At 43.4% G+C, this 240,953-nt stretch overlaps 7 protein-coding genes, 1 long non-coding RNA gene, 6 other non-coding genes and 2 pseudogenes across 23 annotated transcripts; 6 read left to right on the top strand and 10 right to left on the bottom strand.

The window, feature by feature from the left end:
• Positions 1-747: 747 nt before the first annotated feature.
• On the bottom strand, positions 748-29,228 carry OPRD1 (opioid receptor delta 1). The gene is made up of 3 exons (XM_063105467.1): positions 29,002-29,228; positions 3,693-4,042; positions 748-1,289 (listed from the first exon to the last, which is right to left on the bottom strand). Exons 1-3 carry the CDS (start codon positions 29,226-29,228, stop codon positions 748-750), a joined length of 1,119 nt encoding a protein of 372 aa, XP_062961537.1.
• Positions 29,229-48,705: 19,477 nt separating this feature from the next.
• On the bottom strand, positions 48,706-49,210 carry LOC134385264 (mitochondrial import inner membrane translocase subunit Tim17-B-like; annotated as a pseudogene).
• Positions 49,211-65,122: 15,912 nt separating this feature from the next.
• On the bottom strand, positions 65,123-92,745 carry YTHDF2 (YTH N6-methyladenosine RNA binding protein F2). 2 transcript variants are annotated; one of them, XM_063106045.1, is made up of 5 exons: positions 92,420-92,745; positions 91,892-91,916; positions 91,259-91,329; positions 86,200-87,783; positions 65,123-65,968 (listed from the first exon to the last, which is right to left on the bottom strand). In XM_063106045.1, the coding sequence occupies exons 1-5, from the start codon at positions 92,444-92,446 to the stop codon at positions 65,945-65,947; spliced, it is 1,731 nt and encodes a 576-aa protein (XP_062962115.1). In that variant the 5' UTR covers positions 92,447-92,745; the 3' UTR covers positions 65,123-65,944. The 2 variants fall into 2 exon arrangements, with proteins under 2 accessions (XP_062962115.1, XP_062962113.1); XM_063106043.1 differs by having other exon boundaries at positions 91,250-91,329; positions 92,420-92,744.
• A 12,818-nt stretch (positions 92,746-105,563) lies between these two features.
• GMEB1 (glucocorticoid modulatory element binding protein 1) lies at positions 105,564-134,887 on the bottom strand. 5 transcript variants are annotated; one of them, XM_063105165.1, is made up of 10 exons: positions 134,851-134,887; positions 128,061-128,218; positions 122,058-122,170; positions 121,220-121,344; positions 119,895-119,998; positions 117,428-117,585; positions 115,215-115,346; positions 114,052-114,189; positions 109,649-109,771; positions 105,564-107,626 (listed from the first exon to the last, which is right to left on the bottom strand). In XM_063105165.1, exons 2-10 carry the CDS (start codon positions 128,186-128,188, stop codon positions 106,926-106,928), a joined length of 1,722 nt encoding a protein of 573 aa, XP_062961235.1. In that variant the 5' UTR covers positions 128,189-128,218; positions 134,851-134,887; the 3' UTR covers positions 105,564-106,925. The 5 variants fall into 5 exon arrangements, with proteins under 5 accessions (XP_062961235.1, XP_062961239.1, XP_062961236.1 ...); XM_063105169.1 differs by having other exon boundaries at positions 122,058-122,140; XM_063105166.1 differs by having other exon boundaries at positions 128,061-128,215.
• A 2,399-nt stretch (positions 134,888-137,286) lies between these two features.
• Positions 137,287-137,572, bottom strand: LOC134384979 (large ribosomal subunit protein eL37-like; annotated as a pseudogene).
• A 7,868-nt stretch (positions 137,573-145,440) lies between these two features.
• On the bottom strand, positions 145,441-145,574 carry LOC134385398 (U11 spliceosomal RNA). Its single transcript, XR_010024373.1, has one exon. It is a non-coding gene; the product is annotated as a U11 spliceosomal RNA (small nuclear RNA).
• A 4,003-nt stretch (positions 145,575-149,577) lies between these two features.
• On the top strand, positions 149,578-174,544 carry TAF12 (TATA-box binding protein associated factor 12). Of its 2 annotated transcripts, XM_063106384.1 has the most exons (7): positions 149,578-149,676; positions 162,080-162,164; positions 162,895-163,146; positions 164,935-165,012; positions 167,507-167,621; positions 172,479-172,567; positions 174,305-174,544. In XM_063106384.1, exons 2-7 carry the CDS (start codon positions 162,093-162,095, stop codon positions 174,338-174,340), a joined length of 642 nt encoding a protein of 213 aa, XP_062962454.1. In that variant the 5' UTR covers positions 149,578-149,676; positions 162,080-162,092; the 3' UTR covers positions 174,341-174,544. The 2 variants fall into 2 exon arrangements, with proteins under 2 accessions (XP_062962454.1, XP_062962455.1); XM_063106385.1 differs by lacking the exon at positions 162,080-162,164.
• An 8,995-nt stretch (positions 174,545-183,539) lies between these two features.
• RAB42 (RAB42, member RAS oncogene family) lies at positions 183,540-184,847 on the bottom strand. The gene is made up of 2 exons (XM_063103808.1): positions 184,624-184,847; positions 183,540-183,963 (listed from the first exon to the last, which is right to left on the bottom strand). Exons 1-2 carry the CDS (start codon positions 184,845-184,847, stop codon positions 183,540-183,542), a joined length of 648 nt encoding a protein of 215 aa, XP_062959878.1.
• A 6,468-nt stretch (positions 184,848-191,315) lies between these two features.
• Positions 191,316-194,281, top strand: LOC134384912 (uncharacterized). Its single transcript, XR_010024268.1, has 5 exons — positions 191,316-191,586; positions 192,744-192,824; positions 193,099-193,182; positions 193,532-193,577; positions 194,128-194,281. It is a non-coding gene; the product is annotated as an uncharacterized LOC134384912 (long non-coding RNA).
• LOC134385368 (small nucleolar RNA SNORA16B/SNORA16A family) lies at positions 192,271-192,405 on the top strand. Its single transcript, XR_010024348.1, has one exon. It is a non-coding gene; the product is annotated as a small nucleolar RNA SNORA16B/SNORA16A family (small nucleolar RNA).
• On the top strand, positions 192,874-193,003 carry LOC134385388 (small nucleolar RNA SNORA44). Its single transcript, XR_010024366.1, has one exon. It is a non-coding gene; the product is annotated as a small nucleolar RNA SNORA44 (small nucleolar RNA).
• On the top strand, positions 193,209-193,341 carry LOC134385393 (small nucleolar RNA SNORA61). Its single transcript, XR_010024369.1, has one exon. It is a non-coding gene; the product is annotated as a small nucleolar RNA SNORA61 (small nucleolar RNA).
• LOC134385413 (small nucleolar RNA SNORD99) lies at positions 193,987-194,060 on the top strand. Its single transcript, XR_010024385.1, has one exon. It is a non-coding gene; the product is annotated as a small nucleolar RNA SNORD99 (small nucleolar RNA).
• Positions 194,282-195,137: 856 nt separating the features above from the next.
• Positions 195,138-215,700, bottom strand: TRNAU1AP (tRNA selenocysteine 1 associated protein 1). The gene is made up of 9 exons (XM_063106293.1): positions 215,591-215,700; positions 215,000-215,097; positions 210,200-210,299; positions 209,541-209,593; positions 207,671-207,802; positions 206,308-206,427; positions 202,314-202,476; positions 202,080-202,113; positions 195,138-195,642 (listed from the first exon to the last, which is right to left on the bottom strand). The coding sequence occupies exons 1-9, from the start codon at positions 215,615-215,617 to the stop codon at positions 195,506-195,508; spliced, it is 864 nt and encodes a 287-aa protein (XP_062962363.1). The 5' UTR covers positions 215,618-215,700; the 3' UTR covers positions 195,138-195,505.
• On the bottom strand, positions 205,478-205,619 carry LOC134385428 (small nucleolar RNA ACA64). The gene has a single exon (XR_010024395.1). It is a non-coding gene; the product is annotated as a small nucleolar RNA ACA64 (small nucleolar RNA).
• Positions 215,701-219,221: 3,521 nt separating the features above from the next.
• On the bottom strand, positions 219,222-235,406 carry RCC1 (regulator of chromosome condensation 1). 4 transcript variants are annotated; one of them, XM_063104555.1, is made up of 11 exons: positions 235,337-235,406; positions 226,121-226,202; positions 225,497-225,547; positions 224,427-224,614; positions 224,079-224,258; positions 223,008-223,104; positions 222,776-222,898; positions 222,154-222,309; positions 221,800-221,919; positions 221,282-221,434; positions 219,222-220,383 (listed from the first exon to the last, which is right to left on the bottom strand). In XM_063104555.1, the coding sequence occupies exons 2-11, from the start codon at positions 226,191-226,193 to the stop codon at positions 220,208-220,210; spliced, it is 1,317 nt and encodes a 438-aa protein (XP_062960625.1). In that variant the 5' UTR covers positions 226,194-226,202; positions 235,337-235,406; the 3' UTR covers positions 219,222-220,207. The 4 variants fall into 4 exon arrangements, with proteins under 4 accessions (XP_062960625.1, XP_062960624.1, XP_062960626.1 ...); XM_063104554.1 differs by lacking the exon at positions 235,337-235,406 and adding an exon at positions 234,408-235,028; XM_063104556.1 differs by lacking the exons at positions 225,497-225,547; positions 235,337-235,406 and adding an exon at positions 234,408-235,028.
• Positions 235,407-240,953: the final 5,547 nt, after the last annotated feature.

The following is a 240,953-nucleotide window of genomic DNA, read 5'->3' as shown; positions in this document are numbered from 1 at the left end:
TCTCTCTCTTCCTGTCTCTTTTATATTCTCTTTATTTATAAAGATGTCAAGTTGGACCTGGACCTAGACCTCTGCCACTTGCTAGAACTTGGGGCTGGGACTCTACCCCTAAGTTGAGCCCCCCATCCCCTGCACACAGGCCCACCTCACAACCAAATCTGGAGCTGTAGCCACGCCTGACTGTCCTGTCCCTCCCTCTCACCCCCAGAAGAGGCTCCTCCTCACTTCACAGAGGCCCAATCTTGCAGCTCAATTCTCAAGCCACCGTCCCCACCACTGTCCCTCCTGGGTCCTGGGCCCGGGATCCTCAGGTCTCAGGCCAGATTCTGACTCCCTATAGCCCGGCTCCTGGCTAGGACTCGAGGAGGTCCCAAGGTTGAAGCCCTGCTCCACGGTAGAGGCCCTACTTAGAGGCCCCGTTCTAGAGCCACAGGTCCCACTGCCCTTGAGTCGCTAGCTCCCCACACCCACCCCAGAGCCATCGACCATGCACCCAGCCCAGGGGCCTCGCCCCACAGACCTGCTCTCCGCCTCGCCAGAAGCCAGAGGCCCACCCCCCACTGCACGAGCCCCAGGCCGCTGCCTGGTCTGAGGCCCAGTCCCCTTCTCCAAAGCAAAGGCCCCATGTGGAGTCCCCAAGCCTCCCGACCGTCTACTCTCCCCTTCCGGATCGTGGCCCCCGCCTCCCATGAGGACCGGGTGCGGCCGCCTGGGCAGGTCGTCGGGGCGCACGGGGTGGGAGGGGGGTCACGCGGCGGCGCCACCGCCGGGGCCGTCGGACGGGGTGCAGGCGGTGATGCGCTCGCGCGCGGTGGCCTCGCGGGCGCGGCTGGAGCCGCCGGGTCCCGGGCGGCCGCAGGGGCCGCGGCAGAGCTGGCGGAAGCAGCGCTTGAAGTTCTCGTCCAGGAAGGCGTAGAGCAGGGGGTTGAGGCTGCTGTTGGCGTAGCCGAGCGCGATGCACAGGTGCAGCGCGGCCACCACGAGCGGATCGCGCCGGTCGATGTCCACCAGCGTCCAGACGATGACGAAGATGTGGATGGGCGCCCAGCACACCACGAAGGCGCCCACCACCACCAGCACCATGCGCGTGATGCGCCGCAGGCTGCGGTCCTTCTCGCGCGAGCCCGACAGCAGGCGCACGCTGCGCAGGCGCAGCAGCATGAGGCCGTAGCACGCGCTGATGATGAGGATGGGCACGACGAAGGCGAAGAGGAACACGCAGATCTTGGTCACGGTGTCCCAGTACCAGCTGGGGCTGGGGAACTGGAGCATGCACACCACCGCCCCATCTGGGCCGGGGAAACAAGGAAAGATAGATCGGGGGTGAGGGGCCTGTGTGCCTAAAGGCCCCTGCCTGCTCGCCCACCCTTCTCGGCTTGGGCAAGGCCCACCGCCTCCTTCCGGCCTTTGCTGAAGGTGATTCTTCTGCATGGAATATCTTCCTTTGCTTCTGCACTTGGTTAACTCCTACTCTGCTTAAAGACTCAGCAGGATTGGTACTCATCTGCGAGGCCTCCCGCCTACCATTCTCTCCCAGCCCTCTAGAAGCCTGTGTCCACGGGCCATAGTAATGACATAATTTAGCCCAGCCCACTAAATGCCAGTCATCGTGATAACTCAAAACACTCCCACCCATTCCCGAACTAGCACCAGTGGGGAGAGTACTACTAAGACTGAGTTAGAGAACATGAGTTAAGAGCAAGACTCAGGCCCTACTAACTGTGTGGCATGACCTTGGGCAAATTACACAACCTCTCTAAGTACCCACATTTCATAGGACGGTTGTGAGGTTTAAATGGGCTAATGCATGTAAAGCATTTAGCACAGGGGGTTCAAGCTCTAGGTGCACTCACAGGGAAGAGGGGCAGATACATATGAAAGATCAGAGGTCAGGATTAGGGCTAGCCTCCCAGGAGGGAAGCAGGTCTTGGCTTAATTTCAAGAAGAACTTTCTGATAGTCACATTTGCCCAGAGCTAGGAAGGGAGTGTGGGCTTGGGCTGGAGGAGCACCTTAGGGAATGTTGTGGGATTCCAATACAAGCCTGAGGCCAGCCCAGGGGACTCCCAAGATCTCTTAGAATGCTGGGATTTGAGGTGCCACACTAGGAGCCTGAGAATTATGAGAAGAGGGCTGGGGATCCACAGACAAAGTGGGTCCACAGGACATCAGGCTGGCAGGACCCCCAGAGTTGACTGGGTGCAAGACCTTCATTGTACAGATGACAGAACCAGGCTCAGATGGGAACAGCACTTGTTTAAGGTCACACAGCAAGCAGCATACAGAACCAAAGACTACTGATGGCACACACCGGAGGAGGGAGGGAGAGAGAGAGAGAGAGAGAGAGAGAGAGAGAGAGAGAGAGAGAGAGAGAGAGAGAGAGAGAGAGAGAGTGTGTGTGTGTGTGTGTGTGTGTGTGTGTTAATGGCCCATAAACTGAAGGCTTACAGTGAAGAATGGGCCCCTGCTGCTGCGTCAAGACCAATTGCTCAGAGTCTGTATAAGGGCACCAGGGTGAAGGTCAAGGGTGACCAAGAAGTCTCCCATCAAGCCTGTTCCCCTGTCCAACCCATAACACCAACCCTCTGCAAACCTCCACCCAAGGGTCTGAAAGGAGCAGCATCTGGGGGCGAGAACCTTGGGTTGAAGGCCAAGTTCCACCAAATGCCTGGCTGTGTGACCCCAAGTAAACCAACTGATCTCTCTGATACTCAGTTTTTTCACAGTAAAATGGAGGTAGGAGTCTCTGCCTTGTCTCACAGGCTTAATCATTTAATAACTGCTATTTATAGGGCCTTGGCAATGAGCCCAGGCCTTGTCCTAAGTGTTTTGTACATATTTTCTAATTTAACCTTCTCACCACCCCCATGATATAGTGTGGTTCAGAGAGGTTAATTAGTTACTAGTGTCGTTGGCATCCTTCTAGACTGTATTTCCCACTTCTTTACATCAAGGTGGGGCCATGTAACCAGCTATCACTGGGAAGGGATGAGCCATAATATTTAAAAGTGGTTGTGCTTTCTCCCCACTCCCTCTCCATGTTCATCTACCAGCCAGAGGCCAGCAGTGGAAGATTCAGAAACCATCAGTAGGAGCCTGGGTCGCTAAATGACTGTACTTCTGTTACTCACATTGGATTGTGTGGTGAATGAGAAATAAACTTCTACTGTCTTAAGTCCCTGGGCTTAAGTAACTAATACAGGTAGTTACTATAATAATTACCATTTTACTCTGAGAAAATGCACATGACATTCTCTACAGGCCATTCTCTAGGCCTTGCTTTGGTCATCTGGGCCAATGGCTTTCAAGTTGGGGTGAAAGGGAGTCTGGGATGAGACTGTAGATCTTGTGGCCTCCACTGCTCATTGGTCAGTGACACTCTCACCCCACTGGCCATCTATCCATCTCTCTATAGGTCAATCATTTACACAATCCTGGCCAGCTATCTACATCCCATATGACCACTCACCAGTCACCCTTCCACATTCCCCAGTGGCCAAGCATTCACGTTCCTGTTGGTTGACCTTCCACACTCCCACTGGCCAGCCATCACACTTTCATTGATCAGAAATCCACACCTCCACTGGTGAGCCACCCACACTTACCCTGATAAGTGCCCTGCAGACCCAAAGAGTCCCATGTGTTTGCCTCCTTTGGTCAGTGGCCTATGCCATAGCTCCCTCACTCACTCACCCCGGGGACGGGTCACAGCCATGACCATGATGGGCACACCAACACCTGAGGACAGGACCCAGATACAGATGTTGATCAGCTTGGCCTTGGCAGGCGTGCGGAAGTCCAAGGCCTTGACAGGGTGGCAGACGGCAATGTAGCGGTCGACGCTCATCATGGTGAGTGTGAAGATACTGGTGAACATATTGTAGTAGTCAATGGAGAGCACCACCTTGCAGAGCAGTTCCCCGAATGGCCACGTCTCCATCAGATACTTGGCGCTCTGGAAGGGCAGCGTGCTGGTGGCCAGTGCATCAGCCAAGGCCAGGTTGAAGATGTAGATGTTGGTGGCTGTCTTCATCTTAGTGTACCTTAAAAGGAAGTGTATGTATATTTGGTCCCATTTCACAGATTTCACTTTCACATGCAACTCAGGGAGGTGAACTGATTTGCCCAAGGTCACACAAAAGGTCAGGGGCAGGGGGGAACAAGAACCGTGAACTATCTGACTCAGCATCACTTCTTTCTACTACAACAGATGCAAAAGGATTTCTCTAGCTGTGGGTGACTTTGGCAGAAGGTATTTTAGGAAAAATCCTTATCTTCTGAGAGGCACTAAGTGATATGATTAAAGATAAAACTGTGCTCCAGAGGAAAACAAGTCTAGGTTCTAATCCTACCTCGGGTATTTATTAGCTGAGTGACTCAAGGCTAGTAACTTGAACTCTCTAAGCCTCAGCATCCATAATTGTAGAAAGATGGGTGATATTTGTACCAACTTCTCAGCATAATCCTGAAAATTTAGTGTGATGTTATACCACTCAGCCCTGAGCTCGGTGCACAGTAGCACTCAGGACATGGCAGCTATTACTATTCTTCATATTTGAAGAATGGAGCTGGGGGCTAGACCAGAGTGACCTGACTCTCTAGCTTCTGATACTGACACCGCCTTTTGGAAATATGATTGGCCAACTCTGGGGAAGGGACGCTGCCTGAGACTGACTGGGGCCTTAGACCCCTTGAGGTGTCCTCTGGTAGAGCAGGGTTCCCGATCCTTCCTGTGGACCCATCTATGCCTTCTTATCTCCATGCAACTGGACTCACCCCTCTGTAGAAGCCATGGTGCATCCCCCTTCCTTATGCACAGTGGTTTGGGGAAGGGAGCGATACAGTGTCACACATCCAACCCAGGGCATGAGCTCAGGTGTCCAGGCCAGAGGTCTGCACCTAACACTCCCTACACCCCTCCATGCTCTATGCTGCTGCACAGTTGCCTACACAACAGCTGACGCCTTGTTTGGCCAATGTTTACAGTCACAGCCCCTACTGAGCTGGGCTCTGGGTAGCCTGGGGGACACTGTCCTAGTGCAGTGTACTCATCACCAACACACAGGTACACTGAGGCAGAGGTAAGGACTACTTTCGTGCCACTGGGATTATCTGAGAAATCCAGAAAAGTGTTACATGAGCAAGTCCTCAAATTTCAGAGCAGGAAGAACCCTGAGAGATTGAGGGGAAGTGATTTTATTGAAGTGTGGTCCAAGGACTCCCTTCAGAATTACCAGAAGAACCTACGAGAAATGCAGTTTCCTGGACCCCACCTCAGATCTGCTAAACCTTAATCACTGAAGCCAGGGCCTGGGAATCTTCATTTTTAACAAGCACACCCCTCCCCCCTCGGTGATTCTTATGAACTGTAAAGTTTGAAAATCACTACATAGCCTAAAGCCCATACTGAGGAGGGACAGGGAGACTGAAGCCCAGAGAGGTACATGACTCATTCAAGGTCACACAGCGACAGAGCCAGACCCCAGGTGAGAACTTAGACCTAACGCTCCATGCTCTGTTTACTCTACCCCAAGGGTGGCACCACACTGTGTGCCTCCACTCCTCTAGAATCCTCTGATGCCATGCCTAGCCCTGGTAGTGACCTAGGGCCCAGCACTAAGATAAAGGCATGCATATTTCTGTTTGTTTTTTGGTGGCTGGCCAGTAAGGGGATCCAAACCACTGACCTTGGTGTTATCAGCACCATGCCCTAACCAAGTGCGCTAACTGGCCAGCCTTCACTCACGTTTTTGAATTGACTGAACACACTCACAAATACTTAATTCACTGAAAAAACAGCTGAGGCTGTTCCTTCATGAAGTGACTGATTTTTTTTTTTTTTTTTTTGGTTTAAGAAAAAAATTGACTCACTCATTGTCCTCCAGGGCAAGCATCTGTCCCACTCCCTCCCAAAATAGCTTGTCATTGGCTCTGGGGCTGGAGAAGCAAAAAGTTTTGCTCAGAGACAGCAGAATTGCAAGTCTCGGGAAGTTTGCCTTCAGTGGGGTGCAGGATCACAGCTGTGTGGGAGGCGGTCTCAACCCCACAGCTGACTTGTCTAATTTCTCTGCTCTTACGCAGAACAATTAGAGGCTGTTCTTTGCCTGCTATTTTGATTTGTGAAGGATCCTTCCATTCCCAGAGGGGGCTGGGCTGCCAGGAAGTGGGTGCTGAATCTAGTAGCTGGGCCAGGTGGGGCTGAGCAGCCCAGCACTGTCTGCCAGGCAGAGCCCCCCAGGTCTCCCTCTCTCTCACCCCCCACAGTCAAGCCCTGTCCTTATGGCCTCCTTAGAATCCCTTCTCCAGCCCCAAGACAAATCATGCTGCTCTCTTGCTATAAACCCCAAACAATCCCCATGATGTCCTATGTTCTACAAGCTGACCCTGACCACCTCTAGGACCTCAGCTCCCAGAACCCTCCCCTTGACTGATGTGTTCCCACAACACACTCGCTTCTTTGCTGTTCCCTGGACACATCAAGCCCACTCCCGCCTCAGGGCCTCTTGACTTGCTCTTCTCTCCACCTGGGACTCTCTCATGCCCCGAATTTTGCATGGCTTGCTCCTTAATTTAGGACTCTGTTCAAATGTCACCTCTGACCGCCCTCTCCCCACCATCGCCCTGTATTTCCTTCAGCTGCTTCCTTTTTCTTTCTAGCACCAACTACTGCCTGACCTCTATCTTCTCTGTCCCCTCGACTCTTAGGCCCTCATCTTGGTGGGGCACCTCCTCTAGTCACTTCCTGAGAAAGGACACATAGGAGGTAAGATTTCATCCTCACTTTTGATTTCTTTGACTGTATTTGGAATGCTAAATTGGAAATAATATTCCATCAGAATTTTGAAGGCACAGCTCCCTCATCTTCTAGCTTCCAGTATTGCTACTAAAGTATCTGAAATCATTCTGGCTCCCGATGATTTGTAAGTGATCTGCGCCACCCCCCCTCTCAAAACTTTTAGGATTTTCTCTTTATCCCTGGTGGTCTGACATTTTGTGATGATGTGCCTTAGGATGGCTTTTTCATTTGTATTGGGTCCTTTCAACCTGAAGATTCACATTCTTCAGGATGAAGTGTTCTCACATCATTTCTTTAGTAATTTCCTCCCTTCTGCTTTCTCTGGGATCCCTGGAAAATTCATTAGTCATATATTGCGCCTCCTGGATTGATCCTCTAATGTTCTTGTATTGTCTTTCTGTTATACCTTCTGGGAATTTTTTTTTTTTTAAATCATTATGTCTCAACCCTCTATTGACCTTTTTTTAACTTTCATGTTTTATTTTCCCAGTGCCCTTTCTTATTATTCCTTTTTTATATAGCATGTATAGCATCTTATTTCACAGACACAATATCTTAACTCTCTAAGGATACTAGTAATTTTTGTTTTGTATTTTCCTCTGCTCCCTGCATTGTCTACTTGCTATGTTTTTACTTAATTACCTGCTTTAGCCTCCCTCTTTTATCCTGGACACATCCTTCAAATATCAGGTGATATGTGACTAAAGGTTGATCTTTGAATGAAGCACTAAATAACTAATTGGCACCTTTGTGTGTGGGGGGGGGGGTCCTGCTAACTGGCAGACTTCACTGTAGGGGAACTGAGTGGTGATCTGGCTTTTACGCTGGGGGACACGTAAATATCAGTTTCTGTAGGTCTCTTCTCCGGGGCCATCAGAAAAGAAGCCTCCCATCTCCCGCCTGGGTCTCACACTTCTAGCTGTCAGGATTCTGTTGACAGACCTGGAAAAAGGACCTGAGAGTCCCCCCATTTTCCATTTGACATCTTGCTCTGACCTTTTCTGTGTTGTCTGGGCCTGAGTCCAGGGTTAATTTCTCTAGGTTAACTTCTCTAGGTTAACTTCCCTAGGGGAGAAACCTTGCTGACTTGCAGAGAGGAGGGATAGCCATCTGGTTGTGCAGGGTACAAGGTGGTGGGGGGCCTCAGGGTCTCATTGCTCTCTCTATAGACAATCAATCTCCTGTCCCTGTTTTCAGTCCCACACCTCACCCCTGCTCTGCTGGTTATTCCTCTTCCAATTCCTTCTCATTGTCCAAATACGCATTGACATCTCTTAGAGAAGACAAACTGAGACACAAGAGGTGAAGTGACTCACCCAAGGTCCTGTGACTAGTAAGTGGCAGAGCTGGTATTCAACTCGGGCAGCCTGGTGCCAACACCTGGTACTACCTTGCTCTACTGCCCTTCAGTACTTGTTACCTTCCCTCCCCCCACCACCTCTCACAGTTAGTGAAAAGAGTCATGGAATGTGAACTGACAAAGTTCTGTTTGGTCTGTGCCAGGCATTGAGTAGGGGATACAGGAGCAATGATGACAGCTGGCCTGTTGAAATTTATGGCCTTAGGGAGGGGCAGACACTGAGTAAACTGCTGCACTAATTAATGAGCCACCTGCCGTGGAGAATAGGAATAGGGTATACTGATGGGTACTATCTAATGGGAGTGAGGGGGCTTTGTGAAGGACCCTGGCTTAGACTGGGAGGTCAACGATGGCTTCCTCGACGAGGTGTGCTACAGACTGAACTGTGCCCCCCGAATTCATATGTTGAAGCCCTAACCCCCAAGGGCTTCCCTTGCTGCCAGTTTTTGTTTGTTTGTTTTTTAATAACTCTTTTTTGCTTCATTCTGTAGTTTATATGTGACAGTCCCAAACCCAACACTTAGTTTTCCTCTTCTGACTTTGTTATTCTTTTAATATCTATGTCAACAGAGACTGTTTCTTCCAATAACATATGCAGTTTGATCCTCACCCTCAGAGATCCCAGCTCTTTAGCACTTATACCTGGGCTGCCCCTTTTGACTGCACCCATGTCTTTTTGCTGAGGATCTGCCCCGGTCCCATCAACCCTGAGGTGTCATTAGGGCAGGAATGACAAACAGATTCCATGTGATATGCCAACTCTGAATAAATATGATGGGGCCTTTGAGAAATAAGTAGGTTTAGATGAGTTCGTGAGGGTAGGGCCCTCGTGATGGGATTAGTGCCCTTATAAAAGAGGCCCCAGAAAGCTTGCTCTCTCTCTCTCCCCACAATGTGAGGACATAGTGAGAAGGCAGCCGTTTACATGCCAGGAAGAGACCACTCACCAGAACCTGACAATGATGGCACCTTGATCTTGGGCTTTTAGCCTCCTGTACAGTGAGAAAATAAATATCTGTTGTTTAAACCACTCAGTCGATGGTATTTTGTTATGGCAACTTGATCTGACGAAGGCAAGATGACACTTCTGCCAGGTTGGGAAGAATGACAAGGAGTCAGCCATGTGAAGAGCAGGGGAAGGTTGTTCCAGGCAGAAGGAACAGAGGGTACAAAGGCCCTGTGGCAGGAAAGAGCTTGATGAGCTACAGGAATGGTCAGAAATCAAGTGTGACTGAAGTGCAGTGAGCCAGAGAGGAAGCAACAGGAGAAGCAGCAGCAGAAGTCAGCAGGAATCAAATCGTGCAGGGCTTCTGGGCCCTGGCAAGAAGTTTGGATTTGACACCGAGTGTAATGGGAAGCCATTGGAGGTTTCAGCCAGGGGAATGATGTGCTTTGATTTATGTGTGTTTCCTGAAAGATCAATCTGACTACTGTGTGGAAGCTAGATGGAGGGCAGAGCAATAGAAAGATAAGTCATTTATTGATCCACTTCCCAAAACCCACCTGTTGTTCTATTTTTTTTCCTATAACAAAAAGTTGTGGATATGAAGTTGGACCCTTACCTTACACCACAGACAAAAATTAATTCAAAGTGAATCAAAAACCTAAACATAAGAGCTAAAATTATAAAACTCTTAGAAGAAAAGATAGGGAAAAAGCTTCATGGTATTGGATCTGGCAATGATTTCTTGGATATGACACCAAAATCACAGGCAATGAAAGAAAAATGGATAAATTGGACTACATCAAAATTTAGAACTTTTAGACCTGGACGGTTGGTTCAGTTGGTTAGAGTGTGGTGTTATAACATCAAGGTCAAGGGGTCAGATCCCTGCACCAGTCAGTCTCCAAAATAAAATAAAACAAAACTTTTGTGCAATAAATGACACTATCAACATAGTAAGAAGGCCATCTATGGAATGGGAGAAAATATTAGCAAATCACATATCTGATAAGGAGTTAATATCCAGAATATATAAGGAACTCCAACTAAACAATAAAAAAAACTTGATTAAAAAAATGGAATAGACATTTCTTTAACAAAAATATACAAATGGCCAACAAGCACATGAAATATGCTCGACATCGCTAATCATTAGGGAAATGCAAATCGAAACCACAATGAAATACTACTTCACACCTATTAGAATGGTTACAATCAAGCAAACAGAAAATAAGTGTTGGCAAAGATGTGGAGAAATTGAAACCCTGTGTACTGCTGGTGGGAATATGAAATGGTACAGCCACTATGAAAAACAGTTTGGGGATTCCTCAAAACTTTGAAAATGGAATTGCCTACATGATCCAGCAATTCCTCTTCTGGGCAGATACCCAAAATAATTGAAAGCAGGATCTTGAAGAAATATTTGCACATCTGTGTTCACAGCAGCATTATTCACAATAGCCAAAAGGTGGAAGCAACCCAAGTGTTCGTCGACTGATTATTGGTTGAACAAAATGTGGTATATACATACGATGGAATATTACTCAGCCTTTAAAAAGAAGGAAATTCTGAGATATACTACAAAATGGATGAACCGTGAGGACAGTATGTTAAGTAAAATAAGTCAGTCACAAAAAGATGAATACTGTATGATTCTACTCATATGAGGTACCTAGAGCAGTCAGATTCATACAGACAGAAAGAATGCCCAGGGCCCCACCAGGGTCCTGAGGCATGGAGCCAGGGGAAACCAAACCCAGCCACAACCAGGTAAAGAGCACACGAAAAACACCATTTCCACGTGGGTAGCCCACCATAGCTACTGCAGTTGCCACGGCTGCCACAAACGTGGCTAGTCTCTATAGCAGCAGTCACAGCCACAGTGCAGATGGCACACCAGACTCTCAACTGCATTGACACAAGGAGGGGCACCAGTGGAGACCAAACAAGAAAAGAAAAAAGAAGAGGTCCTCTCTCTCCACAAAGCACACTCCAGAGTAACAGAAGCAGCATCTGATTTATGATAACAGGGGAGGACTTGATCACACCTGTCTTAGTACTGGACAGATCATCTAGGCAACAAACCAACAGAGGATCAGTTAATCTATCAGATGGAGAGAACAAATCTATGGTTATTAGAGGGGGGAGGGGAGGGAGGAAGGGGGAAGAGGAGAGATTGGATAAAAGGCATAAAGAATAAGTATGATTTTTAACGATGAATATGCTAATAATAAATAAATAAATAAGAAAGAATGGGGGGTACCAGGGGCTGCGGGAAGGGGAGTAAGGGGACTTATTGTTTAGTGGGTATAGAGTTTCCGTTTGGGAAGATGAAAAAAGTTCTGGAGACGGATGGTAGTGATGGATGCACAATAATGTGAATGTATTTAATGTCACTGAACTGCACAGTTAAAAATGGTTAAAATGGTATTCTTGATGTGTATCTATTTTACCACAATAAAAAAAGAAGTTGTGGGTAATCAAGAGCTGTCATCACTGTGTCTAGTTTCTAAGCCTGAGAGTGGGGTGAGGGGATTCTTTAGAGCCATTCAGATCTCGGCTCCTCAACATTCACAGTTGAGTGATTTTGAAGCAATCACTTCACCTTTCTGAACCTGTTTCCTCAATGGTAATTTCAGTGTAATGATGCTTTTTAAGAGCCAACACATGTGAAAGCATCTAGCTTACAGGCCAGCATGTAGATGAGAACTGGCAGCCCTTTTGTTTTTTCCCCCCTGATATTTTTCTGCTTTTTTTCTCTTAGGGTTTAATCATCATCCATTGGATCCAACCCAAGGGGTGAGGACAGCAAAGCTCTGGCTGAACCTCTATTGACTCTGAGATGCCTTTGGGAAACCCTTTGCTTTTTTTCTAAGTCTAAATCCCCATTAGATCATCTTGAATTAATGCAGCTGCTGGGGAACTTGCTCCCTACCGTCTTTCTCAGTCCTCAGTGAGGCTTCCTTTAAACAAAGCACCAAGTGGCTGAGCACGCTTCAGAGCACTAAACCCATTCCATCTTCTGTCAAATGAGCCCCGTTGCAGGAAGATCATCACTACCTCCATTAATTTTCTTTCAACTTGATGGAGATTGTGTGTGCTCTGTGTTTGAAGTGCCTTCTCCCACTCAGCCTGCACAGCCAGTGCCACATTAAATTCATGCACGTTCCTGGGCCTCCAGAGAACTGGGCTTCTCAGCTGAATACCCTGACACCTAATCTCCTAGTAAGAATTTTCTCACCAGGCAAACTCAGAACAGCTGGTCAGAGAGGCTGACGTCTTAATCCTTGTGCCCAGAAAAAGGTCAATACCTTCCCTCATTTGTATAAGGAATCATGGGACTGTTCTGGCAGGTTGTTTGTTTTCTTTAAGCAATATTCTCTGACTTTCTTCTTTCATGTGCCAGACACTATGCCAAAAGCAATGAATGCATGATTCCATTTCATCCTCACTGCAAACTTGGGTGTTAACACCATCCTCATTCTAGAGATGAGCTAAGTTAGATGGCTCACTCAAAGACACCCAGCTAAGAAGTAACAGTGACAGTAACAGTGATTCAAACTTAGATCTAGCTGGTTTCCAGAGCTCAAGCTCAAACCACTTGGGTCTGTGCTTTGATATTCACTTTCCCCAGCCTCTCTGCCACCTGCCCCAGCTTATCAAATACTGGCCACGATGAGCCTCCCAGTCTGGAGGCCAGGACCAAGTGCTATGAACTGCTCCAGCGGTGGGCCTGCTCCATCACACTGGTCTCTTTTTCATGTGTTCCTTGACCCTGCCATAGTCCAGGGATCTGGAGACAATCTGCTCAGAGCCCAGGTGGGGACGGGGAGAACCAGACTTATAAACATCAGAACAATGTCACAGGCATAATCATGGGGTCCAGGAGGCTAAGGAGGAGAGGTCAATTCAGAACAAAACATGCACCTCTGATCACAACGGGTTGGCAACCAGTATTTATGGACAATAACTGTATGCCAGGTCTTTCTTAGGAATGACTTACATACTCTTCACACCTATATATTTTTTTAATAGATAAAGAACATTTGTTGGACACTTACTATGTGCCAGGCACTGGGATAAGCATTTTACATCATTTAATCCTCACAGCACCCCAAAGGAGTACATAATATTTATTATCCCCAATTTATAGAGAGCACTAAAGGAACTTGCCCAAGGTTGCAGAGTAAGGAAGACTCGACATTCAAACCCAGTGCTCTTCCCCCAAATCCCAGTGCCTTCCTCTTGACTTCAGTCTTAGTGTCTTTCCTCTGGACCCAGAGTACTCTGTGTGCCCCTCACATACTCTGACAATTAAAATGTAAGCTGCCCGAAGGCAGGGACCGCATTTGTCTTGGTCATCACTACAAGCCTAGAACCTACAGCAGTGCCTAGCACAAAGCAGGTGCTCAAAACACATTTGTGGAATGAATAAATGTTAATGTATCTGTCTTCCACACTACACTGGGACATCCTTCAGGCAGAAACTGTGTCTCGCTCACACTGTACTCCAGCACTCAACACAAGGCCAGGGACAGAGGAGACATAGCATTCACTGGAGGATCCTTGTGTGAAGATGTCAAGGTGCCCTGATCCTCGCAGATAACGAACCACAGACCAAAGAGCTCAACTGGGGCATCTCTTCCTTTCTCCCTCCCTCCTTTCTCCCATCTTCAACCTGGACTAACCCAGGTCCCCTGAAGGACACCTGAGCCTGTTCCTGTTTGCCCTGAGTTTGAAGTGACTCAGCTCTGCCAGTGGTGAGTGGAAATGCTCACTCAGATCATTTATCCAAGGTAGCTAAATAAATAAATAAAATTTAAAAAACCAAACAAGGTAGCTAATTTGTTTTTAACTAAACGGAGGGTGTTTTGTTTTTTTCTTCCCCCACTTATGTTCAACAGCCCATGGGGTTCAAATAGGGGCAAGAGACCTCAGATTAAAAACAGTAACAGCAGCAGCAACAAGGTAAGAACATCAACACTTAGTCAGGTAGACCTTGTGGCACCTCAGGAACCAAACTGAACAAAATGGCTTTAGCCTAGAGCAAAACTCATATGGTTCCAAACCAAATGCAGTGTGGATTGCTGGAGTACTTAGAATTAAATTTTAATTTCAAATGCTTCTTGAATGCTCAAAAATAACAGCTGTTCCCTATAAAATGCTCAAACAACACAGAAGCATTTGCACACATAATTAAGTTAAGGAGTTCAAGATGAGCTCATCCCGGATTATCTGGATGGGCCCTGATTCCAATGATAAGTGTCCTTGTAAGAGACACACAGAGAGAAGAGGAGGCCATGTGAAGCTGGAGCACAGATCAGAGTGATGCGGCCACAGGTGAGGAATGCCTGGAGCCACCAGAAACCGGAAGAGGCAAGGAAAGATTCTCCCCAGGACACTTCAGACACCTTGATTTTAGACTTCTGGCCTCCAGAACTGTGAGAGAATAAATTTCTGTTTTAAGCCATCAAGTTTGCAGTAATTTGTTTCGGCAGCCCTAGGGACTGCCAAACCTCCACTCCCACTTTACAGATGGGAAAACAGAGGGCTGGAGAGGGGAAGACAGTTGTACAAGTCACACAGAGAATTGGCTCCTGACTTCTGGGAGACCAAGTTCTTTTGACTTCTCCAAACTGCCTTCCCAGGAGCTCAGTCTCAGGTGAGGGTTCAAGATGGCTGAGGCCAAAGGGAAAGAGGGGTCCTGCCCAAGACTTCAGAATTCCTGATGAGGCCCCGGGCTCTTAGTAGACATCTATGTTCCAGGTTCCTGTGTTCGGTGGTTGACCAATGTAGGGTAGTTGTACAGATGGAACGGTCTCCATCACTATAATCATCTTCACCAGCACTTCCATCTCAGCAGTGACACTGATGCAGTGCTTACCCATGCCCAACACATTCTGCTGAATTCTACCATGACATTACATAGATCATCTCACTTAATCACTCCAACAACCCTATGAAATAGCTGCTATTATTATCCTCACTTTACAGAGGAGGAAAGTGAGCCTTGGAGGGCGTACTGGATTGAACAGTGTGCCCCCAAAAAGCGCATCTCCACCTGGGACCTCAGAATGTGAACTTACTTGGAAATAGGATCTTTGCAGATGTAATTAGTTAAGATGAGGTCATACTAGATTAGGGAGAGCCCTAAACCCAGTATGACTGATGTCCTTATAAGAAGAGGAAAGGGCGTGGACAGAGACACATGGATAGAGACACAAAGGGAACATGGTCATGTGAAAACAGAGGAAAAACTTGGAGTGACGTAGCTGCAAGCCAAGGATGTCCAGGATTGCCAGCAACCACCAGAGGTTAGGCAAGGACTGATTCTTCCTCAGAGCCTTCAGAAGGAGCGTGGCCCTACCAACACCTTGATTTCAGACTTCCAGCCTCCTGAACTGTGAGAAAATACATTTATATTGTTTTCAGTCACCCAGTTTATGGTAATTTGTTATGGCAGCCTAAGGGAACTAATACAACGGGGTTAACCATCTTGCCAGCCGTGACCTAAAACACAGAAGCAATATCTGTTAAAATTGTTCTCAGTTCTCTCAACAGTGGCCTTTTTTCATCAGGAATATAGATCATTAGCACTAAAAGGAAAGGTGGCTGGTGAGAGTATTTATGGGTACCTACTATGTGCCGGTTTCCCTGCTATGTGGCATGCATGTGTTCATTATCCCACCGAATCTGCACAACCACCACAGGAAGTGAGCACTATTATCCCCATTTTACAGGTGAGGAATGTTGAGGCTCAGAGAGGTGAAGTAACTTACCAAAAGGCCCACAGCTAGGAATAGCAGGGCCTTAGTTGGTCCTCACGGCCCTCAGACTCCAGAACCCACTATCTTCTCCCTGCATGTCAAGTTCAATCTCTTTGTTTTACAAATGAGGAAACTGAGGCACAGCTACACCAGTGATCACCAAGGCCCTGCACACTACAGAGGAGCAAACAGCTTAATTCAAGTAACTGCCAGCCAGCTGGGGTCCAGCTGGGGCTCCCTCTATTTGCAGACACAGGGTGGCTCCTCTCCTCACTGGTAAAACAAGCCCGGCTGGGCGGCAAGGGCTGCAAGCTGTGTCCCTGCCCACAATTTAACGGGAATGGCAAGTGGCCAGAAATTAATTAGCTGTCTCAGTTTTGGCAAGGCCTGTGGAAGGAAAGTGGTTAATTATAACAAAACCCAGTGAGTATGTCATAGGAGAAGATTAAGGTCTGGAACACGGAAATAAAAGGCCCCAGAGTTGAACATGAGTGGGAAGGCCAGCCAGGTCACACTCAACAATAAACAGGATAGATGCCTTGTTCAGTTCAGTGCAAGAACCACAACACACTCGTGGAGGCCAGGGAAGGGAAGCTCTGCTCCTTCACCCTGGCCCTGCTTCTGGCTTGAGGATGGTTGGGCCAGCAGATGGGACAGCCAGACACAATTGAGTCCCCAAGAAAGCAGAGTCCCTCAAGTGTGGCACGTCAGCCCATGGGTTTCTGGAAATAGGACACAGCCCTCCTACAAACACCTACTGACATGCTGCCTGAGTGTCGGGCCCTCAGCTAGGGCTCCAGCTCTGAACAAAGGATACGTCCCTCACCCCACTCATCAGTGGGGAGACAGAGAGAGATGAGCAACCAGGTATTTAAAATAGTGCATGGTCCCTGCTCTGATGAGGGACCCACAGGACACTGCAGAAACACAAAGAAGGGTTATCTGTTGGCCTGGGGCATCAGAGAAGGCTTCCTGGAGGAAAGATTTACTAAGCTAAAGAGTAAGGGGTTACTCTGGAGGGGATGGCGTCCTCAGGTTCCTGCACATCTTATTTCCCTCTTGGCTTAAAATTGAGGGATTTTTATTACATATCCCAACAACTCCACAGAAGGAATCTCATTAATAAACTGCCAACTAGATATTTAAGAAATACTTAGTGATGCCTTCTTAGGGTCAGGGACTGAACTAGGAAACAGGATAGAAGATGAATGGAACACAGTTCCTCCCCTCCAGGAGCAACCAGGAGAAGAGAAGGCAAACACATAAACAAGCAAATGCACTACGATTATAAAACACTGTCATGACCATCTATTTTTGCATGTCTCCCCTCTTTCTATGTGACAGGCATTGGACAAAGTCACTGGATTTACATCACTGCATTTAATCCTGACAACAACTGACTGTGGTAAGTACTACCACAACATTTGGCAAACAAGGGGACTCAGGCTCAGAGAGGTGGAGAAACTTGCCCAAGGTCATACAGCCCATGCGATGTAGTACCAGGACTCAAGCCTAGGTCTGTCTGTCCCTGTGATGGTTAGTTTTATATGTCACTTTGGCTAGACTATAGTGCCCAGTTATTTAATCAAAGACTAATTTAGGTGTTGCTGTGAAGGTATTTTGTAGATGTGGTTAACATCTACAGTCAGTCAATTTTATAGATTATCCTTGATAATCTGGGTTGGACTGATCTAATCAGTTCAAAGGCCTTAAGAACAAAACTGAGGTTTTCCAGAGGAAGAAGAGGCTCCACAAGTGGACCGTATTACTTTCTTGCCTGAGAATTCCCAGCCTGCCACATGTCCTGCAAATTTCAGGCTTGCCTAGCCAGACCCCACAAAGCCAAATCCTCGAAACAAATCCTAGTTGTTCTTTTTCTCCGATAGGACCATGACTGATAGAGACCCAAAGCCCATGCTCTAGACTAAAGCTGGTGCCACATAGTCCCCTCACCCAGAAAAGGGCGATGACAACAATCACCCAAGTTGGGTTATTGGAGATCAAATGTGATGAGAGGCACCGTGATAAAATGAAGAGAGGGCAGGCTCTGCAGTCAGACACTTACTAACCAGGTGTCCCTTGGACAAAAATCTTTCATCTCTGTGCCTCAGCTTCTTCACCTGTAAAATGGGCACATCTGTTCCTACCTCACAGAAGTGTTGCAAAGATTAAATGCAAGTGTGCATGTAAAGTCTCCTGTGCAGAGCCTTCCAACTCATCAAACACGTGCCCATTTTTGCCACAGTTGCAATTTCTAGGTTCCTAAGGATTTTAAGTCCTTACCATCTGCCAAGTTAATGTTTCAATCCCACAATTCCATGTAAAACTAATGCCTACAAGGTTATCATTCTTAGGGGCTGGCCAGTTAGCTCAGTTGGCCAGAGCATGGTGCTGATAACTCCAAGGTCCAGGGTTCCATCCCTGTACCGGCCAGCTGCCAAAAAAAAAAAAAAGGTTATCATTCTTAGTGACCACTGTGTACAAGTTACACAGTTTGCCTAACATGTTCCTTCCCCCCAAGGGACTCTCATTGAGGACAACAGGCCAGTGAGTCCCTGTGCAGAGCACTTCACACACATTCTCTCATTTGAATCTCTCCCACCCTGGGAAGTTGGTCTCGGCATACTCACATTTAGTTCACAGAAGGAAACTGTGGACCAAAGAGGAAAGGTGCTTGTCCAGGAATGGACAGTGGACAGAACCAAGATCTAAAGTCAGGTGTTCTGAAAAGTCCAAGTTTCTACCTCCAGGTCTTTGGCCATGCTGTGTGTTACTTCTCATGACATCTCCCTCTGCCTGGCACACAACAGTTTCACTTTCATTTTATTGATTAAGAATTTATTATTTTAATAACTTTACAAGTAAGTCTACTCTGCTCCATTGCCCCTCCCAACCCCTGGCTGCATGAAAAAGAGGTTTTCCCACAGGATATCTCGGGTTTGACGTTCTTCACAGACATTGCTTCACAGACACTTTGCACACCTGGGATCTGGGAGTCAAGGGGACCTCGGTTGAAAGGCCAAAGCCACCACTTCCCAACTATGGCCCTGGGCAAGTGAACTATCATCTCTGAGCCTCAGTTTCCTCATCTGTTAAATGGAGAGAAACACAGTACCAACCTCCTAGAGTTGGGAGAATTAAGTGAGATAATATACAAGAGGCGCTTGGCACGGAGATGGCCACCTTGTCAGCAGTCAGAAAGGTCAACAGTTCTACTTTTGGAGTTAACTCCCGCCAAATCAATATGCTGAGCTTTGCTGTTGAGCCCTCTCTTATCTGGGATGTCAAGGCCTGGGCAGGGAGGGAATGTCTTGTGGCTACCTGCCCCTCCTGTCAGGACAGCTCCACTCCATCTCACCAGTGAGGAATGGAAAATCACTAGATGTGGGGCATTTCCTAGCACTCTGGAAGGATGAGTTTTTGTAACCAAGGGAAACAGATTACCTCCATCTGTCCTGCAGGGGCATCTGGCCGGGCCATGAGAAGCAGCTTCTCTTCCTTGGCTTAATCCCCGCCCCTGTTTCCCAAGTGCTGGACAACAGAGCCAAAAGGCATCATTATCACCAACAGCTTCCTGCTGTGCTAAAGCCAGATCTACATCATCTCTTTTAACTTTTGCCCTCTGCCTAAAACATTCCCTCCTAACAGGTCTCTGCTCATTTTTCCCTTCCTCCCCAACCTCCCCATATACAACTGCAGCCCTGCACTCTCTCTCACCCAGGCGTGTTTTAGTTCACTTATTTGCCTGGCCTTATATCTATTTGTTTACTGTCTATCTTTTCCCCAGTAGAACAGCAGCTCCATGAGGGCAGGGACTGTCTTCATCATGGTTGCAGTCCCAGCATCTAGAACTGTGCCTGGAACTTAGCAGGGGCTGCTGAATGTATTTTTGCCCCAACCCTGTGATGGGGGGTTTTCCTCTCCTCCTCATTTCACAGATGAGAAGATAGGCTCAACTCACTGAGCCCAAGGGTGGACGGCCAGCAAGAAGCAAACCTGGATTTGAACCCCAGTCTGTCTGCCTCTGAAGGATAGGACTGCCTCTCCAGCTGCTGGCCCTGCTCCAGGAAACTTGGGGTTCTTTGGGCCTGTGAGATGTTGTCAGTGTCCCCCAGGCCAGGCTGCCCTGTGCAAGAACCTATTTGTCATGCTCCTAAGTATTACTCTCTCCAGCCATCCTTTGGCTCTCCCGTAACTCAGATAATTCTAAGTGTGCAAAGAGATCCAAGGGGAGGGGGCAAAGGGTAGGAAAGATGAGCTCCAGTACTGTCTTGGCCACCAGCTCAACAGACACAGAACCTCTCCAGGCCTCAGTTTCCTCATCTGTAAATGAGGGCTGAACTGACATACAGGGTGGCAGAGGACAGGGCAATGGGTAAAGTATGGGGCTGGGCTCAGAATGATACTCTTCTAATTTCAGTCTGACCCACTTAGGCACATTGTGTCATTTCTTTGAGCCTCGAGTTTCCTCATCTATAAATAAGAGCAACAACACTCACCTCAGCATGGGTTCTGTGAGAATTAAACAGGATAATACACATACGTCTGTCTCTAAACAGACTGTCTGTCACAAAATAGGTGTTCAATAAGGAGAATTATCACCCATGATTAAAAGTTCTAAGCCTTGGTGACAAGGTTATTTCTGCAGGGCAGGAGACTTCTGCCTCTCCCAGTGTGGTGTTCTTTGAATGGGGCTTTTCTGACATCACAAGACTTTGAAGTTTGAGTTCTTTCCACTTATAAAAGACTAGGAAGCTTATAGAAGACAAAATTCTTTCTATATACACCCTTCCTGGCCAAAGACAAAGCTGCTGATTTCTGCAGCTGCACTGGGAGCTATAAATCAATAGAACACAGCCCAGACACCCCACCCCACCTCACACCCCCCTGCTGGTAATGGGGCTGCTACAGCCTGCATGATTGTCAACTGCTAATTTAAACCAGGCTCTCTGTTCAACCCCAAGATTATCCTTCTTCTTGTGCATGTTATGATGTTCTGGGCAGCCAATTTGATTTTGAGGTCCCAGGACTCTAAGGTTAATGAAATCATGCCTTGCCCTTGCATGGCCCCCTGCCTTTCAAAGTCCAGACATCTGCCAGGGATGGGGGGAGGTGAATCTGAGATCACAGCATTGAGATTCACTCTTTGAATCTCAGCGGCGGGGTTATGCTTGTCTTATCTTTCCTCCATCTAAATCTCCAATGCCAAACCTCCACCCTGTGGTTTTTCCAGTGTCTGCTTATATACCTTCAACGACAGGAAGTTCCCTACATTACACAGCAGCCTGTACCTTCTTGAAGAGCTTTGACTGTGGGAAAATTCCTTATAGAAATAATACCAGATGTGCATAAACAGATGCGTTCAAGAATGTTCACAGCAGCATTATTTAGATTGGCATAACAGTGGAAATTATATATGTCCCCCCAAATAGAACACATTTGATAAAAAAAAAATGTTTGATAGTGTGAGAACATAGTCACGATATAATGATATAATGTGAAGTGAAAAGGCATCTTGCAAAATATTATATATAATGTGGTCATGATTTCAATATGTGATCCCGATTTCATTAAAATAAATAAATACACACACACACACACACACAGTGAGAGGGGAAGGAAATACGTCATAATGACAAAGCTTTTCTCTTTGTGGTAGGATTATGGGTAATGCCTGTCTCTGCTTAAACTTCTTCATATTTTCTTAAATAACTACTGTGTTACCTTTATTGTAAAAGAAAATTTCTAATATTGAACTGATAAAGTTTCCCTATATAGCATCCACCCAATAATTCTAGTTCCTCCGGGGCTTGATAAATGTCGACCAAATGAATGAGAAGCAAATCTTGCTCCTCTTCTAAAAAGTCATGATTACGGAAAACATTTATTGAATACTTACCAAATGCCTGGTTCTGTGCTGCAGTCCCTCACATCATACCTCCTGAAAACCTCATAACCACCCTGCTGTGGATTGATGTCCCCCCAAAACTTAGTCCCACTGGGACAGCGTAAAGAGGGTGGGAAATCCTATTATGGTAATCGAAATGTGGGGCCTTGAAGAGGTGATTAGATTGTAGGACCATGCCATAGTGAATGCATTAATAATGGTGGTCAGGGGCGTAGTTCTGAGGGCTTTAAAAGGAGAGCACGTGAGAGTCTCTCTCTACTCTGCCATCTTCTGCCATGTGAGACCCCTGCATTGCTGTAAAGCCACCACCAAAGAATCACTTCACCACATGTTCCCTGGACTGTGGATTTCCCAGCCTCCAAAACCATAAGCAATAACTTTTGTTTTATTACATATCAACAGGTATTTTGATATAAGCAATAGAAACAGACTAACATACACCCTATGAAGTTCTATCACTACTCCCATATCAGAGATGAGAAAACTGAGGCTCGGAGACATTGTGTATGTCTTGCTCATGCTCACTCTCTTAGTAAGTGGCACAGCTGGGATGTGATTCCTGGTCATTCTGGCTCTGATGTTCAGGCTCTCAACTGCTGTTACCCCACATTGGAGCCTTAGAGATTTGCAGAAAGCAATCTGTCCTGTTTCTTGCCTCTCCATCTAGACATCCCCAGCTCTCGCTCCCATTCTTCATGTGTCTAATGGACAGCAGTGATACAAAATCATGGAGTGATTTTGGAGTCAGAAAGACCTGGGTTGACGTCTTGACTCCACCCCCTCTTGCTGTGAGAGGCACTGGCTCCCCTGGAGTCTTTGCATCCCCACCTATAAATGAGAACATAAAACCTCCATTGTAAGGTTGTGCTGCAGCTTGGAGGAGCCTCTGACACGTGACAGAGGATCAGGAAAAGGCTCTTTGGTGTCTTCGGTGACTTCAGGACTGATCCCCATGTGTCTGTGAGTCACATACACTCTCCAGGGAACAAACCCAAGATCTAGGAAGTGGCAGGCTCTGGGGCAAGGCCAGGAGGTTTAGCAGGAGCAGTGCCCAGGGCTGCTGCTTGTTCTCCTTACTGAGCCTCACCAGAAGGCACCCAGCCCAGCCTCCCGCCTTCTTGGTAGGTCATGTTAACTCCATTTCAGAAAGGGGACAACTGAGGCCAGGGTTTCGAAGACCTGTCCAAAGTCACATGGCCCCCTTTCCATTGCCTTGAGCCTGTCTCTCTGGTTTCCCCACACTGAGCCACTCCCCATCCACTCCACCCACCCACACCCACACAAAATTCGTACTCTTGAACACCATTATACACAGATTGCTCCAAAATCCTCTTCTCCATGGCCTGTGACCCAAAGCTCCCTCATTCCCCAGCACGGCTGGCCTTACCATAGGACCTGAGGACCTGCCCAGCTTCAGCTCCCACGTCCAGACTCACAGCTCGAGCCTCAGCCGTTTCTGGCCTTAACACAGCCACGCCGGGCCTGTCTCTGGGCTTCTCCTAAGTCCTCCCTTTTCCCCTTGCCACCAGAATGACTACCTCCAATTACCTGGGGCTGGTCCATGGAGTCCCTCTAACATTTGCACCTCATCAGGGATTTTGGAAGGCAGGGACTAAGTCAGCAGATTCATCACCGGCTCCCAGGTCCGGCCAATGCTCAGCACACAGCAGGTGCTTTTGATAACCATGGTGAGGCAGACAACTGCTTGCAAGGCCTTCCCTGCTTTTCTCCTTGCAGCCTCTTCATTCTCACAGCCACCCCGGGCTCTGGTACTCTCAGCTCAGCTGTGGTGAACCTCCCTGCCCTCTGCAGCTCTGATCATCCTCTGAACCTGTCATTGCTCCTGCTGCTCCTTCTGCCTGGAATGCTCTGTCCCCACCTCTCCATGTAGCCAACTGCTGCTCCCCTCACAACTCAGCACTGGCATCACCTCCTCTAGCTGGGTCAGGCGCCTCCCCTGGACTCCCACAGCTCCAGGAGGCTGCGCTTGTCCCTGGAGTTATAACTAACCAGGGGGTCCCACGGGGCATGGCTGTGTTAGAGCCAGAGGCCATAATGAGATTTAAGCTGGGCAGTGGGAGCTGAGGCTGGACAGGCCTGGCAAAGGTCAGCATCAGCAAATGCTTGTTGGATGAGGAAATGGGAAGCCAATATAGGACACAGGAAAGGACCCAAAGTGGAAAACATAGAAAATGAGAAGCAGGCCTCAACAGCCATCCACTCTGTCCACCTGCAGCAGCTGCAGGAGGGCTGGTTAATCACAGCATATGGCATGCCAGGTGCTGCACTAGGCCCTTACATGCATGACCTCATTGAATTCTGTAAAAACCTATCATGATCTCTCCAATATTTCAAATGAGGAAATGAGGCTCAGGGAAGGTAAGCTATTTGCCCAAAGCCACACTCCTGAGATGTGATCAAGCTAGGATTCAGAGTGAACACTGCCTGACCCCTAGTTGTGACCTTTACCACCGCACTGTGTCATCTCACTAAAATCTTTCCTGGCCTGGGGGCCCTAGGTCTGGACCCCGACCTAGGCAAGAGAGGGGAGGAAGACAGGAAGGCAAGCTGGGCCTCCGAAAACAAGTCAGGAACTCGGTGCCCCAATTCTGCCAAGTTGACACTTGGGCATCTTTTTCAGCAGTCCTTGGCACCTCAGCAGTAGACAGAGGGGACAACCAGAGCCCCTCACTCACCTGTTGTGACGCTGCCCCTGCTCATGCTGCCTGGCTCAACCTTTCCTCCCCGCTGTGTGCTCAGTCACCTCAGATGGAGGGAAAACACCATGCTTTACCAACATCATCTTATCCAGCCTTGAGCACAAGGGCACCTGCGAGGTACGTACTATTAGCCATACTTCACAGGTGAAGACACTCAGGTGCAGAGAGGCAATCCAACTTGCTAAAAATCTTAGTAGGTGGCAGCCAGCATTTGACACAAGGAGAAGAGTCAGAAGAGACATACGCTGAGGAGAGATCAAGGGGCAGAGAAGCACATGGCCTGAGACAGTCACCTGGAGGCAGGGTGGGAGGTTAAGAGGGGTGGAGACACATGCCGGGTGCAAACCAGCTGAAACCAGGACCAGAGAGAGGAGACAGGGAGACAGAGAGGGCTGCGGAACAGACAAGAGGCCAGGTAGAAAAGTACTGACTCCATTCTCCTACCCAGATTCTGGGGTGGGCAAATCTGGGAGTTCTAGGCCATGTAGAGGGAGGGAAGAGGTCACCTGCCAGCGATGAGGGGTCTGCTAATCCCTTCACACTCCACCCTACCTAGTGGGCTGCCAGTGGAATTCTCTGAGATGCCAGCCTCGCTGAGGGCACCAACTCTGTCATATGTCTGCTCTGAGGACCTGGGACATCCCACGGCCGACAGCAAGTCACCCTCCTCACTGAACTCACACTGCAGGAGCAGAAAAGGATGCCCTACCTTGGGGACCAGATGTCCTGAGAAACCCTGCTCACACTTCACAGAAGCCTTGTTCCCTGTTCCCAGGATCCACAGGCTGTTTGCTCAGAGCAGTTCCTGGAGGCCCCTCTCGTGCATCCAGAAGGACAAGTGGGCTTTGTCAAGTGGCTCCACGGAGCAGGGAGAAGACCAGAGTGAGACAAAGGCTTTGTGGCCTAGAATTCTGAAATTCCTGGTTCTTTTTTCAGGCCCTTGTCTTTGTCATACTTCCCTGTCACAGCTCTTCCCTTGGCTTTTTCCTTATTGCCCCTCGTCACCCTTTAGCTCCTCAGAGGCCTTCTTTGATCTCTCTGGCCAGGTGAGACCTTCCCCGCCCCCATTACAGGCTCCCAAAGCCCCCACGTACTCTTTCATATATAGCCCTTAGCACAGCTACAAATGTCAGTTTTTGAATGACTAGCTGATGAGTGTGTGTTTCTCCCGCCAGACCCTAAGCTCCACGAGGGTGGGATGGTTTATTTTTTTCCTCAGCATTGTATCCCAGCATCTAGTACAGTGTGTCCATAGAATGTTCTTGAATGAGTTAATTCCTTTCATGCCTTCACAGCGAGCCCCTTCCTCTTCTCAGAAGGCTTAGGGTCTAAAAGGCTCTGTTATCACATGTTATCTCTAATCTCACCCCAACCTGGATGCGTTGTTGTTATTCCCACTTTAAAGATGAGGAAATGAGCTTCAGAGAGTCGCTAGCCCAAGTACACAGCAAGCAAGTGGCTTTGAACTCAGATATGTCTGGTTCCAGAGTCCAGCTCTACCCACTACATCACCCTACTTTCCTGCCCCAAGGATCCTCTGGATCTTCCCTGGCAAACCTTCCCCTGTCCCCCAAACTGCCTAAACTCAGGATTGATAGACAGAATTCATTCATTCAATCCATCACTCATCATTCAACCAATCAACCGACTCATTTCTTAGTGTACCAGGCCCTGCATGGGGTGCCAGGGAACCACAGACAGCCCAGAGCTCAAGGAGCTCTTAAAGAGTCTCCACCCTCGGCTGCCCTCTCCCTGGCTGTGTCATACCAGGCCAGCGGTATCACATATGCTCTTTCACTGACACCTGCTCTTGGGACTTTTTCAGCAGAAGCCGAGCCCCAGGCAGCTGCCCTGTCCTCAGGCTCCCTCTCGATGGGGAAGGACTAAGTGCCAGTCCCCATCTCTTCTCCTCCCCGAAGGACAGCAGCCTAAGACACATGGGCTGAATGATGTGTAGGACCACAGACCTTCGGTCTCCACCATTCTCTGCAGAAGAGGAACAGGATTTTGCCACCTCCACCCATGCAAAGCTTTGACTATCCCTACTCCAGGCAACTCTGGGAAAAGTTCTGGACTTGGAGTCATAAGACTGGGATTCTAGCTCTGGGTCTAGTGCTAGCTGCTGGACCTTAGGAGAACAAGCACCCTGCCCCTCTCTGAGCCGCAGCTTCCTCATTTTCTTTGTGAAACATGAGTGAAGCTGATGCTTCCCATGCCTAGCCCACAAGGTTGTAGGTGAGGATTAAAATCACAGCCAGAGATTCAGTTAGCACATAGACGGTAACTAAGTGCTAAGACCGCAGGGAAACGTCTTAGTAACACAGGGACCTGGAGTGTTTGCATACATCTGACAAAGCGATTGCGGGAAGGCTGGTTGGGAAAACACCTGGCAGGCTGAGCCCAGAGCCTCCCAGCGTGGACCCTCAGAGGTGGGAGGCCCTTCTCTTGCTTAATGGTGGCGGGGAAGCTGTGCTCATCAGCCCACCTGCCAGAAGGCCCTAGGGAAAAGGCTAGAAATGGGACCAAACACATGATGCTCAGCTTTTCCCAGATTTGAGCACCTGGAGACAGTATGTGCCAGGAACCTGGAACTTTCAGAATCGGAGCTATTCTCAGGCCCACCTCGAGACAAGCACCTCCCTCATGCTCCCTTCGTCAGTTGGCACTGGATTCTGCAGGATCTGGAAATTTTCTCCTCCTCATACAGACAGCTTTCATTTATTGGATCCAGGCACCAGGCCAGCTGCATTAGATATGCTCTTTCTCTGACACCTCACAGCAACACCGTTGAAGAGGGTTTCTAATATTACCCCATTCTATAGATGAAGAAACTGAGGCTCAAAGAAGCTAAGTGATTCACCCAAGTCACAGCCAGTTCGTGGCAGAGTGGGGATTAATATATAGGTTGGGCTGACTCTAAGCCTGCAATGTGGGGAGAATCACTAAACACAAAGCAAAGACAATCCTGCCTGTGCTTAGGGGAATTTTCCCACTATAGCTGGTGATGAGTCATTGAAAAGGCAGGAAATTCTCGCACTTTCCACTCTTTCTGGGGGAGCAAAGGATCCCCCAGAGATCACCAATGCCAAAGCCCCTGGACACGTACACACCCCATCTAATGGTCCAACATACCACATTCTGCCCTGCAGAGACCCCATACTGTGGAATTCATACTTTCCAATCGAGGAGAGCAGGTCTCTATTCTTCAGACAAGGAAACTAAGGCAGACAAAGGTGGGGCAGGGGGAACGGTGCCTGGGCATCAGTGACTGGGCTGAGACCCCAGTTCACATCTCCAGCCTCTGAGTCCATGATCTGCCCTCTGCCCTGCCTGCTGGCACCATGGCCCAGAGAGGTTTAGGGTTGTGTCTTCAGTCAAGCAACATGAAGGACCCATTTCCAACTAGCAGCAAATATCAGGGCATCTTTGTTGTTTTAAGGATGGGAGTTTCCTCTTAACCCTTTTAGCTCATGTCTGAGCTGGTGGGGCTGTGTCTGTGGGGCTACTTCTGGGGCAAGCTGATTATGTTTTAGACTCTCTGAGAAGGTCCCAACACTATCCATAGATACCAGGAAGAGAACCTCACTTCCGGGGTGAAAGCACAAACTCCATTCCAGCCCAAACGACCACTGCTGCTTTTGGCAGGAAAAGACTGTTAAAGGAAGGAAGGAAATGGGAGAGGGCATTCGTGAGGTGGATGAGGCCTCTCTGGATTATATCCAGAGTTCCTGACCAGATGGCCACTGGGGGAGGGAGCAGAGAACCGGTGGGCTGGCCCACAGTCGTCACCCACTGTATCCAGGAACCATGGGCTCTCCATTGGCAAAGGCACCCACAGCTGCACACACATAAGTGCCCAAAGCCACTCTGGGTGCTCCCCTTCCCCTAGGGTTTCAGGGGTTTGACAAGAAACAACAGTCACATTGTCACATTCTCATACAGAGAGAATCACAAATTGACAGTCTGAGACAAACACACACCAACACAGGGAACCCAATAGACGATCACCAAATGTGACCTGGTGAGTGCCCCCACAGCACGGTGCAGACACAACAACACTCTTCTGTCCCCAACCCAGTACCTAGTGCCCACACACAGCTGTCTCCCCCAAAACCAGTGGCACTGTAGAGCATCTCTGCCCACCTCTAGGAGGTTTCAGGGGTCCAAACATACACTTGTACTGTCACAAGCAAGCACACACTCACAAACTGTGACAGGCACATAAATTGTCGCCAAACTATCCCACAACCCCGATGCAGAAGCAAGAGAATGCCAACAGATGATCAAATATTATTTAGATAAGCAAGCAAGCAAGCGCGCACACGCACGCACACACACACACACAACGGAGATACACATTCCCGCGTCCATCTCTCAATGGAAGTGGCCTCCCCGCTGGGCACCAGGCGTCCCCTGGGGGAACTACGGAGGCCTCGGGAGTCTGGGGTCCTGTGTTAGGGTCCCAAGACTCACGCCGGGTGGTCCCCACCCTCACCCCGGGGACTCACCGGACGATGCCGAACATGACAAGCACGTTGCCTAGCAGCCCCACGGCGCACACGGCTGAGTAGAGCGCAGTGATGGCGATAGCCAGGGCGAGGGACGAGGCGCTCTGTGCGCCCGGCTGCCCCGACGCATTGGCGCCCGCGCTGGGGGAGGCGCTGGGGTAGGCGTCCGAGGCGTTGGCGAGGAGCGGGGGCTGCAGCTCGGCGCCGGCGGAGGGGGCTGGCTCCATCTCCATGGCTGCCGCGCGGCGGGTGCCGCGTCCCTCTCCACAGTGCGCCCTGGGCGCAGGGATCTGGCGCGAGGGGCGCGCGAAAGCAGGAGGCCGCGGCCGCCGCCGCCGCCTGGATTTCTCCGAGTCTCCACCGCCTTCCTCTCCGCCGGCACTGGCCCTGCCCCCGGCGCCCGCCCGCTCCCCTCGCCCCGTGCGCTGTGAGCCAGGAGCCGCTGCGGGATCCTCGGAGCCGCTGCGGGATCCTCGGACTCGCCCGCCGCGCGCACCACGTGGCCCGGAGGCGGCCGCCAGCGTGAGCCCTCGACGGGGGGCGGGCGCTGCACCGCTGGCTTGGAGCCGGACCCGGAGGACTCTCGCACCTTTTCGGGGGATGCTTCATTGGCTCGAGTGCGCCCCCGCTCCAGTCCGGACTCACCTCCCCACCCCCGTGCCCCTTCGGAGTCAGAGGGACGTGGATGTGCATCCCGTCTCCAGCCCTGCACTGAGCAGAGTGACCTTGGGCAAGTCACTTAACCGCTCTCAACTTCATTCTTCATGTCTGTAAGATGAGGAAAATCGCATCACCTCTCTCAGAGAGTTGTTGGGGGAATTAAATAAGCTGATGCAAGTAAAGAATGTAGCTCAGTGCCAGGCACACAGTAACTCTGTAAATAACCATTGTTATCCATGCCTTTCTTGCACCCTATTCATTCGTTCAACAAATGTTTTGGGGGCGCCTAATATAAGAGCCTGGTACTTACTGGGCATCTGCTGATGCACAAAACCAGATGCAGTAGCTGCTTCCTGGGGTTTTACAGTCCAGTGGGGAGAGAGACAACAATCCTAAGATCAAACTAATGAAGGTACAGTTACAAATGAGGAAAGTGAAAGCAAGGAAGGCATTCCTGTGGCAGGGTCAGGACAGCTTCCCTGAGGAAATGACACTTAAGGTGAGGTGTGAAGTTTGGGGAGGAACTAACTCAGGGAAGGAACAAGGAAAGAGCCTTCCAGGCACAGGAACTACATGTGCAAAGGCCCTGTGGTCGGAGGGACTGAAAGGAGGCCAGGGAGAGGAGAAGACCAGGAGGAGGGGGTAGGGAACAGGATGAGGTGGTGGGCAGGACCTCCAGGAAACCCAAGTATCACTCTGGCTGCTGTAGGAGCAGACAGAGGAGGGTCACTTGGCTAATTCCTCCTTCCCACACCCCCTCCCTGAACTGACCAACCCAGACACACAGTCATCCTCCTCTTTGGAGCGCCCATCGTTCCCAGAACATTCCCTCTACCAAGCATTACTCTGCTCCAGGCATTATAATAAGCACTTTTCCATGCATCAACACTTTGGTTTTTTTGTTTGTTCGTTTGTTTTTAATTTTTATTGAATCATAATTAATTATACATATTTTGGGGATTCAACGTTGACATATGTTGATCAAATCAATATTACTAGCATATATATTATAACAAATAGTACTTATTTTTTATGTCCCTTGTCCAATCTCTCCCCATCCCCCTCTCTCTCCCCCTCCCCCCTCTAGTTACCCTAGATTTCTTCTCTCCTTCTGAAAGAATAGTGGTTACTCTGTTGATTTGTTGCCTAGATCATCTGTCCAATGCTGAGAGGTGTGATCAGGTCCCCCAATATTATCATACAGCAGATGCTTCTTCTGTCACTCTGGAATGGGCTTTGTGGAGAGAGACATCCTCTTCTTTTCTTTGGTCTCTGCTGGTGACTCTCCTTGTGTCAATGCACTGCAGTGGCTGGCGGACCATCTGTGTGGTTGTTGTGGCATCTAGTCACTTTTGTGGCAGCCATGGTTATTGTGGTGGCTGTGGTGGGCCACCCACATGGAGGTGATGTTTTGGGCATGCTCCTTGGCACTGGCAGTGTGCCTGGTTGTGGGAGGAGGGTCAGGTCCTCAGCTCCATACCTTGGGTCCCTGGGTGGGCCCCAAGGCGCTGGCGGTGTGCCTTGTTGTGGGAGGGGTGTCCAGTCCCTGGCTCCATACCCCGGGTCCCCAATACATCAACACTTTGAAGTAGATTATATTATTACTGTCTCCATTTTACAGATGAGAAGACTGAAGCTAGGCACTAAATTATTCTATATAGTAATTATTTCTATCCAAGCTTGTCTCCTCCTTGGAGGGACCAGGTCTGATTGATCCCTGCACCCAGGAGAGGGCTGGGGTCACAGTGTGTGCTCAGGAAGAGCTGGTTGGATGTTAAAGGTCCCAAGGTGGAGTGGAGTGGCACAGCATTGGGGTTCCTGAGCTTTAGGCTCTGGGGTTCTGTGAGTGGCTGGGTAAGGACCCCTCACCCATATCACCCTTTGGCTTGAGTCATCCATCTGTGTACAAGGCACTCATCCTTTCTCAAAAAGAATAAAGCCAGAATTCCCAAGCTCACCTTCTTCTCCATTCTCTCTGCCCCACCCAGCTGCGGTCCAAGTGCGTCCACCAGCTCTGGCAAACCCCCTACCCCAAGGCTTTTCCACGTACCATATAAAGACTCATCAGACAGATTTTTGCTGTGGTCACTTGTGCTGCCAAAACTTTCTCCCCTATTTTGCTCCCCTAAATTGGCATGATACTCAGAGACTTTTCTGGTCTCTGGGCCAGGGGAGAGAAATTGGGACAGGAAGAAGGAGTTTTTTCCTTTCTCAGGATATTTGCATCTTTTATTCCTTCCATTTGGAAGGCTCAGCCACTTCCCCAGGCTAAATGTTCTTCATCCTTTAAGTTTCAGTTTAATATCACTTCCTTCATTTACCTCCATGCCCACTTCCAGCTAGAATGGGTCCCTGTTATCTGTTCTAACAGCATTATGTACCTCTTCTTTACAAAAATTCCCACGTATTTATTTGTGTAATCATTGGATTTTTGTACATCACCGTCACAATAGGGAAGCTCAATTCCAACTTTGGTGAGCTCTCATTCTGATGAGGGAGACAGGGCAGATACAGCCCAAATACAGACCTGAGAATTCTTTTAAGCAGCTAAAATCTTTTGTATAATAAACTTTGTAATCTCATCTTATTTCAAACTGAAATGCTAATTCCCAGCTTCACTGCCCCCCACTGCCAGATTTTGGCTACCGCTAAGCAAGTCAACTATCTCTCCTTGGCATGTCATTCGGGGCCCTCCTGAGTCTAGTCCCAACCTACCATCCAGAGTTTACTGCTGCCTTCTTCTGCCTCCATCCCCTAATCTCACCCCAATCCATGCTCCAGCCACACTGAGCTAAAGGGAGTTTTTAAAAATTGCATTCCACAATGATCTTTTGAGTCTCTTCTCAGTAGAGATGCTATGGTAGAAAGCCATAGTTATGGTGGACAAATGACAAAAAAAGTTCTCTTAACCTCTCTGAGCTTTAGTCTTTTTTTTTAACTTTTTAAATTTTTTTTAAAATTTTTGTTGAATCAAAATTGATTATACATATTATTGGGGTTCAACATGGAGATATGTTGATCAAATCAATATTACTAGCATATATATTGTTACAAATTATAATTATTCTTTATGCCCCTTGTCCAGTCTCTCCCTATCCCCCTTTTCTCCCCCTCCCCCCTCTAATCACCCTAGATTTCTTCTCTCCTTCTGAAAGAATAATGGTTACTCTGTTGATTTGCTGCCCAAATGATCTGTCCAATTCTGAGAGGCGTGATCAGGTCCCCCAATACTATCATAAAGTAGATGTCTCTTCCGTCACTATGAAATGGGCTCTGTGGAGACAGACATCCTCCTCCTTTCTTTATCTCTGCTGGTGACTCTTCTTGTGTCAATGCACTCCTCCAGTGGCTGGTGGACCATCTGCGTGGTGGTTGTTGCGTCCAGCCACCTTCATGGCAGCCATGGTTATCGTGATGGCTGTGTTGGGCCACCCACATGGAGGAGATGTTTTAGGCCTGCTCCGCTATGCTGGCAGTGTGCCTGGTTGTGAAGAGTGTCCGATCCCCAGTTCCATGCCCCAGGTCCCTGAGTGGGTCCTGAGGTGCTGGCACAGTGTGCCTGGTTGTGGGAAGGGGATCCAGTCCCCGGATCCTTACGCTGGGTCCCTAGGCATTCCCCGAGCTGCTGGCACAGTGTGCCTGGTTGTGGGAGGGAGTTTCAGTCCCCTTCTCCATGCCTTGGGTCCACGGCAGGCCCCAAGGCACTGGTGCTGTGTGCCTGGTGGTAGCAGGGGAATCCAGTCCCCTTCTCCATGCCCCAGGTCCCAGGGCAGGCCCCGAGGTGCTGGCACAGTGTGCCTGGTTGTGGGAGAGGGGTCCGGTCCCTGGCTCCATACCCTGGGTCCCCAGATAGGCCCCAGGGCACTGGCATTGGGTGCCTGGTTGTGGGAGGGGGCTCCGGTCCCCTCCTCCATTCCCCAAATCCCTGGGCAGGACCTGAGGCACTGGCAAGGTGTGCCTGGTTGTGGGAAGGGAGTCTGGTCCCCTTCTACATTGCCTGGGTCCCTGGTTGGGACCCGAAGTGCTGGTGAGTTGTGCCTGGTTGTGGGAGGGAGGTTTGGTCCCCTTCTCCATGTCTTGGGCCCCTGGGCAGGCCCTGATGTGCTGTCCCGCTATGCCTCGTGGGAGGGTGGGTACAGTCCCAACTCCTTATCCTGGGTCCCTGGGCAGGCCCCGAGGTGCTGGTGTGGTGAGCCTGGTTGTGGGAGGGGGGTCCAGTCCCCTTCTCCATGCCTCGGGTCCCTGGGTGAGCCCCGAGGTACTGACACTGTTTGCCTGGCTGTGGGAGGGTGGGTCCAGTCCCAACTCCTTATCCTGGGTCCCTGGGATACACCCCATGTAATTCTGTATTCCCGACCAGTCTCCTCTGAGCGGTCCTGTGCTGATTGGGGGACAGATCAGCTGTCCTTGCTGTGTCCCAGTGTTCCCCTGGTGGGCCCGTCTCCCCCATCACCCGTGCTACAAACACTTCCCATGGGACGGGGCCATGCGCCATTCCCTTGCATTGACTCACCAGCCTCTGAGTGGCTCCCCCTTTTTCAGCTGTTCTGGCTCCTCGCCCCTGCTTGGGTCCAACCCTATTAGTGGTCTTGCTGTCCTGGGGGCCACCAAAGTCCTCTTCGCCCCTTCTGCCTCCAAGTAACTCCATCTGAAGGGCACAGCTGCGGCCTCTGCTGGCTCCTGCTCCATACGCTCCAGCATTAAAGCGGCCACGGCCCAAAACGCTGAGAGCAGTTTTCTTTCTCTCATCGTGGTTTCTCCTGCCTTCATGCACTCCATAGGTCTCTCCTCCTCTTCCCCTGAGCTCCAGCGGCCCCAGCTTGGCTGATGTTACGTTTTTATAGTCATAAATTCATTGATTTGTGGGAGAGAGTGATGTTGGGGACTGTCTATTCCGCCATCTTGACCCGTCTCTGAGCTTTAGTCTTTTCATCTATAAAGCAGAGCAGTGCAGGACTGAGGTAAGGATCTGGTGAGACAATAGATGCTCCACCAGCTGAGAAAGGCTGGACGGGCATGAGTTTTACATCACGAGAATGAGTAAGAACGTTGCTCTCTTCAAGGCGCTCACAACCAAGGAGGTGTGAACGACATGTAAATGACCAAGTACATCAGTGAAATAATTGCTAAGAAAACATATATGCCAAGTGCATATGAATTGCCCTCATTTTGGACATTAGAAGAACACATGGAAACTCCAAAGGCCTTTAAAGGGATTTCCACAATGTCTTTCCAAAGTGAGTACTTTGAAGTGATCAACTCTTACATGGATGTGAGCATTCTAGTCTATTTACTTTTTTTTTTTTTTTTTAAAGATGACTGGTAAGGGGATCTTAACCCTTGACTTGGTGTTGTCAGCACCACACTCTCCCAAGTGAGCCAACCGGCCATCCCTATATAGGGATCCGAACCTGTGGCCTTAGTGTTATCAACACCACACTCTCCCGAGTGAGCCATGGGCTGGCCCCTTAGTCTATTTACTTTTAAAAGTCAGTCTCATTTCTTTTATTTATTTATTAATATTATTTTTTTACATTCTAAGATGTTGTTGTGGAGCAGTTGGGGGGAAGGGATGGAAAAGAAGGGGGAAGGAAATAGGGTGAGAGGAATAGGAAGGAGTGGGGCTTGTTCAAGTCCCATGACTCCCCCCTCATTCCAGTTGGGGAGACCAGGGGGGTTCTGGCAGTGGCTCGGTGGTCATCGCTGGGCTGGTTGTGGATGTTGGGGGGGCGTGGCTGAGGCCCTCAGCCCCCCACTGCCCCAGCTTGGCTCGGGAGACCAGGGTGCTTCCAAAAGGCAGTCTCATTTCTGTGGTCATAAACTCATACATAATCCTGTTGGCTACCATTTATGGGGAGCTTGCTACATGCCAGGTATTTGGCCAAGTGCTTTGTGGATTGTCTCATTTAATCCTCAAGCAGCCCTATAGTCATGAGGTACTACTATTATTATTCCATTTCGCAGAGGTTAGATTACCTATCCAAGCCAGAGCTGAGATGCCAAGCCAGTAAACTATGCTATTTCCCAGAACAAAAACTAGAAAATCAGCCCAAAACACGTTCTGTCTGTCTCTGCACAACAGAGTTTTCTTCACCGTGGAGGGCAATGAGTCACTTGGAGCTCAGGAGATTCTTCAGTCTGTCCCCATGCCTGGTAGAGCACAGAGTGGACACAGCCCTCCACACCTGGGTTACTGCAGAGTTTGGGCTCTTCAAGCCCCATCCCTGACTTCAGGGAAAAAAACAAAAACAATAATGGATGTGAAATCCTGGGCCAACCCAGGGCATCAGAAGGCGTCAGATATAGAGAAACAGAAATCACTGAAGGAGTCAGAGCATAAAGGAACTCCCTGGGGAAGCTATTAACAATTTAGTACGTGGGAATGTGGCTCCCACCTGCCAAAGAGACAAATCTGCCTGATGGAAAATACACTGGCTGCTCCCCTGGGTTGCCTTTCAGTCTGGCTCCATCTGCAAGTCCCAGGAAGGGGAAGGACTGTAAAAATAACCGTAAAATAATAACCACTTGCATTTGCAAAGTACTTTTGACTTTCCAAGGTGCTTCCAGATTGATGACTTCATTTTATCTTGACACCATCTGGATACACGGGGAGGTCAGGTTGCATTATCTTCATTCTTTAGCTAGGAAGACAGACATTGGTGAAAGAAATAGGATTGGTACCATCCATCTAGTTGCTCAGGTCAGAAACCTGAGAATCATTCTTGACTCCTCTCTCCCTCTCTCCCTCTTCCCCACCTCTAAGCAATCGCCACGTTCTGTCCATTCTTCCTTTGTAACCCATGAATCCTGCCATTGTTCTTTATTCATCTCCCTAGTCTGATGCACAATCATTTCTCATTGAAACTACTGAAATAGCCTCTGAAATGACCTCCCCGCATCCAGGCTTGCCACCTTCAAGCAGGAACTTGGCTACAGGGTGCTCCACACTTTCCCCTCTTTTGCCCTCACTGGCCTCTTGTACCACCTTTCTTATGTTACAGCCAAAATAAATTCCTAGTGGATCTTCAAATAACTGGCTTCTCTCACCTTCGGGTCTATCTGAATGGTTAAGAGGAGAGCTTTGGCGTCAGACTGGTTGGAGTTGGAGTCCCAACTCAGCCACTTACTGGTGAGCGACTTAACTTCTGCTCTAAGTTTCATAAAATGGGGACAAGAAAAGTATCTACTTTGCACCTAACATCCAGGCAGTGCTCAGAATGTGTCACCGATTGCTGTGATGATGGGTCCTCTACTTGGAACACTCTACTGCACCCTCCCTGGCCCCTTCCTCTTCTAACCTGCTCTGACATCTCCATCACATCTCAGCTGAGATGCCACCTCTTTCCCTGCTCCCCAAGATTAGTGTAGGTCACACATTGTCTGTTCCCTTGCGGCACGTGTCTTTCCTGGAAGCACCAAAAAGTCCTGGGTTCCTAGAAGTCATCCCACCGAGGCGTTCCTGGGGAGGCCTGGATCTGTCAGGAGGAGGAGGAGGGAATGGAGGTCAAGAGGGAGGGTGGCCTAAGGCAGGACAGAGAATTGGAGTCCCTGACAAAAAGAGGACAGAGGAGGTGGTGGATTCCTTGAGTGAAGACTTTGATGGGTGCTAAGAGTCTGGGAAAGTTCTGCAACAAGTTCAGGGACAAGGGAGCAGGGACAGTCTCCCGCTTTTGAATGGACCCTGGGGTGTGGACCAAAGTACCTCAGAGATGATTTTGATGGACCAAAGGCCAAAGGTCTTTGCCCCATGTTTCCTGGATCATGTAAACCTCAAGGGAGCAGAAGGGTGGACACCCCCCCCGCCCCACTCTCCAATGACAGACTGGGTTTTCCCACAGCCCTGGTGGATGGGGCAGAGGCAGAGTTCATTTGATTTTTTTAAACTTTATTTTTGCATCAGAGTGAGGAGGAAATGCATATACCTGTTAGAGGAACCATCATGAAGCCTGGAATAGGCAGCAACACAAGACAGATGAAAATCATCCTTTTCAGAGGAAGGATGGTGACTTGGAGAAATTGAAGCTGCAAAATCTCTCTTCACCTCCTTGTGCCTGGGGTTGGCTCCCTGTCTAGACACGTTCAGCTGTCTTCCCAACTGCAGTGTCCCCCTTATTCCCTACAACTGTCTCCCCTGATCAGGTGATGGGATAGGGATGTTCCCTTGATGTGGGAGAAGGGAGCCCTCTTCCTGCCTCAGGGAATAAACTGGTCTAAGTAAATCATGGCAATCTGTGGTAGATGACAAAATAGTCACAGTCCTTCATTCTTGTCTGTATCTACGTGCTTTGCCATGTGACTCTGCAGCCCCTCCCGTCAAGTGGTGGAGTCTATTTCCCCAACCTACTGTACGGGGGCCAGACTGTGACTTGCTGTGTCCAAAAGAATGGGATGGAAATGACAGTGTGCCAGGTCAGAGCCCAGGCCCCAGAGGCCTGGTATTCTTCCACACAATCTCTTGGAATCCTACTGCTGCCATGGGAAAAAGCCTGGGCTGGCCTGCTGGACAAGAGACCCAGTCACCCCAACACCAGACATGTGAGTAAATAAGGCCATTCTAGACCAGCCAACCCCCAGCTGACCCCACAGCTGAGCACAGGTACATGAGTACATCCAGCCGAGTTGCCCAGCAACTTACTGCTAGAATAATGCAGCCAGGCCTAGCTTAGATCAGCAGAGCTACCCAGCCACTCACAGACTCCAAGCAACAAGAAATGGTGGTCGTTCCAAGCCACTAGGTTTGTGGTGATTTATGAAGCAGGAGCCATCATAATACGTACTTTCTACAGCAGTGATTAGTCTAGGAGTAGATATGTGACCAATGAGGTATAAAGAGAAATCTGTTGATGAGCTTTTTTTTTTTCAGGATAAAAATCAAAGCCCCATCAGGAGAAAACCATTTGCCTCTGCCCCTTGGGATGCTGGTATGATGCCTGGAGCTGTAGCAGCCATCCTGCAATCATGAAGCAGTAAGCATGAGAATAAAAGAGCCAATAAGTGAGTTGTGAGAGTGGAAAGACAGAACAAGCCTGGGTCTTTGGTGATGTTGTTGAACTCTAGGTACACCACCTTGAGTGTGGACTGCCTGCTTCAAGACCTCTTGTATAAGCCACTCCTAGTCATGTTTTTTATTACTTGCAGCTAAAAGCATTCCTAAAGGACACACTGGTATGTGGGTAACATCCCAAGAATGACAAAGGAATAACTGGACATGGTTTATTGGCATGAATTCATCTTTGTTTTGAGACTGGGAGGTGGAACTCTGTGATTAAGAGTATGAACTCTGGGTATGAACTCTGGGTTGGCCACATGCAAGTAATATGACTTTGGATAAGTATCTCAACTTTTCCAAGCCTCAGTTTCCTCATCTGTTAAGAGGTCATGATAATAATACTTATTGTATAGGATTATGAATGAGACAATGAGGTAATGCAAATACAGAGCTTGTTGTGGTGCCTGGCACGTAGGAAACATTTGATAGGCTCTTGCCTTAGCTAGTACTATTATTAACAATAACCATGTCTAACATAATAATAGTAACCACGTGTATAACAATCCTCCTTTCTTGATCTTATGGGGCAAAATGATCTCAGTTTATCCATTCCTGGGATTTGGCCAGTGTTGAGTATATGTGCCACATGGTGTGCTGGGTCCTGCCTGGGGTTAATTCACATGTGTCAAATTGCAAGATTTGGTTGTTTGTTTGGGGTGGAGGGTGATGAGGGGAGAAATTAGAAGAGACTTGAAGGATGAGGGAGCAGTGTTAGGGAAGGGAAAGTGGCTGGGAGGAGAGTAAGGGACAGGCTCAGAGTTCCCCAGCCCAGTGGCACCCAGAGCTCAATGAATAGAGGCCTAGGTGTTAGACACAGAACACATGGAGCCTCTGAAGCGTTGGGACCCAGCAGCCCAGGCCATCAAGTGTGACCAAGCAGGAAGAAGGGCTTTTCCAGACTTCTCATCTGAGAACAGTGCGCAGAGCCTCCCCTGCCTGCCTCCCTGGGGCCAGAGTGCAAACAACATGATGGGGGAAATAAACGCGCTTTGCAAAACTGGGTCAGCTCCTGTTTTTTCTATCAAGCTGTCATTTTCCTTAGGCAAAAATCAGTTCTTCCCTTCCCTTTCTCTGCTTTTTCTTCTCTGCTTATCCCCTTCAGCTTTCTGACACACCCTAACCCTTCCCCCCAGTTTGCTAAGCACCCTGGGCCTCAGTTTCCTCATCTGTGAAATGGAGGTACTGGACTCCATGATCCTAAGACACCCCCGAAAGGCACTGAAAGTAATTTCAAGAAGAGGTTGGCCATTTGCTAGTTGCCCGTATCAGTGGGAGAATTTTTCTGTTTTCCCCCATTTGCTTCAAAACAGCTCGCCCCGAGGTTTATACTGAGAAGAGCCCGGGATGGTGCCATGGCAACAGCAGCAGCTCCAGGAAGCCAAATTTGCCTGACTTGGCCAGACAAGCACACTGAGTGACCTCAGGCCTGCCCTCTCTGGGGCGGTCAGGACAGAGCCAAGGGCCAACCCAGAGGACCTGAATCAGACCACAGGTGACCTGGGGGAGGAGTTGAGCAGCCTGCACTCTGCCCCTGCGATCCCTCCAGGGCAGAGAACACGGGTTTGCAGCCTGAAAATAAGTCTCTGTATTCAGCTCTGTGACATATAAAGTTGGGGATCTCAGGCAAATCATTTACTCTCTCTAAGCCTCAAGGGTTTTTTTCCCCCTCACCTAGTACATAAAATATGCACAAAATAAATAGGAGCTGTTATTATTATTAATATCCCAAATCTAAAAAGTTGGGTGCCATGCAGCTGGCCATGTGGCCTAATGGATAAGGCGTCCGATTCCAGACCAGAAGATTGAAGGTTCGAGTCCCTTCGTGGTCGTCATTTGGGCCAGCCCGTGGCTCACTCGGGAGAGTGCGGTGCTGATAACACTAAGGCCATGGGTTCAGATCCTATATAGGGATGGCCAGTTCGCTCACTGGCTGAGCGTGGTGCTGACAACACCAAGCCAAGAGTTAAGATCCCCTTACCGGTCGTCTTTAAAAAAAAAAAAAAATTTGGATGCCCATCAGATAATGAACTTGAAATGCTTTGTATGCTGTAGCACCACACAAGTGTAAGAGATTATTATTACCCAATAAGAATATTCACACTACCCTGGGTGTGTGGAGCCCCTTACATGCATATAATAATTGAACTGAGCACTTTCTACACAAAGGACACGTTAGACACTATGTCTGGGGAGAAGTACAAACATGAATCATACATGAATCCTTACAGTCCAGAAGGTGACATATATAAAAGAGGAGGCAGTAAGTATTTTGAGAGCTGTTAAAGTTTTGGGGAGTTGAGAGACAGAGACCACAGATTTAGTCAAATGGTTGGGGAAGGTTCTGGGGATGTAGCCAAGTGAGCAGGCCACTTTCTCCCTGTACCATTGCTGTACCCCAGATTGCAGACACCTCTGTGAAGGCACACACTTCCTGGGTTACGGTTATTTATGGACTTTGTCTCCGTCAGGACTCTGTGGTTGTAAGTAACAGAAACCCACTGCAGCTAATTTAAGCAGACAAAGGCAATTTGTTGTAAGGGAACAGGGATGTCTGAGAATTTGTGGTCAGGGATGTAGACTGGCTCTTGGAAGGATCTGAGACCAGGAATAGAATCTGGGGGTCTCTGCTTCTCATCTCTTCTCCACTCTTCTTTCTCTGCAGACAAGCCCCCTGGGCTGCTACAGCCACAGTGATAGGTCTGACCACCCCACAGCTCTTAAGTTCTCAGGTTTCACAGTCAGTCAGCCTGGCACACGGTAGAAGGGTGACCAACCATCCAGGTTTGCCTGGGACTCTCCTAGTTTTACCACACCTTTCAGTCCCTGGAAAACCAGGACGGTTGGCCACCCTAACAGTAGGTGTTTAAGCCATGTGTACCAAATGAATAAATGTTCTGGTGCCAGCCACAAGCAGGGGTAGTATTTGAACCCCCATTCAGCAGTCCTGAGCTTCAATCTAAATTACATTCTTCCCCCACCTTAGCACTGTCTTTCACATCAACCTGTTTGTAACCTGTCATTACTTCCTAGTTTTCTTCCCAGTGCTGATCAACACTTGAAATTATCTTTTTCATTTATTGGCTCAAGTTTTGGCTGTTTTCCCAGTACTAGAATGGGAGCTCCAAAGGGCAGGGACCTTATGTCTCTCAGTCATCATTATGTCCCCAGTACAAAGAGAGTACCTGCACATACAAGTGGGCTTCTTGTAGATGCTTAAGAAATGAATGAATAAACAGATGAAATAAATGTAGAAGAGGAAGAGGTGCATTTCAGGTATGGGAACAGCACCAGGTGAAACATCGAGGAGGGAATTAATTGCAGGGTCTACACTGGGAACAGGAAGTAGCTTAGTTTGGTTGGAGGATAGAAAGCAACGGTTTGATGAGGGCGTCAGTGGGTTAAAGCCAGATCTCTGCACCAGAGCCACAGCCTTGCTCCTAGCTTCATCACACCTGCAGGAGAAGGTTTTAGGGGAGGCTCTCCTTTTTGTAAAAGATTAAGTCCTCACTTGCTTGAGATCACACAGGTAGTGAACATTTCTTTCAAAAGACCTACTTTGTGGGCCGGCCCGTGGCTCACTTGGGAGAGCGTGGTGCTGACAACAGCAAGTCAAGGCTTAAGATCCCCTTACCAGTCATCTTTAAAAAAAAAAGACCTACGTTGTAATAATGCCAGACATGAGAATTTCACAATGATGCCAGGTGTGACCATAGACCCTTGTGGAATGGAAAGTGCTTGTAGGAGAATGTCTTCCATGCTCTGACAACAGCCCTGGGAATCACACAGAGCTGGCTGAGAAGCCTGTGGTGGGGTGGAAAAGACAGCTGCCTGCATTGAATTTGGAAGGCCTGGGGTTTCTTTTTGTCAGCCATAAGACCCAGGCAAGACTCTTATCCTCATGTTCATTCATTTATTCATTCACTCAGCCACTCATTCCACAAATATTTATCATGTGTCTACGTGATGGTTAATTTTATATGTCACATTGGCTGGGCCACAGTTTCCAGATATTTAGTCAAGCATTATTCTGGGTGTTTCTGTAAAGCTGTTTTTGGATGAGATTTTTTAAATCAGTGGGCTTTGAGTAAAGCAGATGACCCTCCATAACATGGGTGGGGCTCATCCAATCAGCTGAAGGCCTGAATAGAGCAAAAGACTGACTCCCCATGAGCAAGAAGGAATTCAGCCAGCAGACAGCCTTCGAACTTGAACTGCCTCATCGGTCCTTCTCTAGGTCTCCAGTCTGCCAGCCCACCCTCCAGATTTTGAACTTGCCAGTCTCTGTAATCACGTGAGCAAATTTTTTAAAAATAAATCTTTATAAGGGCCGGCCCATGGCTCACTTGGGAGAGTGTGGTGCTGAGAACACCAAGGCTAAGGGTTCGGATCTAGGGATGGCTGGTTGGCTCAATTGTTACAGCGTGGTGCTGACAACACCAAGTCAAGGGTTAAGATCCCCTTACCAGTCATCTTTATCAAAATAAATAAATAAATAAAATCTTTATATATATACATATCCTATTGGTTATGTTTCTCCGGAAAACCCTAACTAATAAGGCCTACTATGTGCTTAACTCTGAAGACACATCAATGAGCACAAAATACACGGTCGGTGGCCTCACTGAGTTCACATTCTAGCGGTGGGAGAAAATAATAAATAAATACAACATTAAACACACTAATCAGAGATATTTGCAGCTGTGCTGAAGGGCACAGCTCCGACTGACCTAAAGGCTGAGCCAGGTAAAGAGCCGGGCAGAGCAGCCTTTAGGTAAGGGCCAAGATTTTTGGTTCCGTTTCTCTATTGTAAAACATAGAAATGAATATCAGTTCTGTTGTCATAGAGAATGTGTAGAGTGAGCCCATTTTTCTTTAAAAAAAAAAAAAAAGATGGATAAGATGTGTGTATCTAGCAGGATGGAAAGAATTGTTGTTTTAACAGATGGCAGCAGATTCCCCAGTGAGGGAATTGTCTCTCTTTAAGATAACATTTTGATAAACCACTTAAGGCAGAAAATGCATTAGCTATCACAGTACAAGCCAATAAGAGAGATCACATTAGAAACAACATGAACTGGGGTGGGGGCCACAAGCAAGGGAAGAAAGGGAGGGTGGGAAAGAGCACTGGACAGAGAGCCCATGCACTTTCCTGAACAGCGATGTCAATGTTCAATGTTAAATCATCAGTATTTCTGTGACGTAGCCTACCCTTCATCCCTCCATAACTCAGCAATGTTTGTAATACACGTATCGCTTCTTGTGAATGCAGATTTTTCTGGAAATGAGGAAAAGAAGCTAAATTTCAAGTCTTGGTTAACACTGGGCTGTGTTGCCCCAGGAATTACACACCACCGCAGTCCAAATGATGCAGAGCAGAGACTACGAATTCAGTGAGGTTAGGAAGTAAGAGCCAGAGGTTAACTATGCCTACTTAAGCCGGTGCAAATATAAGTATGTGTTGGGGAGGTGATATGGACAGTGTCCCCAAGTTTTCCATATGAGTAACTTGATCCCCACTGTGACTGTTAAGAGGGTGGGAAATCCTATTATGATAACTGAAAGGGGGGGCCTTGAAGAAGTGATTAGGTTTTGAGGACCATGCCTAGAGAATGGATTAAAAATGGTGGTCATGGGTTTGGTTCTGAGGGCTTTGAAAGGAGAGGAGTGAGACTCTCTCTCTCTGCTCCACCATTTCCTGTGACATGAGAACCCTGGGTCACTGTTGCCACCCCCAAGATCCTCACCAGATGTGTTCCCTGGACTTTCAACTTCCCAGCCTCTGAAGCTGAAAGCAATAAATTTCATTTTCTTTATAAATCATCCAGTTTCAATATTGTTATAAGCAACAGACACATATTAAGACAGAAGGGAACTGGTATTTCCATTAGGCACAAAATGAAGGGTTCAAGCCCATCTTATCTCAGTCTTTTTTTTTTAAAGATGACCAGTAAGGGGATCTTAACCCTTGACTTGGTGTTGTCAGCACCACGCTCTCCCACGTGAGCCACGGGCTGGCCCTTATCTCAGCCTTAAGACCCTATCTGGGGCCGAGCCCGTGGCGCACTCGGGAGAGTGCGGCGCTAGGAGCGCAGTGACGCCCCCCCCCCCCCCCCCCCCCCCCCCCGCGGGTTCGGATCCTATATAGGAATGGCCAGTGCACTCACTGGCTGAGTGCCGGTCACGAAAAAGACAAAAAAAAAAAAAAAAAAAAAAGACCCTATCTGACTACTTCGTGACCTGGGTATGAATGCATAAGTGTGGAAAGCTTGACACCGAAATGCTAACAGATTTTGTTTACTTTTTAAAATATCTTTGTCCAGGGCCGGGCCCTTGGCTCACTTGGGAGAGTGTGGTGCTGATAACACCAAGGCTGCGGGTTTGGATCCTCATGTAGGGATGGCCAGTTGGCTCACTTGAGAGAATGTGGTGCTGACAACACCAAGTCAAGGGTAGAGATCCCCTCACCAGTCATGTCATCTTTATAAAAAAAAAAAATAGGTCTGGCCCCCTGGCTCACTCGGAAGAGTGCAGCGCTGGTAGCACCGAGGCCACAGGTTCAGATCCAGTGCACTCACTGGCTGGGAGTGGTGCAGATGACACCAAGCCAAGGGTTGCAATCCCCTTACCGGTCAAATAAATAAATAAAATAAAATAAAATATCTTTGTCCAGCTGTCTCAATCTTTTACAATAAACAGAAAAAAAATCCAACAAAGCTATTTTTATTTAAGAAATAGATAAACCTCAGTTAGCTCAGTTCGTTAGAGCAGAGCTTTATAATATCAGGGTCATGGGTTCAGATCCCCATACTGGCCAGCTGCCAATAAATAAATAAATCTCCTGCTATCAATTCTGCAGAAGAAGCTGAGATGGCAGGTCCTTGCTAAGAGGGGATGTGGAAAGGGGCTGAGAAGGAGAGAGGCTGGGCCGTCTTCCTCCACTGCATTTGGAAACATGACTCAACTCACTCTTCAAGCCTCTATGAAAATGAAAAGAGAGCTCCCAAGGAGGCTAGTAAATTGCCCATCTCTCCCTTTTCTCTTTCCACAGAGAGTGAGAGGAACCCAAATTGTCCTGCCCCTCCCTCCAGAGAACTAACTGCTGGCCATGTGCCTGCAGACCCAGAGCTGCCTCCCGCTTGCCCTCAAGGCCAGAAAAGTTCACAAGGCAGCATCCGATTCCATTTTTCCATCCCAGCTCCACACCCAGGACTGGGTTCTAGAGAAGGCTTCCTCCCTCTGCAGCCTCCAGCGCCCTCCTGTAACCCCTCAGCCTTTGCTGCCCAAGGGCTAGAAGCCTCAGGAGCAAGGTGGGCCTCCCACCCGCCTCCCTCCTGGAGACCCCACCCTGACCCTTGCTTCGGCTCCTCCCACAGCTCAGCAGCTTTCATGAGGCTCCTCCTCACCTACTTCCACAAGACCAATCTCCTCCTCAAATTATGGTCCAGATAAAATCTGGTTACAAAGGGCATTTCAGGAGGATTTGAAAGAGAAATGAAGGTTAGACGAACCTAAAGAGTTAAATGCAAGTGTACCTTTAATAAACAGTTTAAGTAAATAAATAGAATGATTTAAGCGAGAGAAATTATTATCAAGATGATGATGATTATAACCTGAGGGCGACCTGTCTTCTACTCTTCCTGGCTTCCCCTTTCCTTTAATATCTGAACCAAGGAGTTCAATCTCCCTTTCTGCTTAACTGCAAGGGGGAGTCCAGTCTTCTTGCCAATTGTTTTGACACTTCTTGAATAAGGAGATACTTAATAATAACAACAATAATAGTGTCCTGTATTTATTGGATCCCTACTAGGTTAAATCATGTGAATTTGCCTCTCTTCAACCATTTTGACCCACAAAACATCAATTTCATATGAGCGAACTGATTTCTATGTGACATGCACTATACGAAGTGATACACATACAATATCTCACTTAATCCCCAGGAGGTCGAAACTATTATGCTCATTTAACAGAAAGTAAAATTGAGGCTCAGGGAAGTTAGTTAATGTGCCCAAAATCACACAGGAATTAAAACAAGAATATCTGACTCTAAAACTCACAGCTTAGCCACTAAAACGTAGTCATATGTCTTGTCTCCACGTTACCTGAACAGCTGCTCTGGTTTCTTCCTAATCATTTCTGGCTGGCTATCTTGTAATCATGTTTTTAGGCTGCTGCGAGGCTCCCAGTCACCTTCACTCAGAGACAGTCTCTCTTCTTTCTTACATTCCTCAAGGCAGCACTAGCCACAGGCTGATTCCAGGTGTGCCAGCCAACAAGCCCTGCTGAGAGCTTGGGTAAGTCATGAGGAAATTGCAATTCAGTAAACAAAAACTTAAGATTGATGTCCTACAGGAAAACTCAAATGTGGACATCCTAAGGCTCCTCAGCCACGCCCTTGCTGGCCCCTCGGCCTCCTACTGCTACCGGTCAGTGGGGCCTTCCCTGCTCAGATCAAGCTCTCTGACCCTGCCCTTTCTTCATGGTGTCCAAACTGTGACCCACACCCATTTCCTGGGTCTTCCAGAGAAAGAAAACAAGAACTACGTCTATAACCAAACAAAAACAAACAAATCCCAATAACCTAACAACCGCTCTTCCCAGAAAGACACTCTTTACCTCATTGTGCAAAGTAGTCTAGCTCTTTTGTCTCAATTTCTCCCACCACATTCGTTCTGGGACTTGCTTTGCATAACCAGAAGGTCAGGTAGGTATGCTATCCCCCAAAAGGCAGTCTTCTACCAAGATGAAATCTGATTTAGTATAGAAAATGCTGCCAGGCAGTTTTGGGGGTTTTTTTTGTTTGTTTTTTTTTTAGTTAAATATACATACCATAAAATTTATCATTTCAGACAGCTTTTTAAAATAGCATTTTCTCCATCCCTGCTACATTATGAATAAAAAGAGGAAATGAAGTCTGAAGAGGATGGTAGGGGGTGGTGGTGGGAGATCATTTTGCCAGGCAGGTGGTTCTAAGTACCCAGGAGGTGGCATGTACTTCTCCCTTATACTCCCTGAGTCACTGCTTCTGCCTGCCTGGTGATTGCCCTGCTGGGAGTGACTAATGATGAGACTGCAAAGTTAGGTTGGGGTCCTATGATAGAAGCCTGAAATGCTGCTTAATTAACTATGTGCTACATTTCTAATCTGTGGGGAGCCACTGAAAGTTATTGAGCATGATCAGAGCCACACTTTACTAAGATTCATCTGGTGTGAGGGTGAAGAACAGCAGGGGAAGATTTCCAGGGTGGGAGATGCATTAGGAGATGGCCAAGAGGTAGCCAGCGTCCAGGTCCTAGCCATACAGGGTAAGAAGATAGAACTGAAACCCTCACATAAATACTACACCCTCAGCAAAGGAAGAGATGAGGAAAAATCTCTCCTTTGGCACAGGGAAACAAAGGAAACTTGTATGTTACAGCCTGAGTTGGAGTGGGGGTGGGTTTTTCCCTGGGAATTTATAATCCAAGCTGACGTTTGGAGTTTGACTTTAGACTATTCACAAGATCTTGGAATCAGAAGCTGATGAATTAACATAAAACTCGTCTGGACCCCTAAACCTGCTCTGGAGAAACACACCTTCACGTCAGGCCTGTGTAGCCTGGAGGCAGTGCTGGAATACTCCAGAGGTGCTGGGATCTCAAGATGGACTTGCAAAGAGCAAAAAGCTGGCTCAGAGCCTTTTGTCTCTCGGTCTTCCTTTTTTTTTTTTTTTCACCTTAAAACTGGCTTTAAATATTCATCAGGGTGCCATGATAAGGAGCTGGGGTGAGAAATTGTTACATGTGAGTGTGGGGCTGGGGTGCCCTGAGGAAAAGGGGACCCATCTATCAGGGTAGCTGGGGTGCCCCACCCCCACCCTGGGACAAGAAGTGATGTAGAGACCCCCTCTAGAGGGTCCCAGGGCTAACTGGGAGCCAGACCTCCCTTTGAGGTAGATCATTGGGGAGGGAACCGACGAGCAGCTCCCGCCGCAGCTGTGTTAGGCGGTCACTTCCTCAGTGGCATTGCTGATAGCTGGGATGGCCTGGGGCCGGGTACCCTCCTTAGGGGGAAGCTGGCTGGGGTCCTCCAGGAACGGAGACACATTGCGGAACTGCTGGGCAATGTAGCAAGTGAGGAGGATGCCAACACCCTCCGTGAGGGTTAACAGGATGCACCCCATCATCGCCGAGCCCACCATGGCCAACGGGCCACTGCGGCCCCGGTCAGTGCTCCACTGGTGATGGAGTTCCAGGGATCTTCCCTGCCCCGCAGCCGCAGCAGGCTGCAGTTGATGGTGAAGAACAGGTGCCCCCACCCTGTGAAGCTACCTCCAATCTGGGGGACTTGGATCCTCACAGCCTGGACACTATCTCTCAACTGGTGCCAAATTCCAACAGGGGCATTGTGGAAGCCCTTGATGGCCTGGAAGAGTCTGCCACCGATGACACCTGTAGTGAAGGCTCCACTGCCATCATCCACCATTCGCCACGGGCAAGGCTCCTGAGCATACTCCTCCATGATACCAGCATTTGGCCAGTCTTCCAAGTTTTAATGGTCTCGTGCTGGGCAGGGCCTTTGAGGATCAGACCAAGAGTCACAGGGTCTGTGCTCAGCACCATCCTCAGGTTGAGAGGCAGAGCCAAGACGACAGCCCTGGGTTCCTCACCTGCATAGTGCAGCCTCAACCGCAAGGCCCAGGAGCTCCTCATGTTCAGCCCTGAACGAGCTTCTACAGGAGATGCAAGGAGGAGCCTGTAGGCCTCTGAGGGTCTCACCGGAAGAAAACAAATGAGGAATTTAAAGCCCTCATTGAATATGCAATACAAATTGAATGCATGCACACCACAAGGCTGTAAAATAAACCAGCGAAGGGGCTCAGTCACACACGGCTTCACAGAAGAGATGTGTCTATACCAGGGTTAAAGAGAAGAGCCCAGATAAGGCAGAGGAGATGGAGCTTCACTATTGACACTGTCTCCTGGCTGTGTGTCCTTGGCAAGTCCTTTCCCTTCCCCAAGCCTCCACTTTCCCATCTAAGGTCTCTTCAGATGCTAAAATTCTGTGTCAGGCTAGGGGGACAAGCTGTAAAAGAGGGTTCCAGAGGGAGAGCTCAGCTCTGAGGCAGGGGTTGGCTATGACATGGAGTGGGGAGCCCAGAAGAGGCTAAAGGCAGTGACAGGCTGGGGCAGATGGCAGAGAGCTTGCACTTGACAACTTTGCTCTCATCTGCCTGAAACCCCACTTCCTCATCACCCACTCAGCCCCTAACACTTTGCAAATTGGCCTTGGCCCCAGCATACTTCTGAAATGGCTTCCTCTGAGTCTATCAATGACCCAAGCACAAAAGCCCTTTCTTGGTCTTCATTCCCCTCTTTCTCTCAAGAGCAGCTGACGCTATTGCTCACTATCTCAGCTGGCCTAGGTCCAGGCTCTTCCTGCTTCACACAAACCTCTTGGGAGTACCAGGTTATTTTTCCTAAAGCACAAATAGAAAATCTCATTCTCTTGCTCAAATACCTCCAATGGGTCCTTACTGCCCACAGGTTTAAGTACAAACCCATCACTGAGGCATGCAAAGCTCTGCACAATATAGCGTCAACCTACAGTCCCAGCTGTATCTGTTACTCCTCCCTTCTGCAAACTGTGTACCCCAACTTCCCCCTCACCGTTCTTTCCTATCTCTTGCCTCTGCTCATGCAGCCATTTCCTCCTGAAATCTCCTTTCTCTGCTAGTCAACTTATTTTTCATCATCCTGGTCCATGCTACCTCTTCCTTAAAAATCTGTCTTGATCAAACTGTAAAACAGTTAAGCTGCAAAACAAAGACATCCTAAAATACACAGGTTTAAATAAGCCTTCCGTGATTCCTGCCTGTTTTCTCACCCAGTTTTCCTTTTGATTCTGTGAGCTATTTGGTAACCTTCCAATATATTCCTTCTCTGCTTAAGCTACCCAGAACTGATTTCTGTTGCTTACAATCAATAACTGTGATTGATACCCTTGCCTCCCTCCTGGATTGCTATCGAGTGAGATGCTGTGTTCACAGGTGCTTTGTGAACAGTAAAGCCCAGCAGAAATGTGATTTATCATTTCACTCTGTATTCCCCCATCCATTGCCTCCCATCATCCAGTCACCTCCAACAAAAGAGAATCAGCAAAACAACTCACAATGAATTAGCCGAAGGGAATGAAGGGCCAGAAGAGCTGCATTGAGGCCCCAAAATAGAACACTCATGTTACACTTGTTAATTACCTCCCTGACTATGACTTTTGCAATTATATAAGCCCAAACTTTTTTGCTTTTTTTTTTTTTTTGCATTGTAAACAAAGAGCAAATAATCTCCAAAACCACTTACTGATGATTCCTGACTCCATTAAGAGAAGTTTAAGTGCTTTGTTTAGATCCTCTGTTACTGAGCCACCAAGGGAGAGAAAGTGGCCATTTCAGCCTGCCCTTCTGTTTAGCTGGAAGAAATCACTCCCTTCTCTAAACACCCGGACATATTTTCCCAACACAATTTACAAAAAGTACAGAAATCTTAAGTGTACAGTGAATGAATTTATATATATTTTGCATACAACCAGGCGTCCACTACTCAAATCAAGACGGAAAACATTTCCAACACCCCGAAAAGTTCCCTCGTGCCTCCTCCCAGTCAATACCCCGGCAGAACCACTCTTCTGACCTCTATCACCATAGATCATTATGCCAGTTCTAGAACTTCATAAAAATGAAATCATGTAGTATGTATTCTTTGCTTCTAGCTTCTTTGATCCAGCAAGTTTCTGAGTTCCCTGACTTTTTTTGTTTGTTTGTTTTTAGAAAATCTTCCTTAGGCCCTTTATCACTTTGCATGCAAAATCTTCCTTACTTATGTGCATATCTTCTCTACTGGACTTGGGAGCCAGACCCACGTCAGATGGCAGCCCTGACAGAACCCTCCACAAATTAGATGCTCGATGAATAGTTCTCAAATGAATTCAGCAGTAAGGATCAGAACTGCTGATCCAATTTCTCTATCCACCTTACTGTCGCTGTCATGATCACATCTATTGAATGCTTACTATGTACCAGGCTCTGGGATGAGCCCTTTACATACGTTAGCTTCACAATGTTCATGACAGCCTTATGCTGCAGGTATGACTTTGTTCCCATTTCCCCATTTTTCATGTGAGGAAGCTGAGACTTGGGGATGTTACATTACTTCCCCACAAGTCAGCTTACTAAAAAGTGACAGACTCAGACCCTGGTCTGTCTGACCCAGGACCCAGACTGCTAACCATTAATCCGCACTGCTTCGTGATTAGGAAAGAAACTAATATTAATGGCCTGAGTGTCCTTTGCAATAGCTCATCAAGTCCTCCCAAGGGCCCAGCAGTGCACATATTATTATGCCCAACCTCATAAGTAGGAAGGCTGAAAGTCATAAACATTGAATGACCTGTGCACACAACTAGCAAGTGGAAGACCAAAAAATAGAATCCCTCTCAACTTAAAGCCTGTGTTCTTTGTGTGACACCCATGGGCCACCTTTCTGTAGGACGAGTTGACTGCATGGAAGGGCTTTAGCAGCAGATTCTGTGCAGGCTGGGTGTTTACCTTCCCCGATCAGGGAGAAGTCAGGGATCAATGGTTTCCTTTAAAGCACAGCACTGGAGTATGGTAGACTTGACTGTGCAAGGCTTTGACTAGAGTGGCCGTATCTGTGGCGGCATTTAAGATGTCATCCTCAAATGTTCTGAAAAAGCAGACACAAATGAAAAGGACATATCCTGTCATCCAACCAATATGTATCAAGTTCATAATATGAATGAGGCATAGTGGCATCACTGGTGAACATGGAAGACCTGGTTTCTAGTCTCGTGGAGCCTCTGGTCCAGCAGGGGAATCACACATGAGTAATGAAGGGCAAATTCGGGACCATGAGAGCACATACCAGGGGTTCCTAACTGAGACTGAGAGGCCCAGGGGGACATTTCAGAGAGGAAATGACATTTAATTTTGACCTGAGCAATGACCAGGAGTTAGTAGTTGAGAGGAGTAGATGTATATGTTGGAGGCGAGGGTTCGGTTAGAGGGAACAGCATGTGAGGAGGCCCTGAAACAGGAAGAGAAAACACTAGAGGCTTCCAGACGACAGAGACATTTGTCTTCTTCACACCCAAACACCTCATGCCACATCGGGCACAAATGAGCACTCAGTAAATACGTGGATTTCTAAATAAATAAATGATTAATGAAATTCAAACTAGCTGAAGCAGGGTGGAGAAAATAACAGTATGAAGTGGAACCTGAGAGGGGGCAACAGCCAGATCATGCAGAGTCTTGAAGGTCATGGTGGAAGGGCTTGGACTTTATAAGAGAAATGGGAGGGTATTTGAAGAATTTTGAGACATGATCCTATGTGCATTTTTAAAGAGTCACTCTGTTTTTGTTTTAAAAGATGACCGGTAAGGGGATCTTAACCCTTGACTTGATGTCAGCACCATGCTCTCCCAAGTGAGCCAACCGGCTGATGGAGTTTGGATGTGTTGTCCCCTCCAAAACTCATGTGGAAATTTGATCTCCAATGTGGCAGTGTTGGAAACTGATTGAGTCATGGGGGCGGATCCCTCATGAATGGATTAATGCTCTCCCTGGGGGAGGGGGGATTAATGAGTGAGTTCTCACTCGATTAGTTCCCGCGAGAGCTTGTTGCTTAAAAAGTCCCCAGCACCTCTCTCTCTCTCTTGCTTCCTCTCTCGCCATGTGATCTGCTTGTACCCGCCGGCTGCTGCCACTTTTCCACCATAAGTAGAAGCAGCCTGAGGCCCGTGCCAGATGCAGCTGTCCCAAAATCATAAGCCAAATAAACCTCTGTTCTTTATAAATTACCCAGTCTCAGGTATTTCTGTTATAGCAACACAAAACGGACTACAACACCGACCATCCCTATATAGGGATCCAAACCGTGGCCTTGGTGTTATCAGCACCACACTCTCCCAAGTGAGCCACGGGCCGGCCCTAAAGAGTCACTTTGGCTACTAAGGTGAGAATGGCCTGCAGAGGAGGCAGCTGGAGATGATGGAAGTGGTGGGGATCAAGAGTAGTAGTGAGGTTCAAGAGATACTGAGGAGGTAGAATGATCCTGCCAAGAGTCAAGGATGACTCATAGGCTTCTGGCTTAAGCAAAGGGCTGGATGATGCAGCCATTCACCAGGATAGGAAGCCTGGAGGGGGAACAGGTTCTGTAGGGAAGATAGGGAGTTTTTTGCATATGTTTAGACTAAAATGCCTTAAGATTGTTGTAGACAGCCTCTGCGAAAAGAAGGAAAAAAGCCTTAAGAAACATCCAAGTGAAAGAGTCAAGTAGGCTGTTGGCCGTGTGGGCTGGAGCTCAGAGAGAGGGCCATGGAGAGAGCCGTGAGGACTGTTGCCATCTAGATGGAGATTGAAACCAAGTGGAAGAACAAGCTCATGCAGGGAGAGAGGACAGCGTGAGAAGAGGCCAGGGCCTCAAACTCAACCTTTGATGGCTACAGCAAGTAGGAAGAGAAGCTGGCAAATGAAACCAAGAAGAGAAGCAAACGGCAAACTGGAGAGTACAGGGTCACACAAGTAGAAAGGAGAATATTTTAAAATAGAAGCTGCTGTCTGGATTAAGTAAAAATGAGGTTTAAAAATGTTTCCAGTGGATTTGTCAACATGGAAGTGATGGATGACATCAATTGCTATAAAAATATAAGCGATGATTGTTATTGTCTCACCCCTGGGAAAGAAGACTGTGTTCTAGGGACAGAACTTGGGAATCCTCTAATAAGGCACTGGATGCCAGGGACCTCACAGGTCCTTTGGGGTCAGGATTTCTCGTCTTTGGGGAAAAGAAGAGCTGTCTGTGAAGAACTTTCTACACAAGGGGAAGGAATCCTGGAAAACACACTAAAGTATCAGCAAGGACATATGATTTAGCAAAGAAATCACCCAGAGTTTCATGATTCATTCATTCAACAAGTTTATTGAGCCTCTACTAGCTGCCTGACACATAAATCTCAATCCATTAACAATTTCTTGAGCCCCTTCTGTATGCACATTAATTTCATAGAACTTTTGTCCTTTCATCAAAAATGTAAATTCTTAGGGAGCAGAACATTTTCTTTACTCTTTTATCTCCCACCAAACTCAGGATAACCCAGCCATCCTTGGCAATTCATCATTCCTCCAATTTCCCATAAGTCTGTTCCCTCTACCTAGAATGTCCTCCAATTAGATAAATCCTCCTAATTTTATTTTATTTTATTTTAATTTTTTTAAAAGATGACCGGTAAGGGGATCTTAACCCTTGACTTGGTGTTGTCAGCACCGTGCTCAGCCAGTGAGCAAACCGGCCATCCCTATGTAGGGTCCAAACCCGCGGCCTTGGTGTTATCAGTACCGCACTCTCCCGAGTGAGCCACGGGCCAGCCCTAAATCCTCCTAATTTTAAAGGCCCAGTTTAAATGTCATCTCTTGTGTGAACTTTTCCCAAATGCTTCAAGCAAACTTAATCCTCCTTTCTCAGAGCTCCTAAGGGCCAGAATAGCACTTGTCTTCCTATGAAGTGTTGGTTTCTGTGTGTGGACGCAGTCTTGCTGGCCCAGCGGTGTGCCTCCTTACAATCCTTTAATACATTTGTCAAAAATCGTTTAAACTCCACCTCCTTCCCTAGTCAAAATAGGGCTCTGCGCCCCAGGCTGCAAGGCTCAGGGCTGAGCCGCCATCTCAGAACATGCTCTTCTAGTGCCACCTCCTGGCTATACCGTGCATGACAGCTCCTGATGCTGGCCTTTCTCTGTTTGGAGTCCTCTCAACTTCTTGTACTCATTCATGCATTGTTTTGATCATTCTGTGCCAGGCTGGGAGTATACTGGTGATCAAGACATACCCAGTTTCTGAGCTCAGGGAGTTTAGAATCTAGTGCAGGAGACAGTATTGGAACTGGAGTGTTATAGGAGCTATGACCCTGAATGTTTTGAAGCCACAGGATAGGGGGCTGCTTTGCTTGTCTCCAGAGCTGCCATCCCCAGAGGCCACAACTGGGACATGGTCTGAGCAGGACATTGCCCTCTTTTGGTTCTGTAGGCTCTCACTTGAGAATCATAACTGTGGCCACGCCTATCCTCCATATCCACCCTCTACACACTCCCCTGTCACTGTAGTTTTTGTTTTTTTAAGCTTAATGATAACGAAAACAGTACACCACACTACGAAACAATTCAGTGTCTCTCAGTTCCTCTGAATGGCTGGGTCCTGGTTTCTTATATTCCAGAAGCCCTAAGATTAGGACCACAATGTTAGAGCTGAAAGAGACCTTCATTCATTCGGTAAAGACCGCACTTATTAGGTGCCAGGCATTGTGTCAAATGCTGAGGACATAACAGTGAACAAGAAAGGACATGGCATATGCTCTCATAAAGTTTATGTTTTCTTTAGGGAGATAGGAAACAAAGCAAATACACAACTTTTAAATATTTATTTATTTTTAATAGGTGATACATTATATGATTCAAAATGCAAAAGGGTGTACAATAAAAAGCCCCCCACTCCTGCCCCTAGCCACCTAGTTTCCCCAGTAGAGGCAAACAATGTTATCTGTTTCCTCTGCACCCATTCAAAAGTAACATATGCATAAACAAGCAAATATATTCTCCCCACCTTTATTATACAAATGGTCGTATTCTATACACTCTGTACTGTATCTTGGGGTTTTTTCCACTTAACAATATATCTTAGAAATCGTTCTATAGCAATACATAAATTCCTATCTTTATAGTTATATAGTATCCCACTGTAGGAGTACTGCATAATTTAAAATAATGTTACATTGTGATAAATGTTATGATGCAAAGAGAAAATAAGCAGGGAGCCAAATTTTAAACTAACAGAGGAGATCTGGCTTTAGATAAGGTGGTCAGGAAAGGAAGCTCACAATCAGGAAACAACACTGAAGCTGAGTCCTAAAAAAGAGGAAATCCACAAGGGGAAACGAGGAGAAAGAACAACCAAGCAGAACAAGGTATGCCAAGGTAGAAATGAGTTTGGCATCCTGGAGGGGCTGGACACCGCTGTGGCTGGAGCTGGGGTATACTGAGGATGCACAGAGCCAGGTGGTGAGGGCACCGTAGGCCAGGCTAAGGAGCACAGGTATGATTCTAAGTGCAACAGGGAACTCTTGGAGGGTTCAAGAGGGAGAGGGACATGCTCTGATTAATATTTGTAAAAAAATTCACTTAGGCAGCTACATGGAAGGTGGATGAAAGGACAAGATTGAAAGGAGGGAGATCAGTAAGAAGGCTAATGCAGTAGCCCAGGCAAGAGGTAACAACAGCATAGATAGGGTGGTAGGTAGCACACAGGTGGTAGCAGACAGGGATAGAGAAACATGACATTGGGATTTATTTTGTAAGTAGAGCTGACAGGACATGCTGATGAACTGAAGATAGGTTAATCTCATAGATCATATAGCCCAGGTCCCTCACTTCCCAAGCAGATCAAACCTAATGACTTGCTTGCCATAGGTCACAGAGCTCCACAGTTGTCTAGAATCCAAGGTTTCTGACTCCCACATCATTGTTCTTTCACTCTTGTAAAGCAGAATGACTTAGGATTTGAGGCCTGAAACTGTATTTCTGAAATCCTGTTGATGAGTAATTCCTGACTATATTCAATTTAAAAATTCTTTTGGACAACTTTTTGTTAGCTTTCTTGACTCCTCACCTCAGAGTAGAAATAGACAGATCTGGGGTGGGTAGAAGCTCAGGTTCACCACTACCTACCATCAGCAAGGGGGACAGGGAGTATGAGAGATGGGGATGGTTGAGTGTGGATAGGAGGGTCAGGGAAGACCTTGCTGACAAGATAACCTCTGCTGAAAAACCTGGAGGTGAAGGAGTGAATGGGCCTGGCAGATGTATGAGAGAAGACTATTTCCAGGGGGAAGATGCAGCTGGGGAGATCCTCTAGCAGGAGCCTGACATGTTTGAAAAGTAGCAGGGAGGCCAAGGTGAGTGGAGCAGATGAGAATAGTGGGAAGTGAGATGAGAGTGAGAATGAGGGTTGAGATGGCTCATGGCTTTGAGGGCCACTGAAGGGTTTAGCGTTTACTCTGAGTGAGATGGGAGCCATGAAAGGATATTAGCTGAGAAGTGACATGATCTAATGTACATTTCCACAGGATCCCTCTGCTGCAGTGTGATGAGAGGACAGACTGTAGGGGCAAAGGTGAAAGTAGACATTAGCTAAGAGACCACTGCAATCATCTAAGTGAGAGAGGGTGGTGATTTGGCCCAGGGAGGATATGGAAAGACATGGTCAACCAATAAGATATGCTATCTAATATGGTGTAGGATGTAAGAGAGGGAGCCAAATATTACTCCCAGGATTTGGTCTGAGAAACTGTTAGGATGATTTGTTATTAATGAGACAGAGCAGATGAGAAAGGAAGGGGTTTGGGATTGGACGCATTGGGTTTGAGATATTGGCAAGACACCCAGTGGAGAGGATGAGCTGGCAGTTAAATATACCGGAGTTCAGGAAACAGTTCTGGACTATCTGTATTTGGGAATTGTTGGCACATGGATGGTGTTTAAAGTCACATGACTGGGATGAAATCTAATGAGTGTAGATAGAGGGTCAAGGACTGAGCCCACGCAAACTCTGACATCAAGAAGACAAAGAGCAGAGGAAAAACCAGCCATGGAGACTAAATAGGAACAACTAGTAAAATAGGAGGAATATCAAGAGGTGTGCTGTGCTAGATAGAATCCAGGTGAAGAAAGTGTATCTAGGAGAGAAGCATCAACAATGTCACACGCTGACTATAGGTCAAATAAGATGAGGACTGAGAATTAGTGACCTTGACAAGACCAGTCCTGCTGGAATGAAGTGGATGAAAGCCTGATTGGAGTGGGTTAGAGAAAATGGAAGGAGAGAAATGGAGCCAGTGAGTAACAGCTTCCTCTTTGGGGTTTTGCTGCAGAGGAATAGAGAAATAGGCAGGTGACTGGTATAAGAAATGGGAGAAACAGCATAGGTAAAATTGTAATGTGGGTGAAGGGAGATCTGATGGAGCCATGTTCTTGAGTTGGTGAGAGACTGAGATCTGGTGCATAAGTGGAGGGATTTGTTCTGGACAGAAACATGCATAGAGGACACTGGTTCTAGAACTCTAGGGAGAACTTTTTAAAGCACGAATTGCTGGGCCCCACCCCCAGAATGTCTGATTCAGTAGGTCTGGGAGAGAGCCCAATAACTTGCATTTCTGACAAGTTCCCTAGTGGTGCTGAAGCTGCCGGCCAGGAGATAAGCCTTAGAGAAATACTGATCTATAACAGGTGGAAGGCAGCATATGAGGTGAGTAGATGCAGTGGAGGGAGTCTGTGATGTTTTGCTGTGATTGCTCCAATTTTCCCGTCAAGTAGGAAGTCATAAACTAAAAGAGATGGGAGAGAAGGTGTTGGAGGTTTGAGGAAAGGGAGAAGGTATAAAATGGTTGTCTTGAGAGTAGGAGAATGAATAGATGGCGGAAAAGTTGATTTTCCTTCTGAGGTTGATGATTATGAATTTAAAGTGAGACAGTGGTTGAATAGTTTTCCCCACCTACCCTAAACTGCACAGAGAGAGGTGGGTGGAGAGTTGGATGGAACTGGGATTGTGGTTTGTCAATTAAATTGATGAAGCAAGAGAAAGAGTCCAGGGAGTGGATGGTGAATACAAAGTGGGAAGGGGAATAAAGATGGACCATGGAATTGAAACTACATGAGAGACATGAGGCATGGTGAGGAAAAATGAAATATACTTTTCTCAAAAGTAGGTGCTTTCTTCTCAAAGTCTTACCCAACTTCATCTCTCACCTCTCTGGGCTTCTGTTAGCATGGCTCTCTTTCACTCTTACCATTATCTTGTGTTACTTTTCTCTATAGCACTCACCACATGACAAGTGTTTGCCTCTCCACTGAACTAAAGTCCCATTGAAGGACTTCCATATCCCCATTGGCTAGAACTGTGCCTGACATGTAGCAGCTCTCCTGCATACTATCCTCCCTATCAAATCCTGGTCACCTTACTTTTCAACCACATGCCAGGATGCTTCTGCATCAAGATGTCTTGATTTGCAGTAACATTCACCTAAAAACTGAGTACCTAATTCCAAACTGAGAGGTTTTGGGAAGAAGAAATCTGGAAAAGTTTGGGTTCCAATATTTAAGAGCAAGATTAGAAGGACGAGCTGCCAAGCTGCTCTGGATGACTGAGACCCAGGCCCTTAGGGTGTCACTCACCTCAGAATCCCAGAAGGGCATCCATATTAGGTTGTCATGGAAGCTTTGGGTCCCTCTTTAGTGGACCAGAATACTAAACTCATGGAATCACGACTAAGGTGGGTGGGTGTGGGGGAACCTTGCAAATGTATTATTCCATTTATTGAAATAAAATTGTATCTGTACATATTTAGGAACACACACATGCTACATATACTGATTTTATATGTCATAAATCAAAAACTTTTCTTAAAAAAAGTTCAGAAGGATAGACAGCAAACTGTTATACCAAGGTATACGTAGACACTTTTTTACTCTATATAGGTAAGTGTCTGAACTTTTTGTTTAATGAGAAAAGCATTACTACTTAATTTGTTTATTTTGGTGGCTGGCCGATACAGGGATGGAACCCTGGTCTTTGGTTCAGCACCATGCTCTAACCAACTGAGCTAACCGGCCAGCCTAAAATGAACTTAAATCCCTGTAAAAAAATCATATAACCAGATGGCTTCGGAGGTCATTTCCTTTTTCCGAGGAGGAAACGTGCACAGAGCAATTCCCTGGCTCGCCCGACCTCACCAAGCTCCTTAAGGAGGGAACAGCGCCCCTACATGCAGGAGCCGAAGCTGTATCTGAAGGGGGGAAAAGAGACAAGGGGCCCGTGCAGTTTCCACTGACAGAGAAGAGCTACGCAGAAAAAATACAGAAAGGGCAATTTTCTGAGTAGATGCCCCTCTTCTAGTCTTATAGCCCTCTGTGCCTATCTCCCACAACTCCAAACTATTAGTGTATTCCTTAAACTGAGTTCTAAGAAGACAGGATTTCTCTTTCCCCCAGTGCCCAACAATAGTGCCCAATCGAGCTCACAAAATACAGGTTGAATGACTAAACAGATGGGAAAAGACAGATGAGTACATTCACACGCAAAACCAGACAGGGCAGCAACACTGGTAGTTTCCTCGGGGGCTGCCCGGTACAGGGCAACTCAACTGTTTTTAGTACAAGAACAGCTTCTGTGGCCAGCAGGTGGGGCTAAGAGCTTTCCAACCGTTGGCCAGCCCCACGTTTCAGCATCACTGAAAAGGCTGAAGAAAGCAATAAGCCATGCATGACACGGACCACATCTCTCCGCCGCTGCCAGGATGGTGCGAAATCCCAATTCCCTCTCAGACGACCCAGCTCACCTGGGAAGCTGAGCGGCGTGGCTCGCGGAGAGGCGTTTGCGCAGACGCAGAAACAATGGCGGACACCATCTTGAGCACACGGGTCCTCGGGTAAAACAGCAGCTCAGTCACAGGGAAAGCGTGCAAAATGAGGCTGTGGCGAGCCGGCGGAGCTTGCAGAAAACCAGCGGGGAGCAGGACAGACCTGCCCTCCTCCGGCTGCCGACACCGCGCGCACGCCGTCCAGCCGCCAAGCCCGGCCGCGGGGCGGAGCGAGGCGGTTCGTGAGGGTCCCGCCCCGCAGGCCGAGCTCCGGGGCCGGGCGGGAACCTGGAACTAAGGGCCCTGAAGGCTGTGGGACCTTCTCCAATTCACTCAACCTCGCTGGGGATGTTGGTTTATCCCACAGCCCTGTCAGCTTTCCATGTGCAACCCCAGCAGATGTAATTAAATATTACAGTTCCAAATAAGTCTTCTCGGGTAGAGTTTCACCAGCTACCATAAGAAAGTGGCATTGTTTCCCAAAGCAGAAAAAATTGACTGTAAATGGACTTAACAGATACGAATCCTAAGGACACTTTTACTTCCACTCCCATTTTCACATAACACACAGACCACAGATAAATTATTTTCAAATAAAAATCAAAGTAAGTGGTAATATTCAAGTGCTATATTAGCTCTATAATGAAAAATGGAAAACCTTATAGTATGTAACCATTTATTTTCTCACAGGTAGAATAAGTTCTGAAACACTAAAACAGTGGGAAGTAAGGGAACCAAGACTTTCAACGCTTGGGATCTTTTTTACAGGACTATAGGTAGAAATTATGTAAAGATGCAAACCAACCCCCACTGAGCAGCACTCTATGTGATGTACTATGCCAAGTGAAAGCCCTCTCCATAACTTCAGAAGATTCATTCATATATATACAGCCTCATGAATGGGGAGTAAGAAATGAAGTGATGAAGTGTTCTGATTAGGCTAAATAACTCTCAACTTACACCAGTTTAAAAAAAAAAAAAGTTTAAGGGCCAGCCCGTGGCTCACTTGGGAGAGTGCGGTGCTGATAACACCAAGGCCACGGATTCGGATCCCCATATAGGGATGGCCGGTTAGCTCACTTGGGAGAGCGTGGTGCTGACAACACCAAGTCAAGGGTTAAAATCCCCTTACCGGTCATCTTTTAAAAAAAATTTTTTAAGTAATCCATTGCAATTTCAATAATTCTTTTTTTATAAAACGATGGTCTCTAAATATTCTCCAATAAAAGGAACCAGAATTCCTTGGAAAAATGGGGTTAGGGTAGGGAAAATATATAAGACTAGCTTGGAACATCTTGTGATACCAGAAAGAAAGGGTGGGCTCCAAAAATATTGGGGGCATGTCAAAAAGATACAGGAGCCAATTTCGAGGTGCTCCTCCAATGGCCAAAACTGGGACAATCTGAGCAACAAAATAAATGATAGCATTGACTTGGAATAAAATATGAGTCCATACTGACGTAATTGAATAAATGGAGAAAAGGGACACTCCTTACAGATTTCTATAAATATAGAAGGAATAGAAATAATGAACTAACAATTGACAAACACCACAGTAATACTTGTTAACAGGCAATAACAATCCACAGATGCCAAAATTAGTGAGTCAAAGAATGACAGTTTCGAGGTATATCCTCCCCTCCCAAGTTACTACAAAGGGAAAATAACGTCACAGTGGAGAAATGTGGCAGACATCACTTTAAGTGATCAAGGTTATCACCAGTAATAAATCTTATCAACATCATGTATCCTGATACAATGGAATGAAAGGGCATAGTACTTTCATGGCATTCTTGCCAAAGAAAAACCTCAATCAACTAGTGAGAAATTATCAGATAAATTCAATTCAAAGGGCATTCTATAAAATAACAGACCAGTACTCTCCACAATGTCAAGTGTCAAGTCAGTGTCAAATGAAGACTGAAGAAATGTCACAGGCTAGAGAAGACTAAGTCAACTAAATGCAATGTAAGATCCTGGACTGGATGCAGAACCAGAAAAAAAAAAAAGACATTAGTGTGACAATTGGCATAAGTAAAATAAGGCCTGTATATTAGTTAATTGTATTTTATCAGGGGCTGGCTGGTTAGCTCAGTTGGTTACAGTGTGGTTGTTACAACACCAAAGTCAAGGGTTGGGATCCCCTTACCAGCCAGCCACGAAAAATACAAACACCACAAAGTCCATTATCAATATTTACTGGTTTTGATAATTTTACTATGGTTATGCAAGATGTTAACATCTGGGGGAAGCTGAGTGAAGGGCATATGAGAACTCCCTATACTATTTTTGCAAAAGTCTAAAATTATTTCAAAATGTTTTTAAAAATGGTACATGTTGGGGAAAGACAGCCCATCAAATACAGCTAAAATTAAATTGAGTGAATGAGTTTACACACTGTTCATTTTAAAGGTTTAAAATTCTTTGAATTGTAAGACTGATGGATGTAGCGATATTGTTCAATTTCCCCTCATCTTCAACAAAGGAAAAAAATAAACATGGCTATTCAGTTCTTACATTCACAAATGACAGAACAGAACAAAGCCTTGAAAACAGTCAAAAGTTAACAATTCCCACTGGCAAAGTTGTCTTTAGCAAAACTTACTTCAGCTGCATTTTGGGGTCTTCACTAAACCAACTTTTGGACCAAACTCTCAAAATAAACATAATCTAATTTTTAAACTACAGAAAAGCCAATGCAGTTGGAAAAAAATACACAAACCCAATATCCTGAAACCCTCAATACTCAAGAGGGGCTAGGTGAACAACCTTGTTAGAGGTTCCAAATTCCTTTCAGTCTACTCCCAAAGCTGCAATAGTACTTACTGTATTTGATATGAAAAGAAAAATTGGGAAACATTGGTTTAATCTGCTAAGGTGCTAACATTTCAAATTGCAAAAAATCACATTGAAAAATCTTATATCCAACTTGACTACAATATAGGAAAACCCAGGTAAAATTGCTTTTAAATTTGCTTTTGTCTGTATATTTTCCCTTTTGAAGGTGAAATACTAAACAATGAAGCCTATGGGAGTCCTCTAGAAGTCACAGTTTACATTTCTTACTGGGAGATCCAGCATCTTCAAACTGAAGATACAAAGAACTCCCCAGTTTGGAGGAAATGTATTTTTTAAAAAGCTTGGCAGATAGGAATGTCTAGGAATTTTGTACTGTGCCTCTGGTAGGCAAAGAAAAGTTCTTGATTGGAACTGTCAACTACAATCCTAATCAGAAATCAGCATTTATTCATTTTATTGGCACCCGACTTAGTAGCCCGGGCTTGTGTAGAACAGAATGAGTAAGTCATCTGAGGGCAAAACTGTCCAACAGTATTAAAATCCTTTTTCAGAAACCTTTCTTAGTATACATGTTTTCACACATTTATACTAAGATGTCTCCAAAATTGCAACATCTTAAGAGCTATAAATCTTTAAAGTAGAGAAGCCTCCAAACCTTATGGAATAAACAAGAATGAATCAAAGGCCATTACGGTTATAAAGTTCACACACACCCAAGCCTATTAGAATTTCAACTTTTGGGACCTGCATCCATGTGGAATACTGTCTAAATAAACCATAGTTCAGATTAAACACTTATATCCTTGATACTGGGCTCTACCTTCTCTGCATCTAAAACAGCTGGTCAGATTTCTATGGTGTTAGCATAGTGCCTGGCACCTAGAGTTCACAGTCAAATATTTGTTGAATAAATGATTTTGAAGTGGCTCTGCCTTCTCTGGAATGTATCCAGAAATAAAGTATTATGAGTATCAGCCCAGACTGATTCACAGAGGTCATGGTTATCCAGCCTTGGAGACAAAGCAAGCCTAAATTATTTCTTGTCAGCACAAGTTTTCTAAAATTAATTGCTGTCTCACCTCTTAGAACTCCTTACCCTCCAAATCTTTCATAAAATATAGCAGACTCAAATAACACTAAATGGTACTAGAAGTGATGCTCAACAGGATCTCACGTTTATTGAGAAGTGATTAATGGTAAAAAGAAAGGCAATGCCCTTTCCTCATTGGCTGAACAAGAAACTGAAGAAACATTCACTACACATTTTACAATATTTTTCTCTTCCAAATGCATTTCTGTAAACGAGTTTTTACCACTGTTCTTAGCTTTGAAATCAAATTAATCCTGACTTAATCAGTATAATGTACAAGAACAGAACATTTCTTAGGACTCCTAGTACTTTACTTTGAGTAACAAAGGGTCATAGAAAATGAACCACCCTTAAAGACACAACCCTGCGTAACACTGTTAAATTCTCCTAGACAAAAATTCTTCATAAAAACGTTCTTCCAGTTCGGAAGAGAAAAAAATCGAATTCCCACTTTCTGGGGTGGATGCCCAAAACCTTTGCAACTCAAGTGTTCTCCAAATGCAAATGTCAAAATGGGAGGAGGAAAGGGTTTAAAAATTAGAGAAAACTGTATGCACTTACGGACTTAAAAATCCGAAAAACATAGTAAAAAGACAAAAAAACAAAGCATTATGCTCTGAAATCACAACCAAAGCCAAAATAAAAGGGACATTTTTCACCTAAACTACCTAGAGGGATTTTTTTGTTTCCTTTTTCCTTTTCTTTTTTTTTTTTTCCATTTTCCAGTTAAGTCCTATGTCTTTTGTGAAATTCCAATACTTAAACTGCAAGTCTGCAATTGTCTCTGAAGTCAATGAAATTAAGAAAAAAGTCCTAATTTTCTTGAAGGTCATTTTTTCCTCTTAGCAGATGCAACCGTTGCTGCAGTCTGTGCAGAACTGCCTTTTATTTCCCACGACCTTGACGTTCCTACAGAATTAAGAAAAAAGTTGAGATAGTTAGTTAAAACTTATCTGAACATGCTTGCTTAAAAATTAAAATCGCACAGAATAACTCAGAAATTTAATTATTTGTGCTAGATACAATATTCCCCACAATAAAAACTAGCTTTTATTTTATATTATATATATATGTGTGTGTGTGTGTGTGTGTGTGTGTGTATATATATATATATATTTTTTTTTTTTTTTTAAGAGACAGGGTCTCGCTATGTTGCCCACACTGGAAAGCAGTAGCTAATTCACAGGTTTGATTCCACTAATTAGCATGGGAGTTTTGACCTGCTCCATTTCCAACTTGGGCCAGATCATTCCTCCTTAATCAACATGGTGGTCCCCCACTCCTGGGAGGTCTCCACATCAATGCCAAACTTAGTGCCAGCACCCAAGTGGCATAGCGCACTAGAGCCCCAAACTCCCGAGCTCAAGCAATCCTCCTGGCCTGCCTCAGCCTCCCGAGTAGCTGGGACTACAGCCAGCGTACCTGGCTACTTCTTATATTTTAAACCAAAGTAGTACACTCAAGCATCCCAATTAATGCAAAATTGTTTTTCTCTGATGTTAAAATTCACTATACTTGGTTTAAGCTAATATTTGTCAGTCACCAAAAATATGGGCCTAAAGAAAGTAACTCAAACATGTATCAACGGCCTGAAGGGCAGCAGCATACATAGCATTCTGTAAGTTAGACTGACCTAAATTCAAATCCCACACTAGTCCCAACGCCTTGGACATATCCATAGGCTTCAATTTCCTTTTCTGTAAAGTGAGGATCAGTATCTCACAAGACTGTGGAAAATTAAGGAGCTGACATACGGAAAGCTCCTAGTCAATACTGGGCAAGAACACTGCCCTTTTCCCCTATGGAAACTTTAAATTCTACTTAGAAATGGATTTTGAAAACTGACCGTAATACTTAAGTTTCCCCTAAAATAAACCCAAATGCTCATTGTCTTAGTAAGAATCATTCTTTATGGGTCTTTCATAATTTATCCTTAACGTCTTCCGTTTCACCCATTACTTCATGTATAGGATTTTTTTAAAAACATGGCTCAATACACATGACTTTTAAAAGCAAAAGCAGTAGGTGATCAGGAGCACACAGCCTGAACTTATATATTTGCTCCCATTTACCCTATGGTAACTAACTACGGTTCTGATATCAGTATGATTCCTACGAAAAAGAATAGCAACTACAAGTCATGAGCTTCCATGTTCCAGGCACTGTACATTATAATGATCTTCATAACCACTCTGCAAGGACTGTTGTTATTCCTGTTTTAGAGATAAGAAAACTAAAGCTCAAAGAAGTTACTTGTCCAAGGTTATTACCTAGCTAAGACAAAAAAGAACCAAGATTCAAACCTAGGACTATGTGGCTACCACATCTGTGCTCTTTTTACACTGTGTCTATACAAATACTTGTTATTACTACATGGATATAAAAACAGTAAACTACTTATTCAGAAAAAGCAATTGTATTTTTGTGATGTCCCACGTCACATATCTGGATTTCAGAGAAACCCACCAATACAATATCTGGGATATTATTTTTAAAAGAAATCGTTTTGAAATTTCAAGTTAAACCAAACAACTCACCCATATACTCCAATTTCTGGAAATCAAATTCAATTTAAGAATAAGAAAATGAAATTCAGTCCCACAAAAAAGAGACTTCAAAGTTTTTCCTGGGCAGCAGTACTGACTTTCCCTCCTCTTTCTACACACTCCCCCAAAGTTTCAATAATGTATATATTGTTTATAAAAGAAAATCGAAGTTAAAAAAAAAAACTCTGGAATTGGCCAAAGTCAAACTTTCAACAGCACCTTATTTCTCATATCAATTTTAAACTCATCTACCTGGTTTATCTTACAAAACCTAGATAGATACCATTTATCTATCCTCCCTTCTATTACTGATCAACATATACCATTGGCTTCAGGAAATCAGGAGTCAGGTGCGTTTCTTGATTAATTCTCCTTCTTATTGCTTTTATTATTAAGCTAAGAATGCCTGGCTGTTCCCCTTCTGTCCTTCGAGGTACAGTTCAAAACCCCTTCCTTTCTTTGAGACTTCTTTGCACTGCAGCTTTTCAATGTCCTTCTCCTAAATTTGCATTCACAACTGGAAACTAAACTGCATTCTGTCTTGTTTCATGTACAAGCAATTTCCAACTAGATTAAAAGCCCCTAGAAAACAAAGAACAGGCCCTTCCATTAAACGCACTCACAAACTACTTATGAGTTTAACAGTGGTTATAACTGGCTAAGACTGACTTTTAAATAAAATTCCACCTATTATCTCTTATTTTAATTAACCACAGAAATACAGATAAAACATTTGCCCCCAAATTGTTAACATTAAATTAGAATAGCAAACTCTATACTACTGCTCTGCCAAATCTGCTTTTCTCTAAGAAAAACATTTTATATTGAAGTCCATCAGCACGCTTAATAACATCATTTAAGATATTTAGTCAGGAAAAGGCTGGCTAGTTAGCTCAGTTGGTTAGAGCGTGGTGCTGACAACACCAACGTCCATGGTTCAATCCCTGTACCAAAAAAAAATTTAGTCAAAAAATATTCAAAATAGCACCATGTAATTGTACTATTGCATTGTTTTATTTTCTTAAACACACGTTTGTTCCTCTTTATAATGTGCAAGGAAGGGATGGCCCATGGCTCACTCGGGAGAGTGTGGTGCTGAGTGCGCCAAGGCCACGGGTTCGGATCATATATGGGAATGGCCGGTTGGCTCACTGGGTGAGCGTGGTGCTGACAACACCAAGCCAAGGGTTAAGATCCCCTTACCGGTCATCTTTAAAAAAAATAAAATTATAAAAAAATAACGTGCAATGAAAGGCCCACTAATACCTGTATTCAATTTTGCTTCCAAGTCAAACTATTCCTGAATCTTAACTACACAATACTACTGAGAAGGCAAGTACAAGCTGTGTCCTAAGTTAAACCTATATACCCAAAGGCTTACTTTAAATTATGCAAATTACTACAAACAAATGACATTAACTGCCTTAATCCCCTGATCAACATCAAAAAGCACCACATCGATACAATTCAGCAAGCCAACTAAAATTATTCTTCTATTTCCAAATGCAGTTTCAATGCGTACACAAAAAATAAGATTATATATCTAGAATTAATCAAGATAACATCCATCTCCTTGGAGATTATAAAGATACTTAAGCATTCACAAACCACCTTGAAAAGTAAATGAATTTGGAACCAGTAAAATAAATGATTTGCAAGACTTTAAACACTAGATGAGATTTTTGAAAACACTTTCATTAAAAAAAAAAAATACAGATTGAAACAAAGTGAGGGGCCAGCCTGTGGCTCACTCGGGAGAGCGTGGTGCTGATAACAAGGCCATGGGTTCGGATCCCATATAGGGATGGCCAGTTAACTCAATGGGTGAGTGTGGTGCTGACAACACCAAGTCAAGGGTTAAGATCCCCTTACCGGTCATCATTTAAAAAGAAAAAAGAAAAAGAAAACAGAGTAAGAATCAGTAAGATCATGCTTGAAAGGCCTCCCACTGGCCAAATTTGCGACTTGAGCATTACATAACAATGATAAGTAAACAACTGTCATAGTAATAATATCTAAATCAGGAAAGAATTATCAACAAATGCTAAACTAAAGTTTGGTGAGGAACAAGGTATTTATATAGTATCAAACTATTTTCCCACATATTAAAAAGAAAAATATAGGGTTGACTGGTTTGCTCACTTGAGAGAACATGGTGCTGATAACACCAAGGTCAAGGGTTCAGATCCCAGTACCAGCCAAATGCCAAAAAAAAAAAAAAAAAAAAAGTAACTTTACAATGGAGAACCTGGACAATACTTTACATAAGTGATCAGAGTCAACATTATCAATTACAACATAAACAGATATCTTGTACCTCCTAATGTGATGCACTGAGAAGGACACAATGTCACTAGGAACCAGTGAAGATTAAGATTTAAGAGACATGAAATGATCCTGGACTAGAACCTGGACCACAAAAAAACTGCTATCAAAGACATTAATACAACTGGTATAATCTGAATAAGATCTGTGGATTAAATAACAGTCAAACTTGCGGATTTTGATAACTGCACTGTGGTTATAAGTGCATGTCTTTGTTCTTGAATATTTAGCAAAATGGACATGCTATGTAGACCTTAACTCTCAAATAGTTCAGAAAAAAAAATTACACACACATTCCCAAAAAGAAAGATAAAGTGAATATGGCAAAATGTTACACTGGTAAATCTGTGTGAAGAGTATGAGTCTTCGTACTGTTCTTGATGTTTCTCTAAGTTTAAAAGTATTTCACAACTGGCTGGTTAGCTCAATTGATTAGAGAACGGTGTTGGTGACACCGAGGTCAAGGGTTCAGGTCCCCATACTGACCGGCTGCCAAAAAAAAAAAAAGTATTTCAAAATAAAAACAGAATGCTGGCGGAAGGAAGAAATGAGTTTTCATTTAATTTTTCTGCAAAAAAAACTAGATGCACTAAAACTTAAGTTTAACAATCAATAAAACTTTGAAATGTGTTTGTTTCCTCACACCTACACTAAGTCAAACACAAGAGTATTTTGCAAAAACAACAAAAAAAAAGTCTACTCAGCAGCTTTTACAAGTCTTTTGGAATGAAAAAGGATGACACAGAGAAGGTTCTAACACAAGGCCCATTATTTTTAACCACTTTGACATTAAAACCTTTCAGGTTTCTATGAAAGACTTCTCTAACAGAAGGTTTTCTTTCCGGGAACAATTCCACTAAGTGATTTGACAATTTACAGTCAAAGGGTTTCACTTGTAGGTCAACTGTACTTATTGATATATCTAGTCAGACAATCCTACCCTGGTAATACAGAAAAAAAAATAAAGGGAGGTAAGGGGAGACAGGAAAAAGACAATGGGTACACAATAAAAGGAGAAGGAAGAGCACATAAAAGCAAACGTAGCCCTCCAATGGGTCCAAATCCCAGCCAGGATTGCCCAAAAGGCACAACATACAATTGTGTCTTGTTGGACATACCACCTTTTATATATAAAGATACTACTGACTCATAGTTGCAGTGGAAGTGGTGTGACAAGTTGATTTTCCTTATGGTGATATCATGTTGAGCCCACCTGCCACCTAGTGCTAAGAGTCATGTGCAAGGCAGCTGACAGTTTGTAGTCTTGAGAATGTCACAGTGAGATCTGTGGTAGAAGCAGGCTAAAGTGGCTAGTCCAGATTAAGCTCAGGCCATGGGCTGGCTGTCCACAGGTGCAAAGAAGTAAACACAGATCCTCAAGCAGGAAAAAAAAAAAAAAATCAAGTACAAACACAAAATTAATTACAATGTCTCAGTTAACCAAAATCAGCCCAAATGCTAAAACTATGGGAAAATACATTCCTAGATCTTGAATATATTGATGGTAATAAGCAAAGAACAGAGGAAAAAAGCAGAGCAAGATTCTACCATCACAAAATTCCCACTAGGACATTCATCCCTAATCTTTAAATAAAGATAAATACATATAGTAAATCTGCCTATTTGCTTTTCCTCTATTTAGCAAACTTTTTCATTTCTCCTACCATCTCTCCTCTCCCTCTACTTCTAAGTGGGCCATAAAACATAACTGAGGCATATTTATTTGTTGGATTTAATTTTTTGGGGGGGTGGGGGTGGCTGATCAGTATGGGGATCCGAACCTTTGACCCTGGTGTTACCAACACCACACTCTAACAAAGTGATCTAAATGACCAGCCCCAGATATAATTTTGTTAATTTTAAAATCTGATATATTTACCCCCCCCAAATTAAATCGGTACAGCCCTCAGCTAATTTTTTCTTTGCCCCGTGGGCCTTAATAGAAAAGACCACGAAGTTCAGCACTCCTGGATGAAAATACAGAATCCCTAGACAGGCTAATATGGAAAAATGCAGTATGATTATATTAAAATCACTTTCACTTATATATGACTCTGATGCTGTGGATGAGTACACATATATATGGCACACAAACATATATATATGTATATATGACTAATGCTGTGCACAGACTCTTATCCACAGCAAACGAACAAATTATTTTTCATCAGTTCAATTTAAAGCAGGGTTGTAATATTTTATTAAAAATATCTACCTTCTCCCTTCTCATCCTGAGTTTTTCAAGGTGCAGAATGGACATACATTCGGACTGAATTTCTGGGAACTGAACAAATGCATTAATTAAAAACCTTTCCTACTACCTAATTATTTTCCAAGGCTGTTTTAATTAGTAGTTTAACTCCTATACACATTTCATGGAAACCTTTTCAGAAGTAAAAAGCCCGAAAATATTCAGTCCCTGAATAATAAACATAAATAGTAATTTTTAAAGTGAGAACAAAGGGCAAGATAAATAGGTAAATTAAGATTTCAGTATAACTAAAATTCCAAAACACTATTTCCAAACCAAATGAAAGGTTTGCCAGGCTTGACTACTCTCAGAAGCATTCCTTGGCTCTCCACTAAGAACTACATTTGAACTAAAACTAATTTCACAACAAAACCAATTTCTCAAAACACTTTGGAAATATGGATTTTATTGGTATTATAATTTATACTAAAATATAATTAGACAAACCCAGTAGCACTATTAAATACAATGCGAAAACTTACTGAAGAACTTGATGATCAATCCAAACAAAGGAGTATAGGGGTGTGTGCTTGAGATCATGAATCACAAAAATCATGCATAAAAGACCTGTGTGCATATACATTTAATCCTTTTTTAACCACCCAATGAGGTATTTTTCCTAATTTTTAAAGATATTTAGGCTCAGAGAAGTTTACTTGCTCAACATAAATGACAGTGGCAGATATGAAACCAGGTCTCCTCCAGAGCCCCCTTGACTTTCCACTACTATACATATATGTTAACAACACCACAAAATCTACGACCCATTTTGTATCAATATCATCCTAAAATACACCCCTAAATCTTAAAAAAGAAAAAGGAGGGGCATCATATGTAATATGGAGGTACTTCCAAAAGTTAATGGAAGAATAGAATTAAAAGATAATACAAGCTGGCAGGTTAATTCAGTTGGTTAGAGCTTGTATTACCTTTGTAACACCAAGGTCAAAGACTCCATTACACATACTGGCCAGCCACCAAAAAAAGAAAGAAAAAATAATACAGATCTTTCCATGAATTTTTTGAAGTAGCCTCTTATATTTAATAGAAACCCTTCCCACACCCAAAAAACTGATCACGTTTAAAAATCAGTTGTTTTTTTTTTTTTTTTTAAAGATGACCAGTAAGGGGATCTTAACCCTTGACTTGGTGTTGTCAGCACCACGCTCACCCAGTGAGCTAACCGGCCATCCCTATATGGGATCCGAACCCATGGCCTTGGTGTTACCAGCACTGCACTCTTCCGAGTGAGTCGCGGGCCAGCCCTAAAAACCAGCTTTTAACATCAGTTTGGACAACTTCAGGATGGCTAGTGGCCACTAAATCTTCTAGCTTAAAATTATCTAACATCTCTCAAACACTAATGTACTCACTAGAAGATAAAATAAAAAGAACACTAAATAATGTAAAACTCAAAACATTAAAGCCTCTTAGACTTAGCTGAGTATTTCTAAAGAGCAGATTATAACAAGTTACAAGTGTAGGATATTAAGCCAAAGACACTGCCACATTTTGGGCCGGCCCGTGGCTCACTCGGTAGAGTGCGGTGCTGATAGCGCCAAGGCCCCAGGTTCGGATCCCATATACGGATGGCCGGTTCGCTCACTGGCTGAGCGTGGTGCTGACAACACCAAGTCAAGGGTTAAGATCCCCTTACCGGTCATCTTTTAAAAAAAAAAAAAAAAGACACTGCCACATTTTAACAGACAAAAAATATAATCAATTCACTAGAGGGTCATAACATATCTGACAAAAAAGTGAAACTACTCCAAAAGGCCTTTCAGCCTTAAGGTAGTCCATAGTATTGAAAGGTACAGCTAGGCTTATCAGACATGTGAATTCTAACATTGTTTCTAGTGATGAAGACCTGATGGATCGCCATACCAGCCAGCCTCCAAAAAACAAAAAACAAACAACAATCTTGATAATGATGGAGACTTGCGACTAGTAGTTAACAGCGACTATGGCTATACTTTCTATGGGGAGTGGGAGGGGAAAGACACCACAGTGCAATGAAAACTTTAGAAACCAACCCTGCAGGACAAATAAGCATGAAGTCTTTGAAGTGGGAAAATTGGGGGTGTGGAGGTAGAACCACAAGACCCTGACTAATAACATATACTATCCAGGAGTTCTCAAATTTTAAAATACAAGAGAATCATCTGTAGAGCTGATAAAATGCAGGTTCAAGGCCTCATACCCAAAGATGCTCATCCATAGGCGAAGGAGGACAAGAATCTCAATGTAAGAATGCCCAGATGATAATTTGTACAAACTGAGAAACTTCTCTTCAATCATTTCTAATCCTTTAAGAAATACCTACGGAGCTTACTAAATAAAATTTCTAATTTAGTAAGTCCATAGGCAGAGAGCCTACACATGAGGATACTTCAAAAAGTTTGTGGAAAAATAGAATTATAAGATAATGCAAATCTTTCCACGAACTTTTTGAAGTACTGTAGTATCAATACATTTTTTTAAACTTTCAGATAAAGTTGTCTTACAATCTATCATTTTTTGGAATTTATACTCTTAAGCTCTTACTTCCTTACCCCTTTCCAGGCCCACTGGCTCCAAATAAAGTAACTTTTGCCATAAACAACTGAATTACCCAAGAACTTGTCTGGGCTCTAATTCTAGCTCTACCACTAAAGTGAGGTAAGCTTGCAGTCTGTGTGTAAAATGAGTGGGGTATACTAAAACCTTTCACCACTTCATTTTATACCCTTTCAGTATACATTATCCAGAACCACTTGCACTCTTCCTTATTCTTTCTATCTGTACTGAGCAGCAAATTTTTACAACTTTCAGCAAATGGTCATAGAGGTTACACAGAATAGATCCAATCTACTCCACTGTGATACTTGTGATGGGAAGATTAAGGCTGAGTGCTTAAATAAAGGTTTAAGTTTCAATTAACTATGTTCTCCTCTGCATGCCCACAATGAGGTGACTGGCTACAGCCATCAGCAGATAAAAGAACACTGTTAGCAATTTTTTTTTTTTTTTTTTTTTTTAAAGATGACCGGTAAGGGGTTCTTAACCCTTGACTTGGTGTTGTCAGCACCATGCTCTCCCACGTGAGCTAACCAGACATCCCTATATAGGGATCCGAACCTAAGGCCTTGGTGTTATCAGCACCACACTCTCCCAAGTGAGCCATGGGCCAGCCCCGTTAGCTATTTTAAGTGAAATGTAAAGATGGCATAAAAACAAAAAGAGCTTTGGGGGAAAGCAAATTCAGTTCTACTTCCTAACTAGTGATCCTTTTTGAATCTCAGTTCCCTAACTGCAAAATGAAGATAATCTTAACTATTTTACAGGATTATTGCACGAGATTGGAGATATATGAAAAGTACCTATATTACGTATACAGATGTCCAGCAAATGTCTAAATATGGGAAAATACCTCAAGTGTTGAGGGAGAAAAAGCAGGATAAAATAAATACTATATATAATATTTTATTTTTTGGCAGCTAGCCAGTACAGGCATCTGAACCCTTGATCTTAGTGTTACAACATCATGCTCTAACCAACTGAGCTAGGCAACCAGCCAATACCATATACAATAAGATTATAACTGTATGAACTTTGTAGGCAAAGATAAGAAGGAAAAATACCAAAATAAATGGTTTTGTCATAGTAGAGGGATTATGAGTGACTTTTCTTTCATTTTCTACACCTTTTTATAATTTGGTCATATTTTACAATAAAAAAATGCAAAATTGTAAACATAAAGTTTGCATACTTCAAGTGTACTTGTAAACAGCTGAAAAGTTCTTTGACATATGCAACAAGATACTGAACATCTCCTAAGAACTTGAAGAAATTACAACAGCAAATGCAAATGAGCTGAAAAGAACAACTGTCTGCAGCTCAAACTTGTAAGTTAGCTGCCTTTTTATTTATTTTTTTGGTAGCTGGCCAGTACAGGGATTCGAATCCTTGACCTTAGTGTTACAATACTACCCTCTAACCAACTGAGCTAACTGGCCAGTCTGGGTTAGCCATTTTCTTCCTTCACCTTTCCACTATCTTTTCCTATCTATCCTTCTAGACTCAATTCAAATTAAGTCTTCCATAAAAATTTCCTAATGATCCTACCCATAACTGGTCTTGACATTCTCTTCTTCTGCACTTGATGTCATACTGTAAAATTAGCATTTTAATATTCATTTATATCTTCTCCCTATAGTTAAACAGAGTTAAATCAGTTCATCTAAGGATTACTTGTTTATTCAGCAAGGAACAAAAGGGATCAGGGAACTATTTATTGTGCTAGTTCTTGAAACTAGAATTTGGTCCAGGAGGTGGCAGCAGCATGCAAATTTAAACTGTTACCTGCTTATGTGGAGGAGAAAGACAGAAAGGACAATCTAAGCTACCACACTCACAGCCTTTCTACTTGCTTATTTGCAGACTTATAGGATTCAATGGTGAGCGTAGAAAAGCAAGAAGAGATCGTTGTTTGCTCTAATTTAAGGAAAAGAGCTTTTTGTCCTCCTCTACATAAAACTCAAGAACTACAGGAATCAGTTCTTTATCGTACTGTCCCCTAAACAAGAGCAGTCAAAGCCAATGCTGTAGTTTTCCTCATCTCCCTCCTGGGAAGTTATGTCTTCCTTACCCCTCCAGACCCATCCTCCTAAATAACCCAACACACTTAGAAGATATATGGAACCTGCAGAATCTGCATGCTTTTCCTATTTCAAAACAGATCCCCCTACCTCAACTTCCATGCACTATTCCATTTAAAAAAATTTATGTCATCTGTGGGTTTCAAATTATGCTTCATAGGGGAGATACCTCAAGGATCTCCCAGGGGGGTAAGGAAGCGGAGCATGTAAAATTAGTCATTCATGGGGTTCTCAGTAAGGTTTTGTTTGGGGGGGAAAAAATTCCACTACTAAAAAATTTTAAAACTGTTATGGGAGTAATCTTTACTTCTGGCAGGTAAGCAGAATGGCTCATACCTGGCTGGTTATGGTTTAAACTACTGTGCGTCCCTGGTGGTCTAGTGGCTAGGATTCGGCGCTTTCAGATAAACTACTCAGAGTAGACACTAACTGGTTCTAGCATTGCCAACTAGACCTTGTCCCACAAATGTGTAAGTATGGAAAAACAGCAGTCCTCTCTGGACTGGTCTTTAGCCATATCAAATATGGAATGCTGCCAGTTTTCATACTCAGTTGTATCTCAGACATTTTTACATAGTCTAATTTACCTAAACAACCCATACTAGGGAAACAAAACATAGTACTGCTTCACTATCTCTTTAAGGCTTGAAACAGGTTGAAGATACTGAGACTTTGAAGGTGGACAGGGGTTGGAAAAATTCTATAGAAACAACAAATGCAGAGTCTTCTGAATGAAGTGTGGAAATCAAAACCTTTGAATCCCTAACAGCAACGCTATCTTTGGAAAATTCAACGAGTAACATTGGCATTTGCAGTCATCTGTTACCTCTCTGAATACAGTGACTATACCCTATTGCTTAAAGTTCTATTCAAGTTCTTGAATAGAACTATTCCCTCTCAATCTATCTCTCACATGCTCCCTCTTTAACCCATCCTTTAAATTTTGTTATTTCTGGGGATTCTTTCTTTTGTCTTCTTCTCTCCATGCTGGCTCTGGAACCACACACCACAAAACACAAGCTCTGCTTTCTTGATTTGTGTGACTTTGCCAAGTTATTTATTCTTTTCTGTGCTTAGTGTCTTCATTGGTAAAACTGAGAAAGTTGCACTGGCCTCACAAGGATATGAGAATTAAATGAAAACTTACAATTCAACGCAGTATCTCAACAAATATGTGCAATCGATTATGTTTCAATAAAAAAAAAAACACAAAGTATGTAAAGTATTTAAGACAGCTGTATGCTAGACACTATACAGAGCATTCAATAACTTTTAGCCATTTTTATCACCAATATTCTTAAATAATCATGGAATAAACTCTTCCATGCCTTTACCTATACTGAAGGCTGAAAGCTCCCAAGTTCTATCAGCAGTCAGATCTCTCCTCTCAGCTCCAAATCCCCATTCTTAACTGCCTACTATCACCTTACTGTCCCACAGGCACACCAAACACTATTTCCAAAAGTCATCTCCCATCCTAACATCTAATACATCTCCAAATCATAACCCTAAACTGCTGATCCTCCCATCTTCTTAACTTTTAAGAAACTAGTCATCAAATACGTCTAACGATTTGTTCCCATTCTCACTGCCTTGGTTCAGGCCTCATCTTTTTCTTCCAGACTATTATAAAAGCCTCTCACACATACTCTGAGCCACCTACACTCCTCTCTTCACTTAACAGATGTTTCAGTAAGTGATTAACCTAAGTTTTCATTTCCCTATCTAAAAATGTGGGAAACTGCCTCCCAGCGTTGGTGTAAGGATTAGTTAGACTACTAAGAAAGTGCCTAGCACAGTGCCTAACAAAGTCAACGCTCAATAAGGGTTTTATCCTTCCCATTTCTCCAAATGGTGACTCCCTAATTAACTACCCTTCCTTACAACCCATCTAAAACAAACGTATAGAATAAAATTCTAAAACCCTCCATGTACTGGGCCCAACCAACCTCTCCAGCTTTATCACTTACAATTCTATGCCACATTAAATTTATCATTCTGAAAACATACCATAAGTATTCACAAGACCATAGTTTTGAACACACTGTCTCCGCTTCCCAGAATGCCCTTCCTCCCCCACTTTTGTATCTGGCAAACTCCATATATCACACAGTGGTCCATGGGCTTTGAGGTTAGAAAGATTCATTGGCTCTCCAGGTATAGTTCCAACATATTTCCACTTATTTATTTATTAAGACAAAAGTGAAACAACAAAGACATATCAAAACTTCAGTGGTTCATCAATGTTTTGAGCAATCTTTTTGCTAAACTGGATAATGATTTTTCAAATACTGGAAGAGAATTTTCTCAAAGTTTTGTGTTATTCAAAAAAATGTAAGCACTACAGACATAAAACAATTAAATCTAACCTGCATTAATATCTTCCTCATCACTTTAAGTCTCAACAATCAACAACAATTAAGCCCTGATTTGTATATAGCGTTTGCCAGTTTCCATGGCGTAAATAATATGGCTGATTTCAAACTACCAATGTGATATCACTGAATATGAGGTTGAGAAGAGATGTCTGGTAGCACAATATTATAATATCGATACAAGAGATGAGTAGTGAATTTGAATATTGACCTTTTAGTACAATGATTTTTAATTCTATGTAATTTAACTGTAACTTGTAACGTTACAAACTACTTTATAATGTAATTTAATGTACACAGAAAGGTATCTAAAAAACCTTTTAGTACAATGTATTGAACTCTAAGCTTATTTAATTTGTTTAATAATGACTGTATTTAACCACCAACTTGCTAAAATTCTTGAAAGCTAAACAGTTGTCTTGCAACTAGCCAGCTCCAACACATCAATGGAGGAAATTATGTTGAAATACCAATTCCACCACTTACTAGCTATGAGACCTTGGATAACCTCTTTGAGCCTCCTTCTTCATCTGAAATATGAGAATGATAATATCAGATGAGACAGCTAAACTTTTGTGTGCACTATGTGTCAAGCATTGTGCTATCATTTGGGTGATTACTCTATGACTACTTATTCTATTTGACATGACTCAAATGTTATCTCCTCCATGAAGCTTTCTTTAATTTCCCCAAATTTATCACTCTTCTCCAGAAAGCCAGAAATTTATCCATTCCTCTATAACAGCTCTTATCCCATATTTTATCCATTTTGTTGTCCTCTTAACAGTCTTCTACTAAGGCAAAGATGGTGCCTTGCTTATCTGTTCCATTCCAGCAATTAACACAAACATTTGTTGAAAGAGGGATACAAAAGGAATGGTTCAAAGAGATCCAAATTCAATATCATCTAGTCCTCTTTTAAAGAGGCTACAGAAAGAGGCATTTTATCTGTTCACAAAACAAGGAAGGTAATGAGTAATACAAAGAGAACTTCCTCAACCCTTCTGGCAGAAAGACAAGTAAATTTATCTGCAAGACAGAAGGAGACATAGACATGGCAAAAAAGGTTCAGGTTTGCCATCCTGATTTAAAACAGGATGTCCACTCACTAGTTCTGAAAAGACAACTTAAAACAATGGTAGCGTGGGGAAATTCTAAATGAGAACCAACAATACCCCATGGTTATTTACTTCCTAAAGATTTAATAATAATAAAACAATATATTTGACTATAGTGACTTTTCTTCCTCTGACTTTTGTATCACAAAAAGCTGCATTTTTAAAAGTTGAAAATGGAGCCAAAGTGATTACTTCAAGTATTTCTCAAAATGTTACTAAATGCAAAAAAAAAAAAAAAAAAAGTTACTAAATGCCCAAATTAAAGGGTTAGGAGGAGAAAGATGACTGTAAGGGGGAGGAGCCTTCCTTTAAAAAGAAACTTTACTTGTGCTAACACTACAGGAAAACTTGGATTTAAAGAAAAAAAAAAAAAAAAAAAAAGAGGTCTGCTTGTTTATGTCACTTGGGATAGCATAGGTACTGGTAACACCAAAGTCACAGGTTTGGATCCCTGTACCGGCCAGCCACCAAAACAAACAAAAAAAAAAGAAAATATTTCCCCTAAATAATTACTCGTAAATTCCTTTAATAAGTAAGTCTTTAGTACATTTTAGGTAACTTTTTTTTTAATTAATACTTAACAGTAAATGTATTAAAAAATACTATCTACATACCTAAGCTGTACCAAGATTCACTGAGAATACACCAATATTTTTTGTCATCCCTGTCTTTATGACCTCAAGTTCTTTCTTATTACATGTAATAAATATTTAGATCAGAAATTTAATAAAAATAATGTTCCTAAAAAGACTTTAATAGCATCAATTCCTCTTCATGATCCTCAGATGTTATCCAGAGCCAGCTAACCCTCTCTTATCCTTGGTTTCTCTGGTCTGGACTATTTCATGTATCAATCCCCTCTACAACATACCTAATAAAAGCACTTTTGGTCTCTACTTGAAATCTTGTGCCTAAGAACTTCATTTTTAGCCATCTTTACAAAAATCTTTCTCCCTATATCCTCTATCCACTGGTTCTAGTGCTGTCTTTTGGTATGAAAAATAAATCTAGAGTCTTAAAAGCATTATGAAAACAGCTATCATATTCCCCTTCTAAGTCATCTCTTCTAAGCTTAACATCGTGCCCTTCACTAAAGCATATTATGATGAAAAATAAGATAAGATCCATGAAATACACTGTGGGAAGAGGTAAGCTATGTGCACTCAGTAAAGCGATCTATTACCATATACTGGTTCATCTCTACTTCTACAAGCTTCCCCCTCCCTTCCACATAAAAGTTCATCAAGGAGCTCCTCCATTTTGACTCAAATAACACCTTACTCCTTTTCTCCTTTTAACTCTAGAGTTTTGTTTTTTAAACCAATTTTGTACCTGTCTCAGTAGATTCCTTCTGTATTAAACTAATTGTCCAAACATTTCATTCAACTCCTCCTTTTTCTAATCCAAACTTCCCTTTTGGATAACTCTTTCCACAAACACAATTACACTTGTTCTTGAACTGTACAGATTTCTTGTTCCACATTTATCACCTATAGGTGTTACAGATTTGGGCTATGCTGCACCCATGTTCACTCTTCCCAAAACACCTCTGGCTATCTTCTATCAAGATTTCAATCAGAGCTTTCTTCTTCCAGGATTCTTCCATGACCAATCCACCTACACCCCAGGACGGGTTAGGCAACCTCTTTCAAGCTTCCAAACTGGTACCTTGTGCATGCCTTGAGAATACACTTTCTATTTTGTACTGTTATCTGTCACAATGTAAAGTTCCTGACAACATACTCCTGGTTTCTCTAGAGTGTCTAAACATAGTAAAGATATTCACAGGGAAGATAAATAACTTCATCTTAATACTTAAACAACTTAATAAAATTTAGGTATATCCAAAGACACTCCTAAGTCACCATTTTTAGGTCTTCTGCTTGAGAACAGAAATAATTCTACAGGTATTTAAGAAATCCTGTTACTCCCACTTAATGGCAATGTCATTTTTTTTTTTTCTTGTCTTTTTCGTGACCGGCACTCAGCCAGTGAGCGCACCAGCCATTCCTATATAGGATCCGAACCTGCGGCGGGAGGGTCGCCGTGCTCCCAGCGCCGCACTCTCCCGAGTGCGCCACGGGCTCGGCCTGGCAATGTCATTTTTAAAACTGTAAACCTCAAGCTGTTGCCACCATAACATTTTCTCTCTCTCCCCACTCTCCATTTGCTTTCCAGTTATTCAGAAAAATCATTTATCCAAATGCCCAATTGAATCTAATACTATGCCAGGAGGCTTTAAGAGAATTATGTCTTTAGTCTCCTCTACTAGATAGACTACTTCCCTTGTTTTTACCTGTAGTTAAATGGCTAGAAATATAAGACAAAAGTTAAACCAACTATTTTATGAGGTTTCTAGAAAAACAACACTAATGCAGAATAACTCACCTTCCTGCCAGGCTATTTCAAAGTTGAGTCAAAAGAAAAAGGTTCTTAACTCACAGTTGCTTTTTTTCTGGACAACAGCTACATAGTAATTCCCTCAAAAAATTTTTCAGGAAAAATGAGGAAGGCCCATATGGCAATATACAAGGGTATATCAAAAAGTTCATGAGGAAATACAACTAAAAAATAATACAAATCTTTCCACAATCTTTTTGAAGGACCTTGAATATAACACAGCCAAAACCTTAAAAATCATATACCCTTGACCCAGCTGAACACTAAAAGACAAATGCGAATCGATATTTATATAAAAAGATGTTCAGTGTAGTGTTATTTTAATTGGAAAAAGTTATTTAAAAATTATAAAAATACAAACTGTTGACATAATTTACCAATCCCTAATTGTTAAATAAGTTTATGACAGAATATTAAGAAGCCATCAAAAGTGATGACATGGAGGAATATCTTACAATTGGGAAAAGGTTCTAAATAAATGCAGAAAGCAGAAAACAAAACAGTATCTGCATTATACAACAAAGTAAACAACACTATCAAAAATGTCACTAAAATTTGCAGTTTTTTTTTTTTTTTTTTTTTTTTTTTTTTAAAGATGACCGGTAAGGGGATCTTAACCCTTGACTTGGTGTGGTCAGCACCACGCTCACCCAGTGAGCCAACCGGCCATCCGTATATATAGGATCCGAACCCGGGGCCTTGGTGTTATTAGCACCGCACTCTCCCGAGTGAGCCACGGGCCGGCCCTGCTGAAAGTTTCAAGAGAGATCCAGTGCTTGAAAGTTCTATGCTACTCAATTAGATCATGTGATAGAATAAGTCAGTAATAATAATAGGCAAAAATGACTGGGGCTCTGCTTCAGTGAGTTCTGCCAAGATACATGCCCAATCATGGAGCTTTAGAACAGCTGTGACATCATCTTCAGGATGAAGTTTAAGTATTTCCCGACTTATTTGAGTTACCATCCCTATTTGGCATGAAGATTTTTTGCAATCTTGTAAATAATACAAAGGCACACACAAAAACACCTTACCTAAGGGAGTCTAATGCCTCAATGAGCTGAGTCCTATTTTCACCAAACATGCTTGTTCTTGGAAGTGTAATAAAGACTGTAGAACAGTTTCAGGCAGTTATGTAAGGGTGTTAAGGATAACAGTAACCAACAGAGGAGTAAGGCAATACTGACTGAAATGGTAACTAGGCTTAGAAGCAATTGCAGGGACCTTTCTGAAACTCCAGCAGCTCTTCTTACAGAAAATAAACTAAAAAGTAACCTGACACAATTATAATCGAAGCTTTTATTTTTTATTTTCATTTGGTGGTTTGATCCCCAGCCTGAGAACAGTAGGATATTCATTCATCAAGTGTCTTTATGGACTGGTTTTTAAAAAGAACCGTTAACTTAACAAAGACCCTAAAGTTTGATTATTATTATGCTCATTCTATGAAAACATTAAAAGCTGATCAATTCCAATATATGAATCTTACACCTACTTATAAAGTTCAATTACCATCCACTGAACCATTCTCGTGAATTTAATCCAAATACATACTTGTTTAAAAGTTAACATTAACAGTACCCAAATTTGCTACTTCATTTCTTTTTTTCTTTTGGTAGCTTGCCAGTATGGGGATCCGAACCATTGACCTTGGTGTTACAAGGCTGCACTTTAACCAACTAACTTGCCAGCCCTGCTACTTCATTTTTAAAACCACTTTTCCCCACTGGTCCTAACAAGTTTATCTTAACATCTACGCTTTTAATCAGAAAATGTAGGACAGAATTTTACAAGATAAAGGAAAGCAGATTCATAATGAGATAGACAGTACACATTTCAAGTGGTTAAATCAAGCACCTACATGTGCCTCCAACATGTTCATAAATCTGCTGTGCCATTACATGATGCCTAAAAGGTCATGTCCTCCTTACTTGTTCCTCTACAAACAGGAGCCTAAGACATCTTTAGAACCCTTCTGATGTCTAGCGAAAAGCACCAGTAAACTATCTTTTTCTACAGATTATGGTAGATTTTAAATTAAACTGTTAAACTTTGAGAGACAGGGCAGTCTTTAAAAGACTATCAAAAAGGAGAAAGCTCTCCCTGCCAGCCAGCTCTTCAACACTCTCTCTATTCTCAATATTTTTTTAGTGACGCTGACAAGTGTACCACCATTTTTTATTCGTCTGTACATGCTAGAAGGTAAGATGGCAACTATCCCCACTTTAGTTGAACAACTATGCACCTCCAAGTGGAATATAACAAAGAGCCTTCCTCCCACTGCTTGAAGGAGTAAGTTGTCATCCTAGACCATATAAAAGATCTCTATGAACTCATGGCAAATTTAAAGAAAATATAAGTACATAAGCTTGCTAGGTTTTGTTTATTTTACATTTGAAGCAAACCAGCTCAGAATTCTCTCAATCATTAATATACAGATCTTCAAAGAAAAATGTTCTCCTTGTCCATAATCTTTTCACCTACTTCCTACATTTCAGAATGCCTAAGTCCTACATGATATATGATCTGTACGACTTGTAGTGGTGAATCAAAAAAAAAAAAGGCCAGCCCGTGGCTCACTTGGGAGAGTATGGTGCTGATAACACAAAGGCCATGGGTTTGGATCCCTATATGGGGGGTGGGGGGGGAGATGTATGATCTGCCCCAACCAGATTTTTTTTTTTTTTTTAATCATCCTCTTATGGTCCTCAAGTTTACATTCACTCAATACCCAAAGAGCAAGCACTACCAACTCTTTTAAATAAATTTAACTTGTTAGTTTGGATACATTCTCCATCACTCTGCCCAAGACTCCCACTTGTTACAAAGCAATAAGAAAATGACTCTTCAGGAATACAACAAAATGTTAAGAGACCAGCTTTCTCTGATTATCTGTTTTCCAAGTTTTATATAATAACCATTAACTCTTCTAATTAGAAAATGGTTTTGAAAAACGTGATTAAGCTAAACACCACAAAGAACAAAGCAAGGAATAAAGTTCTGAAAAACACACTCAACACTTCCAATTGTCAAGAGGGCAGAAAAGTGATTACAGAGGCTGGTGACACACCAACTCTTTAAAATAACCACAAACCCCAGCTAGGCCAAAAGTTAATTCCAACACAAAATTTTTATATTTTTCCTCTGCCATATTATTGCCTCAATCTTTTCCTACTTTAATTTCCATGTTTCTAACACTTCAATTATTCCCTTTGTATTTCTTTCAGACTCATTCTTCACTTCTTTCTGCATCACCTAACTTCAATTTCTCTGTATTGTTTCTGCTTTCCTTTAAGCTCCTATTTTTCTGTCCTCCACTAATGTTCTCACATTCCTTCACAGTAGGGTTCAAATATTAAGACCAATTATACTTCCATAAAGCCTTGAACTGTTAAGTGATACTGTGTTATTTACAAAGCTTTTATACCTTTCCTGTTCTCTCCAGTTCCTCCTCCTTCCCTAAAACCTTAAGAATGTAAGCTGGTTACCTTTTTAACACTTTCTTCTTCCTCTTGGCGTTTCTCATAATGTGAGAAGTCATCAAAAATGGAAGTGGTGTGCTTGTAGCTGGCTATGATTTTCAACACCTGCTTAGCCTTTTCCAGAGGCACTTCCTGAGTGTCCCTAGAGTTGGTCACTGGTTTATTCTCGTTGTTCTCTAGGCGAATGTGTCGCAGTTGGCTATTGGGAACGTCCTTCACGAAAATCCACCTGACATCAAAGCGACCCTTCCATTTGTCCTGGGACCACACACCTGCACATGTGTTGTAGTCCACAGCAGATTTCATTTCTGCAACGCCACAGAAGTGTCCACTGCCGTTGACACTGAAAAGTAAGTAAACGGGGCCTTTCCCGTTCATGGATCGATAAGCAGCATCCAGTCTCTTGTTGCCATGCTCTGTGCTGCACCAGATATTATACTTAATGGAACGGTGGATATCGTCCTCAGAGTAGCTCTTAATGATGAAAACACGACCATGTTTCAGATTCCAGTCAAAATCCTTGGGATTGTAGTTATTAATGGACCGCAGCTTCTCCAACACTGGGTGGGGTTCTGAAGGAGTAGATCCAGAACCAGTCTGAGACTGTCCTACTCCATTACCATCCACCCCATTATGACCAAACCCACTGCCACGGTTCCGAGGTGCTACCCAGCGGGTTGGCTGAGCTGCCTGTTGCTGAACTGAGAGCTGGGCAGGCTGTGGTGGAGGTGGAGGCAACGGCTGTGTCTGTTGCCCTACTGATGCCTGAGCCACTGGTGGGCTGTTGTTAGTCTGCTGACCTACAGGCTGGGGAGGCCCCTGGGTTGGCTGACCTATATTCTGAACCAAAACCTGTGAGGGCGCTTTCGCCACAGGACCCTTGTTGTCCCAAGTTCCAATATCCATATTATGCTTTATTGGGGGTGGTGGAAGACTTGACCCTGCAATGCCATTCTTGGTCTTCAGCTTAGGTTGCTGTTTTGCAGGCTTGCTAGCAATATCTGCCCAAGATGCTGGTTTTGGAGGAGCAATGGTAGCTGGAGGCAAACTATTGGAAGCCACGATGTTACTAGTAATGGACCCACTACCAACAGCAGAGCCTACAACTTTTGGAACATTGCTTGCAATTTCTGTGCTACCCAACTTCAGTGCTGCCATCCCTTGGTCTATAGTATTCATTCCAGGAGCCTTATTGAGGGTCTCATTGGCAAAAGCTGACTGTCCATCAATCATGGCTCCACCTAAGGAGCTAGGTGCATAAGCATAATTGCTACTATATCCAGAGCTCTGAGTAGACTGTCCCTGAGAACTGTTATTTCCCCACGCTGAGAAGTCAATCCCACTGGGAAAGAAATTAAAACCATGCTGACCAAGAAATGGAGTGCTACCTAAGGCTCCTGGTTGCCCAAACATTGCATCTGGTAGGAAGTGGGGCTCTCCGTTGCTCAGCTGTCCATAAGAAGTTAGGTAGGGCATGGCTGTGTCACCCCCAGTAGACCAAGCAGCTTCACCCAAAGAATAAGAGAAGCCAATGGAGGGACTGTAGTAACTGGGTAAGTAGGAGTCTGACATGGCAGTATATGCATTATTCTGTGGAAAAAAAAAAAAAAGGCAAATAAACCAAAACACAAAAATAAACAACATCAGAACATTTCCTACCTCACTTAGTCACACAATTTAAATTATTTCAGCTATTGCTAGAAAAAAGGAGAGTAATACATTCATATGATCTCATCACATAAACTCACTGGTATTTTTTTTATTAAGAGAAACTTTGGGGGCCAAGCCCGTGGCGCACTTGGTAGAGTGCTGCGCTGGGAGTGCAGCAACACTCCCGCCGCGGGTTCGGATCCCATATAGGAATGGCCAGTGCACTCACTGGCTGAGTGCTGGTCACGAAAAAGACAAAAAAAAAAAAAAAAAAGAGAGAAACTTTGGTATAATAACTGAAATGATTAAACATTTAAAGTTAAGCTGATATATACAGTGAACATTGACCTTAACTTTAGCACTACAATTCAGAAAAGGGAAAACTCAGCATCTCACCAAGAGTGCAAGTCTTGCTCTATAGAAGCATTAAGATGATGATTCTATTAAAACCAATTATCTTTGGATTTAGGGAGTGGGAATTTTGGCAGAACCAAAGAGGGTTCAAAAGAGTTCCCTACCAAAACCAGGCAGTAACAGACCAAACAAGAACAAAACAAAAAGAACCGGAAATTTCAAGTTCTAGCCCAAATGTCTGTGCAGCCATACCAGAATCATAAACCAAAAAAAAAAGAAAACAAGGTTCACTACATACAATTTACAGTATTAGCCTCTTGGCAAACCATCTGGGAATATCAACATTTACCACTATTTAATTATAACCTGGAAAGGAAATGCACAATGGCTTCCAGAAGATTTAAAGTGAGAAAAAGGTATTGCTAATCTGTTTTGCTTCACCTATAAAATTAATGCAAGCTAAAACACACACCTAACTTTTCCAATAGAAATAGGAAAGTATAATTCTAAACACACTGTACAGTCTAGACCCTTAAAAAAATCATCCTTAAAAAAAGAAATATGAATTTATATGCAACTGGTCTTCACATTAGGATAAAGAATACACTGTAAATAACTCAATCTCTATTTTACTTTAGTTTCTGATGAACAGGATTTTTTTATATATCCTATCATAGAATAATCCCTTATGTGATAAGCCAAAGATATACAAAAGTAGTCTCTAGGGGGTATAGCTCAGTGGTAGAGCATTTGACTGCAAAAGTAGTCTCTACAAATATACAGCTCAACTCAAGATAGAGAGTAAAATTTAGAGTTATCCTAAATCCAAAATAGTTCTGGGTGGGGCTGGCCAGTGAGCTCAGTTGGTTAGAGCACAGTATTGATAACACCAAGATCAAGGGTTTTGATCCCCATACTGGCCTACCACCAAAAAATAAATAAAAATAAAAACAGAAAATAGTTCTAGTAATATAAGGATCCATGAACTAATCAAGAGGCAGCTATGTCCTTAAAAAAACTTGGATGATCAGGGCCGAGCCCGTGGTGCACTTGGTAGAGTGCTGCGCTGGCAGCGCGGCGACGCTCCCACCGCGGGTTCGGATCCTATATAGGACTGACCGGTGCGCTCACTGGCTGAGTGCCGGTCACGAAAAAACGACAAAAAAAAAAAAAGAAGTGAAAAAAAAACTTGGATGATCATAACTTAGACCCCAAGGCTTGTATTACCAATGCCACTCCTTAGCTAATAAAACATCTCTTCTATATTAAATTTTTCAACTAAAGTAGTTTGATAAAATGGTGCTTTTCTATGCCAATTTAAATTCTTTCCTAAAAACAAAAAATGTCTTTCCACACATACGCTGTTCAAGTTTAAAAAGTTCTCGATGGTAGTGTTAAAATGTTAACACAGATGCAAACCCATTATGTATAACAAATGCAGTCTATAATCAATGGATTAAGCTTGAAGTATTATTCCAACATAGGGTGATGAAAAATTGATTAAAAAGAAGATGAATTACTCTTGACAATAAACTACAAAGTACAAAGGTTACCCTCTTAATCTACTCACTCAAGATTTGTATCTTCCCTCCAAATTGTTTGTTGTTGTTTTTTTTTTCCCAGATGGCCAATACAGGGATCAAACCCTAGACCTTGGTGTTAGGAGCACCATGCTCGGAAGAAACTGCGCTAACCAACTGAACAAACCAGCCAGCCTCTCCGCACCCATTTTTTTAAAGAAAGCTTTGGCTTACTTGAGAAAGAAATCCAAATGCACTTAGTATCACAGGTAATGCTGAATGCCTTCACCTAAACTGGCAGGTTCCCACACGCCCCTGAGCTCAAAAATCTTAAACAACGTTATACAAGAACTACGTAAAATTATGTTTCTAAATGCTCCCACTCTCCCTGTTATAATTAATTATGTAAGCAAACTACTTCAATAGCAGGAACCCGCTAACAGTCCATTTCTCTACTTCCTTCCCTACTTTTCCTGATTGGTGTCTTCTGTGAAAATTTTTTTCCAATCACTTACTTAAGTGGTTTCTATACTTTCAATGCAGAAAATTTTACATAGGGGATCTAAAAGTTTTATGTAAGAATCAGGTCCAAATATGGACGTGTACTAATATGTCAAGTTATTCAACACTACCTACTATATTTCATACAACTTATGGTCAGAATTTACATAATTGTTCCATGAACTTCTTGATCTTTTATGGTATTTTGGAAGAGATATTTAGATGTCAATATTCCTTTCGGTCTATTAATCTGGGTAGTTATATTACCTACAACTTTGTGACTACATTTTTGGGACCTGAGATAATACAAAAGAACTGCTGAATCAAGTTTCTACAGGAACAGATCATATTAATATGTGAACCTACATTCAACTAATCTTCACATTAGAAGACATTACATTGCAAAACCTCAATCATTCCTGATCTTTAGTTTGTGCTAAACAGTATTTTAATCTTCTTTAACTCTATTTTGTTAATCCTATACCTCCCTTCAGTGAGAAGCCGGTGTACATAAAGTTGGTCTCTAAAGATTTAGGTATAGCTCAACTCAAAATAACAAGTACCTAACTACGAAACAGTTCTGATAATCTAAGAAACCATTAGTGACAAAAGGAAAGGAAAAGCCAGTTCTGCGGCACTGAATGAAGTCCAAGTGATTTTATATTAGAATCTTCCCCATTACATATCCAATTTCTCTTAAAGAAAAAGTTTTATACAGTGAAAATTCAGAATATTTAACACTGGTAAGTACTCCTAAGTTTTGCACTGCTATATTCTTGGTAAGGGTGTGACAATTACTCAAACAGGTGTTACTGTTAGTAAATGTAAAATGTTATCAGCACTACAGTCTCAGAATACAATGTGTTTGCCCACAGAGACAGGAATCTTAACAGCCTATAATATTTGTAATAACTGTTTCAAAACACATTAACAGGTATTAAGAAAGTGACCCCCCCCCCAAAATGATATTTTTTGATAGTGCATAGAAATAATGGTGTTTCAACCATATTTCTAAATGGGTAACTACTCACGGGCCTTGCCTGTGGACTCAAGTAAGGTTCAAAGTCGTCATCATTTAATCCATCCTTTTGATGTACAGATCCATTTTGTACTAAAGAAAAAATTTCAAATTAGGACTGTCCCAATCCCACAAACTCCCTCCCAGATTAATCAAATATATCTTAATCATAGAAAAAACTTACTAGTTAAGAGAGTATGTAAATCTGAACTTCAAAGACAGTGAATGCTGAAGCAATATTCCTCAGTGAAAATGTCTCCCTTCACCCAGAGCAAGTTAATCTAAAAAGGTCATTTTATTGGCTCCTCTAGATTTCAATTCCCTCCCGCTCCCCCTCCCCCTCTCATGTGAGTACTTCCAGAGAGTGATCCACGAGGATGAAAAACAAAGGCCTTCTAAGACCTACAGGAAACTAAGGACCTGGGGCATTTCAAAACCGAATCCACCCCCACCCTTAATGAATTACTCCTTGTTAGCTGAAAAGCTGTTCGCCAGCTGCAGGAACACACCGAAAGGGTCAAATACTTAAGTGTGAGGCACCTGCGAACTACGCGGCTTCCGAAAGGTCCTCTCCCCGGGGCGCTTCCCGGAGACCCCGCCCCCACCATTCAGCGTTCCCCTCCCGACCCCGGGCCACCGGCAGAGCCGGGCTTACCTTTGTTTCCTTGACCTTTTGGTCTCTGCGGGCGAAGGAAACGTCGCCGAACAGCAAGTTGTCCAAGGAAGAAACGGAAAAGGAGAAACAAATTAAAGCAGGGCCCGAGAAGGAAATAAAGACGCAGGCCTGAGGGGAGGCGTCAGGAATGGTGGTGAGGGGGAGGTTGAAAATGGGAGGCGGGGAAAAGCGCTAGGCCGGCGGGCCACCGGGTAAAAAAAAGCGGGGGACGCGCCAGGAACAAGGCGACGGAACCCGGGCTTCAAGGAAGAGGAAGGAAATAAGGAAGGAAAACGCGGCCCGCTGAGGGGAGGGAACGCGGCGCGGCCGGCGGGCTGCGAGGCCCGGGGAGGAGCGGGAAGAGCTGGCTGAGGGCGAGGCGCAGGGTGCGGCCGGCCTGAGAGGCCCGAAACCCGGCCCGCGAGAGGCGCCGCCTCGGCTCTGCCCGACCGGGGGCGGCGGGCCCGGGCCTAGTCAGGCTCCCTCTCGCCTCACACAATGGCCGAGGCATGCGGGTCGGGCCTGTACCTGCTCCAAGAGGCTGCTGGCCGACATGGCTTTCGGATCCTGACGGGTGGCGGCGGCAGCGGACTCTCCTCAGGGCGGCGGCGGCGGATGAGCCCCGGCGGCGGGAGCAGGCGGCGCGGCGGCAGCTTTTGTCCCTGACACTCAGGAGCCTCGGCAGACGCAGCGGAGACACAGCGCGCGGCTCGGACTCTAGCTCCGACTCGGCGACGCTCTAGCCCGAGAGCTCAACGCCCGTCTCTATGCTTTGACGCGCGCACCCGCCCCTCACAGCCAAAATAAGAGCGCCGAGCGGCGGAGGCGGACGGCGCGCGCGGCGCGAGCGCTGACTCTCACAGTCACTCACCCACGCGGAAGGCGCTCGGCGCGAAGCACTCCGGGATCGAAGAGGCAGGGCCGCGGCGCCCTCTGGTGGACTGGAGGAGCGGAAGCGGTACGCGCGGCCTCCCCGCCCCCACCGCCTCGGGCTTGAGACCCTGGAGGGTGGGGATGACCAGGGTCGCACCACGAGGTTTTCACTAACACCTGGAAAGAATAGTTTTAGCTTGAGAAAATCCTCAAAAGCCGGTTTCTCAGTGAGGGAGCGGCCTCCGGAGCCCATGAGACCTTAAAATGAACCTGCTTCCGAGCTGCAAATGACACCCTACCCCTATCTGTGAGGGAACCCAAAGAAGGTCAGCGAGACCCCGGGGAAACTTCATGGGGGGTTCTGCCCCCGGAGAGACCCTCACCCCACCCCCCGAGGGGTCTGGTCATCCTCCTCTGTTAACAGACTTCAAAAAGAGTGCCCAGAGAGCGAAACATCCACACACAAAAACCCGGTCCTCCGCGGAAGAGATTCACCCCTTAGTATTGCAGGGCGAAGAATCTACAAATTTTTTTCAGGGAAGTGGCTAGCCCCCGAGGTAATCTGTTAAATTGTGTACTTTATGTCCAAGAAAAATACATCTCACACATCTGCACAGAATTTTACATGTACTTTCGAGAAGTCCAAAGAACCTATAAATGAAGGACTTCAAGAAGGAATGTCCTTGATTTGGGGAAGCAAGAGAATTAACACTATTCGAATACCTGCTGAGGGCCAGGCTTTCGTGGTAGGCGCTTTCAAACACATTAAAGGCTTTCGACAACTTCAAAATAGCCATCAGTCTCCGTTTTACCACTGGCGAAACAGAGAGGTTAAGTAATGGGCCCAAGTTTACAAAGCTATTTAATAGCCAGGTGTATCTGAAAGTAAAAGGAACAAAATGGTGTCCTTCCACCCCCACCAGAGAAATCCTATATTCGGGAACCAGAATCCAGAGGAGATCCACAAGGTGGACAAAAGCACTTCCTTTTTTTTTTTTTAAAGGATGACCGGTAAGGTGATCTTAACCCTTGACTTAGTGTTGTCAGCACCGCGCTCTCCCAAGTGACCTAACCGGCCATCTCCCCATAGGGATCCGTACCCGTGGCCTTGGTGTTATCAGCACCACACTCTCCCAAGTGAAATACGGGCCAGCCCATGAGCAAAAGCATCTTTAATCAGAGGCAAACCCAACTCATGCGGGGATATTTGATACTAGGAAAACCCTTCTAATAGCTTTTGTTACTGTAAATAATAGTAAACATAAATAATGCACTATTAATCAATAACCTAATACCGTCCACTCGCTGGATACAGGAGGCTTTCATGGACTCAGTAAAATAAGTGATACCACGGCCTCTTGGATTTTACATCACAATTTTGCTCAAAGTGCTCATTTTTTTCTGCCCGTGATCACATTTATGGTTGGAATGAATAAGGTCAAGCACCAAACGTGATGAACTTTTAGTGGAGACAGTAAAATGCCAAGTCTCAGAGTGTAGATCCCACCCAGGGAATAAAAGAAACCTAATATATATTTTTTTTAATCAGTTAACCCCATGGCCCAAATTTATGCATAAACTATGTAAGCAGTTTCTGACACTTACCCTTGGAGGCAGCATGGTACTGTTAACAGAGGATTAGACCAGGAGTCATATCCTGGAAGAGGGAAGGTCTAAATAGTGGCTTCCCCATTAGATGTGCAATATTAGGTAAATTACTAAACCTTTCTTAGGTTCCCTTATTTGATAAAGGAGATAATGATACCTACCTAACAGGTTTGTTTCAAAGATAAATTTTTTTAAAAAGATAGCCATTAAAACAGGTCTACCATATTGTAGGTTCCTTTCCTATAATCCCATTAAGGGATGTAAGTAAAAATTCTTTCCTTCCAATAATATCTTCATGGTGCCTGTAATTTTGACTAGTTCCTTTGGGATTACCTTCTATTCTCCAGGAATTCCAAGTTAAAATGTTAAAATGCAAATATCCTTAGTGGAAGGATAATCTCTAAACCTGCATTACTTTACCAGGTTGCCTTTAACAAGCCCCTGAAGAAATAGAACACACAAGATTGATGTACGAAGGAATTAAGAAGGTTCATGTTGGTTAGAGCACAGCCTACAGCCTTATAACACCAAGGTCTCTAGTTTAAATCCCCATACCAGTGAGCCACCCAAAAAAAAAAAAGTTCTTGGAAAAAATAGAATTAAAAGATAATATGAATCTTTCCATGAAATTTCGAAGTACCCTCGTATTCGGACTGGGAAATGGAAGGGGAAGTTGGGATGGGTGGTATCATTTTATGGTTTGGAGAAAAGAATACTGTACCAGAAATGGGTTAGGTTCTAGTTTCAGCTCTGCCCTGGGTGGATGAAGCATTCAATCCCTCTTTCAACAGCTGTTTACTGAGAGCCAGGCAATGTGCTGGGGAGAAAGTTCACTTCTTCCTGAAGCTTATAGACTAGTCGGGGAAACTGAGACTAAATAAATAGTTATCCAAATAATTATTCAATTACAGTTGTGCCAAGTGCAATGAGGAAGTACAGACAGATAGAGCCTTCTCAGAGAAGCCAGGGAAGTTTTCCCTGGGGAAATAAGCCCCAGCTGAAACCTGAAGGATGACTAGAAATTGGCCAAGCAAGGAAGGGAAGGAAGAGAACAATATGTGCAAAGACCCTAAGCAAGGAAAGAGCTTGGCATTGGTGAGGAACTGAAAGAAGGCCAGCGTGACTGGTGCATAATGAGAGAGAATGACATCAGATGAGACTAGAGAATTGGGCAGAAAGAAGAAAAGTAAGGTCTTTCATTACAAACAATGATCACCCAATAAAGAGTTAATAGGAGCATAGCAGGCCCCGGTTTATGTTTTAAGAAGTTCACTCTGGTTGCAGTGTAGGAAATAGAATTAGGGAAAAAAGAATAGATTGGGAGTTGTACAAGTATTGCAGTAAACACAGGCAAAAAAATAATGGTGGCAAGGCTTAATACAGTGACAGTGAAGAGTGTGAGAAATGAACAAAATGAAGTTTTAGAAGGTAAAACGAGATCTTAGTGGTTGATTGGACTGGGGGTTGGACACTAAAGGAGAAGGAGGTGTCAAGGGTGATACCCGGTTTGATTTGAGCAACTGGGCAGAGAAGGTGCCATTTTCTGGTGTGAGGAATACTGGAGATATGTGGGGTGTGGGGAAAAGTCATAAATTTATCTTTGGACATGCTAGGTTTCAGGAGAACATCAAATGACAATGTTCTATAGACAGTTAAAGGGTTTAGAGCTCAGAGAGAAAAACAGGGCTGGGAATACAAGTCTTGGTGTCTTTAATATATAGATGCTAGTTAAAGCCAAAGGAGTCTGTGAAATTTCCTCAGAAAAGAGGGAGGAAAGCAAAATGCCCAGCACCAAACCAGAGAGACAGAAGGAAAACGAGGAGAGTAAATCATGTCCTCACTGAGAGTCTATTTCCAAAACAGTAATGTAAGGAAGATGGACCAAAATAACCTCTGAGATCCCTTCCAGTTCCCCCATTTTAGACCTCTGGTGAAAACCAAAAAGATCCTTCTGGAAATATGAGGAAGTAGAGGCTTAAGAGAGAGAAAAGAAATAGGAAGGGGGAAGGGCAGATTTTACATATGCTTCAGAATTTTGCCATGAGCTGGACTAGGTCCTAGACTCCTGGTTCTCAAACTTTCCAGCCTTCCAAGGCCTTCATTAGGAACAGCAGACTTCATTGCCCAAATAAATGGTGACTATAGAAGAGAACTCCCATGAGAAATGTTTATATATCTCATACAATGACAGTGGACAAACCTATTTTCAAAAATTTCTGCTGGTTCTTTGTGGTCTACACAGTGTACAAAGCTGGCCACTTTCTAGCCAGGCATATTTCTCAAACCTCCACTGCCATGTCTCCCATACACTTCATGCTCCAGTCACACTAAACTTTTTCCACAAATACACATTTTTTTTCCCAGAGCCCATGATTTTGCACGTGCAGTTCTTTCTGCCTGAAATGCCTTACCATCTTCGCTACCCAATTGCTTTCTGTTCTTCAAGATTCTGATCAATGAAGGCTTATTTCTTCCCCCAAGCAGAAAGAAGTTGTTCCATTCTTTGTTCACCCATAATATAGTCATATTTTCTTACGGTAACTTATTTTAGTGTATTAAAACTATTGTTTACATCAGGGGGCTGGCTGGTTAGCTCAGTTGGTTAGAGCACAGGCTTATAACACCAACGTGGTGGGTTTAGATTCCCTTTCTGGGCCAGCTGCTCAAAAAAAAAAAAAAAAAACACCACTATTGTTTACGTCAATATTTCTTTTTCTTTTGGAAGTCTTGGACTCAGTTGAGAATCTAATGAAAGAAATGAATCTTCCCTCCAGAAAAATACACATACACATCAACACCCAAATTTTGCCTAAGATCTCATTGACCACCCCCTCCCCCAAGCCTATTCATCCCCAGATGAAGAGAGCCCCTAGTTTATATATTGCCTCTCCAATAAATCTACAGCTGTTTATAGAACAAAGAACTTTTTTTATTATTAATCTTTATAATCCAATGCTAAGTAAATGTTTGAATTAATCGGTTATCTCAATCATTTTTAAAATTCTCCCTATTAATGTTAATCCCCATTTTGTAGATGAAACCCTGGTAGGTCCAACATTTGTATTAAGAAGTTACATGTGCAGTCTTAACTAGTTTAGTTGAATGTTAAAGGAAAAGCATCATGGAAATGAAAAACACAAGGTAAATTGATGACTGGCTTTCTTTCTCTTTTTTTGGCGGCTGGCCCATATGGGGAACTGAACCCTGGTGTTACAAGGCTGTGCTGTAAGCAACTGAGCTAACCGGCCAACCTGATGATTGGCTTTTTAACGTGCAAATGTGTTTTATGAATCTGTGAATGGAGGTATGAAAAGAGCAATGTGAGAACCAGACTAAAGGACTTACAGTTGGGCCCAGTGGACTTAGGACAGTAGGAATTTACAGCTGTGCATATCCAAGAAATGCTATTAAGAGATATCAAGGGCAGAAAAGAACAAGAACCAAGAAAGAGCTAGCACTAAAGGAGCCTTGAAGATTCAACTTGCAGTACAGAGGTGAGAGCAGAAATTTTCACTAGTCCTCCAGGAAGTGAGAAAAGTAATGACAATGTAATGAGTTTTTCATAAAGCTAAGTGTATTCAATGTAGTGAACTTTTCATTATTCTGAGATTATTTCTCTCCTATTTTTTTGATGTAAAAATGTCCTTTGTTTTCAAATGATGGCAACAGGAGTTGGCAATTTTTAAAAATCCTTATTCAGCAAAATATAATGTTGGGACCCCATGTTGGTCCCCAAGACCTTTTTTTTTTTTTTTTTTTGGCAGCTAGCTGGTACTGTGAACTGAACCCTTGACCTTGGCGTACAAGGCCCCACTCTAACCAACTGAGCTAACCTGCCTGCCAGCCTTTGTCTGTTTTATTGATACATGAGATCTTTAGGTCCAAGTAGTACTGTGCTAGGGAACAGCTTACTATCTCAATCTAAGACAACAGGCTGGAGAAAAAAGTGGAGCACAAACAGGATTTCTGGGAGAGAGTGCCAAGAGGAAATGAAGCCAGGGAGCCCCTGGAAGGACTGGTTCAGGTTTAAATCTGTGCCAAGAAACAAATAGTTAAACCAACAAATGTGTGTCTAAACTATAAATAAATCCTTGTTTTGATCGTTGGATGATAGCTATGAAGAACTTAAACTCGAACAAAGCAAAATTAGAGAGGCTGTGTCCAATTTGTCAGAAGGGCTAACCAGAATGTGTCAGTCTATGGAAGTGTTAACTTAGTATTTCTGAGATGCAGTAGTTCCATTTTTGTTCCTGGAGCAAAGAAATATTTTCTTTTTGCTCAATTGGCAAAGTCTTTATATAGTAATCAATATTCTATGCAGTAGATTCCCTGTGTAACAACTGTCACAGGGGGTTGGACTCTGTGCATGGTAGGAAGTTGGCAAGCAAATGAAGGAGTTCTAACCAGGGACCCTGGCATCAGTATCATCTCAAACAAGGTCATTAACAAAGTGATAAATCAGCACTTCCAAAGTGAAAGATAAATATTCTGGGTTCTAAAATCCTTCTTCAGGCATGTGGACTTTCCCTCCCTCCAATATTTGCTTTTGATTACTCTTAAAAATGGTGAATGGGACTTGCTGCTCATCACAGATAGCAAAATCTGATTAGCTACCACTCCCCTAGATCTCTGAAATCCCACCTAAATTGCATCCTAATCTAGGTCTGGCCCCACAATGGAAAATTATGACCATACAGGTAGGCTCTACCTTAGTATACAGAAACCTAATATACAGGGCTGGCCAGTTAGCTCAGTTGGTTAAAGCACGGTGCTATAAAACCAAGGTCAAGAGTCCAGATGCCCATACCGACCAGCCACACAAAGAAAAAAAGAAAGAAAAAGAAACCTAATATTCAGAAAGTTGAGTGTAAATAAAACAACTTAAGGAGCAACAAAATATGTCTTCAAATAAAATACCATCATTACAAAATGATTCATTGAAGGATTCCTTTTAGGTATTAAGTACGTGTAAAGGCTCTGATCGGTATACAATGCTTCCAATGTATCCATAGTTTACAGTAGAATATATTAGTTTCCTCATTGTAAAATAGGGTAAATAATGCTATCTACCACACAGGACTGTTGTGAAGATTAAATGGATTAACATATGTAAAGTGGTGAGAACAATGCTTGATACATAGTTATCCTTCAATACTGGGTATTATTTTTATTTTTTTTCAAAAGATGACCGGTAAGGGGATCTTTTTTTTTTTTTTTTTTTTTTTTTTTTTAAAAAGATGACCGGTAAGGGGATCTTAACCCTTGACTTGGTGTGGTCAGCACCACGCTCACCCAGTGAGCGAACCAGCCATCCGTATATGGGATCCGAACCCGGGGCCTTGGTGTTATCAGCACCACACTCTCCCGAGTGAGCCACGGGCCGGCCCGGGTAAGGGGATCTTAACCCTTGACTTGGTATTGTCAGCACCACACTCTTCCAAGTGAGCGAACCGGCCATCCCTATATAGGGATCCGAACCCGTGGCCTTGGTGTTATCAGCACCACACACTCCCAAGTGAGCCACGGGCTGGCCCTTGGGTATTATTATTATTATTAATTATTAATGCATCAAATATCCATCAAGCTTCTACTATATGCCAGGCACTGTTTCCAGGATCATGGAAACCACAGTGGTTAAGAGAGAGAAGAAAGGTCCCTGATCTCATGGAGCTTCCATTCTAGCTGGAGGGAGAAAATAAATGTATGTCAGAGAATAATAAAGCAGGATAAAGAAAATAAGAAGCATAGTACAGGGGGAAGTTGCCATTTTTATAGGATGACTGTTAGGAAAGTCTTCTCTGATAAGGTAACATATGAACACAGACCTGAAGAAAGTGAAGAAATAAGCTTTGCAGTTATCTGGGGGAAGAGTGTCCTAACATTATCGAGTCAAAAAACCACAAAAAACAAAAAGCCTACCAAAAGGCCTAGGTATGTAATAAGGAGTGGCAGGGTCTGTGGAAAAGCCATGGCCCATCTAAGACATACTTCAGTTCCAGTCAAGTACTATGATGAAATGCAGACCCACTGTTTTCACACCTTCTGGTGGTGGTGGTTTTTTAAGAAAAACAATATCTTGAGTTTCTCATGTGAAATGTCCTAATGTTTGAAACTTACAGGGCATAAATGCATATATACTCATATGTTCACCAAAAGACATGTACAAGAATGTTCACAAGAATGTTTCCTATAATATAATGTTGCATATAATATAATGTTGCATTATTACAACAGCTCCAAGCTGGAAACTATCCAAGTGTCCATAATTAGTAGAATGAATAAGTTGTGGCATAGTCACAGCTTCTATACATCAATGAGAAGGAACCAACAACTTCATACAACATTATGGATGAACCTCACAAACATAATGTTGAGTGAAGAAATTCAAAAAGAGTCAAATTAAGCTATGATTTTAAAGAGATAGTAGTTACCCTTTCAAGATGAGGTGCTGGTGATTTTTTTTTCCCCTTGATCTGGAAGCTGGTTTTATGGGTATCTTCGGTTTCTTAAATTTATCAAGTTGTACAATTATGATTTGTGCACGTCCCTGTATGTTTGTTCAATAAAAATAAAAACAAAATAAAACAAAACATGTGGGCCAAAAAAGTAAGTCTTCAATCTAAACCAGGGCTGTGGGATTCCAGTTTGCTCTATAATGTATAGACTTCTTCGGAGAAAACAGCAGAGACAAAAAAGCAAAAACCTTACTCTTTGAAATGCAGGTAAAGTCCCTGTGTGTGTGTGCTTTCCTTAGAGCAACTTCTACAGAGTCCAGTGAAGAACTTGTCTTACCCAGCCTCATATTTACCCTTATATGTGATCCAAACATATTATTCATTCTTGTTCTCAAACTAGAAAAATAAATCCGTACTAGAAAAATAAAAATATACCATATTCCAAGCCATGGCTATCAGTAGTGATGCAGAATCAAAAACCATAGATAAACCCCACCGGGGTCCTGAGGCATGGAACCAGGGGAAGCCAAACCCAGCTGCAACCAGGTAAAGAGCACACCAAAAACACCATTTCCACATGGGTAGCCCACCATAGCCACTGCAATTGCCATGGCTGCCACAAAAGCAGCTAGTCTCTATAGTAGCAGTCACAGCCACAGTGCAGATGGCACACCAGACTCTCAACTGCATTGACACAAGGAGGGGCACCAGTGGAGACCAAACAAGAAAAGAAAAAAGAAGAGGTCCTCTCTCTCCACAAAGCACACTCCAGAGTAACAGAAGCAGCATGTGATTTATGATAATGGGGGAGGACTTGATCACACCTGTCTCAGTACTGGACAGATCATCTAGGCAACAAACCAACAGAGGATCAGTTAATCTATCAGATGGAAAGAACAAATCTATGGTTATTAGAGGGGGGAGGGGAGGGAGGAAGGGGGAAGGGGAGAGATTGGATAAAAGGCATAAAGAATAAGTATGATTTTTTTTTTTTTTTTTTTTTGTCTTTTTCGTGACCGGCACTCAGCCAGTGAGTGCATCGGCCATTCCTATATAGGATCCGAACCCGCGGCGGGAGCGTCGCCGCGCTGCTAGCGCAGCACGCTACCGAGTGCGCCACGGGCTCGGCCCATAAGTATGATTTGTAACAATGAGTATGCTAATAAAAAATATTGTTTTGAGGGCCGGCCCCGTGGCTCACTTGGGAGAGTGTGGTGCTGATAACACCAAGGCCATGGGTTCAGATCCCTATATAGGGATGGCCGGTTAGCTCACGTGGTGCTGACAACAGCAAGTCAAGGGTTAAGATCCCCTTACCAGTCATCTTTAAAAAAAAAGAAAAAGAAAAAAAGAAAAAAAAAATATATATATATATATATTGTTTGGGCTATTCAGGGTCCCTTAGGAGTTCACATGAATTTTAGGATGGATTTTTCTATTACTCTCAAAACAATGCTGCTGGTATTTTGATAGGGATTGTGTTGAATCTGCAGATCATTCTGGGCAATATTAACACAATTACAATTAAATCTTCAAATTAAAAAAAAAAAAAAATCAGGATGCATGAGAACCCAGAGGCAATTTCACAACATATGCCGTGGTCTACATCAGGTTGAGAGGCTCATAAGACATAACAGAAATTTTAGGTAATTGTGAATAGGACGCAAACTGGGCTGAAATAATTTACCTGGGAAACAAGATATGCCTTAACCTGGGCCATGGACCATGGGTAGGGAATTAATCAGGAGTAAAAGATAGGTTTTTAGAGTCTATGTGTTCTGGGGAATTTACCTATAGTGACTATAAGCATTGTAAAGGTGCTTCAATTCAGGTGATTGATGGTGTCAGAAAGGCTGTTTTAGCTAGTGAAGACAGCAGTCTAGAATGTATGCTCAGGTTTGGGTCTCTGACATGGCAGAAAGGCAGTTTCTAACACGGCAGAATTTGGAAACCAAACCATGGTTCCCAAAAGCAAGAGCTAGAGAGGAAGAATGAAGTAGGAGTGTGAATAGGGGAGTTTGAGGAAAGTAGAACCTTCTAGAGGAAGACAAATTGCATAACTTAAGGCTAAGAAAGGTGTTCCAGGATTGGAAAGGAAAATTGAAAAGGACTCAAATAGGGCTGCCTAAGAACAAAAATTCTAGAGGCAGAGTGTCCAAATCTATCAGAACTGATCTCTTGGGGTCCCTGGCAACCTTGGTTGTTATGGCAGCACTTGACTACACAAGAATTTCCCAGGAAGGAATTATCCTAGGTGTAAGGGATCTGCCTCACCCTCAGGAACATGATCAATTGTACCAGGATAGTTGTCTGAAAATTCAGGAGCTAGGCTAGTGTTTGATTTTTTTGTCTCAAAAAGGACTGTTTCCTCAGATTATTGCCCAGGGTAAATCACAATCTCACACCTATTTTCAGAATTCAACCTTTTCTTCGTCCTTTCCACCTCCTTGATAGTACTAAAACCTGGATCAGTTATAATTCAATGAACCAGTAATTCCATATTTCATGTTTGATTTTTACTGTCTTTATAATTAATACTTCTCACCATATGGACTTACCTTTAGTGCTTTTCATGAAATGGGATAAAATCCTACCACTAACGGGTACCAGAACCACCTGACCTGAATATTAATTTTCAGGCTATTCGGATTAACATTTGTCCTCCTTCCCTAATGTGCACAGATGTGCAAAAGAACCTCCATGTGAAGTGGCTTTGATTCTTAAGTATTCATGCCTATTGTCCGTTTTACTGCAGAATGACTGGGTTTTTTCTTTTTTCTGTTTTGGGGCAGGGGTGTGGGGTGGGGTGTAGCCTGGAAATTGAGAAGAACAAGGCAGGGACCAAACAGGGACATGGCCAAGACAAAACAGTTGTACAGTTGTGGAAACATGGTACGTGGCAGGAAGGTTTGAAGTGTTTATCCATTCCCTGATAGACTCCTGTCCTGCACTAGATCAGCACTGGGTCCCATATGATCGATACTTGGAGAAACCCATGCATGACTCAGCTTTCTCCAGTGGGGCACTCTCAGGAGAGACTGCCTGTGCTGACTGCCCGGCTCTGCAGGCAAAGCAGGAAGAGACCAAAGATTTTTTTCTCCTGCATAAATAAGCCCAATTACTTGAAAATGGAGTACAATAAAACTAGCCAAAAATGGTCTCTCCAAAGTCAGCTTAGATATACACCTTCTCCAGGAAGTACTCCCATATTTGCTGATTCCACTCCCATCCCAAAAGCTGGGTTAGGTGCTTGGTCCTTTGTTCTCTGGGCTCCCAGCCAATAGCCCTATCACTGCACTTACCCCAATATGATGACCTGTTTCAGTATTTTGCTAGAGAGCTTTTTAACCCTTTTGTGCCTTTTGTCAATCTGCTGAAACCTATGGACCAATTCTCAGAATAATGTTTTTCAATGCATAAAATAAAATACATAAGATTACAAAGGAAACCAATTATATTGAAATACAGTTTTTTATCTCCAATGTCTGTAGTATGAATTCCTTGAGTGCAGGAACCGTGTCTTCATCTCTGTACTGCCAGTGCCTAGCGCAAAGCCTGGCACATAGATGGTTCTTGTAAATGTTTATTTAATAAATCAATAGTAAGATAAATGACTAATGCTAAGTTGGCCTGAGGAGTGATTCACTGCAACTGCTTATGCACATACCAATGGCGTGCATGTGTCTCACCCCATCTGAGATCTAGACCAGGGGCTGTGAGGGAACCTATATTCAACAACCATGCCATAGTATCTAGTAATAATGACAGGCTATTCAAAGACCAGGAAAACTACAAGGCTCATGTATTTCACCAGCCAGACTATTCATATAGTGAAAGTAAATGGGCTCTATCTTGGGGAGGAGGAGATCTCTTGATTTAGGAAGCATGATGCTCACACTACCTTAAAACACTACCAACATCTCTGATAGAGGAAAGAAAAGAACATGAGCTAGCATATCGGTATTATCTAGGGCTCCTCTCCTGTCCTGTATTGGTCCTCTCATCTTTGGGAAAGAGGAAAGTGTCCCTAAAAATCACAGTAGGGATGTGTCTTTCTAGGTTCAGGTAGTGGTTTCAGTCTTAGACAGAAGTTTTGTTTTTGTTTATGTACCAACAGAAAATCTAAAGAAGCAGGAAATAAAAGCCACTTCCCTCACTGAAGATATATAAAGAGCCAGTTTGTTCTAAATTGATTGCTATGTGTATTAAATATTCTGAAAATTTTTTTAAAATCCCAAACAATTTTAAAGCTGAAACCCAAAACTGTATGGGATTCACTCTTAAGGCTTTTAAGAGTGACCCTGCCAAGTTAGAGGGCTTCTCTGGCTACCTCCAGCCATCTGAGGGATGGCGAAATGCAATTTTTATTTGTGTGATACGGTTTCCAACATCTGTTGGAAGAAACATAGCTCCAAGTGGGTACCTTCTTTGAAAAAAAAAGGAAACTACAGGTCAAAGTTTTGCTTTTAATAAAAAAAAAAAAAATCCTCCCAGTCCTAAGGTATGTGCTTTCTTTTTTGACCTATTTTTCCTTTAAATTGTCTGTAGTTTCCCTATATTGTTCCTAGTGCAGTAAACAATGCAATCAAAGAAATAAAAACTAGGGTCCACTCTTGCCCCAAACAATGAAGAGGGTCAAAGGAATCACAGCATGGAAAACAGCCCAGCTCTAAACATACAAACAACATTAAAAAAAAAAAAAAAAAAAGGAAAAAATACCCCCCCCCCACCCAAGACATTATTATTGACATTCCTGGTACATTTCCTATAATATAATGTTGCAGACAATGCTTCTTTCCCAGGGAGTCCAGCTCACTCAGGAGGAGACATTTAGTCGGTGCCTCAGGAAAGGCTGGGGGTGTTGAGTCTTCCCTGCCAAGCCTAAGGCTTTTTTATGAGCTCAATATCTCACAGAAACATCTGTGGTATACATGGTATAAATGAATCTAAAAGGGGATGAGGCAGGCAGGTACCTGTCCCTGTTGTCCAAATCAGCCAAAAAGTTGAAGAGCATGGGCTCCAGGAGACAGATGCCATTAAGAGTTGAGGGATGGAGCACAGAACAAGAGGAAGCACCAAATGAGTGGCTGCCTTTGGTTCCAAAGCCAAAAAATGGCCCCACCAAAAACTGCAGCTGGTCTGGACAAAGAACTCCCCTGCTCCTAGAGTAATGCAATAAAAATAATGGCCTTGGAGCCCCACCCCCTTGCCAGCCACAGTCTAAGAACCAGAACAGTTTATACCACATCACACAGTTTGTAAATAAACGGACTGATCCTAGTTTATAAGGATAAATGCTTTGACAAAGCGGGAGGCAAGGTGATCTGTCACCTTGAACCCCAAAGCATAACTGCGGCATCCCTAGATTTCTATTTCCGTGAAGCCACAGGCTACTGTTGCCACTTGTTCTGTGGAGATGTACCCTTCTGCTTATCACTGGCCTCTCCTCAAAATGGCCACCTGGTAATAACCCTTAGAGATCTCAAGAGGCATCAGTTGCAGCTCTGGAAGTAAGCTCATTTCTTTGCCCCATCCTCGCCAAAGCACTTCCCTTTTTAAGCTAGTGCTGGCATGCAACCTTCCCCTCCAAGCAGAGTTCAACTTGCTTTTGTTTCAGAGTTTTGCACTGGCCTCTGAGGGCCCTTCCCAGGTTACAAAATAAAGTAAATAGCCTTCCGCATCCTCATGCAAATGGGGTGTCTTCCAGTGTCAGATCTGTGTTCCAGAGTTTGTTCAATGCATCTTTACAAGAATAAAACCACATGCATACACAGACAGACTAGCCAGGAAATGGCTTTCTGGACAGGATTTCTGGTTATCTTGATGCCTCCCCTAAAAGAAACAACTTTCTTGGTGTAAGATGATTAGGATACTGAGTGACCTACTCTCAATTTCCAGAAGGGCAGCTTGTTTTGTCCATTTTTCAATGAGGGGGTGGGAGGAACCCAACATTTTCAGTTACAACAACAAGATTTTGTTTTAAAAAGAAAAAAAGAAAAAAAAAAAAAGGATCCTATGTGGAAATGAGTGGGACAATGATAAAAATAAACAAATAAAATTCCAAACCAAAACATAACTCCTGGCCCCGAGATCCCCAGTTAATCCTCTAAGACCACAATCTCCACATTGTGGACTTGATGCTGGTGTTCTTCCATCTCAGCCACAACTTTCTCCTCAGTCCTTAGCTCTGTCTCCAAGATGACTGCTTTGCCCTCAGTATCTTCAGCCTCTGGGTCTGGGGCTGGGTCAATCTCAATGATGGTCTGCCCATCCTCTGAGGTGCTTTCAACAGCCTGGATTGCAGAGGTCAGGCTGGACTCCATGGCCACCAACTCCACAGGGCTCACCATGGTAGTCATGTTGCCCAGGGTACTCCCATCCTGCATGGCAGTGGAGCTTAGCAGTGCCAAGCTAGATGATGGGTGGATGGTCACTGTGTCTGGTGAGCTGCTCTTGGCAGAGGAGACCACTGTGGCATAGCGGAAGAGCTGAGGGCCAGAAGGCAGTGTGTGGACAGTCACAGGACTAGAGCCCTGGCTGAGGGTGGCCACTGGAATATTGCCCATGGAAAATGACTGACCCACTGGGGTGATGGTGATGGGTGAGATGACTGTGAACTGAGGCTGCTGGATAGGAGGAGAAGGGCTCAGGACGGTGGTGGAGGCTGGCCGCTGGAGCCGGGGCCTTTTTGGAGGCTTAGGAGTGCTCACAGGCATCAGTACCACATTTTGAACTGTCTGGGATTTCAGCCGGTGATCCTGAGCTTGCTTCTTCTGCTCTTCCAATTGGCGTTCCAAGTCTATGATTAAAGAAAAAAAAGAAAAAGACTTGTGCGGAGGGAAGTGAAATCTTGAGAACATTAAACTGGGAGTCAGGACACCTGAGGTGTTGCCCTGGTTTGGTCACTATGTAGCCTCTAGCAAGTCACTTCATTGTTTTCAAAATGAAAAAACTAGATTGGATGATTTTAAAAATCCCTTCAGTAATTACATTTCATTGTGTAATTATAGGCAGGACAAGAATTCAGCATCTTTTTCAAACTATAATCCTACCACAACTCAACCCTAAAAGATCCTTTGGCATTTTGTTACCTGTCACCAAAATGCAAACGAAAGAAGCCTTCAGTTGGTCTTTGCTATGGTTTGAATGTTTGTCTCCTCCGAAACTCATGTTGAAACTTAATCACCAGTGTGGCAGTATTGAAAGGCAGGCCCTTTAAGAGGTGTTGTGTCATGAGGGCTCCTGGATTGTTGAACACCTGGAGGCTCTTTGAAGATGGTGTGCCCAGAGAGAGCATGGAAGCTCAGCACGCCTTCCCACATACCTTGCCCTATGTATCTCTTCCATCTGGCTATTCATCTGTATTCTTTGTAATAACCTTTATAATAAACCCAGTAAATGTGTTTTTCTGAGTTCTGTAAGCATTCTTAGCAAATTAATCAAACCAGGAAGGGGGTAGTGAGAACTTCTGATTTATAGCCAATCGGTCAGAAGCACAGGTCACAACCTGGGGCTTGCGATTGGCATCTGAAGTGGGTGGTAGTCCTCTGGGACTGAGCCTTAATCTGTGGGATCTGATGCTATCTCAAGGTAGATAGTATCAGAATTGAATAGAATTATAGGACACCCACTGGATGTTTGCTGATTAACTGGTTGCTTGGTGTATGGGGAAAAATCCCTATACATCTAGTTACAGAAGTATTCTGTGCTATATTGAGTGAGTGTGAGAGTAGAATAAACACTTTAGTTTTTCCTGTCTCTAATACTATGGAACACCAAGAGCAAGTCAATTCCTTGCTTGGAATGAAAGGAATAGGTAGGGATCAGAAACTTCTTCAAAATTTATAAAATACTGCCTTTTAAGGTTACAAAACACGGCATTTTTCAGTCTTCAATAGTAATCAAATAAATGTGCACCTTTTTTTAAACAAGGTACCAATTAAATCTATACACATATATAGATTTTTTTTTGGCTGCTGGCCTATATGGGGATCTGAACCCTTGACTTTGGTGTTATAACACCACACTCTAATCAAGTAAGCTAAGTGGCCAGCCCCTTCGATATTATATTTCTAAAACCCAGTTTGGAGATTAGCACTAAGTATTTGATAAAAAGAGTTAAATTAACGATGTGCTCATAATTTCTGATTACCACAAATAATGGAGAAGGTACTAGATTTATGTCTACCAAAAGAAGCAGTATCATTTTTTTTTTTTTTTTTTTTTTTTTTTTTTTGTCGTTTTTTCGTGACCGGCACTCAGCCAGTGAGTGCACCGGTCAGTCCTATATAGGATCCGAACCCGCGGCGGGAGCGTCGCCGCGCTGCCAGCGCAGCACTCTACCAAGTGCGCCACGGGCTCGGCCCAGAAGCAGTATCATTAATGTAAAAAAGACAAAGACCAATTTGTGTCTTCTGTCATCAACACTACTAGATTAATGAAGCAATCTAGTAGACATCTTAATCCTCCAAAAGGTACAGAAATAGGACCATGATATTGGCTTCTTTCTTTTTTCCTTCGTGCTTCCTTTGTTTACCAACACTCCACCTCACTGGGGCTGTTTAAAAAGCCAACCCCAATAGAAGTCAACAAGGAAATGGCAAGACTCAAGGACACTAGCATAATATCACTTAAGAAGAGAGATAAGGGGCCGAGCCTGTGGCGCACTCGGGAGGGTGCAGCACTGGGAGCGCGGCGACGCTCTCAGAGGCCGCGGGTTCGGATCCTATATAGGAATGGCCGGTGCACTCACTGGCTGAGTGCCGGTCACGAAAAAGAAAAAAAAAAAAAAAAAAAAAAAAAGAAGAGAGATAAGTAATACCTGTCAGAGTATAGAGAAACTGCTCTTCTCCCTGCTCTACTTGGTTCCTTCTGTTGTCTAAAACCTTCTTGACAGTGTCCATCAGGCCAAATGTATGCGCTACATTGTTGAGAACAGCGGCATCTATTTAAAACAAAAGACATGCCTGTTAAGTTAAAATAGAAATGTTCCACAAACTCTGTTGTTTTACAAATATGAATTAACCTGGAAATGATGAGACTCTCCTTAATGCATTTTAATAAATTTTTAACAGAAATTTATCACATGTACAACTAATTTTTATATGTTATATTGTCTTTCCATTTAAGAAAATACAAAAATCAGGAAAAAAAAATCTTACTTTTCTTTTTTTTTTTTGGTGGCTGACTGGTATGGGTAACTGAACTCTTCATCTTGTTATTTATTGCAAGGCTGCACTCTAACCAACTGTGTTAACCAGCCAGCCCAGAGTTTTTTTTTGTTTTTTTTTTTAAAGATGACAGTAAGGGGATCTTAACCATTGGCTTGGTGTTGTCAGCACCACACTCACCCAGTGGGCTAACCAGCCATCCCTATATAGGATCCGAACCCGTGGCCTTGGTATTATCAGCACCGCACTCTCCTGAGTGAGTCACGGGCTGACCCTCCAGAACTAAATTTTAATCTCAGTTTTGCTACTTCCTATTTTGTGGCCTCGGGTAAGTCATCTCACTCCTTAGTTTTCTCATCTGAAATAAATGGGATTAATCATATTCTGAAAAATAGATATGAAGATTAGAAATGTCATATCTTGGGCCGGCCCGTGGCTCACTCGGGAGAGTATGGTGCTGAGAACACCAAGGCCCCGGGTTCGGATCCCATATATGGATGGCCGGTTCGCTCACTGGCTGAGCGTGGTGCTCACAACACCAAGTCAAGGGTTAAGATCCCCTTACCGGTCATCTTTTTAAAAAAAAAAAAAAAAAGAAATGTCATATCTTAAGTGCCAAACATGGGGACTAGCATGCAATATTATTATTAATAATGGTATCTCTATTCCCCTCTATACAAAAGTTCTTCTTTCTTTTTTTTTTTTTTTTTTTTCCATGACCGGCGCTCAGCCAGGGAGTGCACCGGTCATTCTTATATAGGATCCGAACCCGCGGCGGGAGCGTCGCCGCGCTGCTAGCGCAGCACGCTACCGAGTGCGCCACGGGCTCAGCCCTATACAAAAGTTCTTGAAAGAGTTGTCACTTTTTGTGGTCATTACTTCCTTAACTCAGAGCACTTTACCTACACTCCCTTCCCTGGTTATCTCACCCAGTTCTATGGTTTTAAATGACATGTACATGGGCTGGCCTGTGGCTCACTCGGGAGAGTGCGGTTCTGTAAATGACATGTACATGCTAAGAACTCCTAAGTGTAGATCTCCAGCCCCGACCTCTTTCCTGAGTTCCACATTCATACTTCTATCTGTGTAACATCGCCACTTGAAGGGCTCATGGTCATCTCAATTTAACAGGTCAAAAACTAATTTTGATTTCCTCTATAAACCTATTCGTCCCCAGTGGTCTTCATCTCAGTAAATGGCATTCCCAGCTCAGGCCGAAAATTTATGAGTCATCCAGGATGTGTTTTTTTCTCTTGGACCCTCCATCCAATCCATCAGCAAGCCTTGTCAGTTCCACATTCAAATACATCCCCAACTGGATCACTTCTTCTCAGGTCTACTACTACCCACTCTAATGCATGCCACATCATCTCTCAAATGGACTAATTCCTTCAAGAGTCTCCCAGCTGGTCTTGTTTCCATTCTTGTTCTTATATAATCTATTCTCCACATGGCAACCAGACCAGAGTGATCTTTTTTTTTTTTTTCTTTTTTTTTTGCAGCTGGCCGGTATAGGAATCAAATCCTGGACCTTGGTCTTATCAGTACCATACACACACCATCAGAGCTAACCAGCTAGCCATAGAGTAAATCTTTTAAATATTTAATTCTGGTCACTTCACTCCCCTGCTCAGAATCACTATGATGGTTTACTATCACCTTAGAATAAAACCCAAAGTTCTGACCAAAGCTTACCTAAACTGTCCCTTCTGCGCCCCTCCAACCTCATCGCCTATCACTGTTCCCATACTTTAACTCCACTGCAGCTGCACTGATGTTCCTATAATTCTTTGAACCCACCAGGTTCATTGGCACTTTAAGATCTTTGTTCTCTCTGCCTGGAATGTTCTTTCTCCCAGCTCATCACATGGCTAGCTCCTTTAGTTCAGGTCTCTGCTCAGATGTTACCTCCTTAGAGAGACTTTCCTTGACCACCACTAAAATAATCACTCCTGGGGCTTGCCAGTTAGCTGGGTTGGTTAGAGTGTGGTGCTGAATCCCAAGGTCCAGGAGTTCAACCTCTGTACCAGCCAGCCACCAAAAAAACCAAAAAAAAACCCCTCACCCCTGCTTTCTATATTATTTGCTTTTTTTTTTTTTCCTTACTCCAAGTGTGTGCTATTATTTGGAGTTTTTTTGGCTGCTATTATGGTAAATTTTATTCTTTTATTTTATTTATTTATTTATTTAAAAAGATGACCGGTAAGGGGATCTCAACCCTTGGCTTGGTGTTGTCAGCACCATGCTCAGCCAGTGAGCCAACCAGCCATCCCTATATAGGATCTGAACCCATAACCCATGGCCTTGGTATTATCAGCACCACAATCTCCTGAGTGAGCCATGGGCCAGCACTTATTTATTTATTTTTCTTTTCTTATGGTAAATTTTAAAAGAGATTTTGCTGTAAAGTTTACGTGTATGATATATAATATATGGGTTATAAAGAGGTAACAAGAAACACCTAACAAATCTAAGTAAGAACGTACTGAACATACAAGCTTACAAGGTCTCATAACCCCATTTGAATCAGATAATTAGAATATCCTTTTACATTCTGCACGAAGCAATTACCCTGCGAGTATTCAGAAATAGCTATAAGTGAACATAATAGTTCAGGAAGCCTTAAATAATAGAATATGAGAACAGTCTAAAGCCAGGTGGATTTCTCCCATTTTCTATATACACACACACACATATATCTTGAGAGAAAGAGAGATAGAAATTGCTTTCTTGCACTATTAAGGCAAAAATAACCTGTGGAAAAAGCATGGCCAGACCTGAGTACAAAACACAGTTATGAAGCTTGTACAAGTGACAACTTTTGTGAGCCTTACTTTCCTTATCTGTAAAATAGAGATAATAATACTTACTCATATACCTCAGGTTGTCATACCTCAGGACCTGTCTACAGTTGTGAGTATTCAATAAATGACTGCTACTATTATTATTTGAAAATTTTTATAACGTTCTATTTTATTATTAGTTTTGTTGTTAATCTCTAACTGTCCCTAACTTATAAATTAAAGTTTATCATAGGTATGCATGTAAAGGAAAAAACGTGGTAGATAGCAGGTTCAATAGTATCTGCAGTTTCAGGCATTCACTGGGGTTCTTGAAATGTATCCTCCATGAATAATGCTTTACTTCACTGGATCCTTACATAAATTTTAAAGTAGGCATTTTTATGGTTTTAATTATTTATTTATTTTTATCCTATTTATTTATTTATTTTTGGCAGCTGGCCAGTTACAAGGATCTAAACCCTTGACCTTGGTGTTATAACACCACACTCCAGCCAACTGAGCTAACTGGTCAGCCCAAGTAGGCATTTTTAGAAATCCCCCCCCCCCAAAAAATAAATAAATAAAAATAATATAAAATAAATTTAAAAAAATTTTTAAAAAAAGAAATTTCTTCCCCAAGGGCCGGCCGTGGCTCACTTGGGAGAGTGTGGTGCTGATAACACGAAGGCCAAGGGCTTGGATCCCTATGTAGGGATGGCTGGCCCGTGGCTCACTTGGGAGAGCGTGGTACTGACAATGCCAAGTCAAGGGTTAAGATCCCCTTACCGGTCATCTTTTAAAAAAAAAAGAAAGAAAGAAATTTCTTCCCCATTTTATAAATGAGAAAAATGAGACACCCAGGGTAAGGGTTCAGGTCCTCATACAGGCCAGCTGCCCAGGAAAAAATATATATCCTAAAAATATAAATGAGAAAAAAGAAACTTAAAGAGATTTAAGAAATATACCAAAAATCACCCAGTTGTTAAATGGCACACCTTGGATTTGAACCCATTCTTCAGAGTTCCAGCACATGGCCTTAGCCACTTCATTCTGGTGCTTTTGTTCGTACTCACACATTGCCACGAATGTAATCGCTGGAATATGGGTCATGGTCTATGTGGAAGACCCTGACTTTCCAGTCATTTGCTTAAACACACACATATATACACTAATATCACCATGAAGACTGTGTACAGTTGTGCACGTATGTTCTGGAAAAAACCAGGACATGAAGACACACATCCAGGTATTATTAGGATTAGTGCACTTACCTGTGACCTGGAAGGGAGCCTGGATGAGCCGCTGCTGAACTCCCCTCAGTAGCTCCTCTATTTCTTTCTGTATATTGCAGACAACCTCTTCCATTAGCCCTACATCAGCTATTCCTTTCCAGAACATCAAAGTGTCCTCTGGCACAAGAAGGATATGACAGAGCGTAAACAAGTGATGCTATATAGATACTCAGGCACATCTCTATCTACAATGTTACATTCAAAATTATTTCAATTCACAAGAATTTCTTTTTGGGCCATTTTTAGGAAAAAGGAAGGAGCTTTTGGAACACTAGCCGCCTCCCTGAGTTGATACCTAATTACTTGGCCCCTCAGCAGCATAGGTGCTTGGGGTAATTGCCTCAATTTGTCATGCCTTCGAATTGTTTTGGCTCTAGCTACAAGGAACAGGCATCTTCCTCCAATAAAGATAATAAATCAAATATCAAATAAACATTAAATATTAATATTAAATAGTATTTATTAAAAATTAGATATTTAATATTATAAAAGTTAAATAATAAAAATCTTTAATATTAATTAAAAGATATACTCCCCCAGTCCTATACTTAAGAAAACAAAACAAAAAAGTTGGGTAAGTGGTGTAATAAGCTCCCTGAGGGTAGTGGCTATGTCTTTTCATGTACAAGTATGTACCTAGCATTTAGCAACAGTGCCAACTAAAAATTGGCAATAATAAATATATGTTAAATGAATTAATAAATAGAGGATGATGTTAAGCCTCTCCTGATCTCTTCTCACTGAATCATTAATCACATATCCTCTATACCACCTGCTACCTAATTTTTCCTTCTACCATCTCAAAGCTTGGTTTATCTAAAAAATGTGCCAAAATTGGAGGTAGTTTGATGGGATGAAAAGCATGGACTATAGAGTCAAACGGCTGAATTCAGCTCTGACACTTGTTGGTTGTATGACTGGTCTTAAGCAAGTTGTAAATCTTTCTGAACCCTGATTTCTTCGTATATAAAATGTGACTTTGTAGGGCTGTTGAATGCATTAAAATGTTTGTAGCTATAGATAGTATTCATATGCATAACAAAAACCAGTGAAAATAATTAAGAGGTCTTCTGTGTCCATAATCACAACAGTAATAAGTGTCACAAAACCCTGCAAGATATCTGAACCCCTAGGAAAAATACCTGAAATTTCCTCCGAGTCTTTCTTCACACCTTCCTCTGTGGCCATGGTGACAGCAGCAGTGAGAGCCGAGTTCCATTCCAACCCTGCCTCTTCCATACTCTCTTCTGAGATGGCAATCTGTGTGATGCTACCTAAAAGCAGTCCATTAGAAGGTGAGGCCAGTGAATTTTATGAAAAAATCATAGCTATTCTCTATCTCATATTCACAGCCACAGAGACCCTATTATTTTACAAATCTGGCCTCTTGCCTGTAGGTCCCTATTTTAACAATTAGATTCTTAGGTAAGCCAGGATGAATACTGGATTTTCTGAAGAAAATCTGCCTTGCAAAAGAAAATGTTTTCTGGGCCGAGCCCGTGGCGCACTTGGTAGAGTGCTGCGCTGGGAGCGCGGCAACGCTCCCGCTGCGGGTTCGGATCCTATATAGGACTGACCAGTGCACTCACTGGCTGAGTGCCGGTCACGAAAAAACGACAAAAAAAAAAAAAAAAAAAAAAAAAAAAGAAAATGTTTTCTTCTTACTCTGACTAGAAAGTAAAAGATAGCTTACAAAAAATCACAAAAGAGAAATCTGCTTCCTGAGCAGGTATGTTTTTGAAAGAGACTGAAGGTAGGCATGATTGCCAGGCTGCCTGCCCAGACTTACTGAGGGTGAGGAGAACCTAAAATAATTAAGAGAAAAGTGCTGCCAAGACCCCTACTAAAAATATGTTCAATACTAAGCATCTAGAATATCTGAAGTTGCTATAGCTTGTTTATCTGCCTATGAAGGGAAAGCAAGAGAAATGGAGACCAAAAAATCAGATAAGAGATCCATAAACAGCTGATTCACAGATGGGGAAAAAAAACCTCTGCTATCAATTTATATTAAGATTATAAACAAAGAGAATCGAGAAAAATCAAACTGATCCAGACAGCAATAGAGACAAGTGTCGACTCCACACACTGGAGGATGTCCATAAGCAAGCAAAAGAGTAATAGCAATACGGATAATTGAGTAAAGGAGTTTTGGCCAAATAAAAAGGAAGTAAATTCACAGCATTTTTCATTTTTCAAGTGAAAGAGTCAAGTGTTGAAAAATCCAGACTGTTAGATATTTTATACTTTCCTTTTTAAAAAAAAAAAAAAAAAGATGACTGGTAAGGGGATCTTAAACCCTTGACTTGGTGTTGTCAGCACCACACTCTCCCAAGTGAGCTAACTGGCTATCCCTATACAGGGATTTGAACCCGTGGCCTCGGTGTTATCAGCACCACACTCTCCCGAGTGAGCCACGGTTCAGCCCTAGATATTTTATACTTTCCTAAAAGGAATTTAGGTTCTACAAGATTTGGATTCTACTTACACTGTGGTTACTCACAGAATATATGGGCTGGTCAAAAGAAACCGTAAGATGTGGTTTTTTTTGCTTTTTTTTTTTTTTTTTTGGTGGCTGGCCAGTATAGGGAAAGAGTTCATTTTTAATGAATAGTAATTCTCAAGCATTTTAGATCCTTTAGTGTTCTCGTGACTCTGTCAGACATATTTGTAAGTCTTATGACAGTAGTTGAGACATTTTATCCAACTGTGGTAAGTTCCAGCTAGACTAATTGAATCCTTAATAGTCTCATATGGTCATATCTTTCCTGCATAGTAGAGAGCCCTACTCCCAAGATCGACAATATTAAAGTTAAATATCTGCTCATCCTGTTCCATCTGTGAGGAAGCCTCAGCTTGGTAATCTGGAACCTTTCCAGGAAGAGCTCTTTGATCCTTATAGTAGAGTCTCCAGAGTCCAGCTCAGCCAATGACACATTGTCTTTGATACATCTCAGTTCAATAGCTAAAAACCATGCAGCATTCTAATCTACCTTCCTGCCTTGACCACTAGTAGAGCAAAGATTTTTCAAAACAGTCTAATTCAACCTTGATATACCAAGTGGCTCCAAAGTGAAACCACCGAATAAGCATCATAATGACTGAACCACCTTTCTAATGCTTACCATGCACTGTAAGAAAGGACCAAGGAAGGAGGTCTGGCAGCCAATAGGAATCATTTGGGAGAAAACAAGCAAACCTGTTTCCAAAGCATGGAATCCCACTCAAGTTTACCATACCTTACAAGGCACATCAATGCTCACAAGAATTGAAATTAAGAAATACCAGGAGAGAAATGAGGGAAAAGGGCTGCTGAAAAACACAGTGGGTTTTCAGGTGGTTTCCTACCCCCTACCATCGGCCGAAGTGGGTGTCTGCACCACACTTGTCTGTTGTCCTGGCACTGGAGCTCGTGCACTGCTGATCAGAAGATCAAATTTGGTGCTTCTGCAGGTATTGGAGCAAACTTTGTCATGTTGGTAAAAATCAATCTGTCCGGAGTCCATCATTTTCCTGTGCAAAGGGAGATAAAAAGTACCAGTTCAGCCTATACTTCATCTAGAGGCAACTGGCGTCAGGGACAAATAGGGACATGGCTGAATCTACTGTGTAGATTAGTGAAACCTAATAGTATTAGAAGTTATTAGGTTACAAAAATTCTAATTGTGGTTATAAAATTTTCATTGGTCCTACCCACATTTACAAGGACTCCTCTTCCCTCCCTAGCTTACTCATTATGAATACTCTCTTCTATTTCCCGTTATCACTAAGCTTCAGGTATATACTCCTGACAATAGCTAAGCTTCCCCATAGAATCTCATTGAAACCAAATCTGAAAGGGGAAAAGATTAGTTCATATCCTGGCACAACTGAGAAACGCCACAGGGGAATTAGAATTTTGTGATGAGATTCGATGTATTCCTGGACCAGCAAGATCTGTTGACGCTTTTAGAGACATAAAGCTTCAGCAGATTTCTTTTCTTTTAAAAAATATTGGTAACAACTCTCCTAGAAGTACAGAGCAAAGCTGATTATACTAAACTCCCTCTGGAAAATGTCCTCTTTTTTTTGGTGGCTGGCATGGGGATCTGAATCGTTGACTTTGGCATTATAACACCGTGCTTTAACCAACTGAGCTAACTGACCAGCCCCTGGAAAACGTCCTTGTAACATAAGACGTTGTTATAAGCCATGAGCAAAACCATGAAGTATTTTAATTATAGTAAATTCTATGTTATAATGTCACTTGGCTTTCACTAAAGATTTTTTAGGTATTCTAAATGCCTTTTTGCATTTGAGGAAAATTGGCATGTGCTTGTCTTTCTGGGTAAATAAAATAGGCCAAGAACAACAAAAATGAAAGTTAAAGGTACTCTTCCCCAATTTCATTCAACTACTGATTTCCACATATAAATCATCTGAAACAAATATTTTTTAAAGTAATGTTTATGTATCTCCAACTATAAAGATAATATCTGAAGAAAATATTTAACATTTTCAGTGGAAAATACAGAAAACTGGGCTGGCCAGTTAGCTCAGTTGGTTAGAGCATAGTGTTCTAACACCAAAGTCGAGGGTTCAGATCCCCCTGCTTGCCAGCTGCCCCCCCCAAAAAACCCAGAAAATTATAAAGAAAACTTTCCTTTTAAAGAAAATCCTACAACACAAAGATAATAGCATATTTTCTTCCATTAAATTTTACTTACATATGTGTGTGTTTTAACACAGCTCAAGTTACTGTCTAATCAATTTTATTTGTTTTCTTTCTTTATATTACATCATAAGCATTCTTTACATCATAAGCATTTTTCCATGTGAAAACTCTTCAGATATATTTTAACGATTGCAAAATATCCCACGGTATATACTCATATATATTTAGACAAACCATAATTTACTTTATAAGTCTTCTGACTATACATTAAAGCAGACTGTAATTTTCACAATAAATAATGTTGCAAGGCTGGCCAGTTAGCTCTGTTGGTTAGAGTGTGGTGTTATAATACGAAGGTCAAGGGTTTGGATCCCCATACTGGCCAGCCACCAAATTAATTAATTAATTAATTAATTTTGCAATAAGCATCTTTATGCTTGAATTTCTATAAGTATTATAGATTTCTCTTAGGACAGATTCCTTAAAAAGAATTAAAAAGACAAAAGGTAAGATGTTTTTAAGGATCTTGATACATATTCTGTGGGGAACTTTTAATTCTCCACCGCATTTTAAAATTTTCTATCAGTAGGTGAGTGCTCAAGGAATACCAATCAATGTTAATCTTCTTAAGGAAATTACTACAATGGTAACCTTGCTGTAAAAAAAGGGTGGGGATAGTGTATATTACACATTCTGAAGTTTATTTCTGTGGTACAGGGATGGCAAGGATTGCTTTCATTATGCATAATTGTTATTTATCAACAGCACCCTTCTACTTTAATAGATTATCCCAGGATTTCTCAGTTAGCCTACACCTCTCCACCGTTGTTATGCTTCCTTAGCACCAGGCTTAGCCCTGCCACTGCTTGGTAATCTTAAGCAGGACTGTCTTCTACTCCTAAGCTTCTCTGCCCAGAGAGGACCCTACCCAACATCCTGACATCAAAAAAATTTGCCCTAGATGCTGGAAAGAGTTAATTTAATTCAATTTCCTTCTTTCCCAGGGATTTTAGGAATAAGTTGATGAAGGTCAAATAATGCATGGATTGCGCAAACCAATTCTTCAGACAGAATTAAAAATGTCAAATTAAAGAGAAAAGACTGGGTTCTACCATGATTAATTGCCCCAAAGTTTGTTGAAAAGTATGTGCTTGACATTAGAGTTTACCTGAGCATGATTCCACCCAGACGAATGGCTCTCTTCCAGTCCTTTAGAGTGGACTTGCCAGCCAGATGAACAAAATGCTTAGGGCTGATCAACTGATCATTGAACTAAAGTAAAAAGAAAAAGTCCAAAATAGGCCAATGTCAACTTAGGCAGGCCAAGAGGGAAAAGAATAAAATAACTCCACTTGTTATGGACAAAAATTACCCAGACAATATCTTAAGTCACAGCCTTGTATTATCCAACCTCCTGTCCTACTGTGCCAGAGAAGATGATCCTTCCTTGAGCACAGTGCTCTTTCCTGGTACAAAGCTACAGAACACACGAGGAGAATCAGAGACACATATATTGACTGGCATCTAAAATCCATTTATGCTGTCAATCAGGTGGTTGGGTCTAGTGTTGCAAAGACTGTCAAATAAACTAATCTATCCATCCCTAATGACAAGATTCAGGATGTGGTAGAAAGAACAAGTATGGTAGAAACCAGTAGTACTACACAGCCTCAAAACTCTGTAATCCTTGTTAATATACCATGATAGTCACTATGGTGACTACCATCTATGGGTACAGTGGTGGCTACCAATGGAGAAAGAACAAGCAACCATTTCTACATTTTGCTCTCATTAAGACTATTTTTGTCAGGGCCAGCCCATGGCTCACTTGGGAGAGTGTGGAACTGATAACACCAACGCCACGGGTTCGGATCCCTATATAGGGATGGCCGGTTAGCTCACTTGGGAGAGCGTGGTGCTGACAACACCAAGACAAGGATTAAGATCCCCTTACCAGTCATCTTAAAAAAAAAAAAAAAAAAAAGATTATTTTTATCAATAATAAACTACCACAATACAACCAGTGCAAGGCATTTTACATATATTATTTCATTTAATCTAGCAGCCTTACAGTATATCTATTTAATTATTCCTATTTTAATATATGAGGCTCTGAAATATCAAAGTAACTTGCTCAAGGTCACCCAACTAGTCACACATTCTTAATAATGAATGTGGGATATCCCATCATTCATTCATTCATTGAACAAATATTTACTCATCACCTACTACACACCAAGAATCATTCTATGTGCTGGGTATACACTAGTGAACAAAACAGACATGTTGCCTACTCTCAAAGGATTTGTATTCAAGTGGGACTTAAATCCAGGTCAATTTCACTCCAAAGTCTTTATTTTTTCTACTGTGACTCATTAAGCCAATGGCCAAAAAATCAAAAACATTGATATGGTGAAAGAGAGAGGCGCTGAAACCATACCCTTTGAAAACAAGCAGTCCCAAAACAGACGACAGCAAGGAGAAGGCAATTACCTTGACACACTTCACGTTTATTCCTGGACACACAAACTTCTTCCAGAGGAGGATGGCTTTGCTCTCCCCACAAGTTATGGGGTAAGCAATTTCCATATCCTCGTTTGCTTCTATAGTACTTGCATCTGAAAATGGAAAAAAAATATCAGTTGTTACAACTCTTCCCCAAAGTTTAAATTCAAAATTTCTAGTCTCTTGGTTCCTCTGAGGGGCTAACAGTTCATTCTTGCTGGCATTGTTTAGGAATCCTCTGGAATAAGTTTGGCATAAGAGCTATTTTTTACCAAGCTCCCACTATGTGCCATACCCTGTACTGGATACTTTCACATATTTAATTTTATTTAGTTCTTACAATAATCCTGTCAAGCAGTGATTGTTTCCTATGTTTTATATATAAGTATATGGGCCTCAGAAAGATAAAATGACTTTCCTAAGGACATACAGCTAAGAAATGAAAAAGTGGGATTCAAAAAGTAGGATTCAGACTTAATTTCAAATTTTCTTTTCAGTTTTTTCCATTGACTGCCTTCCACTCAAAACCTCAACAGTCATTGTCAGAAACTTCCCTATTGACAGGAATCAACCTTGAGGCTCCAATTTCTTTGTGGGATTTTTATAGATGAAAAATCCTTTCAGCTACCCTAGCAAATCGATGTTAAGCAACCAACTGACAGCCCTAGCATCTTAGTGGTGTCTCTAGATGTGCCACCATCAAACTGATGGCTGCAGTATTGGTAGGGCACACTGGGATGGGGGAAAAACAGAAGGCACGGAAAGCAAAAAGTCTCATCCAAGGAAGCTAAGGTCAAAGGTGGCCAGAATAATGAATCTGACTTACCAATCCCTTCTTCAATTTTATGTATCGTGTGAGTTTCTACTGCTACAACTGCTGTGTTGTTCTCCGACCCAGCTTCATAAATCCTGTTGTAAAAGTGTCCATCGATAAACAAACTACATAAATCATGAAAAAATTAATATTCACAGCATGAGATTAAGAAATTTGTTTTAATCTATCTCAAAAGGAATAAAATAAATATACTTTACAACTCTACATTAGTGCTTTGACTAGTTCTTCACCTTATTTAAACTCCAAGCTGGTAAGGACTGCTTACCAGCTAGTACCATGGAAATAATTCAAAGACAACTTTCTTCATCTCAAAGGAAAGTAACTCTTGCTACTGTATTTACACCACCACTTGCTACTTATATTACACCAGACTCTTCCCTTCATAACTTTAAGTGCTTATGACAGTATTGCTTTAAGTACAAAATTAAATCATATAATAGAATTATCCTGATAAGACTAAAAAGTAATAAAGGCATACAGTTCAAGACAAGGAAGACCATATTAACCATAGAAGTTGATGTCCCTTTTGTTGGAATATAGACATTTTAGCATTTTTTAGCACTCTAGTATTTTTTAAAGCATCATTCCCAAACTACCAACATAAGAAAAGCCTAGTGGGAAAAAAGTAAGAGAGAAACTATACCCAGAATAACTAAAAGTAACTTAGGTATGACTTAGGGAAGGTTATATAATGCAGATCACTCTAAAATGTCTCTACACTTATGGGCACAGATAACCTAACAAGATACACTGTCATCCTTTGTTTAATTTCTATAACTCTAATGTGTTAATTATTGCACCTTGTTATTTGAAAGCACTGCCTGAGCAATCTCCTTTGAATCAATAACTATCTACCTCCACGGTGACACCTCTAGCACAAACCTCCCTTCTGAATTTCACACCAGGACACAGCTAACTGCTAAATGAATAAATATATTTGGATGTCCCATACGACTTTGTTGAATTCATTATGTCTAAAATAACCAACAAAAACAGCAAAATGAAAGAAAAAAGAAAAAGAAAATAGCCACTAAGTTTTCTTCTCCCCCACTCCAAACTACTCTTCTTCCTACACTCTCCATCCTTGTTAATGGCATCATCCAGCACACTGTAGACAGAAATCTAACCCAAGAGAGAAACCTGAGAATCATACTAGATTTTTTCCTTTTCCTCCTCTTCAACTCCTATATAGTCAGTCACCAAATCCTACCAGATGCATCTCTTTAACACCAGCCAGCCTCCCTGTCTGTATCTCCACAGCTACTGCCTTAATTCAGGCCTTATCTCTTGTTTGGATTCATCTCCTTTCATCTAAATGATCTTTCATACTCCCTACACTCCCACTACAGTGATCATTTAACTCCCTCCTTAAAACCCTTCAAGAACCCTCTCTCTCCTCATTATTAAAATAAACTGCCAAATCCTTAATATGATATTTAAGCCCCTCCATGATCTGGCCCCTGCTTTCAACTCTCCCCATCCCCCACCCTACAATTCAAGCCCCAGTCATAGCAAGCTATTTGTGGTTCCCAAAATTGCCATCATTTTTTTACACCTTCTATCTTTGCACTTACTTCTCCCTCTTCCCAGAACATCCTTCTCCATCTATTTCTCTTTTAATAAGTAGCCTCTACGATGCTTTTCCTTCCATCCCAATCACTCCAGTATAATCATCCACTTTCTCCTTTGTGACCCAACTGTACTTTGGGCTTTTGTCAGATATACTTATCTGAATCTCTCCCCTTGGGCATAGTCTGAGAGGTCCCTGAGAGCAGAGATTGTCTTATTCACTTGTTCAATTTTGTATGCTTGACATGTAGTTTACTGACTGAAACATGTCAAGGCACCCAATAAATAGCTGTTAAATGAATGAGGACTGTGATAAACATGAGAAACCATTGCTTCAAGTAAGATTAGTAAACTCATTCTAAATTTCTTAGAATAAAATCACTTAAAAAAAAAAATCTCATTGATCACAACCAGTTAGATTCCTGTGTTCCTTTTCCACTCCCACTGCTTCACTTGAATAGCCTTAAAAAAAAAAAAAGAATAAATTCTCACTTATATGTAATTTCAACACCAAGAAATTGTACTTTGGGGTAGGAAGTAGAGAACTTAGTCTATATTTTTATGAGTAGACCAGATTTTATCAGGGAAAAAGTATCTAAAGTAACTCAGGATAGTGATGAATTTAGCCTAATTCTCTATAGCTACTACAGTCATAGTCAAATCATAGTGTTGAAGCATTGTTAGATACTGGCATGCCTTATAAATCATCAAAGAAAGGTGAAATTATGTTTACTAGAGCTTTAAAGTCTATATTATTGTATTCTAATTCTCTGAAAACTGAAAATCCACATATAGTTCTTTTTATCCAGAATGTTAAGGAAAGATATTTTGATTAATAAATGTCAGATTAAGAACTAAAGATTATCAAAAAATGAGATGATTATTATATAAACTAAAGGTTATTCTACTGATCTGAAAGTATTAATATATCTTCTTAAGATCTCAAACTTTCTACTAGGGAGGGATATGAGCATGAAAAGAAAAGTAGGGCCTCTACTCCTCAAATTGAACTACTGTACTACATTTGGACTGAATTTCCTCTACAGAAGAATAATAAAATCAGTCAGCACACTGAGTAAACTTATGTAATATTAAAACCCTGAGTGTATTATATTTAAAATGCTATCATAAATCTAAAGTGAACTGGAAAGTCAAGAATAGTGTTTGGAGGGCTGGCCGGTTAGCTCAGTTGGTTAGAGCATGGTGCTGATAACCCCAGGGTTAGATCCCTATACCAGCCAGCTGCCAAAAAAAAAAAAAAAAAAGAATGGTGATGGAATCCTAGTACCTTCACTCTTTGAGTATTTTTTGAGTGTGTTATAAAAGACATTTTATTTGAGAAGTTAATAACCATTATATTTTTAAAGAAAGCATATGTTGAACAAGGCTTCTGTTTTAAAAAACCTCTCAAGAACCGGCCCCTGGCTCACTTGGGAGAATGCGGCACTGGGAGCACCAAGGCCGCGGGTTCAGATCCTATATAGGGATGGCTGGTGCACTCACTGGCTGAGTGTGGTGTGGACAACACCGTGCCGAGGGCTGCGCTCCCGTTACCAGCCAGAAAAATAATTAATTAATTAATTAATTAATTAATTAATTAATTAATTAATTAAATACCCTCTCAAAATTATTAAAAGCCTTCTAGATACCCTAGGATCTATGTGAGCAAAATGCTAAACGTTAACATTACATTAAATAGTGGACATATTTCGGGCCGGCCCGTGGCTCACTTGGGAGTGTGTGGTGCTGATAACACCAAGGCCACAGGTTCGGATCCCTAAATAGGGATGGCCAGTTAGCTCACTTGGGAGAGTGTGGTGCTGACAATACTAAGTCAAGGGTTAAGATCCCCTTGCCGGTCATCTTTAAGAAAAAAAAAAAAAAAAAAAAAGCAGATATATTTTAAAGCCAACCTACTGTTAGTTTGAAAGTTATCACCTTGCACAATGTGTCGAGTTCTACAGATACGTATGGGGGGACTGTTACCAGGTAGTCTACTTTTGCTACATAGTATATTCCTACAAACATGTACATAATAAATACCTGAATTTAAATTTTACATAAAATGTCATATATGTAAAAGCTAAAAAGACATACAATGGAAGGTCTATATATTGAAATCTAAAAATATTTATTAAACATTTAGATATTAATAAATACTTTAGTATCTTGCCTTTTGGATACAATCTTCACCAATATATTCTCAGCATTTTATACTTGTTCCATGATTGTTTCTTTCCTTCCAATTTGAAGCCACAGCCAATCAGGTTAAGCGTGACCGAGGCTGAACACTGGCACCTGATGATTTCCAACTTTGTCTCAAGTATATTAAATTCACGAGACCTGTACTTCTTATCACCGGTATCAATGTTTGTGTTCCCTCACTCATTTTTATAAAATGAGGCTAAAATAAAATAAAATATTCAAATAATTAGATAGTACAACTAGAGAAATTGATGGGGCATCAACTGGCAGGCATGTCAAAATGTAGTATCTCAAAATGCTTATTCACTAGATCAGGTACTAAACTCAGAGTAAATGGTGGCTTGGGGAATCAATACATGTTGTACGAAGATGCCTATATGTAATAAAGCAACAAAAGTTTTCCAGAAAAGTTTATTTTTATCATTAAAACATAATAGTTCAGTTGGTTAGAGTGCTGCCTTGTAATACCAAGGTCAAGGGTTTAGATCCCTGTACCAGCCAGCTGCCAAAAATAAAATTAAATTAAATTTAAAAAGTAAAAGAGACCAAAAAAAAAAAAAAAGAAAGAAAGAAAGAAAATAGATAGACAAAAGAAAAATAAATACAAGCAAATCTTCAAAAAAACCTAGTCTGCAATAACACAGAAATTTTTTCTGCCTCTACTAGGGATAGAACAAGTGACAACTGGAGTACTTTAGGAAAAACAGAAGAAATGATGACTCCATGAGAAAAGGAACCTGCCAAGAACTAAAGAACCTACCCTTTCGTTCTTCCTCAGGTGCCAAAAGGTAACAACTGCAAGTGTGTGTAATAAATGAAATTTCCAAACAAGTGAATTTGAGTTTCGTTTCAGTTTTTTGGCAGCTGGCCAGTATGGGGATCTGACAAACAAGTGAATTTGAATAAGCATGTATAATCTGTTGGTGCCAACAAAAATTTAAATCACTCTATTGACTTTATGTCACCTTTATCAACTTTCCCTATAGATCTTTCAATATTTTTTTCATGCTTAACATTATTCAGAAATGTCAGCAAACATCTGGTTACATTTATAAAACTAAAAAGAAAATGGTCTTATCTTTTCGAGATACATAATGTCTGGGATTTGCTTCAAAAAAATTCAGGTGGACATAAATATGAAATAAAACTGGTCATGTGTTTTTTTTTTTTTTTTTCTTTTTTTTCCCCTCTGGTCATGTGTTGATAACCATTGAAGCTTACACAGGGGTTCATTATAGTGTTTTCTTTATTTGTGTATATATTTGAAATTTTCTATACTAAAAAGTTTTAAAAATTACCAAGAGAGGTTAACTCTTTTTCTCCAGAAATGTTTAAGACAAGGTACATTACTTACATTGGGATTGGATTATGTGTTTGCCCAGGAACACTGCTAATCCTATGAAGAATCTTTTATACACTCCCCAAGATAGAACTAATTCTTATTTATCCTTCAAGAACCCTTATAAAATCTTACCTCTTCTTTCAAATTCATAGTGATTCTCTGAACTCCAAAGCACTTCCTAACCATGCCACTCAGCACTTCTTAGATGTTGCCACATGAGTGATCTCTTTATATTCATATATGTATTTTTGGTTTTTACAACTAGACTGCAAGCCCCACGATGGCGGCAACCATGTGCTATATTTCTTCCAACACCTTCATAATACATTGTGTTATAGTAGGTGGTTGATATACGAGAGTACTTCAAAAAGTTCATGGAAAAATAGAATGGAAAAATAATATTAATCCTTCCATGAACTTTTTGAAGATTTCTCATACATTTTTTTGGAAACTAAGCTTGATAATTTGCCCATCCATGAGGGTCCAGTAGGAATACTTCTGTAGTTGTCTTGCCTGATATCTGATTCTTTTGGTAAACATATACTGAGGGCCTGTAAATAGTGTAGATAAATAAGATAAGGGAGCCATGTAACTTACCCTCAAGTAGCTCACAGTGGAGACGAGAGAAAGATATGAGGAAACAGATAACGTGTAATAATTTTTCTTTCCTCAGCATCAGGAAAGCAGATTACTTGTAGTAAGTATTAAAATGACAAATATATAACACACAATACAATATATTATTATAGAGATGAAAACTTAGCTGCCTCTGATTGATGTTAAATGTTCCATTGTGCTAAGCAACCATAAAATTATAATTTCCCTTCCCTTTAAACCTTCCAAAAGTTTTCAGAATAGCCAAATTTCTAGCCACTTACCCTTGTTGCACAGGCTGTAGCTGCAAGATCACTTGGGTTTTAGTGTCTTCAGGGTTCTCCCCTTCATTTCCTTCAGTGGGTACCACAACCACATCCCCCATTGGGACACTCACTTCTGCATTAGCCATCTTTCACATGAAGTCAGATAGCTGAAGCTGCTGTCAGGAACAAGAAGCACCAGTAACTTCATCTTGTTTGAAAAGATGATGACCATAGGAAAGGAATGCCAAGATAATGACTACCAAGAGTACCCTGGAGATCTCGGTCCTCTGAAAAGGATGGGAACTGTGAGAAGGGGCTGATATAGGCTCTGATCTTTCCAGAAATGCCTTGGTACTCATTTGCTATTGTAGGTTTTCTTAGCATGTGTGACTCATTCAGTGGTGTGCTGGAGCCAGCTCTACCAGCTCCTGAGAACTGACAGTACACATCTCTTCTCAACTCTGAATCTACTGACATCAAGTTGGTAGCTTAAAATCAGTGATGCTAGGAGTATATACACCACAGAAATTGACAAGCACTACAAATCAGGGCACTTTTCTGGAGAACTGGTTTACAGTGCAACACTAGTTCCACCCCAAACAGTAAGCTTCTGGAAAGTAGGAACGATACCTATTTTTTGTGAAACCAGCCTCATCAAGTGCTCCGTCCTTTGTAAATACTTAATAAGTATCTCCTGACTAACTGAACTGAGCTGCATGGGAAGGGGAAGATGAGTTGCATGTGTAGTAATTGTTTAATAAATGCTGAATTCAATTGTACAACTTCTAGAAACTTAATACCTCTTTGCCTCTGACTGAATAGAGATGATCTCGCCTGACATCTCCCTTGCAGAGCTACTGAGGAAGCCAGTTTCCAACACCAAGTGCTCCTTGACTCCAAAGTAACTCAAAGCATTGTCCCAATCTTGAAAACTCAGAGGGCCCCGTGATATTCCAAAGCTGTTAGTCTTCACAGTTGAAAAGAAAGGAGACAATCACATAAGTGAGTACAGGTAAGAGCAATGTATTTATTTAAATATGTGAGTATGTTAAGATGACTAGGATCGTGCCTGACCAGAGTAGGCACACAATGAATGCAAGTCTGAATATGTCACTGGTAGTCAGAAGACTTAATTCACATCTCAACTCTGCCACAGCACTTGTTTGCCTATAATACACATACCTAAGCATGGCACTCAAAGTCTCTCTCACTGGTCCCAAAATACTTTTCCAATATTATCTGCAACTATTATACTCCAAGAATTTTAAGCTACAGCCATATCTACCACCCACTATACTCTGAACATATAATAATGTATTTTCACATTTCTGTGACTTTGTTATTCCCTAAGCCTGAAACACCTTTCTCCCTCATCTCCTTTTCCCTTCAAGGCCCAGTTCAAAGCCCACTCCTCTATGAAGCCACCATCAAACCATTTTCTTTTCTGCAATTCCCCCAACACTTGGTTTGTAGCTCCTGTCTAGTGTTTACATACTGTGCCCTGTATTTTTTGTGTGTGTGTGGTGGTGGCTAGCCAGTATGGGTATCCAAACCCGTGACCCTGGTGTTATAAGGCTATGTTCTAACCAACTGAGATAACCAAGCCAGCCCTGTGCTGCACTTTCTGTAAGGACAGGTGCTCTGTCTTATGTAAAAATCTTTGTACCCCCCTCAGCCCTGCTCACGTTAGGCACTGATATATGTTAGTTCAATCAATTTTTGTTTATATATGGTCTAGTTAAAATTCCTCATTATCTGACTTCTACTTCTGTCCTTTATGATTCTCACATTCAAACTTTTTCCTAAATCCTACACCTCCTATATCCAACAGCCTCTACAATGTCTTGTAGGCCCATTAAACTGAACTCATCTTCCCTCTCATGTTTCATATCTCAGTAAATAATGCTACCCTCTACCCATTTTATCAAGCCAGAAACTAAGGAGTTATATTTGACTCTACTTCCCCTAAATCCAATCAATCATCAAATCTTATCCATTCTACCACTTATATATATCTTTTAATCATCCCCCTGTTCTCCATTTGTCCTGCCACCACCATATTCTGGGCAATCACACACTGTTATCTGGATTTTTCCAGCTGCTTCTCATTAGTATCCTAATATCTGGTTTTGCTCTCCTCCAATTCATTCCCCACAGAGCAGCCAAAGTGATCCTACTAAAGGCCATAGGCCATTTCCCCCACTTAAAAATCCTTCAGTGGCCTGTTAGCTCAGTTGGTTAGAGCATGGTGCTATAACACCAAGTTCAAGGGTTCAGATCCCCTCACTGGCCAACTGCCAAAAAAATTTTTAAAAATTAAAATCCTTCAGTGGATTCTCCCTGCTATTAGAATAAATTGCAAACACGTTACCATGGCTTACAAAATCCTCCAAATTTGTCCCTTGCCTACAGTTGTTCTCACATTGTATGCTCCTGTCATTAAATTTTTTCCAACTTCTTAAACATGCCATATTTCCTCACTTGAGCAATCACTCTTGTTTCATCTACCTGGAATTCTCTTTCCCTTCCTTTCTGGCTAGTCCCTGCTAACTTCTGTGACTTATTTCAGACATCACTTCCATGGGGAGGCCTTCTGCGACTTCCTTGACTAAGTTTGAGCTTGTGTTCTTGCTCCCTCAGGGCCTGCAGGACCTGTCACAACAATCACCTCACTTTGTCGGCCTCTCCCCCTCAGACTGTACATTCTGGGAAAGCAAGAATTGATTTTCTTATTTGGCAGTTCCCCCGTGCCTAGCACAGTGCCCCAGACATAGGAGTGTAATAAATGGCTTTCCAATATCTACAGACTTCTATCTACAAACCTTACTTGAACCTTTCTAAAGAAATCCGGCACATAGCAGGTATGCAATAAGTTTTTGTTCAATGAATGACTCACCTTATCCTAAAAGACATCTGGAACTTTCTACTTTCCTAACCTAGGGGATAAAAATTTGCTTAGGCAGCTAGGTTAAGCTACATAGTTTATGGCCCATCATTGTGGCCAGTTCAACAAATATTTACTGAGTCTCTACTGTATGTGAGGCATGGACTTAGGCTCCTTGGATGTGAAGAGGGACAATACCTGTCTTAAGGAGCTAGAGAAGGGAAAGAGATGCATGTCACTGTCATATATTAAAGGAAAAAAGTAATTGCAAGATATCACAGTACACAATCTGAACTTCTGCAAGTTAAAGGTTTAAAACTAGGGGGGTAAAAAAGAGAGAGAGAATTGATGACTGGTTCAGCTGGCTGCCATCAGTAGAACCAAAATAATTAGGACCCTTGAGTCTAGAAAAGGCCAAAAAGGGCTTTGATGAAGCATACAAATACCATCAAATCCTAGAATAATTGAACCAATAGATATCTTCAAAACTTGAACCAGGTTAGAGCATGTTGTTGTAACACCAAGGTGAAGGGTTCGGATCCCCATACCCACCAGCCGCCAAAAAAAAAAAAAGTAGAGTGAATTAAATAAAATAATCATAGCTAACCTCTACTGGATACTCAATAATTGTCAAACACTTTTCTGTTACTATTACATATTTAGTTAATTTTAAGATGTAATACTTTAGCATGTAGCAAACTTATGGAATTTATTATTCCAAAAAGGTGATTTAAATTTTTTAAAAGTAATAGCTCAGGTAAATTAATGGGTTACAGAATGATTGCAGAAGCAGAATTATGCTGGCCAGTTAGCTCAGTTGGTTAGAGTGCAATGTGATAACACCAGGACCAAAGGTTGGGATCCCCATACCAGCCAGCCCCCAAAAGAAGCAGAATTAGAAGGATGCTTCTAATTCAACATTCTACTCAAGGCCGAATCTCCTCTAAAACATTCTGAATAAGAGGTTGACTAACTTCTTGATTAATACCTTCCTTACCAGAAACTCATATTTTACTCCTTACCCCTCCCATACCTTGGAACCCAAGAGGAATATTCTGGATACTCCTCTAGACTTCTGAGCGTTTATCAGAGATAATTATAATCATCCACAATATGTCTCTCAATGTCAGTCAGAGACACAGGTCTGACTGAACATGGCAATTCTAGCATTCTTTAGGGAAGCAAGTTTGCGTTGAATATCTCTCATTACCCTAAATACCATATTCCTAACAAGTAACCTGATACCACCGCTACAAACTACACTGGCTAAATGCAAGTTCACCTCTTTGAGCTGAGTATAAACTGAAAACTAGCTCTTGTTTATAGCAACAAAAACTCCTGAGGCAAGATGAGTGAGTTGATCCTTTGGGTATTTCATGGAAGGAGCCTTAGAGTATATTCACTGTGGAATCACAAATATTCTCTATAATTCTAAATAAACACACATAAAGAAATGTATCAAATTATTTTGTAGTTATTTTCAAAGACAAAAAAGACATCTTGAAAGTAAGCATATGAGGGCCGGCCCATGGCTCACTTGGGAGAGTGTGGTACCGATAACACCAAGGCCACAGGTTCGGATCCCTATATAGGGATGGCCAGTTAGCTCACTTGGGAGAGCATGGTGCTGACAACACCAAGTCAAGGGTTAAGATCCCCATACCAGTCATCTTAAAAAAAAAAAAAAAAAAAAAAAGAAAGTAATCATATGACTGCTCACATAAGCTATCAGAAAACTAAAGAGATGACATCTGACTTACTTTGGATTAAGTTAATTTTTGTGTATGCTGAAAACCAATGTCTAAAATATGGCAAGATACTATGAAGTAAACACAAGTGTCACATGATCACAGGGACACTGGAGTTGGTAGTTGAAAAGGAATAATAAATACCAGATATTCTGAAATTTTCTAACCTCAAAATGTATTTGTTCCACATTCTACTGTAACTTTTGCAGACTATGTATGTAATCTATTCTTAAGAAATTTCCAGGTTAAAATCTTATTTGAAGCCAAAACTCCTTGATGTTTCCCTCCTTCTTTATTCCTTCTCATGTATTTAGTAGGTGATCCAGAGTGCTATCAGATGCAATGAAGCCAACAAGTAGATAACAACCGTCAGGGAAGGGCCGAGCCCGTGGCGCACTTGGTAGAGTGCTGCGCTGGGAGCGCGGCGACGCTCCCACCGCGGGTTCGGATCCTATATAGGACTGACCGGTGCACTCACTGGCTGAGTGCCGGTCACGAAAAAGACAAAAAAAAAAAAAAGAACCGTCAGGGAAATATCCAAAATAAGTGAACTTCTGGGTAAGTCACAGATTGGGGACTACTATGTAGGTGTTTGGGGAAACAATGGAGTAAGAGTTCTTTGAAGAGTCATCCCACTAGAGTCCAGAAGACTTCTACTTAAGGCAAGACTGAAACAAGGCCCAAATTAACCCAATGAAGCTGAGTAGAAGTAGTCAGCTATTCAATGTATTTGCTGAAGCAAATATGAAAAAGTCATCATTTAAGTCAGTAGAATTAAATGTACATAGTCCGTATAGGCTGTCAAATTAGGAGAGACAATCCAACCACTCAATGAAAAAGTTCCCAAACGCAATTTGGTAAGTATTAGCAGAGGCAAGGGAGCAGAACAGAATCCCTCTGCAAGACTAGAATTATCTGACAGTACATTTCCCTACACCTCCAGGTAAGGAGGAAAACGCCACTTCTTGGTTCTCCTAAACAGACACCAATCAAGGCCCTTTTTGTGTCCTCTAAGAAGTGGTTTGAGATTTCTCTCATCTTGAGAGAATTCAGGGCTCCTGCTCTTTGGAAAGCCAAGCCTTCCTCTGATTCCTAAGTTAAGGCTTGACTCTGGTGGATCACTCTCCAGGACCCTCAGGTAAGGTTCTGCCCCCATTTCTCCTGCCCTTCAATTAGAGGACACACGGCCAATTCCCCTGTCATATCAGAAAGTAGGGTTACCTAAGCTTTTTCCTCTCAATGATCTTCTCTGCAGACCTCAAAAAAATTTTCTTCATCCCCTGACAGAGCGGATTACCTCATCAGGAGATACTCTAATCTCTTTCATCTCCTCAGATTTGGACCTTTCTCATTCCTACTTCAGGAGGCTCTAGGTGTCTTCCTACCGTCCCCTCCCCTGGGGGAAGACCTGGGTCTGCTCACTTTCCCTCGGAGCTCTTCTTCCTTGTCCCAATGCCTTCGGAAAAGCACCTGCCTCTTCTCCCCCTCAACTGAATGGCCGATGCCTTTAACGCGCCCCTCGAGTGAAGACTGGACTCTCCTTTCCTCAGTAGAACACTCTCTGCTCTAGCTCCCCCTCCGAGGCTCCAAGGGTCTCCTCCAGGACGGGCATCCGGACTTCCCTCACCTATCGTCCCCCCGCCCCCGGGCGGGACCCAGGCCTCTACCCAGCTCCTTATCGAAGGGCCCGGTACTCCCTGGACCCCGCCTTTGGGGATACCCCAGGCTCCCCGGACCCCTCGCCGGGGTTCTGTGAGCCCGGGCCTCTCAGTCCGGAGTCGCTCCGGCCCCTCCTGGCCCCTCGGCCGAGGACTTCCGGGCCCCTCGGTCCGGGGGCGCCAGGCCCCCCCCAGTGCGGGGCTCGGCAGGCCTCGCTGCCCTCGGCCCGGGGCTCGAGCCGGGGCAGCGCGACTGGCCGCGCTGGGGGCGGCCCGGCTGCTCGGGCGGACCCAGCGGCAGCGTCCCCCCACCCCCCCGCGGCGCCGCGACGTCCGCTCGCTCCCCGGCGGCGGCGGCGGCACGCACAGGGCGTGGGGAGGCGCCCGCGGAGGCAGCAGCCCCCCGCCCCCTGCGCGCCCGCCCGCCCTCGCCGGCCGCCGCGCGGCCCCCGCGCCCGCCCCCCACCCCCACCCCACCCCGCGCCCGCGCCCGCGCGCTCACCCCTCCCCCTCCTCACCGTCTCCGTCGGGCGGGCGGGCGGCGAGCGGCCAGGGCGGGCGGGCGAGGGAGCATGCGCAGTAGCCGCCACGGCCTCTACCGCCACCGCCGCCGCCAGGCCGGGCTTCAACACTTCCGGCCGCCGCCGCCAGCGAGCTGGCGCCTTAAAGGGGACACGTCCCTATTACCGTCCCCGCGGAGATTTAACCTTAGCCGAGGGATTTGGGACTTTACCAGAGTGGGGGTCTGTGCCCTTGAAAGTCAGTGTTGGAAAGGTCGGTAGAGACCGTAATAACTCTTCTTTCCCACTTCATAGAAGAGGAAAATAAGACCTGCATTAAAGAATCACCTCATCTACAGTGGGGGATTGGGGGAGTGAAAGCCAGGTCTCTCGACTCCTCTGGAGGACTCTGTCCCTTTTTCCTCTCCAAATCCTGTTTTATAAAGCTTACATCTATCAGACCTTCAAGTTATGACCCTACTATCAATTTGGAATCAGAAGATTTGCTTAAGCATAGATCAGTAACTGGTCAGGAGTCCTTGAGCAAGCCTCTTACATTCTCTGACCCATGCCTGTTGGCCAAGCCTGTCCTGCTTGTGAGATTCTGGGTTCAAGTTTTGACTTCGCTGTTGGAAATTTAACGACTCTGGAGGAGTTACTTGACAGCTCTAAGCCTCTATTTCCCAAGATCAAATAAGGAGACTCAGTACCCAAGTTAGTGTCTGTTCTTATAAGCAAGAACTTACACATTACCCTGCATGGGCCAGCTGGAAAAAAAACAAAACAAAACACATTGGCAGATGATTCTGAATATAAAGGGGGTTGGTCAAGACTGAACTCTTGACCTATGCAAACTATTACATAGTGTGAACATCTATATCTTTGGATTATGCATCATACACTCATTGAACATTTACTAAAACCCTGTCCCTGCACTCCACAAGCTCCTGGTCCACCTTCTTTGGAGACAGAATTGTAAACAGTTACAGGACAAGACAGTGAAATAGCTGTTATCCTAGAGATACCAACAAAGCAGTGAAAAAGTACAATCGCCTCTCCCTGAAGGATTTCTAAAAGGTTTCACAGTGGAGGGAGCAATTGAGCCAAGTCCCAGAGAATGAATAGGAGTTCTTCAAAAAGAAAAATGGGGAAGAATATTCCAAAAAGAACAACATGTGACAAGAGAAAAAGAAGTCGGAAATGATGGGAGATGGGGCTGAAGAGGGAGGCTGGAATCAGATGGTTGCCATAAGGCGCTATCTTGCAAGGGATAGAGACCCAAGGATGGTTTTGAAGTTCTCTCCAACTGCACTGCTAACACCCAGCTGCACCCTACAGGACTCACCTGCATTGCTGCAGAAATTTCCCAGTGCTCAGTACTCCCATCTATCCCACCCCCAAATTTTATGCACTCTACATACCCTAGGACAAGTAATCTTTTAAAGAGATAAGACAACTCATGTTACTTCCCTGTTAAAAACCGTTTAAAAGCCTCCTGTTGCACTTGGAATAAAACCTAGACCCTTCACCATGGCCACAATGCATGATCCCCTTTCTACCCTCCTCTCCTCTGACCCTCATTCACTGTGCTCCAGACACCTGGGCTCCTTTGTGTACCTGGAATCCATATGGGGCCTTGTCAGTGGCTCTTCCCTCTGTGTGGAAAGCTCCTCTCTCACATCTTTAGAACTCATTGTCATCCTTCATTCCTCACAGGCCTTCCCTGGCTCCCACCCTAAAGTAGGATGCCCAGCCACATTCTTCTTTATAATTGCTGCCTCTGGTTCCTTCGGGGCCCCTGTCATGTTCATTAGGGGGACTGTTTCAGGGCATAGACCACATCTGAGAGAACTCCCTCCCCATGCCGTAGTTACTTTCTCTCATCTCCCCATGCTTACCTCTATAGCAGCCCCCACAATTTGAAATCCCCTAGGTTATGATTTTACGTATTTTGCGTCAATTTTTTTTTAAAGGCTTTTATTTACTTTTGGTCTTTTTTTCCCCCCCTGTGGCTGGCCGGGTACAGGGATCGAACCCTTGCTCTTGGTATTATCAGCACCATGCTCTAATCAAGTGAGGTAACCAGCCAACCTCTTATTTTATTTTATTTTTTTTATTTATTTTTTGTCTCTTTGTGACCGGTAAGGGGATCGCAACCCTTGGCTTGGTGTCGTCCGCACCGCGCTCAGCCAGTGAGGGCACCGGCCGTACCTATATAGGATCCGAACCCGCAGCGGAGCGCCGCTGTGCTCCCAAGTGCCGCACTCTCCTGAGTGCGCCACGGGGCCGGCCCTTATTTTATTTTTTTGAAACCAGAACATTTATTGCAAGGCTAATTGTTGAAATTATTTTTTATTTTTTTAAAAGATGACCAGTAAGGGGATCTTATCCCTTGACTTGGTGTTGTCAGCAACACGCTCTCCCGAGTGAGCCACGGGCCAGCCGCTGAAGTTCTTAAGACAAACTGGATGCTGCAACAGTTGCTCTTGGGTTTAGGTGTTGTTCCTTCATGGAATCCATGCCTGAATCAGCTGCACACAATTTTGAGGTGCCTCGTTCAATCAGTCCTGGTGGTATTTTGTCACCTTGGCACTCCAATTATACTTTCTCTTGTACTTGGCAGGGTAGCCATATTTGCCACAGGTCTACTTCTGAAAGTGGTGGCCTTAGCACCACAGCAGCGGCACAACATGTGAGTCTTATTGTGACATTTTCCAAACAATGACATTCCCCTCCTCATTTTGCTTCTGTGGTGGAGACCAAAGAGCTCTTTTTTTTTTTTTTTTTTTTTTTCAATATGAGAGATACTGGAGTGCCAGTCTGGTTCTATCCTCCCCTCCAGCAGCATTCTTGGGGTCTCTCTGATTTTTTGAGCAAGTTTGTTTAAGAGATGAATTTATTCATTTAGGTGAATCCTGTAAGGCCGAAAATAACTTTGGGGGCAGCTGGCAGGGTTAGGAGAGGCCTCCAGTGGGATGTTTGAGGCATCCAGGCCCCCATGGGGAGAATGTGGGTGTGAGCTGGACACAGGCCCTCAGTGGCTGTGACCAGATTGGAAATGGCAGGGAAACTGAAGGATGGTGGTGCCCAGGCCTGCTGAGAGCTTTCTAGCTGCTGCACAGTGCTCTAAGCACTTTAGATCTATCCAACCTCAGAGATCCTGTTATCAAAACCATTTAAGATGAGAGGTTAAGCAACTTTCCCAAGTTCACCCATCTATTTAGTGACCAGATTTGAACCATAGGCAATTGCACTTCAGAGCCCAAACTTCTAGTTACTCATCCACTGTGGAGCTCCTGACCTTGGCCACACAAAGAATTGCTTGAGGAGATTTTATAAAACACTTATACCAGTAACCCATCCCAGATGAACTCAGGCAGGATATCTAGGGGTAGGAACCAGATATGAATATTTTTTAAATGTCCCTACATAACTCTTAATGGCCAGCCAGCTTGGAGAACCATGGGTCTGCTAGCTCTTAAGTATGTTTATTCCATGCCAAATAACAATAGCAGCAGCAATAATAATGGTTAACTCTTACTGAGTGCCAAACACTTTGTGTGTTAATTTATTTAATTTCCACAAGGTAGGTGTTAGTAGTGTCACCATCTTACAGATAGGAAAACTGAGATTCATAGTTTATAAATAGTAGAGCCAGAATCTGGGTTCTTTACCTCAGTCTATGTTGTGGCCTGATTATTCTGATCTCCTGAGACTAGCTGCTTGTCAGGTTAAAAGGAAAATAAACTAACATCACTTGAGTGGGCCCTTTCTCTGTGCTGGCACTGTGCTAGGAGCTTTCCCACAGATGAAATTCCAAGTAGGGAATTTTCCTTCCAACAAGGAGCATTATCTCATTTTCCAGAAGAGGCAAGACAGGCTCAGTAAAGTTAAGTGGCATATCCTGGGTTACAAGGCTGGGAAGCATTAGAGCTGTCTCTTCCAAAGGGTCTGTCTGAAGTCCAGGCCCTGTCCCAGCCCAGCTTGTTCCCCTTGTAGGGGTATTACCTCCTGCCTAGGCCAGAGGTTAAAAACTCTAGCACCTGCCAGGACCAGGCCTTGAGTAGAATCTGCAGCAGTCCTGCTGGGGTTGGACCAGCTGGAGAGTTTGTGCCTCACCTGGAGGGGCTGCAGCTTCTCCACCAGCCTGCTGTGGCCTTCCTGGAATGTGTACCCAGTACAGCCAGAGCATCTAATTAGGAGGAGGAGGTGGAAATTCTGGTGTATTAGTCTGTTTCTGTTGCCTATAACAAAATACACAGAACTGGGTGATTTATAAAGAAAACAAAATTTATTGCTTACAGTTTCAGAGACTAGGAGGTTCAAAGCCCAGGGAACACATCTGGTGAGGGTCTCAGTGGTGGTGACAGTGACAGCAAGGTATCACATTGCGAAAATGGTGGAGCAGAGAGAGCAGAAAGACTAACTTTCTCATTTGCTCTTCATTTAAAGCCCTCCAAACCATGCCCCTGACCACCATTATTAATCCATTCACTAGGCATGGTCCTAGAATCTAATCACCTCTTCAAGGCCCCACCTTTCAATTACCATAATAGGATTTCCCACCCTCAACTGTTACAGTGGGGATTAAGTTTCAATGAGGTTGGGGGGCATCCAGTTTACAGCACCTGGGTTTTATTTGGTATCTCTGGATTTGTAAATGTTGGTAACTGATTAAAAACAAACAAACAAACAAAAACTTCAAACATCATCTGGACTCTCCATTACCCACCTGTGAAGAGGTGTGGCCTGCTGGTTGCTGGGTGGCAGCCCCTGATCTCTCCTCCCAGGTATCTACTTCCAGCCTGGAACAGTGTCTCCAGCTGCCCCACCAGCTGATGACTCTTCAAGCTCAATGTATCCACAACTGAATTCATCCTTTCTCTCCCCACTTCCCTGTAAAAGCCCCCAATAAACCTAATTTTCCTCCCATGTCTCCCAACTCTGGGAATGAGGCCTCCATCTCTCAGTCACCTCCCAAAGACCACTATCATACCACCTGTTCTCTGAACTCCCACTTAGTCTGTACTATTGCCACCTGCCTCTGTTATAGCCAGTCTCCTCATTGGTCTTTCCACTTCCTGTCCTGCTGCCTTCCAGTCTTTATTCTTTTTTTTTTTTTTTTTTAAAGATGACCGGTAAGGGGATCTTAACCCATGACTTGCTGTTGTCAGCACCACGCTCACCCAATGAGCTAACCGGCCATCTCTATACGGGATCCAAACCCGTGGCCTTGGTGTTATCAGCACCACACTCTCCCGAGTGAGCCACAGGCCGGCCCCCCAATCTTTATTCTTAACTCTTCCAATGACCTCCTATCCCCTGCATGACCCTGCATGACCTGGCATTAGGGATGTCTCTTGACTCGCTTTCTTGCTGTCACTCTGCTCCAGCCAACTAACCTTCTCAAAGTTGCTCCAATGCATGGATTTCCTGGCCTGGGCTGTGCTGTTTGCTCATGCCTGGCATACTCTTCCTCCAGATCTTCAGCTGTCTCCTTCCCATCCACCAGGTCTCAGCTCCTAAGCCAGGCCTTCCCCTCCCAGACACTCTCTCACATCTTCTCATAGCCTTTACCCATTCCTATCTGTATCCACTCTCCCCCACCCCACTCCCCATGCAATGGAATCTCCATGAGAACAGGGACAGGGACAAGATTTATTTTTTCTTTTTCTTTTTTTTTGGCAGCTAGACAGCAAGGGGATCTGAACCCTTGACCTTGGTGTTATCAACACCTGCTCTAACCAACTGAGCTAACCAGTAAGTCCAGGGACGAGGTCCGTTTTATTCACAGTAGGATTTCCAGCTCCTAGAATGTTGCCTGGTGCATAGAGAGCACTCAAAAAATATCTACCTATCAAGGACTGCCTGCCCTTTTATGTCTACTTCCCCATCCCCCCACAGCTCACCCCACCCTTCTGCATCCACATTCTCAGAAGCCAGAAGCCACTAACAGATGGGGAGTGAATCAGAAAGGAGGCAGAGAGAGAAAAGGAGGAGGTTCTGCCTGTTGGTGCAAAAAAAAGTTTGGAACGAATCTCGATAGAGTCAGGTGAATCACCTCCACCCTCACCCCAACCCCATCCTCTGCCACAGTCCACCACCATGACCAGAGCAAAAAGCTAACTTTCTGGTATTGAATGTCAGAGAGGACAAGATACAAGTCCTGCTGGCTCTCTGGCCTTGAATGAATCTCTATCTCAGCCTCAGTTTCCTCATCTGTAAAAGGAAGATGGTAATGGTACCTCACTTGTAGGGGGGCCTATGAAGAGCAAATGAAGTAATCCACACACACAAAATGACTTAGAATAATGTTTAGAATGTAGTAAGCACTCAGTAGAGGCCAGCTGATATTACTATTAATACTCCAGCTGGCACTTACCACCCACCCACCTTATAGAACTTACAGCCCAGGGCTGGCCGGTTAGTTCAGCTGGTTAGAGTGCAGCCTTCTAAAACCGAGGTCACAGATTTGGTTCCCCATAGTGGCCATCTACCAGGAAAAAAAAAAAAAAAAACCTCAGAGTCCAGTCAGTGCTGCCTCCGTAAAACCTTTGTTAAGGCCCTCTCTGGGCATCAGCCTCTCCATGTATGATGGGAACCATTAGTAGCTATATTTATGAGCACTTGCTCTATACCAGGCACTGTGTGAGCACTTGGCTTACACGCTGTTTTGCCCACTAGAGGGTAAGCTCCCTGAGCCAGTGACCACTTCCTAGCCCAGTGCCAGGGACATCATAGGCACACCCAAAATCTTGCTTGTCACCATCTGCTGTGGATTGGATTTGTGTCCCCAAAAGTCCATGTATTAGAAACTTAACCCCCACGGTGACAGTGTTAAGAAGGTTGGAAATCCTACTATGATAATTGAAAGATGGGGCCTTGAAAAGATGATTAGATAGTGAGGACTATGCCCTAGTAAATGGATTAATAAGTTGATGGTTTAATGGTGGTCATGGGTGTGATTTTGAGGGCTTTAAAAAGTGAGCACGTGAGAAGCTCTCTCTGTCTCTGCTCTGCCATTCTGCCATGTAAGACCCTTGCATCACTGTCAACACCAACAAGGCTTTCATCAGATGTGTTCTCTGGACTTTGGACTTCCCAGCCTCTGAAACTGTAAGCAATAAATTTTGTTTTCTTACAGATTACCCAATTCCAGATATTTTGTTATAAGGAACAGAAATGGACTAATGCATCATCTTTTCCTTTTCAAATTTTTAATTTTATATGATTTTACTCACTTTTAATTTTTTTATTGTAATAAAATTTACTATTCTAACCATTTTTAAGTATATAGTTCAGTGGCATTAAGTACATTCACATAGTTGTACAACCATCTATCTCCAGAACTTTTTCATCATCCCAAACTGAAATTCCGTACCCATTAAGTAACAAATTCCCACACTCTCTTCCCCTCAGTCCCTGGTAATCACTACTCTTTTTTCTGTCTCTATGAATTTGACTATTCCAGGTACTTCATATAAGTGTCCTTTTGAATCTGGCTAATTTCACTTAGCATAATGTCTTCAAGGTTCATTCATGCTGTGGCATGTATTAGTACTTCATTCCTTTTTATGACCAAATAATATTCAATTGTATGGATATCCATTCGTTTTGTTCATCCATTCCTATCTTGATAGTGTCAAGGTATAAATTTGGATTGTTTCCTCCTTTTGACTATTGTGAATAATGGTGCTATGGACCTGGATTTACACACCTCTTTTCAAGTCCCTGCTTTCTATTCTTTTGGGTATATACCTAGAAATGGAATTGCTAAATCATATGGTAATTCTGTGTTGAATTTTTTGAGGTGCCACCATATTGCTTTTTTGTTTGTTTTTTCTTTTTCTTTTTTTTGACCATGACCTTAGTGTTGTAACACTGCACTCTAACCAACTGAGCTAACAGCCCAGCTTGCCATATTGTTTTCCACAGTGGCTGCACCATCTTACATTCCCACCAGCAATGAAGGTGTGTTCCAGTGTCTCCACATCCTCACCAACCCTTACTATTTTCTGATTTTTTTTTGGTGGCTGGCCAATACGGGGATCTGAACCCTTGAAGTCGATGCTGTCAATACCGATCTCTAACCAACTGAATAACCGGTCAATGCTATTTTCTGATTTTTAAAAAAGTAATGGCTATCCTAATGGATGTGAAATGTATCTCATTGTAGTTTTGATTTGCATTTCCCTAATGATTAGTGATTGTTGAACATCTTTTCAGGTGTTTATTGGCCATCTGTATATCTCCTTTAGGAAAAGTCTACATATAACTCCTTTGCCCATTTTTAAACTAGGTTGGTTTTGTTGTTGCTGAGTTGCCTGTTTTTTTTGGCAGCTGGCAAGTATGGGGATCTGAATCCTTGACCTTGGTATTATAAGGCTGTGCTCTAAGCAACTGAGTTAACCGGCCAGGTGTTGTTGTTTAGTTGTAAGAGTTCCTTATATATTCTGGATATTACTCCCTTATCAGACACAGAATTTACAAATATTTCCTCCTTTTCCATGGGTTGTCTTTTCATTCTTCCCCCCCCCCTTTGGTGGCTGGCCTGTACTGGACTCTGAACCCTCATTGTCTCTTTTTTTTTTCTTTTTAAAATTATCTTGTATTTTTGAACCCTCATTGTCTTGATAGTGTCCTTTGATGCACAGAAGTTTTTAATTTTAATGAAGTCCAATTTTTTTCTTTTGTTGCCTGTGCTTTTGGTGTCATATCCAAGAAATCATTGCCAAATCCAATGTCATGAAGCTTTTCCCGATGTTTAGCTTTAACTCTTTTACATGGAAGTTCTTGATCCATTTTGAATTAATTTTTTTTTTACCTTCTTGATCCATTTTGAATTTATTATTATTATTATTATTTTGACCGGTAAGAGGATCGCAACCCTTGGCACTGTGTGGTCTGCACCACGCTCAGCCAGTGAGCACACTGGCCATCGCCAATACAGGATCTGAACTTGGGGCCTCGACGCTACCAGCACCGCACTCTCCCAAGTGAGCCTCAGAGCCGCCACTAATTTTTTTTATTTCGAGTAAGGTACAGAAAAAGTTTGCTTAGGGGCCGGCCTATGGCTCACTTGGGAGAGTGTGGTGCTGATAACTCCAAGGCTATGGGTTTGGATCCCTATATACAGATGGCCAGTTAGCTCACTTAGGAGAGTGTGGTGCTGACTACACCAAGTCAAGGGTTAAGATCCTCTTACTGGTAATCTTTAAAAAAAAAAGAAAAGAAAAAGTTTGCTGATGCCTGGTGTAGGTAACTTAAATTCCACTTTATGAAAAACATTGCAATGATCATTCAGAGTCTGTGAGACTAGGGCTCAGAAGCCCCTTCAGGCTTTAATGTGCCCTGCCACTTGGGTAGTTTCATTCCAGCAATGTTGATTTTTCAGTTCCTGGATTACAGCACATTCTCTCCACCCTCATGATTTTGCCTCTGCTTGAACTGTCCTTCCTTCCACACTTTGCCTGGTTGTCTTCTATTTATTCTTTACATTTCAGCTTCAAAGTCATTGCCTCAGGAACACTTTCCCACACCTCACATTAAATGTTCTTTTTTGCTACTGTCTCTTCTTACTAGACTGAAAGCTTTGTGAAGGCAGGGGCTGGACCTATTCCGATTGCTACTATATTGTAGCACAGTATATATACATTTGTTGTTACAATGAATGAACCCTTGTTGCTAAATTTTCTCTTAAACACAATTTTACCTATGAGGATACACTCCTAGGAGATACATTTTTTGAAGGCTTTAGATTTTTATAGCTGTTGCTGAGTTGCTCTCCAGAATGGTTGCTATCAGCAGTAAGAGAGTGCTACTTAACTGGTGTTTGGAATTATGGCCTTTTTTATTTGTTTGTTTAAATGACAAACAGTTTAGGAAGAACATCAACTCTGCTTTAGAAAGGAGTATGTGCCTGGTTAAAATTTTGGTGAGGAATTTTAACAAAACCGATGTTTCACAGGCTGGCCAGTTAGCTCACTTGGTTAGACTGTGGTGCTGACAGCACCAAAGTCAAGGGATCAGATCCACTTACCAGCCAGCTGGCTCCCCCCACGCAGCCCCCGAAAATAAGTAAATTTTACATGATGATTCCTTCACTCCTACAGGCAGGAACCTGGAAGGATTCAGAGTCCAGATAACCCCTCTGGCTGCATAACATAGTGTCCTTAGATAAGCATTATCGCCTAATTTGCTTAAACCTCAATTTTCTAATCTCTGAAACGGCGAGAACAATACCTACTCTATTTAAAGAATCAACAACCCAATTTAAAAAAAAAAAAATAAGAATCACACCTACGTCCTTTACCTAAGTTTTCATCACTGGCAGATTCTCATTGGTTGGAGTCCCTCAGCATTAAACACGGCGGATTTCTTTGTTTTTTGTCCGCTGGCCAGTAAAAATAGTCAAAATATAGGTTCTAAATGAAAATCATGAAGCCTGAAAACTTAACTAAACAATCAATGTATCCCTTAGGAGAAGACAGACAACCAACCCAACTCGCACTATGCCAGGCGCTACCCACATGTACGTAGGTAAGAAGTCCTAGCGAGTGCGCACCCTTACCTTAAAAATGTAACAACTTTTTGTTAACAACAACAGGCCAGGGCGCCGGGACCAACGATCACCAGCTGCCCAACTACCAAAAAATTATGCTTCCGAAATCTCTTGATGTCGATTCCGCACGCAGAGCAATTGGGTTGCCCTGCGTGTGCCACTCACGACAGAAGCCCTTTTTGCGTGAGCGACGCCGAAAACACAGTGGCAGTGTTGGTGAACTGATCTTTAGGTAAAGGTGAAAATAAAGCTCAAGCAATTTCCTATTCCATGTTCCTGAAGTTAAGTAAGAAATTTCCAAATCTTCTTAGCCGGAGGAGAACGTTCACAAGGAGAATGTATAAGAAGTAAAGGCAAACACGTGAGTGATATGCAAATCTACGCAGTGCTTGCTGGGAAGGTCCGGGCCGACGCCGAGAGGGTGGCGGGGAGATCTCCGGCTGGCTGCGATGGGCGGCTCCCGTTGACAACTGTTCGGCACGGCAGTCGTCTCCCGGCGCGGAAGACTGCTCTAGGTGGCTGTGTTACCTCACTGGGGAAGCACTAATCTCACCCTACCCAAATTGAAAATGCGGAGACTTGGGCCGGCCCGTGGCTCACTCGGGAGCGCGTGGTGCTCACAACACCAAATCAAGGGTTAGAATCCCCATACCAGTCAATTAAAAAAAAAAAAAGAAAAGAAAGGGTCTGGGCTTGCGTTACCCCTAGCCATTCATTTTGTGGAGGTTTCGGTTTGACCTATTCATCAACGTGACAGCAGTGCATAAGCCAGATGTCACGATGCGTTCCATGTGGTGGGATGCTACATACTGCATTTCGAAGGAGTGAATTAGACATCAAAAAATATTGAGTGATAATGGGTTGTAAGATAAGGTACAGCATGATACTATTAATGTGGCATATAAGGCAGTACTACAGCTGGAATGATTGAAGTAGATATTTACACTGATACAGGAAAAAATGAGTGGGAAAAAGGTGATAAATAGGGTCCACCATGATACCATTGATGTCATAAAGAGCACGCAGGGGTGCACGCAAAGCCCAGTGCTATATATATTCTATGGCCATGTATTTGTATATGTGAAAATTTTTAAGTGACCTGGAAGAACACATATCAATGATTACCCCTGGGAAGGAGGGAGGGGATCAGGATAGGGGCCGTGACACAGAAATTTAGATTTACTTCTAGTGTTCTAATTTTTAAAAAGGATGATGAATTATTTTATTATTACTGCATAATTTTATTATTTATGTATTAAAAACATTTAAAAATTTTCTCCATGTACGTCCTTTTTCTAAATGTCAGGTTTATTGAATTACATAGAATAAATTCGCCTTTTTGACCAGACAGTTCTCTAAGTTTTAACAAACTCATACACTCATGTACCTACTACCATCACCAAAATAGCAAAATTTCTAACACCCCAGAAAGTCCCTCTGGTACCTTTTCATTTAACCCTTCCCCCTATTACTAATCCCTGACAACCAGTGCTCTTCTCTGGCTCTGTAGTTTGCCTTTTCCAGAATGGCACAAAAATGTGATCATTCACATGTGCTTTTTTTTTTTTTTTTTTTGCAGGTGGTGGGTACAGGGATCCAAACCCTTGACCTTGGTGTTATAGCATGGTGCTCTAATCAGCTGAGCTAACCGGGCAGCCCCACCTATACTTTTAATATAAAAATGATATGTGATAATTGTGAAGAAATTGAAACAGTACGGAAATGTTGCAAAATGTGAAAATGTTTTCCCCAGTTTAGTGTTTATCTTTCCAGACAGTTTTCTATGTACATACACATTATATACATACACACATTTTTTATTATTTGTTTATTTTTATTTTATTATTATTATTATTTTTAAAGATGACCGGTAAGGAGATCTTAGCCCTTGACTTGGTGTTGTCAGCACCACGCTCTCCATGTGACCTAACTGGCCATCCCTATATAGGGATCCGAACCCGTGACATTGGTGTTATCAGCACCACACTCTCCCAAGTGAGCCACAGGACAGCCCTCATATACACATTTTTAAACAAAAAGTATAGGCTGTTAGACATTTTACTTTTATTAATATATTTGAATAATATATGGAGGTCCTTCCCCTTCACAAAGTAGAAGTTACAAGAGAAGGGAGGTACATAAACAGCTCTTACACTGTAATAGAAAGCAAATGTGTAGTATAAACAGGTGGGAAGTCCAGAGATGGGAGCCATCAATTGTCTCTGAGAGACTTCTAAATCCACCAGTGTTTTTTTTTTTTTTTTTTTGGCTTGTGACCTTGGGGTTATGAGGCTACACTCTAACCAACTGAGCTAACTAGCCAGCTCCCACTGTTATCTCTTAAAAACAAATCAATTTCACTCCTCTGCTTAACCTTCCCATTGCACACTGAATAAAATCCCAAGTCTCTACCATATTCTACATTGTAGACTACACAGTCTACATTGTCTCTCCCCATTACCTATTAAGCTCCAGCAACCTTGGCCATCTTGATCCTTGAGTTTAAGCTCTTCCCTAACTCGGGGCTTTGGCTCAGGGCCCTCCATCACCCAGCTAGATAAGTCTGGTTTACTCTGGTATTCTCTCCTCTTACCTTTCTGTACACTTGCTAATGGTTTGTTTCCCACTCTAGATTGTGAGCTCTCTAAAGATAAGGATATCATCCGTAATAGCGACCAGTATGTAGCCATCACATAGCAAAAGGCTGGGCAAACAATGAGACTCAATATAACATTTGTTGAATGAACGTACATTCAAACTGGGTCTTAAAAAGATGTACAGGAGTTCAACAACAAAAATTGGTATGCCAGACCCTAAGGAGAATGAAGAGAGCATTGGCAGGAAAATAAGGCTAGGGAGATGGCTTCAAGACTAACGGTGATGACGCCTTGAGTCTGAGAATTTGGATCGGTGGCAGTGTGGAGAGAGGGTGGACTGGGGAAATGGTAGGATGAGGATGGGAAGACTTAAGGACAGAAAGTGCAGGATGCTGCACCAATCTGGCCAGCTCTTCCTGACTCCTGCTGGCAACGACTGCTGCTCACTCTGGGCTATCACAGCCCTCTATACATTTCTTTTGTGTTTGTGGCTTCTTCACCATCTTACTGTGACACCCCGTAGGTGTTGTAACCAGGTCTTCCGTACATGCTTAGCATCTAGTATACGTATGGTCGAAAACAGCAGTTCTCAGGGCTGGTTGGTTAACTCAGTTAAAGTGTGGTTAAAGTGCGGTGCTGATAACGCCAAGGTCCAGGGTTCGATTCCCTGTGCTAGCCAGCCGCCAAAAAAAAAAAAAAAACACAGAAACACAGCAGTTTTCTCACCAATCATTTGATGGATGACATAACTGAAAGCTAGACTGGCCGGTTATCTCAGTTGATTAGAGCACGGTGTTATAACACCAAGGTCAGCCCCCCCCCTCCCTGCCCCAACTGAAAGCATCAGAGTTTAATTAGTTACAGGGCAAGCTCAGCCTTTGCAGTGAGAGTTCTGAGTTCAAACTGAGACTCTGCACTTATTAGCTAGAACCATGCTTAATCTCTCACAGGTTTCCTCTGACTGATAAAGTGGCATATCAGAGTAAGGAACTTAGCACGGCTCCTAGCAGATAGCAAGCGCTCAACCGTTATTTATTTACTTATTTTGGCGGCTGGCCAGTATGAGGACCGGAACCCTTGACCTTGGTGTCACAAGGCGGCGCTCTAACCAACTGAGCAGCCCCAATTATTATTATTAATTGCGAATGCACAGGCACAGCCAGTCTCCCTTGTGCCCAGGTTCTTATGCTGCCAGCTTCCTTAATGGGGTCTAACAGTATTCCTATGGGGTGCTGCTGTCCCAAGTAAGAATCCTCATACTGGTATCACGACAAAAGCACCAACTAAAAATTGCGACCTCGAAGCCATCCGAGGGCGTCAATTACCGGTCGTGGTAGCGATAGATACAACAAGCGGAATCGGGAATCAACAGCTAGGGCAGGGTTCGTAACGCTAGGATAGAAGACGCAGAGCTCGCCTTCACTGTCAGTCAACCACAGGTCGGGAAAAGCTCAATGATCACAGCCCAGCAACAGCCCAACGCCACGACCACGTGTCTGAAGGCATTCTGCGCCTGCGCGAGACAGGCGCGTGCCCGCCAGCCGGAAGAGCCGCGCGTTTCCGGGTTGGAGGCGGGGAGCGGTGCCGGAAGTACTCGGGGAGGGCCGCGCAGTCGGACCGGCTGCTGAGACGAACGCTTCACTGGGGCAGTCTCCACTTATCATGGGGAGATAGACGCTGCTGCCTGTGAGTCTTGGGCCCTGGCAGTTGAGGAAGAAGAGCGGGAGGAGGGAGTCGAGACCCTGACCCACAGTGGGTCGGTGTTTGAAGAAGCAGCTTGTGGAGGAGACGGGGCTATGAGGCATCAGGCTCTTGGGACGGGACTGAGGGAATCGGGCTCGGAGAAGACGCGGCTGTGGGGACCCGGGCTCCAGACAGGACTTAGGGAACAGGGACGTATGTGAGTTCTCCAGCACTTGAAGGAGAGCTGTCTGAGAGGGACAGGAGTGTAAGGACCCGCACTCCTCTAAGAGGAGAGGGTCGGAACGGAATGGGGCGTGAAGAAGACACGGGCTTCGGAGAGGTAAAAGTGGAGCAATGAGGACTTGGGCTCTAAGAGGCAGAAGCGGGACAGCGAAGACCTGTGCTCCTAAAGGAATCAAAAACAGGGCAACGAAGACTTAGTTAGGTTTCTGAGAGGCAGAAGCAGGCGAGAAAACTTGAGTTTCGGAGGGAACAGAAGCGGGCAGTGAAGACTGGAGCTTCTGTGGGATCGGGGCTTTGAGACTCCGAGTCCGTGAGGGAACAGGGCTGTGAGGACCCTAGGTCCTAAAAGCGGAGGATCTAAGGGGCCATGGCTGTGAGATCAGCTTCCAAGGGAAAAGGGAGAGGGTTTGGGAAAGAAATAGTGATCCATTTTTCTTGTATTCTCTGAACCCAGAGTGATGAAGGATGCATTCAGGGGAAGACGACTCCTCCTTCGCGCTGCTCACTTAGCTTTTGGCAGACTTTTTTTGTGTCAGATGCTTAATCTAGGAAGTCCACATGCAAGCATCTTCGTTTTCTGCTTCATTCTTAGGAATCGGAAACAAGTTGGAAGCAGTTTGAACTCAGTTATATGCTTAAAAAGTGTTTTAAGTCCCATTCCACTCAGTCCTGATTGAGCACAGATCTCTGTATCTCGAATAAAAGAATGTCAGAGATGGAAGGGTTCGAAAAGATCATCTTTTTAAAACTCCTGTTTTACGTTTAAGGAAGCTAAGATCCAAAGAGGGCTCAGGATCACAGTGAGGCAATGATTAGGTAGGTCACGATTTTGATACAGTACCCTACTATGGATAGCAAATAAGAGATGCTTGGTTAATATTCCTCGAATACATGCTTCTAGAATCTTTATTCTACTTTCAAACTCAGGAGAGAAATTTTTACAGATTCTAATACTTTCTTTTGAGTCTTGTTACTCTATTGACATCAATACAGTGACTGTCACTTACCAGTAAAGAAACCTTTAAATGAAGCCCAATGTTATTTATGTATTTTTATAAGCTGTTTAGGCAGTCGCAGCTAAGTAAGTTGTGTCCTGTATTTTCAGTACAAGCATTTACTAGGGATGGTGGCTTTTAGATAAGGATGGTGGGGAGACTTGGACCAGTCACTTCCCTTCTTAAATAATAATAATATCTTTTACTGAAACCTACTCAGACTAACCAGTCACAGCTTAAGCACTTTCACATATTATGTCATTTAATTGTCATAGCCCCACATGTTAGATATTGTTAGTCCCATTATACAGATAAATAGATTCAGAGAGGTTAAGTACTTTGAGCGGAATCATATGGTACTAAGTGACGCAGCCCATTATCTGTGACTCTAAAACTGTTTTCTACTTTTATTTATTTATTTTATTTTATCATTACACAATATAAACATTTTTTGTGGCACTTTACCAATTTTTCCCTAATCCCCCTCCCGTTTTCTACTTTTCTAAGTGGATTACTCTGTATGTTTGCCCATTAGCAAAATAGAATTAATAGTTATACAAAACATATTATTGAATGAAAGTACCCCTCCTTTTTAAGACTCCTGTTAATATTAAGGACTGTAACTTATTAGGGTTTTTATGCAGTGTGGTACTTGAGGAGAACAAAATTCCTCTGTTTACACAGAAGCATAGATATTCAAGATAGAAAAATGAGACCTTCATAGAGCTTTTCCTTCAATGGAATGAAATATATTTAATTTTAAATTTAAATATATTAGGAGGCCAAGAAAGACTAATTTGAAGAACAAGGGCTTAAAGTGGATTAACTTTCTGATTAATGAAATGTGAAAGACGTGGTTGGGAGAATTGGGCTTAGTTGAAACTACTATTTTTTTCCCAGTAGATTAGCCTGTACTATTTGCAAGTGCCTATACTATATACAAATGATCAAAACTTATTTACACCAAATTATGAGGGAAAGCCTGCCATGTCAACATTTCAAAGTACTTGATGGTTTAATTAATGATAATTTATTCCTGAGTTAACATTCTCATCTACATTTGCAACATGTACTCTATCTCACTTATTTGTGGCTCCAGCATTCACTGAGTTATAATAGGATTTCAAAGTACCTGATCAGAAAATCATTGTGTTAGAATTAGAGCAGATAGGAACATAGGACATATTACTTTTTTTTTTTTTTATAAAGATGACTGGGTAAGATGATCGCAACCCTTGGCTCGGTGTTGTCCACACCACACTCAGCCAGTGAGCACACCGGCCATCCCTATATAGCATCCAAACCCGCGGCCTCGGCCCTGTCAGCACCGCACTCTCCCGAGTGAGCCACGGGGCTGGCCCCGGTAAGGGGATCTTAACCCTTGACTTGGTGTTATCAGCACCACACTCTCCCAAGTGAGCCACAGGCTGGCCCATGTACATATTACTTTTGACTGGAGGTCTTCGTGGAAAGCCCCAAAATACTTTGGAGGTAATACATCAGCAACGTTTACAGTCTGCATTGTGAAACAAGGTTGTTGGAGGCAGACATACTTTGAAAACTGTACTATGGACTTTAAAATCTTTTTTTTTTTTTTTTTTGGTGGCTGGTTGGTAAGGGTCTCCCTTGACTTTGGTATTAAAACATCACACTCTAAGCAACTGAGCTAACCAGCCAGCTCTAAAATCTTATACTCATTGTCAGAGCTGGAAGGGACTTTAGAATTTGCCTGGTCCAGCTCATAATAATAAATGCAGAAACTGTGTTCAGAGGTGGCACCTAGCCCTTTTTTGGGGGGGGGGCAGCTGGTGCACTGAGCCCTCTTGACATAGGTCTTCCACAATACTTCTCATCAACCTCCTGCCGACTATTTGCTGCTACTATTTTTTTTTTTAATCCACTGTTCTTTTTTTAATCTTTGAAGTCATAAGAACTGTTATAGGGTGCCATGAATACATGGGTATTTGTGCTGGGTTAGTAGCAGGATGGGAGAAACTTTTTTTTTTTTTTTAAAGATGACCGGTAAGGGGATCTTAACCCTTGATTTGGTGTTGTCAGCACCGCACTCTCCCAAGTGAGCTAACTGGACATCCCTATATAGGGATCCAAACCTGTGGCCTTGGTGTTATCAGCACCACACTCTCCCAAGTGAGCCACGGGCTGGCCCCGAGAAACTTTTTTTTTTTTTTTTTGTCTTTTTCGTGACCGGCACTCAGCCAGTGAGTGCACTGGCCATTCCTATATAGGATCCGAACCCGTGGCACTGGCCATTCCTATATAGGATCCGAACCCGTGGTGGGAGCGTCGCCGCACTCCCAGCGCCGCACTCGGGCCACGGGCTCGGGCCCCCCCCCCGAGAAACTTTTTAATACACTGGTTTTCATAACACATTTAGAACGGAGGAGAGCATATACATAATATTAGCAAATATGTTTATTAGTGCTTACCATGTGCCACACACTCTTAGTGACTTAGGTTCATAAACTCAGTAAACTGTCAATTCCATGTAAACAATTTCATGAGCTACATTTTATTATTAACTCCGTTTTTTCAGATGAGGAAATTGAAACATGAAGAGATTAGGTAAATCGCTGAAGGACATATAGCTAATAAGTGGCAGAGGTGGTATTTGAACCTAGACACTGCCACCAGAGTCCATGTCCTTGACCACTGTACTAGATAGGTTGAGTATCGCTTATACAAAATGCTTGGGACCAGAACTTTTTTGGGGCTTTTTGTTTGTTTTTGGCCACTGGGTGGTGTGGGGATCCAAACCCGTGACCTTGGTATTATAAGACTGCACTCTAACCAACTGAGCTAACTGGCCAGCCCAGATTTCAGGTATTTTTGGATTTTGGAATATTTGCATTATATTTACCAGTTGAGCATCCAAAATCCAAAGTGCTCCAATTACGTTTCCTTTGAGTGTCATGTTGGCATTCAAAAGGTTTCGGATTTTCAGATTGGGGGTGCTCCACCTATATTACCTTTCTGTTAAGTCAAACCTGCCTGCGCAGAATCAAAGTAGCCAACCACAGCATTACCTTCAAACTGGAAAAAAACCCTATGTTTCTGATGCTCTCAAGTCTCACAGACTGCAAATACTGTAATTGATTCTTTTTGGTTTATTTAGACTGGGAAATATGAGCTTATTTAGATAGATCTACAAGCCAGACAGGAGAGAAACAGCCAGGTAGAAAACCCAGTCATTAAGTCAAGTCATGCACCACAATAATAGGGCTTTTATGCCATCAAGCAGGTAGTCCCTTGACTCCAGTATTTTATTTAAATAATACATTTCTAAACATTTCAGCGGTTAAAAGGTTTTAAAGACAATCTGGTCTTCTATTCCTCTGTTCCCTTCAGTTTTTTGTTTTTTGTTTTTGTTTTTGCTTTAGTGGCTGGCCAGTAAGATTTTTTTGTTTTTTATTTTTAAGAGTTAATGAAACAGCTACCCAGAGAAGGCCAGGGTCTTAAAACTATTGCAAAGTCTTCCCAATTTCCTACCCTCTGAGAAAATCATATCCTCTCAGTACAATAATAGGGTTGCAACTGGATTTCTGTTTGAGGTACAAGGTTGTTAAAAGGAGAGCAATTAGGGCTTGTCATTCTCAGCCTGACAAACTACAATTTAAATATGACAGGTGGGGAGAGGGAGGAGAGACCTGGTTATTTTATTGAACTCACAGCCATTCAATCTTGTTTTGATAGAATTATTAAGTATTTTCTTTCTTTAAAAAAAAAAAAAAAGAGAGATGACCGGTAAGGGGATCTTAACACTTGACTTGGTGTTGTCAGCACCACGCTCTCCCAAGTGAGCAACCGGCCATCCCTATATAGGGGTCCAAACCCGTGGCCTTGGTGTTGTCAGCACCACACTCTCCCAAGTGAGCCACAGGTTGGCCCCAAATTATTAAGTATTTTCAACTGTAGGTCACTAGGGTATAGACTTTCTGGACTTACTTTGTGAATCTCATGGCACATAATTTTCATATAGTAGGTCATAGTAAGGGGGTTAAGTATTACAATTGTTCCCAAACTGTTCCACAGTTAATGCCACTGTTTTTACACAGTAGTACATCCTTATCTCTTGGCATTCTGAGGAAGTGAGAATTAAAAATTTGAGTAGCCCCCAAACAGTCATGGTATATTACATCATGGAATTTAAGTTATTTAAAGTCACTTCATTCCATCATGCTTGGTCACCATCATCCACAACTGGGCCTGATGAAAGTTGTCAGTAAACAGGTAATGTGGACATGGAGTCATTGACCATTGTGATCAGGTTGTGATGTTTTTTTTTACTTTTTAAGATTTATTTTAAATCTTACATTTAATAAAACTCTTTTGGGAGTACAGTCACAACTCATAGAATATGAGAAATACATACTGTCATGTAAGCACCACAATATTCAAAATACAGAACAGTTGTACCTGCTCCCTATATTTAATTATGCTGCTACTTTATAGCCAAGCCCTCCTCCACCCCAGCCCCTTTGGCAACTACTAATCTGTTCTCTATCCCTATAACTATGCCTTTTCCAGAGTGTCCTATAAATGGAATCATAGTCTTTTGAATCTTGCCTTTTTCACTTAGCATAATGCATTTAAGATTCATCTATGTTGTTGCCTTTTTTTTTTGGCAGCTGGCTGGTTCAGGCATCCAAACCTTGACCTTGGTGTTACCAACACTACCCTGTAACCAAATGAGCTAATTGGCTAGCCCCTTCATGTTGTTGCTTGTATCAGTAGTCCTTCCTTTCTATTTTTGAGTAGTATTCCATTGTATGGATGTATCATAGTTTATCCATTCACCAGATGAAAAACATTTGGGTTGTTTCCAGTTTTTGACAACTGAATAATGTTGCTATAAACATTCACATACAGATTTTTGTGTGAATGTAAGTTTTTTTGTTTGTTTGTTTGTTTTTGTTTGTTTGTTTGTTTGTTTGTTTGTTTGTTTTTAAAAGATGACCAGTAAGGGGATCTTAACCCTTGACTTGGTGTTGTCAGCACCACGCTCAGCCAGTGAGCGAACCGGCCATCCCTATATGGGATCCGAACCCGGGGCCTTGGTGTTATCAGCACCGCACTCTCCCGAGTGAGCCACGGGCTGGCCCCTGCATGTAAGTTTTCATTTCTCTAGGGTAAATATCTAGGAGTAGGATTGCTGGGTCATATGATAAGTATATGCTTAACTTTGTGAGAAACTGCCAAGCTGTTTTCCAAAGACTGCACCATTTACATTCATACCAGCAATGTGTGAGGGTTTCAGTTGCTCTGCATCTTCTCCAGCACTTGTTTGTTTTTTGGTGGTTTTTTTTTTTTTTTTTTTCCTTTCTAGCTATTCTAATAGGTTTATCTCATTGTGGTTTTAATTTCCATTTCCCTAATGACTAATGATATTGAGCATCTTTTCATGTGCTTATTTGGTATCTGTTTACCTTCTTTGGTGAAGGGTCTGTTCAAATCTCTTGCTCAGTTTTTAAATTGGGTGTGTGTTTTCTTATTGTTTGATTTTTTTTGGCTGCTGGCTGGTCCAGGGTGTTATAACACCATGCTCTAACCAACAGAGCTAACAGGCCAGCCACTCTTATTGTTGAATTTTGAGAGTTCTTTATAAATCCTGGATACAAGTTCATTGTCATATATATGAATTGTAAATATTTTCTCCTTTCTGTGACTTGTCTTCATATTCTCTTTTGCAGAGCAGAAGCTTTACATTTTGATTAAGTCTACTTAACCCATTTTTTACTTTTATGGATTGTGCTTTTGGTGTTATATCAAGAACTCTGACTGGACTGGCTGGTTAACTCACTTGGTTAAAGCATGGTGCTAATAACACCAACATCAAGGGTTCCTGATCCCGATACTGGCCAGCCACCTAAAAAAAAAAAAAAAAGAGCTCTGGTTTTTTTTGTTTTTTTCTAAAAAGATGACCGGTAAGGGGATTTTAACCCTTGACTTGGTGTTGTCAGCACCATGCTCTCCCAAGTGAGCTAACTGGCCATCCCTATGTAGGGATCCAAACCCGTGGCCTTGGTGTTATCAGCACCACACACTCCCAAGTGAGCCACGGGCCGGCCCTAAAAAAAAGAACTTGACTAACCTGAAGTCATAAAGATTTTCTCCTATGCTTTCTTCTAAAAGTTTTATACTTTTAATTTTTACATTAGGTCTATACTCAGTTTTGAATTTATTTTTGTATAAAGTGTGAGATGTAGGTCAAGATTCATTTTTGTTGCTACTGGTATATTTTTTGTTCTAAAAATCGGTCAGTATTATCTATTTCTTCAGAGGAAATAATCTAAACAGTAGTTTAATTTTTTTTCATAGATAACATATGTAGTACAGAGTTTGGGGTATGCAATGAAAAATAAGTCTCTCCCACTTTGGTCCCATAGGCCACCCAGATACCAACAATCCCCCACCTCCCAAGGTGACCACTCTTACCAGCTTCTTATGTATCTTTCCAGGAATACTTTATGCAGTTACAACTGTGTATCTGTGTGTGCTGTTTTAATAAATGATAGCAAACTATTCTCACTATTTTATACCTTGCATCTCACTGAACAGTGTATCTTGGAAAGCATTTCATGAGCTTCTTTATTTTTTCAGAAAACAGCTTTATTAGATATAATTCACATATCATAACAATTCACCAATTTAAAGTGTACAATTTAGGGCCGGCCCGTGGCTTACTTGGGAGAGTGTGGTGCTGATAACACCAAGGCCACGGGTTCGGATCCTATATAGGGATGGCTGGTTGGCTCACTGGCTGAGCGTGGTGTTGACAACACCAGGCCAAGGGTTGAGATCCCCTTACCGGTCATCTTTAAAAAAAAAAAAAAAAAAAAAAGTGTACAATTTAGTGGGTTTTCTTGTTGCATTCAAGGTTGTGTAGCAATCACCACAATCTAACTTTATTATTTTTATTTGTTTACTTTTTTTACCTCTATTGTAGGAGCTGAGCAATCTAATTTTAGATTATTTTTGTCCCCCCTTAAAGAAACCCTATACCCATTAGCAGTCAATCCCTAGTCCTCTCCCACATGCTCCTACCATAGGCAACCACTAATCTACTTTCTGTCTCTACAGATTTGCCTAGTCTGGACATTTCATATAAATGGAATCATATAATATGTGGTCTTTGTGTGTTTGTTTTTGTAGCTGGAGAGTGTATATGTGGTCTTTTGTGACTGGTTTCTTTCACTTCGCATTTTATTTTCATGGGTCTCATTCTTCTTTAATGGAGTTCATTATATAGTTATACCCTTATTTACTTATTTATTTATTTTCATTTTGTTTTTATTTTATTACCCTAATTTATTTAACTATATTACTTTTAATGTACATTTAGGTTGAAATTTCTTGTATGTGTAGTATTCTATTCATATGTAGTTAGACTATAATATAAATTACTAAAATGGAACTATGGGATCAAAACAGTATATACTTTTCTAATTTTGGTAAATACTGCCAAGTAGTCTGTTATAGAGACCTCTAACTAATTTATACTCCGCCCATCCCAAAAACATATGAAATGACTATTTCTCCATAACTTTTCAAACATATTATATATAAAACTTTTTGATCGTTGTTGAATGGGGAATACATAGTAGCATGTAGTCTTAATTCGCACTTTTATTATGAATGAAAATAAGGATTATTTTATTATTTTAAGAGCCATTTGAATTTCTTTTTCTTGTACTGTAATATTTTTGCAATTTTCATTTTGAATAGTTGGGTGTTTTTTGATTTGTAGGTATTTTTATTTATTTATTTATTTTTGGCAGCTGGCCAGGAAGGGGATCTGAACCCTTGATTTTGATGTTATCAACACCGCATTCTAACCTGATTTGTAGGTATTTTTATTTTTATTTTTTTAAATTAATTTTTGTAGGTATTTTTAATATATAAAAGGTGTTACATATATTTTTTCTAGATTGTTCTTTTTCTTTTTTCCTAGATTGTCTTTTGTCCTTTAACTTTATGATGTTTGTTGCCATGCAGACATTTTTTATTTTTATGTAATTGAACGTATCCATCTTTTCTTTTGTGGCTCCTGAGTTTTGGATCATCTTTAGAAAGGCCTTAAATGTTGAGTTTTGAGAGTTCTTTATATATGCTAGATATTAGTCCTTTGTTGGATGTATAGTTTGTAATTATTTTCTCCCAGTTTGTAGCTTGTCTTTTCCTCCTTTCCACATGTGCTTTCACAGAGGAAATGTTTTTAATTTTGATGAGGGCCACTTTATCAATTTTTCCTTTTATGGATCATGTTTTTGGTGTCAAGTCTAAGAACTCCTTGCCTAACTGAATCCAGAGGTTTTCTCCTGTTTTTTTATTTTTTGGCTGTTGGCCAGTACCGGGATCCAAACCTACAACTTCAGTGTTACCAGTACCACGCTCTAAATAGCTGAGCTAACTGGCCATTTGGGTTGTAAATTTTAAATGTAAGTTTATTTTGAGTTTTTTTTTTTTTTTTTTAAGATGACCGGTAAGGGGATCTTAACCCTTGACTTGCTGTTGTCCGCACCATGCTCTCCCAAGTGAGCTAACCGGCCATCCCGATATAGGGATCCGAACCCATGGCCTTGGTGTTATGAGCACCACACTCTCCCAAGTGAGCCATGGGCTGGTCCTTATTTTGAGTTAATTTTTGTATAAAGTATGAAGTTTAGATTTCAGAATATTTTTTAATCTTCTATATTGTTTCGGGCCGGCCCGTGGGTGAGCGTGGTGCTGACAACACCAAGTCAAGGGTTAAGATCCCCTTACTGGTCATCTTTAAAAAAAAAAAAAAAATATATATATATATATATATATATTGTTTCTAGTATATGATTTTTGTTCAAAATTTATCATTATTAGGGCCGGCCCGTGGCTCACTTGGGAGAGTGCGCTGCTGATAACACCAAGGCACGGGTTCGCATCCTATATAGGGATGGCCAGTTAGCTCACTGGCTGAGCGTGGTGCTGACAATACCAAGCCAAGGGTTGAGATCCCTTTATCGGTCACCTATTAAAAAAAAAAAAAATTATCATTATTATTTATTTATTTTATTGGTGGCTGGCCAGTATGGGGATCTGAACCCTTGACCTCGGTGTTACTACAGCATGTTCTAACCAACTGAACTAACTGGCTAGCCCCTAAAATTTATTTATTATTATTATTTTTTAAAAGATGACCAGTAAGGGGATCTTAACCCTTGACTTGGTATTGTCAGCACCACACTCTCCCAAGTGAGCAAAGCAGCTATCCCTATATAGGGATTCGAACCCATGGCCTTGGTGTTAGCAGCACCACACTCTCCCAAGTGAGCCACGGGCCAACCCACTGATTTATTATTTTTAATTGTGGTATAATTTACATACAGTAAAATGCACAGATCTTAAATGTTCAATGTGATGAGTTTGACGGTTGTATAAACCCACGAAATTACCATCCACCCAAATGCGTTTAAATCCAAAGACAAGGGGCCGGCCCATGGCTCACTTGGGAGAGTGTGGTGCTGATAACATTAAGGCCATGGGTTCGGATCCCTATATAGGGATGGCCGATTGGCTCACTTGGGAGAGCGTGGTGCTGACAACAGCAAGTCAAGGTTTAAGATCCCCTTACCGGTCATCTTTATAAAAAAAAGAAAAAAGAAAAAAAAAAAGAATCCAAAGACAAAATGACAAAAGAAAAAGAAAGAAAGAAAGAAACAAATGTTTTTAAATCCAACTTTATAAAGGAATAGTGTAGAAAACCAAGGGTAGTGTCAGCCTGGTAGTGGGTGTCTGATTATCATCACCTTTGTTTTGTTTTGTTTTTATAGGAAGAAGTAGCTCACTTAGCCAGAACTATTGAAAATTCAAAAGTATTGTTTGCTTTTCAATAAGGTCAATGACTGTAGTAAACTGCAGTATAGTTTCTTAGAGGGAAAGTTTGATATTTCTCACACCATTTTCTTTTTTCTTTTTCTTTTTGGGTGGCTGGCCAGTATAGGAACATTGGAGCTATTTCTTAAGGTTAATTGGCAATTCCTAAATTGGTATGTGATTATTCATATTTGCTACTGTGTAGATAGCCCATATTTTTTGTCTCCAGGACTTACAATAGAAATTCTCATTATAGGGCCGAGCCCGTGGCGCACTCGGGAGAGTGCGGCGCTGGGAGCGGACTCGGGAGAGTGCGGCGCTGGGAGCGCAGCGATGCTCCCGCCACGGGTTCGGATCCTATATAGGAATGACCGGTGCACTCACTGGCTGAGTACCGTTCACGAAAAAGACAAAAAAAGAAATTCTCATTATACAAAATATCTCTATTACAAAAAAAGTCTCCACTTATTTTGAGCAATATTCAGAATTATTTGGAAAGTCCCTTGAAGGTGTGGGAATGTTATTTGAGAGGTATCTATGTTCATTGTGAGCTAGAGTGATGAGGGTCGTTTGATAATCTTTAGTTAAGTTTTTGCATAACTTGCTCTGGGAAAACTGTTTCCTTTTATAACATTAGAGCAACTATTATCAGGTTAATAATCTTTTCCTATCCTAACCCTTCCACTGGTAACATTTGTGGGTAGGGGAGAAGGAGTCATGGGCAACATATAGTTAAAAAAAACCATGATCCCGATATTCTGCTGTCCCCATCAGCTGGCTCTTGGCCAACAAGTCAGCCTTGTTTCTCTTGGTCGTTTACCCAGTGCATAGGTAGTTGCTTTTATTAAGGATAAACCAGAAGAGATGATTTCTTATATTAGAAAGTTAGAAAATGTGTTGGGGAGGAATTCTCACATGGGCAAGAATAGAATAGATATAGATACACATTCAGGTTGCTGAGCTTTACCAAGTTCTGAAAGCCATTGACATGATTCCTGCAGTCAAATCCCACAGCTTTGCCCAATGTCGTATTTCATATGCTGTAATAGATCCCTAACAATAGAACATTCATTTTATAGGAAGATAGTCTGTATGTACTGTAATCATTCCTTAATTTTAAACTTGTTCATGAAAGAAATCTCTTTCATGAACATGTTTTTCTTGGCCCCCAGTAGGGACAAGGAGATATGTTTTTCTGCATCCAGTTTGTCTGGATCCTGGTCAGTGAAGATGTGCCAGGTCATGTAACTGAAGTGGTTCTGTGGCAAGAGTGGTGCTTCATGCCAGTTGTTCATTTACAGGTAGCTTTTGAAAATGGCTGCCTCTCATTTCACCGGACTCACAGCTGTTGCTGATGTAATTAAAGATCTAGACACTCAAATAGCTGTAAGTAGGCTCTTTGAGGCCACTGTGGGCAGAACTTGGTGAATGTGCTTCTGATCCTGATGACACCAAAGCTGATGTCCACATAGTCAGCCTGATGGCTCTAAGATTTAGGAGTCTTGGCTGCTCCAGGCTAGGGTCTCTGCATGTACTTAAAGATTGCTAACACTCAGAGGAAAATTGCTCTTGATGATAAAGAAGAGCTTACTTTTAACAATTGCTAAAAATTGTGTTTATTGAGCATAGCCCTGACATAGGCTTAAGCATGTTTTGAAATGCCAAAATGAACTAATCTGTTTTGTAAGCTTTGTGACTGGGTTTTAAGTTTGTGATTGTGCCTTGATTTATTTGAACTTAACATTATTTGATGTTTAAAAAATGATGCATGTAGTACTTAGCCAAGTGTTCTATTTTCACAAAGTCCTCAAAAACATCTTGCTTATTCTACTTTATTTTTGTATATAAGAATCCTCATTCCACTTACTTTCTTCCTTATTTCAATTTTGTGGACTATTTCATTTAGCTTTTGGAGAAGAGATGGTTTCTAAATATCAGGTGAGAGCAATGAACATTCTTCATTCCCTCCATTTTTAATATGTAGGTATCAAATGGTCACCATCCCAGATATACTGAAGACCCTCCAAAGTGTGACAGACCTCATATAGTTTTACTTTCAAAACTCATCCTTTATTACAGGTGCTTCTAGAACTAATTCTCATGTTTTCTCCTCCAGTTGATTGGCCTTGGTCCTCACAGCTCCAAAAAGAAACAGGATCTCGATAAGCTCTATGAGCTGAAGTCCAAAGCTCGACAGATTATGAACCAGTTTGGCCCCTCAGCCCTAATCAACCTCTCTAATTTCTCATCCATAAAACCTGAACCAGCCAGTACCCCTCCACAAGGCTCCATGGCCAATAGCACTACAGTGGTAAAGATACCTGGCACTCCTGGGACAGGAGGTCGTCTTAGCCCTGAAAACAATCAGGTATCATCCTCTTACTTTTTGCTTTCTGTAGACACCCCTTATTTGTTATTTGAACCAGTAATGCTTTGAGAGATGTCCATCTCAGATACTGCTTTTTCCTCTCAGCTGAAAAAGAAGGTCTTTTCTCTCCTCTAGAATTTTAATGTTCTTTATTGAGCTATCACGTGCAGTGTTTATCAGTGTTTACTCTGTGTTTATACGGTTGTGTGTACGCATATATACATACATCCATGCACACACATACACTAACACAATGCCTTGCCTATAACAGGTGTTTTATATATGTGTTAGCTATGTAATTGTTGAATAATGTAATAAATGGGTTCATTATTCCTATAATAAAAGTACTCTGGCCTACAGTCATTCCTTTTTCCAATTCATCCATTTGCTGCTATTATTAATTTTCTGAAGTGATTCTAAAATCTTCTTCCCTCTTTTTACCTATGATCCTGATTTTTCTCTCCAAAGCCACAAGAAATAAGTATAATCACTTGATTTGGGTCTTATAGGCTGGATAGAATGGATGAGGTGACAACATTTCAAGGGAATGGGTAGAGGGACTAGCAAAGGTGAATGGAGGAGGGTTGGGCCGATAGTCAGGAGACCAACCTATGTTGAATATGGAGTCTAGTGGAGAAGAACAGGATAGGCAGAACATAGGAGGCTTATACTAGTAAGTTTCATTGGAACTTTAAGGCAATAGACAATCTTTGCAGATATTTAATAAGGGAGTAAGAGGAACATAATAAAAGTAGTAAATCTTAGGATTAACTTGGCAGTGGGGACAAGAAGGGTAAGAAAGGGGAGTAGACTGGGAGGAAGACCAATTCTAAGACTTTTTTCAATAAATCAAGACATGTAGCAAAGGCTTGAATTAGGTGATGATGGTAAAATGGAGAAGAATGGATAGATCTAAGACATCATTAAAAATATTTATTTTAAAATTTTTCTTTTCTTTCTTTCTTTTTTTTTTTTTAAAGATGACCGGTAAGGGGATCTTAACCCTTGACTTAGTGTTGTCAGCACCATGCTCTCCCAAGTGAGCTAACTGGCCATCCTTATATAGGGATCCGAACCTGTGGCCTTGGTGTTATCAGCACCACACTCTCCCAAGTGAGGCACGGGCCGGCCCTTTTGGTCATTTTTTAATAGCATATATATGTAACATGACATTTCCTTTATGAAAGAAGGATGGTAGCTGTACATACTTATACAACATTTAGTTTTACAGAGATGAACACATGTTCCTTGCCCTTAGCGAGCTTTTAGACTATTTAGTCAGAGACAGGCATGTTTATAAGTATGCACAATGATCGAAGGGTACACAGAGGCCAAAGGAGAAAGTGGTTGCTTTTACCTGGGTGGGTTAGGAAAGTTATCGAATAGGATGCACCATCAGCTGAGCATGTAGGAAGAAGGGAGAAAGAGCATGTCCAAAGGCAACAGAGGCACGGTACAATTTGTGGTGATCAGAAAATCACAACTTGCTTAACGTAGAGGGAAGGTGATGCACAGTGAGAAAAAGAAATGCAGCTGAAATAAACTGCCTGGTGCTGGCCTTGGATGCTGGATGCTGGCCTCTCTTCCAGATGGCTCTTTCTGCTTTTCCTACACCGCCTCTGTCTTGACAGTGTAGTCTTGTAGCAGTACAACCAGGTAGACCAGACTGAACTTTTTGGAAAATAGAAACGAAACCCAACAACTTGACAGCCTTCCTTCATTAAGGGGTAATGAGTTGTTTTATTTCTTTAATATGTGGCTGAAAAATCTTCTCCCAATTAACTTTAGGTATTGACCAAGAAGAAATTACAGGACTTAGTAAGAGAAGTGGATCCTAATGAGCAGTTGGATGAAGATGTGGAGGAGGTAAGGTGGGGTTGGGTACCACAGAGACTGTGTCCCTGACAGCTGGTATAGTATAGTGGTTAAGAGCACAGACTAGATGCAGACAAATCTGAATTTGAATCTTGGCTCTGCCACTTACCAGCTGTGTAGCTGTGGACAAGTCACTTAAGCTTTTTGAGATTCAGCTTCCTCCTATGTTGGTAGGTTATGATGTTATTTACCTACAGGGTTATTGTAAGATGCCTGTAGAATAGTTTATACAAGTCACCTAGGGGAATGCCTAGCACTTTTTATACCTAGTAGCTGCTGCTACTTTTGCCTGTCAAAAAAGTGATAGTCTGTTGCTGCACTTCAGTGTATGTCTTTTGATCATTTTTTGATCATTGAAAGGCACCCACTTTCAGTGATTTTAGCTATTTCTATAATAATATTCCTCCATATTTCTTTTTTTTATTTTTTTTATTTTTTATTTTATTTTATTTTTTTAAATTTTATTTTGTCGATATACATTGTAGCTGATTATTGCTCCCCATCACCAAAACCTCCCTCCCTTCTCCCTCCCCCCCTCCCCCCCAACAATGTCCTTTCTGTTTGCTTGTTGTATCAACTTCAAATAATTGTGGTTGTTATATCTTCTTCCCCCCCCCCCGGTTTGTGTGTGTGTGTGTGTCTCCATATTTCTAAGTATAGTCATCTGCCACACAATGACATTTCGGTCAACAAAAAATCACATGCAAAAGGGTGGTTGCATAAGATTATAATATAGTATTTTTACTGTACATTTTCTATGTTTAGATACACAAATTCCTACCATTGTGTTACAATTGCCTACAGTATTCAGTACAATGATATGATGTACAGTTTGTAGCCTAGGAGCCATTGGCTATACAATAAAGCTTAGGAGTGTAGTAGGCTATACCATCTAGGTTTGTATAAGCACACTCTAAGATGTTCACACAACAAAATTGCCTGACACATTTCTCAGAACGTATCCCTGTCATTAAGTGATGTGTGACTGTAATGTACTTAAGCAGATATTCTTTGATTCATTCACTTTATAATGGTCTATTGACTTCCCGTTATAGTAGATGAGAATTTTGTTATATCACTCACACATATGCCATAGAACTTTCCTTTCTCTCATTTTTCCAATGCAGTTCTGTTACAACTTTTGAATACCTCAGATTATCAGTACTTTTACATTATTCTCACTATATAAATACTGTTCACTGAGCTAAATCATGTCTATGATTACCTCCTTTCTTGTACAACTTATTTTCTTGAAGTTAGTGATAGAATCTTTTTTATTTACTTAGTTTTTCTTATAACACCAAAGTCAAGGGTTTGGATGCCCATACCAGCCAGGTGCCAAAAAGAAAAGTTTTCTTGTGCCTTTTTTTTTTTTGCTCCAACTATGAGCTCTGTTATACACTTATCAAAGTTGTTTTCCGGGCCAGCCCGTGGCTCACTCGGGAGAGTGAGGTGCTGATAACACCAAGGCCATGGGTTTGGATCCTATATAGAGATGACCGGTTGGCTCACTGGCTGAGCATGGTGCTGACAACACCAAAAGTTGTTTTCCAAATGGAAAACTAATCTATTGATTTGGGTTTTATCTGTTTTGGTTTTTTTGCCTGTATACTTCACTCCCAGAAACCTTCATCTTCTTCTGGTCTGATTAATTTTAGGCTGCTTGCACAAACTCTTCCTGGGTCTTTTTGCTCTTTCTATGTGTTGGATTTCTTGTTTCCAGGATCCCACGTCATCTTCTTCATTTACTCCCTTTTTTCTGTTAGAGCACATTTTTTTGTTACTTCTTAATAGAGGATAGATAGGAGGTAATTGTCTGAAAATATCTACATTCTAACATTACACTTAATTTTTAGTTTGGCAGGGTTTAGAATTCTATTTTGGTAATTGTTTTTTGGGAGGGAGGGAGGGGGGAAGGGGAGAGATTGGATAAAAGGCATAAAGAATAAATATGATTTGTAACAATGAATATGCTAATAAAAAATATTGTTTTGAGGGCCAGCCCCGTGGCTCACTTGGGAGAGTGTGGTGCTGATAACACCAAGGCCACGGGTTCAGATCCCTATATAGGGATGGCTGGTTAGCTCACTGTGTGAGCGTGGTGCTGACAACACCAAGTCAAGGGTTAAGATCCCCTTACTGGTCATCTTTAAAAATAAAATAAAATAAAAAAATAATGATTCACTTTTGTTTTCCCATCTAATTCTGAAGAAAGTGTGGGAAGCAGTGATTGGGTTAGTTGATCCCTGCTGAGTAGAAAGTATGGAAAGTACATCTTCAGAAAGGCGAGTTGCTCTTGACCTGGGTAATGTGTCTATTGTCTTCCTCATCCTCATCCCCTTATTCCTTAGCCCAAATGCTGATTGCAGGCTTTCTAATGGAAAGCCTGACTAAATATGTGATACAGGCAAAAAACAGTTGTCCCAGCAACAGAAACCTTCCCTGCCAATGTCATGGTTACTCTGCTTCACTTTGCCTTCCCCAGATGCTGTTGCAGATTGCTGATGATTTTATCGAGAGTGTGGTGACAGCAGCCTGCCAGCTTGCTCGGCATCGCAAGTCTAGCACCCTGGAGGTGAAAGATGTCCAGTTACATCTAGGTATGTGGTTTTGTTTCTCCCTGAAGTATCCATGCAACTGTTTCTTCAGGACTGCCAGGGAAAGTATAGTCAGAGGAACCTTTGTGCCGCCACCAGACTTTTGGGATCTGCGATTTATGTATTCATTTAATAGCAGCACTAGGGCTGGCCGTTTAGCTCAGTTGGTTAGAGTACAGCCTTGTAATACCAAGATCACAGGTTTGGATCCCCATATTGGCCAGCCACCAAAAAATCCAGTACTAGATAAAGAAGAGAAATCTATTCATGGTTGGGAGATTAAGCCTAGACATTGAGTTTGAAACCAGATTCTGCCACTTTTCAGCTGTAACACCTTATCCTTCCTACTTAATTTCTCTTAGAGCCTGTTTCCTCATTTGCAAAGTGGAGATCATAGTATGCTCCTTACAGGATAATTGTGAGAATTATAAATTATATTTGTAAAGTGATTGGCACAGGGCCTGTCACAAAGTAAGAGTTTAGTAAAGGTAGCTACTATTATGTCTACACCATTCAAACAAAACTGTTGGGCTGGCTGGTTAGCTCAGTTTCTTAGAGCACAACCTTATAACACCAAGGTCACGGGTTTGGATCCCCACACCAGCCAGCCGCTACAAAACAAAACAAATAAAACTGACCTTCAATGTTCCCTTGCAGTTTTTAGCCTATTTATGCATTTTTTCCCCAAGAAAATTATAATCATAATGTACATACAATTTTGTATTCTGCTTTTCCACTTAACAGACACTAAATTTGAACTTGGGTTTTTCTGGGAGTTACTCATCTAACATTGATAACCATAATCACTTGGAAATGAATAAGCCCCTTTCTGCATTGGTTACAATGTTATCAAAGAAAGAGAACCACAAAGACAGTCCAGCCAAGTGAAGGAGGCAGAAGATATTAAGAATTCAGTGCAGATCAGTTCATGACTGATGACTAAAAGGTTTCCTTCCCAGGATCAAGGAGCTATTGCTTGGAAGGTGCTGGTAGTCTATGTGGAAGAAATAATACCCTCTTGTTAATGTCACTGATATTAATAGCAGAGGACAGATAATCCAGTTATCTATTATTGCTTAACAAATCACCCCAAAACAGTGGCTTAAAATGATAACAGTTGTTAGTTTTATTCATGAATCTGGGCTCAGTCAGGCAATTTTGCTAAGGGTCCCTTGTGGTTAAAGTCAGGCAGTGGCTGGGGCTGAGATTGTCTTGAAGGAAGGAGTATCCATTTCTTAGGGCTGCTGTAACAAAGTACCATGAACTAGGTGGCGTAAAACAGCAAAACTTATTCTCTCATAGCTTTGGAGGCCAGAAGTCTGAAATCAAAGTGTTGGTAGGGTTACGCTTTCTCTGATGCCCCAGGGAAGTCTTTCCTTGCCTCTTCCAAGCTTCTGGTGGTGGCCAGCAATCCTTGGTGATCTGTGGCTTGTAGCTGCATAACTCCAGTCTATGCCTCAGTCTTCTCATGGCCTTTCCCCTGTGTGTTTCTGCCTCTGTGTCTCTTCTCTTCTCATAGGACACTAGCCATATTGGATTAAGGGCTCAGCCTACTACAATATGACTTCATCTTAACTAATTATATCTGCAACATTCCTACTTCTAAATAAGGTCACATTCTTAGGTATTTGGGGTTAGGATTTCAACATATCTTTTGGGGTGACACAATTTAACCCATAACAGAAGGCTTTATCACTTCCATGTCTGATGCCTGGGCTGGGAACACTGAAAAAACTGGGACTCTGCTGGATTCTCTCTCTCTCTCTCTCTTTCTCTCTCTCTCTCTCTCTCATTCTTTGTCCTTCTGTCTCTGTGGTCTCCCCACATGGCCTCATCATATGGCAGATCCAGTATAGCTGGACTTCTTATGTGGCAGCTGAAGGCTCCCAGAACGAGTGTCCCATGAGCAACTGGGAGAAACTGCGTGGCCTTTTCTAACCCAGCCTCCGAAGTCACACAGTGTCACTTCTGCTGAATTCTGTTCTTTGAGGCAGTTACAAAGACCTGTCCAGGCTGGCCAATTAGCTCAGTTGGGTAGAGCGCTGTCTTGTAACACCAAGGTCAAAGGTTTGGATCCCCTTGTCAGGCAGCCGCCAAAAACAAAACAAAACAAAGCAAAGAAATACCTGACCAGTTGCAGGGAAAGGGAACATAGACTCCACCTCTTAATGGGAGGATTGTGAAGGAATTTGCAGACATGTTTTAAAACCACCACAGCACAAATTCATAGAGATGGAAAGTAGAATGGGAATGGTGGTTACTAGGGGCTAAGATGAGGGGGGTGTGGGAAGTAATTGTTTATTAGGTACAGAGTTTCAGTTTGGGATGATGAAGAAGTTCTGGAGATGGTTGGTGGTGATGGTTGTACAACAGTGTGAATGTACTTAATACCACTGAACTGTACAGTTAAAAATGGTTAAAAGGGTACATTTTATGTTATATATATTTTATCACAATTAAAAAACCACCACAGCATGGGTCTAGTTCAAAGCAATTGGAAAAAAAAACCCTCTACCACAGCAGATTATATTACTTTAGAGTTTACCATTCCTGGGCTGAGCCCGTGGCGCACTCGGGAGAGTGCGGCGCTGGGAGCGCGGCGATGCTCCCGCCGTGGGTTCGGATCCTATATAGGAATGGCCGGTGCGCTCACTGGCTGAGTGCCGGTCACGAAAAAAGACAAAAAAAAAAAAAAAGAGTTTACCATTCCTATTTTGTACCTTAATTATTGAAAATAAAATTGGAACATCAGTTTATTCATTAAAGGTAAGAAATAATTGTCACAGAGACTAGAATACTCAAAAGTCTGCATGACTAGAACAGTTTTTATAGCAGGCCTAATGGAAGTTAAATCATAATCAGAAGATTGTGTGGAGAGCATGAGATCAAAGCATGGGGAATTAGGCAACCTGATGTTAAATGGCACCAGACCATCTAGGTCTGCTGCACCTACCCCACACCCCTAAAAAAAGATGGTTTTGCCACTGGCGCTGTCAACTCTTGATGCTTCTCACCTGGACAGGGCTCGCATTTGCCAGTGTTTGCTTCTGACCCCGGTTTTCCATCCATGCATGGTTGAATAACCTCCCCTTCTTTTTTTTTTTTATAACCTCTCCTTCTGATTGATAGTCTTTCTTTAGAAATTTTAAAGTTAAATGAGATAATTGCACAATGCTACTTTGTACTAAGCATTTTATTCATTAAATGGTTGTTGCTGTTATAGTAAAATTATATAAAATATATGTACATACACATAAAATATATATATACATATATATAGAATATATATTTACATATACTTGTGTATATAGCTATACATACTTACATACACACATATAAGCATTCATGCCTACTAGCTACTCTCTTTCTTTAACGTGACTTTATTTTATTTTTATTTTTATTTTTTATTTTTTTAAAAGGATGACCGGCAAGGAGATCTTAACCCTTGACTTGGTGTTGTCAGCACCACGCTCACCCAGTGAGCGAACCGGCCATCCCTATATGGGATCCAAACCCGTGGCCTTGATGTTATCAGCACTGCACTCTCCTGAGTAAGGCACAGGCCAGCCCTTTAACGTGACTTTATACACCCTGATTCACTTTTTATTGATTGTAAAGTTCAATTCCCAGAGAATAATCTTAGTGTTAATTTTTTCTTTTCTAGTGGCTGGTATGGGAATCCAAATCCTTAACCTTGGTATTATCAGCACCATGCTCTAACCAACTGAGCTAACCGGCCAGCCCCCTGTCACTCTCAAGTACTGACAACATATATTATTAGCGGAAGGTTTCAGACATTTCTGTTTTCAAAGAAATGTTGGAAGAAAGTTATATATCAAAATATCCTAGAACCAAACAGGAATCATTCATTCACACAATATTTATTATGCAATAGACATAAAGTATAGCTATGCAATCATTAATATTCAATTTGGCTTAAGTAGGTGTCTGTTTGTGGCAAAACAAATTTTACAAAACAAATACTGTTTTCAGTGCTTCGGGAGCACTGATGAGGAGGAATAAAGGAGTCCCCATGTAGATCCTTTTGAATAGTGATTTATTCTCTAGTAATCTTATCTAAGTATTCTTTTTAAATTTTGGGTATGCTTAAAGTGCAGTTTACCTTTATTTGGGGGTTTAGGGGTCCCTGTAGCTATGCCAGTTACTGACAAAATGGAATAAACAAAGCCCCTGTCCTCTGGGAAATTCTAGTGACGATCTTACCAGAATGATAAAGTGCAGGGACACAAAGGCATGGAGCTGTGGTGTGGACTTACCTGGATCTACATCCGTATCTCTGTATATTTATCCCAGCTCTGGACTAAATGCTTTACATGCATTATGTCACTGAATGCCCAACCACCCTATGAGGTAGTTATTACTATTGTTATTACCATGTAAAAGATGAAAAAATAGAGATCCAACATCATATAGCTCCACAGTGAAGCAGCAGAGCTGGGCCTTGTCTCTTAACTCCAGAATGCTAGAAATGCCTTTCTGTCCCTAGTCTTTCTTTGGGTTTGAGAGGGGTTATTCTGAGCAAAGGATTATGACAACTGAAGAAAGAAGTGACTTGTTTTCGGGACTAGGTGAGCTGCAGGGTAACCTTAGGGCTCAACACTCACAGCTTTGACTAATTTACCCCTTTTTCTTTGCAAGAAGCTCAGATTGTGTCCTATAAAACCCTGGAGGAGCCATGTGCAATTTCTTCATTTGTATTCCATAGAATCCCTCTATAGGGTAATGTTAGTACAGTTGATGCCCAGATTTGTTCTCGCTGATCCTTGTTTGAGGGTCACATTGCACTCCTGATGCTGCCTTCCTGGCAACTTAATCTATGTGCTGGCTTCTTCCTTGCAGAGCGCCAATGGAACATGTGGATCCCAGGATTTGGCTCTGAAGAAATCCGACCCTACAAAAAAGCTTGCACCACAGAAGCTCACAAACAGGTGAGGAGCCACCAAAGCCCCGGGAGCAACCAGGGCTGATCCTTTGAGCTATGTCTTAGAGAGGGTGCCCACAGCTACCTTCCAGCGGCCTCACTTCCCCCACACAGCAAGCTTTACTCTCTGGACCAAAGGGCAGTGAGGGCAAGAGGCAACAGTGATCCACAGGAAATCAAGCAGGTATTTCCTCGGTGCTGTGCTGTTCCCACATGGGGTATAGGTTTTTTTCTCTCAGCTCTGATGGACATCACTTAAAGCTGTTGATTCTAGGTTCTTCTAATATGGATGAATCTCACTCTTTCCACACCTCCTTAATGAAATCTTTCTTCATTTTTGCTGATATGAACACCATACATGGCCCTATGAATAGAGGGCCAGTTAAAGAAAGCAGAACTATGCTATATTTGTGCTGAGGGAAGTACCCAGGATGCTGTTGGCATTCTGGCCTCTCTTCCAACTTAACCTTTGTTCTCTGCCCCTCTTAACAAGGAACATAGAGGTCAGTGTGAGAATACCACTTCTGCTGTGGAGCAAGTTGTCGCCATCATTAGTCAGTCCATCAGCAGTGCTGGCCTTCCTAATGTAACCAGCTACTCATATTTGAAAAGTAAGCTTTTTCCAAACTTCAGAGGCACAGCTTGGCTGTCCTGGGTGAGTGTCCCTTGCTTTTCCATAGCCTGATATCTCTGGAATGAGTGTTTACAGAGCTCCCAGAGGAAGCCCTACAAGGAAGCCGCCAATAGCCTGAATCAAAGGATCACAGTGTTCTTCAGAAGGAAGTCCCTCCAGACAATGGATTGTCACTTTGGCTGTGCTCCCAAATTATCCACTTTTCAGACTTATTTATTTAGTCAACAAATATCATAATGTTGGGACAATCTCTTGGTCAAAAAGAGTGAGCAAAGCAAGTTAGTAATTTGGCCAGTGCCTAGTAATAGTAAAAATTGAAACCCGTGATCTGAGTGTTTCTATGATGGGTTGTGGTAGAAATTGCTGGCCTTCAGTTTCCCTTCATTGCTGGCCATCAGGTGTGAAATGTCAGTTCCCTTTGTGTGTGGCAACAAGTTTGGTTTCTTTCTTTTTTTTTTTTAATGATGACCGGTAAGGGGATCTTAACCCTTGACTTGGTGTTGTCAGCACCACGCTCTCCCAAGTGAGCTAACTGGCCATCCCTATATGGGATCCGAACCTGTGGCCTTGGTATTATCAGCACCGTACTCTCCCGAGTGAGCCACGGGCTATCCCAAGTTTGGTTTTTTTTGGCGGCTGGCCAGTACAAGGATCCAAACTGACCCTGGTGTTATAAGGCTGCTCTCTAACCAAATGAACTAACTGGCCAGCCACAAGTTTGAAATAGAGGCCCTTTCCCTATTTACTCCATCATGAAAGAAAGAAGAGATATAGGGGTGGGGAGAGCCTAGAAAACACAAGCTTTGTTGGCCTATCCCTTAAGTCCCCAGAAGGCAAGAACTGTCACCTTCTCTTGCTTTTTCTTTGCCATCCTGCAAACCTAGAACAGTTTGAGTCTTTTAGTTGATGAAATGGGCCCACTAACCCTTCTAAACATCTCTTGGGGCACTGCAGACTGTTCTCTGCTTAGAAGGCACCTGCTGAAATGTCCTGCGACTGCAGGTCCCCAAGGTCTCCTCCCTTCTGCTATAGACCTGCTAACCACACATGGATGTTCCAGAAAGCTCCTGAGTCTAACCTGTGTAACTGCTTATTTCTCTCTCCTTTCAGAGAATGGCATTGATCCGGAAGACAACCAAGAAATAACACATGGAAAGGTCAGGGGATGGACAACAATTTATTTGGAGATACTTGAGCTGAGACCTCAGCCATCTCATCCTTGGAATTTTTTTTTTTTAATGCTTTACAGAGAAGCATATATTTTTTATTAACAGTGCAGCAATATCTATAATGACTGAGAGGATCTGCCAAAAGAATAAAGCCTCCTACCCAAACTTCTGGTCCCTTGTCCCTGCCAACTCAAAGAGGAGCAATGTATCTTCCAGAGAAGATTTTATTTGTGGTTTATTATATAAGTGATTGAATATGAGACAAAGCATTATGGTCTTGTTGGGTGAGACAGTATTAGCAAGATTTGTAGAGGGTTTTGTTTTGTTCTTCCTTCTCCTCTTCCCTGTACTTTGTAATGCCAGTGTTTATATAAACATGACTTTCATTTGCTTTTCTGGAATAAAAAAGTTATTAACCGAAAGACACAGGGTACATGGCTTACAGCCTCTGAAATGCCAGAGAAAGTTAGGACAAGCAAGACTGGATGTAGCTCTCTAGTCAGCAGGTGGCAGTATTGTTTTTCAGTTCTGTGTTTGAGAAAAACTCAGGGATTTTCCATTATTTTATTGCAAAGGAGGCTGTACCATTAGTAGTTTGAGTCCGGTTTCTCTTCCACAAGAATCAGGCAGGGTGACCTTCTCTCATGAGCCCCAAACTGAAGAGGCATCCTGGTTTGGGCAGTATTATATGCCCAACAGCCCTTTTTGACCTGCTTTTCTGGAACTCCTGGAGAAAGTTGTGTTCACCCTTGTCCCTGAGAAGGGATGGAAGTGGCCTTGGGGAAAGGCTGGTCTGTGCAGGTACCTGACTGTCCTTAGTTGTTGGTATCCTTGATCTTGGTATTTTCACCATAGAGCAGGATAAACCAGGCCCCCTCTATACCTCAGGATCATGTCCTTCAGTGGCACCTAGCATCATCTTGTCCTGGGCCCAGCACAGCCCTTGTGGATTGTGAGGGTTCCATGGGCTTCAGGCAGGGTGGTTTTTCCACCCGGGAGTCACCAGCACAGGCATATCCACATTGCCCTGCTTTGGTCCTCTGCCTTCTGAAGCTTGGCCCAAGATGGGACCCTGTTTTTCACTCCCTTCCACTCTGTGTTTGACCCCATGATCGTTATCTTCACAGCATCATAGGTCTCTTGGGTGAGCATCTCACAGGCTGTTCCAATGTTACTGTTGCTTTTGGCTGAGGTCTCAACATAGAGAGTCCCCAAAGAGGCAGCCAGCTTCTCCTCCTCCAGCTTCACCTGACGCACAGCCACCAGGTCACTCTTGTGGCCCACCACCAGGATGAGGATGATGAGGGCTTCACTTTCTCCAGAACTTCCTGATGACACTGGGTGATGCTCTCAAAGGATGTTCTGGTGCTGATATCAAACAGCAAGAGACTTGCAGCCAAGTTCCAATAATAGGAGCAGGTCACTGACCTTGACAGCCAAGAAGGAATCCAGAATTGGTTTTGAGTTCTCTGCTGAGGACAGAAGGGGACAAAGAAATTGGGGGAACTTTAATGGAAAGAACTGGGGTAGAGTCAGAAGACCTCAATTGATCAGCTGTGTGACAGGTAAGTGGCTTCATCTAGCTGAGTCCTCTTGTCGTATCTGCATATTGAGGGGCTTGTTCATTGATTCAACAAGTATTTATAAGCTGGGCCTGTGCCTGTGCTAGGCAGTGAACTATAGTGATGAATAAAAACAGATTAGAGGGAGCGATCCTGCTACTGGATAGATGTAAAACTGTCATTGTGACAACGGTTGTGAAGGAGAGTTTCACAGGTCTGGGGGAGGGGTCCAAGCAGTTGGGGAGAAGTGCTATTTGAGCTGAGATTTGAGGGATCCAGGTGAAGGGAGTGGGGATTTTATTTAAGGACAGTGAACTGCATGTAGTCAAGCCCTGAAGCAGTGTAATGAGGGAAGTTGGGCCAGGTTACGCAGTGCCTTGTAGGCCCCAGCAGAGTGGTCTTTATTTTTTTGGCAGCCGGCTTGTAAAAGAGCAGTCTTTATCCAAAAAGTAACAAGAGCCATTGAAGGATTTTAAGCAGAACCATAGTGCATGCAAAGGCCCAGAGGTCTAAAGAAGTCAGTATGTCAATGTGGCTAAAGCATAAAGTGCAAGATTAGGAAAGAGTGGCTAGAGATGAGCCGAAAGTGAGCTTGGGGTTGGTTGGACAGCGCTCAAGCTTAGTGGTATGGGCTTCATCCTGGCTTCTCACGCGTGTACATGGAGCCCTCAGTTCAGCTCCCGTGCCTTGGAGGCTGCTGTGTATGTGTGTTGCAGGGGATGAGAGGGTGTAGTGTGGGAGACTCTGCAGGCTGGTTCTGGGCTTCCCACCCCTCTTCAGCCTGAGCAACATCTTATTTGTTGGATTTTTCAGGGCTTTGAGAAAGATACCATCAGACAGGAGGAGTCTGCTGCTCAAAATAGTCATATAAACAAGATGTTTGAAAACCACTGCACAGGCGATGGAAAGCCAGTGAAGTTTTAGGTAAAGTACTGACATGACTATATTTGCGTGTTAAAAGCCTCACTCTGGCCGCCAGTGTGGAGGGTGGAATGGGAAGCAGGCTGGAAGGGGATCAGCCAGGAAGTTGCTGTATTTATTTGGAGTAAAGATAAAGGAATAAGGCTTGAAAGGTTTTCCTGAGAAAGAATTAACCAAGAGGCAGGGGTAGGGGCAGGCTCAATAATGAGATGAATTCTGAGGACACGAAAGGAGCCATCTGGGACCACGAAGCCATCCTGGAGAGGGTCCTTTGTGCCTGCATGGGGGGAAGCTGGAAGGAAGAGGGCAGAGCTGGAGTAAGGTCTTCCAATTACCTGGAGTTAGAGAAGAAAAAGCCCTTAGGGGTCATCCAATATGACCCCTTATTTTACAGGTAAGAACATTGAGGTCTGGAGAGGTTATGTGACCTGTCCAAGGTCATTGGGCAGGTCAGGACTCACACTTTTGCTCTTGGTCCAGTGTCCATCCATCTAAATGGCCTCCAAGGTACCTTCTCTTTTCCTTCCTGGTGGATGAGCTCTGTCGTTGGTCCTCAGGGATGGAGCAGTGTAGAAGCCAGGGAGCAGGCGCCAAGCCTGTTACTGCCATACTCACCAGATCCTTTCCTGACCAACTGTACCCCAGAACTGGAGCTTCACCTGGACCCCAGGCTCCACCTCCACAAGGAGCACAGAGAAGTTCACCTCCCTCCACTGTCTGGGTAACAACCATGACATCTGTATAGTGTCTCAGCAAAGATGATTTACCCGCAGTTGAGTCTCCTAGGAGGATGACACAAAACTGGTACTGTCAGAGGGCATCCATGGGATGCAGGGGGCCAGCAAGACACTGAGGCCAGCCAGGATGAGAAGCAAGGCCAGAGCCGAGGCACAAACCACGCAGCCATGGGGCTAATTCAGACTTACAGAAGTGGAACCAGAACCCAAAGGCTATCTGGGGCTTTTGGTTCTAGGCTCCCCAGGACATACCCAGACCCAGGCTTAAGAGAAGCTGCCATGACACCTCTGCAAGGACATGTCATAGAGTATCATTTGAATAGAGGCCTTGGTCCCATATGTATCCTGAGAAGTCCCCAGGTAGTGACTTGAAAGGCCATGGGCAGGTGGTCATAGCCCCCATATGCTAGCTAGGCTGTCTCCTTCCTCTCTGCTGACTGTAGTCCCAGTTCTTGGGCCGTACCTGCAGGAATAAGGATTGTGCAATACAAAGTTTGCCTCTCCCACCACTGGGACTTTCAGCACAGCTGGGAGGAGGCGTCCCAGAAAGGAACCCTGGGAAGATTCTCCCACACCTGTCAACACAGACTGAGTGCTTGCTCTGTGCCATGGCCAGGAGCCTAAGAATAAACATTCATAAGGCAAGGAGTAGAGTAAAACAAGATTGGACATACCTACTTGATTTTTGTCACAGCTGAGTTATGGGTAGAAGGAGTTCTTTATGCTATTTTCTGCACTGTACTATCTTCTTAATTCTGGGATATGTTTGAAATTTTCCATCATGGTTTTTAAAAGCCCGGTGTTTTCTTGCCCAAGGCATACTCTAAGAGAATCAAACACAGCCCTGGCCTTGAAGAACTAGTCTAGTGGGGCAAAAAGACATAGTCAGCAGTGCCTGAAATCTCCAAATAAGAGAGCTGCTCAAGTGCCCTGAAGGCTCAGAGAAGGGACCAATACATTAGGTAAGGTAAAGGCTTGCTGCCGGTTAGCTCAGTTGGTTAGAGCATGGTGCTGATAACACAAAGGTCCAGGGTTCAGTCCCTGTACCAGGCAGCCCAAAAAAACAACACATTAAGTAAGGCGACATTTGGGTTGAGCCTAGAAGGATGAATAGTTTCACAGAGAGGCAGGAAGGACATCCCAGGCAAGGGAACGATACATGAAAGACACAAAGGGCACTTGTAAGTAGAAGAAACTTGACATTTATTGGTCACTTAACACACATTTTCATATTTAATCCTCTAACAATCCTGGGAGGTAAAAATCATTCTCATTTTACCATGAAGAGACAGGCTCAGACAGGCAGAGGGAAGAGGCTGGGTTCACACCCAGACATCTTCAGTTCCACCCTGTGCATGGTGGATGGGGTGGTTCCTCTCTCTTTACCCACTCGGTTTCAGTGGCTCCCAGAACAGTTAAGGTGTTCAGAAAGGGTCCCATGGATAGCAGACCTTGGCTCTGTTCCTTCTAAGGGACAAAGGAGATTTATTCAGGCTTGAATTGCAGTGTTTTCAACCCAAAGAAGAGGTGGGAAATCAGGGTGTTTCAGGCTGAGGAAGCAGCTCACAGGTCTGGAGGCCAGGGAGCCTGACTTTGCTGCAGCTGCTATGGCTGGAGGGTTTGGCAAGGGTCCCATCATGGGGAAGGAGCTTTGCTTGCATAGAACAGCCTATGGATAGACCCAAAGGGACGATTCTGGAACTTCATCCTTAGTTAGAAAGCAGAGCCCAGTCCACATCTCCAAAGGGGGTCAGGACCTTTAAGACCTTTGTTAGATTCTGGAGTTCTTATTTCCCCAAAATGGTTACATTGGTAGTCGCTGTTCCATTATAGCGATTAATAGAGAAACTCTCAGGGGAAGGATATGGGGACTTCCATTTTGTGAATTCCTACTGTGTGACAAGCACTGCCCTATATTTCTCTTTCTAAAACCCTCAGAGTTAGGTATTATTATCCCCATTTTATAGATGAGTCCACTGAGGCTTAAAGAGATGAAGTGAGTTGCTCACAGTTGCACAGTTAGTACATAGTGGAATTGGGATTCAACCCCAGGTTTGATTGTAAAGCCTGCTTTATTTTTGGCAGCTGGGGTAAAAAAGAAATTGGCTGTGAGATGATGCAGCAGGTGCCAGATAAGGAAGGTCCTGGACTGACATGAAAGGATTTGGATTTTATCCTGGATTTCATCCCGTAGGCCATGGGGAGCCAGCAAAGGATTTTATCATCAGCACCGCACTCTCCCGAGTGAGCCACGGGCCGGCCCAGCAGCAAAGGATTTTAGCAGGGAAGTGGCCAGGTCAAATCTGTACTTTAAAAAGATCCTGCTCAGGCAATATGGATGCTGAAACAGAGGGGAGACCCCGTAGGCCTGAGATCCCCAAGAGGAGTGGCACAATCTACACTAGAGACCAGGAGAGAGGGTGTCGGGCTAGGTCACAGACCATTCAAACCTGCCCTGTGCAGGTCACGAGATAGGTAGTTGGAAAAAGATTCTGGGAGCCATTAGCAAGGTTGACATGCTTTATTCAGATGTGAGCTCAGCCCCCCAGTGGATCAGAGCCATTGTCTTTATACTAGAATCAGTCAAGGAACACATGGGTGCACATGCGCAGTTATACCACTCTTACATAACGTATTTACAACAGACATACTGAGTCATGCTCAGCCGGATATGAGGTGAGGGATCTTGACCATTCCGTCTCCATTTTCCTCACAGAGGACCTGATTCTGAACAGTGGTGGGAGGTGCCCTTCTCTGCCTCCACCCATCTTCACTGTGTTCTCTGCCTTCCCTCTAGCCAGGGGGCTAGCAGGGCTGCCTAGTACTGCTTGTGCAGGTGCACACCCATAAAAGCCACTTACAGTCTCGAGGTTTTGCCAAACTGAGGAGGCTTGTGAGGGTGGGATCAGATCCCTAAGGCATGAGGTAGGACCCACCTGAGGCCTGGCACCGGACTGCTGAGTCAGCCTGGGTACACCGATTCACTCACATCCGTTTTCCTCCCTGGACTCTGAAATGGGCAAGATTAGCCTGACCCCACAGGGTTAAGCCACTGGAAATAGAAATAGCTCACAGTGCATGAACCCATAGGTGTGATAGGAGTTTGTACATCATTTAATCTCACAACAACCCTGTGAGACAAACAATTATTCCCATTTTACATATGGGAAACAGGCTGCAAGACAGAGATGCATGATTCCAGCCTGCTGTACACTAGAGATGCAGTGGGACACTGTCTTTTCCTTAGAGGTGGACCCTGCCCTGAGGGGCTGAGGCCTCAGAGACTGATTCTCTAACCTCTGGCCAGGATTTTGAGCGGGGATGGGGTGGGGTGGGGGGGGTGTCAGTTCTTTTTATCTCTCTCTCTCTTGGGATTTGGGGATTTGCTTTGGGAACCTGACAGCTAAACCTCCATCCCCATCCTTGATCTGCAGCTTGTCTCCCAAACAAGCTTCAGTTTAGACCTGTGCTGGGTAAGCTCTGGGAGATCAGAAACCATGGACTGAGTTGAGAGTCATTCCCTGCTCATTTGCTCCTTTCCAGGTACACAGAGCACCTCTTTCCTAGAAAGAGTCCAGGCCTTCCTTGCCTTTGGGCTGTGGCTCTTGCTATTCCTTCCTCTCTACTTATTGGCTGTGACTTCTGGCAAGTCACTTAACCTCTCTGGGCCTGTCTCCTCATTGCTAAAGTGGAATAATAGCACCTACCTCACACAGTTATTGAGCAAATTGAGTGAGTTAATATATATAAATCACCTAGTACATAAGAAATGTTCAATCAATGCAGGCTACGATTATTGTTCCTTCTGCCCAGACCTCTGCTCTTAGCTTGGCTCCTCCTCCTTCAGGTCTCAGCTCAAAGGTCATCTCCTCAAGAGGCCCTCTCTGACCACCTGTTGTTCTAAAGGAGCCCCCATCACTCTCAGTCCCAGTTCCCAGATCGGTGGTCTTCATAGCTGGAAATCATTTAGTTCATTTATTTACTTGGTTTTTTCTCTCTCTTCCACTAGAATATTAGCCCCAGGAGGGCTTTTCTGTCATATTCACTGCTGTATCTCCAGAGACTAGTACAGAGTAGATGCCCATTTAAAAATTTTTGATGAAAGAATGAAAATATGCCCTAATGCAAATTTCCTTCTCCTGGCCCCAGCTCTTCCATCTGTGAAATGAAGATAATTGTACCAACCTCACATGGTTGTCATAAGGACAAATGAGGTTGTTTTAAAAAGAGGAGACAGGACCAAGGGCACAGGTAGACCCACCCTAGCCCAGTCTCCATGAGGAGGAAGATAAAAAAACTCTTACTGAAAACCTCCCAAGGACCCTAGGAAGAAGGGATTATCAGTCACATGTTACTGAGGAGGAATCTGAGGCTCTGGCTCAGGGTCACAAAGTGACTTAAGTGGTTGTACTCTTGTTGCTGTGGCAATTGCCCATGCCCTGCCCGTGCCCACTGGCACAATGACACCTTCCAAGATGTACTCCCTACACCTGCTGAGATTCTACCCAATATAAACACCATCTCCTCCATGAAGACCTCACTAATTGCCCACAAGACATTCTCTGCTGAGCAGTTCCTGTTGCAAGTGAGGTTCCCCAGGAGGCAGATTCTGAGACAGAGATTATCGTGTAGATATTTATTAGGGGGTATTCTTGGGATCTACCTGGCTGGGTAAGGAAGGGAAAGAAGCAGGATTGGGCAAAGGGAGAACTCGCCTATAATGTCACAACAATGTCCTCAGTGAAGCCTGTAGAGAATAATAGAGCTAGATTTGACCTTCAGAGTTCACAGTTGGGACAAGAGGGCAAGGCCTTGACACCTCCCCAAAAGATGGGTATTAAGTGTGGGCTGCCCCTGAGGGGCGGGCAGTTCCCAGGGAGTGCTGCAAGCTGAACTCTATCATCCAGAAGTACTTCTGCAGCTGGGGGAGGGGAAAGAAGAGGGTGACGGGTCCTTTCAGCTCCACAGGAGGATCTTGGTGGCTTATCATAGTGTCCCTGTGTGCACAACATAGTTGCTGCTCATTCATGTTCATCCCTGCCTCCCAGATCCAGATTTATTTATTTATTTATTTATTTATTTTAAATATCTTGCTTCTTTATTGCCTTTTTTTTTTTCTTTTTTGTGACCGGTAAGGGGATCACATCCCTTGGCTTGGTATCGTCCACACCTCGCTCAGCCAGTGAGTGCAGTAGCCATCCCTATGTAGGATCCGAACCCGCGGTGGGAGTGCTGCTGCGCTGCCAGCGCTGCACTCTCCCGAGTGAGCCACAGGGTTGGCCCCAGATTTATTTTTTATTTTTTTGGCGACTGGCCCATACAAGGATCAAACTCTTGACCGTAGGGTTATCAACACTGCACTGTAACCAACTGAGCTAACCGACCAGCCCTACCAGATCCTGATGTAGCCTCTGGGCTTGGGGTGGGCAGCAACCCTGGATTTGAGGCAACATCTTAATCCCATGCCCAGACCCATCCTAGCCTGAAGACCTAAGGAGGCTCTTACCCAGGCTTCCACTGAGATTCCCCACACCTGTCCTTGCTTGTGTATCAGCATCCAGACGCTGAAATGCTGCCAGAAATGTCCACATTGCAGCCAAGAAAGGAAAGAGTGGGGATTGACAGCTTTTGTCATTCAGTTCTCACTGTGGCAGGCTCTGGGTGAGCACATCCTGTTCATTATCTCATTCATGGCCACAGCCTCCCTGTGAGGTGAGATCTTTTATAAGCCCCATTGACAGATGAGGAAACTGAGGCTCAAGGATAGGAAGTTGCACACCTGGCCTCTTAGACCTTTCCATAGAAAGGCTGAGCTGAGAACCTAAAATCCAGTAGGCGTGCCTGTGTCAGAATACTGTTTACATTAACCTTTCTGTCATTTGCTCTCCAAAGAGACACACTCCCATCCCACCAGTGGTCTGAGGTTGGCATTGCTTTAACCCTTTCCCTACCAGAGTCAGCACTGGCATGGGCCTGGGTGCTGCTTCCTGCTGGGGGCCCTGGGGATTTGGGTCTTGTGGATGAGTCGGACACCTCCCCAGTCTTCTTCCAGCTTGATGTCCCCCTGCTGCAGGGCCTGCTGGATAGCATGGGCGAGGGTGTCAAAGGCCAGGTCCACATTGCAGTTGTTTTTGGCTGAGGCCTCCATAAAGGCCATGCCCAGGGAGGCAGCCAGCTCCTCTGCCTCCTGGGCTGAGACACAGCGGGTGCTCTGCAGGTCACTTTTGTGGCCAACCAGCAAGAAGATCGCCTTGTCGCGGCCCTGATTGGCCATGACCTCCTGGTGCCAGTCTCGGATGTGTTCAAAGGACTTCCTGTTTGTCACATCAAAGACTAGCAGGACACCCACCACATTGCGGTAAAAGGACCTGGTGATGCACCTGAGGAGGTGGAGGGAAGGGGTAAGTTTGGACAGACCTATGCCTTCAAGACATCCCCAGAGGCAGGACCCCCCCCACCCCACCCCTGGGATCCACAGAATGCCTTGTACCCCATTATAGCTTATTTCACACTGCCCCATGCTTCTGTGTCTCTCCCAAGAAACTGGACACTCCCCAGTTAGGCAGCATGTGTGACTCACAGATTCTTGGGACCACTCCTCCATTCCTGGAGGAGGCCTGATGTTTCCCCGACTGCAGGTCTTTGCTTCTCCATTCCCTGCCTGGCAAACTCCTCCTCATCCTTCAAGGCCAACACAAACCTCCCTTCCTTTGACATCTCCTTGACACTACCCTCTCCATTCTGTGGGCTCTCGGCCCCAGGTCATTCATCTCTCCGTAGCTCCATGTTGCTGGGGTGCAAATCCCCCCAGGCCTGAATGTCCCTCTAGGGCTCTGGGTCTTGGCCCACCCGGCGCACTTGTAGGATGAATCACTCACAGTGAGGAAGGGTCTGGCCCAGCGGACTGGGCAGGGACCCCCCAGACCTCTACTTGGGCCACTGAAGTGGGTACCTCTGGGTGGTTCCCTAACCCACCTATCCACCCAGAGGTCTCGCCCGCGACCCCTCTCCCACCCCACCGCATCCCGGCCGCCCCGCACCTGAAGCGCTCGTGGCCCGCGGTGTCCCAGAGCTGCAGCTTGACGCGCGGCCCGGCCCGCAGCTGCAGCTCGCGGCGGTAGAACTCGACGCCGACCGTGGGCTCGGGCTCGGGCTCGGGCTCCGGGACCCCGGCCACGTAGCGCCGCAGCAGCGACGTCTTGCCCACGGCCGCATCCCCCAGCAGCGCGATCCGAAACTGGTAGCGGCAGCTCCCAGCCTCCATGGCCCGCAGGTCGGGCTCGGCGGCCCGCGACTATATGTCCGGCCCCGCCCCTGCCCCAGGGCCGCGGGAGGTGTGCTCCTCCAGGCACCGCCCCTGCTCCGGACTCTGAGCGACCGCTCACGACAGAGGACTGTGGAGCCTGGGACGTTTTCAGCACAGGAGACCGGACCTGGACGGAGTTGAGCCAAGGGAAAGCACCCGGGCAAGACACTGTTTCTCTCTGAGCCTCAGTTTTCTCCTCTATAAGATGGGAATAACCCCCCCCTTCACAGGATAAGGGATTAAACTAGATAATGTGGGGGAGGGGACCTAGAGAGGAGATTTAACCGAGCGTGCCAAGCCTGAGAGACTAACAGTGCTACAGCATCCACTTCATTCATTCGTTTATTGGGGTGGGTCCTCTGTCCAGCCCCATCTCCCCGTTGGTTCCCCAGCTGGGGCTCTGCTGCTGGACCTAAGGATACCACTGTGAAAAGAGGATGGTTTATAGGCGTTGCCTCTCCAGCCAGGTGCCCCTTTCCTGGAGCCCTGTTGGCCCTGGACTGGGGCCTCCAGTTCAATGTTCAGGTTAAATGTTCAACACCCTCCCCCACCTCCTCCCCATCACCACTGCTTCTTTCATGCCTGCCTGTGTTGGACACCAGGGCCCCAGAATGGACTTGGGCACAGTCTGATAGGTAAGGCAGGACAGACACATACAACTGCAGTTCTAGAGGGAGTTGGCTTGTGGACTTGACAGTTAACCTTTATGAAGCCAGATGGTCAGTTCTTTAGGCTTTGTGGGCAGCAACCCTTCGATTAGGGCTATAAAGTGCCCATTTTAGAGCTGAAGAGACTGAGGCTCAGAGGTACATCTTGTCCGAGGTTACACAGCAGACACATCCAGGTTTGTCTCACCCCTTGATGCCACAAAAGGGGACCATAAGGCAGGTCCCACGAGAACCAGGACACTGTGGTTGGATCTCTCTTGGGTTAGGGGGTACTTCCAAGATTCATTTCACCCATTCCACGCTGACCTCCTGAAAATCCAGGGCATCGAGGCAAGGTTGGGATTCTAGCTGGTTTCAAACAGCTTTAGTCTCTTGGTTTGCTCCCTCATTAACCTCTCTGTCCCACTGTGGTGGATTTTACCAGTTTAACCTATTCTGGCAAATGGGTATCTGGGGAAGGGGAGACGTCCTCACTGTTGCAACATCATTACATTTCCTTCTCAAACAACGTTGTGAATAGATATTGTTATTCTACCCATCTTTACAGATGAGGAAACTGAGGCTCAGAGAAGTTAATTAAGGTCGGGCCGGCCCATGGCTCACTCAGGAGAGTGCGGTGCTGATAACACCAAGGCCCCGGGTTCGGATCCCATATAGGGATGGCCGGTTCGCTCACTGGCTGAGCGTGGTGCTGACAACACCAAGTCAAGGGTTAAGATCCCCTTACCGGTCATCTTTTTTTAAAAAAAAAAAAAAGAAGTTAACTAAGGTCACTTAGCAAGGAAGACTGAGACTGGCTGCCAAGTCTACAAAGGCCGAAGCCTCATTTGCTATTTCTGTTTCTGGCTGGACAAGTTGGAGATCTGGGAAGACCGAGGTTTCTTCTAATTCTAAACAAATCACTGGAAAACCATTTTCAGGTCCCCGTAATCCCACCCATTGGTCACCTGCATGGTAGAGTCTGAAAGGATCCAAGTCTCTGCTTGCCCCCCAGCTCCAGGAGTTGAAGAAAAAGAGGAGCCTGAGAATATGTGAACCTCATAAAGGGGGTGTGTGTTGGGAGAGGGTCTTCCCCTGCCAGTGCTGCCCACACCGAGAGATCCTGCCCTACTGATTCCTCCATCCGAGCGTTCTCCCCGCCTCACTCTATTCAGCTTGAAAAATATTTTTTGCATCTGGCTCCTGCCAATGCCCTCAGCCCCTTCTCTTACCCACTACTGGTGCTCTGAGCTCCAGCCATGCTGAAAACCTTCCTCTCCTCAGCCCACTGCCAGCAAAACTCCTCTGCTCTTCAAAGGCTAACTAACCCTACTTCAGGTCTCAGTTTAGATCCCCGTCCTCAGGGAGCCGTCCCCTGACTGGCCAGATGAGGTCACATGTATTTTTGTCCACCATGATGTCTGTCTCCTGGGCTGCAAGCCCCTTGAGGGCAGGGACTGGTGGTTGTATCCTCAGTGCCTAGTGCAGGGCTCGGCATAAAGTAGAAACCCAGTACCTATTTATGTTGCATGAATGAATGAAAGTGGATAAGTGCTATTCACTCATTCATCCATTCAGTCAGTCAAATGCCCCACGACAGAGCTGAACTTATGGAGCCAAAGGGTCAGAGGAGACCTCTTGGAGGAGGTGCTGCTGACACTGGGTCTCCAAGAATAAGTGGGATATGGGGAGGTCAAGGAGAAAGGGTGCTCCAGGCAGGGCAGCTGGATGAAGGCAGAGGCGTACAACAGTTGGAAATGCAGTTTGAACCCAGCCCTCCTTGAAGCCTTTCTGATCAGCTCACATGGGTAGTGCACTGTCAGCATCAGACTCCTTGAACTTCCTCCTGCTCCCAGACACTCCTGCTGTGGGCCAGGGTCATGTGTCTGCCTCTGACTGCACCTGGCACTTGAATATCAGCTGACCTCTGCCACATATTCACTGCATGACTCTAGGGGCAAATTATTTCCCTTTCCCAAACCCTGCTTCCTCTTCTGCTAAGTGAGGCAAATCATGGTGCCCACTTCACAGGGTAGTTCTGGAGGAACTGTGTAACACAGCAGTTAAGGTTATAAACATTTGCATTAGACAGATCTGGGTTATAGTTCCAACTGCCACTTACTAGTTACGTGACCTTGGCCAAGTTTCATTCATTCATTCATTTACTTGATAATTATTTCAATAAGTGCTGGATATCTTTTACATACTAGGTACTTATACAGCAGTGGAAATACAAAAGACAAAATTCCTGCTCTCAAAGGGTGTATTAGTCCATTTCTGTTGCTTATAACAAAATACTTGGAACTGGGTAATTTGTAAAGAAATAATGTTTTTTGCTTACAGTTTTGGAAACTGGGAAGTCCAAAATCCAGGGAACACACTTGGTGAGAGCCTTGTTGGTAGGTAGTGACTCTTCACACAAAAGCAGGGTATCACATGGTGGATGGCAGACAGAGTGAGAGAGAGAGAGCTCTTCATGTGCTCTCCTTCTAAAGCCCTCAGAACCATGCCCATGACCACCATTAAACCATCAATTTATTAATCCATTCACTAGGGCATGGTCCTCACAATCTGATCACTCCTTCAAGGTCCCACTTTTTAATTACCATAATAGGATTTCCCACCCTCTTAACATGTCACGGTGGGGGTTAAGTTTCTAATACACGGACTTCAGGGGGACACAATTCAATCCACAGCAAAGGGGAAGACAGAAAACAAATACATATATAATGTGGTGTCAGGAAGCAATAAGTGCTATAAATAACAATCAAGCGGGGCAATGGCCTGAAGGGTGGTGGGGTGCTCTATCAAAACAGGATGGCCAGAGAGTGGCGTTATAACACCAAGGTCAAGGGTTCAGATCCCTGTACCGGCCAGCTGCCAAAAAACACAAAACAAAACAAAAATAGGATGGTCTGAGGAGGTGACATTTGGACAGAAACCCAGGGGAAGTGAGAGAGTGAGTACTGTGGTTGTCTGCTCTGTCCAGGCGAGGAGAGCTCCAGGCAGGAGGAACAGTAAGAGCAAAGGCCCCGAGGTGGGAGCAGGCATGGGATGCTCCAAGAAGAGCAAAGAGTCCAGAAGGAGCGAGCACACTGAGTGGGGGGCATGTGGTGGGCAGGAGGGGAGTGTGGAGAAGCAGCCTAATTGTGGCTTTGGAATCCGTCATGGGGACCTCAGCTTTTATTCTAAGTGTGTCACGGAGTCATTGGAGATTTTCGAGCAGATGAATAGCATGATGCAAATTTTTTCTCACTTTTTTAAAAACAGCATTATTGAGGCATAATTGACACAGAATGAACTTCTCATATTAAAGTATATAATCAGGGCTGGCTGGTTACTCAGTTGGTCAGAGGGTGGTGCTGCTAACACCAAGGTCTGGGGTTTGATCCCTGTACTGGCCAGCTGCTCCCCCCCAAAAAAAATGTACGATGTGATGAATTTTGACATAAGTATACACCCGTGAAATCATCACTATCACAATAATGAAATAAATTCTAAAAATTCTAGCAACAACCACTGGGAATTTGAAATTAACAAAAATAAGACCATTTTATAATAGCATAAAAAATATGAAAAATATAGGAATAAATGTGACAAAACATATGCGAGACCTATACACTGAAAATACAAAACATTGTTGAGAGAAATTAAAGAAGACCTAAATAAATGGAGAGCTATACCATCCTCATGAATGAGAAGACTCAATATTGTTAAGACGACAATTCTCCCCAAATTATCTATAGATTCAATGCAATACCCACCAAATCCTAGTAGGTTAAAAAAAAAAAAAAAAGATCAGCTGATTCTAAAATTCATGTGGAAAGATAAAGGATTCTAAATAGCTACAACGAATTTGAAAAGGAAGAACAAAGTTGGATGATTTTTATACTAACTTGTTTCAGGACTTATTAAAAAGCTACAGTAACAGGAGGGGGTTAGGGAGGAATTGATTAATGGACACAGAATGATCATGCTTTGCAATGATGAGTATGCTAATTATCCTGATTTGATTATTACACACTGTACACAAATACCAGTAGTCAACTCTATATGCCACAAATATGTATAATCCACTATGTTTCAATTAAAAATAAATAAAAATAAATAAATAAAACAATTTTAAAAAATTAAATTTTTAGATATAAGAAGCTATAGTAATCGAGACAGTGTAGTATTGAATCCAGAAACAGACCTATACATGTGGCCAATTGATTTTTTTATGAAGGCGCCAAAGAAATTAGATGGAAAAGATAATCTTTTCAACAAATGATGCTGGAACAACTGGATAGCCACATGCAATCAATCAATCAACCTTGACTCTTACCTCACACCACACAAAAGTTAACTCAAAATAGGTCTTAGATCTAAATGTAAAAGCTAAAACTATTAAACTTCTCGGGGGAAAAGGCAGAAAATCTTAATGCATTTATTAGGCAAAGATTTTAAAAATAGGACACAAAAAGCACAAACTACAAAAAGAAAAACATCAAAATATTAGACTTCATCAAAATGAAAAACTTTTGCTCTTTAACAGCATGGCTGGTGTGTAGAGACCATACTGTAGGAAGCAATGGCAGAATCCGGGAGCCTATTGCTCTCATGGGGTCAGCGATCACAGATGGTAGCATCAGCGGAGGTTGTCAGATTCTGGATACATTTTAAAGCGGAGCACACAAGATTTGTTGATGGATTGGATACGAGATGCTGCAGAAAGGAGTCCAGGGTTACTGGACTCCGAGGATTTACTGAGATGGGAAAGAGCAGGGTTGAAGGAGGAAAGGCTGTGTTTTAAGAAGCCTACTTATTAGACATCCGAGTGGAGAGGTCAAGGAGGTAGCAGGATACAAGGTCTGGAGCTTAGGAGAGAAGTGGGGCTGGAGTTACACACTTGAAAGGTAGCAGCTCGTTTCTTACCCTCTCAGAATCTGTCGCCTTCTCTGTAAAAGCAATTAATAGTAGTACCTACTTTTTAAAGTGTATGTAAGGATAAAAATTAGTAGATTATGCACAAAATAGATGCTTAATTCTTGGCAACTATTCTTTATGCTTTTATGTTGACGCTTACTCATTCAGTCCATGAGTGTGGCCTCTGGGATGGACTCCGGATTCCAGTCCTTACCTCTCTTGCTAGCTGTGTGATCCATTCCTCAGTCTCCTTGTCTGTGAAAAGGGCACATTTATGATACCTATACACAGGGCTATTATGAAAACTAGATGAGATCATCGAGCGCAGTTTCAATAGTAAGCGCTCAGTCAAGTCACTGTATTTATGGTTAGCGTAAGACAAGCCTTTAACACATAATGCCTTCGTCTGAGTCCTCAGTCGCCTCCTGCTAAGTAGCCCTCTGTAAGACCCCTCTCCAAGACGCACAGAGTCCCTCCCCGAAACCCACTCAGTCGCTGCTCGCCCGCATCCGCACTGCGCTCCGAGCGGAGACCTTTCCCAGCTCACGGGGTGAATTCCTGACTTGGAAAGTCACCCCAGGGAAGAAACTCCAGAGGCCAGGGCGAGTCTGCTTCCTGCGTGCTTCCTGCGCCCTGAGCTGCGGGAACGGGATGAAGGTTCCTCCCACCCCGAAGACACCGCTACGTGGAGCCCGCCTCCTCTGCGAGAGGGCGAGGCCGGGCGCGCGCGCGGGGTCGGGGCGGGGCCGCGCCGGGGTCGGGGAAACTACAACTCCCAGCGGCTGTGCGCAGCGCGAGCGTCTAGTCAGCGCGGCTGCGCAGACCCGGCCTATATAAGCCTCCTCCCGGTGCGGTGCGTCCTTTCTCCTCGCTGCCGCATGGCTGTTGTCTTGGGTCACTGGGTGGTCAGGTCTGCTGCCGTCCACGCCCGTTCCCCTCAGCCTTACCGCCGCCTGCCCGCACCCGCCGCACCAGCCACCGAGGCCGCGGGATGTGCAGCGCGGCACCGAGGAGCCGGGCCTACCCACCTGGTGCGGCCGGAGGCCACGTGGGCCGCCTGCGCTGGGAGAGGGGCCGGAGCCCTCGGGGACCGCGCCCTTCTCCCGCCGCGACCTGCGCAGCCTTGTGCCCCGAGCTGAGCGGTAAGTGACGCGGGCAGGCGGCCAATGTACGAGAGGGGTGGGGTTCGGTAGCTGGAAGTTCTGGGTCTGACGTGGCCTGATATGGGGGAGGCTGTGCGGTCGTGTCAGGGTGACCATCAATTCAATCTGTATGATTATCTGCTGGGTGTCCCTGGGCAAGTGACTTCGCCCGAGTTTTCTGGTGGATATAAGGACGCAGTTTTCAGAAGGGCGGGTTTGAGAGTCATTCAGGCGCTTTTTTGAATCCCAACCCTGTTACTTTCTACCCTCATAGGCGACCGTGATCGGTCTAAACGTTTTGTCTTTAAAATAGTAACAAAATGGGGGCAGACCCCGTGGCTCACTCGAGAGAGTGCGGTGCTGGGAGCGCCGAGGCCGCGGGTTCGGACCCTATATAGGGATGGCCGGTGCGCTCACTGGCTGACCGCGTTGCGGGCGACACCAAGCTAAGGGTTACGATCCCCTTACCGGTCACACACACACACACACAAAGTAACAAAATGGTTCTGTGAAGATTAGGTGAGATAAAGCACACAAAACACTGGCAGGCAGTAAACTATTGTGGTTGGGGCGGACCTACAGGATGACCGTTCTCTTGGTCTCCAGAATGCCCGGGTAGGCAGTAATGATGCACAGGATTTTGGTGAGTCAGTTGTGGGGCTGTCTTTGTGACTTGAATTGCCCCGTGGCCCTTATCGAAGCTGCAGCTGCTTCCACATAGCTGCTGTGGTCAAAAAGGAGCCCAGAGTGACAGTTTTCCTTGACGGTCGCCGTTCTGTTTGCTGTAACTGACCTGCAACATTTTGGGAAAATACAGTTCCATTGTATCTGCTGTTTCTTAGGTATAGCCAGAGACCTTTATTAAACTTGGCATGTTTCTACAGGGCAGCAGCAATGTTGGGGTCTTGCACGTAGTTAACTTTTGAGAAGTAGCTTGCCGAAGGGAAGTGGAGGGGCAGTTGGGAGTAGGTTGGACATCTGTACTGGAAAGATTTCAGTGACAATGCGGCGCGATCATGGCAATGGTCTGGGTCACTGCTCTGAAAAGCTTAAAGCATCAGTATGAGGACCAAAGGCCTGTCAGCTTTGATTCTGAGAATTAGATGAAGGAAACAAGATCTTTGAGGATAATTGTGTTCTCATCTCAACTGTGGTAGATGAAGATTCCAGGAAGATTCTGATGAGCCGAGGATTCTGGGGGTCATGACAGTTAAGAAACAAAACAACTTCGGGACCCGGTAGGTTTCTTTTGGACACTTATTTTGGAAGGTACCTGGTGGGCTAGTACAGCATGTTTCCAAGGGCTGTGGCTTGTGTGGCCATGGGATCTCCAACTGCATGCGAGAGCAACCTGGAGAGACTTTGACAGCTCAGGTCAGCACAGTACCTGCAGCTGCCACTCGCCTTTCCTATAATGTTTCAGACCTGGGCTGGAAGCCTTCTACCTGAGTACATGTGTTTTCTGTCAACTTCTTGGTTAAAAGCATTTCACACTAAGCTTCTGTTCTGCAGGTTGTCCCGAAGTTTCCTGGTAGTGACTGATACTGAAGAATCTGAGGAGACCAGCTTGTTTCTGGAGCTGTGCCTTACACTAAGGTAAAGTTGATATTGGATACAGCTTGACCCTCTGGTTCCCTTTCCCATCAGATCTGTACACCGGTCTTGGTGGTCGTAAAAGGAGGGAAAGTAATATTGACGCTGGCCTCGCAGTGTTGTAATCTGGCATTATAGCATATGGGCTAGTTTCGTACAGGTCCAAATAAGGTTAAGTTTTATTTCCTTCTCTTGTAAAATGGGGGATAATCTTAGGCTAAAGGAAAGACGTATATGAAGCTCTGGGCAATTGGTGTAGCAATTGTTGAGTAATAAATATAACCATATTTTGGAATGATCTATTATAGCTTTCTTGCCTCTTAAGAGTGTCTTTTTTTTTTTTTTTTAAAAGATCTTTTAAGCTGTCCTCATCTGTGATTATGGATCTATAGAGTTGGGTAAGTTAATGACTACCTGAAGCTTTATCACAGCTTCTTTGTAGCTTTAGATAGTGCTAGATTATTGTGAACCAAGTTCCTAAGCAGTGTGGCAAATAGAATTTTAAGTTCCTCTGGTATATGTAAAACTTTTAGCTTTTTAATATATTTACATCTGGCCTTCCTTGTGTGCTATATTTGTTAGCTGTTCATGGCCAGAGGGCCTACATAAATATTTACAGAATAGTTTGGTCTGTTAAATTTGCTCACCCTAAAGGCTATGAGTACATATTGCTGGAAGTAAAATGTCGCAGGGGGAACAGCCCTGCACCTTGGGCATGGGACTTCAACCCCCCTACCCCACCCACTGGGAGATTGGGGGTTAGAAACAAGTAGTTCCAGCTAGCTCAGGGTATTTATTTAGGCTGTGACTGGTCTGGGATGAAACCTAACTTGAGTAGACATCTATGGATGACAGATGCGGATATGGGACTGAGACCAGCTCTTAGGAAAATGCCTAAGTGGGGATTAATCAAGGCAGTACTGACACTGATTTTCACTTCCTTTTCAGGAAAGAAGCCATGGGAAGAGGCAGGCAGAAGGACAACAGGTTTTTTTGGTGGTAACAGTAAGCTCTGTAAAGTCCTTTGTTTTTTGATAATGCTATATCTGGTTCCTAAATATAGGTGATCAATAAAAAACTCTTTTGTGTCTTGTTCATCAAATTATTGGTTACTTACCATTTAATACCCCATAGACCCAAACTGAACTACAGTCTTAGTCCCTCCATAGAAAAGGCTGACCTCTTAGAAGTAACAATTTGATCGTGTTCGCTTTGGCAGCACATACACCAAAACTGGAAAAAAGTTTGATCAATTCCATTACTACCTTTATACATATTTCTCATATTTCTTTGCTGGGCCTGAGACTATTTTAGGTCCTTCCTTAGGACTTTGATGGCTTCTTGTGGCCTAGGCACTGAACACTTTGCCTCAAGCAGTAACCTCCCCCAAATCCCTCCAGCACAAATCTAGATCAGATGCAAATTTCATCTTAAACCTCACATCTTTCAGGAAGAGCTGGTAAGTGTCCTGGGTATTGGACCTGACAATATAAATTGGAAGATGGGGTTTCCCAATTTACTTGGAAAATTTAGAAGGGGTGGGTATAAGGTTGATGGAGGTCTGGTTTGGCAGTCATCTTTGTTGTTACCCTTTCTAAGACAGCATTTTTCATGTAAAACATATCTATTTAATAAATCTAGGTAACTAAGGTAAGAAATGGGTAGGGGGCTTGTCCCTAAAACAATCCAGGCTTTGCAGTTACTGCAACTCATGAACACACCCATTCCTGGAGCAAACTCCTAAGTCTTGAGCCTTTTGTTCTAGGCTGGGGCTGCTCCGTCACCTACCACCACCCACTGGGCCATGCTCCTCCCATCCCAGCTGTAATGCCCTTTTCTACCCAGCTGCTACACTTGCAGCAAGTGTGGTGGTGGTGGTGGCCTATAATACTACAGGTACATAGCACTGACAGAGAGCAGGTACCTCCTGAATTTTAACTCGAGAACTTTAATGGTTTACATGCCTGTCACCTAAGAAACAGCCTCTACCAAGTGCGCCACGGGCTCGGCCCAAGAAACAGCCTCTAAACCCACGGTTTAGCACAGTTTTGAATTGTGCCCAAGCTGTCCTTACCTCCAGAAGTGTGGTTAACTGCCTCTAAATGATTCTTAAGAAAATAGCAGTTTGAACCTTGTTCAACAGTTGGTCCCTTGGTTTTCAAACTCAAGTGGCTCACTGTCAAATGAAGGCAGCACATTGCAGAAATGTTCAATCTCAGTCATTATTAAAACAAGTCATACTTCCAAAATGTTGCACAATTTTTTAAAAAGAGTCTCATCTCCCTCACGTAGTTCATCCTGGCTTGTCCTTTGTCCTTTGTCCTGGCTACATCATGGCAGGAATCTCTGAAGACACTGTGTCCAAGGGCTGCCAGTGACAGTCCATCAGCGCATCATACAGCTCCTCACTCTGTTCCATGAACTCCTTGTTGGCCTCAGTCACATCCAGCTGCGGCATGGGGTCTGGAAGGGTAAGGATGGGGTCAGGGAAAGCTAAGGGGAGACGCACTCAATAGCCACAAAGGACTTGGTTTCTCTTTACTGCCAGGACTCCGTTCCGGAGTAAGGTCCCTATCCTGTCAGTTTCCTCTTACAGGGGCTGATAGTATTGTCTTATAGGGTTCTTGGGAGGATAAAAATAGGATAATGTACTTAGAGAATGTAGTAATGGCCACATTTATTAAAACCTACACCTATATCTCTAGTCATGTACTGTGGATTTTCTGTTTTGGTCTTTATTTCAAATTTGGGTTTGGAAAGTCTGATCAAAGTTATTAAGTCCAGGGCCGAGCCCGTGGCGCACTTGGTAGAGTGCTGCGCTGGGAGCGCGGCGACGCTCCCGCCGCGGGTTCGGATCCTATATAGGACTGACCGGTGCACTCACTGGCTGAGTGCCGGTCATGAAAAAACGACAAAAAAAAAAAAAAAAAAAGTTATTAAGTCCAAAGCAACATCTCAAGAACTGACAAATGTCCAATGAAAGAACTATGGTCAAATGCGAGTCTTATATTTTTTAACATCTCTCTTGAATGTACAAAGTGGGGGCTGGTGGGGGCTGGTGGGTTAGCTCACTTGGGAGAGCACAGTGCTGAGAACACTAAGGTCAAGGGTTTGGATCACTGTTCTGGCCAGCCACACACACACACACACACAAGTGACAAAATACATAATAGTACAAAACAAGTTAACTATTCTTAAAAAGGAATATTACGTAGCATTGAAAATGAACATTAGCTGCACACAACTTGGATGACTCTCACAATGCTGAATGAAAGAATCAAGATAGAACATACATTATGACTGCTTTATATAAAGTTAAAAAATAAGAACTAAACGATATTGTTTAGGGATGGATGCATAGATAAAGTGATAAAACTATTAAGAGAAGGAAGAAAATGGTTAACAGTAATTTTCCCTGGCAGGGCTGTGCGTTGTGATTGGGGGTAGGATGTTCTAACTTCTTGACATGGATGAAGGTTTCATGGGGAACTGCTTTATAATTACATGTTAAAACTATACATTTGTTTTATGTACTTTCCCACATAGGTATTTCACAATACAAAGTTTTTAAAGATCCTTAATCAATATGGCTGATAATCCCAGCTGCCTTTTTGGCCATAATTGACAAGTTGATCTTAAAATTTATATGGAAATGTAAGGGACCCACAATAGCCAAAATAATCTTGAATAAAATTTTGAGAGGGCCGGCCTGTGGCTCACTTGGGAGAGTGTGGTGCTGATAACACCAAGGCCACGGGTTCGGATCCCTATATAGGGCTGGCTAGTTAGCTTACTTGGGAGAGCGTGGTGCTGACAACACCAAGTCAAGGGTTAAGATCCCCTTACCGGTCATCTTTAAAAAAAAAAAATTTTTTTTGAGGACTCACACATTCCCACTTCAAAACTCACTTGAAAGCTACAGTAATAAGGACAGTGTAGCAGTGGCCTTAGGATACACATAGATCAATAGAATAGGATTAAGAGTCCAAAAAGAAACCTACACATTTATAGTAAATTGATTTTTGATAATGACACCAAGACAACTCAGTGGGTAAGGAATAGTCTAACAAATCATGTTGAGACAACATGATTTCCACGTGCAGAAGAAGGAAGTTGGACCCTACCTCACATCTTACACAAAAATTAACTAAAAATGCATTAAAGACGTAAATGTAAGAGCTAAAACTATAAAACTCTTACAAAAAAACAGATATAAACAGGCAGTGGTTTCTTAGATATGACACCAAAAGCACAAACAACAAAAAAGAAACTGGACTTCATGTGAATTAAACTCGTTTGTGCCTCAAAGACATTATCAAGAAAGTTTAAAGGTAATCCATGAAATGAGAGAAAATATTCGCAAATCATCATCTGATAAGGGACTAGTATCCAGAAGAAAATACAAAGAACTCTCCCAACTCAACAATAAAAAGCCCAATTAAAAAATGGGCAAAGGACTTGAATAGACATTTCTCCAAAGAAGACATACAGGGGCTGGCCCGTGGCTCACTCGGGAGAGTGTGGTGCTGATAACACCAAGGCCACGGGTTCGGATCCCATATAGGGATGGCCAGTTAGCTCACCTGGCTTAGCATCGTGCTGACAACACCAAGCCAAGGGTTGAGATCCCCTTAAAAAAAAAAAACAAAAAAAAACAAGACATACAGATGGCTAATACGCATGTGAAAAGATGATTTAAATCATAGCCATCAAAGAAATGCAAATCAAAACCACAGTGAGATACCACTGAAAACCCACTCAAAATCAAGGTGTTGCAGGATAAAAGAAATAACAGGATGTGGAGAAACTGGAACCCTCATACGTGTTGGTAGGAATGTAAAATGCTGTAGCCATTATGGAAGTTTGGCAGTTCTTCAAATAGTTAAACATGGACTTTACCAAAAGATCCAGCAATTCCAGTCCTAGGCATGTACCCAAGAGAAATGAAAACTTTATGTCCACACAAAAACTTGTACATGAATGTCACAGTACCATTATCCATAGTAGCCCAAAGTGGAAACAACCCTAATGTTCATCAACTGATGAATGGATAAACAAAATGAATGGATGTCCATACAATGGCATTTTTTTTTTTTTTAAAAGATGACCAGTGAGGGGATCCCAACCCTTGACTTGGTGTTGTCAGCACCACGCTCTCCCAAGTGAGCTAACCGGCCATCCCTATACAGGTTCTGAACCCGTGGCCTTGGTGTTATCAGCACCACACTCTCCTGAGTGAGCCATGGGCCGGCCCATACAATGGAATTTTTTTGGCCATAAAAAGGAATGAAATTGGAGGGGAAGCAGGGAGGGGGTTTGAGGAGGGATAGGCAAGGGTAAAGGGCATAAAGAAAAATCATGATTTGTAATAATGAATACGCTAACAAGAATTTTTTAAAAAAAGGAATGACGGAATGACACAGGGAACAACATGAACTTTGAAAACACTATGCTAACTGAAAGAAGTCATTCACAAAAGACCACATATTATGAGATTCCATTTAATAAAAATGTCCAGGGCCGAGCCCGTGGCGCACTTGGGAGAGTGCGGCGCTGGGAGCGCAGCGACGCTCCCGCCGCGGGTTCGGATCCTATATAGGAATGGCCGGTGCACTCACTGGCTGAGTGCGGTCACGAAAAAGACAAAAAAAAAAAAAATGTCTAGAATAGGAAAATCCAAAGAGAAAGTAGATGTGTAATTTTCAGGAGCTGGGGGTGGTGGGGTATAGAGAATGACTGACTGATAATGGTTGCAGGGTTTCTTTTGGGGATAATGAAATGTTCTTGAATTAGTGGTAATGCTATACAACTTTGTGACTATTCTAAAAACTACTGAATTGCATGTACACTTTAAAAGGGTAAATTTTATATTGTGTGAATTATATTTCAAAACAACCAAAATCCTAAAGAGGATCTTATATTGTATTTCATATTTGGCATTTTCTCACGGAGAATATTTTTCTATGTTAATATTCCTAGAAAAAGACAATTTGTTTTGTTTTGTTTTTGGCAGCTGGCTTAGATGCAGTTCTGAACCCCTGACCTTGGTGTTATCCACGACGTGCTCTAACCAACTGAGCCAGTTCAGCCCCACAATTTTTTTTTGTGGTTGGCTGGTACAGAGATCAAACCCTGGACCTTGGTTTTATCAGCATCATGCTCTAAGCAACTGAGCTAACTAGCCAGCCCAAAAGATGTAATTTTTAAAAAATGGCTACCATTATTTGTTTAACAAATCCTCTACTATTGGATATTTATCTGTACTGATGATTTCCATTTTGGGATAAACTCTTTGAAGTAAAATGAGTGGTTCAATGGGTATAAACTAACTTTTCATAGAAACGTAGAATATTTTAATTTGTGTTTGATTATTAATATTAATAGTGGGATGGTTAAATTTTATGTGCCAACTTGGCTAGGCTATGATGCCCAGTTGTTTGGTTAAACACCAGTCTAGATGTTGCTGTGAAAGTATTTTGTAGATGTGATTAACATCTGCAATCAGATTATCCTTAATGATGTGGGTGGTGCCTCATCTAATAAGGCTTTTAGAGCAAAATAGGTTTTCTAGAGAAGGAATTCTGCCTCAAAACTAACACAGAAATCCTGCCAGAGTTCAGTCTGCCAGCCTTACCTTACAAATGTCAGACTCATGCCTATAACATAAACTACTGCCTGAGTTTGCAGCCTGCGCCCACTTGCTATACAAATTCCACACTTGCCAGACTCCCACTACTGTGTGAGCCAATTCCTTAAAATACGTCTTAATACATACATAGATCCTATTGATTGTTTCTCTGGAAAATCCTGATGAGACAAATAGCACGTTTAAACTTTTTTCTTCTTGTGGTTTATAGGCCATTTGTGTTTCTTGTGTAAATTATTTCCAGCTTTGTCACCTACTCTTTTTTATTTTTTTGGCAGCTGGCAAGTATGGAGTCCCAACCCTTGCCCTTTGTGTTATAACACCACGCTCTAACCAACACATACTCTTAAGAGTCTGTTTCACTTTCAAAACCAGTCAGTGCTGAATCTTTTCACATAAGTACTGTGCTTATTTCTGCAACCAGAGGGATCTTTCTCTTTCTCTTGTCATTTTAATCTAAATGATAAGATTTTAAGCTCTGAGCATCTACAGAGGCTCCATATAGAAACTGTAAGAAAGCAGGGCATGATGAGCTTGGTAACTCCACTCAGTGTAGATAACAGTTTATAGAAACAGATTAGTGAAGGGCTTACTTAAGGGCAGTGATTTGTGTGTGTGAAGTCTATGGGTGTGCGTATTACAATAAAGCAGGCTGCCTCACTTAAGAGGGGCCTGGAAGGTGGCCTAATGAAGCCAAGAAACAGATGAAGAAGGCTAACAATCCCTGCTGTGCCCACCTCACTGGGTGATTATTAGGTTCAAATAAGAGGCATTATAATGCAGTGGTAAAGAGCACCAAGTCTGGGGCAAAACTGCAAGGATTCCAATATTGACTCCACCTGGTGCTAATTTGTAACGTGCAACTATATTGACCTTGAACAATAAATTTAACTTATCTACCTCAGTTTTCTATTATATAAAATCAGGATAATTGTGGCACTTACCTCAAAACTGTTGTGAAGACTAAATGAGTTAATACATGTAAGGTGCTTACACAAAGTAAAGCCTAAATAACTGTTAGCTACTACTATTAATAACTGTCTAAGCCTTAGTTTCTTTTTCTGTACAATAGGGATTATAATGGTACCTATCCATCATGGTGTTGACAGGTAGCAGTGCATGGCACAAAACATGTTAGCTATTATTATATTACTAATAGAGGAAAAAGAGATTGGAAAATTCTAAGGAGTTATCTACAGATATTATTATATTTAGGTTAATTATCTCCAAAAAGGAGGCAGTGTTTCCTGGGGGAAAGAGCTATAGGCTTGAGTCTCTAAGAAAGACAGGGACGGCTGGCCAGTTGGCTCAGTTGATTAGAGCACAGCCTTATAATGCTAAGGTCAAGGGTTCAGATCCCCATACTGGCCAGCTGCCAAATAAAAATGATATGAAAGTCTTGAAAAAAAAAAAAAGAAAGAAAGACAGGGACTTGAGTCCTGACTTTGCCCCAAGTCACTGTGTGAACCTCAGCAGATCACTTGGGCTTTCTGGGCCACTAGTTCCCCATCTGTCTTTTTTTGTAGGTTTTTTTTTGATGGTTGGCTGGTGCAAGAATCGAACCCTGAACCCTGGTTTTATCAGAACCAAGCTCTAACCAATTGAGCAAACCAGCCAGCCCTAGTTCTCTATCTGTCAATCAAAGCTCCTGTGTCCTGCCCAGTCCACCCACAAAGTCATTACTGTTAGAATTAGACAAGACATTTGTCTGAAAGTTAGTGATTCCTTCAGTTTTCCTTTCCTTTCTTTTTCTTCTGTCAAATTCAATAAAAAGTACAATATTTTTAAATTAAAAAATTAATAATGGCTATTACTATGTTGCAGGATTAGGGGTGATTTTCAGTTTCTTCATTATACTTTACTGTATTTTCCAAGTTTTCAATCCTAACTATTACTTGGAAATCAGAAAAACATGTAATTTAAAATATACTAAAAAATAGAAAAAAATTAAGACGAGATAAAAACTGAATTTTATAAACTGTCTAACAAACATTGTTAGAGACCACATCCCGGGGTAGAATATCACATGTCTGGGTAGTGATGAGCACTCTGGAATCTGCACGCACACCTCTGGGTAACACAGGTCATGTCTTACTGTAATTATGTATGTGCATGGCTCTCTCACTAGAATGCAAGTTCCTCCAGAGCAACGTTTACCTTGCATTCCCTCAGCATCTAGCTGAGAGCACAGTGCCAGCCACAGAGCAATCACTCACTAATTGCTGACAGAATGGCCGAATGGACTCTTTCTTACCTTCCAATGCATCATCTCCAACTTCTTCATATGTCTGCCAAGAGACCAGAGAGGTGAGTGAGAAGCATGGAGAGATCCTGGCCTGTGACCACAGTAGCTTATTTAACAAGAGGAACTTTCCCCATTTTTACTGAAACCTAAGCCCCCATCCTTACCAATCCCGTCCTGGACAATGATCCTTTTCTAGAAGAGAAACATAACCCAAGGGGGCCAGACTTGCCAAACCATGGTTACCTGCATGGTGCTTTGGGTATAGCCATACTGGGGGTAACTGTAGCTGTAGCTGCCTGTGTTCTGGTCATAGCCCCACTGGGCATAGTAGTTCTGGTACTGCTGGTAATACTGGTTGTAGCTGTAACTGTACATCTGACTATATTCCACTGGCTTCACACGGCTCCTTAAATGAAGAAACAAAAATAAACAAATATAAGCAGGTATTTCTACAACATTTCCTACGTGGCCAGGGACTATTCTAAGTGCTTTACACAGATTAACTCACTTCATCCTCACAACAACCCTCTGTGTGAGACTATGAACATATTTTATTCTATCTTGAAAGTCCTTAACACTTGCTATGTCCTTTGTGTGAACCCTGCCCACAGAAGTTAAACAGTAACTAGGAGTAAGGTAGCTAGAACAATAGGCAGAAACTGCTTGCTGACTACAAAGAAGGGACCTAATGATTAAGCACTGGTATTGTTACAGCCAGTCCAGCTACCTGTATCACAAGACCACCAAAGATAATAATCGTTATTGTAAGTAGTGACTTAGCTTGTTTCTTAGTAACTGCTTCTTGTTTTTTTCCACTGCTTTGTGTGAACTGCCTATATAAAGTTGGGTTTGACCAGGAGGTGGTGTGGAGAAACTTTGCTCATGCTACTAGGTCGCTGACCACTGGATACATCATTCTGGAAATAATCATTACCATTTGCTTTATTGCATGAAAGTGCCTGCTTCATTTTCTGGTCTTAAGATACCTTCTCAGTTTGGTGGGCATTTTGCCTTTAGACCACCTTCAGACACTATGCAGTAAGTACATCACTATTCTTATTTTACAGATGAGGAAACTGAGGTATAGAGAGGTTAAGTAATTCACCCAAAGACAGGTGTTCCAGTAGCCTTATCTTCATCACTGTAGTCACAACTACCATTTATAGTTATTTTGGATTTGTGCCCATCATTTTTCATATATGAAAAACAAAAAACCAAAAAAACATTTTTCATGTATTCTATTTTAAATCCTGTACGACATTTCTGATAGAGCTATTATTTATTGTTCCCATTATACACATGAGAATACAGAGCCTCTAAAATGTTAAGTGATTTGCACAGGCCACACCTAGGACTGGAGCCATATTTAACTCCATTACACATAGCACCTGCCCCAACAAGCTCACAACATTTTGCCAGTCTCCTACATCCTGCATTCACCAATCAGGGCTGCATTCACCAATCCCAGGATGGGTGGAAAGCGTTCTTCTCATTGCACGGCCACCCCAACTGCTGCTAACCAAAAACAGAACATCTAGCCCACAAAGGATGCATTACATTCAAAGATGTAAAACCACATTTATTTATTTTATTTTGTTGATATGCCATGTGGTTGATTATTGTGGCCCATTACCGAAACCTCCCTCCCTCCTCCCTCTCCCCTCTCCCTCTCCCCCCTCCCACCCAACAATGTCCTTTCTGTAAAAACCACATTTAAATAGGCTTAAGAAACAAGCCTAGGGTCTGACCAGTAGTGCTAGCTGAGAGGAATCAGAATGTAACTCAAGCTCGGCACATGGCAGCAGGTTTCCAGAGTCACTGTACCCTGAAGGGCCTGACGGCATCTTGCAAGTGTATACCAACACACACAGGAGGCAGATACTGACCCCACCACGCCACTGGTTGGTTTATAAGGAGAAATGTAGCTGTCACATGTGTGGAACACACTGTGTTCTCATGATTGGTGCATTTGACCTCTACAGTCAAGCCCAACAGGAAACCAAGCTATTCGTAGGAGGTATATACCACAGAAGTGAATCGCTGTCACAGCAACCACAACGCTCCATGTTTGAATGAGCACTTCCTAAATTCCTTGCAAGTTCAATGTCCGCTTGGTGAGCAGGACTCAGGCAGAGTAATTAGATGGACTCAATGTCTGACTGCCTTAGACTCGCCTGAAACCTTCACCTCCAGACAGGGATGAAGCCCACTGGCAGTGACTCCTCCCTGCCCAGCAGTTGGTTGGGCACTGCCAATATTTGCTTCTAAGACTCCCCTTTCATGATTACAAGCATGTTACCACCCTTCTGACATGTTCAGGTTATTAAAGGTAGAGTCTCCCTGGCCTGGGTCTGGTTTTGACTCCTTTAGGCGACTGTGCACATTTCTGTTGTTTCTCCACAAACAGCTGTCACAATCTAATTCTCAAAGGAAACTCTTATCACTCTCATTCCTAGGGCTTAAGGGCACCTTCCGGAGGCAGACACCAATACTGACAACAATGTTCAGTGAGGAAATAGATATAACAGAATATAACCTCCTTGCAGAGGGGATTTTGTTACTCTTGTTTATAGCCACATCTCCAAAATCTAGGACAGGGCCTGCATAATTGTAGGTACTCAGAGATTACTGAGTGAGGGCCGGTCCGTGGCTCACTTGGGAGGGGGAGGGCATGGTGCTTACAACACCAGGTCAAGGGTTGAGATCCCCTTACCAGTCATCTTTAAAAAAAAAAAAAAAAAAGAAATTACTGACTGAGTGAACAATAACACATCAGAAAAAGCCAAAGTGGCCGACATCAGAGGTCTTGCTAGAAAGAACATACACTCAAAAGAATATCCTGCAGCTGGTAAAAAAATTATGATTGTGCAACTATATGGAAAAGTGTGTATACTGAATAAACAGGAAAACAATGTGCATTATTTTTGTAATTAAAAAACAAAGAAATACGGGCCAGCCCGTGGCTTACTCAGGAGAGTGTGGTGCTGATAACACCAAGGCCATGGGTTTGGATCCCATATAGGGATGGCCAGTTGCTCACTGGGTGAGCGTGGTGCTGACACCACCAAGTCAAGGGTTAAGATCCCCTTACCGGTCATCTTTAAAAGAAAAATAATAATAAAAAAACCCAAAGAAATAAAATCCACCACATGTAAATTGGTCCATGTCATATATATATACATCATGAATGCTTATGCAAAAGTCTGGAAAGGAACTGAGAAATTATAGTTACTTTAGGGTGATGGAATTATGAGGAAATTTTTCTTTCAAAAATTTTCTCTAGAGGCCCGCCAGTTAGCTCAGCTGGTTAAAGCATGGTGTGATAACACCAAGGTCAAGGGTTTGGATCCCTGTACTGGCCAGCTGCCAAAAAAAAAAAAAAAAAAAAAGCCACTGTGGCAGTACCTGCTAGCCAGGACCTGGGTTTCACATCCACACACAATGAGGCAGTGGATGATAAGTTGAGGCCCCTGGTGGATATGGGGAGGTGTCACACAACTCCTTGCTGAGGAGGCTGTCCTGTGCACTGTAGGATGTTTAGCACCATCTCTGGCTGCTACCCACTAGATGCCAGTAGCACATCCTCAGTTGTGATAACCAATAATGCCTCCAGATATTGCCAATGTCCCCTGGGGGACAAAATCACTCCCAACTGAGAACCATTGCTTTGGCTAAAGGATGAAAGAGGACATTCAGAGAAAAGTCTTACAACTATGCAAGAAACCTGCTTGAACATATAAGAAGGGTTTTCTACCTAGCATGACGAATGTAATAGTGATGTATATAATATTCTATATGGTGTTTAGAACATTAATTCTTAGCCATTCCCATGGCAAGGGACATTCACAGGTTTGTAGGTTTGATAAATATAAATAAGGCTAAAACTGTAAATAATTTCTTCTGCTCAATTCTTATTAATTCTATGGATAAATTCCCAGCAGTGGCACTACTGGGCAAAGAGCAGGCATATTCAGTACATATAGCCAAACAGCTCTTCCAGTGTCATTACCAGCAATGTCTGAAGGGATCTGCCTCCCCCAGTCATAGCTCCATCCCCAACTTTAAGCTTCTGGTGGGGCAGGGCTATGCTCATTCATCTCCAACGCCTAGCACACAGCCTGACAAATAGCGGCTGTCAGTGTCTGAGATGACAGCCATGGTGGCTTTCAGCAAACGGATGAGGAGTGTCCAGGTGGGAGCAAGTCCGGGGCCCCTCTACCTTCCTTGCAGGACTCACGCTTTAGGGATTGCCACGCTCAGCCGCACAGGTTTAGACCCCAGTCCTACTGCTCCCTGGCACTCCGTCAGGGCTCGTTTCTGTTCCAATTCATCTGTGAATTTCACAAAACCATAACCCCTGCAGGAACAAAAAAACCCCCAACACACTATTTAAATCACCAGTGTGATGAAGGAAGAGTCTATGAATGAAGGCATGGAAAAGAGGGAAGGGTAAGAAGGTGGGCAGGAATACGGAAAGGAAGAGGGGCTGAGAAGTGGGAGAGAGAGTCCCTTAAAGGGTGGGAAGGGATGAAAGTCCCATCAGTTGGAGGTGTCCACAGACCAGTGTCGAAATTCAAGCACTGGGTGATCCTGAGATCTGTAGGAATTCCCCCTTTCTGTTCACCATTCTCCTTGACAACTTCACTCATGGGGTCCTTCCCAAATAGTACCTTCCCTCCCAGTCTACTGAAAAGTAACTACTACTTTACTATTATCATTATCATTATGGTAACAGCAGTGGTAGTAACAGCTGAATAAGTGTATTAAGCAAATATTTAGAGTCTGTCCTGTATGCCAGGTATTGCGCTAGGCATGGAATGTGGCAGTCACAGACAGATGAGGTTCTATTCGCTCACATTCTGGTTGGTGGATAATAATGACAGCTAACATTTAATGAGCACTTATTATTTCCAAGGGTTATCTCATTGAACTGTCCAACAATTCGATGAAGTTAGTATCCATATTTTACTAAAGAGATAAGCCAAGTTCAAAGTTTAGAGAGGTTTAGTAACTTGTCCAAAGTCATAGTAGAAGCAGGACTTGGGTTAGCTGGTTAGCTCAGTTGCTTAGAGCACAACCTTGTAAGACCAAAGTCAAGGGTTACTGGCCAGCTGTCAAAAAAAGAAAAGAAGCAGGACTCAAATCTACGTCTGTCAGACTCCCAAAGCCTGAGCTTACAACTACTACACTGATCAAGAATGAGCCTTTTTTGAGGTTTTTCCATTTTTAAAGTGGAAAATTTCTAACTGCAATGAAAGGCTCAGTAATAATAATAATAAATAAAATAGCAAACACCTAGAAAGCATTTTATATGACTTATTTATATTATAACCTTTAATCCTCATATCAATCCTCTGAGCAGATACTATTAATCAGACCCATTTTACAGATGAGGAAACAGGGTCAGAGAGGCTCGTGTAACTTGTCTACTACATTATCTCTATTACCGAGTCCTGGAGCTGGCATTCACACCAGGCAGTCTGGCTCCAGAGCCTGTGCTCTTAACCACCCTGCTATGTGGTCTCTCTATAACACCTCCATCTAGGAGAGGAGAATACCAAAACTAACAGAGTAGGCATCAATAACAGGTAAGGCCTTACTTAGACACGCCCGTCTGGTCCAAAACCACCTTGCCTCCCCGACAGGAAGGGTAGACTTTGACGAAGAATTCATATAGCATGCCATCGTCCACGTCTGGGGTCAGGTCCCCAACAAAGAGGGAATACTCAGGGCTGAGAGGAGAGAACAAGATTCAGAGACAAAGACCAAACCTTCTGCTCTTTTGGCACATTCCAGGTAAACCTCTCCTGGGCTTTCTCAGGGAACAACACATCTGATGGGTCTACTTAAACAGATCCTAATTTGTTTCTTTACAATAGTCTTGGCAGAAGAGTTATGAAAGGAGTCCCCTGACCCGAATCCCTCACCACTACACGAAACCTGTCTGGCTTCAAGTACTACATGAGTGCAGATGGGGAGACAGGGTCGGAGGTGCATTTCTGAGGCACTTGAAAGATAAAACTAGACATTCTTCACTCAAGACATAATTTTAATGCAGATGTGAAAAGATAGGGATAGAATAAGAACTGGATCTTATCTCCTAAAGATCTAAAGCCTAGCTAAAATGAAATCCCCAAACTTTTAGAACAGGGATCAGCAAACTTTTTCTGTAAAGGGCCAGACAGTAAATATTTTAGGGGAAAAAAAAAAAAGATTTTATGCTTTGTGAGGTACCTATAGTCTTTGTCACATTTTCTTTTTTTTTTTTTTTTTTGTCGTTTTCGTGACCGGCACTCAGCCAGTGAGTGCACCAGTCAGTCCTATATAGGATCCGAACCCGCGGTGGGAGCGTCGCCGCGCTGCCAGCGCAGCACTCTACCGAGTGCGCCACGGGCTCGGCCCACACATTTTCTTTGTTTGCCTATTTTTACAAACCTTTAAAAATGTAAAAACTACTTTTAGCTTGTGGATGATACAAATCAAGGCATAATTTGCCAACCTGTGTTCTAGGAGATAAATTCTATTCACAAAATAAGTCAATAAACTATCTTTTGTTATTAATTTCTTATTTAAAGTATGATACATATTCCTTGTATAAAATCAGAATACACAAAGGTACAAAGATAAATGAAATTACCAATGACACAATCACTCCAAGGAAACCACTATGAATGCTTTGATATATAGTTTCATCTTTTTTCTATCGCTTTTCTTTGGAATTTACAAAAATTTGATATAATTCCTTGTGTTTTGTTCCTGGCATTTTTTCACTTTTAACATTATGGCCAACATCCTGACATGTCAGTATTCTGCAACATGACTTGTTAATGGATACACAGCATTCCAATTAATGAACATATTATATAATTTAACCACTTCTATATTAGGTTATTTGGGTTTTTCCGCAACTTTGTCCATCATACATTAATATTTCAATGAACACTTTTGAAGTTAATCTTTGCACACATCCATGAATAAATTCTGACAAGCAGAACTACAGAGTAAATGGGTACAAACATTAGTAAAGCTTTTGATACTGTTTTTAACAATGTATCAAATAATAGCAACCTGAAATACCAATCAATTCATATTGCCACAACAGGTCAATTTTTCTTGAATAAAATCCCAATAGAGGGCTGGCTGGTTGGTTGATTAGAGCTCAGTGTTATAACACCAAGGTCAAGGGTTCAGATCCCCATGCTGGCCAGCCAACAAAAAAGAAAAGAAAAGAAAAGAAAAAAACCTCAAAGTTCAGGGAGGGACCAAACATAGAAGAGACATGTCTTGACATGAAGCATACCAGGAAGGTCCCCCAATGGGGAAGTTGGAGGGTATCTTCCTTAGGAGGAGGCCACAATGTAGCCACGTTCCCATCCTCCTTTTTGGTAGCAACCAGCATAGTGACACATCTTGTCTCTGTCTAGACATTTCCAGGGACTTGAAGCTGCCTTGGGGCTACTCTGTACTTACCTGTTATCAGGTTGTTTCCCATAAGTAGCATAGTTCAGTTTAAAACGTTTTGCCTAGAAATTTAAAAACAAACAAATTAAAACGGAGAAAGGTGTTTCAAGAGTCAAACAATATTTGAAAAAAACTGAAATAAATTACCTTGGCCAAAACATCTCCCCCTCTCTAAGCCTCAGCTTTTTCTCCTGTATAAAAGGAGGGGGTTGCACGGATGACCGCTAAGAGCACTGCCAGCTCCATGGTTCTATGAGCCCAGGTGTGCCGGCTGGTGCAGCTGTAAGCTAAGTAACTGTGGGAAGAGCAGAATGTAACTCTCTTGAAACATGTCCTTGCTCCTGCCAGCCTGTTCTAGTTTCTCAATCAGGCAAGAGGTCTAGAGTTTCAAGTCTTCTGTTATAGGAGGTAGTGATACAGAGTGGAAAGGGCATGGATTTTGGAGGCAACCAATCTTCAGTGTGAATCCTGGCTCTGTCACTTACTACCTGGGTTGCCTTGGGCAAGTTATTGAGCTTCAGTTTCCTGGTCTGTCAAAGACAACAATGCCTACTGTACAGGGTTGTTATAGGATTAAATAAAATGACATAAGTATACAATAGGGATTCAATAGATGGTAGTAATCAACGACAGAAATGGCAACATCATCATTATCTCAATGTCCTTACAGGTGTGGCTCCTGGAAGGGGTTTCCCATTAATTTTATGCAAACACTTCTCCGCTGTGGCCAAATCTGCAAATTCTACAAAACAGTAGCCAGCTGGGATCCTGCAAAGTAAAGCAAACAGAGAAAGAGAATGGTTAAAGGTACCCCTGATGAGTCTTGGCCTGACCGGAGGGATATGGTTTTCTAGTCAGAGCCTATACTGTTTTTGTTCCTTAACATATTACAATTCAGAACTAATTTACAAACCTGAATATGAGTATTGCCAACCGGGGCCAGTCCCAGGCTCATTTTGTAAACATTTATTTATGTACTGGAGGACCCATGAAGTACTCTTGCCAAAAATGTTTAACGTGAAACAATCAAGCCTTTGGATGTAACGTCCAGTTTAGAGGAAATACTAGGGATAGAACAAATAAAACACTACCATAAGGAAATAAACAAAGCCAGCATGCAGGATGTTTTGTAAGACTAGTCTTACCTCCTTAAACAGTCAGTATTATAAGAAAAAGGTTGACTTCTGTCTACTGAGAGACTTAGAACTAAATGCAATGCAGGATTCCTGATTGGATCTTAATTCATTAAAAAACAAAACACACTATCAGAGATATTATGGGGACAATTACAAAAATTTAAATGTACACTGGCTATTACATGGCATTAGAGAATCATTATTAATTTTGTTAATGTGATATGAGCACTGTGGTTATGTAAGAATTAATTTAATTTGGGGGATGTATGTAGAGATATTTAGCAGCGAAGTGTCACAATGCTTGTAATTTACTTTCATATCATTTACCAGAAAGAAATATCTATCTACCTACCTATCAAGTAAATACAGACTACTTTTGATCACCTACCACAGGCCAGGCTGATACAGAGTTGAAGACCATGGTTTCTGTCCTTAAGAAACTTACAATCTAGTAAGATAGACAGTGTAAAACCTTACCTAACTGGGAGGTGCCTGTGAGATGCCCAACATTCTTTTTTTTAAAAAAGATGACCCGTAAGGGGATCTTAACCTTTGACTTGGTGTTGTCAGCACCACGCTCACCCATTGAGCTAACCGGCCATCCTTGTGTGGGATCCGAACCCATGGCCTTCGTGTTATCAGCACCACATCTCCCGACTGAGCCATAGGCCAGCCCCCCAACATTCTATTTTTGAAAGTGTCACTAAGAGACATTAAGTAGGAAGATGTAGTTATACCCTTCAGCATCCCTTTCTACTAAGAGATTTATACTGAAAATAATAATTTTCCTTGATACCACCTTATCAACGTATCATCAGTGAAATAATCCACACTTTTCTGGAAATACTATTTTTTGTTTGTTTTGGGGTTTTTTTTGGCAGCTGGCTGGTACGGGGAACCAAACCCTTGACCTTGGTGTTACAAGGTCGCTGTCTAACCAACTGATGGAAATACTATTTTAGATCTTCAGTTCAAATAACACACAGACAAGAGGGGATAGGTAGGCAGAGTATCTGAGCCCAAGGATCACAGAACAGAGTCTATGAGCTCCATAAACATTTGTTGATTCTAAGAAGAATGGCAGGACAAATCTGTGCCTCCTGTCCTGTGCGTGCTAGAATCTTAAGGTCCACTGATATAAAGACCATCAGCACTAAGAGTTGACCATTACTGAGCACTTACTATGGGCCATGCACTGTGCTAGCCACTTCACATGTCCTATCCCATATAATCATCATAAAAATTCTATGAGGTGAATGAAACCATTACTCCCATTTTATAAATGAGACTGAAACTTAGTGGGATTATACAAGATACCATAAATCATACAGCTTGTATGTGTCAAAGGTTGGATCTGAATTCAGGATAGTCTGACTACATTCTTTTCCCAATGTTTTATTATGAAAATCTTCCAACATAAAAGTCAAAACAGCAAATACCCATATGTCCACCACCTACCATTAACATTTTACTACACTGATTTTACTTTACAACAACTATCCATCTATATACCTCTCTATCCATCTGACTTATTTTCTGATACATTTCAAAGTAAGTCACAGATATCAGTATATTTTCCTCAATTACTTCAGTATATGAATATCATTAAAGTTCAATTGTTTACTGCTTTTTTCTTCTAAGGTAAAATTTATATACAATGAAATGCACAAATCCATCTAGAGGCTGAGTTCTTTCCACCATAGATTAATTTTGTCTGTGCTAGAATCAATAAGGCTTCTTTTATTCAGCATGTTTTTGAGATTCATCATTGCTGCTATATCAGTAGTTTGTTTCTTTCTTTTCTTTTTTTTTTTTTTGTCTTTTTCGTGACCGGCACTCAGCCAGTGAGTGCACCGGCCAGTCCTATATAGGATCCGAACCCGCGGCGGGAGCGTCACCGCGCTCCCAGCGCAGCACTCTCCCGAATGCGCCACGGGTTAGGCCCTCAGTAGTTTGTTTCTACTGCTGAGTAGTTTTCTATTGTATGAATATAACAGTACAGTGTTTATCTATTCACATATTCATGAACACCTAGATATTTGCATTTTTTGACTTTTGTCATATAGCTGCTATAAACATTCTTTTTCAAGTCCTTTTTTGTGTGTAAAACCATATATATGTTTTCATTTCTCTTGGAGAAATAATGAAGGACTGGACTTGCCAGGCCTTAGGGCAGATGTATATTTAGTTTTATAAGAAACTGCGAGACATCTGCCCCCAGTGATTGTACCATTTTACACTTCCACCAGCGATGAATGACCAATATTGTTGCTCCACATCTGACTGCAATCTTTTTTTAAAAAATCTTTTTATTGTGGCTAAATATACTGTATTAATCAGTTTTTTGATGCTAAATAACAGAACACCTGAAACTGGGTAATTTGTAAAAAAACAGAATTTATTTAACAGTTTTGGAGGCTGGAAAGTCCAAGGTCCATCCAGGAGGCACATCTGGTAAGACTCTTGTGGCAACGCAGATTGTCACATGGCAAGGGCTGAACAAGAGTGCACATTAACGTGCTCATTTGCTCTCCTGATAAAGCCACTGCTCTACATCCACAATAATCCATTAATCCATTAACCCATTAATGGATTAATCCACTCATGAGGGTAGGGCCCTCATGATCCAATCACCCCCTAAAGGCCCCACCTTTCAACACTGCCATATTGGGGATCAAGCTTCCACATGAGCATTGGAAGGGACAAATATTTAGATAATAGCATATATATATAACATGAGATTACTCATTTTAACCATTTTTAAGCAAAAAGTTCTGTAAGATTAAGTACATTCACATTGTTGTGCAACCATAGACTGCATTCGTAAGCATTGTGCTCCACTGCATATTATTTTTCCTTGGGTCTTATCTTTTCCTCTTATTTTATCTTGTTTTGGTTTTTTATTCGCATTTACTTATTTTATGATATTCTTGTAAGCCACTTCAAAGCCTTTGTCAAAGGAGGTAGGATGTAAATATGTGTCCATAGGTATCACCACAAATAACAGCTACACTTTAGTAATTATGGATAAGAAAGGGCCGAGCCCGTGGCGCACTTGGGAGAGTGCAGCGCTGGGAGCACGGCGACGCTCCCGTCGCGGGTTCGGATCCTATATAGGACTGGCCGGTGCACTCACTGGCTGAGTGCCGGTCACGAAAAAGACCAAAAAAAAAAAAAAAAAAATTATGGATAAGAAAGGATAGTTCCAAATCTTATTTCAATAAAGATTAAAATATAAGAAACTATGCCAGGTTTTAAAAAGTAGAAAGTGTTACAGAATTAATTCCTGTCTACAAGAGCAGAAAGATAAATATTTGGGCAGGCATGATTTACCAGTCATAAAATCTGTCCCTAGGTGATAGGGTTTTGAATACACAAAGTACCTATTCATCAAAGAGCCATAGAGTTGGCCACTTCAGATCTCTCATCTCTTTTTTTAAGCCATTTTATGTTTCAGCAAGGCACATTTAGTAGAGTACCTGTCAAATTGATAAGGGAATCCTCTCACTTCTAACCAGAACCCTAAGGAAAACTGAGACCCCAAAGAAAAAGAAGAAACTGGAGGCAAGACGGCAACACTATCTGAAAATATTCTGCATTTTGTTTTGTTTACTTATTTATTGCCTCATTCCCCCACTAGAATGTAGTAAACTCCAGGAGCAGAGACTATGTACAGCTTATTCCAGCCCTTTCTCCCCAGAATCTAGAAAAGTAGCACATAATAGTGTCTCTATAAATAATTTTTTAAATAAATGGCATACGAGTTAAGGGCACTCATGAGTTTTGAGGACAGACTTGAATTTGAGTCCTGGCTTGTCATTTAATAGCTGTGAAACTTTAAGACAGTTATTAAGCTTCTCTAATAATAGTACTTAGCTCAGAGGTTTTAGTGACTTAAAAAAAAAAAGAATTTAAAGTGCATATTACCTAGCAGATCATAATCTGTTTATACCTAGTGAGCATACACGCTATGTCAGACACTGCTGAATGTGAATTAACTCATTTAATCTGCACCATAATTCTATGACGTAAGTGCTGTAACTATTCCCATTTTTACAGTTACGGCCAATGACACAGAGCAGTTAAGTAACTTACCCAAGGTCACACAGCAGAAACAGCTTTCAAACCCAGTCTGGCTCCAGAGTCCTGTCCTTAAGTAATATGATAAACGCCTACTCAGTAAGCCCTCAAAATGTTAGCTTTTATAGCATTATAATTACTATTATTAGGGGTGGTGAGAAACCCTGACTCTCTTCGATGTTTACTTCTCCTGAACGAATGCAGCTGCAGCACGTCCTGTGAGACCCTGGAGAACTGAGATGAGACACCTACCCAGTGAGGCGGTTTCGGATAATTTTGACGCTCATCACGGTCTCCCCCATGGTGGCAAAGGCTCTGGAGATGAAGTTCTCGTCCATGTAGGGTTCCAGCTGCATAAGAACAGGAGCAGAGCGGCTCAGACACGCGCCCAGAATCCCCATTCCGGGTTCCAGAGCCCCTCCCCCTCAGTCCAGGGTTCGCTACAGGCTGCTGGGGACGGTATACGGAGAGGTTTTCCTCATCAGAGTGGTCCGAACTCCCAAGCCCTTCAATCAAAGTTGCTCCTCTTTAGGGAGCCTCCTCTTTGGACCTAGGAACCCCACCCCTCCAGTCCTAGAACCACGGCGCCCCGCAATCCTCGGGATTCCTCCCGTTCTATCTCCCCAAAGCACCTTTCCTTCCCTTCCAGGAACCCAGCGCCCCACCCCCCCACCCCCGCAGACTCAGCCCCTTCACTTAGATGCTGGGACCCGCTTCTGTGCCACCAAAAAGACCTCACTTCTACCCCTTTGGGACCTAAAGTCCCTCCCTCTCAGACTCTCTCTCCGTTGCGACACCGAGATTCCTCCTCCTCCTCAGACCCGGGCGGCTGCCCTCACTCACGTCCCCCATCCACAGGCTGGCCGCCATGCCCGCGCCCGGACCGGGAACTTGCGGGCCTCAGAGGCCCTCGCCGGATCCAGTGAGCGCTGCGGAGACCGCCGGGGAGCATGCGCGCCTCCGATGTCTTCTGCGCACGCTCGGAAACAGCGACCAGGGCCAGCTCCGCCCCTAGTTTTTCTGGCGACCTGCCGGGGCGGGGAGCGTCCGGACCCCAGTGGGCGGGGCTCAGGCTCGAATCCCCAGGATGGGGCGGGGCAGGGCTCACCGGGCGCCGGCCCGTGGGTTACTCTGAGAACTGGCTCGGATTTCTTTGATTTGTCTGCTTGTTGGGTTTTTTGGAGGCTGGCTGGTACGGGGGTCCAAACCCTTGACCGTGGTGTTTCAAGGTGGCGCTCTAACCAACTGAGCTAACCGGCCAGCCCTCGGATTTATTTTTTATATATTTAAAAAACAAAACCACAATTAGATACGTGTGTGTGTGTATACATATATTAACAAAAGTAAAATATGCTTGTAAAAAATTGCAACTATAAGCAGTTAAAAAGTAAAAGGGAAGGACCTCTTTGGGAGCCTGGACGTTGGGGTTCCACAAACTGTGACCTTGGGCAAGCCACTGCTCCGCCCCAGCCACCCCTCACTCCGTGTTTCCCAGTCCACAGAACATGAGATTTTTGAAACTGGAATATAGTTCTGTCATTGCCGCATACAGCCATGGAGTGGGAGGATGGGAGGGATAAAGGGCTTGTAAATAAATGTAACCATATCTCAACCTGTCACTGCTTTCTTTGGTCCCACTACCGTACTCCAAACCACCAGGAGCTCTATACTGCCCCAGATCAGTGACCTTCCCATAGAAAGCCCTCAGTAAACACGATTTGGATGACTAGATAATCTTGACACACTCTAATTTTGAGACGTTCCTAGTGTAGGAGAGTCCTAGGTCTCAGCCCCACTTTGGTGCCCAGTTCTCAAGAATGAGAAGCTTGTATAGTGCTATTGGCATTACCCGAAGTGCTTGAGGGCCCCTTTCTGTGGTTCCCTCTGGGTTGATGGGCTCCTAAGGTCCTTCCTTACCAGTCTATACATCTTAAGTTTATGATGTCATCTCCTTAAGCCAAGAACTCATCAATCCAAAAAGTTGAGTTTTCCAAGAGTTGCCAAATTTCCAGCTTTATCCTACTGTCACTGCAATAACAGAGTAGTGGATAGGTGCTTTGGCTGTAGATTCAAACAAATGTAGCACCAATCCCAGCCTCACCTCCTGCTAATTATTTTGGCAAGTTATTTAACCTCTGAGCCTAATGAGGATAATAGCTTTTAACTCACAGGGTTGTTGTGAGGAAAAATGAAAAGTTGGGAAAGCACTTCCCCTGGCATCCAGTAAATTCTCCAACATGGCAGTTTGAGGCCTTCAAATTATAACTGATAGGTATTTATTCTGTACTATTCGTCAGTCACCGTGCTGTGCACTTTGCTTACTATTTTTAAAATTTATTTTACATGTGGAAGATTCTTAAAAAATATTTAAGAACGTTTCATGAGACAGGAATCTCGGCCTGTTTTGTTTTCTAATCAAATCCCTACAATGTCTGGGATATGATAGGCACTGAAAAAATACTTGTTTAATTTATGACATAAACAATAGGCAGCAGTTCCTTAACCCCCACCTATCCCTGCCCCCAACTCCCACTCCCTTGAGGCAATTACTTCCAAATCTTTTTCCTAGAACCTATTTGCATAATTAAAAGAAATTTTTTTGTGTGTGTGGCTGGCAGGTCCAGAGATCTGAACCTGTGACCTTGGTGTTATAAAGTTGTACTAACCAACTGAGCTAACTGGCCAGCCCTTGCATATTTCTAAATAACATACTTAAACTACTTTCTCTTCATTTATAGTTTCGGATATTTTAGCAACTGCCCCCACCCCCATTGATACACTTCTCCCTCCATCTTCTGAGCATAATTTTTGTTAAAGCACTATTGAACACTTAAATTACTATGAATTTGTAAACACTGTTTATAGGTACACCATATGTTGTGCTATGATTACATTTGTTTTAGGACAACCAATCTAGATTGGAGGAGGAAGATAAAACTGGAAGTATCTGATGTGTTCGAACACAAAAGATTTATACTTTTGACAAAGATATTGGCACTGAATTAATGATACTTAAACACAAACCGAACTAAGTATATGAAAAACCAGGCAATTATTAACTACAAGGAATTAAAAAATGTGTAATAGCAAAGACTTACAGAGCATCTACTATATGCTTGGCACTGTTCTAATACATACAAAGCACCTAGAGAGAGCTTTGTAACTCTTAAGTGCAATATGAGGAAAAGACTTTGAGGTTCTGGGATCAGGTGGAGGCTGATTTACAGTCCAGCATAGCCTGTGCACTTGGGAACCTCTTGACCTCAAGCAAGTCACTTCAACTCTCAGGGACTGTTTCCTGAGCAACTCCTACTTTGCAGGGCTGAAGTGAGGACTAAAAAAGCTATTACATGTAAAGTGCTCAACACAATGCCTGGTCCATTTTAAATCCCAATACACAGGAGCTGTTACTATGAATGGGGGTACTTCCAACCTGCTATATTGCCAAAAGGGAAAACTCCAGTAAATATAATCCAAATGTAGCAAACATGCAAGTGCTTTTGCCAAGAAAATATTCAAATATAGTGCCTGCATCAAAAACTAAAGTTCAAGGAAAAAACTCACAGGATACATTAAAAAAAATTTTTTTTACATCATATTCACTTTTCCAAGAGTCACTGATATCCAAGAATTCTCCTTGTGCTAATGAAACATTCCTGTCATAGTGCTGTCTGGTTAGCTCAGTTGGTTACAGCATGGTTTTGATAACACCAGGTCCAGGGTTTGATCCCTGCACCAGCCAGACACTCTCCCCCCGGCCCCCCAAATTCCTATTACACATATCTGCACTGCCCATTGTAACTTTCTGCAATGATGGAAATGTTCTATATTTTCATGGTCCAATACCATAGGCACTAGCTACATGTGACTACTGAGTATTTGAAATGTGGCTCCTACAACTGAGGAAGCCTATTTTAAATTTTAATTGATTTAAATGGAAATAGCCACATGCAGCTAGTGACCACTATATTGGACAGGTCAGCTCTATATGATTTGGTTGCTTAAATGTTTGTGAAAACCTACATTAATATACATTAAGTTGTCTTAAGAGTTACTGTGCAATTACTCTTGCTTAAATAAGTACATCAGCTGTTGAAAATAATAAAAGCAGCTCTGTAAGCATTTCTGGAGATGTGCTGTACTCAAAAACCTTGGTTTGGATTTAGGATAGTAAAAGATCCATCCCATTCCTCTTGTATTATGCAACACTTTTTTAAAAAATCCAGTAATTCCTGAAACATACCCAGACAAAACTCAATTAACTCTTTTTTTTGGACAGATAAGAGCCTTTGGAACAGCCACATTAGCAGCTGGCTGACACACACCAGCACCTCAGGACATCTTGACATAATTTAAGTTGTAGTCTTGATACCAGGTTCATAGGCATGGGTTTATTCTGCCCTTCCCAACATGCCTGGCACATCATAGGTGCTCCCTTAAAAAAGCTGGGAGTGTATAGAAAACAAGTGGCCTGTTATATAAAACTCTAAATTTATTCAAAGTGTTAAAAGATTTCACTCTCCCCTCCAAAATATTTTACAATTTAAAAAAATCAAAACTATTTTCTATTTTCTCAGCCACTGTACAAGTTGCTGCTTCCTTTTCTCAGGACTAGCCTCTGCCCCTCCAACCCTTTTCCCCTCCTGCTCTTCCCCCTTAATATTGCTATAAGCTTCTTTATACAACCCTCCACCCTTTCTCCTCCCCACGCCCTCCCTGGTATGGCTTCTCTTCTGGATTTCAGGCCCTTGGCTGCAAGTGAGGCCAAAAGGATGTGTAGGATACACAGGCAATGCCCGAGGGGCAAGACTATGCTTTGTGCTTCTGGGAGAACGACTAGTTGGCCTTTTTCTTTGTCAAGTGGAGGATCATTGTCCTTTTTGTCCCATGGACACCTGTTCAGAGCCAAATATTTGGCTTGGGGTTGCCCACAGCCCTGTAGCCCTGCCCTTTCTCTAGATTCCCCAGGCAGCATGGTTCCATGACAGCTGGGTCTAATGTCCGTATCATCTGTCTGCCTGTGGATTGTTAAGGACAGAAGAGTTGCACATAATTAGAGTGGGGCTTGATGGAGCCCCAACTTAGTGTGGGCACCAAACCCCCAGGGGAGGAAGTTTTGGTTTTGTGGTAGGCAAAGCCAGGACCAGCCAGGACCAGCCAAGGCTGTGGGAGGCAGGGAAGTAGTGGCAGGAAAGGTCTGACCACACAGCTCTGGGATGAGCAATGTTCCTTCTGACAAAACCTCCCTCTCCACCCTCCCATTTCATCTTGCAGGTCCCCCAGTATGATTCCAGAAAGAAGGAAGAAAAAGAAAAGGATTCTGTTCTGCTGATGGCAAAAAGGCAGGAGATGACAGAGTGCTCAGGGTTGGGAAGAGGCCTGCTGGAATCTGTGGTTGTCAGTGCTGCCCTGATCTATGAGGGAGTTGCGGGGCACCGGGAACCAGGCCCTCAGGCTTCATCAGCTCTGTTCCTTGTCTTTGACTAATAAGACTGTATGCTGGCCCCCGCTGGACACAGATAAGACCACACGGTTCTCCAGCTGTTTGCCCGTCATTTCCACAGGGCTCCAGGCGTCCTCATCCTGCCCTGTGCCCAGCTGGTAGTTGGTGCCCATGCCCCAGGCAAAAACATGACCTGCAAGGGAGAGAAATGGCAACAGCTGTCTCCAGGATCCCTACTCCCACCTGTTTGTAGCAAAGGAAAAGGAGAAGCCTGGGACATGGGGGTGAATTTTGGCCTTGGCCAATAGCAACCTGGCAAGGTTACAGACACTGGGAGTTCAGGTAAGTTGTGAGAAGCCAAGGAGATGATGGATAAAAAAACTTTGTAAACCAGACACTGCAGTCCTTACGCATTGCCAAAGGCTTCTCCCTCCTTCTAGGCATGGCATTCAAGGCCCCTCATGACTGGCCACTCCTCAACCCCCTACATCACCCTCCATTGTCAGGACCAGCAACCATTGAGACTGCTCAATGGGATGCCATCCTTTGCTTTTCAAAAAGGATGGAAACTTCGAGGTGCAGTGCAAGCCCCACTTCTTCAGGATCTCCAAGGCTGTCCCCCTCACCCACTCAGGCTTTGCCGGCCACTGGTTCACACCCTTCTCTGCTCTGCTTGCCAGGACTCTGACTACTAAGTCTTCTTTTTCCAAATAAGATTCTAAGTACAACTCCCTGGGAAGCTAGCACATACTAAGTGGTACATAAAGGCATTACCACAGTGGCAAATATAGAGCAAAGCCTGGGCTGGTGGTTGCAGATTCAAGTCCCATTCCCTCCCTGGGCCTCAGTGACATCTGCCCCTTTGCTGTTTTTCTCCTCTGCAGAACAAATCACCTTTATTAATTTGTTTACTCATTTTATGTTTACCAAAGCCAGAGCTTCTGAGAATTGGAGCAAAGCAGTGTTGTCACAAATACTGCTCTCTGCCTCTCAGCTCAGCCTGATGGTGGATACTGCAGCCTGCTGGGGAGTTCAGTAAGAATCACCACCCCCAGGCCCCAACCAGATCAAGTGTGGACAGCCCCACTCACCATCCTTGGTCACAGCATACCCCACAGAGGCCCCACAAGCCACTGAGGAGACAGCAGGCAGCCTGGAGATGAGGGTGGGTACGCTCTTCTCCTCAGCACCCTCCCCAAGGCCTAGCCGCCCATACTCAGCCCGGCCCAGGCTGTATGCTCTTCCTGTGGGAGGAGGGAGAGAGATGAGCAGTAGCAGAGGGCATGCTCCAGGCAAACAGTAGGCCAGGGGACATCCCACGTCCGTGGGAGCTTGTCTCTACTCCCGGGGTGGGGAGGAGGAGGTCTTCAGGGTCTCTTCCTGGCTTTGGGGGAGGTCTAGGAGAACCTCCACAGAGGCCCCCATTGAACTCACACTTGGAAGAGTGCCAGGACTCTGGGGGAATGGGGTGACTGACCCTCATGGACCTACGTCTGGCTCAACCCATGCAACAGGCCCAGTTCCAAGGACCATGGTCTCAGGAGTCTAGCCAGGCTTGGGCCCAGGGAACACCCTCTCCTCAACCTAGAGAAGGACCCGGAGGTACTACCTTCTGAATCCATGCAGACTGTATGATGCTGGCCACCAGAGAAGCCGACCCAGGACTTGGTGGAATTCTTGAAGGATGTCAGGTTCTGGGGTATGAAGCAAGATTCCGTGCCTGGGGTTCCTGGGGGAAAGACCAGTACAGAGCTAACATGCATGAAGGTGTTCTGGGAGCTGCCCTTTCAATCCCCTCCCACAGTAAGGCCACCCTCTACCAGGACAAACATTCTTACTCTACAGATGACAAAATGTGGCTCTGAGGGGTTAGGTGACCCATAAAAGGTACACAGTGAATACGTGGAGCCAAGACTGCAACCCAGGTCACTTGGTCATGCCTGATGCTGGACGCGGAACTCACCAAGCTGATGGTAGTTGGAGAGGCCAAAGCCATATACATGGCCCTCTCGGGAGATGGCAAAGGTGAAATAAGCACCACAGAAGGCATCCTGGAATCTCACATGGCCCCGGCTTCCCCTGGATTTCAACATTACACACTTGGGGACCAGGAGTCGTTCTGCAGGCAGAGAGGAAGCCAGGGACAGTGACAGACAGACATATATGGCCTCTCTTCTCTCTGCCCCTGAGTCTGTTTCCCCTCCATTACAAAAGCCCTTGAACCGAGACTAAACAGGGACTCTTATCCCTATTTTACAGAAGAGGTGAGGCCAAGAGAGTACAAGTGCCTGGCTCAGATTCACAGTTATTAGAGGTAACATTTACATGGAACTTACCAAGTGCCAGACAATGTTCTAATTAACTCATCTAAATTCACAGCAACCCAATAAAGTTGGTTAAGAGGTAGGTAGGTTTAGAGATGAGGAAAATATATCCAGGGTCCCATATCAAGTAGGTGGCAGAACCAGGATTCAAATCCAGGGTAGTCTGTCTCCAAAGTCTGAGTTCTTAACCAATGTAAGAAAGTCCATCTGATGCAAGCCTGAACACAGAGAATCCCCACCAGAGGTACCAAAGCCACTTACCAAGGCCCTGCCGGCCACCACGGTTGGCAAATAACTCAGGCACACGGCCCAGCTGGCCCTGCTCCCCACAGCCCAAGGTGTAGAGGTCACCGTCAACTGTCAGCATCACCAAGTGGTCATTTCCTGAGGATGAGAGGAAGGCAGGGGATACAGGCTTGTCTCTAAGGTGCAAGGCTGGTCCGGCCCTAGAAAAAGTTTCTCCAACTCCTGCCCAGAGCAAACCCAGACTCACCTGAGGCCACCTTAACTACGGGCACGTCCAGCTGCACTTGCACAGGCACCATGCTCTTCTTCATGGGCTCCAACAGCCCGATCACACCATTATTGTCCTAGCGGGGAGGGACAGAGCACTTATCAGCCAGTCCTTCCTGCCTCATACAACTGTCTGGTGATGGGTATTGGTAACAGATGGGATGGAGAGGAGGGCAGAAGCCAGGCCACATACTGAAATACTTATGAATGAAATCATAAGTGTCTGGGATTTGCATTAAAATAAGCAAAGAGTGGGGGAGGGGAGGAGAAAAGAGATAAACAAGTCTGGCCACAAGTTGATAATTGTCGAAGCTGTGTGGTGAGTAGATGAGGGTTCAATATATTATTCTGATTACTTTTATATGTGTTTGGAATTCTCCATAAGAAACTTAAAAATAGCTCTAATGAGGAAACACCCCATCAGATTCTTTTATTGTTGACATTTGAAAGTATATTAAATACCAAAATGCCAAAACAATTTTAATGCTGAATCTGTTTTTTCTTTTTTTCTTTTTTTTAAAAGATGACTGGTAAGGGGATCTTAACCCTTGGCTTGGTGTTGTCAGCACCATGCTCAGCCAGTGAGCGGACCGGCCATCCCTATATAGGATCCGAACCTGTGGCCTTGGTGTTATCAGCACCGCACTCTCCCGAGTGAGCCACGGGCAGGCCCCTGAATCTGTTTTTTCAACTGTTTTCCAGCCTCAGAAACTCTGAGATGCCACAGTCCCTGCCCCCCAGGCCTCTGGGAAGTGTGAAAGAGGGATGGGAAGGGGAGGGGGAGGCTGAAGGCAGGGAGATGGGGAGGACAGCAGGCTTCCTTGATCAGCCTCAACCCAGAGGCATCCTTGACCCACCCCTTTCCCAAGACATACATCAGATTCAAGGAAGCAGCCAGAGGTGTAGACAGGCCCTGATGAGGCCAGCGACCTGGGTCTGGGCCCAAGCTCTGCCTGTGGGCCTTCATCTCCCCACCAGTAGGTAAATACAATGGGGGCATGGAGGTAGATTATCTTTGGGGTCCCACGCAGTCTTCCAGACCCAGCCTTACCCGGAAGGAGCCCCAGAGGAAGACACGGCCATCCTCAGTGAGGGCCGCTGTGTGACTGTCTCCTGCTGACACCTGTACCACCTTCTCTTGCAGTTCCACTTTCCCAGGGACCATCTCTGAGCCCTCCGCTGATGTGTCCCTTCCCAGAGCTCCCTCATCATTGCAGCCGAAGGAGTAGACCTGTGCCCAGGATGCCTCCATTAGTGCAAGGTCTGGCCTCTCAGTCCATTATTGTTTAGGCCACTCCCTGCTTGGCCAGCCAGTTTCATCTCCACAGTGAAAAGTGTGTGGCTGAAAGGACCTGTCCCAATGCCTGCCCCCTAGGCCCTTTCCAACCCCCTAACCTACCTGGCCACTCTTGCTTAGACACACAGTGTGCATGCCCCCAGCCTCAGCTTGCACAACATCCTCCGGAATAGGCACCAGGGCTGGCTTCTTCCTCTCCATCACATTCTCACCCAGCCCCAGCTGGCCCACGTCGCCCTGGCCCAGTGTTAGCACCAAACCTGCTTCTGTGCTGTGGGACCTGTGTGAGACTGAGGGATGAAGAAGACAGCCTCTGAGTATGCAGGATGATGGGAGAGAGAAGTCACTTCATGGGCTCTGGGATCACACAGACCTGGGTTCAAACCCCTGCTATGCCAGAGACCATTAGTATCCCTTCCCCAATCTAAGCTTCCTCATCTGTGAAATGGGTATAACAAAAGTATCTATCTCATAAGGTTTTGGTGAAGATTCAAAACTGAGCACATTATTAACATGAAAGAGAGGAAACAGAAACAAAGAGACACAATACTGTGAAACGAATCTTGGTGCGGAGGATAAGAGGACAGTGAGGACACAAGACAGTTTTCCTGCTTAGCTTTACATTGTTGGTCAGGAGCCATGGTGCCAACAGGCAGGGCTAAGATAATAATGTCTACCTTTTACTGACTGCTTACTCTACTAATGCTAAATTTCTTTGCAGTCCCCCAAATTATGCTGGACATTTTCCATATTTAGGATCTTGTTTTAGGAATAGAGCCTCCAAGAGGTTCAGTGACTTTCCCAGAATCACAAAGCTAATTAGAAGAGTCTGCACTGAAACCAAGGGAGACTACACAGGTCAGAGCCGTCCCCAGCCTCCATCCTAACACTCCTCCATTCACAGGCTGTAATTTTTAACTCCTGGACATATTCACAGAGGAAAGCTGACCCCTTTTGCCCCTATCCAGCAGCAGATGGGTATTTGCACAGAGGCATTTGCGGAGAGGTACATGCCAACATGTGGGCTGCACAGGGCCCTCTGCTGATCAATGTAGGCCGCCAGCGGCCAGGACAGCCAAGAGCGTTTGGCCCCTCCCCCCGGGCTGCTGCAGCTGTGCAGAGGGTGCCCTAGACAGGGAGCCACCTGGTCGGGTTTTCCCCACCGCAAACACCTTGGCAGGAGCGGGCACCGGAAACATGGCGGGAGGCAGCGGCCCTCACGCCTGCAAAAGACAGACAGTGTCTGAGCAAAGGCCCTCACTCCCCTCTCCCAGATTGGGGGTGGTGGCTTTCTCTCCTCCCTGTCCTTCTTCAGGGTCCCAGGAGAGAGGAAACCACAGCCACTTCCCTCAAATGCTGACATTATCTCACTGAATCCTCACAGCAGCCCAGAAAGGTTAGTGCTGTTCTCACCTTCATTTTATGAAGTGGATAATCCAAGCTCAGCAAGGTTTGGTCACTTGCCCATGGTTACATAACTAGAAAGTGGCAGAGCCACGACTTGAACGCACGTCTGGTAGTCAGTGGTCCTAACCATAACGCATTACTACCTGGTGCGAAGCCCTAGGATCTAGTTTTTTTGCCAGTACTGCCTGAGTGATTTTGGCCAAGTCTCTGCCCCTTCATGATTCCCAGAGTGTGGGATTCAATGAGCTATAAGAGACCTTCCATCAAAGTGGGGTCCCTGGACATCCAAACCCCTCAGCTTCAAGTGTCAGGAAGAAAGGAGCCCAGTCCCAGATTCTCAGGGCTCCAAGAGGCCACCCACACCCCAAAAGAGGCCGAGGCCAACATACCCTTCACCTTCTTGCTTTTGGGGATGGCATCTTCTGGGGGTGATCTTCTCTTAGCTATGCGCTTGGGTGGCATCTTCCTGTCCTAAAAGATCCAGCCAAATACTCCATGTTAGAAATGGGAAACATTTTCCTGCACCAATTAGGCAATATTTATCAAAACCCTAAAAGGATAAGAGGAATTGCCTAGAAATTGCCACTTCTCAAAATCCCGAGAACAAAATAATGGATGCACCCAAAGATTAAATTCCACAAATATTTGCTATTATATTCTTCATAACATAACATAAAAAAACCCTGGACAAACAAACAAACAAAGAGGGCTGCCCTGGTAGCTCAACTGGCTAGAGCACAATCTTATACCACTAAAGTCATGGGTTCGGATACCCATGCTGGCCAGCCGCCAAAAAAAAAAAATAAATAATAATAATAATAATAAAAATGGAGCAACCCCTGTGCTCAATAGTAGTGGACTGGCTAGATAATATGTGGTATATTCATGATAGAACAGTACGAAGCCATTAAAAGTGATGCTTTCAGAGATGAATTTATTGAATAAGATGTTCACCATGGCCAAGTAAAACAAGCAGACTGAAAAACAGCCTATCATCTCATTTTTGAAAAAAAAGAATGCATACACACATAAAAATATATGTAGAAAAATGTGTGGAAGGAAACATACCCAGTATTTACAATGGTAACCCTTGTAAAATGGAACTATGGATGATATTTACTTTTTTGGGGTACCTTCCTATATTTTCTAAGATGTTTAACATGGAGCATTACATGTATTTTATTTTTTAGTCTGTTATAAAAAATTAAAACACTAAAGAGCAACGTTAGGTGAACTATCCCTCATAACTCCCTCCAACCCTGAGCTCACCAGTAGTAATACACTATTGTTATTGGTGATACACTATTGTTATAATCAAACAAAACCAAAGCTATTTTCATTAAATAAAACCAAATCGGACCATGTGGTTCCCTTTGATCCAGAAGCACCACTTCTGGCAAGAGCCTGGCTTTCGTAAACAGTCCAACAAGAGATAAAAACTATATATGCAGTCATACTAACATACAAACACCAGGTGCTACAAAATGAGGAAATCACCTATTGGTGACAAGGAAGGTTGGACCTAGGAAGATCTAGGGAAGCTGAAAGCCTCACCCCTGAGCCTCTCCCCACTTTAATTGCTGCGTCTTCTTCAGGCTTCTGGGAACATTCTCCCCAGCTCTCTCAATTCCAATCCAGCCCAAATTGTGTCCAAAGCCATTTTTCTTCCACAAATGCAGCTCCAGAAATAAATCTTCATTGAGCTCCACTCTTTAAGGTCATGAAGACAGTCAAGCTGCCTAAGGCAGGGACCCCCAAACTCTGGACTGTGAATGGATGGCTGGGGGTAGGGTGCTTTGCAGCTATCCAGATGCAGAAATGGTCTAGCATGTGGTGAAGACTGCAGCCTCTGGACTTAGCTACTTTCTAGCTGTTTCACCTTGGGCAGTTATCTAATCTCATCATCAGTTTCCTCCTCAGTAAAATGGGGATAATAATAGTAACTACACCATGTGTGATATGTAAGATTAAATGAGCTAATTATTGTAAAAGTAGTTACATAGTAAGTGCTCAATAAATCAGATTGGTGTTATAGTATCTAGGGTCTGCCCCAGATAATGCTTAGGCATAGCCCTATTTGGGAACCAGTGGTCTAATCTAACATACCTCTCCTCCATTTTATAGATGAGGGATGGAGGCTCTACCCAAGGCTACAGTGGAACTCCAAAAGCCCTTCTCAGTCTCAGCTGTGGGCCTAAATACTGCTCCACCCTCCACCCATGCCCCCGCTAATTTCTTCCTTCCAGTAGGTCCTAAGAGCCTCAGTCTCTCCAATTCTTCACTCCATGGTATATGAACGCAGGGCTAGGCACTTTTCTACTAATTATCCTGGGGAAGGAGAATAAAGTACCAAAGATAGGGAAGTGATCAAAGGCCAAGAATCCTGCCAAGCCTGTGTAGGTTGAGCTGTTTTCAGGTTGTGACTGGCCCAGTTCTGACTCTGATGAGATGACAGTTCTAAACCTCACCCAACTTTTATTCTCCTAGAATTGGGGCTCCTTCCTTCCAACCTGCCTCTTTGAGACCCCTCTTCCCACTAAAAATGCACTAAAAATGGACTTCTTTGGGATTAGAGGGAACTGGTTCACCTTACAGAGCTGTGGCTTGCTCGCCTCTGCTCTTGTGACCATAGCTGGCCAGTGGCCTTAATCTCTCTGAGCTGTAACCTCATCTGTAAATGTGATATAATGACTACTTAAGGCTGCATCAAGAATGAATGAAATGTTTGTAAAGAACTTTGCAGTGCCAAGCACACAGTAAGTACTCAATACATGACAGCATTTACTCATTAATTCCATAAATATTTACTGAGTGCCTATAACCACTGCTTGGCTTTGGGCCCAGAGGTGTAGCAAGGAAGAAGTAGCTCCCTACTCTCACGGAGCTTACATTCTAGTAGGAAAGAAAAAAAACCCACAAAATTATTACAGATGGTGCTGTGTGAATAAGAAGCAAGGTAATGTGACAAGAGAATAACCTTGGTTTGCATAATAATATGAATATACTTAGTGCCACAGAACTATACCCTTAAAAATGGTTAAAATGGTAAATTTTGTTACATACAAGGGTACTGCAAAAAGGTCATGGAAAGATTCGTATTATCTTCCAATTCTTTTTTTCCTCGCACTTTTTGAAGCACCCTCATATATTTTACAATAAAAACAAATAAAAAGAGAATAACTTGGGATAGGGAAGGAGAGGGGTCAGGGAGGTGACATTTAAGTTAATACCTGAAATATGAGAGGAAGCCAGCAGAAGACCAGGAGAAAAGCCTTTGTAAACAGTGCGGTATGTTTAGGAACCTGGAGGGGAAAGTGGGGCTGGAGTGATCAGTCAAATGGGACAGAGCAGGCAGGGGGCTGGACCATGCAAGGCCTTACAGGGACAACATTGAAAATTTTTAGGTAGAAGAATGCCTTCATCAGATGTGTATTTTTAAAAAATTGTTCTGGCTACTGTAAAGAAAATGGAATGGATTGGAAGGAGTCATTAAGAGTGGGAAGCAAAAAAAAAAAAAAAAAAAGAATGGGAGGCAGGCAGACTTTTTAGGAGGCTATTGCAGGCGACCAAAGGAGAGATGGTAGTGACTTGATTTGGTCTGGTCTGAGGCAACTGAGAAAAGTAGACACAATAGATCTACTTAGGAGACAGACTTGATTTGCTGGTGGATTAGATGGGGGGAGTGAGGGAGAGGGAGGGAGGAACCAAGAATGACTTGTTCATCCTAAAAAATCTAGGGGAAGGCTGGCCAGTTAGCTCAGTCGGTTAGAGAGCAGTGTTATAACACCAATGGTGCTCTCTCACTCATGCCATACTCGCCACGTGATAGCCTGGTTGCCACAGGACCCTAGAGAGTTTCCCACCCAGAAAAAGGCCCTTACCAGATGCGACCCCTGGACTGTTGACTTCCCAGCCTCCAAAACTATCTTGCCCACCCTGCAACCAACACTGTTTCCATTTCATCTTGATCTCCCTGGACAGAAGTCAGAAGGGATCCCTACCTGCTGGAATCATTTTCTTCTCAGAGCTCTGCAACTGTATGTAACAAAGTATTTAATTCTAAGCTATGAGACAAGCATGGTGATTGAGAACACAGGTTTTGGAGACATAAAGACCTGCTTATAAATATTGATTCTGAATATAATCCCTGACTCCATACAACATGTTCCAGGGCAAGTTAATCTTTCTAAGCTTCTTTTTTGTTCATGAAATTGGAATAATAAGAAATGGGTTGTACTTAGCACAATGCATGGCATGTGGAAAGTGCTCATTTAACAGTGATTAATACCCAAATCCAGATAAAGAAGTTTGAAAAATATCAGTGCACTTAGACTTGTAGAAAATGTTTCAAATTCTGGTGTTAAAACAGACACATATATGGGCCGAGCCCGTGGCGCACTCGGGAGAGTGCGGCACTGGGAGCGCGGTGACGCTCCCGGCTCCCGCCGCGGGTTTGGATCCTATATAGGACTGGCCGGTGCACTCACTGGCTGAGTGCCAGTCACAAAAAAGACCAAAAAAAAAAAAAAAACAGACACATATAGTTTTCTCTCATGAACAGGAAAACACCTTAATATTTGTCCTAAAGATTCCATAGCAACTTACATATATTTTCAACCATATGGATCTTTTCTTCTGTTATAAACTACATTTAGTGTATATAAAATTTTCATATTGAAAACACTTTACAAGTAAGCAGGAATTCTTTTACAGAATATAAAAATTTTAGAAAATAAGTGCACTCATGAAATGCATTTAAAAATTTATGGTAACAATTAAAATGAAAGTCTATTTGCTTTGAGCAAAATTGTAATGTTCCTAAATTAACTGACTGTATTTTGCCATAACCAAAACTTTGCTGATACATCTCTGTTCTGTGATGTGATATAGCTTCCAAAGGAAAATATAAATTTTAAGAGAAAACATTAAATTACTTGAAAATTCATATAACACATTGATTGAGTATTCTGGCATTTTATTAATGAAAGGAAAATAAAAATATAGTGAGTTACGGAAATTTTAAAAAATGATCATAAATTCAGAGATCCGTAATAATTCACCAAATGATAATTTTCAAATACTTTAATAAAATAGTTTGTGAACCTATTTAGAAATATACCTCAGTTTTATATAAAAGCATGATTAATGATAATTTTTAAAATAATCATACTTTTACCTTGATTTTTTTCTCCACCGGTGGGAAATTAAAACCATGATAAGAAAAAGTTATATCACAATCATTTCTTTCCTTTTTCCCTTTTTCTTTTGAATAAAATTAGGAATTTTCAAATTAAAAAAAATAACACCATCACCAAGGTCAAGGGTTCAGATTCCCATACCAGCCAGCCACTAAATAAATAAATAATCCTGGGGATCCTGAGCAGGCTTCCCAGGATCTCCCTATGAGCTTGTCCAAACTCAAGTACTCCCAGGCTTGGGTTTAAATGACTAGGTGGACAATAGGCTTCCATTTAGTGAGATGGGAAAGAAACACTGTGTGACAAACATGAGAGGAGACACCTAGAGTCCACTTTAGTAGGTGTATTCATTAAGTCTGAAGTGCTAGGTAGCCATCCAAGAAGAGATGTTAAGTAGGCAAAGTCGGATGGGTTAGGGGTGTGGTATATAACAGGTATCCCCTTTAAGATAGACAGCTGTACCCCAAGGCAAATCTCCCATCAGTTCAACAGAATGATCCGCACCAGTTAGTTGTGACCAGGAGGGAGACTGTAGTAGCATGAAAAAGTACACACAAGAAGTCAGGTGAGAAAAAAGGAAACAGAATTATGTCAGCACATTGGCACTGATGCTGGGCTGACCTGTGGGCAAGGCCCGGAATAGAGTCAGAAAAGTAAGGGCTATATGAGGTGATTGGTATCATGGGGCACTAACAAAAAAACTTGTTACTGTGGGATGGAACTGACCCATTCAATGTCTCCTTTACTACCTGTGTTTGGCTAACATTCCAGGGCATCTCACTGCAAGCTGGCCACAACGGTCCTACTTTACAGATGAGGAAAGTGAGGCTCAGAAAGGTGAAGTATAATGCCAAGATTGGAAGAAGTAGTCAAGATCTGAACCAGGTTGGTCAGACTCCAGAGCTGGTGGTTTTGAGTGTTACAGGAAGCTGCTTCTGCCTACTTCCTCCTCATGCTCCCTAGTCTCTCAGCTTGCCTGGGAACTATCTCTCACACTCTCTCCTGTAGGAAAGACAGCATCTGGCCTCAGTCTTCTAGCTCCCCACACCCATCTCATTCTCCAAGCCATTCATGATCTTTCCAAACCCCAAACCTGAAACAAGGGGCTGGCCTGCTCAGACTCCTTAGTTGTTCCCTCTGCCTGGAATGCCCGCATTTCTTAGCTTGGTATTGGAGGCCTCCAGGATCTGGTACTGACAGAACTTCTGGCCTCATCCCTTGTCTGTCACACCTTCCCTTCTCTCCCCAGAGATAATCTCCTCATCAGACCCACCAGGCTAGACTGCTTTCTGTCCTCTCCATACCACTTACATTTCTATGCCTTGAATTTCCCTTTCCCATCCCTTATCCAACTGGAACATCTACTCATGTCTCTTCTTTTTTTTTGCACTGGGTGGTAAGGGGATCCAACCCTTGACTGCTCTCTAATCAACTGAGCTAAGCAGCCAGCCCATCTACTCATGTCTCAAAGTCACCTCTTCCGGTAAACATTCTCTGATCCTTCCCCTCAAACTAAACTAATCATTCTCTCCCAGAGAAACTGGGACAGACTTTTGGATCATAATTTACATGCCGATCCACCTTACCAATCTACTCCCTAAAATGTGAGCCCCTCTGGGGGCACTGGCCACTCACTGTATCTTGCATATGCAAAAATCTTTTACTTCTCATAACAGGCTGAGCACTCCTGTGCTCACAAAAGAGGCACTAGCACTACTGTTTCAGAGTTGAGAGCACTGAGGTTCAGAGAGGTAAATTTACTTGCCTAGCACAGTGAGTAAAGGACAGCCAGATTGATTTAAAAAAAAAAATTAACAAGTCAGCTAATGGCAGACTATGATCCAGGCAGGGGGCTGAGGCAGCCTGAGCAGGCCTCCCCAGAGTCCACCTATGAATTTGGCCAAATATAAGGAGCAGAGAGCAGAAGCCAGCTGAGAGGGAGAGAACGGTGAGAGCAGAGAAGAGACACAGAGGCAGCCAGGGCCTGAAGTTGGGCCAGGTGGGTGACAGATTCACTGAAAGACCTGGGGAAGGACAATGGGCTCAACTCCCTGCTGTGGTGGAGAGAGCACTGACTTGAGTCCCACGATCTGAGTTCTCTTTGAGCTCCAATTCTTCATATCCAAAATGGAGCACTCTAGGCACTGCACAGGACTGTGGTGAGCAACCAGAGAGGCAGGGCAAGGGGATGACAAGGGCACCTTCTAAAAGGTGTAACCCCGTGCCCATCACGTACCTGCAACCTGCATACCTCTCCTGCACGAATCTGCCCTTTTTACAGACTCTTAACTCTAACTGCTGTGTGTGTGTGTTCTTAACCAGTCAGTGAGTGTCTGGGTTGGGAGTTGTCTTTTGTCTTCATGACCCTCATCCCCCAATACAGCTTCCAGGTTCCAGGAGCTTACAATCTGGGAGGAGAGTGAGACACAGTCACAAATAATGAAAAGTCAGATATAAAGTCAACTTCCACTAACAGCCACGGTTTGCCAGCCTCTGAGGTAAGTGCAATCATTCCAGTTTTATAAATCAGGAAGATGAGGCTCAGGGAAAGGTGGCCATACAGAGGTGGGATGAAATCCCAGGTCTCCAAATGGCTCCCCACCAGGGCCAGAGCTGTCCCTTTCTCCCACCCCCTCCAGTTTCCTTATTTGTTGAATGAAGGGAGTAGGCACACCAGACTAGGCAGTCTACCAGGAGTCTGGTGTTCCTGCTGTCACCCCTGTGTCCTCACCACAGCCTCATTTATGCAAAGGGAGAGAGCCCTCTGGGACCACAGCAGCTGTCTCCTCCCCACCCCACAGGAGGCAGAGCTTGCTTGCCAGACTCAGAGGCTGAAGAATCTCTTTGTGTGAAAGGTCCCTAGGAGGAAAGGGAGCAGAGGGCTCATGTGTCAACAAACATTTGCTGAGCTGCTGTGATGCAGGCACAGAGCTGGTATACTTCACACTAGGAGTTCCTCAACAGGGGTAACTGTACCTGGGTCTATGCGTTCATTTTCCCCCGGGGAAAGGGGTCACAGCTTGCACCAGATGTTAGAACCACTGTGTTATGGAAATTACAGAATATCAGTAATCCTAACCACATGCCTTTTCATTATACAAGTAAGTAAATTAATACTCAGGGGGATTGGGTAGGTCACCCAAGGGCACTAGGAAGTTGCAAAGATGAACAGAACAGGATCACGACTCTGCAACAGGAACCTGGAGAACTCCAAATTCATCTGGGGGAACCCTTTCCTGCCAGTGTTCCATGGTGCACTCCAGGCACTTCATTACCCAACCCTTGCTGTATCATCTTGTGATTCCCCTCTTCAGTCACTGAAACACCTGTGGCACCCTGCCCACAACCCTCACCTATGCCTTTATGCCTTTGCATGTGCTGTGCCCTTTGATTGGATCGCCCTAACCCCACACCCTACCACCTCCAGTCTGCCCTCGAAAAACTGTTCCTTTAAAACCCAGTTCAAGAGTCACCTCACCTGAAAATCCATCCCTGTTCCTCTTGGGCTGAGCTTGGGGTTCCCCTCGGGGTTCCCGTATCATTCCATACACTCAACTTCTGCTAGCTCACACAAGTCACACGTGATCGTAGGAGTTCAATTAGTATCTGATGAATGAATGACTTGCCAGCAGCAGCGCCCCAGGCTCCAAGGGCACACTTCGTTGATCACAATGGACCCACACGAGGTCTCCCTAAGGAGACCCCGAGTTCCATAAAGGCCACACGGGGCCCGCCCTTCTCACCACTGAGCCCCAGGCCTGCAAGGGCGGCACGGAATAGACGGCCAGCGTATAATCTGTTGAGAGCCTGAGCTGACGCGGAGTTCAGGGCACACCTCTCCAAACGGTCAACAGTCGTCATCTGGACGCCTGTTGACGCTGAGGTTTCTTTCCTGCAATGGACCGTCTCCACGCACCCTAGAGCTGCTGAAGCAGATCATCCGGACGGGGTTGCTCCCTGCTCCGCAAACCGCTTTCTCCAAACGAAGGCGGGACAAACGAAGGCGGAAACGCGTACTGGCGGCCGCCCCGACGCACGAGGCCCGTGGGTCTGCGCCCCCGGGGCCGGCGAGGTCACCGCGAGCGCCCGCGCGCTCCAGACCCTCCGGCGCGGCGTTTGAATCTCCCGCCCGCGCGGGCGCCGCGGGCCGGCCGTGAGAGGCGCGGCGGCGGAGGGGCCGCACGCCCCTCGCTCGAGCGAGGCGGGGCCCGGCCGGCGGCCCGGGCGCCCCGCGGGGCCAAGGCACACGCGCCCGCCCCGCGCCTTCCTGCCACCCGGTTTCACGTGGGGCAGGCGCCGCGTGAAGACTCCTCCCGGCCCTCCGCGGACCCGCCCGTTCTTCGATTGTGGCCGCCCCGCGCGCCGCCTTCCGCCCGGACCCTCCGCCCGCCACAGGCGCGACCTTACCTCGGTGCAGGTCGGCCACAAGGAACTCCAGCGCTCGCCGGCCGGGCCGCGAACTGCCCCAGAGCATGCGCTCTGCAGGCCTCCGGCCCCGACCCCAGGCGACAAAGGAAAACAAGGAGCTAGGCGGCCCCTGGCGGCCACCCCGGGAAGTGCAAGTGGCACGCTTTCTGGCTAGGGAGCTCTTGGCCGGTCTCCCCGGCCCCGCCACAGTGGTGGTATGTTTTGGAAACCCCAAATCTAGACAAGTGGGTTGACAACTGCAAAGACTACTTGAATCCGGATTTGTTCCGGAAAATCTGGTGCGGAAGGGTCTATACGGAGAAAGATACTGATACTCCCTGGCCTCAACCGAGTTCCCTTGGAGAAGTTTGAGAAATCAGACTATCAGCAACCACACAGGGCTATGACAAGCGTACACACAGGGACGTTTGCCTCAGCCTGGGGCTTAAGAAAGGCTTTCTACGGTAAGTCCGGGAGGGCATCCTAGGAGAAACAACACTTGCAATGACAGGGAGCGATGGGAGCCCAGGGAGTTTGGGGGAAACTGCCAAGTAGACTGGAGCCGAGGTGCGGATGGGAGTGACACATCATGGGTGCAGGGTCTTATGGGCGTAAGGATAGCCTCTATCCTGAGGCAATGAGGAACTATGGAAAGGATTTGAGCTCGAGAATGACATGATCAGATTTTTGTCTGAGAACAAAATGGATAATGGACCGAGGGAAAAGGGAGCCAAGAGTAGGGAGATCAAAAGGAGAGAGGGAGACCAGGTGAGAAAAAAGATATGGGTGTGGATTGGGGCTGGGAGCTGGAGGTGGAAGACAGGCAATAAGCATAATACTCTGTCTTGTTCACAGGATGGATACAAACAATTCTTCTGGATTTCAGGTGTTCACTGAGGTGACCTCTTAGGCCTTTTGCTTGTGTCTGGGGGTTTCCCAGGTCAAGGCAGCAACCTCTGCAGAAGGATGTTTTCTCCATTTCATGTTGATTTTAACTCTGAAAGTCATCCTGTGGCACCCGAACTCTAGATGGAGACTTCTTTTGTTTTTTATTTGGTGTCTGGAAGGTACAGGGATCCAAACCTTTAACCTTGATGTTATAACATGGCACTCTAACCATATTACAACCAGTCTTTTTTTTTTTTTTGCAGCTGGCCAGTATGGATACAGCTAGATGGAGAGTTTTGATAAAGTGTTCTAACGAAAGGAATTTCTTCTACTATGCAGATCCCATCCCCACCCCACCTCCAAAGCACTCCCCTGTCTTCAGGGTCTCTTACCTCTCCAAGTTTACCCCTGCCTTCATCATGGAGTCCTCTTTTGGATGATATACTGTGAAATTTCTCCAAGTTTCAACCCTGGAATATCTGCTGTCTTCCTCCAAGATTTTACTCATTCACATGGCTTGATGTAATTATAAAAAAATTATTATCGCCTAGTTTGTGAAACCCTTTACTTTGTTAATAGAAATACATCCATGTCCCTTAGCTTATTTGTTCCTCACAAAAACCTCATGACAGTTGAAAAATGAGAAAAATGAGGTTCAAAGAGGTTAAGTAAGTTCTATGGTGTCATCACACAAGTGAAAGGAAATCTGAACTGAACTGTTGTTCAGGGCTGAGCCATCACTTTTTTTTTTTTTTTTTTTGGCTGACCAATACAGAGGGCCATCACCTTTTAACTGACAGGTCAGTCTATCTGGGCTGGTTCTGATGTCTACCCGAAGTTGCAGCCTACATCTCTACCCAGAAGACTCAACACCTTAAACTCGGATTCCAAAATAAAACCCCATACTTTCCCATGGATCTAGACTACCTCCTCCAACTTTATCTTTCCAGCCAAGGGTAGGGTTTTCTGAAAAGGACAGGTTCAATCTTTGACTTCATTTCTGATTCTTCTCTCTCTTCTCCTATTTCTATTTCTACCCTTCTTGTCTAAAGCTATCTTGGCCTCTGCTCCTGCCTCTCATTTTTTCTGTTTCATTCCACCTAGATCCCCACCCTAAATTGTGGCTTTTTCTGAGATGTTACCCTGCTCAGAAATCTTTAAAATCTCAGTCCAATTCAACAAGCATTTCTTTAGTGCTTTGCTTGGAGCACCAGTCTGCAAATGCCCCAAAGTTATTGATTTCCCATTTCTCCTGTAGCTTCTGTATTGTATGCTGGTAGATATCCGTGCTGATTCTTACTTTCTCACTTTTATCTGAACTGTTGTCCCTACTGGGGTGCCTTTCCTCCTGCCTAGCTGAATTCTTGATATATTTTAAGGCTCAATTCAGTCCCTACTTCCATGAAGCCTTCACTGGCCCAACTTATCTTTTTATTTTCTGAACCCAAATATCAATCTTATTTTTTTCCACACCCTATTGTTTTATTTATTCAATGTTAACCATAAAAAATAGAACAATCAATTGAACCTGACCCAAAACTGACACAGATAATGACAGGATTTGAAGTGAAGAAGGGCTGGCTGGTTAGCTCTGTTGGTTTGAGCGTGGTGCTGACAACACCAAGGTCTGAGGTTCAATCTCTGTACCAGCCAGCCAAAAAAAAAAAAAAAAATCAAATCAGTAGGCTTTAAGGAAAGCAGATTACTCTCCATAATGTGGGTGGGCCTCATCCAATCAGTTGAAGGCCTTAAGAGAAGGAATTCTGCCATAACTGTCTTCTGGCTCAAGACTGCGAGCAACGTCAACTCTTAGGGAATTTCCATCCTGCCAGCCTGCTCTGCAGGTTTCAAAATGGCCAGCCGACAATCATGTGAGCCAGTTCTTTAAAATCTATCTGTCTATCCATTTATCCATTCAGCCATCCATCCATCCATCCACACATGTACATCTTATTGGTTCTGTTTTTCTGGAGAACCCTGGCTATTACAAGATCAAAGAAGCTCGACAAAACACAAGCACAAGAAACAGGGCACATCATAATAAAACTGCTCAAGGGCCTGCCCGTGGCTCCCTTGGGAGAGTGTGGTGCTGAGTAACACCAAGGCCAAGGGTTTGGATCCCTATATAGGGATGGCCGGTTAGCTCACTTAGGAGAGCGTGGTGCTGACAACACCAAGTCAAGGGTTAAGATCCCCTTACTGGTCATTTTTTAAATAAATAAATAAATAAAATTGCTCAAAATCAGTGAAAAATAGAAACTCTTAAAAGCAGTCAGTGAAAAAAGACATGTTATATACAGACGAATAAAAATAACAATGCAGTGCAAACAAGACAATGGGACAATATCTTTAAAGTGCTCCAGCAAAATTATATCTAGTAAAGTCTCATATATCCAACAAAAATATCTTTAAAAAATGAAGGGGAAATTAAGGTATTCTCAGACATACAAAAGCTGAAAGAATTGATCATCGGCAGATCCACAGTAAAGGAAATGTTAAAGGAAGATCTTTGCATAAAAGGAAGGTGATAGCAGATGAGAATCTGGATCTACACAAGGAATGAAGAGCACTGGAAATGTAATTACATAGGTAAATACAGACGTTTTTCTTTTTTGATACTTTAAAGAAGATAATTGCCTGTTGTGATGGTTAATGTTAGGTATCAACTTGACTGGATTAAGGAATACCTAAAGAACTGGTAAAGGGTCACTTCTGGGTGTGTTTGTGAGCATGGTTCCAGAGGATATTGGCATTCGAGTCAGAGGACTGAGTGGGGAAGATCCGCCCTCAGTGTGTGCAGGCACCATCCAATCCAATTGGCTGGAGACCCAGATAGGACAAAAAAGGAGAGAGAATTATTTCCTCTCTCTGTGTCATTGATCTGGGACACTCTCCTCCTCCTGCCCTTGGAAATCAGAACTCCAGGCTCTCTAGCTTTGGAACTCCAGGATTTATACCAGAACCCCCCCCCCACTCCCATGTTCTCAGGCCTTTTGCCTCAGACTAGGAATTGTACTACCAGCTTCCCTGAGGTTCTTGGACTCGGAATGAGCCACACTACTGGCATCCCAGGGTCTCCAGTTTGCAGATGGCCTCTTGTGGGACTTCTCAGCATCCGTAATAGGATAAGGCAATTTCTCTAATACACATACACATACATACACAAGAGTTCTTCAAAAAGTTCATGGAAAGATTTGTATTAACTTTTTTTTTTTTGGTAGCTGGCCAGTACTGTATTTTTAATTTCATTTTTCCACAAACTTTTTGAGTGTGTGTGCATACATGAGGGGTCTTTAAAAAGTTCATGGAAGAATTTGTATTATCTTGTAATACAATTTTCCCATGAACTTTTTGAAATTTGCTCGTGTATATATGTGTGTGTGTGTGTATATATATATCTCCTATTAGCTCAATCTCTCTGGGGAACCCTAATACATCTGTTTAAATAGAAATAATGTACTGAGGGCTGGTCAGTTAGCTCAGCTGGTTAGAGTGTGGTGTTTTAACACCAAGGTCAAGAGCTCAGTTCCCCTTATTGTCCAGCCACCTCCCCCCCAAAAAATGTGTTGTGTATAAGGTATAAAAATAAAATACAAAAAAAAAAAAAAGAGAGAAAGAAAAAAAAAAAATACAACAATACCAAAGACTGTAGGGTGATCATAGGGTTCTTTTTTTATTTTTTATTTTTATTTTTTTAAAAGATAACCGGTAAGGGGATCTTAACCCTTGACTTGGTGTTGTAAGCACCACGCTCACCCAGTGAGCAAACCGGCCATCCCTATATGGGATCCAAACCCGTGGCCTTGGTGTTATCAGCACCACACTCTCCTGAGTGAGCCACAGGCTGGCCCATCTTTTTTAAATTTTTTATTTATTTTTATTTTCATTTTTGCAGCTAGCCAGTACAGGGAATGAAATGTGCTATACTATAACAAGTGAAGTGGTATAATAGAAATTTAATGTAGACGATCATAAATTAAAGATGTGTACTATAAACCCTAAAGCAACCACAAAAATAACAAAACAAAGAGTTATGACTTAGAAAGCCAACAAAGATAAAATGGAATGAAAAAAGGTACTCAATTTAAAAAGGCAGAAAAGGAGGGCGAAAGGAACAAAACAAATGAAACAAATAGAAAACAAATAGCAAGATGGTAAGACTCAAACCTGAGCACATTAATCATTTTAAAAGTAAATGATCTATTTGGTGATGGGGAGCAATAATCAGCTACAATGTATATCGACAAAATAAAATTAAAATAAATAAATAAATAAATAAATAAATAAATAAATAAATAAATATTGAGTACTTATTATGCTAAAAAAAAAAAAAGTAAATGATCTAAACACTCCAATTAAAAGGCAGAAATTGTCATATTAAATAATAAAGTAAGACCCAACTATATGCTGCCTACAAGAAATACACTTTTTTTTTTTTTTTTTGGCAGCTGGAGGTTCCTTGGTGTTAGCAACACTGTGCTCTAATCAACTGAGCTAACTGTCCAGTCAAGAAACACACTTTAAAAGTAAATACACTGGGCTGGCCCATGGCTCACTTAGGAGAGTGTGGGGCTGACAACAAGGCCATGGGTTTGGATCCCATATAGGGATGGCTGGTTAGCTCAGTGGGTGAGAGTGGTGCTGACCACACCAACTCAAGGGTTAAGATCCCTTTACCGGTCATCTTTAAAAAAAAAAAAGTAAATACACAACTAGTAAAAAAGTAAAG

This window comes from Cynocephalus volans, chromosome 8 (genome assembly GCF_027409185.1).
Source record: "Cynocephalus volans isolate mCynVol1 chromosome 8, mCynVol1.pri, whole genome shotgun sequence".
NCBI classification, from domain to species: Eukaryota; Metazoa; Chordata; class Mammalia; order Dermoptera; family Cynocephalidae; genus Cynocephalus; species Cynocephalus volans.
Note: the sequence above shows the minus strand (reverse complement) of the source record. Positions and strands in the feature narration are given on the sequence as shown.

Bases quoted from the DNA above. Each gene is read 5' to 3' on its own strand.
- TAF12 (XM_063106384.1), top strand. From the start codon at position 162,093: ATGGCTGCCTCTCATTTCACCGGACTCACAGCTGTTGCTGATGTAATT. The intron at 167,622-172,478 runs GTATGTGGTTTT...TCTTCCTTGCAG, and splicing joins AGATGTCCAGTTACATCTAG to AGCGCCAATGGAACATGTGG. The intron at 172,568-174,304 runs GTGAGGAGCCAC...CTCTCCTTTCAG, and splicing joins CCACAGAAGCTCACAAACAG to AGAATGGCATTGATCCGGAA.
- RAB42 (XM_063103808.1), bottom strand. From the start codon at position 184,847: ATGGAGGCTGGGAGCTGCCGCTACCAGTTTCGGATCGCGCTGCTGGGG. The intron at 183,964-184,623 runs GTGCGGGGCGGC...CCACCTCCTCAG, and splicing joins GCGGGCCACGAGCGCTTCAG to GTGCATCACCAGGTCCTTTT.
- YTHDF2 (XM_063106043.1), bottom strand. From the start codon at position 92,446: ATGTCGGCCAGCAGCCTCTTGGAGCAG. The intron at 91,330-91,891 runs GTAAGCCCGGCT...TTTTTTCTTTAG, and splicing joins AAAAGGTCAAGGAAACAAAG to TACAAAATGGATCTGTACAT. The intron at 65,969-86,199 runs GTAACCAGCTTA...TTAATTCTGTAG, and splicing joins AAGAAGAAAGTGTTAAAAAG to GAACGTCAAGGTCGTGGGAA.
- OPRD1 (XM_063105467.1), bottom strand. From the start codon at position 29,228: ATGGAGCCAGCCCCCTCCGCCGGCGCCGAGCTGCAGCCCCCGCTCCTC. The intron at 4,043-29,001 runs GTGAGTCCCCGG...CTTCCTTTTAAG, and splicing joins GTCATGTTCGGCATCGTCCG to GTACACTAAGATGAAGACAG. The intron at 1,290-3,692 runs GTGAGTGAGTGA...TCCCCGGCCCAG, and splicing joins GGCTGTGACCCGTCCCCGGG to ATGGGGCGGTGGTGTGCATG.
- TRNAU1AP (XM_063106293.1), bottom strand. From the start codon at position 215,617: ATGGCGGCCAGCCTGTGGATGGGGGAC. The intron at 202,114-202,313 runs GTAACCATGGTT...GTCTCTTGGCAG, and splicing joins ATACCCAAAGCACCATGCAG to ACATATGAAGAAGTTGGAGA. The intron at 195,643-202,079 runs GTAAGAAAGAGT...TTACCCTTCCAG, and splicing joins TGGAGATGATGCATTGGAAG to ACCCCATGCCGCAGCTGGAT.
- RCC1 (XM_063104554.1), bottom strand. The intron at 225,548-226,120 runs GTATGTTGGCCT...TGTCTTTTGCAG, and splicing joins CAAAAGCAAGAAGGTGAAGG to GCGTGAGGGCCGCTGCCTCC. The intron at 223,105-224,078 runs GTAAGGCTGGGT...CCTCCCCGCTAG, and splicing joins TCCTCTGGGGCTCCTTCCGG to GACAATAATGGTGTGATCGG.
- GMEB1 (XM_063105165.1), bottom strand. From the start codon at position 128,188: ATGGCTAATGCAGAAGTGAGTGTCCCAATGGGGGATGTGGTTGTGGTA. The intron at 117,586-119,894 runs GTAAACTCTAAT...CCCTTTGCACAG, and splicing joins CTGGGTGGAATCATGCTCAG to GAAAATGATGGACTCCGGAC. The intron at 115,347-117,427 runs GTAGGGGGTAGG...GACTGCTTTTAG, and splicing joins GACACCCACTTCGGCCGATG to GTAGCATCACACAGATTGCC.